The sequence below is a fragment of the Mus caroli genome, unplaced genomic scaffold (genome assembly GCF_978045245.1).
Source record: "Mus caroli unplaced genomic scaffold, Mus_caroli_1 scaffold_13, whole genome shotgun sequence".
In the NCBI taxonomy this organism is placed as follows: domain Eukaryota; kingdom Metazoa; phylum Chordata; class Mammalia; order Rodentia; family Muridae; genus Mus; species Mus caroli.
Window position 1 is genome coordinate 11,505,433 of NW_028227268.1, and position 257,772 is coordinate 11,763,204.

Genomic DNA, 257,772 nt, shown 5'->3' on the forward strand with positions numbered 1-257,772 from the left:
CTTTGACTTCTCAAACTCCCTGACAGGATCCCTAGCAACAACCTTCAAGCATCTCCAGACTGAATCTTTTTTTCTTTTTTTTTAATTTTTAATATTTTTTATTACATATTTTCCTCAATTACATTTCCAATGCTATCCCAAAAGTCCCCCATAGTGCCCCCCACTTCCCTACCCACCCATTCCCATTCTTTTGGCCCTGGCATTCCCCTATATTGGGGCATATAAAGTTTGCAAGTCCAATGGGCCTCTCTTTCCAGTGATGGCCGACTAGGCCATCTTTCGATACATATGCAGCTAGAGACAAGAGCTCCGGGGTACTCCGGGGTTAGTTCATCATGTTGTTCCAACTATAGGGTTGCAGATCCCTTTAGCTCCTTGGGTACTTTCTCTAGCTTCTCCATTGGGAGCCCTGTGATACATCCAATAGCTGACTGTGAACATCCACTCCTGTGTTTGCTAGGCCCCGGCATCGTCTCACAAGAGACAGCTATATTTGGGTCCTTTCAGCAAAATCTTGCTAGTGTATGCAATGGTGTCAGCGTTTAGAAGCTGATTATGGGATGGATCCCTGGATACGGCAGTCTCTAGATGGTCCATCCTTTCATCACAGCTCCAAACTTTGTCTCTGTAACTCCTTCCATGGGTGTTTTGTTCCCAATTCTAAGAAGGGGCACAGTGTCCACACTTTGGTCTTCATTCTTCTTGAGTTTCATGCATTTAGCAAATTGAATCTTATATCTTGGGTATCCTAAGTTTTGGGCTAATATCCACTTATCAGTGAATACATATTGTGTGAGTTCCTTTGTGATTGTGTTACCTCACTCAAGATGATGCCCTCCAGGTCCATCCATTTGGCTAGGAATTTCATAAATTCATTCTTTTTAATAGCTGAGTAGTACTCCATTGTGTAAATGTACCATAATTTCTGTATCCATTCCTCTGTTGAGAGACATCTGGGTTCTTTCCAGCTTCTGGCTATTATAAATAGGGCTGCTATGAACATAGTGGAGCATGTGTCCAGACTGAATCTTAAGACATGTTCTCTTGACAGAACATAAACAGTAAGGAATCTCTGTAGAACAGCAGAGGTGAAGACACTGTGGTTACCTCACACTGGAATGAGATCCTGTCAGAGCCTAGTACTGACCACATGTGCTAGCCGAATAGGCTGTTTCAAATCTGAGGAAAATAAAATCTATAACTGAATCAGCAGTGATACTCCCATTATGTCGTGATCTAGAGTCTTCCAGGTGAAAAATGCAAAGGGAAACAGAGGAGTGAACTGTTAACAGAAAGCGTTGGTTACTTTATTTAGAATATAGCATGAAATCCAGGAAATATATCAATTTCTGTTGTCTATTAAATAAGTCAGTTACTCATTTCGAAACTGCATTTCGGTTTCTGAATAAACTACGCTACATTTACATGTTTGGTAGCTATCATGAGTTTATTGACACGTGTGTTAAGCATATCATATAACCCAGGTGCTCATATGAGAAACAACTACATTATTCTTAAGCTTTCTTTTTATTTATTAATCATTCCATCTGTTTACATCTCAAATGATATCCCACTTCCTGGTTGCCCCTCCACAAACCATCCCCCATCCGACATCTGCCCTGTCCCCCTCCCCTTTGCCTCTATGAGGGTGCTCCCCATTATCTATGAAGAGAAAATCACAGATGTTAGCCTAGTAAATGAACCAGGAAGAAAGCACTACATTTGAATCTCAGTAGCCGCGTGAACAGCCCATTCAGTGTGCACTCGGGAAGTGTTTGACTCCTCCTGCAGACATAAAGGTTTTGAAAAAGTAAGCAAGGCTTTTGAATTCAAAAGGACTACCCAGTTCTTTGTCAGCGGTGGGAGATGAAGAAAGAGGGGCTTTGTGAAGAGTTAGTATTGTAGTTAGGGTGGGTTTTACTACTGTGAAGAGACACCATGACCAAGGCAAGTCTTAGGACAATAAACTCATGATAGCTACCAAACATGTAAATGTAGCGTAGTTTATTCAGAAACCGAAATGCAGTTTCGAAATGAGTAACTGACTTATTTAATAGACAACAGTCTTAGGACAACATTTAATTGGAGCTGGCTTACAGGTTCAGAGGTTCAATCCACTATCATCAAGGTGGGAACATGGCAGCATCCAGGCAGGCATTGTACAAAAGGAGCTGAGAATTCTTTTTTTGTTTGTTTGTTTTGTTTGTTTGTTTGTTTTGAGACAGGGTTTCTCCAGAGCAATGGATTCCTCTTCTGATCCTACTTGGATTCTTTGACTGGCATGTCCTCCAAAGCCCATCATTCTGGGTTCTCCTTTGGGTGTTTAACAAAGACTGAGTTTTGAGGTCAAGACTCTCCTGGGAACCAGGTTTTCTATCATATAAACACTCTAAACAATGTGTCCTTACTGAGAGCTCGCATAGTCTGACGTTCCAGCTCCTCATTCAAATTTAAACCTTTCCAGTTGAAAATGAGAAACTGCCCCCTTCTCTTTAGTCCTCAAAGTTGGGTACCCGGGGAGTCTCAGGGATTCATCTGAGAAGTTCTGGGTTTGCCTGCACCCAGATTGCTCGGGGACTGGAACTACAGGTATTACCCATTTTACAAAGTAACTTGATTCTTTCCAGACTTAAAATGAAAAATAGAATGATTTTCTTCTGTAAGACTTTCACCATAGTCTACCACCCATGAATATCTCATGCTTTAAGGGAATCTGGGGGGGGGGGGCGGGGAGGGGACAGTGGGGGATATGAGAGCAACAAAAAGCAAATGGAAAGAAAAGGGCCAGAGAGATGGCTCATCTTGCAAAGTGCTGCCATGGGAACACAAGTACCTGAACCCAGGTAAAGGCTGGGTGTGGCAGCACTTGCTTGTATACTAGTGCTGGGGAGGCAGGAGCAGGTTCAGACTGATTGATGATGAACAAGTCCTAGTGTGAGAACTTATCTCACAAAGAAACAAGGGGGGGGGACTATGAGTAATGACTCCTGGGGTTGAGCTCTGGCCTCTATGTGCATACATGCACGTGCACACACACGTACCTGCACACGCACACAAAGAAAGGGAGAGATGAAAGGAAGGAGGGAGGGAGGGAATAGAAGGGAAGGAAAGGAAAGGAAAGGAAAGGAAAGGAAAGGAAAGGAAAGGAAAAAGAGAAGAGAGAGGAAGAGAGGGGAGGGAAGGGAAGAGGAGAGGGAGAGGGAGAGGGAGAGGGAGAGGGAGAGGGAGAGGGAGAGGGAGAGGGAGAGGGAGAGGGAGAGGGAGAGGGAGAGGGAGAGGGAGAGGGAGAGGGAGAGGGAGAGGGAGAGGGAGAGGGAGAGGGAGAGGGAGAGGGAGAGGGAGAGGGAGAGGGAGAGGGAGAGGGAGAGGGAGAGGGAGAGGGAGAGGGAGAGGAGAAAAGGAGGAAGTGACAGGAGGCCTCAGGGAACCAAGAGGAAAGGAAAAACCCCAGGAAGTCACAGAAATGGGTGTAGAAAACACCAGACTTGCTTGTCAACATTCATTTTCCTCCTCTTCAAAGATCTGGTTTTGATTAAGTATATAATAATTGCCACCCCCATCCCACCCCATAGATGTGATTTTAGAACAGGCTTGGCTACTCCTGCTGCCCCCAGGGATTGGCCCTGATTGACATGGATCAGTCATTGACACTCACTGTACTCCCTGCCAATGATGAAGCCTCAGGAACAGACCTGGGATCCATTTCTCAATACCATGACACCAGCAGGAGACCCATGGGACTTCTGCAGAGTATGTCTCTGGTCTTAAGCAAACACAGAATGAGGTGGCCCCTTTTCTGCCTCTGGCTGTTGTCACATCTGGAGGTGACTTGAATCAGCCACAGCCTTTCTCCAACCGCAAGGAAAATGAGCTTTAGCAAGGAGCCTCACTGACAGGGACAAGAATGGAGACACGGAAGGACACTGGGTTCTAAAATTAGTCAGCCTTTCCTGTGGCAATAAACAACCCCAATGTGTTAGTGGCTTAAGGCAACGCGTATTTATTTCCCTGTGTCATCTGAGGGCTGTGGGACTTCTGGCTTCTGACCATCCCAAGTGTCTTCACATTCCAGACCCAGGCTGAGTCGCAGCTGTTACTGAGAGCTGTTGTTCTCCTGGTACATGGCCGCAACCTGCCAAGGGGAGCAGAGCCAAGCCATCCCTTCAAAGTGTCTGCATGGCTGTGTCATGCCTGAGCTCTTAGGGTGACACATAATCTGGGGAATATAATGAGGCAAGCCAGAATCGATAAGGGGAGGAGTCTTTGAGGAATCAAAGGGAAGTGAGTGGGAATATCTGAATGTCATCAAACAAAAACAGGGGTCTCATTGTTTCGGGGACCCAGTGGTGGCATGGTTGAGACAGTGGTGGATGCATTCTCAGGCCCTTCTGGATGTCCCCAGCTATGACATAACATATTCCTTGATGTGTAATTCTGAGTTTTCTGTGGCCTGTTCCTTTTACAAGGAGATAGCCTAACCGTCCACTAGAAGCTCCAAACATTCTCCCATTCAGAAGTGGAAGTGTAAACCTGAGACTAGATAGAAGAAAAATCCCACCTTTGCAGGCACAAATTGCCTTTCCAAAGAGATCAGCATTTTCCTCTACAGATGTGAACAGTGAGCTAAGTCTCCTCTAGTGGTGGGATAGGTCTAAGGCTGGGTGGTAAAAGGCAATACAGGCTACAGCTTTAGTATAATGCCAGAGATGCTTTGGGGTTTATTTTCATGTCACTAAATACAAGACATATAGGGGCTGGGGAGGTGGATCCATGGGTCAAGTGACTGGGGAGCAGCATTAAAACTTAGTTCAGATCCTCAATGGCTATGTAAAACTCAGGTATGGGAATACATGTCCATAATCTGATCACAGAGAGAATCAATAGGAGGAATCTGTCCAGCACCCAGGAGTAGAGATGGAGGGTATCTGAGGCTCATTGACCAGATGAAATGGTAAGTCCCAGGTCAAGTAAGAAATCCTGTCACAAAAAAATAAGGTGAAGACTGATAGCAAAGGATACTTAATATTGACCTCGACCTCCACACATGTGTACATATGTGAACATACAAACACACACATACACAAAAACCATATTCGCGCGCACACACACACATGCATGCATACCTATGTACATACATACCTAGAGAATCTGAGAAAGAAAGGAAGTCAAATTGACGTCATTTTCCATTATCAGTTCAATCAAATACCTCTTATAGGGAACCAAAACAAACAAACAAACCTGTGTTAGTCAGTTTTAAATTGTTAAGTGAGAACACCTGAGATAATCAACTTCTAAAGCGGAACATGTGCTTCGTTTCATGCATTCAGAGGAATAGCCCACAGTCACATGACCCTGCTGCTTTGGGCCTGTGGGAAGGCAGGACATCATGTCAGGAATCACCTGAAAGAGCAAAGCTGCCCTCTAATGACCGCCAGGAAGCAAAGAGAGAAGGAGAAAGGCTGAGGTCCTGCCATCCCCCTTTTACATAGTCCAACCTCCTAAAGCTTGAGTCACCTCCACAGTGCCATAAACCATCAACCAACCTTCAGTACATTTCCACAGGCCTCCGCACATATGGAGTGTCTCATGCTAAGCCCCTAATTTAGAGGCATCTTCCTATGTGTTCTACTTCCTCCTTCATTTACATAGGATACAATATGGTCTGACTCATAGGTCAAAATATGTGTATAGACTTTGAGTAAATTTAGTTACTACATCTACTGATCATATATAAGTACATATATACACATTTATGTATATAACATAAATACACTAATACTAATATGTGCTAGTACAAATGTACTTACATATGTATATGTGTATATATATATACTAGTTATACTGTATATATACTTTCATACATATATGTGCAAATTTTGTATGTGGGTTTACACGTATTATATAGATATGAAATGTAAATACATACTAGTTACCATGAGAGAGAGTAGGTTTGAGTCTATCAGATGGCAATGTTGAACTTTGCAATGTAAGAAGCTTGTGGAGAGAGATAGATACAAGAGGCACACTTACACCTCTGCTATATCCCAGGATGACCTTGCAAGAACTTTCACTGAACTTTAAAGAACAACACTAACAAGGGCATTCAGGAGAGGATGGAGAGAGTTACGACAACCATCGTTTGTCCACTATGGTTTTTATTATGTTTTTCTTTTTCCTTCCCATTCCTTTCTGTAAGCATGTTGGAGCTGTGACCACAGAGGTGATTGGAGAATCATAGCCCTCCTGAAGTGATCTCCAAACAGAGAATTTTCCGATACAGATCCTGAAATCACAGAGCATGCAATCCCGCCGGAGCTCCAGGAAGGCAGCATCTCTGCTTAGGAGATGGAAATTTGGAAGCTCGTCGCTATAATCTGTGGTTATGATTTCAAGCTCCCCCAGTGATGTCGGGAAGCAAACCACAGGCTCCCAGTGCTAGGAGCCTTTATTGTAATCCAATAAAACCTTAAAAACCACTCTCCTTTTTATGATAAATTAAGGGCCTCATCTGCTTTGAAGCAGCCCCTCTGCCCCGGAGTTTACCTCATGCAGAATCCGTCCTAAAGAAACACAGGATGCAGATGGGGATAATGATGGCAAAGAGGAAAGAGGCCAGATTCCCCACCTTGGTTTCACGGATTCGGAAATCTTAAAACAAATACAAAGTTCTCTTTCTCTAAAGAACTGACTGTTTAGGGCGAGACTCTGCTTGGGATCTCTGGCAATAACCTACGTATCCTGACTTTTCAACTTTGCAACGTCAATAAAGCCCAGCACCGTGAAATGTTGACAGAGGCAGCCAGAACTGAGGTCATGAGGACAATCTACCTACGCCTAATTTAATCTTATGTTTTCTCGTTTAAAATGTATTCAGAAGCTCAAATTCTGCCTGCGTTGCCAATATTTAGTTTACCACCCTCATCTCTGTGAATTCATCTGTTGCAGAGTGGCTTCTAAATCCAAAACAAACTTCAAACAAGGGCCACGTTTAGTCCACAACCTTAACTGCTTCCTGGGTTTCAAGGCAAAAGGACATCCAACTACTGCAATACCTACATGCGTGTTCTAAAAGGATTTCTGAGGTCATCCAAGAAAGATCCAGATGATTTAGAGCCTGTGCTAAAAAGAGGTGAAGCTATAGTAAAGTTGAAATAGGAAAAACTTCTAATTTTACTTTAATATTATTAAAATGTCTCAATGGAGAAAAAAATATGGGAAGTTAAATTGTCATTTTCCAAATTTTTCCAGAACCAACATCTTTAAAAACATTTTAACAGTATCATTTTTCTTCATTTAATTAAAAATCATGAATGATATGTGTTCATCTCTCATCATCATTACACCATACATACATATGTAACATTACAATCTGATATATGAAAACACTCACCAGTCTAGAGGTTTCAAAGTCCAGAGCCTAGATCCAGGCAGGCAATTTACCACGTCCTCAAGAAATCATATAATCTCTCTGAGCATCTTAAAGTGGAAGGTTTACTCTAGAACTATGTCTGATAAATACAGAAGTGGATTCAAACAGCCATCCATTGGATTGAGTACAGGGTCCCCAATGAAGGAGCTAGAGAAAGGACCCAAGGAGGTGAAGGGGTTTGCAGCCCCATAGGAGCAACAACAATATGAACTAACCAGTACCCCCAGAGCTCTCTGGGACTAAAACAACAACCAAAGAAAACACATGATGGAACTCATGACTCTAGCTGCATATGTAGCAAAGGTTGGCCTAGTCCGTCATCAGTGGGAGAAGAGGCCCTTGATCCTGTGAAGGTTCTATGCCCCAGTATAGGAAAATGCCAGGGCCAGGAAGTGGGAGTGGGTGGGTTGGGGAGCAAGGGGAGGGGGAAGGGATAAGGGTTTTCAGAGGGGAAACCAGGAAAGGGGATAACATTTGAAATGTAAATAAAGAAAATACCTAATAAAATAAATATTCTTTTCCTAAAACAAGGATATCAATACTAAATATTGAATTTAAATTTTTCAAACATAAAAAGATGAAGAAAACAGCTCATGTACACACTGTAGTGGTTATCAAATTGATGATTTGATAACCTGGGTAGGAGGAACCTCACAAGTGAAGACTTGCCTCTATCAGACTGGCCTATGGACAGGTCTTTGAAACAATGACTTAGCTGATAATTGATATGGAAGGGCCCAGCCCACCCTGAGCAGCACCAACACTAGACAAGATTATTAATGCTTTACTCTATACCAGGGACAATTTTATCCAAAACGCTAAATATAAGCCAGGTATGTTGGTATATACCTATAATCCCAGCACCTGATAAATAGAGGCAGAAGGATGGACTCAACAGGTGAGTCAGCATATAAATAAAGGAAGTTTAGCTCCCAAATCTAAGTGTCTTACTTAGAGCTTTGCAGCTGTAAGTCATGAAACATCATGACTAAACAGGTAAGTGGCAGAGCAAGGCATTTCTGTGGCTTACACTTCCATATCACTGTTCATCATCAATGGAAGTCAGGACAAAAACTCAAGTAGGGCAGGATCCTGGAGGCAGGATCCAATGCAGAGCCACAGAGGGGTGCTGCTTATTTGCTTGCTTGTGTGTGTGTGTGTGTGTGTGTGTGTGTATGTCTTTTCTCTAAGTTTTTATTAGTTATGCACTTCTTTTTTATTGGTTATTTTATTTATTTATATTTCAAATGTTATCCCCCTTCCCAGTTTCCCCTCCACAAGCCCCCTATTCCATCCTCCCTCCTCCCTGCCTCTATGAGGGTACTCCCCCACCAGCCCACCCACTCCTGCCTCAGTGGCCTAGCTTTCCCCCATTCTGGGTCATCAAGCCTCCACAGGACCAAGGGGCTCCCCTCCCAGTGACACCAGATAAGGCTATCCTCTGCTACATATCCACCTGGAGCCATAAGGCTTGCTGGGTTTTCTTTCTTGTAGAACCCAAAAGCACCAGCCAGTTAGTCCCATCCAAACTAGGTTGGGACCTCCCACATCAATCACTGATCTTATTGGGGTATTTTCTCAATGAGGTTTCCTCCTCTCAGATGATTTTGGTTTGCATCAAATTTACATAAAACTATCCAGCACACTATGTTTAATGTTTCCAGTAAGGAGTGTGAAACAAACTTAGAACATCAAATGTTTGGATATAAGTCAGAAGCAAGTCATGTTCTGAAATTGTACACCTACACACCCATTATATTTAAAAGGGAGGCCATGCTTACTGAGAAAGGACAGGAGAAATACAAAGCTCTCCAAAATTATCTCATAAACCCATGGCTCATGCCAAACATGACTTATTTTTTCTTTGTTACTGGTGATATACCCTTGGCAGAGAAAGGATGTATAGGTGTCTATCACAAAGATAACTCATGTGTAAAATATACAACCTTTGTTGGGCAATAATGGGCTATGAAAAGCTTACATACAGATACCCAGTGTCCTTATGTTCATGTGGTCACTTCCTGTCCTGATGATGAGCATCTCAATATGACTTGCCAAAGCCCATGAAGTAAAAGAAATGGCAAATGAGCTACAAGCAGACTTTTAAAGCAGTCGAGCACTGGGCCTGACATCCCACTGCTATTTAGAATGCTGCTGCCTGGTGACAAAACAATGGCCAAGTCTTCCCAATGACCCAACCAAACTCAAGGAATCTATCCTCCTCCACCTAAAGAAACTCAACATCACTACCACCCGCTGCATCACAAACACCAATAATAGTAACGAAAGGAGGCCAGCCCTTAAATTCTCAAGAAATAACAGCTAACGTTTTAGATGGCTATAACTTGATGTTACTCATTACACAGCAAAGTCTAACACATACACACACTCACTATACCAGATCTCTAATAAACATTATCACTTTTAATAAACATCTTCTGTCTCAGTCCTCACAAACATTCAAGGATAATGTAATGTGCTCATGATAATTACAGTGTCAAGCAATTATAGTTAACTAAGCAGTTTCAAACTAGTCTAACTGCATAAGATCAAAGACCTGATTGGAAATTGACACAGCAGAGCTGGGGCTGAGGCCCCAGAGTTTAAATCTTCCCCAAAATGTATATGTCTCTAGGTTTAGTGCTCAACAATACATCAAATTAAATTCATGACAACATGCGATATTTACATATGACATCACTTATGAACTACCTCAGGGTTAAGACTAAAAAGAAAATGCACTACATAAGCACAGCCCACAGTCTGCAACTGCATATTTCATGGGTTACTAAATAAACCCTACTTTGGACCATCTTAGAAATGTTCTGCAGATACCATCGGGAGCTAAAATTTTGCCCCTGCTCGTGAATTAAAATGTGGAAAATTAATTGCATTCACCACACACATTATTTTCTAAGTTCTGAAATGTTTTTTCTAATAAATGCCAAATAATGAAATATGATATTAAGTTTTACAAGACCTAAGGGCTTATGGTTGACATTAATTGCCCCAATCAAAACTAAATTTAAAGGTTTATTACTTAAAATACTTAAAAGGATTATATTATACTCTCTGTTTAAAAATAAAAGGGGTCTAAAAATAAACACCTATTCTGAAGACACTCATTTTTAACATCCTTAACTAATTAAAACAAAGAAGAAATGAAATGAAATGAAAAGTCTAAAGATAAAGAGAAGAAATTCTGGTAGAGTAGAATGGAAATTGTGGTAGAGTAGAATGAGAAGAAAATTAATTTCTCAAATCATAAAATTTTGGATAATAGAAAATGCTTCAAAAATCAGTGGTTTAAATGAGATTTGTATTTACGTCTTTTTTTTTCTTTTTCCTCTCACTTTTCACCTTCCCTCACAATATCCCAAAGATAATAATGGCGTTGTGCATTCCAAGGAGGCCATGTTTGAAGGTAATGGGGAGCTTCAGCCAATGCTGTTCAGAATGAAATCAGCGTTCTCAATCTCTCAAATACAGTATGAACACCCAGACCCTTGTTCAGCCAATGCCAAAAGCAAATGTCTGCTAATTGCCAGACTCTTCCCAAATGTCTTCCAGGTATTCACCCATCCTCATAGTAACTGGAGCTGTGGGTACCATTTTCTAACTCTATAAATGGGATCCCAAGTCACATGATGAGCATTGCCCTGGAGCCTATTTTCTTGTCCTCTATGCTGTATTGGCCCTGCATGCCAGAACAGCTTCGATTCTATCCTGAACATACGCTGGGCTGTAGAAATGGCTTAGTCAGTAATATGTTTGCCTTGGAAGCATAAGAACCAGAGCTTGATCCTCTAATCCTGAAAATGCCTTGCACGGTGATAAATGTTGTCATCTAAGTGCTAAGACAGGAGGATCTTGGGGAATCACTGAACAGATAGCGTAACCTAATGGGTAAGCTCCAGGCAAGGGAGAAAGACAATCTCTTAAAAGAGGTGAAGGCACTCTTGAAGATGACTGCCAAGGTTGTCCTCTAACCTCTACATATGCACATCCACATGCACATTCAACCATAACACACATACACCAACATACACATTAATATACAACAGGTGTGCACACATGCACATATGCACACATTAAGATGTGGATTTATTACCCTTGTGCTACAGTGTAAAGCACAAAAGGTTTACAATGATGATAAAGATATGTGTGATCTCTTTTGCTTGGAAAGAGTCTGGATGGGAAATTAAAATTAATAGTGAGACAAACAATGGAAGAGGTGAGAAAATAATGGCTTTGAAGATGAATATAAACTGTTTTAGAGACAAGATTTTACTTCCCTGGCAATGGGAATCCACAGAAACCACATTTCTTTCTTTCTTTCTTTCTTTCTTTCTTTCTTTCTTTCTTTCTTTCTTTCTTTCTTTCTCTCTCTCTCTCTCTCTCTCTCTCTCTCTCTCTCTCTCTCTCTCTCTCTCTCTTTCTTTCTACCTACCTACCTATTGATACGTACACACATCAATCTACCATCTACCACATACATACCAATTATCTATATATCTATTATCTAGTTGTCACTTATCATTTACATCATGTCTAACATATTCATCCATGCATCAATCAACTGTTACTCAGTTATAGAGTGCTCACTTATCTATCATCTATGTACTGATCTATCAATCATTTATTTATTAACATCTATTTATTTACCATCTATCTGTCATCTACCTATTTATCTATCTCCTGTCTATCATCTATCTATCAATTCTGATATATTATATAGGCCCAAATATATTGTTTAGTGGAAAGAAAGAAAGAAAGAAAGAAAGAAAGAAAGAAAGAAAGAAAGAAAGGAAGAGAGAGAGAGAGAGAGAGAGAGAGAAACAGAAAGAAAGAATGAGTGGGCTGAAGAGATGGCTCAGCAATTAAGAGCACTGACTACTCATCCAGAGGTCCTGAGTTCCATTCTAGGCAAACGACATGGTGGCTCACAACCATCTGCGATTAGATTTGATGCCCTCTTCTGGTATGTTTGAAGACAGCTATAGTGTACTCATATACATAAAATAAATAAATAATGTTTTACATAAGAAATAAATATGATGTACTTGTATGGAAATTCTGAATTAAAATGTGACCCCCTAAAGGGAGGAGTGAGGTTCATGGAACTCAGGAAATAAACTAAACTTACAAGTCTCAAAAAGCTCCTGAAGCTTACATGATCCACAATGCCCATTCTCAAAGGCCATATAAATAGGGTTGCTGAGCAGAGGAGACTTTTGCCACTGGCTGAGCTACCTACAGAAGACTCTGACATATAGAACACCCTGTGAATCACACAGGATGTTCCAGGGATGCAGCTCTCATGTGTTGTTACCCATGGTAGAATGAGCTTCTCACTGATGCAGTTGAATTTTATCCATCTAGTAGGTAGTTCTAATAAATTGATAAGTTCCCCAAACTTGTATGCATACATCTCTTTGGTTTATCTTTAGTGACCTGCCTGGATTGAATGGATGTTCACATACCCCCAGGAAGAGTCTCACAGCAAGACTCAGCACTAGAATTGGGGATGGGAGGAAGGAGGTAAATTCAGTTCATCACAGCCAGACTGTACAGCTCTGGTAACAAGTTAACTCTGAGATAGGAATCCTCAATATTGCCAAGATCAGGTTGACACACAGCAACCAAAATTCCAGCAGACGCTCTGCATTGTTATTTCAACTGTACTTCATTGGTTACCTCACTGAGGATGCAGGAAAAGCATGAACAACAGAGATCCTTTAAAACCAGTGTGTGTGTGTGTGTGTGTGTGTGTGTGTGTGTGTGTGTGTGTGTATGTGTGTGTGTGTGTGTATATGTGTGTGTGTGTGTATGTATTCCCCTCTGCCATAAAGCCAAAACACATGATCCAGACAATAAATTAAAGGAAAAATCAACCATAAGGAATTATTAAGTAGGTCATGTTAATCTACCCAATTAGTAATGTAAACAGAGAAAAAAGCTTGATTACATATAACTTATTAACAAAAACTGTAATTATGCAATAAGCTAAACCATATGGATATGTGTCTTCAGTGGGTCAATGTCCTGGATAAACATGCTGAATTTAGCCATCATATCTGAAGTTAAAACAAATAATTTTAATGATGCTTATTTTTTGCATTTATTATTGTTTGGTGTGTATGTGTGTGTGCACATGCCTATGTGCATGTGCACATATATCATAATGTGCATGTGGAGGACATAGACCAACCTGCAGGAGTTAGTCTTTTTCTCTCTCCACGTGGGTTCCAGGATTAAACTCAGGTCATCAGGCTTGGTGACAAGCATCCTTACCCGTTGAGTCATCTTGCCAGTCCTATGGCAGGTACTTTTTAAAAAAGATTTATTTCTTTATCATATGTAAGTACACTATAGCTGTCTTCAGACACTCCAGAAGAGGATGTCAGATCTTGTTACAGATGGTTATGAGCCACCATATGGTTGCTGGGACTTGAACTCAGGACCTTCAGAAGAGCAGTCAGTGTTCTTACCTGCTGAGCCATCTCTCCAGCCTCTATGTCAAGTATTCTATGATTGTACATTCCCTCTAAGTTTTAAAACTACAGTGATATAATTTTTCTTAGACATTAATATAGATGCCCATTTGATATAAACTCATATAATATCTGCAAAAATGTTATTAGGTTTTCTCTAGAACCAAACTTTATAAGTATATTCATAAGGTCCTTTGGAAAAAGAAGTAAACAGGTATAATAAATAACACAATAATAAAGATTGGGTAGTGAGGGCCGCAAGTTAGGCTCACCAATAATACAGTACATTGTGGGTCCTCTAGGATTAACGGAATTTAGTAGCAGAGCCTGAACTCACCAGGCTAGTAAACACAGAGCAATGAACAGGCTACTTATTCTGACCTGTTTGCCAAAAGCCAAAAATGAAAATAAATTCTATAGACAAGAGGAAATAAGCCTCGCTAATGTTTCTAGTAGAGGTAAAATATAAAGACGATATTATTAATGTATTATAAAATTACATGAGTATTTTTTATATATGCTATTTTATCCAACAATCCCACCCACCTCCAGTTTTCTGTTACTATAATAAAAACATGGACCCCAAATGGCTTAGAAAAAGAAAAGACTTCTTCAGTTGACATCTCATGTCATTGTCCATTACTGAGATACGTGGAGGTGAGAATGGAAACAGAAACCAGGAAAAGAAGTGTATGAAGGAAACTTCTTACTGACTTGCTCCTCCTGCCTCACTCAACTACATTGTTTACACAGCCTAGGTCCACCTGCCTAGGGATGACACTGCCCATAGTGGGCTGGACCCTTCCACAACATGGAGCAACCTGGAAAATGCCCCTACAGACATCCCCAGAAGCCAATATGCTTAAGTTAATTCTCCAATTAGGTCCCCTCTTCCTGTGAGTACAAGTTGGCAAACAAGATTAGCTACAAAGTATCATGCTACAGTTGAACAATAAAACGCAGACACATCAGACTGCACAAGACTTTCTGTAGTATTTATTCAACTCCTTTTAGGAGCTCCTCTATATAACACCTACATTTTGCACATAGCTACAATCTAAGCAGTTGGGGTTTTTTATGAACACAGTGTAGATTTTGTTCTATTATGTTACATTTTTGAGAAAGAGGTTCACTACATATCCAGGCTGTCCTCAATCTGAAGGATCCCTTGCCTTGGCTATCTTGTGCTTAGATTATATAGACCACCATATCCAGCTTAATATCATTATTTTAATGCAGTGCTTAGATATTGTAAGATAAAATAAATAGTCCTAAATACATAATTATGCATAACCATTGTGACGATGTGACCTGGATAATTTGAAACACAATCATTTGCTTGTACTTTCAGGAGGGGAACATTCTAATACTAAAATTGATGAAGTTAGACACCTATATAAGAAATAGTTCCTTGTAGATTTTTTGGCATTTTTTTATTGGAATCAACATTGGTAATATTTCTAGGGTTATGGAATACAGGTAATGAGCTAAAAAAGACATGGATTCTTATATAATAATCTAATTTCTGTTATTTACTTCTCTGGCATACATGTACGCATGCACGCACACACTGCTGAAAAAGCAACAGAGATCTATTTCATATATAGCTGTTTGTGTTGAGACAAGAGACTGATTCCAAGTGGGTTTTTTTTTCTGACATACTTTACCTTATTTTTTTGAAACAGGGTCTCTTTTATTATATATTTTTATTAGGTATTTTCCTCATTCACATTTCCAATGCTATCCCAAAAGTCCCCCATACCCTCCCTGCCACTCCCCTACCCACCCACTCCCACTTTTTGGCCCTGGTGTTCCCCTGTATTGGGGCATATAAAGTTTGCAAGTCCAATGGGCCTCTCTTTCCAGTGATGGCCGACTAGGCCATCTTTTGATACATATGCAGCTAGAGACACGAGAAGCTGTAGACAACTGATTCCGTTAGACCACCAGGCCAGCGAGCCCCAGGGATTCTCTTGTTCCTACACCAGAATGTGGATTACATAATTTCCTCCTCGTCACTTTCACATATACAAACAAAGTACTTATTTCCTAACACTGTCCACCAAGAAACCATCCCATTAGCAGACTAGATTGTGGTGCCCAGATACTCGTTACTGTTAAAAAGAACCAGAGATCCCTGGGGAAATGACTGTTTTCAGATGGCATTTGGATTTGGTTGGTGAGTTTCCTTAGGAGAAAGATCCTGTAAAAGAAGATACGTATCTTCTCAAAGCACTGAAGAGGCAGCCTAATAAATCTTCATGGATCCAAATAAGGACTGATTGTACCGCTTCAGTGGATTGAAGTGGATTGAGGTATCTGTGTATGTACCTTAATAGGCTCGCACAATATTGTACAATCTATGAAATCATAAAAGTCACCCCAAAATGAATAGCGTAACTGACTTGCCTACATAGTAGAATGACTCCTCATTCATTAGTTTGAAAACTCTTAACTGTGAGTATAAGAGACAAACCTTGATTATGATTTCCTTATACAAATTGTGCTACTGTATAGTACATGGGAAAAAGCTAGATTTCGACTATTATTGTACCTCCTAAGGGCAAGGCAAATCTACATTAATGCTTGTATCTGGAATCACTAGAAAAAAGAGAAGACGAGCCTCACTCTGGGAGAGGCTAAACTCACTACATTAATTTGCTTTTTTTTCCCTTTTCTTTATTAGAAATTTTCTTTGTTTACATTTCAAATGTTATGCCCTTTCCTGATTTTCCCTCTGAAAACCCCTGATCCCCAACATGCTCCCCCTGCTCACCAACCCATCCAATCCTGCTTCCTGGTAATGGCATTCTCCTACATTGGGGCATCCAGCCTTTACAAGACCAAGGGCCTCTCCTCCCATTGATGACCTACAAAGCCATCCTCTGCTACATATGCTGCTGGAATCATGGGTCCCTCCATGTGTACCCTTTTGTTGGTGGCTTATTCCCTGGGAGCTCTGGGGTTAGTGGTTGATTCATATTTTTGTTCCTCCTCTGGGGCTGCAAACTCCTTCAGCTCCTTGGGGCCTTTCTCTAGTTCCTCCATTAGGGACCTTGTTTCTCTCCATTGGTTGTCTGAACATACACCTCTGTATTTGTCAGGCACAGGAAGAGTCTCTCAAGAGAAAGCTATATCAGGTTCCAGTCAGCAAGCACTTGTTGGCAACCAAACACCATAACCAAAAGCAACTTGGGGAGGAAAGGTTTATTTCAGTTTACAATCCCCAGGTCACACTCCATCCCCGAGGGAAAGCACAGAAACTCAAAGCAGGAATGTGGAGGCAGCACCTGAGGCAGAGGCCATGGAGGATCAGTCCCTACTGGCTTGCTCCTCATGGCTTCTTCAGCTAGCTTTCTTATACAGCCCTCCAGGGTGACACCACACACAACAGACCGAGCCCACCCACATCAATCATTAGCAATAATAATAACAACAGTCTTTCCTGCAGGCCAATCTGATAGAGGCATTTTCTCAGTTGACATTCCTCCTTCCCAGATATACTGAGGCTTCTGTCAAGCTAGCCATAGCAAACCATCATACCCACTCGAACGCAAGTTGTTCTTGCTTACCATCAATTAGCCAACAACTTTATCTGACTGAGCCTCTAGGCTCCGCTATTAATTTATAGAAAACTCAGTGGGCAGAGCCATGTGGGCACAGTGGACAAAATCCAGATTCAGAAAAAATAAAAAATGGTTCAATTGGTTCCATGAGTAATTTTCAAGGAAAAAAAAATGTGAAAAAAGCTATCAATTAACAGTTATTTTAGAGATTCCTCAAGAAATGGTAGTATATGGTAATTATTTAGATTATAGTTCTAATAAACAGAAAAAGTCATACATTTATAACTTTTGCAAGACAATGAAAAAGTTAAACACTGATATTTTTAAACATTTAAAACTACTCAACAGGACTGAGAACTTAAGGAAAATTCACTTATTTATGATTATAACTATTAATGTTATATTATTCCTTTCTAGGTTAATTGCCCATGTGTTTTTCCTTTGAAAACAAAGTTTGTTGAAAATCATTCTAAGGCAGTAAAGCCAGCACTTTTTGACTATATTCTTGATTTAGTCTTTGATAATTTAAACCATTTTATAAGGTATTTTGATCATATACTCCTCCAACTCACTACCCACTCACTCTTGCCACCCCAACTCCTACTGAATCCCATCTTCACAGGCTCCACTCTTACATCTATGTCATCTTGTGTGTGACACAGTGAGTTTAATTAGGCTCTGTATCTCATCTGCCTGGACCAATTCTTTTGAATGTCTTGAACAACCTGGATATGTCTTTCATCATGAGTCCGTTATCCCATGGCAACATTGATAAGCCAGAAAGGTCAAGGCCTGCCTTAACCTCCCCACAGTACATAGGCATATGTTCACACACAGTGAATACTCAGAGACAAGCACTCAACTAATCCAAGATGATAAAATGGGTACGTGACCACAGAAACTCTTTGCTGGAACTAAACACAAACCTTGGAAACTATTCATCCCCAGGTAAAACCTGGGGTTTATTTCCTTCAAGTCTTTAGTTCCTCTGTTCAGGAGTATGTTCCACCTGCTGGACCAGAAATAAAAAACAAAAGGAGGAAGAAGAAAAAGAAGAAAAGGAGAGGAAAAGAAGAGAAGAAGGAGAGGGCAAGAAGGGGGAAGAGGAAGGAGAAATTGAATGGAAAAGGGAGAAAAAGCATTTTAATAACTCTAATGAGTTATTAAAATATAGTTATTATAGTTAAAATAATGAGTTATTAAAATTATTTAAAAAGTTATTAAAGTTATTTTAAAAAAGCAGCTGGCAAAAAGAACTCCAACCTGAAGTCCTGTTTCAGAATCCTTCTAATCTTCAGTCCTTTTACTCCAAACATTAAACTTCGTTACAGAAGAACAATTCCAAAATCCAAGACTCTTCCAATAACACGCACGCACTTAAAATTAGGAGATAATAGAAATTTTGAATATTGAATTTTTTTCTCATTAAATTTCCCCCTAAGCTTTTGTATTTGTTCATGATGGGCATTTTTCATTAATAATGTCTATGAGAAATCTAATGTTCTACCGAGATACAAAAATAAAACTCATCTAACTTTCGCTGTCAAGGACATCAAAGCAAGCAAGCAGTTACACTCTACAGAGTAGAAATAACTTTCTGTATTCACAAGAAAGAACACAAGGGAAGCCTGGCTGTTATGAAAGAAGTCGTAACAGAGAAAATGAAAGGGCAACTGGGGTTGCATATGAGTGATAGAACAAGGTCAAGTTAAATTTATTGCAGCAATAATTTTTGAGAAAATTCTAGAAAGCTGTTAGTTGTATTAGAGAGCCCTCCTGTTCAGCCAAGGATCCCTCTATGTACACAACCCTTCTCCTGTACCAATCTCCGTGCCACATCTTCACAATAGTTTGATTAAGCTTTCATCTGTCCAGGTTTCATAGTGGCATGCAAACCCTCCTACATGCTCTGTTAGGGAGGAAAAGTAAGAAACCCTACGTTTCTGTTCTCTTGACTTGGACCAAAGCCTGGCTTTCTTCTCTCTCCCAGAAAACTCAAATGTTAGGGGTAGTCTGAGGATGAGGCTCACACTCAGATCTCAACCACAGTATCAGGGGTAGCTCTGCAACTGGTCAAAATTTTCCCAGGACGTTTGGTGGTGGCATAACCCACCATTACTTTATCAAACTCTCTCTATGGGCAGTGTCTGCTGAGTCCCTGATGAGATTTCTACTGGCAGGGCCTTGCTCATTCAAAGCCCTGGGAAATGGTTTGAGATTACGTCAGCCTCCTAACTGCATTTCCCGCAGCCATTTGCGGTTGTTGGAGATAAAGCTCAGTTTTTGTTTTCATCTTTTGTGTTCTCAGGACTTTTTAAAAGCCCTCATCAATCCCACCTGTCAGCAAGGAACACTGTATTCTAGCTCCTTGATCTTCAAAAAGCAGTCAGAGAAGCAGCAGCTTTTGGTATCAACTGCGAAATGGTTGGAACTGTGGAATCTCACTCTAGACCTCAGATCTACTATACTTTGTAAAAAGCTCCAGGTAATTCTTTTTTTTTAATGTTTTAAAATGCATTGTTTGTTTGTTCACTTTTACTTATTTTTTACTTGTTTGTTGATTGACTGATTGATTAATGATTGATTATGATTGGTCATGCTTTACCACAATATGCATGTGGAGGTCAAAGGACAACTTATGGAACCTGATTCTTTCCTCCCACCATGTTGGCTTTGGAGATTGAACTCATAAACTTACCAGGCTATGCAACGGAGGCCTTTACCCACTGAGTAATCTCGTCAGCCCCCTGGGTGATTGTTGCGTAGTGTTTGTTTGAGAAGTTGGGTCTAATAAGATGGTTCAGTCAATAAAGCGCCTGTCATATAAACCTGATGAGCTGAGCTTTAATCCCCAGTACCCATGTCAAATCTATGACCACACCCAGTACTAGGGGTGGGAGAGTGGAGACATGGAATCCCCTGGAGCTCATTGGCCGGATATCTTAACCTAATAGATGAGTTCCAGGTTTAATGAAAGATTATCTTTCAAAACTAAGAAGGAGCATGATAAAAGAAGACATGTGTCATTGGCCTCTGGCGTTCACATACATGCACATATCTACTCAAATTTCTACATACATATTTCCCTAGTATACATGAAGAGTGGAGGAAACCAAACCCAGCGAATCCACTTTTATTTGTTTGTGTTACACATAGCACATATAAATATAAAACAAAGAGGCCTACACTCAAATTGTCTTTGGGGACCAGTCCTTACTTTGAAGTAATTTGTTTCCAAGGGAATTCCTAACAGGACATAGCAGGTCGGCACTACATCCTCATATAGAATGCGCCTAAACTGATGCATGGATTTCTATACTAATCCAGAAAGTAGTGGCAACTGGTGTGGGCTGGTTTCATTTGTAAACCGTGTGTCATGTTCTTTGCAAATAATGACAAGAAGACCCTTGAGTCTTCCCACCAAATTTACATGTCATGTCACACTTGATGTCTCCTCCAATTTCATAAAGATGTCCAGAATGACACTTTCTTGGACCCATTCCTTATGACAAGGAGAGACTAGCTGGAAACGATTTTTAATGATTTCTGAATTAACTGTAACATTGTAGCAGTTCTTCAGTAACTCCAGAAATTCGGGTAATTAAACTCTTTATGTCACAGTTTGGACTGTTTTGTAACCTATGAAGTCTAACCTGACATTTAAATACCTCCCTGTCATCTCAGCTAGGTGTCCTTAGAGAAAAGACTTGACAGGCTGGGTGTTAAACAAGTAGTAGCAGGATTTCTAGCAAGAAGAAATGGAAAAGTTTGGCATACTCTTCCACTAGAAAGATTACATACAAGACAGGCCAGATATCTGGGCCCCAGGCTGCAATCTTGAGTAAGTACTTCAATGGAGAAGAATATAGAACTAGATTTGGGGTCAGTGACTCAGATGATTCCAAAGAAAATTCTTCAAGAACCATCCCTTGAAGGACATTGTATGGAGATGTCACACCATAGTAGATTCACCCCATCGAGATTCTGGGCACAAATCTGCTCCCAGCCATAGTTTACAAGATCAAATTTCTCATGGTTATGGTTCAGACCTTTACAGCCCCATTTAACACAAAATGTGTTCTTGCCTCAATGACGTGGTCAGCTAGTTCCCTGTAATTTTCCTATCAACAACTGAACTCCCTACAAGTCCTTTCCTCCCTGGTAGTTAAGGCTCCTGTCCTCAAAGCACAAATTACCCCTGATACAGTCATGGAAAAATTCCTTAGGCCCCATCTCCTACCAGATTTTGGAGAAAGACTCTGGTGTCTACCTGATGCCTGTCCTCAAGACAGTCACCTTGGTCTTTGCTTTAATTAAGATTTGGGTGTCTATTTTTAGCTATGAAACTATGATCCGTTAAAACATCATATGGAGCTCAAATAAAATGTAAACCAAGAAATTTTTCTGTAATTGAGGGGCTGAGGAAAAAACATGCATAACTGAGCATTCTTGCAATCTGAAACATACACCCAAAAATATGCACTCATTCATTTGCATCCACACAAAAGTACTCACATCACCTCCCCTCTCTCTACACACATACACAATACACATACACAAACACACATTGAACACTGTGGTAATCCTACTGAACCTTGGTGATGGGTGACCCACCATCTCAAATATCAACTCCAGATTATGGATCCAGTTTTAGGAGGTATATGACCTATTGAGCTGCCTTCAAGACTTAAACTCCAGGCTTAGATCTATCTTCTAAAGTAGATGACAGACTGTCTCTTCTTGAAATCTAATTCACTCCTGTGTTCACATTCCCAGTTCTATATCTTAATCTCTGGGTTTAGCTTAAATTCCTGTTCAAATATGTCCCAATATGGTCTATTCAATCTCTTATCAAGCTTGAGTTGTTACATTCCTGCATAAATTCTCCTGAAAAAGAAAAAGAAGTGAACACAGAAATTTATTGTGGTAAAATTAGAAATGATACATATAATTTAAATAAGTAGTAAACGTCTTGATACTGTTACAGATTACAGTTTTAAATCTCAAAGTTGTGCTCTTCGGGGCAGTGGTTGATTTTGCATATGGACAAGGTAACCTGCAATTTGGCTGTGCTTATTAATCATGTGGAAAGGTGTTGAAAAGTATTCTACATAGGCTCTCATAATACCTGCAACTATTAATACCTTCATATTTCCCTGTTGTACTTATGTGATTTCATAGGTTTGGACTTCTACACTAGATGGTGATAAGAAATAGTAAAAATAAATACTCTTGTATTTTTCCAGTCTTTAAAGGCAAGTATTGTCTCTGTCACATTAGGGGCTATGTAAGCCCTCATTTAAGTACCCAATATCTGACACACAATGTTTCTATCTATCTGTAGCATGCATGAGAATTGTGATAAACAGGTGTCAAACATCATCAATACCATAGGCCTGTCATTCCTGAGTATAATGATATGATTCATTTTATGTACTGTTTGGGTTTTTACTATTAAACCACACTGGAATCGCTGAAGTAACTACCTACTCGGTAACGATATTTCCCTCTTTATGTGCTACTGGATTTGCTGACAATGAGCTTTAACCACCACACTAACTCTAAATTTATTGTACATGTTAATATTGCTATTTCTAGTGATACCATGTTTTACCGAAGTTATCAAGTACTGTAATGTACTATATATAATATGATTTAATCGGTTTAAGATGATCTATCCCCTTTGCACTGTCTATAAAATGTTACTGAATTACAATAATCAGTAATGTTTTCTCTCCATTTCCTTTTGTTTCATTTTTGTCTATTTTTGAGAAACTTGGATAGGTTTACAGTGAAATACAGTATGTAACCCCCATTCTCCAAATTCCCTCATGTATCTCCCAATAATCCTCCTCTCAAATTTATGTCCTTATTTTTAATAATCCACTAAATCCAGCATCTGTACACATACGTATGGTTGTGGGCTCATCCAGTTGAGCACAGAAAACCTATCAGTCTTCACACTGTCAAAAAAGAAAGACTTTCCCTCCCCAACCAAGTATCAAGGTAAAGCATGGAGCATAGAGATCATATCTCCAGAATTTGGGCTATCATGATCTTCTGTAGGACTTGTATGGTTAACAGCAGCACTGTGAGGCTGTGAGGTCTATGGCCATTTCATGCCCAGAAGACATTTTCCAGCCTTAGATGATCCCTTAACCTTGTGTGTAGAAAACAATACAGGTGTTCCATTTAGCACTGAGCATTCCCTCTTATTCTCTATTTGTTGGCCAAATATACATATTCTCCACTGACTACTACCCAAGAGGAAGAGGAGAGAGGAGGAGGAGGAGGAAGAGGGCGAAGAGGATGAGGAGGGGGAGGAGGAGGAGAAGGAGAGAGGGGAGAGGGGAGAGGGAAGAGGGGAGAGGGGAGAGGGGAGAGGGGAGAGGGGAGAGGGGAGAGGGGAGAGGGGAGAGGGGAGAGGGGAGAGGGGAGAGGGGAGAGGAGAGAGAGGGAGGAGGAGGAGGAGGAGGAGGAGGAGGAGGAGGAGGATCTGCCTCTTTTGCCAAGGTTGAAAGCAGCCCAGAGCTGCTGCTAAAAAGATGACTATTTCCTTCAGGAAAAGATGACATATACTTCACAAGTGCTTTTAAATATCTTGACCAAATTCATGGAAGGAGAAAAGAGGAAGGGGGTGGTGGGTTGGCATGGAGAGTGGCTATTCAATGTACCTAGATAAACTTTTATGAATCTATATCCCTGTATGGAAGTGTCCCTTGTAGTCCATGTACAGTGAATATATACATAAAGATTTTAATATTTTTTCATGTGTGCAATTTATTAACCTTTACTTTTACTGATTTTTTTTCTACCAACTTTTCTTCAATGTCTCATCTCTTGAGGGTGAAGGTCTGGTTCCTGACTTGATATCTTTTTCCCCCTAGCATAGATATTTATTGTTGTATCAGTGACTTTTCTTCTGAAGCAATGTTATATATAGCCCACTCTGAACATTGGATGTAACTTCATTTTTAACTCTACTCATGACATTCACTTATTTTCCTTGTAGATTCCTCTTTCCCCAATTACTTTCTCTGACATTGCTTTCTACATTAATTTTATCATGATCTGAGGACATGCTTAATTCATACCAAACATTTATGTATGCAAAGACTTGTTTCTTGTGTGTCTTGGTTATATTGTCAACTACCTAATATCCCGTTAGCAAGAATCATTTTTCTGTTCTTGTTAGGTTGAGTGCTCAATAAATCTTGGATACTTGAAATTGATTGGTAGCTTTGATGAGGAGTTTTATGATCTCTCTCAATTTTTGCATGCTTGCTTTGACATTTACTAGGAAAACAATATGACTTTATTTATATCTCTTTCCCTTTACTTCTAACCTAGGTCTTCCAAAAGTAGACTTTTGAAAGCGTCTCATAGAGATTATTTCTATATTAATCCAATATGACAGCATCTGTTGATTAACTTGTCTAGAACATTTACATCTAAAATAATTAGGCCCATGGTTGAATTTGTATCTATCTTTGGGTCGTTTATTTTCTTTTGTTCCAGAGTATTTTACCCATTTCCCTTTCCTATTTTATAAAACTTATTTGAATACTTTAATACTTCCTAAATTTTTCCACTGGATTGTCATTTGTTTACCTTTGTGTGATTTTTCCATGATTGTTGTAAACATTCCTGTGTGTATAAAACATGTTATAATTAATAATTTAATATTTCAAGTAAAATGTTGAAGTTTTAATATACGTCTCTACTCTCTTTTTAAAGTGACAGTTGTTAAATATATATCTACATAAATTGTAACCCCCATCAGATAATGTTATTATAATCTTCATCAGTAATTATTATCAAAGAGAAATCAATAGGAAATCAATGGTTTTCGTGTTTACCTAGATTCTGCCCTGCTCGTTGTTGTTTCCTTGTTGTTTCTATACTCTTGAATAATTTTATCTAAGATTTGGTTCAGAGCAGGTGTGTTAACTGATAACTTTCTTTTCTACTTCATTTACATTTATGAAGGGTGTACTATAGTCTAACACTCCCTCCAAGACTCACATAGTAAATTGTCATTGCAACGGAATAGGTGAGATGGTTGACATGTGATTTAGGTTGTGAAGGCGCCACCTTCATGAGTAGATCAGTGTCCTCATCATAGGAACAAAAATGAAACACCATCTCTTTCTGTCCTGCACATGGTTCCTTTGCATAGTAACTCATTCCCCCATGCTATGGTGTAAGAAGAACCTTATTAAATGCAATCCCTTTATCATAGATTTTCCAACCTAAAAGAGTGAAAAGGTCTTTCTTTTCTTTTTCTTTTTCTTCTTCTTCTTCTTCTTCTTCTTCTTCTTCTTCTTCTTCTTCTTCTTCTTCTTCTTCTTCTTCTTCTTCTCCTCCTCCTCCTCCTCCTCCCTCTTCCTCCTCCTCCTCCTCTTCTTTTTCTTCTTCTTTCTCCTCCTCCTCCTCCTCCCTCCTCCTCCTCCTCTTCTTTTTCTTCTTCTTTCTCCTCCTCCTCTTCTTCTTCATCTTTTTCATCTTCTTTTTCTTTATGAATTTCCCTGTATCTGTCATTGAATTATGTAAGAGTTAGTTTTAGCTGTCACTTTGATATAACCTAGAATTATCCTTGAAGAGAGTCTTAATGAGGAACTGTGTAGCTCTGGTTTACCTGTTGGGTGTGTCAATGGGGAATTTTGTCAATTGTGTTAACAGCTGTTTGAAGATCCACCCATTGTGGGAATCACTGTCCCTGGCATTGGGTCCTGGGCTATATAAGGGTAGAGAGAGCAAGTGGAATATACCCATTCACACATTCGTTTCTCTCGGCACTTGACTGGACATGTAACAGCCTGCTTCAAGTTCCTGTTGTCGAGACAACCCCACTATGACAGTTATAACTTAGAATTCAAGCAAAAGTAAACACTTTCTCCCATCAGTTGTTGTTGGAGTGTTGTATTACAGTAGCAGAAGTGAGACTAGGACTGATAAGATGATGAGAAAATGCTCTAAGAGAGAATCAACTTCCTGGATATAGAATTATAAACTATTAGGTTTGAGGATTCGAGGTTTTGTTTTCTTCTCAGTACTCTGAAAACGCATCAGATCTTGTCTTCTCATTGTGGTTAATTTTCAGTTCACTCAAATTACATGTTTTCCTATATAGAGTGTATCATTATTTGTCTTGCTTCTTTGAAGATTGTTTTTCTTGTCCTTGTTTTTCTGCATTTTCATCATGATGTGTCTGAGCTTGTTTTTTTGTTTGTAATCTTTACCCCAGTTGGATAAATCTGTGAACTTTCTCTTCCATATTTGCAAAGTTTTAAACCACAGCCCGCTTACAAGCATTCTCTACGGCCATCTCTTTCCCATCATTCTGAAATTTCAGTGACATATTAGAATGTTTTGTATTAGCCTGTATGGCTCACACAGTGTTTACCCCTTTTGCCAACTCATTTTTCCTGTGTTCTCATGTTCAATAATATAATATTAAAAATAACCTAAGTCCACTGTTCTGTCATTTGGTTCTGTCCATTCTACTTAAAGTTGTTCTGTAACTTTTTTGGTTTAGCCATTGACTTTTACCATTGTGAAATCTCTATGCTTTTCTTTGATCAATCCTAGGTGGTTTTTTATGAAAACTACTTTCTACCCATTTTAAATGTGTTTAACAATACCTTCCTCAATATGCCTATCTTTTATTTAAGTTTAAGGTATCTCTGTTAGCTTCTTCTTTTGAGAATTAGTCAAGTCTAATACTCTGGTGCACACCTCTAATCCAAGAACTCAAGAGGCTGAAGCAGGGGCATTGCCATGAGTTCAAAGTCAGCACAGGCTACATAGTGAAATCCTGTCTCACCAAAAGCAGAGAGACACCCATAGAGATTTCTATTTCTTTCTACATAGATTGATTTTTTTAATTGTGTCCTTGGCATTTTCAATATATTTTGTGAAAATTCTGTATTATTAAAAATCTATTCGGACTGGGTGGTGGTGGCACAAGCCTTTAATCTCAGCACTTGGGAGGCAGAGGCAGGATGATCACTGTGAGTTAGAGGCCAGCCTGGTCTACAGAGTGAGTTCCAGGACAGCCAGAGCTACACACAGAGAAATCATGTCTAGAAAAAAAAATACTTGGAAATGTCTTTTTTTTTCCCACAGACAAAGTAAGTAATTGATTTTCATACATGCCCAGTCCTGCTCCTCCTCTTTGTCATCAGTGATACTGAACTCATTTCAAAGGCTGTGGTGTGCTGCATTGGGTTTATCTCACAAAATTACCTTTCAGAAATTGGCTTAATGTTGACCTAAATCATACTTCATGGTTTTGGTCATCAATCAACCCTCAAAGACAGAGGTAAGCCTTGAACTTGTATGTGTTCAGACACAGAATTGGGGAGTTCTTTTCATCTGTGGTTTTCTTTCAAGGACCCTCCCTGCAAGGTGAGTACCACACTCACAGGCTTCCTTAGGTGGATGTTGCTGCTGATGCTTCTCTAACCAGAAAACCTAGGCCGCTTTAGTCATACTCCAGGACACCTGTTTCCATTCCCTTGAGGTAAAGAGGTTGTTTCCCTATTGGAGGGTCACCCACCTCTGACATATTGGAAAGTTCAAGGTTCAAGAGAAAAATACAAAAAATAAAATAAAATAAAATAAAACTTAGCTCTACAAGCCATATCTCTATTTCATAACTTTCAACTTTCTCTATTTGTAACTATCTTCAGATAGTTGGTTTTATTTTGTATTTTTCAAAAAAAAAAAAAAAAACCTTAGTTGTAAGCAGTGCAGAAGATGGGCTTGTATTATTCTATCTTGGAACAAAACAGAATCAGAATATATTTGTAGAATTTAATGTGTATGGTTCTATAAGAAGTTCCAGGTAATTTTTAGCCTTTGCCTATTTCGAGAGGTCAAGTATGATGACCTTGAACCTCATTTTAACATTACTGGTTTTTAAACAGGATTTTTAAAGGGACAAAGGAAGAATTTATTAGACAACAGTCCCAGCATAATTTGAGGTAATGCTTAAATATCTTGAATCATTTTCCAGAGTTTTATGTGGAAAAAAATGACGCAAAATGGCTATGCCCTGAGCCCTCTTTGCACCTTAATTTCACAATTTGTGTGTGGTTTGAAGGAAATCAAAACCATCAACCATCGTATATCTAATCCTCCAAACTTCTATCGACCAAATATTTTGTTTTAGAGTCATTTGATATTTCAGACCTTGGTAGTGTTTTTTTTTCCCTTTGTTCCTTGTAAAAACAGGAAGTGGTCCTCTTCCAAAAGTAAATAGATGCACTTGAAAATCCTTGGAGGTCATGCTGAGTTCATAAGCTCAGACAGAACTCCTTGGTATATTCTACTCTTATCTCGGGAGTTTTCTTTTTTTTTTTTTTCTCTTCAGATCTAAAAAGTCACCTGACACTAAGAACTTTGGCAAACACGAAACTTTCACCAATCTTGAAATAATTCATAGATTTCATTTTCTATGAAAGAGGAAAGTGACACATGCAGACATCAAAGGAAAACTATAAAATCCTGAAACCACACAGCGACATGACCATATTAAATCAAAACCCAGCATAGGATAAATAACTATGGGCCAGTATTGGCATAAATGAACCATCCAATACACACACACAAGGAAACTATGAATTTCTCTGTGCTTACTGCACATTGACACTACTGTGTTTTGAATCTAGAATTTTCATCATAGACTCATGTTTTGAATGTCGAAAGGCTGTTGACCCCTTTGGAGTTAAGACCTAGATGGCTGGAGTAGATCACTATGTGGCCTTTTGAAGAGCCTATGTCATCCCTGGTCTCTGCTGCCTTTGTTTCCTGCCACTATCCTGTGGAGAAACCTATAGCTCATGTTCCAGCCGCCACCACTCTCCCTTCCCCACCAGTGATATTCTGAAGCATCTACCCATAAGTTCTGTACTTTTACCTCAGTACCTTGCAGGCAAGACAAATTATAGGTCCATGGTTTCATCATTGGGTTGATGCCCCAGTCCCACTGCTAGGAACCTTGATGATTAGAGAAGATGACCAGTTCCAGATCCGGATCCCCCTTTGTAGATTCCAAGGAGTCTCCATTGCACTAGGTTTCTACTTTGCTTCCAAAATAAATGCCCCCCAATTTCAGCCATCACTCCTGATACTTTCTCCCTGCATCCTTCCCCTTCACCTGATCCTGATTCCTTCTCTTCCTATCCCCACCATACCCTGCCCTCTCAGTTTGGCAGCACATACACTAAAATTGAAACGATACAGAGATTAGCCTGGCCCCTGTGCAAGATTATCCTTCTAATAACAAGCAACAGCACACAAGAAAGATATTCTCTTGCACATGAAGCTGCCCACCCCCAGCGACCGCCGCCTGATATTCCTTGGGTCTGGCATTTCTTTATAAGGTCTTCTTTCCTGTGCAAAGCTGGGTAAGGGTATGCTTGTTTTTATAGGTCATGCCTTCCTTGAGAAAGGGCATAATTAAAAGCAAAAGAAATTCCCTTTCACATTGGGATCAAATCCACTCAAGTTTCTCTATAAACTCTACTCCGGCTATTCCAAAGCATCACTAGTTGGGGATCGTTGAGCATTCACAGTACTTGGCTGTTCCCATGTAGCAGAACGAACACTATTCTATTTGTAGAACAAAGTAGCAGAGCCCTCTTAGAATAGCAGATGACTGTTTGATTCTGAATAATTCAGAATGCTTCGTAACACGCCCCCCTCATTAGCCGTGAAACATTCTGTATTCAGAATACGCAAGAATTGTGTTCACTATTCTTGTGTTCTTACCTCTGTGTAAAATACCTGACAGAAGCCATTTAAGGATGTAAGGATTTGCTCTGCCTTGTCTTTCCAGAGCAGAGCAGCCCATCACAGGGAGAAAGCACAGTGATGGGTGTGGGTCAGTCTGGGAAGCAGGGGTGTGTGGTACTTTTCTTTCTATCCTGGCAGATCAGGAAACTGAGAGTGAGACTAGAAGTGGCTATCATTCTCAAAACCTCCCCCTTCCTGACTCCCCTTCCCTGCCCCCTCTACAACTCACATCTATCTAGCCTCTAGATCTCATGACCCAGACTCCACCATCTCCCAAAACAGCTCCACCAACTGGGGCCATTGTGAGTCTGTGAGAGACATTACATATGCAAGCCGAAAGAAAGAAAGAAAGAAAGAAAGAAAGAAAGAAAGAAAGAAAGAAAGAAAGAAAGAAAGAAAGAAAGAAAGAAAGAAAGAAAGAAGGAAGGAAGGAAGGAAGGAAGGAAGGAAGGAAGGAAGGAAGGAAGGAAGGAAGGAAGGAAGGAAGGAAGAAAGAAAGAAAGAAAGAAAGAATTCTACAGAACCTGGACACTCTTAGTGCCATAGTGACTTGTACAGACTTGTGCATTCCATCCACACCAATCCTACCTGCATTTTTATCTTCCTGTGAACCAGTTCCCTTTAAGAGAGACATGAACATCTCTGTTCATGACGATGCAGACTGCCACTGAAACACCACCCCTATGGATCACAAGGGTTGTTAATGCATCTCATCTAACATGAAAACTGCAAGAGGCTTAGAATTAGTTCTTTACATGCCTAACACTGTTAGATCCACTGCTGCAGTTCAGTGAAAAAAAAAATATTTTTCCACTTCTTCCTGATTGCATTTTACCCTCCTCTGCCAAGAAAATTTACTACATTTTTTTTCATGAGTTTCCTCGTGTCAAGTGGAACTTTTTCATCCAAATTTCACTGCTCCAGCCCATATGTCTCTTCTTTCTTTTTGTGATTTTATTTTTTGGTGGGGAGGAGGGTTAGGATACCACATAACAAAAATGTTTCTCTTATATTAATATTGTTACTCAGACAAAGTAAACCATTGCTCCTCGGTATGCCATCCAGGAGCCAAGAAGGACGTGACTCACTCATGCAGAGATTTTATTTAAGCCATTTGCTCAGTGATCCAAGTAGATTAAAGACAGATCTGCTGCCCTAGGAGTGGCACTGGGGTATCAAGGATCATTGCCACTTGGTAGATAAACCGCATGTGGCTCCTATGGCGGCCACTTCCCTTAGTCTCTGTCAACCTCATTAAACACTGTGGCACCTGCATTTAATGGGCTCTGGTTGACCGGGGGAGTACACTTACTGAGTTCTTAAAATAACCCGATGTTAATACAGTGTTCCCCCATTCCAAACTCCTGGGATGCCTAGGGAAAGGGGGTCTACATTTCCCTTAAGGATTCTTGAGCAATGAAGAAAGCAAAAGGAGAGAGTGGCAGAGAAGAAAGGGGAACGTGAAAAAGGGGAAATAAGAGAACAGAAATAAACCGAGAGAGAAAACATTGCAAGTTTCCATTATTCCTTCTCTCTGCCAGAGAGTCTGGAATGTTAAATGGCTGCAAATTGAGCGGCTCATGGGTAATGGATTTGGTCTCTACCACTAGGGGTCAGAAACCCAGGACGTGTAAATAATACTCACACGCTTGAAACAAGGAACAGATGATGATGTCCCTGCAAAAGATGAACCTCAGTTTTCTTATTTTTATAGAAAAATATGTAAATTCCAGCATTAGGACAAACATCAAGAACGTTGTATACGTAGGCACTTCCCAGTAGGTGCATATCTCAGACCATGAGGACTTTATGTCAGCTTTAACATTTCAGAAGAAAAACTGTAACTGGGTGGTTAAGGGCTTTCCTAGCACGCATGAGGCCCTAGGTTCCCTTGCCAACACCTGAAGAAACGGAGTACGGGGCTACCTACCTGTAATCTCAGCACTTGAGAGGTGGAAGCAGCTGGATTGTAAGTTCAGCTACATGGCAAATTCAAAGCCAGCCTGGGATGTGTGAAGCCTTATGACAAAAAAATAAATTATAGGTTAACCATTTTTTAATAAGGTAGTGCATTTATTTTAAAATGTGTTTTCCTAACTCTGTCCATATTTCTTCCCTACCTTCTTTATCTTTCTTAACAAAATGCTTTTCTTTTGGTTTTTGATTAGGGTTTTTTTTTTCTGTTGTTCATTTTAATTTTTTAAAAATGAACACACAGAGTTTTAGATAGTACTGTGGCATTTTTTTGACACAGTGAATTCTAGTAGATTCTTCCCTAGCTTTCAGCTACCCCTGATCACACACACACAGACACACACACACACACAGAGAGACACACAGACACACACACACAGACACACACACACACACACACAGAGAGAGAGAGAGAGAGAGAGAGAGAGAGAGAGAGAGAGGGAGAGAGAGACCCTTCTGGTCTCTTCCTCTTTGCCATGTCCTAAGAGTCCTTTTTTCCATTCCCAACCTTCCTGTTCATTGACTTTCAGCTTCCCTTGGTCCTTTTTCTATTGTATTAGGCTTTGTCCACATGTATAGTCATTCCTGTGTTCACATGTATGTGTGCACATGTATACACTACACTCCCATCAGCACATTACACCCCGACATCTTCACCACCAGCATTTCCTGTTTTATGTTATCCAGTCTCACAGGAATCAGGTGGTTTCTCAAAATAGTTTACCTTAAATTTCCTTGAATACTAAAGATTCTGGTTTCTTTTTTAAAATAGTTATTGACCACTGATCTATATCTCTTGTGAACTCTTGATTTCAGCCAGTCATGGTGGTACATGCCTTTAATCCTAACACTTGGGAGGCAGAGGCAGGTAGATCTCTGAGTTTGAAACAAGCCTGGCCTACAGAGACAGTCAGAGAAATCCTACCTAAAAAAAAAATCCATTTGTTGATTTGCAGGATTTGGTTTTCTTCTTTTTACTGGTGTTTAATTTTGCATTTCATTGTAAATCCTGGATACTAGCTCTCTGTCTTGGATATAACTGGTAAAGATGGTCTCCTAATCCTTTAAGCTGTCTGCTCTCCTAACAGTTTGAAAGAATGTTTGTGTACTTTTGTTGTTAAGGAACCCACAATTTCAAGTGGAATGTCCAGACAACAAGTTACTTAATACATATTTAAGGCCTCCCTGTATAATGCCATAAGTATGCTTGATTGGGCAGTGTTACATACAATAGAAGCATTGTAATAGAGACAGTTGAAATGACTGGACAGTAACTGAGGCATTCTTCTTGTAGATAACATCAGGGCTTAGAGGAAGCAGGAGTCTGTGCAAAAGGTCCAGCTGGAAAAATAGTTTGAAAATAAGAGCTGGCATAAGCCAGTAAAACCTGGAAATAAATAATCACTAGAGGACAGAGGCTACGTTAAAGGTGCAGAAAGCAAGGTGAGATGATTTAAGGAAAATATTCAATGTTGGTGTTTTATAGGCTGGGTAAAGGATGTGAGGTTCAATCCTTGGTGCAATGAGAAACTATTAAACAATGTTAAACTGTCCCTTTTAAGTGGTTATGAATGGATGATGGACTCTAAAGCAGTAGGGGTAGAAACAGAGACATCAATTATCAGGCTACTGTGGTAGACCAGATAGGGATTCTGATCGTTTAGACTTTGGTAGTAATCTTGAAGCTGGAAAGAAGTCAATGGCTTGAGGTGATTTATAAGCCTCAGTGTTGAAAGAGCCATTAGAATGGATGTGTAGTGTGGTATATGAAGGAAGGAGTGTGAGAAGAACCTCACACAACTCTAAGATAGTTGACTTGAACCCCAAAGTATTTGATGATACAACGTCTTCAATTTCAGATCTAGGAAAGAGGGGTGACCAAGTTTAGAGCCATATAGGTAACCTGAGAATTCACCTCGGTCCAGAGTATGCTGGAAAAGCCTGGGACATACAGTATGGGATCAACAAGGTCTAGGCAAGGGGCATATGTCTGAGGCATCTGTCGCTTACAGGGGCAATCAAATTATTAGAAAACTAGTTCTTTTTTTACCTGTGAAGGTGCATATGTGTTTGTGTAGATGCATATTCATACAGGTGTGTTGTGGGGGGGTGTGCATGCGTGTGCGTGTGTGTGTGTGTGTGTGTGTGTTTGTGCGTGTGTGTGTGTGTGTGTGTGTCTGTGTCTGTGTGTAAAGGCTAGAAGATAATATTAAGTGTAATACTGTTGAGACCGTTGGTTGGTTGGTTGGTTGGTTTTTGAAATGGAATCTCTTATTGGCCTGGGACTTGACGAAGAAGAAGCTAGCCAGCAAATCCCAGGGATCTCCTGTCTCTATGTCCCTAGCACTAGGACTTGTAGGAATGTACCACCACACCCAGCTATATGCTAATGTAGGTTCTCAGGAGTGATGAACTCAAATCTCACGTTTGCACAGCAAGCACTTTACTTACTGAGCTATCTCCCGGGCCCAGAAGGTTAATTTTGATATCAGATTAAAATTGTCTCCATTAAAACTATTAGCCAGCAGCCTTCTGTTGTTAGGAAGAGTCCAAGGGTGCCAGGTTTTTTCAAGTCTGTACATGTTTGAAAGAATGAATTGACACCCCCACACAGGTATGAAAAATGGGAATCGTGAGCACAGGAATGAACCTCCTTTTAAAGAAAAGTCCATTGAAGACCATGTTGTCAAAGTTCACAAAGCTGCAGCATGGATGAACAGAGAATCAGTTCAGATACAGCTGATTAGAGCTCACCATGACATCCTGTCTCCCAGGCTCCCAGAAACAAACTCTAGTGCCCTCAAGTGTTCCTCACACTGCAGGACTCTCAGAATTCTTCCACCATCCTGAATTCACTCCAGTGGCTTCCTACTCAGGGAAGTCTCTCATTAAAAGTTTATTCTTCCAATGAATCCATTCAGTCTAAGCAAGTAATGCAGCCATTTTCTGGACAGATGTGTTTTCATGTTGGTTCTGGACATTGCAATTGAGTGGCCACACCACACTGCTGGTTTTTATAAAGTCTGTGGTGAATGCCTGTCTAGCCGGGTTCCCACATCCTATACCAGTGCTATAATTTCTTTGCTTAGATTTACAGTGTTGGGGTATTTGAAACTTGAGTCTTTTTTAACTGGGATATTAATTATTCCTTCCAACTTCTGTGGCAAACATGGGTCTGATGAGTGACCCTTCTGCCTGTGTCCCATGTCGTTGACTACAGTGATACTTAAGTGACAGAGAATTTCCATGTCATCAATGTAAAAGTGAAAATGTGCGGCATGCTTATTATATTTCAGATCTTCCTCCATGTCTGAGTTTCCTTGTATATAAACATATAGATCTACATCTATATGAATATAGATTATATTCTGGATAGATAGGCAGATAGACTGGATAGATAGGCAGGCAGACAGACAGACAGACAGACAGACAGGCAGGCAGGCAGATAATAAAGCCATTTTCTTACCTAACTGATAGATGTGTGTAAACAAACACAAACAAATGTATGTCCATAACAATTTTGCCATCGAAAGCATGAATACATAATCTCACTGAGAGGAAAGCATGAATAAGTGATGTCATTGACAAGTGTAAGTACTACTTAGTTGTCCTCCTGTCATCTGAAAAAAGGGGGGTTACTGTTTGAATGCTTCCCAAAATGCCCCACCAAGAAAGGGATCCAAGAGTCGACGGGAGGACGATTCTGGGAGAAAAGAGTTACAGAAGGAAGTCTCTGATGTGTATTTTCTCTACCCAACACCATGCCATTATAAAGAGTTGTCCCCTGCAGATAATTCTGTGCTTCTGTCTTACCTTAGATTCCCCAGAAGCAGATCATAAAGCAAGGACCCAAGTACAAGTTGTTCTACAGTAGGGTGTGGAAAGATGCTTAAAGTCACCTGCTACATGACTGCTCAGTATCCATGATGCATAACTGTCTTAGTCACGGTTTACATTCCTGCACAAACACCATGACCAAGAAGCAAGTTGGGGAGGAAGGGTTTATTCAGCTTACACTTCTACATTGCTGTTCATCACCAAAGGAAGTCAGAACTGGAACCCAAGCAGGTCAGGAAGCAGGAGCTGATGCAGGGGCCATGGAGGGATGTTACTTACTGGCTTGCTTCCCCTGACTGGCTCAGCTTGCTTTCTTATAGAACCCAAGACTGCCAGCCCAGGGATGGTAATACCCACAAGGGGCCCTCCTCTCTTGACCACTAATTAAGAAAATGCCTTACAGCTGGATCTCATGGAGACATTTTCTCAACTGAAGCTCCTTTCTCTGTGATAACTCCAGCTTCTATCAAGTTGACACAAAACGAGCCAGTACAATAACCATCCTATGGAACTATAGGAGCCATGGTAGAACATGTGCCTTGGAGTTATTCTGCTCTTCTGAGTTAATTATATATTTGTTTTCATCATTCATTAATAGGAATTGGTTGAGTGGAGACTGAGCCCCAAGCACTCTCAAAATGCCCTGTATACCAGAGAAAGCCTCCAAGTGAATGGAAGCACAAACCATGGTGAGACTGTGGGACTGTGAACAGACATAACAAAGTATACAACCAGTGAAAAGTGTATTAAGGGATGAAAGGTGGAGAATATGCAAATATTTAAATCATTGGGTCTTTGTACCCACAGAATCCGAATCCATAGATTCAATCAATCCATCATGATTTAAAAGCATTACTTAAAAGTATCAGTGTTAACATGTGTAGATAATTGTATCTCCAATGAGATATCTACTTTGTCATTTTTCACAAAAATCCCTAGGATCCATGGAGCTTGGTACCCAAAGGGATCTGGAACAAATTCCCCTTGACTACCGAGGATGACTGGAGGCTGCACACATACACATATCCGAATGCTCCGATTCTCTGGAGAACCCTAATACATGTGGGAACTAAAAAGGGGCCTGGGAAAGAGGGTGGAAGGACCCACGTCCCGCCAGAGTTCCACCTATGCTCAGGACAGGCAGGTGTGGGAGGGCTTTCCACTCAGCCCTGGGTGGGTATCTAAACCTCTGACCCACTCGACGGAGGGCAGGGGGGAGACAAGGGGCAGCCCAACCTGGGAGCCCTGGGGCCACACCCTGCAGCCCCAGGGTTATGGGAGAGAGGAAAGAGGGAAGAGAGGTTCCCACACCGTCGAGAGTGAGGGCAGCGGATCTTGATGCGCAGAGACTGTCTATGATTTTAGAGCTTTATTATAGAAAGGCAGGGAGAAAGAGAGAAGGTAGAGAGATGGTGGAAGGCTAGAGAGAAAGAGAGTAAAAGAGGGAGAGAAGAGGAGAGGAGAGGAGAAGACAGAGGAGAGAGAGGAGTGAGAGAAGTGAGAGGTAAGAGAACAAAGAAATGAGAGGAGTGAGAGAGCCAAGGAGGGGCCAAACAACCCCTTTTAAAGTGAGCTGCTATCTTTTCTGTTGCTAGGTAACTGGGGAAGAGTTTAGCCTGAAGGTCAGAAGCTTGGGACATTGCCTACTCCATGCTTCTCTTGTGGGGGCTGGGGGGGGCGGTAACTTAGACAGGAGCCAGAGTTCCAGGAGCATGAGAGAACTCCATCCATCACATGTAGGTGAATTATCACCACTGGGTCCTGGGGTTCAGCATCTCAGCTCGACTGGAGACCAGCTGTCTGTGCATAGCCCAATGCCCCACAAATACACACTGTTTCAGAGCTAAACAACACTGTAGTGTTTAAAAATATTCTCTTTCTTATCAAAGACAGCTGCCCTGGGATAGCTTTCATTCTCTTTATCATAGGCTGAATAACTCTTGCCAATATTGACTGTGCCTCCTACGAGTCCTGACCTACTGATGCTAGACCTAGGTGAGAGATCCCAAAGCCACACTGAGAAACTCGATGCCTCCAGACACAGAACATTCACGGAAGACTCTGCATCTGCATCGGGAATTCTCCACAAGAACGAATGCTTGCCAAGGATTAAGACAGTAGAGGTTGGCTGGTGTTTCTCCGACCATGCTCTTTTCTTCCTAAGTTTGGAGAGGTAGCTGAAATGAGTGGGAGATGTTTGCTTCATTTTCTCTCTTCCTTATATTAACTTTGTTCCTCTGTTTTACTGTTTTGGAAAGAAGCACCCCATCAGAACGATGTCATGCCAATTATAATCAAATCTCCATAGATCACGTGAGCAAACCAGCACTTGATTTTATCACAATTAGCCAATGCTTCCAAATGCCTAAGGCTGATGAAAGAGATGACCCTGTCAGTAAAGGTTAGTCATTCTCATGGATGAAAATGCAGATCCATCAAATATCTTAAATATAAGACCTCCTTGGGTTCCCTTCCCTTCCCCTTCCCCCCCATCCAGCTGAAGAAATAGAGACAGTGGAAGCTGGGATCAGTTGACTGGCAAGTGTGAACCGGATAGCGTTTTCTTGGTACTTCTCCTCTTTGTATCCAGATAGTTCCACCTCTCTATGCTGGCTTTTTTTTTTCTTAACTACCACATACATGTCTGCATTTTCCTGTCTTAAAACCAAAAACTTTAATTTCTAGTGCTCATTGTCTCCCATATACTTCGAAGTTAGTTTATAGGTAGAATGAAAGGAGCCACCTGGGTGTTGGGATGGGGTGGGGGTAGGGGGTTCAGTGTGTAAAGTGCTTGCATTGCAGACATAAGGATTCGAGTTTGATACCCAGAACCAAGTGTTTAAAATACACAAGTGTGGTGGTGTACAGTTGCATTCCCATGTTAGAGAGGCAGAAGGATCTCTGACGCTTGCAGTCGATCCCACTTAGTGAGCTCCGGGTAAATGAGAGACTCTGTCTCAAAAAAAAAAAAAAAAAAACATGGTAGATGGATAATGAGAAATAACACCCCAAGTTGACCCCATGTCTTCTTTGCACACAAATGCATGCACCCATATGAACATGCACCCCCTATACCATGCATACAAAAATAAATAAACAAATAATAGATAGATAGATAGATAGATAGATAGATAGATAGATAGATAGAGCAAATAATAGAAAATGTAAAAGGAGACACCTATTCAAGGTTTCGATTGCTAAGCCCCAAAGAGGCATTGTTAGCTTGAAATTAGAAGAGCTTTCAATGGGGTACGGAAAGACGGTCATCCCTTCTCTTTGATTAACATACAATCAGCAGCAGTTATAAGTGACATGGCCATCCATGAATTGTCAGGATTTACTAAAAATAGACGAATTCTACTTGAATAAGGATGCACAGGAGAAATGATGGCTAAAAAAGAAGAGAGTTAAATACAGGTCTATCAGATGGCCAGCCTTGGACCTTCACCTTTACTTTAGTAGACAGTGCCATTGATGGCTGTGTTCAACTGGCTAGTATGTGTATGGTTTGGAGGTTTGCTTGCAATTATTGCTCCCTCTTTCTATGAAGATGCCCACACCACTCCCCACATGTCTTTATGGCGTCTCTCCTGAGAGAAGACACCATCATCACACCTGAAGATTTTGCTTGGGTTATATGACTTGACTAAGGACACACTGACTCTATTAGCACCAGCAATATGTGAGCATGTCTTCGGGGATTGTTCTGCTTGTAATTCTTTCCTTAGACATAACAGGACATGTATCTGGTAACACACAGTACAAAGCAATGCTACCTGGGGAAGACAAATGCAATGTATTTGGGAAGCCAAACATGGGCAATGCTCTCTGACCCATACAGAACCACTACCAACTCACAGACCTGTAAGGAAGAAGCCCTTACTTATTTCCACAGCTACTGAAGCTTGAGGGTGTTTGCTACGTGCTGTCAGTGTAGCAGATATTGTCAAATAAAAGCAAAAAGGATATTAGAGATATCAATCTCCCTCAAGAGATTAAATTACAAGTAACTGGGGAATAAAGGACAATTTTGAGTATCATCTAGAGGAGTGGTTCACAAATCTTCCTAATGCTGTGACCCCTTCATACAGGTCTTCATATCATAGTGACCTCCAACCATAACATTTTTGTTGCTATGTAATAACTGTAATTTGCTACTGTTATGAATTATAATGTAAATATCTGATATATAGGATAGTCTTAGGTGATCCCTGTGAAAGGGTCGTTTAAACAGCAAAGGAGATACAAGCCATAGGTATAGAATCACTGGTATAGATTCAATAGATTTTTTTTCCCCAGGGACGACATGAGCTAGGGCTCTGTGTGTGATCCCCTAAACCTACCATACTTCTAGGACATTGTTCTACATGTCTGACTTTTAGAGCAAAGAGACGTGGATCAAATTCTCTATAAAATCCATACTATTCATACAATACTAACAAACCCATTTAACTTTGTTCCTAAAGGCCAATGGGACTCATGGAGAGCTTGCTTCCTTGGTAGATCTCAAACCAAGACAGAGAGTTCTTGGGCTAACTCAGCAAGGTCATGAACCAGTGGGGTTTCCTTATTTTCATTTCTCCTTCTTCTGAAGGCTACACAGAAGGACAGACAGACCTTCTATGTTCTGGCCTTTTCCTTCTCAGCCATCTTTCTCCTTTCTCCATCTTGCCTCCTTACAATTCCAAGGCAGCAGATACAAACTAAGTCCAGGTCATGCCCCCATGTATTGAGATATGAAGGAATACAGTGGTCTGGCCTTTCACTGTACATATTAGGAAACCCATTCTGCCTTCACTGTACACATTAGGAGACACGCTCTGCCAAGCATGAGGAAAGAGGAAGAACTGTCAGATTAGCAGCCAACAGGTTCCCTGATGGAAGAATGAGACACCACCAACGTAGTGCATTCTTCTATTATTAAACCCTTATTCTAAGTCCATGTCTTTTTACAGCTTATAGACATTATTTCCACCCACATACCCCTTTTGAAGACAAGAGACTCTGTGAGCTAATTGAGGCTCACAGAGAAAAAGCAACGTGTTTAAGATCACCCAGATCGCAGATGACAGAGTCAGAGTTTGAACTCAGGCCTGACTGTATCAAAGCCATTGGATGCAAACGCCCTGCATGTGGAGATCTGCCTCTTTCTATTCTTCAAGACTTCAAGACAGCCATCAATGCTGCTTGCCTGATTCCTCTCTACTACAAAAGAGGCACAGGACACAGACACAACAACAAAGTCCCTCCCTGGGGATCAGAAATAGCCAAAAAGAGGCAGATGGTGAGATTCTGGATGCCAAAGCCCATTCCAGAGAAACGAGTGCCTGCTGTCCCATGAGTTTTAACACTGAGAGATGTGCAAATTCTGCTGGGCTCCTGAGGAAGCATGCCAAGTCTGTTTGCAATTTCTCAGCTCATAGCATACTCATCGGAGGCTTTCCATTCATTCTGCCTGATGCTTCCTGGCCTGTTGGGAGGCTTCGCAACTCTGAAAGCCAAAGAGTCCAGGCCTCGGACTCTCAGAAGCTGGCTGTCCTCATAATTACATCCTTCATGTTGCTGTCTGCCCCTTTGCTTTCTGCAAAAGGAAGGACATCACAGGACAACTCAAAAGGGCAACGAGCTGAAAACTCACTGGGACACGGGGCAGCAATTCTTTCACGTTGCTCATCCTCAGAGCATTATTTCTGCCTTAATCACCAGCATCCTGGCCTCAGAGTCTCTTGCTCTCTGGACAGCAGTCTGTCTTGATCTCTCTGGGAGACACAGTGAGCAGCTGTGGTAAAAGCCAATGCCACGTTCATGGTGTTGCTCTTTCTCTCTTTCTTGGGATTCCCACGTGGAAGCACTCTACCCTGGGTGGCCTTCCATGTAGACCAGAGCGATCCCTCTTCCCAGAAAGGCAGCTGTGCTGCCCATCTGTGATGTCTCAAGGAGGCATGCTGCATGATCATCTCAGATTTTTCCACTTTGAAAGAGTGTAGGCTCGTTTCAGAGAAAGTTGGTGATGTTACTGTCAAGTCAATGGACGCCTCCCCCAATGCACTCTTTCCTCTCTGAGAATGACATTGTTAAGCAGGTCATAGAGAGTGGGGTTGGGGGAATAAGGAAGCAGCAGAAACTCTCTGCCTGGGTAGTTCCAGAAAACTGACCCTCAATAATTTGTGCCTTTGTGAAATACAATCTTCTGCCCTGGACACATGTGAACATGTGAACATGATGAGAGGTTATGTGCTAAGAGAATCATTAGCTCATCAGATTTAAATGAGCCCTGTGAGACTTCCAAAAGCAGATCGCACCATCTCATGTGTGTTTGTACATATTGTATGTATGTGTGTGTACACTTTTGTATAGTTGCTCATGCCTGTGCATTCATGGATGGAAGCCAAAAGCAGAAGTTAAAAGACTCTGCCTCTATCACACTTCGCCATATATTTTGAAAGAGGATTACTTGTGGTAGTTAAGTTTATTAACTTGGCACCATCTAGAATCACCTTGGGAAGAGCATCTCAATGGATTGACTACATTGGGATGGACAATGAATATGTCTACTGAGGATTATCTTAATTAAGTTAATATATGTGAAAAGACCTAGCCCATAGTGGGTGGCACCATTCTCTAAGCAAGAGGTCCTGAATGGTTTAAAAATGAAAAATAAAAATATTCAGCTGATCACAAGCAAGTACGCATGCATGACTTAATTTCTGTTTTGAGTGTGTATAAAACTAGCTGTTTGAAATTCCTCCCTTGACTCCCCCCCCCCACACCCCTATGAACTATAACCCAAGATTTCTCCCATTGTCAAGGCATTTTATCACAGCAGCAGAACTGAAACTAGGACAGTCTCTTACTGAACATGGTGTTCACCATTTCACTTACACTGGCTGGCCAGTGAGTCCCCATCATAAACCAGTCTCTACCTTATGAGTTTATCAAACAAAAAAAAAAAGACTCACATTGAATTTACAATTTTTCCTCCCCATCCCAGATGATGTCTCCTGTAATGCTTTCAATTTCCATAAGTATTTTTTCTTGTTTTGTATCCTCTGGAAACAGGAGGTTTCCTTGAACACTTCTTCCTCGGTCATCCATGATCAGCCCAACATCAAGACTCATCAACTGAACCCCTTAAAACTGTTCTTCATCATCTTTCTAGGCAAGGCAGTTCACATTAATTTTATCCCTTAGAATTTAGGCATGTCCTCCAGAAAGAATGTGGGGCTCATGGGACTCAGGAAGTACACCAACATGAAGCCCTGGAAACATAAAACTCACAGGATTCATGAGGGTCCCTCCCCAAGGTCTGAAGGAAGAAACTGAACATTGAAGGAAGAAACTCTGACCAGGCAAACTACCTGAAGGAGACGTTTTCACTTGTTGAGGTATCTGCAAGCTATGCTTGGAGCACCAGCATTTCAGCTTAATGAGACATCAACCCTGTTAGGGTAGGATTTTCAGAACTGCAACTGCTTTTCAGTCATCCTCACTACTGAAAATAACCCCTCCCCCACACCGCTGTAAGTAACTCCAATAAACATGTCCAGTCACAGAGTTGTACTTTGGCCCATCCATCACTTTGGTCTGTTATGAATTCCCAAGATATGTGTCTCATGCCCTACTAGGAAAGGTATCCCATAATAACTATTAATTCTAACATAGAAGAGGAAGGCTGAGGCGGATGGATCATAAGTTCAAAGCCAGCATGAGCCATTTAGTGAGATCTTACAAAGACACACAAATGTTGCCCATCCATCTCTTCTCTCTTTCTCCTTATTGATATGAAGAATGTGCCAATACAAGTCACTATGTTTTGTTTGGGGTTTAACAATGACATCTAAACTGTAGGCCATATCCATTCCTATTTCTCTACGTCTACCCACCAGTCTATGCCAATATGATATGGTCAAATTTTCAATCATAGCCTAACTCAACGTTAAATTAAGTTCTTCACCAAAGAGCAATCGATGGTCAGTTAACTTCCACATTTAAAAGAAATGAAGCGTTTGTAGTATCAACACAGAACGTGTTTTCTTACTTGGAAGTCTTCATGGATTTTGCTAATGTCTTTATTTTTCTTCATGGTGACCCTAGAGTTCTTACCAGGAGAAAGGGAGGGGCGATGGGGCAGAGGCATGAAGATGAGGTGAGTTGAAATTTACACTTTGTTCTTATAAAAGAATTCCCTTTGGCTAACCCAGGTTTGTTTTCCTGAGAACAAGATAATCCTCAACAGAAACAACATTTTCACCTTTTGCCATTCTTTCTCCATATCATTTAAAACTCACATTCAAATTTCAATCTGTACAGTCATCACATTTGAAAAATACTGGTGGCTTTCCCACACCAAGTGTTCATTTTGCTGAGCTCTTTACAAACAATTTGTCTCTTGCCAAACAAAACAAAAATCCCCCAGGTCAATGATATATTTTTAACACTTTACTTGATAACCTCAAATTTGTGGATACATTATGGAAATAAAAATAATATAAGAATATCCATATACTATTTGCTCAGATTATTTCCAGTTTATCTTATGTGTTCTGTCATTCCTATTGTCTAACTACAGATCTAATTACATAGCCATATCAGTGTTTTTTCAGTGATACATGATCATAAATTAACTATATCATGGCCTTTGCCCTGGGACTATTTCAGGGAATGATTCCTAAGAATAGGAATTTTCTATTATATGGCCAAATAACTGCAAATTTTGACAAATTTAGTGTCAGCAATTATTTTCCTTTCACTTATACTTTATTTTCCAGTTTCCCCAGTTTATCAGTGTCCTGCCCTATACTCCCCCCCCCACCCACACACACACACTCCAATAGGGGATCCACTTGAAGGTCAGGTGTTATATTGGCTTTTGACCTTTTAAAATATTTTTATTGTTATTTACTATGGTCACTATACCATCCAAGAGCTCTTGAACTTACTCCTCCTGCAAAATAAAAAGTTTATATTCTTTGACCAATATCTCCCAAATCTTCCCCCGACTAACCCTTGATAGTAATGTTCTCCTCTCAATGTCTATGAATTCAATGTTTTAAAATTCCATATGGAAATAATAGTATATAATATTTTGATTTGTATGTTTACCCTATTTCATTTACTGTGACAACTTCACAGGTCTATCTATCCATGGGGTTACAAATAACAACTTTTTAATTTTTTCTTAAAGCTGCATAGTATTCCATCATACATATATATGCACATACATACATACATATATTAAATATATTATATAATGCGATATTTATATATTATTTACCTATATATCCATTCAATCTTGGATTTCTGCAGTTGTGAATAATGCCTCAATAAACATTAGTCTTCAGATATTTCTTCACACTCGTTTCTTTGTCTTTGTAACTATACCCAAGAGTGTTGAATCATGCAAACCCTCCTTCAGGTTTTTGAAGAATGTTCATTCTGTTTTCTACACCGGCTGTACTCACTTAAATTCCCACCACAAGTATGCAAGGTTTGTTTTTCTCCATTAGCTAACGCATCTTTGACTTCTTTTAATCCGAAATCTTAGTTCCTCCTTTGGATACGCTGGCTATTTCCTCCTAGTAAAAGCAAGGGTGTGGGCTTACAGATGGAGCTCTGTATGAATGGCCTGGTCCACTCTGGCCATCCCACACCTGGTGATCCACAATGTCCATATATCCCCTACTGTTTCACCCCGATGGCACAATGTCTATTCATCCCCAATGTTACACCTGGAGACTCACAATCTCCATCTCTTTTCCATGGGTGATGGTGACTCTGATCACCAGTCAAACATGTGACACACAGAGCCAATTATCTGTTGCACAGAACTTAACTCTCCTTCTCTTTTTTATTTTCTATTCTTTACTGTTTAAGAAGAATTTCACCCATGCATACTATGTGTTTTGATTAATCCCACACCTATTTCAATGTATCTACTACTCCCCCATAACTTTGTGTGTGTTCTATTTTTGTGTGTTTCACCACTGAGCCCGTTAGTGCTACAAATATGTACATTGGTTTAGCACCATTTATGAAGCATGGGTAGCTTCTTAAGGGTTTGCATCCTTGGAGAAAACTCACTCTCCTTGCAGCTATCAATTGGCATTAGCTCCTCGGGTAGAGGTAGGATTTTATGCCATCTCTATGATGAAATTTTGTCTGGCTTGGTCTTGTGTGGATTTCATGCATGCCATCCCAGACATGAGCTCATATATGAAACTGCCCCATTGTGTCCAGAAAAAAAACACTATGTTACTATTGTCAGCCACTGTTTCTGGCTCTTACAATCTATCCATTCCCTTTTTCACTATGACCCCTGAGTCTCGGTAGGAGGTGACATGATGCCAGTGTCCCATCTAAAATTGTTATTCTCTTCACATTGACCAGTTGTGTGTCTCTGTGTTAGTCACTCTCTATTGCAAAAAAAGGAGGTCCTCTGATGAGTACTGAGATAGACCAACCTATGGAGAAAATGATACATCATTAGAAGATGCTTTAATGTTCTATTTAATTACCAAAATAATAATCATAGGCTCTCCCATAGGGCCAATGTCCTGTCTAGACACAAGTTCTTGGCCCTAATCAGAGTTCCAGGTATGCCTTTCATCTAGCAGAGAAGGCCCTACATCCAGTCAAAAGGCCATTGTTCAATCCCGTGACATTTGTGCCACTGTTATACTGATGGACATAACTTGCTAGGTTGTTGCAAGATATGTTTTGTAGCTCACAAAATTGACAGCTGGGTAATATTGGTGATTATTTTTCTCTCCTGGTAGTATGCCTACCAGCTACCAGGTCTACGAAAGCTAACCAGTGGAGGTGAAGCTTCCAGGAGACTACCAACTTGACTTCTTCATAGTCTATGACTGAAGTATAAGTGTGGCCAGATCCTTTAAAAGATACAAAGATCCACTCCCTCATCAAAATATCATCCAGTGCTTAGAATCCATCTGATTCAAATTGTGCTATGATGTTATAAAAAGATAAATTCCCAACTCCAAACTTCTCCCTAAACTACCAGTCAGATTTTGGTGATTTTTTTTTTAAAATTAATTTATTACTTTAACTTATTTATTTTATGTATATTAGTGTTTTGCTGGTATGTGTGTCTTTGCAACATATGTGTGACTGTTGCTTACAGAAGCAAGAAGAAGTTGTCAGATCCACTGGAATTAGAGTTAAAGATGTTTGGAATCTGCCATGTGGGTCCTAGAAACCAAACCCAGATCCTTGGCAACAAGAATGCTTAACTTCTAAGCTTTCTCTCCACCCTTACTTTTGGTGTTCTTATTGTTATGACTATTCCTTTATCTTCTATTTATTTATGATATGAATTTGTGAGTTCCCTTTATCTGATATTTTATTGTTTATTACATTGCTTATTGGACTTAATTATTTCCATGCTCAGAGTGCTTGGCATTGGCTAATGATAGCGAGAACTTGAGCCCTCATGACAAGAAATTACATATATAGGTACATTTATATACGTGTATACTCTGTGTGTGCCAGGGAGAAGTTCTTACTTGTGTCCTAATAAAATGTCTCTATGCCCATCCTTGTGTGGGGCAGAGAAACTTATGAATGAGTGAATCTCACAAAGCCTTCCCCCTGGAGTGAGATTCAGATGTATGGTAAAACCTTCCTTGGGGGACATAGCGTTGACAAGGTGTGCACCATAGCTTTCAGGATCCCTGGCCTTGACTGCTACCTGCTGAGACTGTACCTACCAAACTTAGCTAAACATGCCTCCTTGATCCAGATAACTGCCATAAACCCTGACTCCTTGTTGGTCTGTATACAAGAGCCCTGCCTCTCTGTTCAGCTCTATGTAATACACATGCTATACTTCCAGGGTGTGACTGGTACTCCAGCCAAGAGCCCAGACCAGTGGACCCCAGCTTTCTGGATACCTGTCTATGTCTGCCTTTTCTTCGTTGTTTTACTATCTCCATCAGGTCTATCGCTGGAGCCCCGCTGGTAGCACAACCTGGATCCTGAAATCAACTGTTTCTCTCAATAACCTTTTTAAGCTGACAAACTATGCATGAGATTCCTTAAAACTGGTCACATTTATATGTACTTGACCCATTATCAAAATACTTTAGTATGATCCCTAAAGACAAAACAAAGATGCTTCAGTGGAAAAATTTTCTAATGGTCCATTTCCCCTCCATTCTTTGGACGGGAAGACAGAGTGCAATGTGGGTTGAATTCTATTTATTGGAAATCAATGTGTTATTACCCTAATCTTCTGAGAGTTGGAGCTTGGCAGGTTTCCCCAAACTTTAATATGAGTTACAGTGTTGGTGATCAGCTAATCCAACAAATGTTCGGGTCCTCCAGTTCTCTTAGACCAAATATGATCATTCTTAAAAAAAAATGCAAGCTTGCTACAATCCATTCCTTCATCTACAAGTATAACGATTTTGACTAATTTTACACAAAAATATTGCCATGTGTGGGCCCCATAAATCTGCCTAGTTTTGTTATTTGCTAATCTCCCCGGCTGCTCTGAACTTCGCAGAAATTTTCCAAGTCAAAAAAAAAAATGCTGTTTATGTGCTGTAATTTCCTCTTTGGGGCATCATTTTTTAAAATTTTGTCATTATATTTCTTACGTCTCAAAATATATTAAACGCATCTGATTCTGTCCCCCGGATACAATTGTTTCCTTAGCAACAGAATTGAAGCTCTAAGACTTTCGCGTTAGGTTTTTAATTGGCTTGGATTTTATGTAACAAGTGTTGGTATCTTATCTAATTATATTTGTCGCGATACTTCTCTTTGAGACTAAAGGGTTTGTGGAATCTCAAAACACACACACACAAAAAAGTAAGTAATTTTTTTTCCTGTCCCACACATAGTCTATGCTGAATTGAACTGAGCTTCTCTTTAACAGTTAGAGTTAAGCTGATGTGCTGCTAGGCTTAGCCAATAGGAGTCAGGCTCACTCAACCTCATACAAAATAGTAACCAATAGATGCCAATCCCTAACATTTCAGGCAGATCATGTTGGTACATGAACTTTACCACAGGCCAAGCTACTGTTCATGTGTCTATATTTTAAAACCCAGAGGAAATGAAACAGAAAAATGCAAGGTTTCTTACACATCTAATAACGGCACTGAGATGTTAGTTCCCATGCCATGAAATCAACTTTCCATGTGCATTGTTCAGTGGGTTGTAGTGCACTTACAGAATTCTCCATTGAACACCACTATCTAATTACAGGCATTTTTTTTACCTCAAAAAGTAAGTGACAGGGTGATAAATATGGATCAATTTACATTCTTCTACATGCAGACCACCAGTTAGACCAGCACCATTTGTTGAAGATGCTTCCTTTTTGCACTGTATGGTTTTGGCTTCTTTATCAAAGATCAAGTGTCCATAGGTGTGTGGATTTATTTCTGGGTCTTTGACTCTATTCCATTGATCAACCTGTCTGTCTCTGTGCCAAAACCATGCAATTTTTATCACTATTGCTCTGTAGTACAGCTTGAGATCAGGAATAGTGATTCTTCCAGAAGTTCTTTTACTGTGCAAAGGGGAAGAGGGATTCAGAAGTATTCTGTGAGGAGGGACCAGAAGGGGGTCAACATTTGAGGAGTAGATAAATAAAATAATTGATTAATTAATTTTAAAAGTAAGCCACAGATATGACACTCCCTTCTTTTTTATCCTCTTACCTCAAGTCCCTCCACCACGAGTGAATGGCCTATGTGCGTTTGCCTGTTCTGAAGAGATTATATGAATGGAATTAGAGAGTATGTGGCCCCTCACACCTAGCATAGTGTTTTCAACTCTTGGTGCTGTAGCATGCTTCATTCTTGTGGCACGTTTCATTAGTATATGGTCAAATAACATTTTTGTGTTTAAGTGCAGCATAAATCTATCTCTCCATTCATCAGCCAATAAATCACTGGATTAGTTCAAGCTTTTTATTATAATGTTGCTGTGAGTATTCATGTACATGGGTTTTTATAGACACATTGTCACATTTCAACTACTTGGGAGTAGAGTCACTCGATCATGTGGGAATTTAGTGTTTGGCTATTTTCAGCAAGCTTCTATCCACAGCAAGTCTCCCATTCTATATTCTCTCCATATAAATATGAGCATCTAACTTCTCCATGGTCACACTAGCTCCCTTTATTGGCTGTTGTTTTGGCTGTATCCATTCTAATACATGTAAACTATTCTAATAAACATAAACTAACTATTCTAATATATACAAACTTGCAGTCCCTTTTCTTTTGATGACCATTCCTCCAATGGCAAATGAGATTGAAAACCTTGTGATGGTTTGACATACAAATGATTGACCATTCATATCTTGTCTTTAATGAAGACAGATGTTTCTCTTATACAATACATCATGACCACAGTTTACCCTCCCTCCACTCTTCCAGTTCCCTGCTTCTTCCCTTGACCCACTCCCCCTCCTTCTCCCTTCAGAAAAGTACAGGCCTCCCAAACACAACAAAAGGAGAAGATACAATAGGACAAGGGGAAAGCCCTCACACTGAAGCTGGACAAGGCAACTCAATGGGCCCAAAGAGCAGGCAAAAGAGTCAGAGTCACACCTGCTCCCACTGTTAGGAGTCCCAGAAAAATAGCAAGCTATTAGCCACAGCATATACACAAAAGACCTTGTGTGAACCAAAGGGATGTCAGTTCAAGTTGTCACCTGATTTTCTTTTTTTCTTTTAGCTCTACTTTTAATTTCCTTTTTTTATTCAGTTTACATTCTGTTCATGTCCCCCACCTCTCTTTCCAGTTCCACCCTTACAGATACCTTCCCCCATTACCCCTTCACCTTCTCAGAGACTGGAAATCCTTCCCTTTGGGTACCACACCACCGGGGGACATCTGGTCCCAGTTTGACTAGGCACATCCTCTCCCACTGAGACCCAATCAGGCAGTCCAGGTAGGGGGAAGGGAATCCAATGGCAGAAAATGGAGACCTAGGTAGTCCTCACTCTACTTGTTGGGTGGTCCCACATGAAGACCAAGCTGCACATTTGCCACAAATGTTTAGGGAGTCTAGGTCCATCTCCTGCATGCTCCCTGGTTGGTGGTCCAGGCTCTGCGTGTGAGCCCCCATGGTCCCAGTTTAGTTGACTTTGTAGGTCTTCTTGTGGTGTCCTTGACCCTTCCAGCTTGTTTACTGCTATCCCCCACTCTTCTCCAAGACTCCCTGAGCTCTGCCTGATGTTCAGCTGTGGGTCTCTGCATCTGCCTCCATCCGCAGCTGGATGAAGCCTCTCGGGTGACAGTTACAATAGGTTCCTAAATGCAAGCATAGCAGAGTATCACTAATAGTATCAGGTTGGCTCTCTTCCATGGGATGGGTCTCAAGTTGGGGCAGTCATTTGTTGGCTGTTCCCTCAGTCCCTGCTCCATCTTCATCCCTGCACATCTTGTAGGTGGGTTGCTGTCCCCCTTCCTCCTTTGGAAGTTCTGCCTGGCTACAGGAGGTGGCCACTTCAGTCTCAGTTAAAGTCACCCTGATAGACTCCCTGTATCCTCTTCCTTCCCAGACCTCCATCTAGTCACCAGAAATGACCCTGACAATTTCCATTCTAGCTTCTAGCCCTCTTTTGCCTCATCTCTTCCGACAGCTGATTTCCATCCCCATTCCTCTCTTCACCCCTCTCCCACCTAGTTCTCTTTCTTTGCATCCTCCTTAATGACTGTCTAGTGTCCCCTTCTGAGTGAGAATCATGCATCTCCCTTGGGACCTCCTTATTTTCAATAGAGTTATTCTTTATATCGACTCGAGAGAGTTCATGGATATTTTGGATGCAGTTCCACTATAGGAGTTGTGAATGTTTTCTTCCCATCTGTGAGTTGCCTTTTGACTGATGTCCTGTGATGTGGTGATGTTCTTAATTTTAAGGAAGGCAAACTCTACTTAGTTTGAAGAGTTGAGCACTGGGGAGATGACTTGTTGAGTAAAGCATTTGTTTTGCAATTACCAGGACCTGAATTTTACCCTAAAAACCCATGTTGCTAAATGTCAGGCATGGTGACACACTCTAGGAATTCAAGCTCTGAGGAAGAGGACACAGGTAGATTTCTGGAGCTCATTGACCAACCATCTTAGCCTACTAAATGAGCTCCAAGCCATCTAGAAATGTGTCTCAAAAAAAGTGAGTATGGCCTGAAATCATCCCTTGAATCTATCTTCTATGGACCATACACACACCTGTGCATGTACCTGAACACACGCATGCACCTGTACCTGCACACACACCAATGATGTAAATACATAGACACGGAAAAGGCATCGAAAATTTATCTTTCAAATGTTTGTATTTAGTCATTTTGAGTTCATTTTTACATGTGTTGTAGGATAGGAATCCCAGTTTTCTTCTTTAGAATGTACCAGTCATATTGGTTAAGAGAAAAAAATTGAGACAGGATCTCACTATATAGCCCTGGCTGATATGGAACTCACCATCCATCAAGATAACCCAAGACTCACAGAGATCCAGTTGCTTCTGCTTCTGCTTCTGCTTCTGCTTCTGCTTCTGCTTCTGCTTCTGCTTCTGCTTCTGCTTCTGCTTCTGCTTCTGCTTCTGCTTCTGCTTCTGCTTCTGCTTCTGCTTCTGCTTCTGCTTCTGCTTCTGCCTCCAACATGCTAGTATTAATGATGTGCACCATCATACCCAGCAAGGACACCATCTTTTTACTTGATTCCTTATCTTTCATCTCATGAGCATGCTCTGGCTCTTTCTTGATTGATGATTTTAATAAAGTAAATCTCTCTGTTGTGAGTTTCCTTATAGAGGCAGAGGCTAGAACAAAAGCCCTTAGTCCAGATACCACCAAGAGATCTAGACTCTGGAAGTAGCCTGAGGGTGAGGTTAGAGACATATGCTGTCCCAGTTAGGCCTTGAGATGACCATAGCATATCAGATAATTTTACTATAGCCTGTGAAAATCCTGAGCCAGACAATGAATCCAGATAAATTCTCCTCAGACTCCTGATACACACACTTACAAAAAATATGTTCTTATATCATACCAGGAAAGATGAGGATGATTTGTGGTGTGTGTGTGTGTGTGTGTGTGTGTGTGTGTGAGAGAGAGAGAGAGAGAGAGAGAGAGAGAGAGAGAGAGAGAGAGAGAACACTAAGAATTTGTCTTACTCAGGGTTTCTATTCCTGCACAAACATCATAACCAAGAAGCAATTTGGGGAGGAAAGGGTTTATTCAGCTTACACTTTCACATTGCTATTCATCACCAAAGGAAGTCAGGACTGGAAAGCAAATCAGAACGCAGGAGCTGATGCAGAGGCCATCCATGGAGGGATGTTACTTGCTTCCAAGATCAGACAAGATTGGGCACATTCAAGGTGGTATGGCTGTTACATTCATGGATGTGCATATGGAGACAAGAGGTCAATATTGGGTATTGTCTTCAGTTGCTCTCTGCCTTTTTTTTTTTTTTTTTTGAGTCTGGAGTTCACCATTTCAGATAAACTGGCTGGCCAGCAAGCTCCTAGGATCTCCCTGTCTCTATGCCTCCACTGCTGGAATTACAGATGTGCACCAATGCACCTGGATTTCAGGCAGTTACTTGAAATCTGTACCCCAGCTCTAATGGTCATGTGGCAAGTACTTTATCCACTGAACTATCTCCCTCTCCCTGGGGAAGATGAAGTGAACATTGGCAGGTAATCCATGCTATAGCATGTCTTTTCTATTGTTTTTGTGCTACAGCTCAACAATACATGGAAATTAATGCCAAATGCAAACAAAACTATTGCCAAACTCTGGGCTTTCAAATCCTTTGTTGCAGCTGTGTCTTTTCATGTCCTTGCTGCTGTTCAATTATTGGACTGGTCCAATTCTACTCAACACTCCTTGGTCTCATTTCCAGTGCCTCATCTGGAAGTTCGGTGTCTTACCACTAAATTGTACCTTCTATTCAAAAACTCCTCCAATTTCCTGGTGTTTACCAAAGCCAGAGTGTTTCAAAAACCACATCAATGTCTTCTTGAATGGAAGAAACTCCTGCTCTGCATGGATGCCATTTTTCTAGTGACGGAATCTCAGGCCAATTAAATTCCTCAAAGCCTCAATATATTAATTTCTTAAATGGAAATAATACCTGCCTCAGGATGGCTGGAAATTTTTTTTGAAATTGTGCAGAGAAAAGCGCCTGGCTTTTCTTCATTCAACAGTTTTCCACACTACTAACCAGGGTTACTCTTAACATGACCCAGCCAGGGACATGCCAGTAAGGGCAGAAATAATTATATCTGGAACAACTAGCTGGAAGGAGCCAAGGATGTTCTCTGAGCATATAAATTTGAGGGTGTTTGATCAAAGTGAATGGAATATAAGACTGGATAAGTAATATTTCTTTGAATTAGGGGTGTTTTATTTAGCGGGATACACCACTCCACCAAGGGACTGAGGGAAGGAAAAAGGATGCAAGTGTGGCTGTATGCAATTTAGAAGCATAGAATATACAAGGGTGAAGTTCCAGCACGGTAGAATGGCCTGAGTTTCCCTGGGAGATGATAGGAGAAGAAATACAGAGGCAGACACGTATGAGCATTATTTGAAGAATAAACTATTTACATCCAGACGAACCACCAGAGACACACATTCCATGAAAAACTCAAATGATTAGACATCATGCCTCCAGACCATCAGGAGTGCCCTGAATTGGACAATGGATTTGAGAGAGAGAGCTGGGGAAGCAGTACGGGAGGAGTTGGGAGTAGAAGTTCAGAAGGTCTGTCCATCTTCTCCTTCACAAGGATATGTGTAGACTAGGGAAGATGGGACGTGAAGTATCTATCACACAGCACAACTTCGTGGCACCCACAGGAGAGTGGGACTGGGTAGATGAGTATGTAAGCATATTACGCAAGACTGAGCCTTTGATCTACAGTTGTATGAAGGTGAGTTCATGAATGTGAGTTCAACCAGTCAACAAGAAACATCATGACAAAAAAAAAAATCCTGTGTCTTACTAGTTCTTAAGTAATCCATCACTCTGGTTATTCAACTAAAGTTTTTAGAATTTATTCTACAACCCTTGTGAAAGTCATAAATGTTTGCAGAGAAAAATTCTGGCTCATATATACAAATTTAAATGGTCTCCTTCAGTTAGAAATATGTGGTGTAACTCTGCCTTTAATCAGTAGCAAGCAACAAAAACTCTTGGTGTAATTTTTCTTCTATAACTAGAGTGTAATCAATACTTACAAATGCTTTGGCAGTATGTGTATATAGCCCTGATATATTGGCTTGACATTCGTATGCCAGCAATGCAGAAGCCTGCTCCTAATGTTATTATCAACATAGATTCCCAGATTGCAAACTTTTCATCTAATCCATGAATATGATGACATCACAGAACCAGAACGGGTCTAAGCCATAGGTACCATGGCATCATGGAACTAGAATGGGGCTTGCAGTGTAATTCCTAACTACATTCTAAATGCTTAAGCTTTGTACCCACAGGTAAGTGTAGCACTTCCTTTCAGCAAAAATAACTTCTTTTGGCAGCAAATGAAGACCATTACAGGTATCCACAACTGGCCAACATGTAGTGAACGGACCTTATATCAATCCAAGTTGATACATCTAAAAGGGCAACCCTTACACTTAAGGCTCACAGAGCCTCATAGAAGAGGTGGCAGAAAGATTGTAAGAACCAAAGAAGGGGGAAACTAGCGGCAGGCTAGTTTCTTCTATATATGAAAGGGAAGCTGTACCCATGAAAATCTCAATACTAGTTCACCTAAACAAGATGAGCACAATGACAATACTGGTTAACATGCTAACCTGGATGAGGGAAATTTCATGAGGCCCCCACCCTAGATGAAGAGCTTCAGGTAACTAATGGTTGCTCGGAGAGGAGAACTCAGTCCTCTCTAGGGACCAATCCCTGATTGTACATAACAATACTTGGCGAAGTCATGAAGTGGGGAATTGAAGGAGAAGGGGGAGAGGAGGGGAGAAAGGAAATACATCCTAATGTATGAAATTCTCAAACAAATTTAAGATGTTGTGTTTAAAAAAAAAAACTTTTAAAAAGTTTTAGGGCTCCACAGCAGCTTTGAATGTCAACACTACAACTTTATAGTCCTGTTCCAAGCACATTTGTGTGCTTGGAAATTTTCTCATTCCAGTGTGCTCTCCTATAAACAGAACAGACATAAAAGTTTAATTTGGGTGATATGTAAAACAACATCAGCTGGAACCTGGTCAACAGAAGCCAGCTTCAGCAGGGCACTCCCTGTCCATCTCCATGATACCTGGAACATGGGATTTACAATCCTAAGCATCTGTGAAGAAGACTAGCAGAGACTGAAAGAGACAGCCCAGCTTTCAGTTGCCTTCTGTTCACTGTATCAGAAAAGCCAGGAGGGCAGAAAACAACTCCTTTACCCAATTTTTTGTTCGAAAAGTTCATACATGTTAACAGATTTGTGAGGTCACTAAATAAGAGATCTATCCACTTGATATCATCTCAATACTGAAATCATCAATATTGAATTCATATCAATATGGAAGTCCTGTCATTTGTTGGAACAATTTGGGGCAGTCCTTAGAACATACTCATCTTTCATAGCTGGATTTTATACCCAGCTCTCCATTCCCCATTCCCCAGGTTCTAGAAAACACAATTCTGTATTTTGCTTCTATGATTTGGGGCAAGCATAAATGACCTATGAAATACATTAATTTTCATTCCTGAGGGGTGTTTTTATCTACTTAGAGGGCTGCTGATGTGACTTTCCCCCTAATTTGCCAAACTGTACATCTACATATCTAGCCATCAGCTACTATCTTGGCCTTCCTCTCTTCAGTCTGAAAAATCACTTTCTAACCATCTATGCCACTACCAATTCAGAACATTAAATACCCATTAAAACTCTGGTTACAATAGTGAATTACATAGCTTCTAGCTGTGTATCCATACAATGATGAATAGTCTCACAAGCAAGACGCAGGTGGAAGAATATCACTTCAGGCTATGATTCTATATTCTCAGTTACAATATTAAGCCATAAGTGACTACACAGAGAGAACATAATGCTTAGGGTGAGCTCTTGCTCTCTCCCAGTCTCTCTGCCTCTCTTTATCTCTATCTCTGTCTGTGTATGTGTGTGTGTGTGTGTGTGTGTGTGTGTGTGTGTGTGTGTGTGTGTGTTCTGTGTGCTGTATGTAGGTTTGTGTACACATGAGTATGAAGGTGCCTGCAGCAGCTCTATCTATGCATTTAAAAGAGAGAGACGAGGACAGCGACATCCTATTCTATTACTCTTCACCTTGTCCCCTTGAGGGTGTGTCTCTGACTGAACCTGAACTTGCCATCTTTCATCTAGTTTGGCTAGCCACTTGTACACACCCCCTCCCCAGTGATGGTTCCACTCTCTGTGCCCCAGTGCTGTGATCACCTGTGCACACCCACATTTTACATAGGTACTGGGGATTCGAACTCGGGTTCTGATGCTTGGGCGGCAAGTGCTCCTGGTGAGCATCCCTCCAGCCTGATCTCCATTATCATTTAAGAAAGGCTTTAAAGAGCCGGGCAGTGGTGGCGCACGCCTTTAATCCCAGCACTTGGGAGGCAGAGGCAGGAGGATTTCTGAGTTCAAGGCCAGCCTGGTCTACAGAGTGAGTTCCAGGACAGCCAGGACTACACAGAGAAACCCTGTCTCGAAAAACCAAAAGGAAAAAAAAAAAAAAAAAAAAAAGAAAGGCTTTAAAGAAAGATCCTTCTTGGGGCTAGAGAGATGGCTCAGTGGTTAAGAGCATTAGCTGCTCTTCCAGAGGACCCAGGTTCGATTCCCAGCACCCACACACAATGATCTGTAACTTTGGTTCAAAAGATCTAACACCCACCTCTGACTTCCACTGGTACTGCACACACATGTGTATAGCCACACATACAAGCAAAACACCCATATACATAAAATAAAAACAAATAAATCTTTAAGAGACAAAAAAGAAAATTGCATCTTAAATAAGGGTGGCTGATAAATGGCATTTATTGAATTTCTGAAGAAAACTCATAAGATATAAATCAGTCAGCCTTAATAGGTAACAACCTCTCCCTCCAACATTTAACAATTAGAGACAATTTTTTAACGAGAGGGAAGCTGTGTCACTAGTAACTGCCACCAAGAGGCTAGGATACTAGGAAATAACCAACAATGTATAGGCTCATCCTTGCTATGGTTTCCACGTGGCTCATTTCTACCAAAGCTCACATTGAAATTTGAAGACAAATTTTGTGACCATATTGAGAGGTGGAGCCTTTGAAGGGGTTAATATCCTTCCACATTCTAGCTTAATTCTGTGGAGATGGATTAATTTTTATGAGAGCTGTTTAACATATATGTTATTATTTATATTATATATAATATATTATGCTATATATATATTATTTATAGTATATAATATGAAAGTGAGAAAATTATGCACATAACCCACATGACACTCTTACATCATTTTCTATCATATGTTGTTATCTGCCGTGTTGTGGCATCAAACATGAGATCAAATGAGACCCTACTAGCCCCCTGCAGATCCCTTTAAGAAATATGAGTATAAATATATTTTTCCTTCATAAACTGCCCATCATCAGATATTCTGTCATAGCAACAGAAAACATATTGACAGTCCCCATGACAAAAATAATATGGCCTAAATGCCAATAATGCCAATATGAAGAAGTGCCAGCTGGGCTCTGCCCTGCCTGGTTTGGGGAGGGTATGGTCTGTTCGCATTCAATAATGTAGCCATGGAACTCATCCCAGGAGGACAAGGATGCCTGGACTATGCCGACGCTATTATACAGAGTGATACTGAGGAATCACAGGGGTACAGTCTCCCTCACTGTCTCCTCCTCGCACTCAAGGACTGTTCCCTGGAAGAAAATCAAAATTCATTCCAGAGAGTGCTCTGGGGAAGACACAAGAACTATATTCTTTGAGAAGACAAGTTACCTTTAGAGAAAGATTAGATGAATGCAAGGTGGGTGTGAGGAGCAGACAGAAATAACTGGTGTTTAACAACCGCCATGACATCACTCCCTCTGAAGAAAAAAAAAAAAAAAAGGAGAAGATCAAGAATACCACAGAGTTCTCAGGGGAAAAAAATCACTTTCTATCTGCTACCTTAGCAGAGGTGATGTAAAGAAACGTCCACAGGATTAGAATCAGAGCTTTACTAAGTCAGGATTCTGAAAATTCCAAAAGCTAGCATACACAGAAGTACACTTCATCTAACTATTCTAACTATAAAATTTTGTGTAAGTAAAGAGACTATCTCTAAATATGAACTGTTTGAGGACACCTTTGCCAAAGGAGCATTATTATGTCAACAGCTGATTCTACCCCTTGCCAAGTTATGCAGCTTGGAGAAATATAAGTTTTTTTTTTATCAACTCATAAATACTTGTAAAACATCTGGGTGTGTTTTATGAAAATCTCTTCATGTGTAATGAAACTGGGAAGGCTTTTTTTTTTTTCAACCAAGTCTGACTCTCACTAAGTAGCCCTAGCTGGCCCAGGCTGGCCTCAGATTCTCAGAGATCCAACTGCCTCTGCCTCCTAAATACTGAGATTAAAAGTGTGCACCAGCACACTGGTCAGGAAGGTTTTTATTTCATGCTCTATATTAGGATATGTAAGAGATATAACTTATCAAGACATCAAGTCGTTCAAAGTCTTTAATTGTGGATCGAATCTCAGAGCACTTATTTTCCAGAAAATCAATAATAAAGTTATAAACGCATAAAATTCTTTGATCAGTTCTTGAAGCAAAACAGTGTTGACAAGCTGCATTTATCATCAAAAGCATGGGCCCACAAAGTAAACACACACATACACACAAGGAGAACAGTATGTCTCTACCAACATCCTGTGTCTATATGTCAGCTTCAAGCACACAGTTAAATTATTAGGGATTTTTTTCAGATTTATTTTATTAGTTTTAATTATGTATGTGTGCCTGGTCTTGTGCACAGGGCTAGTGCTGGAGACCCCTGGAAGTCAGACGCTTCGGATCCCCCTCTAACTGAAGTGACAGGCAATTGTGAGCCACAGGATGTGGGCACTCTAACGTTGGCTTAAGAGCTGATCAACATCCTTGTCACCATGCCACCCTGACAGAGATTCTCCCATCTTCAGAATGTTGAAGACTATACATGCAAAAGCTTAGCCTTGAACTTCTTGATATATGCTGCCCCAGGACCCAGAAACGGTGCTAAGGAAAGAGTGTTGTCCACCACTTGATCTATTCTTCAAGAACTTCATTCATGTGTGTGATGGATTTTGATTCTATTCATTCCTCATCCCTCTCTTTCAACATCTCCAGGACCTCCCACAGGTCCCCCTCCCAACTTCACAGTCCCTTCTTTAATCTTTATAGCATGTTGACTCCAATTAGAGCTACCTGTATATGCATGGCTACAGGGGGATCCACTGGGAGCACGAGTAGCTGATAAAAAGACAAAGCCCAGAGAAATTTGACTTGCCCCCCACTATCAACAGCCATCAACTGCCAATGGCTCTCAGATATGGGGAATGGCTAGAAGCCTCTCCCTCACTGTTGCTGGGATGTTCACTTTCTTACTCTAGCACAGGTGTTACGGAGGCAACCACAACTTATGTTGGGTTCATGTGAGTTGAACATCTATGTCATGTCCAGAAAATGATGTTTCACAGTGGTCCTCCGCAACCTCACCTTTTTTTTTTTTTTTTTGGTTTGGTTTGGTTTTGTGTTGTTTTGCTGTATTTTCAACTCTGTGAATTTACGATGGTTGTTTTGAATTAGATGAAGCTGAAACCCATTCCTTTTGTAAAAAGCAAAGCTGAACGTCTCAACCTCGGGCTGCTTCTGTGGAGTTGCTCCTTGACCACACACTATCAGGTTGAAGCAAGTATCTATGCGTGTCTACATGGGCTAGGTAAGGGAGAAAAATATCAATACTCATACTAAGTAAAGACGTTCCCTCTAGTAAGCTTCTTTGCTGTTGTGGAGCAGGGTGGGGCTAAATAGCACTGGGAAGAAGTAAAGTGGCTTGAGTTGGCCCATGTCACAACAAACATCCTAATGCTTCCAAGATTAATGCATGACTGTAAGTTTGTGACCCCCACCTGCCTGCCAACATGTAAGCTTGTTTCAACCTGTCATTAATTAGGATCAACATTTTATTGGCCTGTATATCTAGATAACACAACATCAACAGAGTGCTACCCTTTTGCTTAGATGATAACTTTTCATGGCTGTGAGTATATGCATGCCACTGTTGCTTGGCTATAATTGGGGTATCTATTCCTATTCAAGTCAGATATACAGGGTAAGAACGGAACAAAGAAGTTACTCTAGCCATGTCTAGATTGTTGGATGCGATGGCTAATCTTGGTTGTCAACCTGACAGGATCTGTCATTGAATAAAATGTAAATTAACGGGCACTCTTGTGAAGAACTTTCTTGATCAGATCATTTGAAGGAAGAAACCTACATGTGGGTGCTCTCTTCTGGTGGCAGCACTGATAAAAGGACATGGAAAAAGAAAACTTTGCTGCTTGCTTGCTTGCTTGCTTGCTTGCTTGCTTGCTTGCTTGTTTGCTTGCTTGCTTGCATCAGGACTACTAGCAAGTTCATCTTTCCTGTCCCTTCTTGGCCGCTGTTAGAACCAGTTTCTTTAGCCTTTCAACATAGACTGAAGACCAGGATCTCCAGCAATCATCCCGGCTTTCAGTTCCAGATTGGGAAGGCTGAGACATGCAGCTTTTTAGACTTAGCAATTACTGGATTCTTGGGATCCCCAGTGTGAGACTCCATCTGAGCTACCCATCCAAGATGGTACAAGAAAAATCAAATAAATCCCCTTTATATATTAACTTACCAGTTTTGATCCCTGATAGAACCCTGACTAATACTGTGAGCTGTTGAGTTTGGGGAGTTAATTATAGGAGCTAAGAGGTTACTTAGAGTAGCACGGATAACCAATGGGCAGTTTCACGTCTGTCCTTTCAACAAATGTTAACTGGAGAAGCGAGAAATCTGGGGAGATTTTTCAGCTTTATTAGCCTTCACACCTACTGATACGGGGGATATTAATGGGCTCAGTCTCGTAAGGGAGGCAGCCCATGTACTGAATAAATCAAGCTTCCTTTAATTAATTTGTCTGTGATGATCCAGGTCAGTGGTCTTTCTCCTCACATCTTTAGGATTAACATAACCAGGAAACTAGGCAGATCAAACAGATCTGCATGACAGTTGCTCTGCTCCAAGAAGCTAAAGGGGTAAGGAGAATAGCTCCATGACCTTTTATGGGCTGTTCTCACAGTGTCTGTCTTTGTTATGTTCACAGAAGGCACAGGCTCTTTCAAGGGAATGACCCCTTGGTTAAATGAAGCCCAGTGGACTAGAGGATTCTAGTCTTGCCTGACCCCTGTTGGTACCCTTCATAGATTAATCTCTGAATCCCCACCTCCAAGCTCTTCTCTGTTCCCCCTCAGCATTTTTTGCAGTCGTTAGTATTTATTAAATGTCTATATAATTATGACTTGATAAGCCTTTTCCATAAAACACATTTCCTACACATTCACAAAACAGAATGCCATTTCTTCTGGCGCCTTGACTTAAGTGTGTTCGTCTTCTGTTAACAGGATTAGACTCTGTCCCAAGCTGAGGCTGACTCCGTGAGTGATGACTTAAGCAGATGACATGGCTGGAAGCTGCTCCTTCTATTGAACCTGCCTGACGGATGTGGCCCGCGCCACTGTCCCTTATTCTGCAGGTTGTCAGTGGTTGGTTCGACGTTCTTGCGTTCTCAGCTATAATTTTGGTCTTTCCACCGAGGCAGTTTTTTATTTCCTGACAGGCAGTACGGTTTATGAAAGCCAAGGCTATTGGGAAAACATTCCAAATGCACAGGTTATGTGGTCGGTGGAAAACAGGCATTAATGGAAAAGGGACTAAAACCAAAGTCTCTTCCGAGTGCTATTTTGGAGCCTCTGGTTTTCCTGTGGAATTCCGAGTCAGTCGTGATTGCAAAACCAAAAGACCAAACAGAATATTAGAATTGCAAAGGACCAGGAGTCATCGACTTTACAAATAGGTAAAGCCTACATCGTGTCTCATAGGTTTTCGGTTTTAAGTCAGAAGACGCGAGTGATGCTGGACAGTCTGGGGGTGATGAATTTGAATTTCTGTATTTTTTTTCCTTTATTCAAATCTTCCTTCCTGTGTCTATAACCAGACTCCTTAGAAAGATTTCACGTTCATAGCCTTTGAACACATGTCCAGGCTTGCAGAGGCTGCTCATGTGCAGCCTGTGGTTGCCAGCGCCACCTAGCTTCCCTATTTCCTCAAGTCAAACGTTTTAGAAAAATCCTTAGCTAAGCCCTCATCAGAGTTCAGCACCCACCTCAGAGGTTCTGAATGGTGGAGGTTGAGAGAGAGTCAGAACAGAGAAACTGCTCCGAACCATTGTCTGAGGGAGAGGCACATCCTCTGACCCTGTGGAAGAAGGAAATGGGTAGGGTTGTCATTCTCTCAGGGCGCTCCCTGCCTGCCTTTGTTTGACAGATCTTCTCCCTCAGTGGCATTGAATAATATGCAGGAGAGTTGCTTCTGAAGCTTAGCTACTAGGTTCTAAATAGGAATGAGTTCTAGGGGAGTCTGCATAAGGCTCACACTACCTGACTACTTCCCCATGAGGAAGTTCAAATGTGCCACTTACCATAAGATTATTTTGAGCTGGAAGCAATTGAGAGACAACTCTCACCTCTCCCCATCTTCCTAATCATAGAGCATAAATTTCCCCTTATTAATATGTCTCCCTTGCACACAATGAGAAGACGAAAACGAGCCTATCATAGAGGCAAGAGATACTCTTGATAACTGTGCCTAGCTGTTCCATACTCTGTAGTTTTGCTCTCTGGAGTTTCAGTGACCCAGAGTCAACGCATTAAATAGAAGAGTTCAGAAATAATTGATTCATAACCTTCGGCCTTGTCTCTGTTAGCCTTCTGCCACTGATAAACTAGCTGCGATAAATAACTTCAAAGGGAAGCTTATATTGGCTTGCGACTTTAGAGGTTTGGGACTATAGTTAGTTGTTCCACTATCTCTGGGTCTGTGGTAAGACATAAGAGCAAGGCAGGGAGTGAAGTTAATCACTTTGTGGTATCTAGGAAGGAGGTGGAAGTGAACCAGAGACAATCCAAAAATACACTCCCAAGGCTCCATCTCTGAATATACAAACCAAAAAAATTATGATCTCCTTAATGGGCTGATTCATAGAGCCACTGTGATCTCATCACCCACCAAATCCCATCTCTGAGCGTGGTGGAAGAGGAAATTAAGTTTTCAACACTCGAGTCTTAGGGAGACATTTCATACGCACACCATAGCACATGCTATTTGGATTATGTAAACAGATCCCCTACCTATCATCTGTTCTGTACAGCCAAAGATGTGACTCTCCCCTTGTTCAAGGATTCCCATACTGTGCACACTTATGCGTATGCTCGGGACTCAGTAGCTGTCACTGCTATGCAGTCAGCTGGAATGACCGTGCATTGATGTCTGTTTTATTGACTGTTGGCCACAAAGCATGGAAACAAAGATACGGGCATTGTACTACCATCTAATGTTAACCATTTTCCATTTGACTATTGGTTATCAGTAACTTCCTGTACCTAACTTATACATTGAATTTATCTATTATAGGGATGTATAGGTAGAAAAAATAGCAGATATAGCATTCAGCACTACCCACAGATTCAGGCATGCATTGTGGATATTACAATTCGCACCCTGTAGATAAAGGAGACCTCTCTCATGCAAATATTGATTTGTCCCTAATTCTCTCCATATACATTACCTTCCCATGATTTTCCTCCCATCCTAAAAGCCCGAACTCCCTTCCATGTATCCAGTCACTTTTCCATAACATACAAACATTTGTTAAAATAGGTCATAAGCCCCTAAGTCTAACTTCTCTGATTTTTTTTCACTTCCTTTCTGTGTATCCTTGATGCATGTAAAAAAATATTAACATATTATATAAAACTTGTTTGATGTTCCTCTGTTAGTCTACCTTTTGCCAGTTTAATTAAGTTTGCCCACAAAAATATGAGCCCAGCTGTGAGGTTAAAGACCAAACCAGGGTCTAAGATTAAGAAACGGTGGGTTCTAGTCCAGAGAGACAAACAGGTAATGAGTGGGCCACAGAAGCAGCAGCAGACTCCAGGCGCTGTCAGGCATCCTCTCTACCGTTCAGTCCTTGGTATGTGGGTCATCCATCAAGTGACAGGCAACTATGGGGCCATGATTCCATAGTGTTTCGGGTCAGTCACTTATGGTGCTGAAGTGAGCGAGTTCCACCCTTTCCTTCGTCTGATAAGTTCTTGGGCTTTGTTTCACTGATATGATTTCAGTATATCCACATGCCCCTAAAGTCTCAATTTACTCCCAATCAATGTATAGGGCCACTCTCTTCTACTCCCAGGAATAAGACATTGATCAGTCTGTGTTGGATGGGTGGTACTCAACAGATAAAATAAATAGTTTTGCCGGGCGTGGTGGCGCACGCCTTTAATCCCAGCACTCGGGAGGCAGAGGCAGGCGGATTTCTGAGTTCGAGGCCAGCCTGGTCTACAAAGTGAGTTCCAGGACAGCCAGGGCTACACAGAGAAACCCTGTCTCGAAAAACCAAAAAAATAAAATAAAATAAAATAAAATAAAATAAATAGTTTCTAGCTCTACCCGGAAGCTACAAAATTCAGTCAGAAGCTGCTTGTGAAATAGAGACTCCCAGGGCCATGCACAGCCTGAGAAAACACAGTTTGTATACAATATGGAGTGACATGAAGTAGTGTATACCCTGATTTAACATCCTTTAATCTCTAATTCAAAATAAGCATTTCTTTAAGCGGTTTCTGTTATGTACACTGTCACAGCAAGTAGGAAAGTCACAAACCCACTGGGCCAGGCTAACTCTTCATTGGGAACAACTGACGGAGACCATAGTTAGATACATTTGAAAGTCAATGCGCATTTGAAATATATAAGTAAAATCAACGCAAAATAAAAGAGACAGAAAGCAGAAAATGTGTATTTTCTAGAATATCTTTTCATTTAAGTTGGGAAAATACAAATATATCTTATTTTCCTGTGATTCATTAATGCTGTGAATTAAAAAAAAAAAATGTAACCCACCAGTACTGTTCACAGCATCCAAGGCAGGCCCCAGTAGCACAGCCAATTTCTCAGCCTAGTTGGGTGACTCTGCCTAACTCTAACCAACTCAGGTCATTCACAGCCTCCAGTCTAGTGAGTCCACCTGATTGTTGCCTGTCCAAGCCATATATAAACACTAAGCTCACCCAGGTCATATATATTGTGTCCTGGTCCATTCTGGTAAGGCCTCCTGGAGTCTATCCCATCTGCACTGTATCTCGTCTCTGGTCCTAGTCTACATTGCACATCTATGCACTAACCAAGTCCAGTGAGTCCCTGAACCTCATCCACACTCACTGTCCCAATCCTCTGGCCTAACCTTCTCATCCAGCTTGTACACTGGCCCAGACAGATGAGTATCTAAGATCCTGACCCACCCAGGCCATCATCTTTCTACTAACCAGCATAGCTGGAGTGGCACAGCTTACACAGCAGCCCAAGCAGACCAAGACAGTTGTCTTATTTGTGTGTTCTTTAACTCACCACCAAACCAGAATCACCCCTGTTCTTCCAATGAAGAATCGACATGGAGTATCTGAAGGATTGATGTACCAGTTCCTCATACCTGATCTGAAATCAACCAAACTTGGGCAACGACAAAAACAAAACCAACTTTTAGCTCCACAGATGCAGCCTAGAACCTCATATCAGGTACACAAGCAATAAAGAAGTCTACGTGTGCAGGTCACATCACAAAAACACAAATAATAAGAAAAGCCAACACAGTGCTTCTACCCCTGAATCCTGAATTGTTCTCCAGAGGAAATCACATATTTGAACACCAGAAGATGAAATTTTTTTTAATAAAAATCATAAAGTTTGTCAAGGAATTCAAAGGTTTAAAGAATGCATTTAAAAAAAAAACCAACAACTTAGTCAACTTAAGGAGTGACAAATGTCTGAGTGATGGCCAAGACAACACAGACATGTATACAAATTAAATGATAAAAATAATTCAGGATTTGAAAACTGGATTCAATTTAAAAAAAAGAATATTGAAGAGAACTTAAACTGAAGTGAAGATAAAACCCAAACAAATATTGAAAACCTCAGTAACCCAAAGAGGAAACTCAGGGTTCGACCTTTGAAGTAGAAGAGATTAAAGAGAAGATGGGATATCAGAATGGAAAGGTAAAGTGGAGATATTAGAGCACTCAAGGAAACATATGAAAAAGACACAAAAGAAATATGCAGGGACTGTGGGTTGCCAGGAAAAGAGCAAGTCTTCATACTATAGGCAAAGAAGTCAATAGCATAGACCAGATCTTCAATGGGACTATAGAAGAACAACCCCCATAACACACACACACACACACACAAATCTAACAAAAAAAAAAAAAAACCCTCATAGATGCAAGAAGCACATGGAACACCAAATAGACAGGACCAGAAAAGAAACTCTTTTGTGGCCTCTTAGACCTAAAACACTAAACATAAAGAACAAAGAAAGAATATCGAAAACTGCAAGGGAAAAGGCACACGTTGCATCGGAAGGAAGACCCGTCATTGTGACGTCTGATTTCTCGAGGAAAACTCGAGAGTCAGGAGCAATGAACTTCAATCTCTAAGAGACCACAGATTCAACCTAATCAGCTGTGCGCAGTAGTGCTGTAGTGGACAGAGAAAGAAAACTTTCCATGACACTAACAGCCTAAAAGAATCCATGCCCTGGAGGGAATCAGCCAATCACACAGTACACACCCTTAATCCCTGAACTTGGAAGATAGAGGCAGGCAGATCTTTGTGAGTTCATGGTCAACCAGGGCTTCAGAGTGAAATCCTGTCCCTAAAGCCAAATAGCCCTTCACCCCGGTGTTCAATGCATGTTCTGTAGGCAGCTGACAGTACAGATGGGAGTCCACTGAAAACCCTCTATTTTCTCACACACACATTGGTATTATTCAATAAGGATTAATTTTTAAGAAGCTTATGTTTTTTTAATCCGAGTAATACTGTGCCATTATGCACATCAGGACACCATCCAAAACACATTTGATGCAACATTTTGAGTTCTTCTTAATCCCTAAATTCTTTTCTTTTAAAGATTTATTTTACTTTTATTTATGAGTACACAGTAGCTGTCTTCAGACACACCCCAGAAGAGTGCATCAGACCCTATGACAGATGGTTGTGAGCTATCATGTGGTTGCTGGGAATTGAACTCAGGACCTCTGGAAGAGCAGTCAGTGCTCTTAACCACTGAGCCATCTCTCCAGCCCTAAATTCTTAATAAGGATCTTTAAGACTCTTATTTTTCACCCCACATTTCATCTAACTGTACACTTAGGCGTGTCTGGTAAAGAAACACATGGGCAACGAATGAATGTCATTTGCCCATGAAGTGTTTAGTGCTCTCTGCTGCATAACTGTATCCAGTTATCCAACCCTGGAAGGGGCAGAGGAGTCAAACCCAAAATATCTAAGATGCGCTCTCTGACTCCATCTGATGAGATATTAAATGCAAATCCAAGGACGAGTAGTACAGAGCGGGAAAATAAACCAACACTCTCGACTGCAGTGCAAGCCCAGGGTAACCTGACACAGGGATACCAGGGTAGCCTGACACAGGGATACCAGGATATGATGCAGCAGCCACAACAACGAAAGCGGGAAGCTGTGATTCAGCTACGAACTCCTCACCCTGGGAATCCAACACTGGGGAGTAAGTCCTGCCCAAGATAATGACGGTGGTATAAAAATATATTGACACAATAGTCATTCATTGAAGTGGAGTGTTTTTTCATCTTGTTTTCTGGTCTGCTGGCTAAACAGGAAGTTTTTTGCAGGATGCTCCAATATCCTTTGTTCAGAGTAACAACTTTAGCACTTTGCCTTTCTTCTCTCCCACGATAATGCTTCATGCTTCCGCTGCCGGGTCCTGGATGCGGCCACAGATTTCCTGCAGGCATCTAAGATTCCTTAACTCTTTGTGAGGATACAGTAGAGTCCGCAGGAAAGCCACAGGAGGCCTTCTGTAGATAGAATCGACATACTGGTGTGTGCCTTGGGGGAAGTCAGACTTGGCAAGTTAACAAGCCATCAGTGTCAATGTCTGGGACACTCACTGGAAGTTGGTACTTAAGGTTGCTTCTGCTCAAATGGAAGGAGATGCATGTCCCATTGTCATAGCCATTAATTATGAAAGGAAACTCTTTCTCTAGGCCTTTCCTTGACATTGGGAAAGCAATCTCTGGGCTACATGCTACTGTGTGATTGAAAGCTGACGTTGATCTAAATGTGATTAATCAATCCAATGAGAGTTGGCCATACTGTATCAGCAACCAGTCTTGGGGTAAAGAGACCCTGGCTTGAATTCCCAGCACCTACACTGCTACTGTTCATGAAATCACACTGTTCTTTGAGCTGTTTCTATCTTCCGCATTAAAATGAGGAGAATAATTGCATTTTACTGCATCTTGCAGAGTTACCAATAACTATGGCAACAGACTATGATGTCTGGTTAGATCTATGGGATCACACAGGCCAATAGCTCCAACAGCATCCGTGATTCATTTCTGTAGCTTAAAACTTATATAATGTTTGTTCCCCCAGTACAATAAGGAGTCAATATTTGTGAAGCACTCTGCATGGCACCTGTTAAAATTTAACTGATCATATTTTTATTAGTATTTATCATTTTTAATATGCAACTATTGACGAGAAAGCATAGGGATTACTTGCTAACACTCCAGAGAGTATGATCCTGTAGGGAAGAGAGGTTTTTTCCAGTCTTTTCCCCCTCTGGATTTGTCCCTGGAATAAAGCCTATTCATAGTATATAGTAAATAAATTGCTATATAAATGGATAAGTTAATATCAGGAGCTCTCTCTCCCCAAAACCCCCTGTCTTGTGAAATGGGAAATGTGTTGGGGTAGAAACTCTTCAAGTTAGTCCCATAGGCAGGTGCATTTTTGACATAGCAGGGTAGACATATCTCTCTCTGAGTGACTGAATAGTGTAGTCAATAACAGCATGGGGCTTTGGGAAGGAAATTCTGCTTGCACTGTGATTCTCCAACTAAAGAGACATTGACAGTCTTTTTAAAAATTTTTTATTAGATATTTTCTTCATTTACATTTCAAATGCTATCCAAAAAGTCACCTATACCCTCCCCCCTCCCTGCTCCCCTACCCATTCACTCCCACTTCTTGGCCCTGGCTTTCCTCTGTACTGGGGCATATAAAGTTTGCAAGGGACCTCTCTTCCCAATGATGGCCGACTAGGCCATCTTCTGCTACATATGCAGCTAGAGACATGAGCTCCGGGGGGTACTGGTTAGTTCATATTGTTGTTCCACCTATAGGGTTGCAGACCCCTTTGGCTCCTTGGGTACTTTCTCTAGCTCCTCCATTGGGGGCCCGGTGTTTGATCCTGTAGATGACTGTGAGCATTCACTTCTGTATTTGCCAGGCACTGGCATAGCCTTACAAGAGACAGCTATAGCAGGGTTCTTTCAGCAAAATCTTGCTGGTATATGCAATAGTGTCTGGGTTTGGTGGCTGATTATGGGATGGATCCCAGAGTCGGGTAGCCTCTGGATGGTCCATCCTTTCGTCTTAGCTCCAAACTTTGTCTCTGTAACTCCTTCCATGGGTATTTGGTTCTCTATTCTACAGAGGAATGAAGTATCACAGTCTTAATACGTAAAATAAACACATGGATCATGATTTTTTCATTTTCTAATAACACAATCATTAAAGAAGAGATTGGGCTTAATACAATATCTATCTAAAAGCAAGAAATAGAGAACTGGAAAAAAATAGTTAAGTGGTTAAGAGCACTTGCTGCTCTTCCAGAGAAGACAAATTCAGTTCCTAGAACCCACAACAGATGGTTCACAATGGCCTATAACTCCAACTCCAGGAGACCCAACAACTGTCTCTAGATTCCTTGGGCACCCACCTAGATACATGCATACACATAAATAAAAAAATTAACCTTTTAAAGTAAGAACAGTACAAATGGGCTGAGTGTGTGAGCAGAGGTTGTAGCTCTCAGCATCCGTGGTTGGAGTCTGGTCCTGAGTCATTACATACTGACTGGAGAAACTGAGGAGAGCCCTCGCCTCGCTCCACATACATTTCTGCTTTACTGGGTAAGCAGAACACACTGGCCGAGCTGCCAATCACAGGGAACACGATGCCATACTTTCCTGTTACAAATAACATCCATTTCAGAAGAAACGGTGTGGGAAAGACGAGATCAGCAGCGTGCCCTTTCTTCTTTTTTCGCTTTGATCCATTTGCATCATTTCCTTGGAAATGTTGTCAGACTTGAGGTATTTAAATTTTTATTCATCTAAAAGCAAGTCCGGCGCTGTAACTACGATTATTGCTCATATTCGTGAACTTAAAAGATCATCAACAACAATAACAATTTTTTTTAAAAAAAAAATCCTTTTTGATGATTTCCACCGGAAATCTTGAAACTCTGCTTCATGTCCTGACCTTCCTTCCTGCCTCAGTAAAGGTTCTCGTGAGACTCTTGGGAGAACAAACTCAACCCCACTCGGAAGGGAGCTGAGCTCTGGCTTCTGGAAAAAGGATGTTGTTTATATTTTAGTTCCTGTTTTCATCCTGGATGAAGTGCTGCTGCTGCTACCAGGTGCTTCTCCTTGTGTTATCAGCTTCTCCTCCAGACCTCAGCCTGCGGGAGGCAGCTTCCTGCAGCCTCAAGCGAAACTGGACGCTAAAAACAAGAGAGCGCCTGTCAAACGTGATCTTCGCAGCGTCACAGTTGCCAAGGTCGATCCTGTTGGTAAAACCATTTGAGTGATGGGGCCACGGACACAGAACAGGAACAGAGCTACTGCGGAAGCAGGAATGGGAAAGAGAACGGAGCACAGGCATGGGCTAGGCACCAGCTATGGGAAGAGGGATTCCCAGTGATGGGTTGCAGAGAACAATTAAAATGTCTTTTCTGAATGCAGTAAACAGAATACATTCCACGTGGTGACTTCCAAATTGCTTTACGCATATCTGATGGTCATGCTGTTCCCCGAAATAACATACTTAGCTACTCAGAGTAAATTACTTTCGGTTCTTCTTCCAAAAGAAACTATCTTCACCTCTTCCAACAATTGCCAATGACTCAAAAAGACACAGGGGACCAATTTTGCTCCAAGATTCAATGGCAATTGGTTAGGTAATCAGAACATGGGGATGCTTAATTATGCACCTACGCCCCTGCTCAACGCTTCTATGACACCCAGCCTAGAAAAAGACCCATCAGACCCGCAGTGTGGGAGCTGGGTTCACTCCCATACTGCGGGGAGAAGAGCAAGTGGGCAAAGCTCACAGCGCTGGGAGTGGAGACAAACTGGAAGTCCCACTGAATTCCTGCTATATGTTATACACTTTGATGCCTACTAACCAATAATAATAAAATAATATTAATAATAATAATAAAAAATAAAGAAGCTACCTGCCTCATAGGCTGCATCCCTGAGGAAATGCATTTCCAAGGTTGTATCCTCTGAGTTATTAGTTATTGACGGTAAAGCAGACTTGACTTAGGAATTGGGAAAATATTGCCAGTTACAATTCCTCTAAGCCAGGCTTAGCTACTTCCCCCTCACTAGTCATGAGTTCCTTCCTGCCACAGGCGGTCAGCAGCAATGGCCTTGAAGTTCCTAAGGAGACTCAGACCATCCCACCCCAGAAAGCTCACTGGACCCGAGAGCAAATCTCAGTCATCATAGCAACGTGCAAAGTGTGAACATTATTTCCTCCCTTTTGGACAAACTAAAGGGGGAACACCAGGCAGACGGGTAATGAAGGGAAGCAATTTCCTAGAATTATTTTTGAGAGTAGTTTTTATAGATTTCAGAAAATAGATTGTCAGAAAATAGATTTTTTCAGAAAACACAAATAATTGATTTTAAACAGAATTGGATTTCCTGGATTCATGTTAAAATCTTTCCAAAATCCCTAAGGGTGACTACTTTCCAGTCCTAGGGGGAAAAAAAGAAGAAGTCTCTAAATCAAAAGGGAACTTGGACCCCTTCCTAATGAGCTGGAAGAGAAGTATTTCTAAAGAGGGAAATACTTTAAATAAAAACATTCCAGAATCCCAAACGTAATTGAGAAAAATAATTTATTAAAAGACAAGTCCTACTATTCCACATTTACAGATTTATTCTTTTCTTCTTTTTCTTCTTTTGTTTTTTCAAGACAGAGTTTCTCTGTGTCGCCCTGACTGTCCTGGAACTCACTCTGTAGACCAGGCTGGCCTCAAACTCAGAAATCTGCCTGCCTCTGCTTCCCAAGTGATGGGATTAAAGGGGTGTGCAACACTGCCCTGCACAGATTTATTCTTTTGACTCGGAACTGCATTCCAAAAATATTTGAGTGCCCAAAATCTATAGGCACAGTGTTAAACAGCAACTGTACATGCATGCACACACTCAGACCCTACACATACAAATATGTACACGTATGCACATACACACATACCCTACACACACACATACACACCTATGTATGCATGCACACGCACACACGCACACATAAGCACAAGCAAACAAAAGTTATCCTGAAGCTTTGAAACATCAAAACAACAATGTATAAGCCACAAAGCAAAATTAAAAATCCATGACTTGGAAGAATGAGGTCGGGGAGAGAGAGAGAGAGAGAGAGAGAGAGAGAGATCTAAAAACTGTAACTAATACTGGGAGATGGTCAAGGTCAAGACAATAAAGCCCTTCTCAGACAAGCATGGAGGTCTGAGTTTGATGCACTAGAACTCCCACAAAATGTCAGGCTCAGCAGTAATCCAGTAATCCCAGCTCTGGGGAAGTGGACTTAGGAGGGTCTTTGGGATTTTCTGGCCAGCCAGTCCAGCTAAGTCAGCAGCTCCAGGTTCAGTGAGAAACTCTGTAAATATTAAGTGGAGTATGACGATGAAGAGCAGCAGACTTTGACCTCTGGCCTCCAGGTATAGAAACACACACACATACCTCCCCATACATGAACATGTCCACATACTTACACAAACACACACACAAACGAACTGGAGCTGATACATGCAGGAAATAAGAGAGTCTTAAAATTCACTTTGGCACGCACCACAGTAATAATAGTTAGAAAGGTGGATCCCAACTGGTGCTTAAACTGCTGTGAAATTTTTGCTGAGAAATGAAAGAATAACCACGTGAACTCAAAGTGTTTTTTCTGCATACCCTTATTTAGAAAAGATGAAGTACAGCAATTTTACAACATCCAATGCCACCCTAACCAAACAGATGACAACAAATAAAACTGATAAACAAAGAGATGAGGTGTGTCTCTTGGTAGAGTACACACGCCTGCCTAAAATACATCCAACCAGAGCACAGCCTGAACTGAAATATGGCAGGTGAAGGAAATTACCTTCCAGCGTGTATCCGCTGTCAAGGAAATGGGCAATAAAGAGGACTGAAGAATTATTTTGTAGTGTAATAAAAGAGACATAAAAAGAGTACAATGTATGACACTGGGTAGGATGCCAACCTAGAATTTACTTTTCTCTTTTGCAATTGATGATATTATGAAAAAAGATTAATGAAAACTTCTAAGGTCTTTTTGATTCAATCAGGAACTGAAAAGTTTTTTTTTCCCTAGATCAGATAATAAATCTTTATATCTCTGCATGCCCAAAAGTCTTGGTCAAAGCCAGTGAATTCTGTTATTATAAGAAAAGACAGCCATGGGGAACCTGTAAACAAATGCACATGGCTGTGTACTAATAAAACTTTATTTACAAACAAGCAAGAAGCAGTCATAGGCAGTCATAAACATACCATTGCTGTGATCCAATATTCATTTACAAGCACAGATCTCAAGCCACATATATTTCCCAATATAAATGTTAATAGTAAATGAATGTTGACTTCCAAATTTGTTAACTGCAGTGCAATGTTTTAGAAAACGAAGCATTTTGGGATAAAGGATGTTATATTTGCAACTTCCAAAGATTTCAGGAAAACAGAAGATAAATGACAAACACATGTAAAATTCTAATATCCCCGAATGATTTTGCTGTTTTGTTTGTCTTTAAGTCTGAAAAATAAAATTACTCCCTTCCCCTCCCCCCTGCCCTCCAAAAAGGAGTTTACAAGTAAAAGGTAACAAATGTGAATGAGTTGTGGTACTTGCTCAGGACACGCCCACTATTAGCATGAATGACAGATTCAGAAGGTGAGCAAAACTGTTCACCTGGCAATTCGTTTATTAAGTGCTTCCGTGGAGGTGTAGCACCTGGGACTAGCCACACTTTGAAACACTAAGGAAATGGATTGTGGGGAAACCCATCTCCCTTGTCCATAAGGAGCACTGTGTGAGAAGTCAGGGTGACCTAAGTCACCAGACAAGAGTAACAGCTGAGTGAGAGAATGGGGCTATCTCCTCTGGGTTAGCCACCTTACACAAACCAACTCAAGCAAAACTGACTTCTACACTCTCACAGGCAACACTTTTAAAGAATGCCCTAGAAGTGTGGTTTTCGTATACGTTCCCTCACCACCAATCTTGTTCAAAGTGCATAGCTCTGCAGGAAGATTGCTTCCACGGCATCTCCTTCTCACTCGTGCCCTGTGAGCTGTCTGGGCCTTTCAAATTCCATAGGGATAAACACAAAGAGCCACTAAGTGTTAAAACCAAAGCTTTTCTAGGTGGGTAGATAGGCGATAGATAGATAGATAGATAGATAGATAGATAGATAGATAGATAGATAGATAGATAGAGATGATAGGTAGATAGATAGATGATAGGTAGATAGATGGATGATAGATAGATAGATAGATAGATAGATAGATGATAGGTAAATAGATGGATGATAGATAGAGAGATAGACAGACAGATAGATAGATAGATAGATAGATAATAGGTAAATAGATGGATGATAGGTAGATAGATAGATAGATAGATAGATGATAGGTAGATAGATAGATAGATAGATGACAGTTAGACAGATAAATAGATAATAGATAGATAGGTGATAGATAATAGACAAATAGGCAGAGAGACAGCTGGGAGAAGAGTGGTTGTGTGAGACTTTTTAAGATAGTTTCCAAGGCAGTGCATGGAACCATGACCAAAATTTGGATAATGATCCTGGTATTTAAATAACAGTTAACGAGTATTCACTTCACCGACACTTGGGTAAGGTAGCCCAAAGAAAGTCATGCATGGATGAATGCGGTAACCAAGGTCAACTCATGACAAATGTGGGCTTTTCTGGTGGAGAAATCTAGCCAGTGTCCCTTCATTTTTTGAAACCAGAATTTCACTGTCTCATGGCTGCCAAGACTTCTTTTTCTCCTGTACGCCAAGGTGGCCTCAGTCTTTCCACATCGCTGAAGATGACCTTGAACTTCTGACCCTCCTGTATTTGCCTCCTGAGCTCTGGGATTACAGTTGTGCTACAATTAGGGCTTACTGTATGCTAAGCAAGGATTCTACTAACAGAGCTACAGCCTCAGCCCTTGCCCCATCCTCTGCAGCTCAGGATTCCAGAAAGAGCCGAGTGGTCCTCCTGGCTCAATTTCCAGACAGACCTGAAGTCAACAAGGCTTACCAATTACATCCCAGTTCTCAGAACTAGCCAATGCGTCCACCTAAATGTAAACAAAGCTAGGAAACTAAGGTAAGGAAGTGTTGGTATTTCCTAAAGGGAAAATATCTGTTGTCATGAACTCTCTTCTAGCTTTTGTTCAGTAAACCCTGCAGTCTTTGATCAAAATTACTATAATAGGGGTAGAATTGGATATGAACCCAGGCTGCTGCATGACACCGCATGAGTCAACTAGTTATTTAAGGCACTTGCTTGCCTGTTCTAAACCTATGCAGGTCCTAATAATATCTCAATTAATTTTGTTATTAAATCTCTTAGTCCTGAAAGAGCATCCCAAAAAAATGTTTTGGGGCAGAAATGATGGCAAGAGTTGACTGTATTATTTTTGTTTATTTGGGAGATGGGGAGTAAACATTTGTTTATTCTTTTATTCACATTTTTAAGTTTTTGGAGAATTTTTACATATAAGTAGTATAATTTCATTATTTCAACCCTTCCCTCGCCTCTCTCTAACTGGTCCTGTATTCCATTTTTCCAGTCAAACTCATTACCTCATCTCCTTCAAGTAAATGTACTTTTTTTATATATTCCAAGTTAAGAATACTTATATACTTTTTCAAGCAAATATATACAATATATATGTATATGTATACACGCCTACCACTGGTCAAGTCCGTTCAGTGTTGCGTGGATGCACTTGCATTTAGGGCTGACCACCTGAGATTGAATAACCTATCAGAGAGCTGCTCTCATCAGTCACTGCCTGTCTCTCTTCTTCTAGGGGTGTGGCCTTGTGAGAGTTCCCCCATCCACATTGGCCTGTCAGCTGGTGGTGTCACTGTACTAGTCTGTTTAGGCACCCATATTGTTGAGATTCCATGGGTGTGGCTCCCCACTCCCACCCTCCAACCCTGCCCCCATATGTAGAAGACACTATCTCACAACAGGCATCATGGTCCTCTGGCTCTTAAAACATTTCCACTTCCCTGACTCTTAAGTACAAGAATGATGCCGTAGATGTGTCCGTTGGCAGCGTGCACCCCACAGTCTCTTGTTCTCTGCATTTGGCCAGTTGTGGATCTCTGTAATGGTCTCCATCTGCTGCAGCAACATGAAGATTGCTTGATGATGTGTGAGAGACACACGGTAAGTACTTAGAATACAGTTAAAAATGATATGTTCTAGGAGAGTGACAGCCATGGATTTTCCTACAGCATCCATGACCTTACCAACCTTGGGTAGTTAGCAATGCTTACTATCCCAGACATGAATTCTTAACTCCTGAGTGAACTGAACCTTTACTCCCATAAGATAACTATTAATTGTTGTAAAAATTGCTTAATCTCGACTGGGGATTTCTACCGTGCCTTTAGACCACTCAAGTTCCCACACACAACCTCTCTTTTTACAATAAGCTTTAAACAATACAAAAGCCGGGCAGCTGTCTACCCTCTATACTGTAAAAACTACTTTCCTATTGATAATCCCGAGTTATTACTTACTATATTTCATCTGGGCTGTTCTTAACTCCATTTATTTACTTAAAAATATATAGACTGTGTGTATGCATGTGTGTGTGTGTGTGTGTGTGTAACGTTACGCCACTTGATGTGATAACACCTCTAAAGAGCCAAAGACTATCTAACACAGACCCCATACCCGGCATGGGAAACTTCCCTTTAAGTTGTTGATCAAGGTAATCCAAGAGACTCCCCCCAACCAGGCTCTTGCCATTGCCCTTGGTTGCTTCCCAGAACGCAAAGGTAAGACGCTATTGCGGAAGACAGCACACACTTCAGACACAGAACTTGAGGGACTCAGACTGGAACTGACATAGTTCCCCCAGGAGGACTAGCTACCCCAGCAGCCAATGGAGAAACACAGTCAACAGCCCTGCCAGCTACAAAGAAAGCCTCAACAATGGGCAATCCTGCTTTGTATTCTTCCTTGTAAGTGACTTTGGAAAAGTACTCAACACTAAGTAAACAGAACGCCCCTATCACAGTCACTGTGCTTTGAGAGAAAAACACAGTCCTGGAGAAAGACTCTGATACATTTCTGACATTCCAAGGTGTGAAAGGAAGCAATCTGACGTCCAAACGCCGGAAAAAAACAGTTTCGTGGCCCTGGCTGCTCCTACAGGCCGAGGTCATCAAGAACGTTATCAGAACTCCAAAATAAATAAAATCAAAATGCTATTTTAAATTATATCCTGTATCCCAAAGTTGCTAAGTGGCTCGTGAGGATATGCACTTTTTCTCAAACTTGTTTGAAAGTCTTGGATGAGAGGTTTGTTGACCTCAGGTGAACACTAAAATTCCTCCAATAAGTGGGCGTCATATTTGTGAAATTTTTGTTTCACAACAATTGTGAAATCTTGTTTACATAATAAATAAGAGATTATCAAGGTATTGCAAACAGAGTTATTTTTATAGAACTTACTATTAGTACGTTATCTTGTCAGATTATGGCCCACAAAGAATACAATCCTAAATTAGAGACACTGTCTACACACCAAAATGACTTAGATGTGATTCAGTTACCATTTCTAGATAATTCAGGTCGATTTGGGGTTTTCTGATGAGGACAGCAAGGGCGCGGCCTCTTCCATAGATTACCTGCCTGGCTCCCGGACCGGTTCCCTCCTGTCACTGTACACACAGACACCACTGAAGAGTGAGTCGGGATTCACAGTGAGAAAATAAACTTCCTTGGAAATTCATCTTCTTTGTGAAGAGATGTTGGCTAGAATGTCATCACTGGAGGGCATGAACACATGGAGGAAGATGGCTGGATGGTTGGGGCACAGGGCACTCTTCATGGACTGTCTCAGCCTGTGCCCTTCCAGGTCCCCCATAAGCAACTGGAGATCTGAGCATGCTCATGAAATGTGGGGCAGTTGTTACTGCCGCTTTTTAATACTGACTAACCTTTTTTTTTTTTTTAGCTAACAGTAGAGACAGCAGGAGGTCTCCCAAAAAGATTTTCTTCTAAAGGAGTGTCCAAGAAAAATCTCACTTCTCCGGGAATCTGTCTTTTCAATTCTACCCCTTGAAGAAATATTCATCTTGCCATAAAGCTAATTATGTTTTCCAAAATGTATAATGTAATGAAGACATGGGGAGGGAGGTATCAAAGCAACGAACAGGTAGGCAGAGTGTCAGTGCCCATTTAGCCCCCTGAAAGCCCCTTCCCTGGGGAGAGTTTACAAATGGGAAGCTTCACAGGACCCGCCGCAGCCCTGTCACTCTCGGGATGCAAGGATCTGCATCAGCTCTGGATTGTGCCCATTTTGACGGAAAGACGGGAAAATAACAACCTTCCCCTCATCCTGGATGGACCCAGCGCTGCTCCCTGGCATTGCTCCCCGTGCTCCCAAACGCCCTCATCCCCACAAGCAGCACTGTGAGACAAGCATTGCCGTCCCACTTACAGAACTGGACAGGTGACCTAGACAGACCCTGTCGGTCCTGCTGGCTCCAGAGCCTGCCTAGAAGTAGACAAACTGGCAGGAAGAGATGTCCAGTGGGAAGCAGGAAAAGCAGAAACCACAACAGAAAAAAAAAAAAAAAAAACAAAGGGCTGGCTACTTAAATTACATATATATGTAGAGATAGAGATATAGAGAATGGCAAAAACAAAAACTGAAGTCATGAGACTGAACAATAGTCTAGAATGATATGTGTAGATACAAGAGCAATAACTAAATAAATAACAGTAATGGAAAACAATTAGTTGAAGATAACCATATAGAAAAAAAATTAAATGAAAAATAAAGAATTTATTAAAGGTCAGTGTAAGTAGCTGAGAAATATGTTCAATGATGCTCATAGTGTGCAATGATGATTATGGAGAGAGAAAGTATTTGCAAGATAAACTCTCTATTTGCAAGGATTTTACCTGTTTCTAGAAACATTACAAACTTGTTATCTTTCTGAAGATGGTTCACTATTACCCATCCACTATATATTGGAAAACTGATATAGATGTAAATATGTCACAATAAAAGTTGTAAGTGTGTAATGTGATCAATTCATTGGTCTGACTTGATAATTTCACGAATATCAAAAGCATCATGCTACACACTATAAATATATACATATAATATATACACATATACATATATATATATATATATATATTTCATTTGTCAACTGTTACAGCATGAGATTGGTTGCCAGAAAGCTTACAAGTGCCTGTACCTCCTGTACTCCAGGGAATCTGGCACCTTCTTCTGGCCTTCCAGGTACCTGCACACACATGCATATACACACAGACACATACACATAAAAATGAAATAAGTATTTGTTATATCTATTTTTAAAGAATATTGGTGACAGCAATATTGATAACACTCTAAAATATACCAATAAGCAGCTAGAGGAATTAAACTGAATTTTGTCATTGAAAAAGAGGGTCTGATAGCCAGGCATGGTGGCACATGCCTTTAATCCCAGCACTCGGGAAGCAGAGGCAGGTGGATTTCTGAGTTTGAGGTCAGCCTGGTCTACAAAGTGAGTTCCAGGACAGCCAGGGCTATACAGAAAAACCCTGTCTCGAAAAACAAAACAAAACAAAACAAAACAAAACAAAACAAAACAAAACAGAGGCTCTGGTGTATTATTTCTATAGTTTCCAATTCTGCTCAAACTTTATCTGTGAACACTCCAGAATGAGGGGGGGAAGAAGCTGTATTTTCAAGCCTTAATATACCTAGACTTTTCCAATTTTTCGAATGCTTTCCCATCATAGAAACCTACTGTCTTGCCCAATAAGCCACATTTTTATATGGCTTCATGTGAAAAAGTAAAAATGACTCTCTTTTCCTGGGAATATTGTTTCTTTGTTTGATTAATTTGTCAGTTAGTTGGTTGGTGGGTTGGTTGGTTGATTGGTTGGTTGGTTGATTGGTTGGTTGGTTGACTGATTGGTTGGTTGGTTGATTAGTTGGCTGATTGGCTGATTTAGGTGGTGTTAGAGAATAAACCCAGCAAACCTTCTACCTTTAAGCTAGGCCTAGTCCTACCTGGAAACTCTTTTTCTATTTGTCTTCTATTGAAAATAGCTTTTTTTTTCTCATATAATATATTCTGCTTGTGGCTCCCCTCCCCCAACCCTTCCCAGATCCTATCCCCAACCCCATCCATCCAGAAGGAGGAGAAGGAGGAGAGGAAGGAGAGGAAGGAGAGGAAGAAGAAGAAGAAGAAGAAGAAGAAGAAGAAGAAGAAGAAGAAGAAGAAGAAGAAGAAGAAGAAGGAGGAGGAGGAGGAGGAGGAGGAGGAGGAGGAGGAGGAGGAGGAGGAGGAGGAGGAGGAGGAGGAGGAGGAGGAGGAGGAGGAGGAGGAGGAGGAGGAAGAAGAAGAAGAAGAAGAAGAAGAAGAAGAAGAAGAAGAAGAAGAAGAAGAAGAAGAAAGATAGAATAGAGCAAAGATTAACAAACTAGAATAGAATAAAAATTTAAAAAAATAAACAAAAGAAAAAGAGCCAAAGGGAAAAAAAAGGACAAGAAATGCATATAAGGCAGAGACACATGTCAACACACACAGAATCCCATAAAAACAGAAACCCGGAAATCATAATATATACACAAGAGGTACCATAAGCAGGACTGGGGGGGGGAAGCTTTGAAAAAGCATTATGAGACAAATGACATCCCCCAAAATGCCATTGGATTCATTTTGTGTTGGCCATGTCTTGGCCTTCAGAGTAATTTGTATACCTAGTAAGAACTTGATTGGAGAAAACTAAATTTTCATTTGCAAATGGTTATCAGTTGGAGATAGCTTCTGGATCAGGGATGAGGGGTGTCCGTCCACTTCTTTCATCTCTGGGATCCATCTGGTGCAGGCCTGTGCAAGCTCTGTGCATGTTGCCACTGTCCCTATGGCTGAGGTCAGTCCTGTTGACTTTGGAAGACCTTGTTCCCTGGGTGTCTTCCATCCCGTCTGGCTCTTAGGCTCTTTCTGCCTCCTCTTCCACAGGGTTCCCTGAGGGGAGGGATTTGATGGAGACATCACATTTAAGCCTGAGTACTCCCTGAGGTCTCTCACTCTCTGCACACTGCTCAGCTGTGGGTCTTTGTGCTTGTTCCCATCTACTGCAGGAGGGAGCCTCTCTGCTGATGGCTGAGCCAGACTCTGATCTCTGAGCACAGCAGAAGGTTCTCAAGAGTCATCGACTGCCATGTCTCTTTAGCAGCACAGTAGAATTTCGTTTTCTCCTCGATCCCTGGCCTCTCTAGTCTCAGGTTCTTGGCCACCCAAACAATATTGGGAATGTGTCCCATCCAATAGAGTGGGCTTTAAATCCAGTCAGATATTCTCTGGTTTACTACTCCCTTTGAAAAATTATTTCCAAAAGAAAGAGAAATCAGAAGTCGAACTACTCAGGTATTTGGGTTTAGTAATCATGATCAAAAGGAGATAGAAAAAAATCTTAGTCATTCCCCAGAACATCCTGAAGACCCTTTGAAAAGCCAGCTGCCTGTTCCAGGCAATGGCTCTGGGCAATGTACACAGATGACTGAAGACTCACTCCTGAGCTGTGTGTGTTTTCAGAACTAAGGGACCGAGCATTTCAGCCACTTCCCAGCCTCTGCTGGCCGGTTCTTTCATGCAGGCAGGAAGGAAATGGCTGACAACTTTCTCGTCTTTATGGAAGACCAACTTTATTTCCAGCTACCAGGTCAAAAGGTGGCGGAAAGAAAACAGAATTGCCAGGAGATAAAGGCTAAAAATAACTAGCTGTGAAGCGAATCCGCCCAGTTAGGGATCCTGAAGACAGCAACAAGGCGAGGATGTGCGTAGGGCTATATCTGCGTCATCCTTAACAGGTGGTCATGAGCAGAGTCAAGAAGCCAGGGCAAAGAGGAAGGATCTCGGCAAACAGGTGTGCTGGAGAAGGGGGGAGGAGGGGGAAGGCGTGGGGTGGGAGAGGAAAAAGCCACTGGAACAACCCCGGGCAAGGAGCCCAGACATTTTCCCAGCAGGTCACTTCTAGGAGATCCCACGGCATGGGATTGGGCATGGGATTGGAAGGAACTAAATTTGATTTGGGGTTTTGAGGTTTGGAGTGATTGGCTTTGAGTTTAAAATGGAAACGGATATGCTGAGGCAGCCAGGTTTCTCTCTCTTTCTTTTCAGTTGTCCCACGCATGAGACAAATCCGTGATTCACAGACCAGCGCCCTAGAAATGCAGGAGTCTTCATTTGCTGATTTCCTATTTTATTGGAAGCAAAGCCAGGGCAGAAAATGGATTTAAAAATCACATGAGGCACATCCTTTATGGATTTTGATAGTGAGTATGGTATATGATGTTTTTATACAAACAGAAGTTAAATCGTGCTTTTAGCAACATTCTAAGTTGACCATGCAACCATCCAAAGACACAGATCAGACAGGTAAGTTAGTATCAGTCATATTTTACAAGTTAGGACCTGAGGTCAAGTAAATTAAAGAAGTGGATTTCATGTGTTCTTGTACACTGATTTACAAGCTCAATCTTCTCTGTCTATCTTTCTTTCTCTCTGCCACCCATCCACTCCCCTTCTTATTCCTCTCACTGTATTATGAGCAGACTTCCAAGTGGAAAAGCTTATATTTCTTGTTGCTGTAGATAAAATACTGGACAAACGCATCTTAAAGAGAGGTAGAGGTGGAGCTATAGAGGTGGCTCAGTGGTTAAGCTGCTGCTCTTGCAGAGGACCCAAGTTATGTTTCCAGCATCCCAGGCCAGCTCACACCCATCATAACTCCAGTTCCAGGGAGTTGAAAGACTTCTTTTCATCTCTGCAGGCACTAGGCAGGCACATGGTGCAGATACATACATGCTGGAAAAAAATCACACATATACACACAACATAAATCTAAAATGTTATGTATTTTTAAGGAAGGGAGGGCTTGTCCTAGCTCACAGTTTGCTATGCCAGGCTACTCAATGAAGACATCATTTAATACATGAGAAGAGAATATTGGTCACCAAAATGAGGACAAGGCAGAGGAAGAATGCAGAGGAGAAAGAAATCGAAGTCAACAGACATGGAGACTGGGATGCATACTTTGAATGTGAAGTCACTTTTGGAGGGAGAGTTACAAGGTCTAGAAAAGGCCAAAAGCAGATTTAGGCATGAACAAAGGAAGCAAGCTAACTTGTAAGGGGGACCCAGAACATAGGCAAGAGGAATGGGCACCGAGTCAAGTCTCAGCAAGCCCAAGGCCAGAGCTACAGATATAGCAGAGTTTTCTGGGAAGACAGGACACGATCATGACTGTTAACAGGCTCGGGGATTTTAGGTAGAGATAAAGGGAAAGTTTTCCTGAGAGAGAATGATGGGGTGGCATAGTTGAGAGACTTTCTTTTATTGTTGTTACTTTAATAATTTTTATTTAAGAAACTTTTGATTGTTCATTTTCATACCCCCCAGAAGGATGTGCACAATTTTAAAAGGCACCATACATATTCCATAAGTACTGGCCAACTAACTCCCTATGAGGTGACAAGGTTGAATGGACACCCTTTTGTAAACACAAAGTAAGTCGCACGTAGTATTGTGTCCCTTTGCTCAGACTCTCCATTGACTCAAAGCCTCCAGATTAAGGCTAAGTCCCTTGCACAGTTTGGACTTCAGTGCTGTGTAAGCATGAGCATTCTGTTTCCCAAGCGTGAGTAACTGGAAATCCCTTACCTCTCTGCCAGGGAACTCACTAACTCACAGGGATCTATGCAAGTTTCCCCAGGATGTTAGGAGGTCAAGCAGTGCTTGGGAAGCAAGAGTAAGATCTAAACCACACTTTCAGAAGGACTGGCTCCACAGCATCCTTCAAATAAATATCTCCTTCCCCAGATAAGCAGAGACACCACATACCATTACCAAATTTCTGAAGCAACCGAAGTTATCTCTACAATGAGTGTCAAAAAATAAAGACAATTACCAGAAGATCTGGTCAAAGGGCCTTGTCAGATGTCAAACATTCCCAAGACCAGAAAAACCAGATAAACTCTGCCCTTTGAGATAGCTGGAGTTAACCTTCAGTCCATACCCCTGTATCTTTCCTCTCACGTACCCTGAACTGAATCCTTTATTCTGTTTCAAAAGGAATCAGTAACCAATCTCAGGACAGCAAGGCAAGTATTTCTCATGTCTTATGAAACATCTAATATCTATGATGGGAAGCAGTTTAGTCCCCCAAATGAAATGTCTCCCGATGTGGATCATTGGGTCATTTTGGAATTATGGCACCTTTAATAATCTCAGTTGTCTGAGATAAATTCTCTTTTTCTGATTAAACAATAAAACAACCATATGAAAAATTTAAAGCCCATCAATAAAAAATACTTTTTAACCTGGTCATTTCTGCTAGTCAATTCTTTATTTGTGAAGAATATTGGAACAAGTCACCTCCACCCCTTGAGTTGGTTGGCTCTTTTAATGATTTTTGGACTGAAATCTACCTTTTGAAAAAATAGATTTATTTGTATTCTTTTTAAATTCTCTCTCTCTCTCTCTCTCTCTCTCTCTCTCTCTGTGTGTGTGTGTGTGTGTGTGTGTGTGTGTGTGTGTTTGTGTGTGCGTGTGTGTGTGTATGCAGCTGCCTACATAAGTCACTGGCAAAAGACTCCCCCCTGGTGCTGGAGTTGGAGGCAGTTGTGAACCACCCATCACGGGCACTGGAAATGGAATTCAGGTTCTTATAACTGCTAAGGATTTCTCCAGCATCCTAAAATTGGCCCTTATTGGCAAATGAGATTATGTACACATATTAGAGCAAATATCAGCCAGGTTTCATTCATAGAACAAGAAGTCAAGATAGTCATTACAAAGACTGAATCTTAAATGGGCTGTCTTCACCTAACTCCTCCCCTCCAGGCATGGAGCTGTGCAGAAGAGGAGGCAGAAAGATTGTCAGAAAGAGGGGTGATGGAGGACCAAAAAGAAGCTGTGTCATCAGGGTACCAACAGAATTGATGTTGACACCGAGCATGGTGGCGCACGCCTTTAATCCTAGCACTCGGGAGGCAGAGGCAGGCGGATTTCTGAGTTCGAGGCCAGCCTGGTCTAGAGAGTGAGTTCCAGGACAGCCAAGTCTACACAGAGAAACCCTGTCTCAAAAAAAAAAAAAAAGAATTGATGTTGACATGAAATCACAGAGACTGGCAACATGCACAGGCCCTGCACAGATTCAATCTAGATCAAATCCCAGGGCTGAGAGAGGCAAATGGGCACAAGTTCCCACCCCTAATCAAGAAGCTATCTGCAAGGGACACCTGCCTGCAGAGGAAAAATGAGTGTTCTGCAATAGAGTCTAGGTAGGTATATTAGCCACACTTAAGGGCAGGCCCCACACCCAACCACAGAAGGCCAATTCAACAAGAACTCAGTGGGGTAGTTTTGTAGACTTTATATTTTTGTAGATGTTTTGGTTTTTTTTTTTTTTTGACTTTGTTTGAGCTTTTTTTTTTTTTTTTTTTTTTTTGCCTTGTTGATCTTTTGCTTGTTTATTTTTATTTCTGTGTTTGAGTGGGGGAGGTGTTTCTTGTTTGATTTTTGTTTGTGTTTCATGTGGTGTTTTGGGGGTGATTGCTTTAGAGAGAGAGAGAAAGAACACAAAGTTGAGTGGGTAGGGAGATATGGAAGATCTGGGAGGAACTGGGGGAGGGGAAAGACATGATCAATTTTTTTTTATATATTAAAAATTGACTTTTAAAATAAAGAAGTACAAATAACAACAGTTGAGCTGTGAGAAATAGATTGTAAGGTTTTTTGGTTGGTTGGCTGGTTGGTTTTTCGAGACAGGGTTTCTCTGTGTAGCCCTGGCTGTCCTGGAACTTGCTCTGTAGACCAGACTGGCCTCAAACTCAGAAATCCACCTGCCTCTGCCTCCCAAGTGCTGGGATTAAATACATGCAGCACCACTGCCCAGCAGATTGTAAGGTTTTACTATTTTACAAGACCCTAAGAAATAATGAGAGTGTGTATGGTCCAGAATGTCCTCGTAATGCCTAAAATATTGGGTTGAAATTTATTTTTCACTTCAATTTTACCAAAAGGAAAGGAAAAACATTAAAATGCTGATACAATCTGTCTGTGAAATAAGTATAGATGCTCAGTAGCACTGAAGACCCTCAACACAGTGGAAGAGCCATTCGTGCCTGCAGAGCAAGAATAACATTGGTTCCTCACCTTTACTGGTATAAGCATAGGTTCTATGATGTATTTGATAGTTTTTACCTTGCTGATTATCCAACTGGCTTCAAACATTCTTCGGGTAACATCTCTGCTAATGTTAAAATCTGCAGCATTGTCAACAAACAAGCAGCACCAGAAAGGTATAAGCCTCCACTACAGAAAAGGAACCACATTACAAAGATTATATCCATCAGACAGGACATGGCGCAGCAATCTAAAATACGAAGCGGTTCCAGAGTAGTTCAACATGGAAAGAGAGCACCAGAGGTACCAGACCCTCTCTCTACCAACAATTTTAATACATGTATGAATTGTGAGACCATGAGCGGAGAACTCAAATGCCCACAGAGCATGGAACATCTACAAGATAAGCAGATGTGGCAAGAATGCTGGTGTCCTGTGCAGTCACCTGGAGTCTCAAGGCCATTTGTGAGTCCTTATGGTGACAACTATAGACAGCCTGCTTGGATAAATGAGTCCAGCTCCTCCGAATAGCTTCTGAAAAGCCACTGCAACGTTTAGTTCTGAGCAAGGCAGTATCTCAAAAAGAGACACCCACTAGACACCCACAGTGGGTGTGGGGCCTGGGTAGAGCATACCACCTGTGCCTCTCTTCTTGACAGAGCTCTCATTACCGTTTAACTGTGCCTTTTAAATGCTGCTTTTGTTTGTTTGGGGGGCAGTCTCATGCTGAAGCCCAGGCTTATCCTAGAAATCATGATCTTCACTCAGCTCTTTGTGCTCTAAGATTGTAGACATGCACTAGCATGCTCGGGATTGCCATACATTGTTTTATTTTGGTGAGAGTGTGATACACTGTTTTATTTTGGTGGGATAGTAACACATTGTTTTACTTTGGTGTCAGAGGATAAACAAGTAATCATATACTGAGCCAATCTCCTGATTTTAGCTATTACTTTTAACCTGTAGGACCAATTGGGGTAATTATCTTTTTATTCATTTTAACCAACTATCCCCCAGCTCCTGCAAAAATCATCCACTTCCATAGGTCAAGATGGTTTGCTGCTGGATTTACAAGCCATTTTTCTGTTCAAAGACTGTCTCAAGGTCTCTCTGTTCTCTCAAGTGTCCTCTGCACTGGCATCTCTTTCAGAGAACTGACAGATCTCTCTGTAAAACTTAAAGAGAACATTTCCATTTATAAAGTACAATCAAACACAAATACACAACAACAGAAAAACCTATGTCTTTGTATTCACTCCTGTTTGCTAGGTTTCTCTATGGTTGCATGACAGCATTAGTGAGCAACAGGGCTCTTTGTCTGGCAAGCCAATAATGCAAACCTCACTACCACAACATAGTACATCTACAATGCACTCATGGCAATCCATGGTTACAAAATTAATTATCTCACCAGGCAGTGGTGGTGCATGCTTTTAATCCCAGCACTTGGGAGGCAGAAGCAGGTGTATTTCTGAGTTTGAGGCCAGTCTGGTCTACAGAATGAGTTCCAAGACAGCCAGGGCTACACAGAGAAACCCTGTCTTGGAAAAAAAAACATAAAAACAAAAGCAACAAAAAATTAATCATCTCCTTGAACTTTTCATCCAAAAGCTTCCCAAAGCACCGTGTGGTTTTAAGATATCAAAAAAAAATAATAATAATAACCTTTTTCCCTGTGCTACTAGCTACTTACTCTGAAGGAACAGAAATGGTCAGGAGAGGAAATGTGTGCCCGAGGCTGGAAAATTACAACTATGTGCGCTGCTCTTCAAATTCCCCTTTGCACTGGATTGGAGCCAGGATGTCACATCTTACACTTCCAGTCATGCCTGAAAGATGGTTGGGGATTTTCTAAACCCAAGATGAACAGGGGATCGACAGTGATGGAAAGTGTATTTCACTACAAGTTTAGACATTTATATCTTATCTGAATTTAGATGTGTCATAATCACTAATTACATCTTTTACTTTATTGAATATCATAAGTAATAAAAGGTTTGACTTTGTCTCTTTAAAAGATAAGGATTTAAATTATAAACATAAAACAGGGGCTGGAGAGACAGGTCAGGAATTGAGAGCTCACACTGCTCTTCATGAGACAAGGGTTTTCTTCCTAACACCCATCACATCAGCCAGCTTTCTGCTACCTGTGACTCCAGCTCTGGGGGATGTGACATCACCTGGCTTCTGATGGCATTTAGATTCATGTTCATAAACCCACACAGAGATTGACACTTAAACACATAATTAAAAGCAGGAATGAAATCTTAAAATAACTAAACCTAAACCAGTAATCATAGCGCTCAAGAAGCTTGAGATGGGAAGCTCACTGAGCCGTCTAAGGCATCCAGGGCTACCCAGAGAGGCCTTGTCTTAAACACCGACAAAAATCAATGAAGCAGAAGGAAGATGAGTCCTACTCAGACATAGGTAGAAATCTTAAGGGACCCTCCGGTCTGATCACCCATCATTCATGATCTCATCTGGATGAAAATGTTTGATCCACTGTAAAGAGCTTCGAGAATGTAAGATATTATTTAGAAGGCTTTGTCGAAGGTCTAAAGAGGACTTTGACCTAAGCATATTGTAGAGCATTCAGCCCAATACTGGCAGGCACAGAAGAGTTGGTGAAGATGTGTGACTCATCATGAACAATTAACACAGCAGCTGCTCATGAGGCAAACACTGATCTTTGATATAGACTTACCAGGAAGAACTTCCAAGTTTCTCAGACTCTTTCCTCTCCCCCTGCCCTGGAACTCCGAAGTCACCACAGATGACTAACCCAGATCATGGGTCCAGTGTATTGTGTGTGCAAACTAACACGTGTAGACATCATGCTCTTTAAGGAACTTGTGTCAAATGATTCCAAGGAAAGAGCAGAGTCCAGTGTCATAGTTAACTTCCAATCAGGATATCCCACCTGGAAGTAAGCCAGCTTCTGTGCCTTTGAATAAAGCAAGAAAATCATGACCTTCCTTTTAACTGAACAATACCATTGGCATAACTGCTTCTGCCTTGCATCTGGCTTTAAGTCATTTGGGAATGAGTGAATTCAGCAATAAAGTCTTATTCTCTTTTGCTTTCTGTTGTAGGAGTTCAGGCAACAACAAAGGGGATCAGGGCAGTGCTTACTGGCTTGCTCAGTTTGCTTTCTTATACAATCCAGGCCCACCTGCCTAGAGGTGGTGCCACCCAAGGTGGACTGGATTCTCCTGTACCAATACATCAAGAGAATTCCTCACAGGCAAATCTGATCCAGGCAGTTCTTCACCTAAGACTTCCCTTTCCAAGTGACTCTCGATTGTGGCACCATGACACCTGACACTAAGAAGAACCCAGAAATTCAGCATGGCTAGAGTAGACTAATTCATCATTTTGGGTTTTAAATCCCATGTTTGAGATGTTTCAGGAAGAGTAAGGACCTGAGAAGTTTATACATTACTGATCAGAAAATATGCAGTGAAGACCTTTTGGTATCTGGACGTATCAACCAAGACAAGTTGCCCCAGAGCCACTGTGCGGTTCTGTTGGGTCCTTCTTTCTTCCCTCCTGTCTTTGTCTTTTAGATGCTGGCCAGAGCCTGAGTGTGCTTTCACTGGTACTGAGGGCTGTCTTGCCTTCTCTCCAATGCTCCCTTCCCTGCTATGTGGGTGTCTATCCCCCATATGACTCTCATCTCCATGCCTGACTCAAACAGCAGGGCTCCCTCTCCTTCTCTTCTCCTTCCTCTCTTCTGGAAAGCTGCTGAGACTTACAGCTTGTCAGCCCTGGAATTTCTCTTCAAAACTCTAATAGAACCGTCCTAGAGCTCCCAAACCATGAGTGTAACACCGTTTTTAATGTGATTTATGTATTTTAATTGAAATATAATTACAACGTCTTCCCTGTCTCTTTCCTCCTCATCTCCATGTCACTTCCCTTTTATCAAACTGGTGGTCTCTCTTTCCTTGATTAGTATTGTTACATAGTCCGTATATGAAGCAAAAATTTATAAAGTGCATCATATCCAATTATAATCAATTAACACATGCATAGTATCAAAGACTTCCTGTTCTGTTTTTATGTGTTTGTCACGCTGTTTCACTGGGCAGTTTAAAGTGACCTTGATTTGTTATTAAGTCCAAGCTGACATGAAGTTATGAATCTCCGGGCTCAACCTCAATGCTGGTATCACAAACATATGTTGCTATGCCTGTCTACTTTCTAGTTATTAAAAATGATAGATTTGCTGGGTAATAGTGGCACACACCTTAATCCCAGCACTCGGGAGGCAGAGGCAGGTGGATCGCTGAACTCGATGCCTGATCTACAGAGTGAGTTTCAGGTCAGCAGGTACCTACACAGAGAAACCCTGTCTCATGGGGGAGAAAAGGGTGGTGGGCTGGGTGGTGGGCTGCCAAGATGGCTAGAAAAAGCACTCATTATGCAAACCAAAAGATGTAGGTCTATGTCGGAACCCACATTGAAAGGAGAGAATTAAAGTCTAAAAGTTTCCTCTGACTTGACCCACATGTGCGCGCGCGCGCGCGCGCGCACACACACACACATAATAATAGTATTAGTAATAATAAATAATTTTAAAAGAATAATAAGAGTATGACAATTCAGAAGAACAAAAGCAAAGCTTTCTATTTTGTAATTTATATTGAATTACATTGAATGTGTGCAGATGATAATAGCACAGACAGACAGACATATATTGAACATCTATACCCCAAAATATTCATAGCTAACCCTGAATGCTAGGCTTGGATGTGAATTTCATTTTCTTCTCTTTGCTACTGTCTATATTTTATATAAGTAGACTTTTAAAAGCCGTGTAAAGACTTGACTCCTGAGACACAGTGGTTGGTTTGGGATCTGGGATGATTTGACCGCCACCACTGTTGATGGTTTTTCATTGTTTTCTCTTGCTATTTACTTTTGTTTGATGTTCACAGGTCAGGCTATAATGATATGTTCAACTTTTGGACCAAAGCCATTTCTCCCAAGAAGAGTTCTAGGTTATCCTGTTTTGTATTTCTTCTCTGGTGTCCTGATGAAGTGCTTCTCGCCTGCAGTGAATACAGAAAACCACCAAAGGATGGAGAGTCTAAACAACAGAGCGAAAGTCTGAAGCCTGAGGATCTCATGCTGCTGGCCACACCCATGTTCCAGGCTGCTGGGCAGTCAGCACACATCCCTCTGGTTCCGTAATTACACTTCCTTATGCTTGTCCTTAAATCCATAGGTCATGGGCATAATCTAGTTACACACACACACTCACACACATACCACACACACTCACACACATACCACACACATGCACGCACACACACACACACACACTCACACACATACCACACACACTCACACACATACCACAAACATACACACACTCACACACACACTCAGACTCACACATGCACACACACACTCACACTCACATACCACACACATGCACACACACATTCACATACATACCACACACACTCAGACACACATACCACACATGCACGCACACACACACACACTCACACACACTCACACTCAAACACATACCACACACATGCACACACACACTCACACACATACCACAAACATGCACACACACTCACACACACACACATACCACACACATGCACACACACACACACTTTAATCACCTTGCTGTTCTCCAAGCATGCACATACCATGCCCCCACAACAAGCACATAAGCTCCAGTAACCTTAATTCAGCAGAGTCACTACTCAAAACCTCAGTTCTCGAAGTCATGAGTGACCTGTTCTAATCTGTCGCTTTCTTATTTCACCCCATTTTTTGTCCTTTTATGTCATCCCCAAAGGAGGGGGTGAATGCATGTTTTGAATCACCTATGGCCCTCTCTTAAATGAAATCATTTCTTAAAGAAGGAGGGAGATGTAACAGGTAGAAGAAAGGTGGAAAAGAACAAGAGAAGAGGAAATGGGAAGACAACAAAAGAGGAGGCAGAAGGAAAGAACCTTGGTGCCTACTTTCTGGTTCTCTGTTGACTGTTGTTTTACTTCACAGGGGGACTTTACCACGTGGGATAGGTTAGTGTGTCATTCCAATAATTTTTTTTAAGATTTATTTATTTTATGTATATGAGTACACTGTAGCTGTCTTCAGACACACCAGAAGAGGGCATCAGATCTCTTTACTGATGGTTCTGAGCCACCATGTGGTGGCTGGTAACTTGACTCAGGACCTCTGGAAGAGCAGTTGGTGCTCTTAATCGCTGAGTCATCTCTCCAGCCCATCATTCTGATGATTTAAATGGAGGAGATTATACAGGTAAATTTATTAACAAATAAATATCTTTCTGGGTTTATTCATTCTCCGTGAACATGTTCCTATGTTGAAACTTCACCTAGGGATCTTGCTTATAAACACAGAGCAAGCAAAAAGCAGGAGAGATGGCTTAATGGTTAAAAGTGCTTGCTGCTGTCCCAGAGGACCCAAGCTTGGTTCCCAGTACCCCTGTCAGGCAACTCACAACCTCCCGTAACTCCAACTCCACGGAATCTGGCACCCTCTTCTGGTCTCCTCTGCACACACAGCCCACACTTAAACACATAAATCAATAATAAAAATAAGTCTCAAAAGCCGAAATAGCAAGCAGGCTGGGGAGATGGTTTGATGAGTAAAAGCTTGTGCCATGTACGTGTGAGGACCTGAATTTGGATCCCCCGAATTCACATCAAAAAGCCAAGCACCGCCACAAGGGTGGGGGCAGGGATAGGTGGATCCCAGGAGCTCAGCGAGCTGCCAGCATCCAGTCAGCTTTTGCCTCCTTTAACAAAGAGAAAAACGTTCACATCACACTACATTGGGAAACACTGGGTGAAGCAAGCTCTTTGCGTCTATTGTGCAGACACAAAGACCTCGGGAACACACATTGATTCTAGACTCCCATTTAATGTCTTCACTGAGGACGAGTCTAGTCTCTCTGACAATCTCTTCTTCCTGTGGACAAGGACTCCTGGGGTCAGGTAGAGGGGATTGGAGGAGGTGTCGACATGCAGAGGCTTATCCATGCATAAAGTACCGCCTGTGCCTGGTTTTCCGGTAGAGGCTAGTTTAGGATTGGAACACTCGAATAGTTCCTGCTTCCTCCCAGTTGGCAGAAAGCACACCTCTTCCCTCCCCACATCCTCTATTGAGTTTGGTAGGAGTGTAGGAAAAGCCATTTGATTGTGTCCACTGCTGTCCTTATCAAACTGCAGAGTTGTCTTTTAAGACTCACCAGCAGATTCAAATGATATTAGAAGTTTTCAGAAGTGTGTATGCTGAGGAAAGGGAGGCAAATAGTAGGCTATATACCCAATGTGGTTGAAAGCACAGCAGCTGGCGGGAATCCACAGGTTCAAGTCACAGATGTTTCAATTAATTTATATTAACCAAGTTACCAGCCTTTTTGAACTTCGATGTTCCTATCTATAAAAGGGGATAGAAATTTAAAATAAAATAGAAAGAAAGAAAATGAAGCCCAAGAAGATGGAAGACCAAAATGTGGATAAACAAAATACTCACAGGAGGAAATATGGAGACAAAGTGTGGAGCAGAGACTGAAGGAAAGGCCATCCAGAGACTGCCTCACCTGGGGAGCCATCCCATATACAGTCACCAAACCAGACACTCTTGTGGATGCCAAGAAGTGCTTACTGACAGGAGCCTGATATAGCTGTCTCCTGAGAGGCTCTGCCAGAGCCTGACAAATACAGAGGCAAATGCTCAAAGCCACACATTGGACTGAGTGTGGAGTCCCCAGTGGAGGAGTTGGAGAAGAAACTGAAGGAGCTGAGGGGGTTTGCAGCCCCATGGAGGGAGCAACAGTGTCAGCCGGCCAAACCCCCCACAGCTCCCGGGGGGGGGGGGGCGGGGGCTGGACCATCAACCAAAGAGTACACATGGAGGGACCCATGGTTCCAGCAGCATATGTGGCAGAGGATGGCCTTGTTGGACATCAGTGGGAGGAGTGGCCCTTGGGCCTGAGGGTGTTCAATGCCCCAATGTAGGAGAATGCCAGGGAGGGAAGACAGAAGTGGATGGGTGGGTGGGTGGGTGGGAGAGCACCCTCATAGAGACAGGGGGAGGGAGATGGGATAGGGGGGTTCCAAAGAGGAGACCTGGAAAGGAGAAAACATTTGAAATGTAAATAAAGAAACTATCCAATAGAAAGAAAAGAAAAGAAAAAGAGGAGAGGAGAGGAGAGGAGAGGAGAGGAGAGGAGGGGAGGGGAGGGGAGGGGAGGGGAGGGGAGGGGAGGGGAGGGGAGGGGAGGGGAGGGGAGGGGAGGGGAGGGGAGGGGAGGGGAGGGGAGGGGAGGGGAGGGGAGGGGAGGGAAAGAGAAGAGAAGAGAAGAGAAGAGAAGAGAAGAGAAGAGAAGAGAAGAAAAGAAAAGAAAAGAAAAGAAAAGAAAAGAAAAGAAAAGAAAAGAAAAGAAAAGAAAAAGCTCTCATGCTGGATATGAAGATTAAATGAAATCACCCAACTAGTCACTAAGAAATAATGGCTGAGACTATCCCATGCCAATCAGTTATTATAATAGTTTTATGGCTGCCACGTTTGTTGAAGTCTTATCTTAAGGAAGACATTGAGCTAAGTAGGTGGTGAACTAATTACTTCAGTTGACGTAAAAACAGCCTATTGCATCCTTCCCGGCTTCCCTGTGAACAGCTAAGTCACCTAAGAGATAAGGAGAGACACTCAAGACTGTGCATCCCACAGCCAGAACGTCCGACAGAAGTGTCTAAGTCGTCCAGTACCCTGGACTCTATCAGCACTTTTGTAATACTTCCTCTTTAAAAGTGTCCCGTAGCCATGATTCGTGAGCAACTGCAGCGTCTTACTCAAGTCTGTTTCCTGTTTTTCAAACGTTAAATCTGATTGACTTGACCCTGTTATTATTTTCCAGTAAATATACTGAAATTCTAACGGGAGGAGGAAGAAGAGGGGCTTAAAATTTGATCCACTAGAAAATAGAATGATAAATATCAGGTTTGCGCCCTCCTTGGGTATAGATCCCTAGTGGTCTTTCTTTTAAAGATTTATTTTTATTTTGCGAGCGTGACTGGTTTTCTGCATGCATTGTAGATGCACCAAGCACACACTCCTGGTTCCAGAGCAAGCCAGAAGAGGATATCAGAGCCTCCCAAACTGGAGTTCTAGATGTTTATGAACCTCCACGTGAATTCTAGGAATAGAATCTGAAAGGCTAGTTACTGCAATCAACCACTGGCCATACCTCTAGCCCCCACTATTTCTTCTAAAGACACTTGAAAAGCTCGTGTCTCTTAGACTCAGTTACCTTAGGATACAAAGTGCGTGCGCGCACACACCCCAACCAGACCCAGTGTTTGGCTAGAAATGCCTGCTTTTAAGGATGGCTCACCGGTCTTTCCCCTTCTTAGCCTGACTTTACCTAAGAAAGTTTTTGCCCTTGACGCGACACATAGAGAATCCAGTGTGTTTTGCTGCCCCCTTGTGGTCACTTTAAATCGGACTGAAATTTTCCCATTGAAACACCTCCTAAACAACGCACTCTGTTCAGCGTTATCACTAATGGAAAATGTGTATATGCACGACCACAAGATCACACTGAGCACTGTGATGCTCAAATGATTTCATAAGACTAAACTCTTAACTGCATTTGAAAGAGGCTTTCTGATGGAAACTTCCAAACTAAAATGACGCTACATTTCTCCAAAATGTAGTATCATATATGCCAGTAACCTCAAAGATTAATGAGTTTGTCACGTTGTCAACATAAATATGGCCTTATTTGGAAAACGGAGAATTTTAAATATTTCGTTGTGTTACCTGCTATTTAAAAGGATTCAGATGGCATAGACGTGCTGAATAGACAGTTAAGACAGTCTGCCTATAGAAAGGAAGAGGCCGACTGTGAGAATCTAGGAGTCAGTTTAAAAGAGCTCATTTCTCAGCACTGAGGAAATGTTAGCGTTTGCAACTGTAACTGAGAAATTAACTGGGGGGTGGGGGGGAAGAAGAGCCAAAAAAGAATAAAACTACCACTGATTATGTGAACTGATCAAAATACACATGGAAATTTCCACGAAATTTCCATTTTTTTAACTAGGAAGTTTAAAATAAAGTCAATGAAATTAAATGGTTTCTCAGCCTCCATTGTGCAAGCAATTAGGGCTTATTCACATCCAAACCATTCCTAAACCATACACAACATTAATACAAAATTTTTCCAAAACTATGAAAAACATAAACATTTTAAGAGATAAATATGAAATAATAATAACTATTTGAAAATACGTCCTGCTTTTGCAGGGTTTTTATTTTTTTTTTTTCCTCTTTTATCACATTTTACTTTTTGCAGCCCTGGAGAATTGGGTAGCTAAGTGGTTATGAGCTCCGGCTGCTTTTGCAGAGGACTCAGAGCCTAGCTGGTGGTTTACAACTTATTTCCAGCCCAGGGGATCTGAAGCCCTCTTCTGGCCTCTTTGGGAACTTCATGCACATGGTGCACAAATACACATGCAACCAAAACATCCACACACATAGAATAAAAATAAATCTTTTTAAACTTCTAACTCTTCGCTACCCCCACTTATGTCAGCATGTTATATTGCCTTTGGTATAACATACCCATTAATAAAGTACATATATTACTTATAACAAATTATATATTATTACATATAGCAAATAGTGATACATTAGCATATATAATATAAGCCGTATGTGAACCATATTAATATACTTATTATAAGATACAACCTTATATAATATGTAATGCAAGTATTTTATAAAATGATTCCTGTTATATATTAACATATTAAGTATGTATGAAACATTAAATTTATTATGTGTTAATATACTATGTGAACGTACAATACAAAATAGTATAGGAACATAAGTACAATGATTATTTAGACGGTGAGTAGAAATCTATTACTTTGTGGAGAAGTTGCTGCGGATGTTTACATGTTATTAGGCCATAAATATTCAGTTATGTAATCGGTATACATGACAGAACATATTAATAAAATGTATACGTAGTAAAAAGTCACAGATTTGAGCCTTTTAAATGAATTCCAATATCTTACCCCAAAAGGTTCTCTAAGAAAACAGCCGTTCATACAAACTACACAATTTTCACTTAACTTTGTGAGGTCATAGCCCCTTTGAAGCCAGAGATGAGTCAAAAGACAGTGGTAGCCCCCCTGGTCTGAATGATCCGTGTAGCTATGTACTCAACACCAGCCAGAACCTTGAGGAAATGGGCATAGGGGCACCAACGCTGTTGACGCGTTAGCTCAGTGATTGCCACATAACAGAGCATGCGCAAAGCTGCTGTAAAAGGGCATGCACAAAGCTGAGGACCTGCAAGAGGGCCTGCGCAAAGCTGAGGACTGGCAAAGTGATTCTTTGGATAATGAATTTGAATATTCATTGTTGTTTGCCGTGAAGACAGTCCTCCTTATTCATAGGTCCGGGAGAATGGTGCATACAACTATTCCATTGTATTTATATTGCTGGCAACGCTGCCTACGGATGTGCTACGCTCACAGTAAGCTATTTCAATATAAGGACAGCTTGCGAATGACAATTTTACAATCTGACGTGGAAGGAGCTGTGTGAGAAACAAGATCTAGAGGCAGCTATCCATCTCCTATGAATTCAGTCATTTCTTTCATCAAAACATGATCCGCTGAGTGGCCGGGGGTGGGGGTGGGGGGACGCTTTGCCAAAGGGGCTGAATTGCTAGCAAAGGGAGAGATTATCAACCATCTATGTGCAACAGACCTGAACCTTGGAAATATAATGAGAGGAGCCGAAGCACAGGAAATCAGGCAGTTGTTTCTGGAGTTTCTAGAAAATGTCACATAAACTGCCATTTCGCCGTGGAATTTTTGCTGACATAGGAAAGTTAATTCAGAGCCCAGCATGTTTGCCCCAGTGAAGAAAGTGGAAATTCATGTTACAGTACTATATATCATAAAATATTTCCATCTGCTTCTGAACTTTCCATAGGAGGATGCCCAACCTCCTTTTATGGATTGCTATAGAGTAAATGGAGAGTGTGTGTGGAGCTTTGCCCATCCACAGTTTCCCACCGCTCCCTGCCTTCCAACTCCTCCCTCCGCCCCATACACACACACACACACACACACACACACACACACACACACACACCCCTATGAACATTTGGCATCGTTTAACTCTGAATGAGCTGGCTACACACATGCAAAAGATATTAACTTTACATTTCCACTAACTTCCTCTGACCATGAGAGATGTTTGTTAACTAACTGCCAGACCATCTGAGACTTCGAAACTGTCTCCCCTAATTCCCCAGGACAAGACTGTGTCCTTAGCAGACTGAGCCCCACCTTCAACCACCACTGCCTCACCCTCCAGACTTCCAGTCAGATGCTGGACAATTTAGATACATTATGACAGTCACTGAAACATGTTAAAAGAACTGAAAAGGTGCAGATGTTCCCACGCACATTTATATGTTGGGGAAACTCCAGTGAATGCCTGTAACTGTGGTGGGATAGATCAAACCCTATATGTAATGTTTCTTCCTGCACCCATATACCGATAGTAGGCTTACATTATAAATTAAATTTACAAAGAATTAACTAGTTATCATTAACTAACATTGAAGGCATTACATTACAGCAATATACTGTAATAAAAATTAAATGAATGTGGTCACATTCTCTTAAAATATAATACAATTCTACACTAACTCTTTTCTTGTGCTGAGGCCTATCTGAGGAGGTAGAGTCAGGTGGACGACTTATAATGCCCACGTGACATCAGGCTACTTCAAAAGGTGCAGGCACTGAGCTGAGCTGATAACTCAGGCAGCTATTAAATGACTCCAAGTGAATCCATGCCACAGGTGCACACTGAATAAACTTCCAACTTGTGGATCCAATGGGATGGAAAACTGGAGATTTAGGATGCTACTTTGAAGAATAGCTTGGGGGGGGGGCTTAAGTTTATTCCTTTCCTCTTCTGCAAGCTTCTGTGTAATGTTTTTAGGCCATCATGGATGGTGTGCAACTGGAACCGCCAAAGAGACTGCACAGGTAAGGGGGAACTACCATATTTTATTCTGCTATAAGATATGCTTGCATTGCTGAATGATGGTGGGTCGGTATTTGACATAGTCCTTAAAGAATAAAGCCCTCTTCTGTAGTCACTGGGCCTGATTCTTTCATCTGCTACAGGAATGGTGGGGAGTTCCCTTGTACCAACCTTAAGTCCCAAAGGACAAAGCTACCATTGCCCCCATCGTATTTCTTCACAGGTTCCTGAAGGTGACAAACATATGACCAGGGATTTTTTTTCTTCCCAAGCTTCTTTGTCTTCACTTTCCATGTGGTCACTGTCTGATTCTGTCTGCCCAGCTCAGCAACAAAACCAATCCCTTTCTCTCTGTGTCTCTACACGTGTAGCGCTCTCTCTCTCTCTCTCTCTCTCTCTCTCTCTCTCTCTCTCTCTCTCTCTCTCTCTCTCCCTCCCTCCCTCCCTCCCTCCCTCCCTCCTGCATGTGGATCAGTGCCATGCCTGCATACCTCATGCCTACAAGCCTGCCGTCATGCTTCCTAACACAATGATCTCCGACACACCCTCTGTAAGTAAGCCCCCAGTTAAAAGCTTTCTTTCCTAAATTGCCATGGTTATGGTGTTTCTCCACAATAATAAAACAGTAACTAAGACACCCACATTTTTTTTTACCACAAATAATACCAAGTATGCACAGGTACAGACAGGTCACTGGAACTGCCTGCTCCTCCCCCCATGCTCTCTCATTGGTCCACCGTCCACATCCTATTCAGACTCCCTTCGCTCAGCTCTGGTCAAGACCCTAATTGAGTGAAACAAGATGCCACTCCAAAGCCTGCCCAGACCTGAACTCCAGGTGATCTTCCCCGTGCTCCCTAGAATGCACCTGTTCATCACGTGACACTCAGAACCCCATGCCAGTACAGTTTTGGTGGTGAGTACAGACCAGACCATCCAAGAATCTGCAGGATGATATACACTGCAATCACCCAAAGTACCAGTACTCAGTGATCCACTTAAAACATCAGTTTCTGGGGCTGGAGAGATGGCTCAGCGGTTAAGAGCACTGACTGCTCTTCCAGAGGTCCTGAGTTCAAATCCCAGCAACCACATGGTGGCTCACAACCATCTGTAATGGGATTCAGTGCTCTCTTCTGGTGTATCTGAAGACAGCTACAGTGTAGTCATATATACATAAAATAAATACATAAATATTTTTTTAAAAAGATACTTTCCAGGTCAAGAAGTCAGAGAAGATTACAGGCAGAGTTGCAATGTAAATGCAAACGAGAATAAGCCCCTTCTGTCTGACTTCCCCCCCCCCCTTTTTTTTTTAGCTGTGTAAACCTGGGTCATGGAGCTGTGAGGTCTCTCTGCCCAACCCAAGGGTGTCAGCAGAGGTGCATGCCTCCTTACATGTAAGAGGATTATATGAGTCATTCTTAAGTTGTTCTAATGTCTAATGGCATTAATAGTAATATCATTCCTGATGTTTCCTTTTGAAGAGAAATGATATTTTCTTAATACATCAAAATGTTATGGAGCAGGAATGACATGAACACTGTATGCATGGCTTTATATCGGCGGCAATGAGTAACATGAGAACCACCTCTATATGCTAGACAGTATTCAATTCTATGTGCACGTGCACACAAGTGTGTGTGGGGGAGGGAGAGAGGACGAGAGGGGGAGGGGAAGGAAAGGGAGAGAGACAGAGAGACAGAGAGAGAGAGAGAGAGAGAGAGATTGTGTAAGTTCTTGTATATGTGTAGGCAGGTGCAAGTGAAGTTTAGAAGTTAACCTTAGGGTCATTTCTAGAGAGCCAGCTATCTTTGCTGTACTTGGTGATGGGGCAACTCTCATTTGTCCATGGCCCGCCAAGTAGGTTAAGACTAACAAGCCAAGAAGCCTCAAGAACCTGCTGCCTTTGACTTCAGTTCTGAGATTACATACATAATAGCACTTCCCACCACATCCAACTCTTGTCCTAGCTCCTAGCTTCCCTCTTATCTTTACTATCCACATTTCCCCTCCCCAGCACAGTTCGATGTTCTACTTGTTCAAGTTCAAATAAGCCGAGACTCAGAAGGAATAGAAAATGTATCCACGACCCCAGAGACAAATAGGGAGTAGAGCTGACGGCACCAAAGAACCTCTGTTTCATTTGGACATTGTCACGGTTTGTATATTCTTGGACCAGGGAGTGGCACCATTTGGAGGTGTGGCCTTGTTGGAATAGGTGTGACTCGATTGGAGTAGGTGTGTCACTGTGGGTGTGGGCTTAAGACCCTCACCCTAGTTGCCTGGAAGTCAGTCTTCCACTAGGCAACCTTTGGATGAACCTCTCAGCTCTGCCTGCACCGTGCCTGCCTGGATACTGCCATGCTCCCAACTTGATGATAATGGACTGGACCTCTGAACCTGTAAGCCAGCCCCAATTAACTGTTGTTTTTTATAAGACTTGCCTTGGTCATGGTGTCTGTTCACAGCAGTAAAACCCTAAGACAGACATATACTCAGAATAACAACGGGAATATGGCTTTTTAAATCTCAAATCCTCGTGGCTTAGTTTCTCTAGTATTTGACAAATTAGAAGGATTTTTCGTTTAAAATTATCTTGAGTGCTAGAGAGATGGCTCAGCTGTTAAGGATGCTATTGCTCTTGCAGGTGAGCCACAGCTGGATTCCATTACCTACACTGAGTGGCTCACAACCACCGATAACTCTAGTTCCCGGTTCCTGAGGATCTATACCTTCTTCTGTCCTCCTGGGGCACTACAATACACTTAAAGCGTTCTGAAAGATTGTCTTGGTTTCTGCAGCCTAGCCTGGTTAAAAGCTATGTCCTCTGCTCTTTATTCTCCTCGTGTAGCATCCTCCAATCCCAACACACTGGATGAAAATGTTTGCCCATGCGCAGTAAGTTTGATGTTTTGCAGTGGCCACATCTTCAACTCTTAAAATGGGGTACACAGAAGGGAAATGTTGGCTTTGCCATTCACATAAATGAGAGAGAGAGAAAATGTGTGATCTAATACCCAACTGAAAACTAGAAACATCGTGGCTCTAAGACAAGGTTCAATTGTACACTCCTACACAGTCAGCCAACCCAAAGGCAAGCGTTGCTGTGATACAATGGGCTGGGTGGTCTGAAATGAAATGCCTTCATCTCTGAAGCTGTTAACTGATGTGCCTTTTTATCTAATTATATCTGCTGAAAAAAGCATTCAGGTGACCAAAAGACAATATTTAGATAAACACGTCGTGTTTCGGCATGGACTATTTATACTTATGGACGTGTAATCTAATGCTCACAAGCCCTCTAAATAGCTAGTATTATTATCCTGATGCCCGGTGGTATCGTAACCCAATCTAACAAATCCCTTTCGGTACAGACACATGCTGAGTTCTGTTGCCCGAGAGAACCCTGACTAATACTGCATGGGTCTGACATCACGCTGCTAGTAGCTCCAGGAGACAGAGTCTTGCCCATCCTCCATGGCTCCAAAGCAGAACCTGCTGCTTTCTGGTGTCCATGCCGATACCCTCTCAGCTTATTTCGTCTGCTTTCACTGTTTTGAAATAATGATCCATCTTGTGTTAGCATTACCAAGCTATATTTCAGCTGACATTATCCCATAATGGTGTGCAAAGAATCATGGGTATTTTGTATTCAAGCACAGATAAGCCAAAAGTAACACTCACAGGCTCGATTTGTCTGTTTTTGCAAATATTTTTATTAATTCTTTAAGAAATTCATACCATTTCTTTCGAGTATACCCCACCCTCATTTCTTCTTCTCTGGATCCTCCCATTTCTTGCCATGCCAACTTTGAGATTACTATTTTTTTTCTTCTTTCCCCCCAAGTACAGGTTTCGTTACCCAGCTAGTTTGGGGCCTGCTGTAGTGTGTAGTGAGCCAGCCAGGCTCACAACATGAAAGGAAGCGTCTTCCAGTAGCTATCAAATGCTGACAGCTCCTTGGTAGTAGGAGGGGGGGAGTGTCTGACCACCTTCTCTGATCTCTGTTGGAACATCGGCTGGAGGTTGCCAAGACCTTATGCGTGCTGCCGCAAGTGTCTGGAGCTCATGGTGCCAGAAAACACTGTTTCCTTAACATTACCAGCCACCACCTTTATTCTCACAAAAGTTACCTACATTATAGGGGATCCGTGTTCCTTTTCAGTTGCAAACTAATGTCACTATTTGCCCTTGAGTTTGGCTGGACCCAGACCTAATCTATGCTGCTTTCTGGGCTGCTTTACGGAGCTCTAGGGTCTGGCAAGTCCCTATTTTATGTTCATCTCTGGCAGATGTCTCACTGGATTCATCAAAGGAGTCCTAAAAGCCACTCAGTCAGCTCAACATCCAAAGGCCACTATCTGCCCAATGAGACTGATTTGGTCGCTTTATGGTGGAAGTAGTGAGCTGGCAAGCGTTTTGTTTTGTTTTGTTTTGTTTTGTTTTGTTTTGTTTTGTTTTGTTTTGTTTTGTTTTCTAAAGCACAGGGTGTTACCAGCTTGACATCCCTAGCTGCCCATGGGAGGCGGGGAGGGGTACAAGACAGGGGGAGTGCAAAAAAGATGCCTCACTCCTGATAAACATCTGTGCAGCTGTTGAAAAAGTCAAGTGGTCAAGCAAGTCCTTGTCTAAGTTTTTGCCTCCCTCTTGGCTGTTGTTTTTGATCATAGGAAAATTGAGTGTTCTGAGCTAGTTTGACTACTCTGGGGCAGATAGTGCTAGGCTCTGAGTCAACTCCGTTGTCCCTCCTTGAATGACAGGGAGATTGCACTTGCCAAGGAGGTGTCTGGCCAAGGCAACATCCTTTGAGGTCTCGCTCTGAGCCACGTAGTCATCCGAGCTTTATCTGTAGCTATATTAAGAGCTTTGTGGACTTGGAGCTGGGTAGATGGTTGAGTGGGTAAGATGCTTACTGCACAAACAGGAGGACCTGAGTTCAGCTCCCCAGCCTGACAACACACATTTGTAATCCTGTTCTCCTGTGGTGAGATGGGAAGTGGGAGACAGGAGAAAGGTTTAAGACATCTTAAAGTGACTATCTATATATCTATATAGAGATATAGATATAGATGATATAGATATATTAACATTTTCCTCTTTTTTTTCTTTTCTTTTATTGGATATTTTCTTTATTTACATTTCAAATGTCATCCCCTTTTCTGGTTTCCCCTACAGAAACCCCCTATCCCATCCCCCATCCCCCTGCTTCTGAGTGTGCTCCCCTACCCACCTACCTACTCCCACCTCCCTGCTCTGGCATTCCCCTACACTGGGGCATCGAGCCTTCACAGGACCAGGGGCCTCTCCTCCCATTGATGCCTGACAAGACCATCCTCTGCTACTTAGATGGCTAATTCCATATTTCTATGCCCTGTGCTTATTAAAAGGTTTTTTCTTAACAGTGTTATCCTCTGTGGTGAGCATATTACTGAAACGCATCCCACTTGTTCCATTTTGTTCTGGAGATATATCCTTAGGACCACCAAGACACCATCAGGCAAGTGAGTTCCAGGGGCACAAATCCCTACTTGTGGCAACTCTTAGCCTGGAGCTGGACCTGGAGCTGAAGTGGGTGGGAATGTGACAAGAATAGAATGAGAGGGCTGTGCTGGGACAAATACGTAAAACTATGCTGATGTTCAGCCCTGAAGAAAGCTGGGAAGATCCTTTGGGTCTTTCAAACATCTCTAAAGGAGTATAGCCCTATAAAATATAAGAATGTAAATATTACAAAAATTGAATAATCAAAATTTTCATCAATACAGGAATGGCTAAACATGCATATGTGTGTATACATATATATGTAATATATATTACATATATTATATATTCTATATAGGAATATTATTAGCCACTAAAAATGACTTGACAAAAGCATATAATATAATTTGGAAATCAAGGCAGGTATGGTAGCTGATCATTATTGTCAGCTTGGTAGGATTTGAAATCATTATGGAAGCAAACCTCTGAGTGTGCCTATGAGGGTGTTTCCCAAAGGATTTAGCAGAGAAGGGAGGGAGCCACCCCACGTTCAGGGTGGAGTCCTGGACTGAATGGAAAGCAGAAAGAGAGCTGAGTACTGGAGTCCTCCCCTCCCTTGCATTCCTGAGGATACGATGTAGCCAGCTGATTCCTGTGTCTTCCCCTTTCTTAGATTCCTAACAGAAGATACAATGTAGCCAGCTGCCTCTTGTGCCTGCCACCACCTGCCCTCCCTACCATGATGGACTAAACCCTCAAGCTGTGAGCCAAAACGAACCTTCCTCCCTTAAGCTGTTCCCGTCAGTTACCTTGTCACAGCAGTGAGCAAAAGTAGCTAATACAGCAAGCAACAACATCCTAAGTCATCAAATGTCTGTAGTGCACATGGCTCTTCTGAGTATGTACTGTGGAGGCAAGTTACGGAACAATATATTTTTAAAATTCATGAACAATTAACTCAGAATAGGAGGTGGTATTTATTTTCCCCACATGTGTTCTCTAAGTCTTCTCAAAATATATTATTTTTTAAAATACAAAATAAAAAAGCTATTTCCATTTGAGGAGAAAACACCTACTCAGCAAGTATTTATGAGCGCTGGCCATCTGGGGTGGTGGGGAAATACAGACAGTTATGTGAGTCACTCCTGTCAATGGTTCATTCTCTCCCATGTCAGTTTAACTCCACTTATGGCTTGACTTCGCACAGAGGTGGCTAACTCGCCCTCAGTCAGATCGTATTGTCTTGATCAAATAATTTCCCTTGATGAGATCATGGACTATAATTAAATAGTAACTAATTTATCATCACGCATTTTAATAAACTTTTCTCAGTGCCTTTTGGCCAGTGATTTAGAAGAAAAGAGAGAGTAAGCTACAGAGAGCACTCATTGGGGGAGAGGGGGTTGTCTGCCTTATCAGCATGAGGTCCTGAGTGTCCCCACCCTCACCCCAGACCTCATGTAAGAAAGGGCAGTTACCAGTCCCAAGATGGCTCAGCAGAAGGGTGCTTGGCTGGTAAATGTCTGCCACTAAGCCTGAGGACAGTTCAATTCCCAGGCACCACATGGTGGCGGGGAGAACTAATTCATTCAAGTTGCCTGCTGTCTGCACGTATAGCATGGCGCACCTGCCCACTGCACTGAAATAAACAAAACACAATAAAAATATTGTTTTAAGTCAGAAATAGTAGTACATGCTCTGGTGAGCCAAAAATCAATGATCGGGATTCAGTGACCAGTCTGCCTAAGTATCAGTGAGTCCCAAGTCAAAAAAAAAAAAAAAAGGAAATGAAAAAAGAAAAGATTGGACTCTCCTGAGGAATGACATTCAAGGTTATTATTTGGCCTTCACATATGTCACATACATGTATGCACATGTACCCACATGCCCACAAACATACACGAAAGAGAATAAGATAAGATTTTTGGTTTGTTTTTGTTTTTTTTAAGTTTACTGGTTTATTTTCACTATGTTGCATTCATCAAGCATGGTAGTCAGTTTTCAAAGATTTACTCCTCTAAAATACACTTCTAATATTCACACTGGAAAACATCGTAACTTACTTGATGCTTCTACCTGGTCCTACTAGATAGCTAATATCCATGGAAGTCTTCCAGTCCTGGGAGAATTCTGACTATCCCAAGGTAGAAGAAGGTCTGGGAAAACTCCAAGCTACCCACCATATGGTGAGAGAGAAATAAATAAATTAGCTCCCAGATACCACAGCCATCGAAACCTAAACACTCAGCAATGAATGAAGCCATCCACGGACGACTTACTCCAACCATCCGATAGCAAGTGCATAAGAGACACCAAGCCCGATCATACAGCTGAGCCCAGCATCTGCACAGTAAGTAGTGCCAGACAGCCAGACATCGTGATAAACTTCTCTGGGATTTTCAATGTGCCTGTAGATAAACAGGACCAATAAAAAAAATAAAATTAAAATAAAAAAGATAGGCGCTTCAGGAAGCTAGCCGCCTTTCTCCATGCTGAGTGAGGAGGAAATGATGCTGATGGAGCAAACTAACACCAGACAGTATGAGACATGGACATGGAAGAAAGGTGTTTACGCCCTTCAGATGTGCTCTGAGATCTGAAGAGTTCTTCCTACGAAGGTGTTAATAGCTATGGAGGAAGGGATTAAATAAGAGCCTTGGAAAAGGACGCCTGAAAACCTTAAGCTTGACTATGCCCTCCCTCAGTGATGCTCAGTGACTGTCAACCCTGCCTAGATCTAAAAGGGATTGTCTAGCGTAGATTAGCTGAGGTGGGGAAACATACCTGCTACGTGGGTAGTACCTTTCCATGGCCTGGGTCAGAGTGAAGAAAAAGGAGACAGAAAGCTGAGCACATGCGTCCATCTCTTTCTGCTCCTCGACGGTAGAAAGGCAGCCGGGTGAATACCAGAAGCACCTGAGGGTCTTCACTGGTGTTGGTCTAGAGGCAGACACGATGTGACCAGGTGCCTCATGCTCTTGCCTTCATGTCTTCCCCTCCATGATGAACTGTGCCTTGAGACTGTGACCCCGAACAAACCCTTCCTCCCTTAAATTTCCCGCTTGATGGGTGTTTAGTCATCACAATGAGAAAAGAAACCAATACCAATACCCCCACCCCATCCACATATCTCCCTCTACTTCTTGCATCAAGGAAGGCCTATCAGGTGAGGATAAAGACTGTAAAGTTTATGTGGGTCATCAGAAAGTCACCTGGGCAATATGTGTAAGCACAGAGAGCCCTCCACCTTGGAATCTAACTTCTGAAATGATGTAAATCCATAGATTCAATTTGAAGTGCATTTAAGTTTGATGACTCTTGATTTCACATTGACACATTTAGGTAAGAGACAAGATGGAAGTGGATGCACACTTGCTGACACAATGGACGATTCATTCCATTTGTTTACCCCCTGGGCTCTAGCAATTCTCCTCCAAACCACATTAAGGTGACTAGAAATCAAATAGGGCTTAGACTATGAGACCAATCAGAATAATTTGCAGACCCAACCATGTTTGCTTGCACTAACATTTTCTTCTTCGTCTCTCTGATCATCTGTCTCTTGGTACTGCCACATCTCACAACAGAAATGTCCCAGTATGATACCAAAGTTATCAGGGAAAACTTGAACAGCTAGTTAGCTGCATAGTTCAGTATAAGGACTGAACTATGCAGAAAAGAAAAGCAAGTAGGTCTTGGTCTTTTCATTGAACCCATCTGATTTTAATCATGACACCTTAGCAGTTTCTTCTAACCAAGGCTGTCTACAAGAATATTGAATATGAAGTACATTATGAATGGAAAGTTTTCTTTCCTCTATTGTGTAGCCATGTTCTGTTCTGTTCTGCTTAGGGAGGGGGGGGGTTCCTGGTTAATTTTTATTGTCAACTTGACAGAACCTAGTGTCATCTAAAAAGAGATAACATTAATTGATGAATTTCAGACATCAGATTGATCTGTGGCCATATATATGAGAGATTGATTGATGATTGATGTGCAAGAGCCTAGCTCACTGTGGGTGGCACCATTCCTTAGGCAGGTGGTCTTAGGCTGTATAAGAAAGCCATCCAAGCATGTACCAGTGAGCAAGCCAGTAAGCAGTTTCTCCATGTTTCTGCCTTGGATCCCATCCCTGATTTCCTTCAATGACAGACTATGACCTGGAAGTATAAAGCCAAATAAGGCTTTTCCTTCTTTACAATGCTTTTGGCCATAATAATAATCAGAGAAACAAAAATCAAACTACAGGTCAGAAGAAGGATGGGGGTGTGGTGGGTGTTAAAGCATGCAGGCAATACTTTTTACCTCAGGGTTTTGCTTTTTTCTTTCGGTGGCTCATAGCCAGTGCCTTGGTCAGTCTAGACAGGGGCCCTAACCCTGAGCTATGTCTGCAGTCCACCAGATCATTTCCTAAGGACAGCATTCCGAGAGAGCACATCTCAGGAGCAACTCAAGGATTATACTGACCCACTGTACTTTTTAAAATGTCTTTTATTAGTCATACATTTTCTTAGGAGATAACACACCATTTCATTCAAGGGCATCCCTCTTGAATGCTGACATTATTTGTCCCAGCTATGGAAGCACAGTTAGCACTTTGATAGAACGAAGTGGTTAGGCAGTCGCTTTCCTCCCTTTTAACTGTCTCCTCCACTGTTCGAGTCAGTTCACAAATTGACAAGACAATGAACACGACACACAGGGTTGGAAGTTTTACACACACACACAGAGACACACTCATCCAAGGAAAAATTACAATGTCAGCAGCTCAAGCTATCCTCCATGGCACCAGTGCGGAACTGAAGAATATCCTGAGATGGGAAATTAGAGTGGACGCTCCTTAGCACAGAAATTCAAGTTTAACTTCGCCTCTCTGTTTATTCTGTTTTTTGAGGTGGTGAGGAAGGAGCTGGGAGAGCCAGCCACATAACAACCATTGGCCTAACACCTCTGCCATTCTCTTGGCCATATGCACGGATTCCAAGAAATTCGTCATAGCATTTCAAAAACATACATACACTTCATACACTCTTAGATCATAAAGGGGACGATGATATTCCACATTTTACAAGACCTGGTGATAGGAATTCCACCACACCGTGACCTTTACATAAAACAAAACACCTCAACTTTGGCAAATTATTCCCGGGCTTGACAACTGACAGAAGCCAGTCACCCAGGCTATTACACACCCCTTATTGATAGCATTTGCAGTGAAATGTGGATTTCTCCAGAAAAGGACCCAGGCTATTGGGCTACTCCAAATGTTACAAACATGCATGCTGTCTTTAAGGCCACATCACCCTTCATCTAGGTACACTCCTGGAAGTTTTGTTAACATCTATCATCTATCAACATCAATGTATGTACACATGAACTACTGATTGCCTTGATTTTGAGATAATATTGCCAGTTTCAACAAGCTGTTAAACTAAAACAAAACTAAAACAAACAAACAAACAAAAAAAAACCTAACCACCCTGTTCAACTTGGATGACAAGAAAGCACAGCTAACATAAGAATATGAGTCCACCTCAGACGAGAGGCAAAGCATAGTAGCTGAACAACAAAATGGGCATTTGGAACACACAATTCCAAGGCTCTACAGAAGCCATTACTTGATATCCCACCTTCCTTTCCTTTCACTATGGAGTGATGAGGGATGTTTCTGGTGTGGAAAAAAAAATCAGCCCTGCCTGTCTCCCATCGAGGAAAACACAAGGTGAAGCCTACCTCCACAGCTCCTTCACTCTTGTAGATCATAGGTGAGAATGGAGGGTCAGGATTTAAATCTAACACTCACCTCAAAGGCATAGGAAGGTTCTAGGAGGCCCTTCCTGCACAAAAGTCTGAGTGAATTCCATATTCTGCGACTCAGCCTGCCTCCTTTGTAAAGAAAAAGATCCTGGAACCCACAAAGAGAAAAACGATTCTAGCCCAGGACGGTCAGCAGCAGAGGGCACAGGTAGCACAGATGGCATCTACAGGGGGATGCCCAGCATGGCCTTATTTTCTAAACTTTCTACACATGAAATTTAAGGGGGCTGGAATTGGGAGTTCTGAGGCAGAGGCGGACATCTCTCTAGTATCTTCTTTCATAATTTTTTTTTGGGGGGGGGGGGGGGTACCAAGAACAGTCATCCACGTGATATCAATCTTGCATCGTCATATTTGCTTTGGCCCCAAGAGCTTCCTTTAGAATCCACATAGTAGTTTGCAAATAAAGTTGACTTGTGACATAGGGAAAGAAACAATCATGGTTACAAATGAAATGTGTCTCCCGTAAAGTGCACAGGATGTAAGGACGGGTGTTGATAATCATTTCCTAAGGGAATTGAATGACTTATCTGGCTGCTCCTTTTTAAAGCATAAGGGTTGGCAAAGGACTCTGCATCCTTCTACAGAGGTACCTGCCCATCCATGCTTAACACGGCTGTGATCACAGTAGTAAAGACATGGAGTCAGCCATCAACTGGTGAAGAGATAAGGAACTGGGGTACTCATATGAATGGAATTTGGGTCAGCTATAGTGAAAAATGAAATGTATAGGAAAATGGAAGGAACTGAGAAAATATTAAGTGGGACAACCTGGGAAAATAAGATAAGAGAGATATCTCACATCCCCTCTCAGATGTGCATCCTGGCCTCTCATTTTCATATGTGTGCATTAATCAGGGAGGGAGTGTGTCTAGATGCCAGGAAATTAGAGACGGGCACACAAGAGGACCAAAAAAAAAAAAAAAAAGAGGCTTTAAGGTAGAGAGATGCAGACAGTGATAGGAGACAGATAATATAAAAGTAGAAGGGAAAAGACTGGGGGTAGAAGGACTTAAGCAAGGGTGGGGAACAGGGATATGGGGGGGCGGTCAACCAAAATATAGCACATTTTAATATGCCAGAAGCTCACCTGCTCCTTTGTGAGCTAGCTAAAGGTTCTCTGGGATATTTTTAGGAACTTAGAGCGACAGGGCTCCTTGTCGCAGAACTGTTCCTGACTTACGATACATGAAAGCACTCACATAGGAATGCAGCCAAGCCATCTATGACATACGGAGGGAGAGTGGCAAGAGATGCAAGAGGAAAGAAAGATACAAACCATGGTTGGTGCCTGGTCTCAGCCTTAATCTATATATGACACAGTGAGCCGCTTCAGGGACAAGTTAGTAAATGCCCCTGTCCTTGCTCTCCATCCCACAAAAGAGTTATCTGTGGAATGAGACCCTGAAGCTCAGAAAGACACAAGTATCAACTACAGGAAGGCAAGGGGCATGGTGAGGCTATTGCTCACAAAAGCAGAATTCTGCCCATACTGCCAACTATAAGAAAATCAGTGCAAACCTCAAAAATTATAACTATAACATAACCTCCAAAAAGTGGGCGGGGGGAGCACCTACCAAGTTCACATGAAGATGCCCATGATCACAAATTTCTGAGAGGCCCAATACTAGGCTATGTGCATGTAAATTCTTTTAAAGATTTCTAAAAAAAAAAAAAAAAACCAAAAACCTGTGTGTGTATTTATTTGCATAAGTTATATGCACCACATGCATGCCAGGTCTGGAAGAGTCCAGAAAAGAGCATGCAATTTCCCGGAAGGGGAGTTAGAGGCAGTCGGGAGCCTTCCCATGTGGCTGTTGGGAACATCATACACTCTTCCCGTTGAGCCATCTCTCCAATGCCTGAAATATACAAATTCCATCAGCACATTTGCATTCAGACACAAACAAAACAAACCAAAACAAAACAAAACTTCCCCACCACAAAGTCCTTGACCTTGATTTCTGTATCTTTTTAAACCAGACTCCTCCTCATTTTGAATAGGAAGATGTTTCCATGGGAGTTTTGCCTGAAAAGTGAAGTCAGGAACTGCAAAAACAACCATCAACTAATGCCCTGTCTCCACAGATCCTGCTGTGGGAGGGTGATATTTGCGTAGCTGTCAAGAGCAAAGCCTCGGGAAAAGGTCGTCTCTGGATTTGGTGGTGAGATGCTTCCCATGAAAAGAGAGCTGTGTTCTGAAGGTTCTTGAAGTCGAGTTTTGTTTTCCCAGGTGAAACAAAACAAAACAAAACAAAACAAAACAAAACCAAAAAACGTTCTTTTCGATGGACTACCTGATCAAACTTTTGGATAGGCCCTCTTAAGGAGTCATTGTGTATCATTCTAAGTGTGATCTGAGAGGTAGATGATACAGATAACGTGGATATCATGTAGATAATAAAGACACTATAACTTCCAAATGTGTCAAGTTCTGAAGGTGATAAAGGAGATAGCAGAGAGCTCTGGATGACCGCCATCTTAGAGCGAAGGGTACAAAGACTGGCACAGCAGACAATGACATGGCTTTCTGGATGCACAGAGACCCAACAGGCTCTGAGATTCGGAGGGGGGTGGGGGGTGGGGCAACCCAAGAGAAATCACATCAGAAAGGTGATATTTTGCATAGGCCCCTTGAATCAGCAATGTACTAATGGGTCCATAAAAGGAGTGCCCCACCCAAGTTCAGAGGCAGAATTCAAGGGGTCAGCATGAGTCTGTTCACAATGAGAACAGGAAGCCTCTACACTCACTGCTCACCAGAGGACTTTGGACCCTAAACTACCTCAGTACTACTCTGAGGGAAACAAACAAACAAGTATATGGGTAAGCTGGACACACCTCTGGGTAGCCCAGTGGGTAAGAGTGGAACTGGCAGTGTAGCCCAGCAGGTAGAGTGATTGATTGTCTAATATGCATAAAGCCCTGGGTTCAATTCTCAACACCACATAAAAACCAGGTGTGATGATGTACCCATAGCATCCCAGCACTTGGGAGACGGAGGCCATAGGGTTGCAAGTTCAAGGTCATCCTAAACTACATAACAAGTTTGAGGTCAGCCTGGCATACATAAGATCCTGTCTCAAAAACACCATAAAAATAAAATAAAATAGGATCAAGAGATGGCTTAGTAGTTAAGAGCACTTACAGATTCCCCCCACCCCCCCCCCCAGAGGACCTGTGTTTAGTTCCCAGCACCCACATCAACCAACACACTGCCTGGTAACGCCAGCTCCAGGGGGATCCAATCCGCCCGTACATGTACCCATAGAGATGCACACACACACATAGACAGACATAGATTTTCTTTTACATATGCCTTCTATTTGTAATGCCAGCTTTGGTCTCACGAGTCCACTGTAGTTCTGAAGACAGAGCAACAAACAAGTTAATGTCTGGGCTCATGACTCATCTTGTATGCACATTCCACTGCAGAGAAAAAGAAAATGCAAAGAAGCTAAGTGCCAAGGCTACAAGTAATACGTAAGAATGCGCCTTTCCCAAACTAACCTAAGTCATGACGTCAACGGCAGAGAACGGAAAGTGTCACTTAACCCAGAGGAAACTGCTCCATCTAGAATATTCTCTAGAATAATAAACACCTGGAGATGTGAACAGATAGCACTCAGAGTACTAAAATCTCCCCCACTTTTTCTGACTTTATTCTCCTGTATTCATCTGCCTAATAGACCTCAGGAGCTAAGTCAAATATGCAGCTGAAAACTCCATTCATATAGTTAATTAATTAGAATGTTGTGTTTGACGGTCTACGGCAGGCGTTGGCAAACCATGGCCTGTGAGCTAAAGACAACCCCTGCCTTGGTTTTAGAATGTTTGATTCGTAACACAGTCACCAGGGTTGTTCATTTGGGCATTGTTTTCTGATGTAAATTTCAACAGAAGAGCTGAGAAGATACTGCAACAAATACTCACAAAAAGCCCTTGAAACAGAAAGCCAAACATATTTACTATCTGACCCTTTATCAACATTTTGCCACTGTATTCAGGGATGACACTACATTCTATAGTGTTGATTGATCTACATTCTACAATAGTCTATTGATCTACAAGGTCCATAAACTTCCATTCCTCCCCCAACAAAGAAGTGTTCTCAAAATTGATGGTTCACATATGACATACATTGTCCTAGAGAAAAGGTTCTAGTTTTCAATATATTTCCAAGATAGTTATAATTTAACCAGTTAAGGCCATAGAAAACTTCCAAGCAGTGGTGCCACACTCCTCGGATCCCAGCACTCAGTAGACAGAGGCAGGTGGGTCTCTGAGTTCATAAACAGCCTGGTCTACAGGGCAAGTTCCAAGCCAGCCAGAGCTACACAGAGAAAACCTGTCTCAAGAAAAGAAGAAAAAAAAAGGAGAGGAGAGGAGAGGAGAGAGGAGAGAGGAGAGAGGAGAGAGGAGAGAGAGGAGAGAGAGGAGAGAGAGAGAGGAGAGAGGGGAGAGAGGGGAGAGAGGGGAGAGAAGAGAGAGGAGAGAGGAGAGAGGAGAGGAGAGGAGAGGAGAGGAGAGGAGAGGAGAGGAGAGGAGAGGAGAGGAGAGGAGAGGAGAGGAGAGGAGAGAAGAGGAGAGGAGAGAGAGGAGAGAGAGGAGAGAGAGGAGAGAGAGGAGAGAGAGGAGAGAGAGGAGAGAGAGGAGAGAGAGGAGAGAGAGGAGAGAGAGGAGAGAGAGGAGAGAGAGGAGAGAGAGGAGAGAGAGGAGAGAGAGGAGAGAGAGGAGAGAGAGGAGAGAGGAGAGGAAAGGAGGGAAACCAAAGTCTGCCTATCTTTACCTGTCAGTACATTCAGCAGTGTTTTAAATGAATAGAAATCCCAGGAAGGAGGGCCATGGCACCTCCAGAATGAAACCAAGGAAACGCTTGCCCATTCCCCTGGTGTGGTAACTGCTGCTTCAGGGATACACTGTGATATTTTTCAACCACAGTGTCTATCTTCAATGGCCTGATTAAAAAGTGTCTCTTCCTTTTGAAAAGCTAAAAAAAGCTGGGGGGGGGGGTGAAGGGGGGACCATGAAGGTGACATTAATCCAAGTATCATTTCACTTGCTGCCTCCATAAAAGCAGGAGACTCCTTGAGCCAGCAAATCCCCTTAAACTCAGAGGCTTTCTGACAAATCCCCAAGTGTGTGGTGTAATAGAAATTCTCTTCTGTTCACAAGCAGAACGTCAACTCTGATGAGTTGTGTGAATACACAAATCTCATTGTCAAAGTCAGAGAGAGTAACAACCACCCCAAGCCCCAACGCCACCCCCCAAAAGGAATTAAGAACTAGATATTCGTTGCATTTTTAAGACAAAAGAAACTTGTTTTTCCTAAACACTTCTAGAAGTGATTGCTCTGAACAGAGATAATGAAACCCTGTGGTTAATGAAGACCTTTGGGGGCTTAAACCATGGCATCCTAGGCCCTCTACTTCCTTTGTGATTATAGAAGACACGAGATCAAGTTTATTAGGAGACTAGAGAAAAAGTGATTGTCTTGGTACCTGTCTCCTCTACTGCACAGACTATTGGCTGTTTCCGACTATTGCATTTTTTTTTAATCTTAAAAAATTGTATATGTGTGATGTGTGTATATGTTGTGTGTGATGTATGTATCGTACGTACTTTTTGGTGTGGGTGTGATCACGTGTGTGTGTGTGTGTGTGTGTGTGTGTGTGTGTGTGTGTGTCTACACATGTAAGTGGCTATGTGGAAACTAAAGGCCAACATGAGGGGTCTCTCTTCAGTGTCTCTCCAAGTTTGTTTTTTGAGACAAGGTCCTTCTCTGAACCTGAGGCTAATAGATTTGCTCTAATGGTTGGCCAGTGAGCTTCAGGGATCTTCCAGGTTGCCCCAACCTTCTAAGCCATCTCCCTGCTCTCTCTCTTTCATTTCTAGACTATGAAATCTATCAGCACACAACTGATAAACATCCAAGAATGGTTTCAATGTTTAACTTCATAATTAAGGAGGCAGGCAAACCCAGAATATCAACACGACCGAGAATGAAATAATATTGGGGGGAGGAGGGGTGGCTCAGTGACTAAGAACTCAGTCTTTAAAGCCCCTAGTCAAATCTCAACATTGCATATGGCCAGCATCCACAAGCCTTGTGCTAAAATAACTCACAGGCTTGCTAATAGATTATGAGTCGTCAGGAGAAATACTGACACCTGAGTGATAGTCTTCAAAGGACTGCTGCAAAGCAGCTTGGGCCTAATTGTTTGATATGCTGAAGGATTTCGGCATCATACACACGGGGGCAGGGGGAGGTACTGAGACAACCCATCAAGGGCATCATAAATAAGGAAACTTTGGCATATGCAAATTCCTGTTAGGTTTAGAAGATAGACAAAACCTTAAAACAATGACCCATTTTGACTACATCGATTTGTGTTCTTTTCCATTTCAGGGGAACATTTCATTTGGACTTTTGATAAAATGTCCCCAACCCTGGTGTGCATCAGGAGTACATGAAGGCCTTCCCTCTCTTCCTTTTTTTCTCTTTCTTTCTTTCTTTCTTTCTTTCTTTCTTTCTTTCTTTCTTTCTTTCCTTCCTTCCTTCCTTCCTTCCTTCCTTCTTTCTTAATTCCCCCAGCTCAACCTGAACCAATTAATTCCAAGTCTCTGGGGACAGGACTCTGACACCCACACCGGCATCTAAATGGCTCCAAAGTGCACCAGCCTTGAACTAGCAGCTCTTCCCACTTTGATGTCTTACAGGTTCCTGCCCTGGGCTCACAGACGAAACAGCACAGGCACACGAGTGCAAAACCTGTTCTTTGTTAGAAGTGATTCAAAGAAGGCAAACAATTAAGCATAATCAGATACAGACCAGAAAGACAATTTACTTCAGGAATTTCACCGGAAGTTGTAAGAGGATTGGTTCCCCAGGCTTCTCCCCCATTGCTTTCTGTTCTCTTAAGATGATCAAATGGAGCCGGAAGACAGATATGACTTCTCTCTTATGTCAAAGAAAGGAACTTTCCAACTTAGAAAGGTGGGTGGGAAACTGAATGGACACAATCAAGAGAAGAATACCACTTTTCTGGCAAGAAAGAAATAAAACAAATGAGTCTTTAGAGCAGATGAATCTGTGCTTAATCAAACAGGTAGTGGGCAGAGGGGTGTCTGGAGGGATGGAAAGAGTGTGGTCACACACAACACACGTGGAAAGGTCATCTGTCCTCAGGTACATTCTACCTTTTCCTGGAGACAGGGTCTCCCACTGAATTTCAGTATGTAGGCCAGGCTAACCCATCCATAGGCTTCCAGAGATCTGTCTGTCTCCCCTTCCTATCTTGCCATTGCTGGGATTGCAGGCCTGTGCCACAAGGCCAGGTTTTTGTGGGTTCCAGGAAGCTGAATGCAAGTCCTCATGCCTGAGACGCAAGTGTTTCACTGACAGCCATCTCCTCGGCCCTGCCAATAGGTATCCCTTACAAGAGACTCTAAAAGAGATGCTGAAGTGTCAGACACACTCTGAACAGGTGACCTGTGGAAGAGAGTCCTGAAGATGCAAATAATACAATGGAAACTGTACTGTTAACGCTTCCAAATCCAGAGGGGATGGAAGGGAGAATTCCAAGAGGTCAGGAAAGGGAAATAAAAAATAAGTATGAATATTTTTTTCTTCCCTTTTTATCAACACGCTGTCTAGGAATTCCAATAGTAATTGCCTTATAGTAACACTGTAACAAAGCCAACATTCCTCATTATCTAGCAAATATTTACCTTTTCCCTGTCATTCAGAATACTTCTCAATCCTAGAGGATGCTTAAACTAGAGAACTCATGACGTCTTTAATCACAAGAATTCAGTCCACCTGCAAGAGCTTGAGAGTGGAGCGAGCTACTCCATGGTATTATACTAAGACATGGCCTGAGCCTGTGACAACTTGGCAGTCTGTCCCAAGGCACTGTTCTTCATTAAGTTTTCATTTCATTAAAGACTACTGGCGTTTATCTTCTCTTATCATAGCCCTTCTAATAATAAGACTTCTTCATTGGATGTGAGAACCAACCAGCAAGGCAGGATTGTTCATGCGTTATAGAAGCAGGCCTTGGGGAGTATCCATTGAGGAGGCACAAGAGCAGAAAGCCTCATTTCTCTCTGTGAGCTTCCATATCTTCTCTCATGACTTATCAGGTGTCCTTTTAACTAATATAGGTGTTCCTAGAAGCCACGTGGTAGGTAGGACTTGGTTTATAAATGTACTCACACACACAAAAACAGACACAAACACACACACACACACACAAATACATACAGAGAGAAAGAGATAGGCAAACTATAAAAAGCACATCACTTTCTGTTATTTTCATTTTTCCACTGATACTATGCCACAAATTTGAAGAGAACCATTGTATTCTTTACTCTTTGAGCCGTGATACAAGTGACTTTCATGGTTTCCAAAGTTGGGGGAGGGAGGCGGGGGAACATTAACTTTGACAGTTCATTCAAAAGATGCGATGATCAGCCACGGTTGAGTTGATGGTCGGAAGCAGCAGCCATGAGAGCTGCAAGCCACACTGTACAGGAAGAGCCCCTTTGCTGGAGATTTTTATAATATCCTTAAAAATGCATATTAAATAACTTCCTCTGGACCACAGACATGATTGAACTCAAAAAAATAAAAGCCCTATAAATACTGCCAAGTCAGCCCTGTCTCTGTATCTCCCTTCTTGCATAAAATGGAATATTTCCAACCAAGCACTGAAACATAAATATTAAAATAATAAGTGGGATACGCTACAAATCTACTTTACAATCTCTTCACTACTGTAGCACCTTGTTACCAGGGCCAATTGCATTCATTTCGTAAAGAACACGAGAGATCTGAGAAGCTCGAGGACCCGTATGACTTGCCATTAAATATTTAATCACCATTTCAAGTCCTAAGCCTTTGTCGTATTTCATCCATCTAGAGAGTTCAGCCTACGCTAGAGATTCCAAGGCCCCCTTTGGAGAGGAAAAAGAAAAACGGGGAGAGGAAACCCCTCAGAAAGGCAGGGTTCAATGACCTCAAGATGACTTTCTGTTGGCTCTGTAGTGAACTTGCTTCACCCTGTAAACCCACCAATCCACAGTAGGGTCGACCAGTTAAGTCCATGGCTTTTTAGTCCCCAAGTATCAGTTTTACAAAAGATGCCACGTCTGCTGCTTTGGATTCATGTACGGTGAAAAATGGATGTTGCTGGGAAAGAGAAGAAAAATACATGGTATTAATACTTGGCATTGATAACGTATAAAATTAGCAAATCAATATATCTGTTTAGTAAACGGGCTAATATCTCTCTTGAGGCAAATTGCATTTCTCATATTCCTTGTGAAACCAAGCACACATTTCTTCATGTGTTTACCTCAAGGCTATCTCTTTGCCATTTCCCATTTTGATATGTCTAGGTTTCCAATACAAAAAAAAAAAAAAAAATCTACACTTTAAGTAACATATGCAAGTATGCTACATAATTCCATCCATACAGAAATACAAAGATTGGCTAGGACCATCTCTCTACAAAATCATTTTAGACAGCTGCAATAATAGATTGATTAAAACTTTACAGACTTAGGTTCCTCCACTTCAGGGGACAAGGAACAGGGCAGCAGAAGAAGATACCAATGTCGCTGAACAGTAAATGGTCAAGGAAGGTGCTGTGCCTTTGACATTGGAAAACCTGGGTTGAATTAAAACAGCTAAGGCCATTTTCCAAGGCCACACCCATAGCTAAGACTTACACTACATCAATCCTGAAGAGTTTGAGCCATTCACAGAGATAATGCAGACTACCAGACGACTCGTCAATTCAGAAAAAAAAAAAAAAAAACTCAGCTCAGAGATTAAAGATTGAAAAAAGAAAAAGGAAAAGAAATTTTTCTTTGTGTCCAGGTTGGCCTAAGTCAACTTAAAGAAAAATACAATGCCACATCTTACACTGTGTAGAGAAAAGGTATGGCGTGACTCGAGAGACCCCCTATTCCAAGCAAGTCAAATGGCCAAGTCATTTCTTCTGGGTGACAGAGCAATCCTCCTATATGGCTCAGCTGGGTCATAAGTGTTGGGCTATAGAGCCTTCAATCTCCAGCTAGGGAGAAATCCATTACCCTCATGTTCCTCAGCTCTTTCTTCTCGTGAGACCAAAAGCCAAGCAAAGAAACTCTGAAGGACAACTCCTTGAGGCACCCACATCACACACCTCTCCACCTCACTACACCGCTCAGGCCTCTGAAGAGCCAGCAGTGGCCACTGTGAATGGCTCAACATGACTCCTTTCTCATGTAGTCATGACTCACTCAGCTTCCCTGATGAGCGGTTCTGTTCCGCAACCTTCACTCTGCCTACCAGTAGGTTTTCTAATTATATTTGTTTGAAACCTGACAGCAGAGGGCCGGATGAGTCAGCTCTGTGGAGAACTGAGAGCCCACCCATGCAAGTCTTAGGAAACAATGCAACAGAGGGAGGGAACAAAGGAATGAAACCCCAAAGAAAGTGGGTGGTCACTGTTGAGCACTGTGACTCAGAACAGGAAAGTTCTTCTGTTTCTGCCCCTTAGTGGGGCTGGGCTGAGTGCTGTCTCAGAGCCTTATGCCCAATGTGATGTTCTAGATTCAGGGCCCTTCACTCTAAAGTCCCTCATCTGCCAAACACGTGACACCCTTTTCAATTAAATGACCACTTATGTGGCATCCTTACCAAGGCCTTGTTTTTTACTTTTTTTTTTTTTAACCACCGTACTTATTAGCTTTCCCACATCCCCTTGACATTTGGGGATCTTTTAACATGCTTTAAAAGCTCTTGACTATCAAAACAGGACATGCCAAGCCTCGGATTGCCTGGATGGCTGAGTCCAGTGCCTATCAGCTCCATCTCGAGATTTATCCTGCTCTCGCTAGCTCAGTACACGGAGCTCCAGTCCATGAATGGATTAAATAATACGATCTGAAACTCTTAATTTACAACAAGTTCTTTAGATGCCTTTTAGTTTATCCTAGATTAAGGAAGGTTCTGAGAGGGCCGGAGGACAAGAGATGAGAGAGCAAGCAGGCAAGCCAATCAACAGGGAAGGCGTGACGAGCCTTGTGTGGGACTTTGAAGTTGAAGAGCACTGAGAACTTGATTCTATAAATGACTAAGAATAGGAAGGACAGCAACTTGGAGGTGGGCAAATGGAGTCCCACAAACAATCTCTAGGCTCCTGCTCCAGCTTAACACTCCTCCTAACAAGGGCCAAATCCTAAGAGGGAGGACCCTGTACCATTTAGGAGTTCTATAGTATTGGGAAGAAGCATGGAGATTCATGGACAAGCTGCCAGGAAGCAGAGGGGCAAGCCACAGTCACTAACAGGCCTCCAAAATATCCCAGGTATACACCTCAACTTCTAGGGCTATGGGTTCAGCTCTCCTTGTTTCATACCGCCATTCCAATCTAGAACTTTCTCAGATATTTGGAGAAGACAATCACACCACTGAGAAATCATCCAAACAGCCTGGCTACTATTTCTGGTGGTAAATATCTAAGGTAGGGGTCTTCAAACTATAATCCACAGACCAAACCTAACTCCTCGTCTGTGGTGGTTTGAATGAGAAATGTCCCCCATAGGATCAGATGTTGAATACTTGGTCCTCAGTTGGTGGCGCTATTTGGGGAGGTTTGGGAGGTGTGGCCTTGCTAGAGGAAGTACGTCACTAGGGGCGGGCTTTGAAGTTTCAAAGACTCATGCCAGTCTCTGTTGGCTCTCGCTGCTTCCTGTGTATACTTCAAGATGTGTCTTCAACTTCCCACTCCTGCCACCTGGCCTTGGCTCCACCATCAAAGGTTCTAACCTTCTACAACTATAATCCCAAACAAACCCTTCTTTCTCTAGGTTGACTTAGTAGTCAACTAAGTAATAGTGTGTTATCACTAAAATAGAAAAGTTACTAATACAGTGTCTTATTTTAAAATAAAGTTTTATTGGAACACAGCCATGTGCTCTTTTTTTCTTTCCTTTGTTGAACATGACTACTTTCAGCTTAGTTCATTTCTTTTTAACAGCAACTACATGGCTCATTAACCTAAAATTCTATCTAGTTCTTTACCACCCTCCCCCCCCAAAAAAGTGTTAGTTAATATCTGCTGTGGAAAAAAAAATGCTATAAAACAGACATTTAAGATGAGCCAATAAGATAGGGCTTAAGGCAGGTATAGCCCTCCATCTGAATTAGGGTGAAAATTATTGGGGATTCTGTAAGACCTATATATCTGGGTTGGAGCCTTGATAATAATATTCCTTTCTTTGGAAAAATAATCTTTTTTTCCCTCTTCCTACCTCTTTACAAATTCCTAAAACTGAAACAATAGCCCTTCCAGCACGTGTTGCCCAGTGCTGAAGTCAGGGAGTTCAGACTCAGAATTTCCATTTCAAAACCTCAATTCCACAGGAAAGCAGGGAATAGTTACGGTCTTAAAAGGCACGTCCATTTCCACTACCACAAAGACTAATGCCATAGAGGGGGAGGGCTGCCCACACAATCTTACATTAATAGACGTGCCAGTCACCCCAACTCAGTGTTTGTTAGATTGTGTCAGGAAGGCAGACGTCAACAACGATGCCAATGTATAGGAAACATTTTTTTTCCTCAAATGTTTTCTGGTGAATGTTTTGATAAGAGGCCACTTAGATTGAAGAAGAAGAAAAAAGAAAAGAGGATATTCGGCACTGTAAATAGCTGGACTACAGAGAAAATGTTCTTGTATTAGAAATTAGTTATAAAACAGAGACTTCAGGATTCCAAGTTCAATAGGATCCTACAGGAATCACTCCCTGTCTATCACACCTCATGTGAACTTATCTGTTAAGTGTCCATGCATACCACAAAAGGGGAGTCAGGCCTGGAAAAGCCTCCAGTTGTCACTTCTAAAAAATAATAATTCAAGGAGAGATCTTCAACTCAAGCAAGTAGATATATCCTCAAAGACCACACATCTATTTGGGTTTTCTCTTTTTTATGATTTATTTATTTATTTTATATCTATGAGTACACTGTTGCTGTCTTCAGACACACCAGAAGAGGGCATGGGATTCCATTACAGATGGTTGTAAGCCACCATGTGGTTGCTGGGAATTGAACTCAGGACCTCTAGAAGAGCAGTCAGTGCTCTTAACCACTGAACCATCCCTCCAGCCCCCGCCACACATCTGTTTTCATATAGCTGCTGAGTGGTGAATACTAGACACTGCTCTTTTAAAGGGAGACAATGGAAGCTCAAGGAGATGGCCTGACTTCAGTTTTTCTAATCATAGAATGCCTCGGAGTTAAAGAAATCAAAGCCTATCTACAGAACTCAAACAACACATGGCAGAGATGTCCACAAATGTCATCTATTGATAACTCTTTTATTGTTGTTGTTGTTGTTATTGTTTTTTGTTTGTTTGTTTGTTTCTTTGAGACAGAGTTTCTCTAGGTAGCCCTGGCTGTCCTGGAACTCACTCTGTAGACCAGGATAGCCTCAAACTCAGAAATCCCCCTGCCTCTGCCTCCCAAGTGCTGGGATTAAAGGCATATGCCACCACTGCCCAGCTCTAATAACTCTTTTTTAATATTTTATTTTTAATTATGTGTATGGGGAGGTGGAATGTTTATGTACCCACAGAAGTCTGAAACAGACATCAAAATCTCTGGAGCTAGAGCTACAGGGCCCAACATGGGTGTTAGGAACTGAATTTAGGTCCAGGTCCTCAACAGTAAATGCTGTTAACCACTAAGCTCTCTTTCCAGCCTCTTCTCTATAACTTTTATGAATATTTCCAAACAGTTTTCGTTCTGTATCTCAGCTACCCCAGAACACCGCTCAATAAGAGATACCAGGAGCCTGCACTTCTGTGATGCACTCCGTTGGTCCAGACAGTGAGGCTGTTGGTAGGACAGAAGACAGCACTCTGTGACTGCTGCTAGCAGGCCCACTAACAAGGATCTCAAACTGTGCTCTTCTCTCTCTTGGGATTGAACATCATAATTCTCCTGTGGAGGTTGACCTTAACTGTCAACTTGGCACAATCCAAAACCATCTGGGAAGAGTCTTACTGAGGGATTATCTACACTGGGTTGGCCTGTGGGCACGTCCATGGGTCCATGGGAGACTGTCTGAACTGAGTTTATTGGTGTGAGAAGATCCAGCCCACTGTGGGTAGCACCATTCCCTAGGCAGAGGGTCCTAACCTGTTTTAGGAGTGGTGAAGTAGAGCTAAATGCAAGCAAGCAAGCAAGCTAATATGTATTTATTTCTTTCTGCTCTGACTTCCTGGCGGTGATAGAATAACCTAAAACCATGAACTAAAATAACCCCTTTCTCACCTAAATTTCCCTGTCAGGATAGTTTTTCACAGCAACAGAAACGAAACTAGAACATCTCCTTCCCACTGTTAAAATTATAACCTTGATCATTAAGATAAATCTGAGGGGTAGGCAGTAAACACATTCACATATAGTCTAAATTAATTTCTCTCCAAAATGTCTTTGTACCACTTTCTACATCTGTTTAGGTAGAGGCACTATTATAGAGCAACGGTGTTGAGGTTTTGGTCTCATCATGTTACTGATAGGAAAAACAATAAATTCAGGACCAGGTGCTTTACTCCCATCAAAGGACTTACTATGCTTCTTTCCACCAAAATGAAGACCAAGAAATAGAGAGGAAGGCAATCACTTAATCCATCCAAGATTTGTTACGAAAAATGGATGGACCACATGACTTATAAGCTTATCCCATTGAGGTCTCTGAGCTCATATTTCTAGCACACTTATAATGGGAATCTTCCAGATTTGAAAACGTCAACTTCCTGGATATAAATGTTTTCCAGGTTTAGCAGCATGGCAACCATCACTGGGAACAATGACCTATTCTGAGCTTGCATCAAAAACAAACAAACAAAAAGCATGAACAGGACCAGCAAGATAGAGCAGCGAATAAAAGTTCTTCCCGCCAAACCTGAGGACCTAAGTTCAATCCCCAGGACCCACTTGGCAGAAGGGGAGAACTGACTCCAACCAGGCATCCTCTGATCTCCATGCACATAAAATAAGTAACAAAATATTTTCTAAGGGATAAATACCAGTGAAAAGGGGCCCTTAACTCTGTCTTGTGTCCAGTTCCTGGGAATCAACCATATCTCAACAAAACAACTCCTCCCTAAATATTTATTTACGCATCATCTTGGCCATGGCTACATCACTAGCTGTTATCTGCTAACACACAACCAAAGTGTTCACACTCACCATAAGCTCTGGATATGTGGGCCGTTCTTTGGAATTTTTCTTCAAGCTTAAAAAAAAAGAAAAAAAAAAAGCACATTAAAAATCCAGAAGACATTTGTATTTCACTGTTAGGATTTTAGAACCAGTGTAAAACTCTAACTAATTTTTTTTTTTTAATGCACAAAAACCAGGTCTCCTATACTAACTTCTATTGTAAATGTGAACTCTTAGAAACTATGTTTTAAACCATGTTGGGCTTGCTTTAACATGAATAAGTATGTATGTGTGTAGTGTGTGTGTTTATGTGTATGTGTGTTTATTTTCCTTTAATACATCATGGTTGCCATTCAGTCTAATTTTCCTACCTATAATGACCGCATCTCAAAACCTATCTGAACTTTCTTTCAAGGTAGCTTTTTATCCCACCTCCCTGGAAAAGAAGTCGGCCCACGTTTCTTACAGGACACTAAGTGAGTCTCACTGCCTCCAACTGCAAGCTCCTCCCTGTTTGTGGTTCCCTCTCATATAAAACTTGCTTCCCTATGTTCCTCCCCGAACCTGCCTGAGACAGAAGCCACAAACCTATATTTTACTAAGGAGGTGCTTCTTGTTCACTGTCTTGGTGGATAAGAAAGGAAAGCAAATTAGCAATGATTCTTAGAAATATTTTTGTGGTCACACACTGCTGTCTAGTGGTCATTCTGTTCTCTGAATATTCCAACATTTTATAGCATTTGATACCAGAGGCAGTCCTCATAAAACTACAACGTGAAAGAGACCAACCCATCACCCCTGTCCTCAACCCACCCCTATCCTCTTTCCACCCCTGGGTCTAAAATGGAAACAAGAAAAGAAACGGTTTATTTGATGTTAGAGTTCCAGCCATGAATGGGGAGAGAGTTGTCTATGAACTCCGAGAACCACAGTGTGACAGCATATTGAGTCCCTGAGATTTGTGCTGATGGGTCCTTTTGAGCAAGTGAGATCCTGAGCATCTGACATGAGCTCTGCTACACCCACAGAAGTGAACCCCCATGAGGGGTGCAAAGTACAAAACCATGGGAGAGTGACGTCACTGGGAGATGTTGAACTATAGGCTTATAGGCAAAATGAAATTCTCTTTAAAAATTAAAAGGAGGGGAAGCTTTTGAACCAAAACAAACTGAAAAGCAGCCTACCAGTTTATTCCAGGGTATGCTGTGGGTAGAAGCCAGGGAACCTGTGACAGGCTACAGGCAGAGGTGAGGACAGAAGTGTCAACCTGGAACTGAGGGCAGACCTAGGACCTAATGGCCTCAGGGACCAGACAACCTATGAGAGAAAGTTCATCTCAACTGGGGATAAAAATGAGAGTGCGTTAGAAAGGCGAATCATCAACTGTCAGCGTGGGGCTGATATGAGAATGTGTACCTGGGTGAAATGAATGAGCTCTTAACCCACTGGTGGCCTTGCATATGCCTGCACCCTGAGAGTCCATATTGGTGGTTCCCAATGGTAGCTACTCTGTACCTCCATCCCACAGGACATTTCTCAACGTCTGGAGGCATCTTTGGTTGTCACAATTAGTTGGCAGTATCTGACAGCGGCAGAGGATGTTGCTAAGCATCCTTCAGTGTGCAAGCCTGTCTTCCACAACAAAGGCAGTCCAGTTGGAAATGCCACTGGTGCAGAAACCAAGAGGGCAAGAATACTTGGACTGTGGGTAATTGGCTGGCCCTCTTTAAAACCCACTTGCTCTACCCTTCTCCCAATTGGAATGCAGTCGTAAGAACCATCTCCTCGTGGCTTACATGACATTTGTTTATATTCCCATCACGACTACCTCATGCCTCCTATCTCTGTCTTACATCTTCCTAGAAACAAAAGGTTGTCTAAATTCAAGTATTAGTTCATCTGAGAAATAAGTGCAGAAAAAATATCCTCTGGGGACACTGTTACCTCACTTATAAATCCTAGATTTTTTTTTTACATATACAGAAGCCTCAAATATCCAGCTATTATTCAAAACAAATCTAAACCCAGAATTCTCCTCCCTTGGTTAAACAATTTAACTTCTTAAGTCAATAAAATAACACAAATACAACACTAAAACTACACATAATATTCAAGGGATTAAATAGGATATCTGAGGGGTCAACAAGATGGTTCAGCCGGTAACAGGCACTTGCTGCCAAGCCTGGAAATCTGAGTTTGATTCCTGGAGCCCATAGAGTAGGAGAGAACAGACCCCCGTAAGTTACCCTCTGACCTCCATGAGTGCACCACGGTATCAACCAATGACCTCCATGGCAGCACTGATGTTTGGCCCCTGTTGACTGTATAATAGAAGGATTCTTTCTTCCTGGCTGGCTAAAGGCTCTAAAGATTCATAGTGGCATTGCAGAGAGAATCCCAGACCTTGCACAGATTAGGCAAGCACTCTGTGACCAAGCTACATCTTCGGTCCCTGCCTAAGCTTTCAAGTTTTAAGTAAAAGCAACCACGAGACAGGACATTTTCCTCCCCAGAACATTTGCAAAATTTGCAAAATTTCCTCTCTGCTTTGATCCATCTTAAAAAAAAAATGCAGGAAAAATCACTTTAGTTGATCAAGCACAAAGTATTTAAGATCTGTCAGACCTCAGAGGCTGTTGCTCAACTGCCCAATAAGCTACCTCTTGACTTATAGCCCCTAATCAGAAGGAAAGTTTGCCCCCAACTATAGAATTCTAACAAAAAGGTCTTTCACAGCGGCCAGCCATGGTAACGATGCCTGTAATTCCAGCACTCAGGAGGCTGAAGCAGGAGGGTTATAGAATCAAAGCCAGCCTGGGCTACAGAGAGACTTTTAGAACAGCGTAGTATATATAGTTAAACCTTATTGAAAAAGAAAGGAATAACAGAGAGGGGGCAAGAGGTTAGAGAAGAGGGAGGTAGATAAGAAGGGAGGGAGGTGGAAAGGGAGAAGGTGAGGAGGGAGGAAGGGAGAAAGGAAAGAAAGCAAGCAAAGGAAAACTATTTGTTAAATTAGTATAATGGATATAGCCTATTCCCTCCATATTTTAAATCAAAAACACTTCAAAAGAAGCACTAAGAATAGTAAAATACCCAAGATAAAGTTGGGGTGGAAGCAAATTTTCCATGTTTAGTAGAAAATGTTTGAAACTCAATATAAAATAACAACCTTGGAGTTCAAAGGTACACCACTTTCCTCTTGGATGGGAGTCTGGCTTTTGGATGTTCAAGTGGCTTGTCATTTTCAAGTGTGCAATTAGCTAACTTCTCTAATTCCTCTTCCAAATGCCACAACACAGGCTCCTGACCATGGCTGGCATGACAAACCCAATCCACGCTGCCTTGAGAATTGCCAGCTTGCAGTTCATGCTGACCAGGAGCTCTCTGCCTATTTGAGCTCCCCCACCCCCAGGCCCACCCCCACCCCCGATCATTTCCAAGAAGGGCTATTTGGTGCAGTCCACAGAATAAAAACACAGTGTGCCTCCGAAGCCATACATTTGTCAAAAGATAAATAAATACCTACTGCCTCTTTTACTTTCCTGTTCTGAACAAACAGACAGTGCTTAATCGATTATTTGATTTTTAGCTACTCTGAGTCAGACAGTATTGACATCTGGACGGGCCACCAACACACTTGGGTACGGCACCAGGCTAGCCGGCTGGGCCCTGAGACTCCAAAAGTAGTCCTGGAGGAAATGCAAACATAAGTCTAACTATTCTAGCAGCAGGCGACGTATTCTAGTGGCTTTCCTGTGTCAACACATGTGAAAAGGTTAGAGAGAAAACTACTGGGCCAGAGAGCAGGCTCGGGACATAAAGTGCTCACCCCATAAGCATGAAGACCCAAGGCTGACCCCCAAAACCCACATAAAAAGCCAAGAGCGGCAACACACACTTCTAATCTTAGCTCTGGGGAGGTAGGGATAGGAAGATCCTTGGGCTTCATGACCGGGCAGCCTAATTGAATAAAAGACCCTGCCTCAAATCATGAGGTGGTCATACCCAAGAAACGACGCCTGAGGTCAGCCTTGGCTCCCCTCACAGGCACACACACCATCTATATACCACAACACCATACACAGCATATGTGTATGAACTCCTATATATACTCAAACACATGTACAATACATACACATTATACAATATGTATACATTTTATATATATATATATATATATATATATATATATATATATATACTGTGTATTCCATATAGATATGTGTGTGTTTATGAGCTATCTGCTAAGATCTTATTTTTAAAAAGGAAATCATATTAAGCCTTCTACAAGACTAGACTGTAAGAATTTTCTATTACAAACATGCAAAAACAAGGCCTTTTGGTCATGTGGTGGTTTGAGAGATGTACACACACACACACACACACCATAGTCTCACACGTTTCAATAGTTGGGCTGCACTCGGTGGCACTGTTTGGGATGGTTTAGAAGGTGTGGCCTTGCTGGAGGAAGTATGTCACAGGGGATGGCTTCAAGAACTTAGGATCTCACCCTACTCCCTGCTCACTCTCTCGGCTTCCTGCTTGAGATTCGAGACATGAGCCCTTGGCTTTTTTTGCTCCAGCTACCAAGTCTGCTGCCTGCTGCTTGCTCTGCCTCCCCGATGACAGACTTACTCCTCGGAACCCATGAACTCTTTCTTCCATGTTTCCTTGAGTTTGGTCTTTTATGTAACATGTAACATGTAACTAATGCAGGTCAGTACGGCCCACCTTGGATGTTCCTTAAAATCCCAATGATAAAAACATATACTGGGGAAATGGAGCAGCCATTCAGCTGTGCTGTTTTTAAATAAATACATAAAGGAGGTATTTTTAAATTACTGTTTCTTTGTTTTTGCTCTGAAATACTTCAAGATATGGACATAGGCAAAAGACTCCAAAACCACAGAAAATAATCCCAAGAATTGATGAGTGGGATTACATGAAATTTAAAAGTTTCCATGCAACAAAATAAATCATTATCAGAGTGAAAAGGACAGCCAACAGGAGAAAAATCTTTGCTATCTATACACTGGACAAGGATTCACTTTCTCTACTACATAATGGTACATTTTAAATGCCCAGATAAATAAATCTTCCAACCGATAAACAGGCTAAGGGACCAAATAGGTAACTCTCAAAAGAAGAAACATGAATGGCCAATAAACACTCAGAAAGGTCTCAGCCTGCTTAGCTATCCCAGAATGCCAAAGTAGCAGTACTTTGAGATTCCATCTCATCTCAGCTTGGCGCCTCTCACCTCTAAAAGGGACAGAAAGAACACACAAGCCAGAGGTCAGGGAGAGTGTTGTGAGGTACTGGGTTCTGCAAGTGGCACGGCTTTTGCACACACCCACTTATAGCAGCAAGAAGACCTGAGGAACAAGACATTCCAGTGTGGATGTGGAAGGGGTCCCTGGGAGACCCCACCGCTCGTGGGGGGGGGGGGGGAATCTGTGTAGTTAGTGGCTGCAAAGGGAGGGTGTTCACTCTTGTTTGAAGACCAATGGCACTAACTGGACTTAGGGGATTGTTAATAATCATTTTTAAAGAACATGAAGTTGAGAGGAAGAAAACGTGGGAACACGGAGAAGCAGGAGTGGGGTAGTGGTGGACAGATGAAAATACACAGTATATACATGTGTGGAAACTCCAAACAATAAGATGTTTAATAGAAAGAAAACAAACTCTGGTGAGGCTGTGAGAGAAAAGGGGTTTTAGCCACTGCTGCTGGAGATGGAAACTGGAGCAGCTACTTTGGAAACCTATATGGAAGTTCTGAAGAAAAAAATAAATAAATAAAAACCTAAAACTAGACCTAAAACTAGGACCCAGCTCTCTGGCCGCCATTGCCACCATCTCTCTCCCCAGGCATACACTGAAGGAACCCTGAGCCCATCATGAAGAGTTGACAGATGAACATATTCTGGTACTAGTTATAACTAAAAGGTACAATAGATACCTGAGAGGTCCATTGCCCACGTGGATGGAAAAAGGAAGTGTGTGTATGTGTGTGTGTGTGTGAGAGAGAGAGGGGGGGGGAGAGGGGGGAGAGAGAGAGGAGAGAGAGAGAGAGAGGAGAGAGAGAGAGGAGAGAGAGAGAGAGAGAGAGAGAGAGAGAGAGAGAGAGAGAGAGAGAGATTCTGAATCCTGAAGAAGTAGGATCTAATGCCAGAGAAGGATGGCCTTGCCAGTTAGAGCGGGAACAAGCAGGCAAGGGGAGCCAGCTTCTTTCTTCCATGTCCTTTACATGGGCTGCCACCTGAAGGTGTCCCCTGATTACAGGTGGATCATCCCACCTCAAAAGATCTGGATTAAAGATATATCTTCTCACCTCAATCTGGAATATAAGTGGAATTTCCCACTTTAAATGATTTAACTAAGAAAAAAAAAATTAGACCTTAGAATGGTAACCAACCCCCTGGGTTTTAGTTAATTCCAGATAGTCAAGTTGCCAACCTTGAAAAGTAACTGAAAGATGTTGGCACTCGCATCTGAGAAGCATTCAGAAAGGCTCGGCAATTGAAAGCAGGTTCACAGAACTGAGAGCTAATCCCGGGTTCTTGCCCCATGCAGAGGGATTGCATGGGGAGTTTGCTAAGGTTGCAAACAGTAGGAAAAACTCTTATGCTGACAGTAGGGCTCAGGGGTCAGCACTTGGGAAAACTTGGCCAGAAACTGACCAGTGACTGAGGAAGGAAAGCAGAGAACACACTAGGTGGGTTCACACTGGAGACTGCATTCTGGAATCCTTCACTCCTGCCGCCTTCTCCCAGAGCTTCATGAAATACCCAGAATCCTTGGCGAATGGGTCCGGAAGGAGACAAGCAATAGAAAGGGAAGTTTGAAGACACTTCCTTACACAGGATCCTCTCCTGAGAACTCTTGGAGACAACCATGCACCGAGACTCATGGGTTTTCCTACCTGACCTTTAAACACTTGAGGATAAAAGGGGGACAAAAGTGAAACAAAATCAAAACACCAACGGTCAAGTTTTTTTAATCTAAAAAGCCAAATCGTGACCCAATTTCCACCTGGCAGATGCAGCCCCTTCACCCACACAAATCACTCAAGGAAAACAGGAGGAGCTTGAGGAGACCAGAGAGGAGAGGGCGCATTTTTATGAAAGATGCCCAACAACACTGTCCTAGAGCCCAGTACTCCAGCTCTCTCTGGTCTTTCAGCCAAAATTAAAACTCAGAATAAGCCACCAGAGTAGCCTTGTAAAACACTAAGGGAAAGCACCAGGATGGGGATGCGGATGCAGATGGGTGAGCACCAAGTACCGGTCCAAGAGCCTTAAGCAACCGAGCATTAACCTGTGTCATCACGGTCCCCAGTAAAAGCTGTATTTGGAACACCACGTCCAAAGGAGCAAGGAGACCAAAGGTGTGTTGCTTCAGTATCCTCTGTACCTCGGGCCCCTTCCCAGGTCTAAGTCAATCCACATAGCGAGTCTAAGCAGGAATGACTCCCTCCACGAGACACAGCTGAGATCAGAGCTAGCTCTGACCCACCCACTCGCTCGAAGTTTCCATCTGTTTTCACAGGATAGCTGTCTAAACTAACCGGGTTCCACTCGGGCTGCCCTCTTGATATCCTCCTCCCAGCTGCATCCGCGGCTGCCACTACTGTCACGTGATGACGCTAAGCATCGTGGCCGCGGTGCAGGCAGAAATCATGTGAGTACCTGGAAGATATTGTGTCCTCTTTTATCCTCCCTGACTATATTAGTCATTCCTTCTCTCTCCGTGCTCCAGCCCTCTTTGGATTAGCCTCCAAACCCCCGGCAGTACCTATTATGCCTACTGGGATAAGTCCATCCACAGATAACATGGGTTCCGCAGAAGGCAAAGTTCTGCAGGACTTGGAAGCATCCGGGAAACATTCTCGAATGTCCAAAAATCTTCTTAGTCCCAGTGACTCTTGACATCTTTCCCCCACCCCTAGCTTTCCAGTAGGCCTTGCTAAACTTTGTCTCTACGCTGTCGTCAAAATCCAACTCCTTATAGCTGTTACCAGAATAAAATACCCTGATAGAACAAGACTTAAAAGAGAAATGGTTAATCTCGGCTCACAATTCTAGGCTACAGTCCAGCACGGCAGGAAGTCGTGGCAGCGGGAACTTAAACCTTGTTCATTCAGGTCTAGAGCAGAGAGAAACGAACGCATGCGTGCTTCGAGTACATAACTCCATTTCTCCTTCCTACAGTCCGGGAGCCAAACCCAGGCAATGGCACCATTTCCTCTTAGGCTAGATCCTTGCACGTCAATTAACATAATCAAAGCAATCCCCCACAGACTGTCTGTCCACAGGCCAACCTGTTCTAAACAACAGAGACTCCAGATTGTATGAGGGTGGAAGTTAAACTAACTGACCATCACAAGGTCCTTGAGAGAGAGGTCTTTCTTGCTTTAGTGACGCAATCCTTCCAATGGGAAGACCTCTCCTTCCTGACTCACCTTAGCTAGGGAAATGCCTCGCATGGCCTCTGCTCAGGATTGATTTCCTCCAAAACAAAAATAATCCCATCTAACTTTGTATCCTCCAAATACTTATGTATATCACTCTACCCGGCCTTGCCAATCATAATACTTTCAAGTAAATATTGGCTTGAGTGAGTTTCCGTATTAGACTTGTAACTGAGAGGAGAGGCCAGGACTATGTTCTGCAGCACAGAGGACAAGCTCCGTGGATGCTTCTGGAATGAGCGCATGTGATGGATCAGACCCCACCGGGGAGAGTCATGAGAGCGGCTTGTCGTCTTTGGCATAGATCTGTGAGTGCAGGGTTCTCTTACCACTGTGAGGTAAAGTCAACAAAATCGGCGGAGAACTTGTCTGCTGGGAGCTGAGGAGAGGGCTCTTCGACCACCTGTTTTAGCTGCTGGAAGGGCGTTCCCCAAGAATCATAGGGAAACCGAAGGATGGCCAGCTCGATCTAAACGGAGGGAAGGGAGGGGTGGCAACATTTTAAGAAATGCTCATTTAGGAAGCAGCTGTGTTTCTTTTTAGGAAGACCAGAGGTGAAGCTCAAATATAATTAGGGAAGAAAACCAAGCTAATAACCCATTCTCACAAAATTTTAGTGCCGCCTGCTTTTTACAATATTGTCTTACCAGTGGCAGATATTTAAACATACCTAAATAAATGAGTTCCTTGATAACACCAGGGCCTATTTCATTAAAAACTTATCAGCCCAGAGCGTTAAAGTTCAACACAGGAAACAACCAGTTTTTCAAATATCTGGCCAGAATAGGAAAGCTTAAAGACTTTGGCAGCACTGTGCCTCTGCTGCCACCTACAGGTCTCTTGGTGAAATGGAAAATTAAAAAAAAAAAGTTACCCAGGACCGAATGAGTGATCTTTTTTTGGACTTGAATAAAGGGCACTCTGCTGTTATAGAATCACATGCTTTCTGGGCAGGGACATGGAATAACTCACTGGAAATAATCAGCTGCTGGTCCTGGGCAGTAGCCAGGACCACTGTGGGTAATTCCAGACCTCAGCGATAGACTAAAAATGTACAGTCACAGAGGTTACAGATAAGGGACTGGCTGTGTGGCCATAGGCCCGTGCTTGAGAAAGTACACTATGCATTATCGTGTTCCAAGGGTAGATCTAACTTAAACATCTAAAACGTCCACCATGAAAATGTTCAGTGCAGAGTACTTGCATAGTAGCCATGAATCCAGGGGTCGACCATATCAAGCTAAGCATGATGGGTCACGCCTGCAATCCCAGGACTTTGGGAGCGGAGAGAGGAGGATCAAAAGTTCAAGGTCATCCTGGGCTACATAGATTTTGACACCAGCCTGGGCTACATGAGGTCTGATCTCAAAATATTAAAATACACAACCTAGTACATTTGGCCAATCGGGGTCCATACACATTAGCAGGGAGAGGGTTTGGGTTGGTATTTTTGTTTTGTTTTGTTTTGTTTTATTTCTTTTATTGTCCTGGTTTTGTAACTTAAGCTTCTTGTCTTGGTCCTAATCACTTAATTTAAACTATAAAAATTCTATTAATCCCTTTTCTATCAGAAAGATCACCAGTGAGAATACATGAGTTTTTGAAGGTCATATGGCTAGTAACAGTCAGAAAGGGAGGAAAATTTGGACTGCTAGATCTCACTGTACAGTTTCCACTGTACAGTTTCCACTGTACAGTACTTCAAACAATCAGCCCTGAAAAATAACCTGCCATCTCAGAGAGAAAGGGGTGCCCAAGTGTGATATCAAAGGCTTCTGGGTCCCCAAAGCCCACCCCATCCAGGTTTGCGCTCAGAACCTCTCGTAGCCCACAATGATGATCATAGGTTACCATGGTGATGCCCAGACTCCAAATGTCAGACTTCACACTGTACCCCTTCTGGTTGAGCTCTGGATTTATTCGTTCAGGCTGGAAAGGAGACAGACAGCTAAGAAACGGAAAGACGATTGCAATGCCACGTAGCTCAATAAAGACTCAGGAGGAGACACCACCACTTGCCGTATGAGTTATTTGACTCTGTTAACCTGCCCCCCGGGCCAAAAGACTGGCTAATCACAAGCTATGAAATGTCTCCACAGGGCTTCCCTTCTTTATATTGGTTTTTTCTTACAGGCAGCAATGAATTCAGATCCCCCAGAACAAATTTTAATTGCCTTAAGAACAACAACAGGACACATTCAAAAGCTTCTCTATTAAAATTATCCCTGGCAAAAACATCAACAGCTCAAAACCCACAAAAGACTGCAGAAGTTCATAGCTACCGTCTGATGTTAAGAAACCTCAGGGATTTTACTCAAACATGGGTAAGAAGTTTTCAATCCCAAACACAAGTCCCTTCTAAGATAAATGTATTCCTCCAGTTGGGCGTTCTGTGATGACCAGAGCTCCCTTGTGTGGGTCTTCCATCCATAGTCTTCCATCCTTAGCAATCAAGCTAACATTCGGGTGTGAGTCAGTGTGTAAAACTGAGTGCAAGTGCCTACTACTTACATGCATTTTTCAAATAACATGCCCCTTTGAGATAATTCCGAAAGGCAATATATATGCTATGGTTTGTGTCTCTGTGTCATCCCAAAATGTACATGTTAAAACCATATCCCACAGGGGCTGGCAAGATGGCTCAGTGGTTAAGAGCACTGACTGTTGCTCCAGAGGTCCTGAGTCCAATTCCCAGCAACCACATGGTGACTCACAACCATCTGTAATGGGATCCGATGCCCTCTTCTGGTGTGTCTGAAGACAGCTACAGTGTACTCATAAAAATAAAATTAAAAAAAAAAAAAAAAAAGTATGCCACCTGTGACCATAACAGGAAGTCTTGTTTCTATAAGATGGCTGTAGATTTGGGGTAGGTTCCTCATGAATGAGGTTAGTATCCTCATAAAAGAAACCTTAGAGAGATCCCCTGCTCCTTCCACCAATTGAGAATGCAACAGGAACCTCAAATAAGGCAGAGAAGCAGGCCCTCACCACAGACTCCAGCATCCACAACCTGAGTCTTCCAATATCTTGATCTTGGACTGAGCAGAGCAAAAAGACTCAAAACAAAAACAAAAACAAAAACAAAAACCTGTGTTCTGAAAGGTGTCCAGTTTATAGTATTTTGTTATAGCAACCTCAAAGGATGGTGACAACATTGGGAGCAAGTGATAATGATTTCTGATATAAAACCTCTAAGAAAATGACACAAGGAAGAATTTTTCTCAAATCCGAGGTTCATTCCAATTCTCCATTATAGGCATGCATTTCTTACTTTCTTGCCTGGTTTTGCAAGCAGGTGCATTTCTCAGACATGCATGGGTAGATGCACACAAGCACTCTACGTGCTGGTACTTACAGCCATATATGGTTTGCAACCGGCATCGATCGTTTTAGCAACAGAGTCGACCAGGTAGCCACTGATTCCAAAGTCACACATCTTCACTTGGCCCAGTGTGTTAATGAGCACATTAGAAGGCTTGACGTCTGAAGGAGAGAAGGGAGGGTTACTTCTTCGCCACCAGAGGGCTCTAGACTCTCCACTCGCCTTGGCAGGGCTGTCTTTGCCAAGATACCCCACACAAATGTCACCAAAGGCCCTGACTCACGCAGGGTGTTCCTCTCCAGTTGGGCTCTTTAATTCTTCACACTTTGTCTGCGTCTTTCAGGACTGTGAATCTCAAAATGGGAAAAACCTGTCTCCCCTGCTTATCTTATGTCATTGTTCCCATATGTGGAATAGGAATTAAAAAAAAAAAAATTACCAAACCAAAGTGATCTGTGAGGGCTGGAGAGATGGCTCAATGGGTGAAAAAGTCTTTGTCATCCAAGCATAGTGACCTGAATTCAAATACTCAGCACCCGTGAACAAAAGCCCAGTGTAGTGTGTGTGTGTGTGTGTGTGTGTGTGTGTGTATGCAACGCCAGCATTTTTGTATGGAGAAGGGAGAGACAGGAGCTCAAGAGTCAGATAACACGCTGTAAACAGCAATGACCAACACAGTGCTGTCTCAAAGGAGGTAGAAGACAAAGACCAACACCTGAGGTTGCCCTTTGACCTCTACAAGGAAGTGGTGACACACAAGTGCCCACAGTCACATAGGGTACAACACACACATTACACACACACACACACACACACTTTATCACTTTAGTGAGAATCCCTATATAGAATTTGTAAAGAATAGATTTTCCTAGACGGCTCTTAGGTCTTCTTAATGTTACACAAAACATCTATACTAAAGGTGACTTTTGAGGCTACAGAGATGCCTCAGCCCCTAGAGAACCTGCTGTTCTTCTGGAGGTCCCAAGCTCAGACTCCAGCATCCACATCAGGCAGTTCACAACAGCCTGTAACTCTAGCTCCAGGAGACCAACGCCCTCTTCTGGCCTCTGTGGGCTCTGCACTAATAGATTAGATTGATGAAGAACTGGATGAATGTATGACAGACAGAGCTGAGGATGACTGGGCACCTACACACACACACACACACACACACACACACTGCAAGCATGAGGGACACAAGTCCAACCCCTAGAGCCCACATTAAAAGCTAGCCATGAGCCGGGCGTGGTGGCGCACGTCTTTAATCCCAGCACTCGGGAGGCAGAGGCAGGCGGATTTCTGAGTTCGAGGCCAGCCTGGTCTACAAAGTGAGTTCCAGGACAGCCAGGGCTACACAGAGAAACCCTGTCTCCAAAAACCAAAAAAAAAAAAAAAAAGCTAGCCATGGCCATACACCCCACCAACCCAGTTCTGTGGGGAAACAGGATCGCTGGGGTTTGCCTGCTGCTTCTGTGTGAGAGCCTGTCTCAAAGAAATGAGACAGGGAGTGACAGAGCAAGAACCTGACATCCTTCTCTACATGGTACATGGTAAACACACCCACACTCTTGTGTGCATGAGAAAGACACACACGCATGCACACATGCATACACTCACACAAATAAAAATAAATGAAAGAGCTAACAGGAGAAGAGGAAGGGTAGTAAAGAAGCAAGAGAGACAGAGAGAGAGAGAGAGAGAGAGAGAGAGAGAGAGAGAGAGAGAGAGAGAGAGAGAGAGAGAGTCATTTTTCCCACTTCCTGTAGCCTGGCAAAGCTCTGCTTTATTCTGGAGATTTCCAAGTTCTCAATGCTATCCGTAGCTCACCATGGTGAATTTCTATTCAGTTCAGGTATACTATAAAATTCATTTGTTCAGATATTCTCAGCCAAGGTAAAGGACGGCCAGGGCTTACAGCCTGAATCCTAAACATCTTCCAAAAACCCAGATGTAGGCTACTCAGGCTTTGTCCTCAGTTTAGCCCTACTGGGTAAGGCTGAAACCTTTAACGGGTGGGACTTGGATGGATGTTTTAGGTCACTGGAGACTGCCCTGGAAGGGGATTATGGGATGCCTGTCACATCATCTCTGTTTCTTTCCAGGTCATAAGCTGATTGAGCGTCCTCTACAACATAGTCCCACCATCTTGCTCCACCTCATCACTGGCCACAAAGTAACAAGGCTAGTAAACCCTAGACTGATCCAAAATAAACTTTCCTCTTCATCAGTTGATTTGTTACAGTAATAGAAATTTAACGCAACTGTTGACATTTTTTTTCTACAATGCCAAAGAGAAACCCTTTAGCTCTTCTGCCTGTCTTCTTCACCCCCCATACACGCAGGGAAGAGTGGGAGTGGGAGAGGAAAGGAGACACGGGGGGGGTGAACTTGGCAAAAGCAACTGCCAAGATAGCGCTACACATGCTTACCTCGATGGATAACAGACAGCTTACTGTGTAAATGTTCTAACGCTTTTACAATCTGCAAGAGAAACAGAGTCCATTTATTGAGCCCATCCCTGGAAAGAAGCTGAACGCTAAGTGTATTCCATTTTATTAATGTTCCCTGCTTAAAGATGCTGAATGCATGATTGTTCTCAACTAGTAGTGGCCCTAATGGGGAAAACAACAGGAAGTTACCAAAATTGGATGCCTCTACCACGGAGGACTGTATCTTAGAACGGATACAATTATAAGATTGTATCTTAAAGCGGTTCCTTCTGCTCTCTTAGCCATCATTTTCCTCCACCTTCCTGAACCTTGGTAGCCATTAAAGGTCGCCTTGTCTTCTAATACCATAAGAAAATATTAGGGCTGGAGAGATGGCTCAGTGGTTAAGAGCACTGGCTGACTACTTTTCCAGGGGTCCTGAGTTCAACTCCCGGCAACCACATGGTGGCTCACAACCATCTGTAATGGGACCTGATGCCCTCTTCTGGTGTATCTAAAGACAGCCACACTGTACTCATATATATATATATATATATATATATATATATATATATATATATATATATATATGAGTATATATATATATATAATCTTTTTAGAAAAAGAAATAAAGAAAACATTTTGAACCACAATATGCACTCAGATGTAGAAGTGATAAGTCAAAGATGATGAATACAGGTGTGGGGGGCCATGGTGGTCAGTTTTAATTATCAACGTGGTACAATTCAGAATCACTCTGAAGGAGAGTCTAAAGAGAGACTGTCTAGATCAGGTTGGCCTGTGGGCTTGTCTGTAGAAGACTGTCTTGATCTGTTCATTCAAGTTGAATGACCCTGCCCACTGTGGGCGGTACCATTCTCTAGGTAGTAGATTCTGGATTGGGTAAGACTAGAGAAAACAAAATGCATGCATTAAGTCAGGATGTAATATGACTAGCTACTTCCAGTTCTTCATGCCTTGACTTCTCTAAAATGCTGGTCTGTAACCTGGAATTGTGAGCTAAAGAAACCCCTACTACCTGTTAGGTTGCTTTTGTCGGGGGTTTTATTGTTATTTTGTGTTTGTTCTGTTTTGAGTTTTTGAGTTTTGATTTTGTGTGTGTGTGTGTGTGTTTTGTTTTATCACAGCCAAAGAAACAAAACTAAAATAGAAGCATTTGGCATGGTTTATCAGACTAGGTCAACGGCTGCATGTACTGCACAGAGACTGGTGAGAAAAGCATTTGCTTAGCCTCCCGCTGACACCGTACCCAACACGAATGTGTTAGATGGTAGTAACTAGGCAAAGACACGAAGCCTGGACTTCTCCCGTTCTCCTTAAGTAGGTGGGGTTCATGATATACTCACAGAAACTGCTATCTTTCCTAAGATATCCTCTGGAATTGTTTGACCTTTATCAATAACTTGTTTGTAGAATTTATCTAGTGACGTATCCATGAGCTCCATGCAGATCCACACATCGCCCTGGAGACCAATAAGTCCAAGGATTGTCAATGAGGAGGGAAACGGGAAAAAGAAAAATAAATAACCAACAATTTTCCCAAAAGGCTATTGTTTCTTGTTTGAGCTTTTGGAAGAAAGGGATGGTTTCTCCTCAAGCTTTGAAATCATTTAAAAGTAAGTACAATTTCCAAAAAGCAGCCTATCTGGCAGCGAGTAGTGAGGCTATGTGACCAGAGGCTCTTACGCTGTTGTCCTTGGACACTGGCCTGAAGGATCACTTACCTCCCGGAAGAGTGCACCGTAGAAGGTCACGGTGAATGGACAGTCCACCGTCCTCATGGAAACATCCAAATCCATCAGCAGCCGTTTCTGTTCCTGGCTATTCACTGTGGCCCGTATCCGCTGAATGGAAACACATATCAAACAGCATATGGTTACCGCTCTGAGGAAGAGTCACCTGAAAAAGCAGGAACCCACCAAAGCCCCATCCTAACGACAGAACCAAACTTCACACTGTTAGCAGAAACCTACCCACAGCATCTCTAAACATAAGCTGTTTGAACAAATGAAAAGATAATGACGATGGCTGACCATTTGACTCCCTGACCTGTCCCCCGATTAGAAGCAAAACATGGTGTATGTCAGAGAATGAGCAAGAATGCCAGAAAGCCCTTCAAAGCTGCAAAAGCAACCTCGTTTAATGTTTATGTCTATTCGATGCAAAATGTGAGGCCCTTGACTACTCTCTACTTACCTGGGTCCCAACAGTTTAGGAAAAGAGAACAGCCAGAGCTAGAGGGACAGCTCAGCAGTTAAGAGCACTGGCTGCTCTTCCAGAGGACCAGAGGACCCAGGTTCAATTCCCAGCACCCACATGGCAACTCACAGCTGTCTGGAACTCTAGTTCCAGGGGATTTGACACCCTCTTCTGGACTCTGTAGGCACTGCACACACGTGGTGCACATAGATGCAGTCAGGCACACACACATACATACACATACAATAAAGATAAATAAATCTTTAAAAAAAAATTAAATAGCAGAAAAAGAAAAAAATCCCCAATTTGGGGGGAGCCTTGAAGTACTATATTACAGTCACCCTTAGGTATGACTTAGGAATTCATTCTGGGATGAATTTGGGTAACAAAAGGTACAGATGATTGTGTCTCTAACATAAAGTGCTGTCATTTGGACACGTAGCTTCCCACATTCTAAGGACACCCCTCGACTATGCAGAATCCACTTAAGCCATGTAGGCTGACTCCAAACTTCTGCCCATAGCTCAAGATCTATATAATCAATGCTAGATACATTTCATCCTCCTTTCCCTACAAATAGAGACAATTTTCTTTCTCTGTTTTTTGCTTCTTGATTTTCAAGGGGTGGTTTTTTAAGCCAACACAATATGCTATTAAAGAGCCTTTTGTTTAGAATCTGATTTTATAAAAACAACAACAGAAATAACAACACTTCAACATAATCAAGGAAATTTTCTTTGGATTGGTATTAGATGAGGTTTTTAAAGTACTATAAATCATTTTAAGTGCAATTAGTTACCAGTAGCAGGGACCAGAGGGATGCCTCAGGGGTTAAGAGCACATACTGGGTGTGTAGAAAACCAGAATTCAGTTTCCGGACCCGAAATCAAGTAGTGCACAATTGCTTATACTTCCAGCTCCAGGGGATCTAAAGCCCTCTTCTGCCCTGCGAAAGTACCTGTACCCTGGGGCATAGTCTCTCTCTCTCTCTCTCTCTCTCTCTCTCTCTCTCAAAAATGTTCTTTAAAAACTAAAAGTGTGAGAAAAGGAAGACTTAGAAAATAAAGTTGATACGACTCAAAGTTTAAGATCCACCAAAAAAAAAAAAAAAAAAAACTTTATTGTGGGTTCTTTTGCTTCTGTAAAAAGGGCTAGTTCACAGTTGAGATGGGCAAGCACATACACTGAAGAAATAAAACATTTTTCGGAATGTCAACTCTACCTTCACTGCCATGATCTGCCCGCTGGGCACGTGACGCATCTTCTCCACCACCCCGTACGCACCTCGCCCCAGCTCCACTATTGGCTCCAGGTCATCTGCCTTCACCTCAAAGTTCTGCAAGGAGGAAAGGTGGTCACGAAAGAGGAAAAGTGAATACTAAACAGGACACCGAGTAGGCTACCCTTTATCAGTTTTCTTCTGGTGTCCTTGGTGTGATACAGCTCGGCCCTCAAGTCCTTTTAACATGGCAAGGTGCCAAAGCCAGGAGCACAAAGGAAATGTTCAGGATTCCTATGGTAGACAACCTGCTTGTCCTTAGTAATAGACCCAACCCCACCCAACTCGGTATTCAAACTGTGCCTCTGAATCTATCTACATTGCAGCTCCTTAGACTCTATGACTGGCTAATGGCAACTAGACCTGTGTGGCTTTGAGAAACACTGTCCCAAGAGAAGCATCTATTGGACTCAGATGCCTTCCTTGAGGACCACAATCACTTGACTGCAATTCACAATTCAAAATAGTAAAATCGTCAGGAGTCAGTTCTCTTTTAATTCAACACCCTTTTTTAGCCCGTGCCCTGACATTCCACCACAGGGAATAGCTTTTCCAGTGTCCAGTGGGGAAGAGTGCATACGAGGTGATCAAAGGACCAATCGGTCCGACATGACTTTTCTCACCTGGTTTCCAATAGATATGCAAGCCTTGGAGTCTAAATCCCGAGGCGGCCTAAGAAAGATAAGGGATAAAAGAAGCAGCGTGAGGTATTTGGTCAACTGTGTCCCTTCCCAAATAGGTCAGCTTATGGATTTGCTCTAAGGAAACTGGTGCAAACTGATGGTCAAACAGAGGGACAATGGAGAAGAGGGCGGGGCTTGAAATAAAATGCATTTGGGTTTCACTTGCACCATCTCTCAGAGCATCTCACCCTTCTTTAACATGGGAGAATAGTACACATACTTGGTGGCGTAGGGATGAGTATTAAATGAGATGCTCCAAGTAAAATCCTACAGTAAATGTCCAATAAAGAGGCATGAATGTCACATAGAACAAAGCTTTCGAAATCACGGCCTCTGACCCCATGCGCTGTATAATTCCGGTGATTATGAAAAAAAAAAAAAAAAAAAAACTGACGCCAGGAAAAGCTTTCTGAACAACCAAACATCAATCTAGAAATCAAAGCCATAGTGAAACGGATTGGTTTCTGGTGGCACTCACCTGTGCTGCATGGGGTGGCCTCTCTGCAGCCTCGATTCTGAGCGCACAGCATGCATCCTGCTCATAGCATGCACTGTCACATGCCATGACACGTCAATGAACACTGCCTGAAGTACCTTGGATATAATTACAGACTACTGCATATGATTGTTGATGTGATTTCACTAGGCATACAAACCTCTCTGCTCCCTAATCGTTCCATGATGGGAAACAAGGCCTTAATATTGTCATGCTAACATCTCTTAGTGTTTAAGTAAGCCCTACAACCATCCCTTAGTGTTTAAGTATCCAAGTGGTACGCATTATATTGGAATCTTTAATTATGAAAACTGCTGTTTGACATGCTGACTTAAGTTTCATAAAACAATTGTTAAGTGTATTTTGACTTGGGATTAGGACAGAGTTTCAAACAATGTCTGAAATGGCCCTAACTAGAGTCTTGCTGTTTTGAAATACTTAGTTATACCAAGTGGCATTCTCAGTATGGACAGTTATGAGATAAAAACACTGATCAACTTGGCGAAACACTGAAGACACTCTCCATACTGCAGTATCAAATACTCAGCCACTATAGCAGTTTTCATAATTAAAGATTCCAATATAATGCGTACCACTTGGATACTTAAACACTAAGGGATGGTTGTAGGGCTTACTTAAACACTAAGAGATGTTAGCATGACAATATTAAGGCCTTGTTTATGTAAAAACAAGCAAGTACATCTGTTTCATTAATATGCAAATTTGCTTTAATATTCATCAATGGCTAAGTTATACATATGCCAAGGAAATATCTTAAAATAAAGTTATTTAGGATTTACTCTTAGTAGATGTCTAATATGTATTCCTCAAAATTCCTATATACGTGACGTTATATTTTAAAATTCATTGACCAAAAACAGGTCATGAGTGGAAAAAGCTTAAGTAGCCCTGATACAGACAATAATGCTATGGTGATACACTTGTTAACGCTTTCCTTCATTCAAGACTACCAACATGTTCAATTATTTTTACCATTTGTTCCCATAATTGTTTTTTTTAAAAACTGGAATGTTGTCTTAACTTACAAAAGTCATAGAAAACAAGAACTCCAAAATACTATGTCACCCCCTCCCTGCTTCATTGGATGTCCAAAAGGACTTGTTCCTGACCAAGAAGAACTCAGGTCTCCTGACTACCATCTCATCATACTTTCGTATCTACAGGCCCAAGCCCAGTGACATTTCTTTTGTACATAGGGAACATTCTATTCCAGGACTGTCTCAGGAGCCAGAGGTTTGTTGACTTCGTGTTTCCACGGTCTCCTCCTGGGCATTGGTTTTTATTATCTGTGCTCTGGGTTGGTAGAAAACAGCCGAAGAGAACAGTGTTTGGCTCTGGCTGGGTACCTCACCGGGAACTGAGAAGGGTACCTTCTCAAAATAAAGGCACCAAAAATAAGAGATGCCAAGACACAGGTGCCTAACATGATCAAGCAAAGGGAACAAATAGCAGATGAAGACAGGCAATATTGGTGCTACCCTTACAAAGAACAAGCAGCCTAGCAATGCACGTCTCCTTGGATGCACATTCATGCCAGAACTGTCTGCAGAACAAAATAAAGGAAAATGGAGGGAAGGGAGAGAAGATGAAAGGGAGAGAGTAAGGATCACTTGCCACCCTGGTTAGATGGAACTGTGGACTTGACAAGCCTACTGTCATCTGAGCCGAGAGCATAGATTTGGGAATCGCTTAGATCCGATTGACCTGTGTGCATGCCTGTGGAGAACTGTCTACTAATTAAGTTAGGAGGGCCCCGCCCACCATGGGCGGTGTCATTCCTATTCATGTAGACCTGGGTTATATAAGAAAGCTAGCTAAGCATGAGCTGTGGCTGAGCCAGGGGCTGAGCCAGAGAGCAGAGTTCCTCTACAATTTCTGCTTTCAGGTTCCTGGCTCAGTTCTTATCCTGACTTCCCTCAGCGACGGGCCATGACCTGGAGGTATAATCCAAATAAATCCTTTCCTCCCCAAGAGTATTTATCACACGGAAACCAAAAGACTATCGGGACACTTGCTGAATGTTCATTTTCTCCTTGTGTATTATGGTTTTTATCTATTCTGCTGAAACCACAAACACAAATAAAATCATGAAGGTAAAGGAGGAGTAGAAACATAAACGTGCCTGTCAATCTAAGACTTCCGGGGCAAGCCCTCCCTTACTTCAAACACCATTTCAGCTTGGCAGAACACTGGAACCTCTCCAAGACTAACTGAAAGCATAAGACAGGCTAGGGGAAGAAAGAAGACAACCTCAGTGTCGCACACATATCATAAAGCCCACATGTGTCCTGTTTCCCAGCAGGCAATTTGTCTTCAGAAAAGCCTTCCAGAAGAGCCGAGTTTCTACAACCTAATTTCTCCTTCTTTTTGAAGATTTATTTGTATTTCTTTTAAGTTCCATGTATGTATGTGTCTTTCTGTGTGTGGGTATGCACACATGGCTGTAGGTGCCTGTAGAGGCCAGTAGAGGGCGTCAGAGCCCCTGGGACTGGAATTACAGGTGGTTGTGAGCACACACACCGTGTGTGCTGGGAATAAAATTCAGACACTCTACAGAAGTAAGCACTCCTGCCTCTGGACCATCTCTCCACTCCTAACTTCTCATTCTTCAAACAGTCAAAGCTGTTTTTCCTTAGTTGTTACAATTTGTTTCCACTAATTGTAATAGCCTTTAAAAAGGAAGACAAATGTAACTAGAACAAAATCTTTGACATTTTCCCTTGGTAAAGGAGAAAGAAAAGTCACTAAATATTTGGGCTACCTCCAATTTCTTGCCAACCAATGAGATGACTGGATAGATAGATCCTCTTCCAGATCAAATTTTCTATTTGAAACCATGGCTTGCAAACCACCGCCTTCGGCCCAGCCAGCTATGAAAGTCTTTCATAAATTTAATGATTCCACAATATTCTATAAGAATAACCGGCAAAGAATGCAATTGATGCCACCATGGCTCCGTTACAACACAGGAGACATACTCTCTAGCTTTCCCAAATGCTTGCTGCCCCTGACTCTGATCTCTGCTTATACTTCATGGCAACATCATAGGACATGGTACCATTTTCTAAATGAAGAAGAATGCACACCAGAAAAGTTTGGTGATTTTATGAAGAAACATAATTAATGACTACACTGAGTATAAAATTCACGTCACCCGATCCTCAGCCTTGACCAAAGGAGTCAGAAGAGAAGAAAGAAGTTAAAATAACTGGATAAAGTGCCTTACCCACTCCACAATTCCCATGCAAATCAGACTGAATCAAGGGATGGGTTCCCAATACTCAGGCTTCCAATGAAAATGACGAATCCACCCAAGCCTGGGGCCTCTGGGTTCATCAGCTCTGCCAAAAGTATCAAAGGCTGGGGCCAAGCCTGACAGCTCAGGTTGGATTTTCTGACACTGGGTTCCTCACATCCAGAGTTGAACATATTCGTTTGCCTGAGGTAGCCACCGTTAGCCACAGAAAGCTTAAACCTGGATATTCTTGTCAATTATTCAATATTTTATTCCTCTGGGGAAAGAACCAAACTTAGTAGAAAATTCTTTCCCTGGAAGACCAAATGTATTCTAAAGGTTGCCTAAGACAACCAGTAAATACCAGTGATGGCCTAGTTTGATAATTATTTACTTACCTATGACTGTATATAAGCAACCAGCTCATTGGTCACTGTTACATGTACTGTTCATTTAATTTATCAAAGACCCACCTGCTATGCAGATAAACAGCTCACTAGCTACTATTACATGCATTGTTTATTTTATTACGTACTCAGAAGCATGATAGATCATGTATATAAAACAGCCTTTTGACCTTCTGTGATACTCAAGGAACTATGTCTCCACTTCAGTGGGAAGAATTAACATCAAAAGACATAAAATGATTTCAGATTCTTCAATAAGATAATAGCATGAGAACCCGGGGCTCTACCATGATGAATTCTCACTACAGAGGTCAAGGGCTCTCATTTACTAACCAAGAACTATTAGGTCTGATCTCGCATATAGCTAAGAAGGTCCCTGAACCTCCGGTTTCCCTAGCTCTATATGCCAGCTTGCATGCATAAAAGCTATGCCATAAAACTAAACAATTTGCAGCGACCTTTCACTGGGCAGCTGTCTTAGTCAGGGTTTCTATTCCTGCACAAACATCATGACCAAGAAGCAAGTTGGGGAGGAAAGGGTTTAGTCGGCTTACACTTCCATGCTGCTGTTCATCACCAAAGGAAGTCAGGACTGGAACTCAAGCAGGTCAGGGAGCAGGAGCTGATGCAGAGGCCATGGAGGGATGTTCTTTACTGGCTTGCCTCCCCTGGCTTGCTCAGCCTGCTCTCTTATAGAACCCAAGACTACCAGCCCAGAGAAGGTCCCACCCACAGGGGCCTTTCCCCCTTGATCACTAATTGAGATAATGCCTTACAGTTGGATCTCATGGAGGCATTTCCTCAACTGAAGCTCCTTTCTCTGTGATAACGCCAGCTGTGTCAAGTTGACACAAAATTAGCCAGTACAGCAGCTATTATGATAGACCAAGATCTGGGCCACAGATGAGGGTTTCTAATCTCAATAGTGATCTTCTCACTTGATCCCAATCTTCTGAAGAAGAAACTTAAGCTTGCTGCAACAAGAAATCATGCCTAAACGAAGGTATGCAACTGGAGAAGCTTAAAGTCCAAACATGAAACTAAGCTGAAGGACTTTGCACACAGCACCTGACCCTTGAATAGTCCTCCGTTTCACTTCCCAAGTGAATGAGAAAAACTCCCTGACACACATACCAAGTGACTTGTCAAGGTTAAATGAACTGCTAATTATTAGCATAGAATTGAATTTGAACTAGTTACTACCAGTCAAGGGAGGTGACAACTCAGAAAACAGAGGCAAAGACAGTGCCTCAGAACAAGCATGCCATAAATCCACACAGGGTAAGCTAAGGACCGGCCTCCAGGCTCTCTGCTCTACCCCAGCACAGCAGGAAGGGGAGAAGTAAAAATGGTACTTGTCTCTATCTGACAACACATCTGACTAGAAAATTACAAAATCCAGAAGCTCTACGTCAGCTAGTGTCTCTGTGAACAAGGACAAGGTTATTCTAAAGCTAATAAGAAAAGACTCTTTCAGGGGCCAATGTAACTTTGGAATACATGTTTGTATATGTACATGTGTGTATATGTAGACATATGTGTGTGTGTATGTGTGTATGTGTGTGTGTTACAAAAGCCTAAGAAAAAAAATTAACTTTCCAAAAGAGCAAAATAGGAGAAACCACATTCCCTATGACATAATAAGATAGTGTGAGCCCAGAGAAAGAGCAGAAAAGTCAAGAGAACAGAATAGAAAAAAAAAAAATGCAGAGATGGCCCAATTACTATCAGACAAATGAAAATGGCAATTCAACAGGGAAAGGACAGTTCACAGCCATCTGAACTACATCAACTGGAAATGTGTCAACAAAAACAAACCAAAACCCCTCAGTGCAATAGACGGTGTACAAAACCTTAGCTCCAAATGGACCTTGGGCTTCAAGGTAAAGGTAAAATTTCTAAGCAGGATCACTGAGAATCCTCAAGACCGAAGGTAATAAGAGTTCTTATGTATCAGAGGCATAATCTGTAGGAAGAATAACAACTAATAAATAATACTCCAGGGCTAGAGAGATGGCTCAGCGGTTAAGAGCATTGACTGCTTTTCCAGAAGTCCTGAGTTCAATTCCCAGCAACCACATGGTGGCTCATGACCACCTGTAATGGGATCAGATGCCCTCTTTTGGTGTGTCCTAAGATAGCTACAGTACATATATACATATGTGTGTGTATATATATATACATATATATATATATAATCAAAAAATAAATAATATTTCATCAAATCAAAATTTTCTGCCCTGTAAAAAAAAAAAAAAAAAACAATGAAAGAATGAAAAAGACGAATTACACACTGGAAGATGTAGTTTCAAATAAGATAACTGGGAAAGTCCTTGTGCGTAGAATACATAAATAACTCAACAGCCAGTCACAGGAAGGCAGGGTAGCTCAGTGGAGAACAATCTCGGCTTTACCAAACCTGGGGTCCTGAGCTCAATATCTGGGATCCACTTGGTAGAAAGAGAAAATGGATTCCCTCTGACCTCCACAGGCAAGTACACACACACACACACACACACACACACACACAGACACACACACACACACACACACACACACACACACGGGGTGGGGGTGGGGCGGTAATAAAAAGAGAAAGGTCAATCACAGAGGATAGTGGAGGTGGTGAGAAAAAACAACATATAATTGTATACATATACTTATATATACATATGTGTACATGAAAGTTTCACAGAGAAACCAATTTCTTTGAAATGCTAACAAAAAGGTAAATTAAAAACAAAAACAATCCTCTAATAAGATGTAGGCAAAAGCCGGGGAGTGGTGGCGCATGCCTGCAAAGGCAGGTGGATTTCTGAGTTCGAGGCCAGCCTGGTCTACAGAGTGAGTTTCAGGACAGCCAGGGCTACATAGAAAAACCCTGTCTCAAAAAAAAAAAAAAAAAAAAAAAAAGATGTAGGCAAAAGATATGAACAAGAGATAGAGAGAGGCTTCAATAGTTAAGAAAGTATACTGCTCTTAGGGGTGCGGGGATCCTAAAAACTGACTCACGACCACCTGTAAGTCCAGCTCCAGGTGATTCTATGGTCCGTACTAGAGTCTACAGGCTTGGCACTCATGCAGACGGCCTCACCGACACATAAGTAAAATACATTTTGTTGTAGAAAAAAGATAAGCCCAGACGCCTCACCAGAGAAGAGTATGTGGATGGGAGAGGAGCGTCTAAAATATTTCAACATAACTCACCGTTAGAGAAATTCAAGATAAAGCTATAGTCATCTATTACTATACAGAAAGACTTTAAAAACACTAGCAATGGCAACTCTAAATGCTGGCAGAGATGCAGAGAAAGTCTCTATCCTTCAGATATAATTGGTCAGAATATAAACTAGTGCTATCACTCAAGAAGACAGACAGACAGACACACACATACACACACACACACACACACACACACGACCGCTTGTATGACTAGTGAACTCAAGTAAGTTCCTGCATGTGCGCCAGCATGGCTTCCTTGGTTATGAGAACACTGTAGAGTTGTATAAGTCGTTAACAAGCAGGCAGGCGGGTGTCTATAGACTCAAGCCAAGAGCACACTGCACTCTCGTGCTCACTCCTCTGCAACCCCCTCTAACTATAACCATGTAAAAGTGCGATCCCATAAAGTCCTTTACAGAGAGCGCGAGGAAGAGTCATATTTTACTGCATGCGCTACAAGCCAGAGAGGAATGCTAAGGAATTAGGACCACATTTTTTTTCCTCACATTTACAGTTGGAGAGAAGGGCAAACTATGCAGACGAAAAATTCCCTTCAGACAAACCCGATATTCACGTAGGTAGAGGAAGAATTCCCTCCTACACATCATCATGAAAGGAATATTCCAACTGAAGTCAGTCTCTCGGCAACCCAAGAAAGTCTCTCTCTGTTGCTGCATGGCAAGCGAGGGCCTTTCTATCCTGGGCAATCTCGGTCATTTTCATGAGCACATCCTAACACTAGGGGGTGCTCTTTCTGATAAGATGCATCACAGCTAAGGTCAAACTGCCTTTACCAGGAGGCTTAGTGAATTGCGGTCAAACAGACTCAGGATTAGGCTCTTCCGGTACTTGCTCTGCCGCTCCAGCGCTTCATGGTTTATGATCTTGGATTCCCTACTCCTTGGACACAGATGCATTGATTCTTAAGACCTCCAGCTGCATGGGAGATACCCAGCAACCTCACAGACATACAAGAGGACCTGAGCTCACTTAGGGCTTCGGGCGAAAGCTTCCGCTAATCAAGAGGCATTCCCTTCATTTATTCTGTGCCTACAGACAGGACTAAGTGTCAAAATGCCATGAATACCATCAAATACCACCTTACCATTTCAACTCAATTTTAAGAGTATTATTGCCGCCACACACACATAAACACATGGATTTATTTGTTTGTTCGTTGGTATCTAGAGGGAAGTGTTGAGCCAGTCCACACCTGGGGAACGTGCTGGGTATATATAGGATCTCAGCTCCTATATGGTATATAACTCTCACACAGCCAGTAATCTGAGACACTGACTTCAAAGCTGTGGGTCAGTGTAGACTAGAAGTCTGTTTTAGAGCTCAGAAACGTGAGCAAAGAACTTGCCTCTCAAAGGGCTGAATGTATTTTCCAACAGCCATGTGCAAACTGAAGACCTTGCTCACGAGTCCAAAAAACTGAGCCCCACAGCAAGCACGTAAAATACAAGTGTTTGGAATGGAACCATCATGCAGCCAACTTACGTGGAACTGGTCTGAGGCTGTTCAAATGCTTCTTTTGGAATCTTAAGGCCAGGGTTTCGCTTCTTGCCTACGGGGAAGGACATAAGGAAAAAGTTAAAGTTCACCTTACCGCAAAAGAGCGAGGGAAGAGACTTCCCAAGCACAGGGAGAAAGTCAGCAAAGGCTCAGAATACAATTTGCTAAGGGAGCAGCCAGTCAGGGTCAGGGGCCAGGGCATCACACAGCTTCTCAAAGGCAATTTGGGGCCAGAAATGGCAATGCCTTAGACCCAGGTGAGCGTATCATAGTGGAAATGTCCATTCTTGCTGGGAGTATTCCAGCAAACACATGCCTCCATGATCCCCAGCACTGAAGAAGAAATGTCAGCTCTTTTGCTAAAGAGGTGGAGCCTTCCTACCCACTGAGACAACTGTCACAATACCTTCTTTGGTTGTTCTTTTATACAGTAACTGTGATGGCAGAGGACACTGAGTCTAAGGTGGGACATTTTGGTTGTTCATTTGTTTTTGTTCCAACTGCAAGAAAATGTAGTCGCCTTGATCTCGACATCCTAGTTTTCTAAATCGGAGAGAAGTTGATAGATGTGATGGTGGAAGTGAATACAAAACACTTCTTGAAGCTGAGTCATGGTGGTGCATGCCTTTAATCCCAGCACTGAGACAGAGGCAGGTGGATCTCTGAGTTCGAGGCCAGCCTGGTCTACAGAGTTCCAGGACAGCCAGGACTATACAGAGAAACCCTGTCTCAAAAACAAAACCAAAAAAAGATTCCTCTGCTCTTCTATCTATACGCATCCCTTAGCTGTCACTGGGAGGCTTACACACTGAAGAGAGTCTGATTAACTACCGGGAGCACGCAATGATACATTGACTCTGCTCTAAAAGGACTAGGAGCACACAAAATGATACATTGACTCTGCTCTAAAAGGACTAGGTGCATGCAAAATGATACATTGACTCTGCTCTAAAAAGGATTAGCAGAGCAGCCGGGATCCTGCCTGGAGGTTATCACCTCTGTGGGGTCCAGATGGGAACTCTGCTGTTGTTCATCCCTGGGCTGAAACTACAGGAGTGTTTGGCTCAGGCACCTTTGCTGATGAGTCAAAAAGACCAGACTAGGAAATGTCAGCTCAGGAACCATATGGGGAAAATCAGGCATGTTAAGGACCTGGGAGTTTCTTCCTAGATGTAGATAGCAGGTATTTGAGCTTGGCAGAAGTCGAAACAAAGACGGATAAGATGCCTGCTGTCCTGCCTCTTTCCTCCTCTCCCCTTTGTACTCCAAGTGGATGCATCAGTTCTGATACAAGCCCTGGATGAGATCCTAGTAAACCCTAAGGCATAACATAACTTAAGAAATGCATGGTTTCTGCATGCAAATGAACTCCGTGGCATCTTCAGCATCACAGAATGGGCATTGACATCACAGCATCTGTGCTGAGGTCTCCGGACACCCAGCATGGAGCTCTTCCCACTATTCTATCAGGGCAAACGTATAGAAGCGGTCAGAGGAATGAGTTGGAGGAACACGGAATTGTGAGTTTAAAAAATCACCAGGTTATTTCTCTGACCAAATGACCTACAGACCGTCCTTTTTCAAAAGATTGCTTTTTTAATTTTACGGGTGTGAGTGTTTTGCCTGCATGTATGTCTGTGTGCCACATGCATGCCATGTCTGAGGAGGCCAGAAGGCATTCATTGTACTCCCCCTGGAATTGGAGCTACAGACTTTTGGAAGCCACCTCCTGGATGTTCAGAATAGAACACAAGTCCTCTAGAAGAGCAGCAGAGAATGCTTTTAACCAAGAACTGGCTTTTAACCCTTAGGCTCCATGGTTGTAAAATCCAGAATAACATCAATATTTACTTCTCTAAAGTAAATGTAAGAATCAAACTAGACAGGACATGTGAAAAGCATTGAGCGAAAGAACCCTTCCAGAATGATCATATAGAGAAGTGATCTATGTATCTTATTAAAAAAAAAATAGTAATAAATCCATGACTAAGACGGGTTATGTTATTAGAACCCTAAGACAGAGTATAATTGAGCTTTTTCTAAGTATTCTTTCAAAAATTCAGTACCTAGATCAATTCAGCAGGCAGTATAGAGGCAATGGTAGTCAGTAATCAGCACAAAGAAAGCCTTTGGGGAACATCTTTTAGTAAACGGTTTTTCTCAACTATCTCTTCATTTCTTTCAAGAGATCTAGAAGAATCAGTCAGTGTGCACCATTACTCCCTCCCCCTGAATCTCAGAGGCCACTCAGCACATGTTTATCAAGTTAATCAGCCCTATACAATGTGGACTGACAAAGTATAGAACTTGTCACTGTACTGCTGGGTGGCTATGTCTGACGCTGAGATCCCAGGTACATGGATGGCTTAACTCTGAGGAGCCCCATCCAAGAGTCTCGGCCACAAGACAAGGAGATGCAAAAAGAGAGGAGTCACTCCAGGGAGGAACCAGATGCCCTCCTTCAAATCGGGACAAATGGCTAGCGACACGAGCAAAGAGGTAATCAGAAAAGCACAGCAAATACCACCACCTTAGGGTCCTCCCAAATGAAACAAAACTAAATATAGCCTGCCTGGAGTAAGGGCTCCCAGTGGTCATTGGAGGAAACCTTAGACAGAAGTTATTCGTCCTCACTGCTAACTTGGGTCCTACATGTCAGGTGTGAGGAACGATCAGTTTAAATTTAGAGGAAAATCGCCGTTTAAAAAGCTTAATACACCAGGAGTGATTCTTAAGCAGCAACCTGTTATGACACCATAAGGCAATAAATTATCAACACATCCATCCAAAGACCGAAAGACCGGGAGGAAGCAAGTGAGCGATGAAGGAAGAGAAGGGGGTGGGGAGAGATCTTTGGGGACAGAAACCAATGGAGTAGATGACCAAAACAATAACACAGCCTGCCCGTGGTTCTCCCCCAACTTCCCAAGTACACTCAGCACTGCACACCACTCTGCCCCGGAATTTGCAGCCTCTAGTCTCCTCTGACACCCCACTCTCTACAAGTTAGACATTTTCACAGTGTTCAAAGTTTTCACGAGTATTAATTTTCAAACCATTCAACCCCTGACAGCAACCAGAACAAACCTCAGGAGACAGAGCAGCCGAATATCACTTAGAAAAGTGTTCTCTTTTCTTAAAGATGTAAACCAAGTCACCTGAAAACCACACACATCTCTACCACCTTCCAGAACTTACTTGACCATCTCCAGAAGCTTCCTTGGCTTCCAGGAGGCCTGCAAAGCTACAAACTGCAAAGCTGGCAGAACGAATCCCAGCAGAAGCCATCCTTTGCTAAGCTCCAAAGCCCGCACGCTTCAGCTGGAGGCAAAAAAAAAAAAAAAAAAAAAGCAGGCTCCGCCTCCTGCTCTTATGCGGTAGCAAAACTCCACAGAGTTCATTGTTCCGGGGCAGTGGAAGCCACTCAGGGAGGCAGAAGGTTAGCATGCCCATTCAGACACCCAGGGGTAGCATTGATCATTAACCAGCCCGGCAGTTATAAATGGGAGCCCAGTGCTTTTGATAAATAGCTCTTTCATTTCCTAACAGAAAGAAAAACAATAGGTGGTCGCTTTCCAGCTGTGTTTATTTCAGGGCAATCTGTTCCCTCAAGGAGGCTGCCAACACCTCGTGCTCACATTTAACACTGGAGCGGGAAGGGGAGGGGGTGGGGGGGACACGTTGATGAACAGGGAAGGAGAGAGATGAATAGCAAAGTTAAGTGTCCAAGAACATTAATCGACCTTTCCTTTGATAATCCAAGCCAGAACTTGTTTAAAGTCAGAAAATGGGCTTTAATTTAGGTGAGAAGAGAATACAGGGATTCTCATAGGGGATCTTGTCTGTTTCTTGCGTGCCCTTTCCTTGGTACAGACTGGAAAACGGGAGCCAGCCTGACTGCACACACACACACACACACACACACACCACACACACCACACACACACCACACATACACCACACACACACACCCCACACACACACACCACACACACCACACACACCACACACACCACACACCACACACACACACACACCACACACACCACACATACACACACAGTGTTTCATCAGCATGCACACACAAATGTGTGTTTATGCGTATTACGTGTGCATGCATGTTTGGGGGAGGGGGTCTCTGAAAACAGTACCCTCCCAGCACACACCTTGGCTGCATTCATCTTGAAACCAAAGCCAGGTCATGCGGATTCAGACCAGAGGCAAAACAGTACTGGGATGAGAAAGAAATTTTTAGAAAGAAAAAAAAAATTACTAGGCCACATAGAAGCATCCTAGCATCGAGTGTACATAAAATGATGGGGTACAAATGAGGTCCCCGCCCAGTGCCCACTCGGTGGGGGTAAGCACAAAGGCCTTTTCTGATGTGTCTTATTACATAAAATACAGGGCTGTGCTCTGGTGCCAACCCAAACAGCATGCAGCCCCACACGGCTGGCAGAAGGTGCCACCAAGAGATAATCGGGTGTCTCAGAATTTGTCAGTGCCACTGAAGGCTGGCAAGCATGACTCTGGGGGTCTTCGACTACGGTCATGGCTTCCCAAGAGGAAGAACTGCAGGTCACCGGTGCCAAGTTTACTTTTTTCTAGCGTGTTTCCTGGTGTGAATGGGACTTCTAGCCAAGTTCCTGGGGACCTGGAGCCCTTGGCTGCCCTCTCCCTACAACTTGCATCTGGCCTCCTGTTCCAAGTGTATCTGGCAACAAAGCTCACAGAAAAGTGTCATTAGGTGCCATTAAACTACAAGGATCATATGCAAAGCGGCTAACGGAGCCCAGAGGAGGCAGGAGGTGCAGCGGTAAAGCTGCTTATACACAACCCACTAGGAAGAGGACAAGGAGCCTCAACCAACGCAACTCCACAAACCACATGCTGTTGCACGTCACTAAGACTCGGCACGGAGGGCAAAATCTCAGGTGGGTGGGAGATTGCACAAAGTTTAGAGAAGAAAAATTGGAAAGCTCATTTGAAAACTTAGAATCCTGTTAATTAAGAAGGCAGAATGAATCTCTTAGCAGCTTGCCTGTCCCTACATGGTCCCCTCTACAGGGAGAGCTCCAGGTGCTAGCAGATTCAACCTTCTGAATCCAGCACATCCATGGAAACCCCACAGAACCTCCCAAGCCCTTCCCCAGTTCTGTAAAATAGGTCTCGAGACTACCATTCATTCACTGTCCTCAACGTATTATCTCCGTGCTTTTAAGTTCACATTTGCCTATTACTGACTTAATGTCTGTCTGTCTTCCCCTCAAGAGTGTAAGTTCCACAGCAGCAGCAAAAATTTTGTCCAGTGCCCTTCATCATAAATATCTGTTTACTGAATGGTCATTATCCTTTTCGTGGCTGTTTGAACAGAGCAAACCACAGAGAGGCATGGGAGGGGGGAGGAAAAAAGGAAGGAAGGGAGGGAGGGAGGGAGGGAGGGAGGGAGGGAGGGAGGGAGGGAGGGAGGGAGGGAGGGAGGGGAGAGAGAGAAGATAGAAAAGGAGGAGGGAGGGAAGGAAGGGAGGGGGAGGAAGGAAAGAAGGAAAGGAGGTAAGAAAAGGAGGGAGAGAAGGAGGGAGGAAGAGAGGGAGCTAGGAAAGAGTGAAGGAAGATGAAAATGATAAGGGAGAGGCAGAGGAGGGGGAAGGGAAGGGTCCTTTGAGCACCCAGTCTCCACAGGCACTGACTGAGTTCAAGTACATTGTGTCAGTTGAGTCTGTGAGTGGCCTGGTGTGGCTGTCTATCAGCTCCAGTTTGTTTACTGGAACTTTCTTTAAGATCACACTGCAACTGAGTAGCAGAACTGGTGTCTTGGTTTATTTTCCTGTTGCTGTGATAGCATAGCCAAACACCAGCAAATTAAGAGAAAGGCCTTATAGCAGCTCACAGTTCAAAGTACAATCCACAGTAATGGGGAAGTCCTGGCAGCAGGAGCTTGAAGCAGCTGGCCACATTGTAGCAGTTAGAAGAGAGCCACAAAGACATGTAAGCTATTGCTTGCTCACTGTCTCTGTTTTATGCAATACAGGTTCTCTTGCCCAGTTGATAGCCTGATCCACAATTGGAATGGTTCTTCCTACAGCCATATAATGGAATCAAGATAGTCCCTTAATAGAATACCCAGAGTCCATTTCCCAGGAGACTCTGAATCATGCTATGTTGACAGTTACCACAATCCATCACAACTAGGATTTGAAATATGATCTCTTTTTTCCCCTCCATTAATTTATTTATTTGTTCACTTTACATCCAGATAGATAACAGCCCTCCCCTCCTCCTAGTCCCCGCCTCACATAGCCCCTCCCTCACCCTCCCCTCCCTTTCTACGATCTTAAAGATGAGTCCACTTTATTTGGCTTTTTTTTTCTTTTCATATTTCCCTCCCTCCTTTCCATATCTGTACTTTTAAAAAAGCTTTTTTATTTTAATATAATGTTAGCAGAATGTGTTCTCATAGGCACCTTGTGACTTCGAATGACATCCTTGGAGCTCCTTCCCTTGTGTGACTTGTGCTAAAATTACATTTCTCAACAACTCATACAATGTGAACCCCACCAACAATGGGAGCAAGTCCAACTCTACAGACTCAGGATTTCTAAGAGTGTGACCTCAAAACTAACTCTCTCTCTCTCTCTCTCTCACACACACACACACACACACACACACACACACACACAGTTTCTATTTCACACACATTCACATATTCTCTATCTATCTCTGTCACACACACAAAAACACACATTTTAAGCTCCGCAGTAACTTAGATTCCAGCCAGGGTCGAGAACCACTTGCCCAGCATAGCGTAAGTCTAGATAAAATATTTCAATCTCACCATTTCTCACCTAATAAATGCTAAAAACCCATTCTCCTAGGCGCCTGATACTTCCCCTACAACCAAGTAAGTTGTAAGAGTTGAAAAATTAAATTCCTGGAGGCTGGAGAGATGATTCAGGTGGTTAAGAGCACACATGGCTCTTCTAGAAGACCAAGGTTCGTAGCCAGGCAGTGGTGGTGTGCACCTTTAGGGCCAGCACCAAGGAGGCAGAAGCAGGAGGGTCTCTGAGTTTGAGGCCAGGCTGGTCTACAGTGTGAGTCAGAAAAGCCAGGCCTACACAGAGAAATCCTATCTGGGAAGAGGGAGGGAGGGAGGGAGGGAGGGAGGGAGGGAGGGAGGGAGGGAGGGAGGGAAAGATTAAAAGAAACCTAAAGAGTCCAGTTCCTAGCACCCACATCAGCCAGCTCACAGCTGCCTATAACTCCTTCTCCAAAACAGATAGCACCCTCTTCTGGACTCCTTGGGCACTGCCTTCATATGCACGTGCCTACCCAAAGGCATGCTAATTACAATCAAAAATAATAAAATAAATCTTTTTTAAACAACTAAATTCAAAGTTAAGTTCCTCACTGTGCTAACTGAGTCACTGAACTGAAACTGGCAATAATTCACTAAAGTAAGCATAACAAGGTGTAAAATTCATTACTATACAAATTCTGCTTTGCAGGAGTCAGCAGATAGGAAACTCCAATATATAGCTGCAAACTTATGTGGTGGATGATATCAACATTGCACTCTGAAGGCGGGAGCAGGGAAGTCAGACACAGAGAAGAAAATGTCTCACAAAGGAAGTGGTGCTATGGGCAGCCTTTAATAACTGACTTAGGGGTACATGAGAGCTCGCTGTTGTGATGGTGAATCTCAGCTGTCCTCTTGGCTGGATTTCTAATCAACTAAAAGAAGCATCCCCAGTTGGTCTGTGAGGTCATTTCCTTGAGGAAAGGATGAACAAACCCAGAAGAGCCCTCCCCCTTCCCCTTCCCCACCCTCCCACATCCCCACAGTGAGCAAGTATGAAGAGATTTGAAGGGGAAAGGGGAGCTCCTTTTGGTCCCTCACCTTCCCTCCCTGCTGGTGAGCAGATTGACTCACCATTGCCATTGATATTTCTGCTATCCTTAGCTGACACCAGAACCCAGCTTCTTGGGTGGAAGTTCTCCAGGAGTCCTCCAGATCACCACTGCAATCCAGGTACTACGGAGGCGCTTGACAGAGCGGCTACCCAATTCTCAGCCTCTCAAGCATCATCCAGCTAGACTACTGTAAACCAATCTAATCTAGAACCCCTGTAAGGTATATTTATTCTGGGAGTTCTTCTCCTCTAGAGAACCCTGACTGATAAGCATCTTCACCACCCCACCCCCCCCATCGCTGGGATAATCTTGTGCACCGTGTAAAGGCTGTCTTTGCTTTATTCACATGATTTCTGTACCAGCAGAGTGTGTTAAGTACTGTCCCGACTTTGGTATTGCTACTCTAATTACTCAACACCTGCTCCATACTTTGTAAACATTCTTCCCCATCACCTTCTGATTGGTTTAATAAAGATCTGATGGCCTATAGCAGGACAGAAGGGGAAAGGTGGGACATCCAGGCAGAGATAGGAACTCTGGGAAAGATCGGACATTGGGAGATTCACCAGCCAGAACTGGAGGAAGCCGGATGTACCGGGAAGAAAGAGAGGTAACTGGCCATGTGCGGAATGTGGATTAGTATAAGCGAGTTATTAATCTACACAAGCTAGTTGAGAGCAAGCCTAAACTATAAAGCTTAAGCAGTCATAAATAAATATAAGTCTCTGTGGCGTTATTCAGAAGCTGGGTGTCAAGACAGACCATCATCATCATCATCATCACCATCACCATACTGTGCCCCATAAACAAGCATGTAATTAATACCATGAGTTTCAACTCAGAAGTACTAAATGAAAAAATACTGGAGGAACATCAGACACATGGTGGGCAAAAGCAGCTCAACAGTGTGCTACAGGGAAATGGGAAGAACTGACAGTAGAGAGCGATGAACAAAGCAGACAAGGAAACAAGAAACAGGAGGGGAAAGAAGGTAGCCAGGTAGACAGGGAATCATGGTCCTGTCAGAGAGTACGTCGGAATGTGAGCGCCCAGAGTGCTGCTCTTACAGTTCCCTGCGCTGGGGCACTTTTTTTTTTAAAGACTTGGTGCTTTTAAAGTATTTTCTGTCTTGTTAGCATTTTCGTGCTGACCACATGCTCTCTCAAAACAGCCCAAATATTAAATCCCTGCAAGGCTCTCTCTACTTGCGGTCTAGAGTCAGTGCGAAGGGAGGAGGCTGGCAGGGGCCCTGTGGGGAATCCCCTTTGCATGGCTACATCTTCCTTAGTTAGGGGCTACTCCATTCAGGAGCCATTATCAAAACAAAGTGTTGAAAAACAGCGCTCTGAAAGAAAAATATGGAAACAGACTGGGAAGAAACTTAGGGATGTGGTTATCTTTTCAAAATGCACCCTGAGTTTTGAAAGAGTTTTAGACAGGTTCGTTTTTATGTTGTTGTTGTTGTTGGGTTGTTTTGTTTTGTTTTGTTTTGTTTTAGATATAAACCCTGAAATGCTTACAATGGTGTGCTTCAAAGAATTGCTTCAAAATAATGTGGACAGCCGGAGAGACCTGCAAACTGGAGATTAAAGTGAAAAAGGAGTAGCCATGAGCTGGTAACTGTTGAAGCTTGGTGATGACTGACGGCTCATTAGAGTATGTTACTTCTAAGTGTGTCTGAAGTGTATCAAAATGTTTATAACAATGAAATTGCGTGGCTCATTAGAGTACGTTACTTTTGAGTGTCTCTGAAATGTATCAAAATGTAAATAACAATGAAATTGCCCTCCCCTGTGTGGTCTCCATTCCCTAAGGCAGGAGCAGGCTTTCTTCTTATGCCATGAGTAGGTCAGTACCTCAATGCCCAGAGCACTTATCCTGTGCTGGGGCAAAGTGGGGGAAGCTGGCCTCCTTCCGGGTCTTTCTAATTCAATAAATGGCATTGAATTTAATAAATAAATTGGATAAATGGGCAGAAAAACCATAAGATGACATCTAGCCCTTTCTGTGGGTCTTTGGTACAGTCTGTAATAGCTCATGCTCCCTGACAAGACAGTAAAGAAATAGTAGTGAGAAAATATTCATCCTTTGCCCTGTCATGATCTGCATAGGGAGACCAGGCATTGAGAAGAGTCTGGTTTTCAAAATACATCCTGGTAACAGACCACGGCAGCTTATCTTTTATTCAGCTATGGATTCCCTGGCTTCCTGCTTCACTTAATGGTGACATGTTTTCTTAGGGGTCCACGATGTCCAACTTCACAGGAATGACTCCTGGAAAGTCACAGAACTGAAATATGAGATTCTCTGGAAAGAGAAAGCCAATCTATAAAAGCGAATTAGTTATTTTCGACGTGGTTCGCTTTGTACTAGTAAACTAATATTTCAATAGCATTTCAGATTCTCATGTAGCCCTTAATGGGAACATTACTCAGTCCTATAGAAAAACAGAAGCCTTCAGTCTGTACTCCTGAATGAGTCATGATCACTGTAATGAACAAATATCACTTCAGGCAATGTCATAGCTCAATGTGTCAGAAGAAGTCACATTCTCTAGTCTTGGGCAACAGGTCTAGAAACTGTTTTGGGTAGTCACCTTCAGACATGTAAACCAGTTCATCTCCAAGACTGAACACAAGCAAAAAAGCACACTGTAAGAATAGTCCTCTACTCTCTATATGATCACAGGGACAAGTGAAAGGTATAGATAGGTTCATATATGCTCCCTAGTGTCTCATACATAGTGGTACCTAAAGATTATTCCCAATAGGGTTACAGTGTCTAGTCAAAAATCTAAGGGCTGGAGAGATGGCTTATTCCTAAAGAGCTCTCCATGTTTGGTTCCCAGCAGCCACACGGTGGCTCAGAACCATCTGTAACTCCAATTCCAAGGGTTATATATGCCCACTTCTAGCCTTCAAGGGCACTGCATTCACAATGCACAGGCATACACTGACACAAAATAATGATGTATACAAATTTTATTTTTCAATTTTAAATATATATGCACACACAAAAGCATATGTATATTTTTAAACATATATATGCACATACAAATATATGTTTGTATTGATTATGTACTATATATATATGCAGATGGCTTATTTAATTATTCCTGGATATAATAATCTTATAAAATTTCCTTTACATTGTGAGTTTTTTGTTTTTTTGTTTTTTATCTTAGGTGTATGAGAGTTTTGCCTGAATGCCTGGTTTCCTGCAGAGGTCAGAAGAGGGCATCAGCACCCCTAGAACTAGATTTACAGATATTTGTGAGCCACTATGTGTGGTCTGAGAACTGAACCCAGGTCCTCCAAATGAGCAGTTAGTGCTCTTAGGCAGTGAGTCATCTCTTAACACTACACTGCCCATTTTTAATGTATTGACTATCACTGACGTTACTAATGGGAAACTAGACATTCTTATTATTAGAGAGCAGGATGAAGGTTTGAGGGAGGTACTCCAGATTTACGTTGGGGGGGGGGGGGGAATGATTTTTAAATCTTCAAAAAAGTTGTTATATGCAGTAAATTGGAATACAGCTTAATAAGACCCTGTTTTTAAAAGGGGTGGGCTTAGGAGGGGCCAATAGAAAAGGACTCATTAGCTCTGGGAACTTGAGAGCTTCATCCTTACAGTGGGACTAGCAGCACCCCTACAGCAGATTGAAGGCAGCTAAGCAACATTTGTACTGACACTGAATACACAGAAGCTGGAAAACTCAAAGCTCAATTACCAAGCAAGCTACAGTGCTTGTTCTGTGTTTGGTACTGTGTTATGAACAAATGGCTGTTCATGAGAAAACGTGGTTAAACACTTGAATTTCTTAGGAATGTATTATATGTAACATGATGTCTTCAGTAGTCGCCATGACTTATTTAAGGATCACAGCAACTCCATGAGGGGTTATTTCTACTATTTCAAGGACTAGGTCCAGGTACATAGAGCTTCTGCACATACAGAGAATTGGCTTTCCCATATAACACAATTGCATTTAGTGTTTCAACTGAAATTGCTCTTCGTCACGTGGCTACTCGTGGGAGGCTTGTGGCTGAGCTGGGTCTGTGCTAAATATAAATCCCAGGATCCACAGAAAACTGTTGTGGAGAAGGACACGGTTCAGGTTTTCTGCTTCTCTCACGTGGCTTCTCCAGATACTACGTGCAGGTCATAAAGATGTTTGCCAGGAGCTGGAGGAGCATGACCAAGGTCTGCCAAAAGGCTCTAGACTCAATACAAAAACTAAGCCATCTACTCCCATGGGCTATGCTCAAGATATTTTAACCTTTCTGGACTTTAGTATGTCCCATCCCATCCTCCCTCACCCCCAAGGCAAGGATGGAAAACATTTGGTCAATCAACCAGGTAATTGGCTCAATAATTGATGCTCTGGTATTTCAGAGGAGTACTTTATCAACTTCACAGAGAAGGTCACAAGGATGACTGCTCTTGAGCAGCCCTGTGGCATCTCTATTGGACTCCACACCCTCTCCCTGAGGGTGTTCTGATGATGTTGGTAAGCCTGCCGGTCTGTCCAACATAAATTACTTTAGCAGGAAAGTAGGTGAATATTTGAAAGCCGGGACTGTGATTGGTGATTGCAAGTTGCTGAGTCTTGGGGATGTTTCTGTGTCCTGTGTATCCTGTGAGCTCAGAGTCCCAAGGGGCTCTGGTCTCTTAATGGATATGATGGTTGCCTTATCCTGCAGCAATTGCCATCTACCTGGACCTTCTGGGTTCCTGTTCATGGAGTCAATTGTCCCAGAACAGACTAAACACCCAGGGTCACTATCACTATCACATCTGGCTTTACGGTGGACATTCAGAATAAAATAAACAGACTAAACAAAAGGGATTTCAGTGACCCTGCCACCCTCTTGGTGCATTTGTAAGCAGGAAGATTGCCTAATTCTCCCTAAGAAGTTTCCCCATTCCTAAAAACAAACAAACAAAAACAAAAACACCCTTTCATCAATTAATGTTCTCACTGTTCCCAGCACCCACCATGGTTTGGGGGCTCCAGGTTAGTGCCCCAGAAAACAACTGAAAAATGACTTTTTCAGGGTGGTCCCTTTGTCCCTCATCTATACGTCAACTGCGTACAGATGAGACACATTCTCGATTTAAGTTCAACACGAGGCTCTTTGTGAGTACCTTCACTGAGGCTTCATTGAAGGGGAAAATCTGCAGACCTGACGAAACCACAAATTACATACAAGAAATCAGAGAACATAGTGGTGAAGAAAAAACATAAAGATATAAGGAGAGTCTAGATGCTTGATCTTTTTTGTACGTGTGTTACTTTATAGTTTTTTATATATATATATATTACTGTATATATAATTGTATAAAATATATAAATATACATATATAAATATAATATAGAATATATAGAAACATTTATATTTAATGGAAGCATCATATATATGATATATCATGAATATATATGTGTGTGTGTATACATATATGCATATATATATTAAATTTGAGTATGAGTCAAAGAAAGAATCCAGTGGGGAAGAAGGGTCAAAAGAGGCCTGAAACAGTTTACAGTAGGCAAGTTAGAGAACCAACCTAAATGCCCATCTACAGATGATGGATAGTGAAAATGTGGCAAATATACACAGAGGAGTATTACTCAAGCCTAAAGAATGAAGTGACGTCATTTTCAGGAAAATGGACAGACCTGGAGATAATGTTACATGGAACAGACCAGACTCAGACAAACACCACGTTTCCTGTCCTATGCATAATCTAGATGTTTAAAATGACGTGAAGTAGAAGGAGACTATCAGTTGGGGGGGGGAGGATAAAGGCAGGGAATAGGAAGATGGGTATAGTCAAAGCATATTATATATATGAGTGAAATGTTATAATAAAACTTACTATTAAGTGCAATTAAAAACAGGGTATATAAATGAAGTTTTAAAAATCAGAAATTAAAAAAAAAAAAAAAACAAAAAACTGGCTGAGTCAGGAGTATCGCCCAGTCAGTAAAGAGCTTGGGAAACAAACAAATTCAGTTCCTGCACCTGCATAAAAGCCAGGTACAGATACAGTGCAACAAGCATCTGTAAGATGCAGATACAGTGTGACAAGCATCTGTAAGATGCAGATACAGTGCAGCAAGCATCTGTAAGGTGCAGATACAGTGCAGCAAGCATCTCTAAGATGCAGATACAGTGTGACAAGCATCTGTAAGATGCAGATACAGTGCAGCAAGCATCTGTAAGGTGCAGATACAGTGCAGCAAGCATCTCTAAGATGCAGATACAGTGTGACAAGCATCTGTAAGATGCAGATACAGTGCAACAAGCATCTGTAACATGCAGATACAGTGTAGCAAGCATCTGTAACATGCAGATACAGTGCAGCAAGCACCTGTAAGATGCAGATACAGTGCAGCAAGCATCTGTAAGATGCAGATACAGTGTAGCAAGCATCTATAAAATGCAGATACAGTGTAGCAAGCATCTGTAAGATGCAGATACAGTGTAGCAAGCATCTGTAAGCATCAGGAAGCAGAGGCAGGAGGATGCCTGGGGCTACCTGGCCAGCTGGGATAGAAAATTGGGTGAGTTCCCCATTCAGTGAGAGACTGTATTTCAAAAAGATAGAGGAATACACCTGATTTTGATTTCTGGCCTTCATGTGCATCAGCACCTGCACATGACATGCATGCATGCATACACACACACACACACACACACACACACACACACACACACAATGTGGTCATGTGCTAATGAACAGGGCATGAGCAAATGTTCAACAGAAGGGTAGGCTCTGGGAAATTAATTGCTAAGGAAAACGGGCAAAAATGATGACGATATAAACCCCTGGGGAAGGGAAGCCAGGAGAGGTGCTGAAGGTTGATCCACACCAGCATCTTCTGCCAAGATTTCTCCTGGGGTCCTCGAAAGCATGATATTACAAAATGTCTGAAATGGGCAGATGGGCCAGCTAAAGAGTTTCATGTGACACGGTGCCCAGTCCTCCTACGAGGAAGCAGGAGGTGCTACATGAGAGGCAGAGGAGAAAAATCGAATGGGCAGCCATGCTGCAAGCACAGAGAGCAGCTGGGCCCTAAGATGTCCTCAGTTCTCCTACAAGCCTCCTCTGTGCCACACCCGAGCACCAGGATACCTGGAAATAAGTGACTCAGAAACAATTCCTGGCCCAAAGACTGTCCCAGAATCTCAAAGGTCACAGGACACATTTGAAGAACTCCTGTCTAAACTGTAAGCCCCTACACATGGAGGGACCCATGGCTCTGGTCTGCATATGTGGCAGAAGATGGCCTTGTTGGATATCAGTGGGAGGAGCGGCCCTGGGGCCTGAGGGTGTTCAATGCCCCAGTGTAGGGGAATGCCAGGGAGGAAATATGGGAGTAGGTGGGTGGGTACGGGAGCACCCTCATAGAGGCAGGGAGAGAGGGGGATGGAATAGGGGGTTCCTGAAGAGGAGACCTGGAAAGGGGGAAACAATTGAAATGTAAATAAAGAAAATATAAAAAAAAAAAAAAACAAGAAAACAAAGGGATATAATGTTTGGTCAGTAGGGGAGATGAATGGAACTGAAAGGAATTAGGATGGCTCATAAAGATGAACATGATCAATAGCCATTGTATTACTGTCTCAAAGAAGTAATAAAAATAAAAAATAGTGGCCAAAACAAAAGATCAATTGTGTGTGTGTGTCTGTCTATCTGTCTGTATGTGTGCCCGTGTGTGTGTGTGTGTGTGTGTGTGTGTGTGTGTGTGTGTGTGTAGATCATTTGCATGTTCACTAGTGAGCAGGTACATGTGTGTGCATGTGTGGAGAAGCCAGACACCAATCCCAGACAGGCATTATTCCTCAGGCTCTATCCACCTGGCATGGTGCTCACCAATCAGACTAGATTAGCTGGCCCAGAAGCTCCAGAGATCACCTCTCTGCCTCCCTATCACTTGGATCAGAAGCACACTAGCATGTCATCTTTTTTATTAAACATGACTCTTGGGATTCAAACTTAGACCATCACGCTTACAAGGCAAATACTTAATGACAGAGCCATCTTTCCGGCCCAAAAATGCACATTGTTTTTTAATTAACTTTTTTCTATAATCTCCCAGTTCCAATTGTTTTGATCCTGGTTTTTTTTTTTTTTTTTTCAACAAGCATTTCACTCACTGAGAGCTCAGGAAGTATAAGCTTTTGCACCTGCCCATTTCTATATCCCCAACTCTTCCTATGGCTTCTCATTGCAAGATCCAAAAGAAAGAAGAGCAAATTGGAATTTTACAAGCCAGGCATGGTAGCCATACTTTTAATCCTTTAAAGCTATGGATCTCTGTGATTTGGAGGCCAACTTGGTCTATGTAGCAAGACACAGGATAGCTAGAGCTATGAAAAAAAAACCAAAAAACCAAAAACCTATGTTTTCTCTATGTAAAGAAAAGCTATGTAGGGGTTAGAGAGAAAGAGAGAGAGAGACAGAAACAGAAAAACAGAGAGAGACAGACAGTCAGAAGAGAGAGGAGGGGGGAGGAGGGAAAGAAGGAGGGAAGGAGGGAAGAGAAGGGAGGAAAAGGGAAGGGGAAGGGAGGGGAGGGAAGAGAAAAGAGAAGACCCAGCATCTCTGCTGAGCATTGCCAAGACAGCTTCCTTCTTCCCTGGCAAAAGTCACAGTCTCCGAACATGCATACATTGTTTCATCTTTGTTACCAGAGGCTTTGCTAAACAATAACAACAAACAAGCATAAAACAAGAGGGGGGAGGAGGGGAGGGGAGGGGAGGGGACGAGACAGAGACAGAGACAGGAAGGAAGGAAGGAAGGAAGGAAGGAAGGAAGGAAGGAAGGAAGGAAGGAACTGAAGCCAATACCACCCCAGGGAAGAGTCCCTATTCTTCACATGTGCCAAGGGGCAAACAGGTAAGGTAAGAGAAGAGCCTTAGAGGCAGCCATGGACAGTAGGTGTCAGTCCCACAGGGCTTCACAAACTGGAAATAAAAGCAAATGGACATGAAAGAGCTGAGGAGAGAGATGTATAATCCCAGAAGGACATTCACTCACTAAGTCCTTTAACAAAAAGCCCCCAGATAGCTAAACTTTTATATATATATATATGACATATTATATATAATATGATATATATTTTTAAAATATTTTTAGCAGTGAGCGGGGTTGTGAAATATAAAATGACATATAGTGTTCTGCTGCCTTACCCACAAGATATCTCTCCTAAAACGTTTGGGTTAATTTATAGAATGTTCAGGTGATGTTCCCAGAGGCTTCTGGGAGGACACATGGAGTAGCCAACTTCCCTCGTGGCCTAAATGGACTACAAGGGTGAATAAGCCCTTGAGATTGAAAGACTGAATTCCAGGTCTCTTCTCTGCAAAAATGTGCCCACACTTCCCTGCAAACTGCCCCCACCCCGCGCCTATAATTTACACCCTTCTCATGCAGTCACGGGGTGGGGGAAGGGGAAGTTAGAGAGATGAATCCGTGGTTAAGAACACTTGCTCCTGTAGAGGCCTAGATTCAGTTCCCAGCACCCACCTAGTGGCCCACAACCATCAATAATTCCACTTTCAGGGGTTTCCAGCTACTGGCGCTATTTTGGAATGTTGTAGAATCTTGGGAAATGGGGACTATTTGGGTGAGGTAACAACACAGGGGTGTCATCTGGGATTTTAGACTAGCCCCACTGCTGACTCAAACTCTCTGCTGATTTGTCTATGCAGATCCAGCGTCCTAGTGCCAAGACCTTCCCTACCAGGAACCTGTGAGCTAGAGCAGATCTTTCCCTTCCTTGAACAGTGAGAAATATAATAGACACCACCCCCACCACACACACACACACACACAAGGAATAACCAAGAGGCAGTTAGATGGAAGCCCTCTTCCCCAAACACACTTGTCTTGCTTTCATTTCGATTGCTATGATAAAATACCCTGACAACAAAGAACTCTGAGGAGACCGGGTGAGGCTGCTTTTCCCATTTCCGTGTCAAAGTCTATCACCATGGGGAAGCCACAGCAGGAGGAGTGTGAGGCAGCCCTGTTCACAGTTAGGGGCAGAGAGACATGAATGCATGCATGCTTAGAGCTCAGCCAGCTTTCTCGACTCTCACACGGACCAGAATGACACTACCAAGGACTGCTGCTGCCTCCGTTCAGAGTCTTCCTGGACCTATTAAGGCACTCAAGACAATCCCCCAAACACACTCATAGGCTCATCTCATCTAAAGTCTTCCCAAGAAATTCTACCTCAAGCTGGCCAGTAGCACCAACCAACCACAACACCTAACTTTAGTCTGGGCTGCATTCCTTTGGTCCAGGCTGCACCTACAACCTTTAATGTCCTGGAATATCTTAGTTTTTTTTTTCCTCTGCAACACACACACATACACACACACACACAAAGTTCAGCCTGGTTCTTCCTCCCAGCCCCATGCTCTCAGAAATAAGACCCAGATTCAAAATATATATCAACACCTTGATTCCTTGGCCACCCAGCTAGACTCTTCTCTTACTAGATCATAACTTAAATTAATCCACTGACTCCAATCTACAGTCTGCCTCATGGCTGGTTACCCGTGTTCAGGTACCATGTATCTATCTCATCATATCTTCCTGGGTAATCTCCCATGCCTTGCTCTATCCCAGAGTTCTTTCTTCTCCCGGATGTCCCACCTTCTATTCTACCCTTTCCTATTGGCCATGGGTTGTTTTAATTGACAAGTTGTGCATCCATACAATAAACAAGATGATCTCTCTCTCTCTCCCTCTCTCTCTCCCTCTCTCTCTCCTTCTCTCTCTCCCTCCCTCCCTCCCTCATGCCCGCGCGCACGCTCACACACACACACACAGAGACAGACAGGGAGGCAGAGACAGAGAGGCAGAGATAGACTGACAGAGACAGACAGAGACAGACACACAGACTGACAGACTGACTGACTAACTTCTAGCATTTTAGCATTATCATATTCTCACAAACTGCCCACCATCCCTTATCTCCTCTGCTCTCCCTCCCTCTTACAAGACTACAGAGTGATCTGTGTATTCATTTGCTGCTGTTCACAAGCTGGGGATTACTCAGGACCCTTAATACAAGGTCCAAAGCAAGGCCCGTGCAGGTACGCCCTGTGCTAACCTCTCAGTTGCATAATGAGTTGTTACTCCCACTGTGCAGATGAGACACTGAACTTTAGAATGAGCAAGTAAATAAGCTACAATATTCCAATGAGATCAGAAGGGAGCCAGGCGTGCCTGGGTCCTGACCCGTACTTCCCTCACTGGGCTATGTGAAGTGTAGCATGGGCCTGGATATAGTCTGGGCAGCTTTCCTGATGTCTATCTGTTTGCCTTCTCATTCAGAACCCCAGGGAACTGTCCAGTCAAGTAGAGGTATTGATCAGCTTCCATAAGAGTGCAAATCAAGTCCTCACCTCTGGCTACAGCGAGTACCACCTCTGTCTCTAGATCCCTGTTCTACAAGGTCCCCGACCCCTGAAAACAACAGCAGGATCTGCTATATGCATGTCTTGACTGCTGACGTGTGCAGTGGCCCCTGCAATCAATGAAAAATAACAGACAGGGCCAATGAACTAGTCCTGCTAGTCTCTAGGGGGGTATTTTGGAGGGTTGAGGTTTTTTATTTAGATTTTATTTATTTATTCTTTGTATATGAGTCCACTGTAACTGTCTTCAGACACACCAAAAGAGGGCATTGGATCCTATTACAAATGGTTGTGAGCCACCATGTGGTTGCTGGGAATTGAACTCAGGACCTCTGGAAGAGCAGTCAGTGCTCTTAACCCACTGAGCCATCTCTCTAGCTCCCTGTTAGTCTTCTGGACACACAGATCTATAAGATACATCAACAGGCTCCTGGGTCTGATAGAAACAAAGTCTTGTCCCTAGCTGTGACCGCTGCACTAACTTTCCCTTCTTCTTTCAACCCATTATCCCTCCGACTTCTTGGAACACAATTGACATTTGGAGCTCTGGAGGGAGCGGATAACAGAAACGTGAACTGAGTAGCAATCTGGGTGCTGGTGCAATATGCCTTGTTACTCAGGCCGTATGGATCAGGAGATTCCACGGTAATTGGTGGAAATACAAACAAACAAAAAGCTAACCCACCATGGATATCAGCCAACTTCCTTGCCTCAATTTCCCAGGGTTCTCACAACAAACCTACAATGGTGGGTTAGGGATAGAGGCTGGGCATACATATGGCGCTACGAAGCCCTCTTATCAATGATCAAGCAATAGCAGATAACCCAGACGCGTAGAACAAGAAGATTAGCTGGCTCTTGGGTGGAAAGTCGCTCACAGTGCTATCTCCATTCAGGAGAGGAGAGAGCAATTCACAGGACTACAATTGACACCTATGTCAGATACAAGTGTACCTGGACTGCGTCTGCCCATGGTACCCCTTTAATCACCACTCTGAGCACACCGGAGTACCTAATCCACTTCATGGTGCTTTATCTCCTTCAGACCAGGAGATTGACATACCAAGGAGGGTCATCAACGAGTGTGTGGCTGCCCCCACTGTAGATACTACTACTAGGAAGAAGACGATGAATGGAAACTACCACAAATCACAAAGCGCCTTGAATACACCTAACCTACCGTACCTTACAGCTTACTAGCGCACTATTCAGCTAGAGTATTGGCTGCTGATGCTCCCTATCATGAGGAAGTCATATAGTGAGGCTGGGGGCTTGGCTCCATTGGTAAAGTGCTTGTCACACAAGCATGAGGACCTTAAGGTCAGTCACCAGCACCCATATAAAAGAAAATCAGTCCTATTAATGTGTGCCTATAACCCAGCCCTTCGGGGGAGAGAGGAGCACCCTTGGTGCTGGATGGCCATCTAGTCTAGCTGAAGCAATAAGCTCCAAGTTCAGTGAAAGAGCCTGTGCTCAAGTCATGGGGTGGAGAGCAATTGAGAAAGTCAATTGATGTTGACCTCTTACCCGCTTCACACACACACATACACACACACATACACACACACATATACACACACATACACACACACATACACACACATACACACATATACACACACATACACACACACATACACACACATGCACACACATACACACACATATACACACACATACACACACACATACACACACATACACACACACATACACACACACACACACACTTGTAGGTGCTCGGACACGGGAACAAGTACACATACATGTACATATATGCATACATACATACATACATATACACAGAGTATCAAGTATCAATGATTGCTGAGGGAAAGATGGAAATTGAAAACTCAAAATACTATCTCTAGGGAATGTCTATGGTTTTTCACACCATCATTAATTAAGTCAAATCACTAGTCAAGCCATCATGTGTCAAGGGCTATCTGTAATCTTATAGATGATGCCCTGTCATTCCAAAGCATCCAGCTGAATCAAAGAGTGAAGTACTCCAGTCGAGGCTCCGATCAAGAACTGGCTCAGGAGAATGGCAGCCTACCATTCCCACATCCGTGACCCTACTCTCACATTTTCCCACGAAGGCTAACTCCCTGCGACAGAAGAGAGGTGTCAAGATCTGGATGGCAGCTGTCCTCATTGTTTCTGGGGTGTCCTTTCTTCTTAGCCCTTTCACGAATCCGGGCTCAGGAACACATGACTACATAGGCATAGCATGATATTTCATCTCATTGTCAACTGGGTTAAATTTGGAATCATCTGGGCGATACACCTTTGGGGGTCTCTTCCAAGGTACCTCCAGAGAGATTTAAGAGAGACTCAGCTTGAATGTGGGCTAGGCTGGGTTCCCAGACTGAATGAAAAAGGGAAAACAGAGAAAGTTAAGCATATCTTCCCTCTTTTTCTTTCTCTCTGCTTGCTGATCTACTTAGACATAAGGAAGTTCTACTACCCTGGCTAAGAGGCTGTTATCTATGCCTGCTGCCTGTCATCAAGTTACAAAGGGCCCTGTCACCAGAAATGCAGGCCAAAATTAAAGCCACCTTCCTTTGGGAGCTTCTTGTCAGGTCACAGCAGTGAGTAGAGTAACCATACACAAACATACACACCTATGAATAAACTTCTAGCTACCAGGCACACAAACATACAGACAACCATGCGACACTTTAGAACCCAGGAGTTCACACTTAGAAGCAAAGGGGTACTAAATGAGATTGGGAGAAAAACTTGCGTTTTCTGAAGTAAAGTCTGGGTTCCTGGAAAACCTCTTGTGCTTTATAAACTGAAGATAGAGGACTATGTTAAACTGGATGAGGGTGGCTCTAAACTCTCCCTGGGTCACGGTGTGCTCTGAGACAATGGCGATCCTTCACACCACCCCGATTCACCTCACAGGGTGTTTGTGGGTTTGTGTTTTGATTTCTGTTTAGCCTTCTCTCATGACCATGTCCACAATGCCACATGCACTTCTTTTTGAAATGAGGAACCCTTACTTCAACAGCCCTGAGAGGGCCACCTGCATACTCACATCTTAACCAGTCTATGAAGAACAGGGCATGGTCCATCCTTTGATGGCTAATTGATGCTCTTATCCCTACCCATCAGCAACACTGCAAGGGCTTCTAATGGAAAGGAGGGGAGTCCAGGAGCATCACCAACAGCGGAAGCTCGCACTAGCTACTGAATTAACCCACAGTCCAGAGCGGACAGCACAACATAAAACTTTCGAACTTAGATGTTAAAACTTTCCCTCCGGCCTCCAGCATTGTCACTGTCTCGGAGCACACTGTGACCCAGGGAGAGTTTAGAGCCACCCTCCTTCCAATTTAACATAGTCTTCTATCTTCAGTTTATAGAGCACAAGAGATTTTCCAGGAACTCAAACCCTAATTCAGAAAATTCAAGTGTTCTCCCAATCTCATTTATTGTACTTTTGCTTCTAAGACCTTGGCCCAAACACAAATATTTATCTCTGTTTGAGTCCTTGCGCTGGCTCCCAGACACTGACTTTCAAGCTTCTGAGGCCATTCAGGGGCACTAAATTCCGAATTAGACATGCTGCCTTCTCAGCTCTCATCCTTCCGAAGAGAAGGGGGTACTGAGTCAGAGACCCTGCAGGAGTAAAGGAAACAGCCACACCAGCTGCCAGGAAGAAGAAACAAATCTGTGGCTTAGAAGCCAAAGAGTAAATATCAAGGCGACCTGCCACTTCTGTGTGCTCCTGAGGTCTTTCTGCCATCCAGCGGAACACAGCATTCAGAGTCCAAGGAGTTTTACCACCGTCTCAAACGGCTGTGGCACCAGAAAGAGACTGGCCTGCCCAGCACTTTAATTCTTTAACAGTTCTATCTATCTATCTGAAAAGGCTTACCACAGGCATTCTCAACCCCAGTGGGCTGAAACCCAGTTGGGGTTGAATAGCCTTTTCACGGGGTTGGAGTATCAGATGCCCTGCCTGCACATCAGGTATTTACAGTATAATTCATAACAGTAGCAAAATTACAGTCATGAAGTAGCCATGAAGATAATTTCATGGTTAGGGGGTCACCACAACAAGGGGAGCGATATTAAAGGGTCTCAGCATTAGGAAGGTTGAGAACCACTGCCTTGACGCAAAGGCGTTGATTGCAGTCATGGTTCAAGAGCAACCATGGGGGCTGGGGCAGCCTAAAGCATGTGCCCTTGGGTGTGGCTCTCACAGCTTTGTCAGGCAGAGGGGACGTGAAATCATAACTCCGGATCTTATTTCAAACCCCAATCAAAAGGTAACTCTGTGATCAACCAAAAAAAAAAAAAAGAAAAAAAAAAAAAAGCTCGCTTTTGACAGTAGATACAGTCACTGTTGAGGCTAGGGCAGTAGATACAGTCACTGTTGAGGCTAGGGAAGAACATGGAGGTATAATATTTGCCTAGCATTTGGAAGCATGGGGTTCAATCGTCAACACCATAAAAAAAAAAAGGTTGGGGGAGCAGAAAAGAAACCACAGCAAGAACTGATAGAAGACAAAGCGAGACTAGTCAACCAGCCGATCAGCACCGTACTCAGTCCAGAGTCTATATAGTAGTATGTTCTGCTCTGATCTCTCTCATTTGTGCTGTGATTTGTATGGGCTCGACATTATCCAAGATCATACACAACAGGAAAAATAATTTACAGTGAAATAGCATACTGCATCCTATGATAAACTTCCATAACACACCACACCATGTGTGTTCCTTGACCCTCTTCCTTCTAATGACACTCTGGCTTCTCATTCAGCGGTAGCCACTCTGGATACATTCAATCAACATTCACAGGCGTGCTCTGAGTCAAGGCTTCAGGAGCACTCATTTGCATGCCTTAGGTTTTTAAATCCGACTCAGAATCATCTATTTCAGTCTGGAGAATTAAGCTGCATTCAGAAAGCCTTTCTGCTATTCCACCATGGAGAAATTAGGGACACCCCCCTCATACACCATTGGAACATCTGCCAGAGATGGAGAATTAGACAGATAAATGACTCAGGGGGAGGGGAATACATCTTCTGAATGCCCTGACTTGGGGGTGACAGTGGATAGCGGCTGCTTACTGCCAAGCCTGATGACCTGGGTTCCATCCCGGGAAGCCAAGGGTTGGAATGGAGAGAAAACTCCCACAAGTTAACTTCTGAACTTTACACACGTGTGGGGGCAAACAACACACACACGCATACACACACAAACACAAAGGGGGTGTTACTTAATTAATATCTAGAGCCATGATCACATTCTGTATTTTAAAGCATCTTCAACTCTTTCCTGACCAATATTTATTTGTAAATATGCTCTATTCTTCTCTAGTCCTCTTGGCTAAAAACCATTTCACGTCTAGGACTCCAGGTTTCTTACTGAAGAAAAGAAAGAATAATTATACCACTGATGCTTTAAAAAAAATAAAATAGAATGTTGCTTTTAAAAATAAATATAGACTTCAGAAATGAGTTCAGAAAGGAAAAGCATACGATGTGGGTTTGGTAACTCCTGCCTACAGTCCTGGTAGCTGGGATGCTGAAGCCAGAAGACCTTGAGTTGGTGACGTCAGTCAGCCTGAGCTGCACAGAGTTCAAGATCAGCCTGGGTTCCTCAGCAAGGCACTGTCTCAAAACAAAACCGAAAACAAATAACTCGAAAAAAGAAATCACAACTCTTCCAGGAAAAATATTTACTTAAAATTTAGAAAATTGGGCTAGAGGATAGCTTCATGGTAGGAGCATTTGCCCATCATGAGTAAGGCCCTAAGTTCAAATCCCAGAATCATCTCTAGGATGTTGATGATGGTGATGGTGGCGGTGGTGATGATGGTGGTGGTAATAATAATAATTTAGAAAAATTAAGAAAAATCAAGAAAAACATAAGGAGAAAACTTAAAATTATCCAAATTTCACAACTCCCATAAAACTGATGTGACAATTTTGGCACAGTAAAAAATTGTTTCACGCACGAACTTGAAACCATGTTTGTTGACACAGATATAGAATGTTCTAGGACCACAACCATACACAATTGTCCAGACAGTGCTCTTAACCCTTAGCATTTTATCGTCACTCACTTCTCTAGACATCCATTGTCTTTCTATAACATTTCCCTAGTTGCAATATAGTCCCAAGATGCTACGAAAACCAGTTATGCAGAGACATATTTATGCGTGCTTGTTAAGTAATCTATTACATAGTTACATGGGCATGAGTGATGTGTGAACTGCATGCATTAGCAATGTGTGAAATGTGTCTGGCACCTTAAAGAAACAAGTTGAGGAGTGAGCTAATGTTCAGCCATTGGCTTCACACAAGCTGAAGTCAACTGATTTCAATAACATTCTGACTGAAACAGATAAAGACATTAAAACCCAGGCCGCAGCAGGCTGCTCCCCTCTAAAGCAAGTCAGCAAACAGAGAACACCTCTAGACGGGGAGACCTGCTAGTCTCCAGAGAAACAGGCCGTGATTGTTTTCAAGACGTACAAAATCCTATAGCTAAACTGTTTCGCTGTGCTCTGAGGGTTCTGCCTCATGTGAAGCCCCGGTGACCCAAAAAGTGACGAGACTATACTCTTTCAAGGACTTGCAGGGCTCTCCAAGTGATTCAGAAATCAGATTCAACAACTGACATTCTGAATGCTGGCGTCCATCAAACACGGCGTGGTGACCATGACATGACAAAGGCATAAAAGTCAGCAAAGGTTGGAACGACCGTGCTCATGAGCTAAATAGATTTCCTCCTTCTCCTATCCTACCTATAAGCTTATTAATACATGCCAAGTCAATTAATTTGCCTGCTATGACGTTGTTATATTTCTAAAATTTTATTAAGCTCTTACTACGTGTATGAGTGGTGCTAGGTAGAATAGAGACCAAAATGAAAGAGAGATGACCTCTGCTGTCGGGGCACACACATCTTACTGTAAGTCGTAGCTATGTGCCAAGCAATCACACTAGGAACAAGATGTAAGTAAAGAGCTCTGAGAGAAGCCAAGAAATAGCCAGGTGAGGGCATCTCACGCCTGATTCCTAGAAGAGTCTGTGAGGGAGTAAGGGTGTGTGGTAGTTACTCTTCATTGTCAACGTGGTAGGATTTAGAATCGCTCTGAAAACAGACCTCTGGGCGTGTCTATAAGGGAGCTCCGGAACTGGGTAACTGAGGTGAGGTGACTTATGCTCGGGTGGTCAGGATTATCCCATGGGTCCTGGATTGAACAAAAAAATGATAAATGCAGGCTGGAGAGATAGTTCAGTTGTTGTTAAGAGCTGACACTACTCTTGTGATAGATCCAAGTGGCTCACAACCACCCATCTATAACCCCAGTGCCAGGAGAGCCGATGCCTTCTCTGCCCTCCATGAGCCCCTTCCTATACCTACACACACATACAAGTAATTTTGTTATTAATAAATCCTTTTTTTTAAAGGGGACAAAGGGAGCTGGAGAGATGGCTCAGTGGGTTTAGAGTGCTGACTGCTCTTCCAGAGGTCCTGAGTTCAATTCCCAGCAACCATGGTGGCTCACAACCATCTGTCATGGGATCCGATGCCCTCTTCTGTGTGTCTGAAGACAGCTACAGTGTGCTCACATACAATAAATAAATAAATAAATAAATAAATAAATAAATAAATAAATGGGGCAAGGCAAGCAGATCACTGGAGTTCATCTTTCTCGGCTTTGCTAAGTCCAAGTGTGACGTGACCACGTGACCAGCTGCCCAGACGTCATGCACGGTAGACTGAACCCCTCCTCCTCGGTACTCTGTCACAGCAGGGAGAAAATGAACTAAACAGCTGGACGAGTAGGGAAGGGGGTGGGGGTGGGGTTAGAGGGAAGCATTCTACTTCAGAACTGGCAGGAACACAAACGCAAAAGAGAGCAAGGTGCCTCCTCTGCAATGTGCAGCTCTATGTGCAATATCCAGGCACAGTGCACCAAGAAACGAGAACAGATGCAAGCGGATGAAGGCACGGAGCACAGGTGAGTGTGACCCCATGGACGGGCATGACAGTTCTCCTTCAGATGAAGACCTTTCTCCAGTCTTACACGAGAGGCATGCAGTAAGACCTCACACATCACTCGTCCTGGATCAGGACGTCTTCATCCTTGACACAAACGTGAATGCATTCTTCTAGTGCAAAGTCAGGCCCTCCACTGGGCTCCACATTAGTCCATCCTTGTCCCAGGAAGGATGTCTGGACAACTTCCCCTCCCTCAGGGCTGTACCCTCCCTGGAGGAAAGATTTGAGAGCCTTGAACTCTCTCTAGTACCACCAAGTTCCTCCTGCCTGGTGTACCTCTACCAGAAAACAACTATGCTCTTGTATTTTCCATTAAAACAACAATTTTCATCAGCCAGGCCTGATGGCACACAACTGAAATCCCAGCCCTAGGGAGGCTGAAGCTGGAGGATCCCAAGTTTGAAGCCAGCTTGTGCTCATAGCAAGTTCCTGTTTCAAAAACAAACAAGCAAACAAGTTAAAAAAAAAAAAAGCTTTTTTTATCCTCTCCACACACGCGTACATATGTAACCCCTACAAATATGGGGCCTATTTCCCCAGAGAACCTGCAATAGGTCACAGTGGTTCAAAACCTTTGTCTTAGCCTGGGGAGATTCATACAAAAGTCTACAGAGCCCCAAAACCATAAGTGGGTATGATTTGGACCTGAATAGTTGTGTCAATTTAATAACAGGGAGCCAGCCAAGGAAGCAACACAAAACAAGGAACGCCCTGCAGGCCGTGCCACGTGCAGCTCATAACAACAGTGTGTTCTGCAAGCACCTGGGTCTGCTCCTAGCTCATTGGCCACTCCTTCTCAGACTCCTTCGCTTCACCCCTAAGTGGCTTGCTCTTCCTTCTCTTCCTGTTCCATTACAGGCTGCCATTGCTTTAGAGGGTGGCTCCAAATAAAGCCCACAACCTCGAATCATAGCAATTCCTCTCAGAGATCTCAGGCAAGTCTATACATCCAAATGCAACTACTGCTTTCGCGTGTGTGTGTGTGTGTGTGTGTGTGTGCGTGTGTGTGTGTGCGTGTGTGTGTGCACATGTGTATGCAGGTTGGCTTGCCCATGTGTGTGCATTTGGAGGCCAAAAGTTGACATCAGGTACTGTCTCTCTCGATCACTTTCTATCTTGTGAGTCTAACCATCCTGGAGTGACTGGACAGCAAGTCCCCTGGATCCTCACGTCCCTCCCTCACAGGAGTTTAGAAATGTGCGCCACCACACCTGGGTCCTAGAGACTGAACTCTTAAGTCTCTGCTTTCACACCAAGCACGGCACCTGACTGAGCCATCTTACCAGCCCCTTGACACTTTTCTTCCTATGAAACCCTCTGCATACTCACTCAGACCAATCACCATCAAGCTCCTCTCTCCTTTGTGTCTTGTCTAATCCAATAGGAGATCCCGCTGATTTGTCTCTAAAAGATAGCCTAAACCTGCCCACTTTTCTCCATCTATCTTGCTAATGCTGCATTCAACATCACCACCACCATCATCATCACCATCATCTTTTTCCTGGATTTCTACACCATCCTTTTAATTGGTCTCTGCACCTTCTCTTTCATCTCCTTCTACCCTGTGCCACACAGTGCAAGAGTAATAAACAAGCAGGGACTGGATAAAGCCATTCCTGCACTGACTTCCCCCTGAGGTTGAAGTGAAATGCCCTCCTTGCACCAGGCTATGAAAGACCTTTGTGACATTCTCGGTGGTTTCTCTGACTCCATTTCAAGTCTCTCCTAATTGCTCTGTTTGTTAGTCATTCTCTCAGTTTCAGCTCCCTTAATCCAGTGAACTGAATGACGTGTGTCTCTAGAACTCTGAGCAAACTGTTTACCTGAAACACTCGTTCCTTCCCAGCTTTCCTTCCTAATCCCTCCTCATCCTTCTGGCTTCAGCTAAATGTCATCATCAGCGAGAATCTTACTCATCAGTGCTATGCACAGTGTGTCTGTGCACAGTGTGTCTGTGCACAGTGTGTCTGTGCACAGTGTGTCTGTGCACAGTGTGTCTGTGCATAGTGTGTCTGTACACAGTGTCTATGCAGAGTGTGTCTGTGCACAGTGTGTCTGTGCATAGTATCTATGCAGAGTGTGTCTGTGCACAGTGTCTGTGTAGTGTGTCTGTGCATAATGTGTCTGTGCATAGTGTGTCTGTGCATAGTGTGTCTGTGCATAGTGTGTCTGTGCTTAGTGTGTCTGTGCAGTGTGTCTGTGCAGTGTGTCTGTGCTTAGTGTGTCTGTGCAGTGTGTCTGTGCAGTGTGTGTGCAGTGTGTCTGTGCATAGTGTGTCTGTGCATAGTGTGTCTGTGCATAGTGTGTCTGTGCTTAGTGTGTCTGTGCAGTGTGTCTGTGCTTAGTGTGTCTGTGCAGTGTGTCTGTGCTTAGTGTGTCTGTGCAGTGTGTCTGTGCAGTGTGTCTGTGCAGTGTGTGTGTGCAGTGTGTCTGTGCTTAGTTTGTCTGTGCATAGTGTGGCTGTGCATAGTGTGGCTGTGCAGAGAGAATCTGTACAGCGTACGTCTGTGCAGAGTATCTGTACACAGTGTCTGTGCAGAGCTTGTCTGTGCAGAGCTTATCTGTGCAGAGTATGTCTATACAGAGTGTGTCTGTGCACAGTGTCTATGCACAGTGTGTCTGTGCTCAGAGGGTCTGTGCACAGTGTGTCTGTGCACATTGTGTCTGTGCTCAGTGTGTCTGTGCACAGTGTGTCTGTGCACAGTGTCTATGCAGAGTGTGTCTGTGCACAGTGTGTCTGTGCTCAGTGTGTCTGTGCAGTGTGTCTGTGCATAGTATCTATGCAGAGTGTGTCTGTGCACAGTGTCTGTGTAGTGTGTCTGTGCATAGTGTGTCTGTGCATAGTGTGTCTGTGCATAGTGTGTCTGTGCTTAGTGTGTCTGTGCAGTGTGTCTGTGCTTAGTGTGTCTGTGCAGTGTGTCTGTGCTTAGTGTGTCTGTGCAGTGTGTCTGTGCAGTGTGTCTGTGCACAGTGTGTCTGTGCAGTGTGTCTGTGCTTAGTGTGTCTGTGCAGTGTGTCTGTGCTTAGTTTGTCTGTGCATAGTGTGGCTGTGCATAGTGTGGCTGTGCAGAGAGTGTCTGTACAACGTATGTCTGTGCAGAGTATCTGTACACAGTGTCTGTGCAGAGTGTGTCTATACAGAGTGTGTCTGTGCACAGTGTCTATGCACAGTGTGTCTGTGCTCAGAGGGTCTGTGCACAGTGTGCCTGTGCACATTGTGTCTGTGCTCAGTGTGCCTGTGCACAGTGTGTCTGTGCACAGTGTGCCTGTGCACAGTGTCTGTGAACAGTATGTTTGTGCACAGTGTGTCTGTGCCCAGTGTGTCTGTGTATAATGTGTCTGTGCCCAGTGTGTCTGTGCAGATGCTCTGATGGATAAGTCTTGTGGAAGAACAAGCAGTGATTCGTTGACTATTTTATTCTCAGTCCTGAAAGAGAATGCTTGGCCCGTGGGTGGATGCCATGTTCTTTCAGTTGGCAAGACTGGGGGTCAAAATGGAGGACAAGACTGGCCAATGGAAAAGAGATTGAGAGATTCTGGCAAAGATCAAATCGAGACAAGAAAGGAACCTAAACTTCATTAGTAACAGCAGAGATTGGGAGAGACAACATCAAGTCTTCAGAAAAGGCCTTTCTAAGGAAACTCAGAAAACAACATCACAAGATAGGCCAATCTGTCGAAGTGGAGAATGACGATTCAGACAGAAGCAGGGTGAACCAGAGGGACCAAGCAGCTGGAGAGACACAGCAAACCAGTCTCCACTCAGGCTCTAAGCTTCAATGAAAAGGTTTAACACACAGAGAAAAGTTTGGAGTCTGTTATCACTGTTTATTTTGATACAAACACACATGTTAACGTTTTTAGAGTATAGAGCTTCCAGGATATTCAGATTGCCTGGTCAAAACACCTAAATCGAAATCTATTGTTCAGTAGTCAACACAGCAGGCACAACCCTCCTCTTCGAGTGCAGATCAATACACAATGGAAGGAAGCCCACCACAATGGCACAGCGAGCTCCACGGAGCTCACAAATCTCCCACTCTCCCCTCCAGGTTATGCCAATCCTTCCTGGAACCAGATAGCTCACTTCCTAACAAACACAAGTCCATGCGCTCCTCATGGCTGGGATCCTCACAGCTGACCGATCGGTTTTAAGCGTTAGCTGCAATACCCACTCGGGATTTCTCCCTGGAAAGTATCAAAACAACACAGACTAGCATTGCCAAGCCTCTTCCTGAAAATATATACCACAAATGGAAAAAAAAAAACTCATATTTCTCCCCTTCTTGTCTAGTGTGTAGCTAGGAAGAGATAATGGTCTGAGCAGCGTTTAAATGAGCCAGAAAGGCAGGGAGAAACAGCACTTTGAGTTTTCTCCTTTTATTATAATCCATGAAAATACCACCATGTGTGTCCCTGCTGTGTTTAGAATCGCACAGCAGAGCCCACCCTACTAAGCGGGTGGTGCATCAGAGTTCAACAGCTAATCGGAAGGTTTAAAACTAAATGTTTTCACACAGACACACAGTCCAATAGAGTTTCATCCCAGTTAGCTTTCTGTCGCTGTGTTAAACATCATGACCAATGGCAACCTGGGGTGTATAGGCCGACAACAAGCGGGGTCAAGACAGGAGCTCAAGGCAGGAACCTTGCAATGGGGACTGAAGCAGACACTGTGAAAGAGACAGTTTATTGGCTTGTGCCTCAGGCTTACTTCAGGTACCTTTGATGGCCCTCTCAGGACCAACTGCCCATGGCTGGGTGGCACCTCTCACAGGGGGCCGCAAGCTGCCACATTAGTCATTCAACAGGAAAATGGCCTCCTCAGACTTGCCAATCCGATGGAGGCATTTTCTCAACTGAAGTTCCTTCTTTCCAAACAATCCTAGTTCGTGTCAAGTTGACCAAAAAATAATAAAACACTAGCCCGTATGTTACATGTCCCGTCCCAGCCCAGGTGCGTGGAAGGAACAGGGGTCTGGGAGACAGTGAATTATGACAACTGTGATAAACGCCTAGTTTGTGGGCTAGGAAGAGAGCTCAGTGGGTGGAGTGTTTGCTATGTAAATATGACCGGAGTTCAGACACTCACCATCCATGGAAAGAGCCAGGAACCACATCTCTAACCTCCATACCCAGGAGATGGAGACAGGAAGGCACCTAGTCAGTCAGGCTAGCCAGATCAGTGAGATCCGTGCTAGGGAGAGACTCTGATTCAAAAACTAAGGTAGAAGTCATGACATCAACCTCTGACCTTCACATATGCACACACGGACGCACACACATGTTTGCAAGTGTGCGCATGCAGCTTTATGATTGAGGTGATCATTTCATTAGCTCAGCAGCGATGCTGATGCAGACAGGAAAAAGCAGCCTTCCTACAGGAAGATGACCCTGTCAGTCTCACATATGCAGGCCTTAACCTAATTCATTCCACATGGCTAACCTCTAGAACGTCCGCCTATCGTCCATGCATTTGGGGACTCAACCACTCAACAAACATAATCAAGAGCTGCTGTGCTCCAGGCTCTGTAGAAGCCTGAAAACACTAGGCAAAACATTTCCTTTCTCTGGAAGTAATAACGACATAATCTCACAAAAATATACATAAAATAAATATAAAGTGAAAAATAAGCCAAGATTAAAGGCTTATAATGGAAGGAACTATTCCTAACACCCAGGCAATAACTCATTCGAGCTTTGTGAAAATTATACGATCAACTACCACTAGATGTAGTTTATGGAGGAGGAAATGGAGACAAAAAGAATCTCTCTGAGAGGGAGATGTTCTAGAATCGGGGAATGGGTAAAAAACTCAACTCTACATTTTACTACTAAGGGAAGTAGTCACGTGCTTCATCATCAAAACAAACACACTTTTGTAAAGGAAAGATGATATTAAAAAAATTGCATTGGTTACATGGCATTTAAATATTTAGCAGTCAACAGGATGGGGGAACCTATAGTGTTCAAATGTTTTCAGAGTTACTCTAAAAATAAATTTTTAATAGATGCACTAAGATATAACTTGCATGGAACACACATCTCTGAGTGCTTAAAAGTAAAGATGTAGGGGGGAAAAAACTTCCTGTCAGTTATCAGCAGAACATTATAAAATAACACAAGCTGAATAATTTTTCTTGGCACCGGTTCACATCCTTTAAGTCACTCTAAAGCCTCTAAACACCGAGCCTCACAGAGCTCCTCTTGGAACTCAGCCCAAACAGCTGGTGCAACTGGCTGTCTTGGGGGCCCGCAGTGTGTCTCCAGGAGCTGTGATGACAAATATTGCTACCTAAGACATGGATGGCTCAGTCAACCTTGACCACACAGATTTAATCAGCCAGCAGGCACCCCAGCAGGCACTTGCTGGTGGAAAGCAAGAAAAGTCTGGCGGGTCCTTGCCTACTTCTTTGTGGATGTTTCCATACACTGAAGAGAGATTCTGTTCACTGAACTTTGGGTCGTACCCACACGGGATGCTTGGCGTCCACGGCGGAATTCCCCATGACCCTGCTGCTATTAGTGTAACTGGCTCCGTGGGAAGGGCCCTAGCAATGCAAACCGGAGGAGCTCAGCTCAGATCTCTAGCATCCATAAAACAGTCAGGTGTGATCATGATCAGGCATATATTACCCCAGCACCATGTGGGGTGGAGGCAGGAGGATTGCTGTGGGTTAGTGGCTATCAGCCTTGTTCTGTGTTCAACAGAGACACTATCTCAAGAGACTAGGGTAGAAAATGGTAGAGCAGGACACCAGACCTCTCTCTCTTCTTTCTCTCTCTGTCTCTGTATCTATCTCTCTCTTTTTGTATCTCTCTCTGTCTGTCTGTCTCTCTCTCTCACACACACACACACAGTCCGAGCCAAAGAAAAGACAGAAAGGGGGGGGGGTTGTTAAATATCTACGGTAAATGCAGGACATGAACACAGGACTGTTCCAACACCGACCCAGGCAGGTCAGGATGCATGGCCATCTAACGACTAAGGTCTACTTGCCTGTCAGCAACTGTAACCGGAAGCAAAAAGCAAACAAACAAACAAACAAAACAAACAAAAACTCTATGACAAGGAAGCTTCAAACACCTATGGGAGAGATCACCTCTAGCTTGGTTAATAAAGAAAACGTTTTTTGTTGATCAGCCAGTCCTTATGAGAAATCTCAAACCCACAGGAGAACAATGTAACGAACCCTTCTACACCTAAGATTCCCATTAAAAACCCATCAGTCCTTGGTTGTTCTTGCTTCATGCACACCCCCCACGCACACACTTGTACTAGAGTCCTTTGAAGCAAATCCCAGACATAGCGTGATTTCATCTGCACATGTTCCAACACGCATTCCTAACTGCTAAGAAATCTTTGAAGACGCTACATATGTGATCTCAAACCCATGACTTCTTAGGGGCAGGAATGCAGCGGCGCAGGAGGTTGGAAAGGTGGGAGGGGCTTGAGGAAAGCCGGATTGGGTGATGGGGGTGGGGTGAAGCCTGGAATACGTGAAGAAAGACTGACCCAGAAATGAGGCAAAAGCTTAGCGCGCAGCGTCACAAATGCGGACAAAAACAAAAACAAAAAGCCAACAACAAACAAAAGCCATCCAGACAGGAACTGAGGCTGGATTCTCAAGTTCTTAGGAGTTCACCGGAAGAATCCACCTTTGCAAGGATCCTACAGAGAAGAGGGTTGGCTAAATACAATTGCTTCAGCCCCGACGAGCACACTGCGTTCCCCCTGTCACTCCACAGGAGAACTGTGTGTACTGGAACCCACAGAGACTAGCCAAGCCTCTCTTCACCGCCAGAACATCCTGGCCACACAGATCAGCTGACCAGAGTCCTATCCCAGGGTAAGAGGAGATGCTAACTCAGTCAACTCCCTGCTGACTAAGGTAGAAGTTCTCCCAGCCTCCCTTGCCAATGCCCGTGGTGGCTGCATACAAAGTCGCCCAGCTGAAGGTTTCAGCGGGGTGCCCAGGGTCATGCATAGCGTGGCCAGGCTTGAGCTGGAGACTCGGCTTCGGGTTTACAGGTTACAATCCCCAGTGTGGGTGTGTGTGATTCATCCCAAATGTGAACTGAAACCCTCCCTCCGTTCACCTTTTTTCCAAATTGCCTCCTTTCAAATGTCTACGCATAAATTCTTGCTAAAATTGACATTGTACGCTCTGAGAAAGAGGGCAGTGTGACTGATAACAAGGAAGGAGAAGTCAGGGAAGTAAAATTTACTCTCTCTTCCTCTCCACCTTCAGTCCTCCCCCACGTACTCCTCCCAGGGGAGGGCGGGGCTTAATGTGTGATTGGTGGTTGAAATGGAACCCTGTCTCCCGTCAGGCTCCTGAAGTCCTGAAGTTTTCTCTATCAAAATGAAGGATGCAGAGGCCTCAGTTGACCCCAGTGGATAAGGAATGGCTTTGGGATGCTAACTCACAACTCTGTGGGGGAGCCTTGGAGATCACCCCAGAGGGAAGTGAAGCCCCACTGGCTTTCTCAGCAGCTGGCTTTCTCAAGCCAGCTCTCCCTAGAACAAAAACAACCCTGTCAGAAACCATAAACAGTCAGGAAAACACACAGCCAGACAAAGGGAGGCCATTCAGTGGTCCCAGCATGGTCTCCTCCACCCGTCAGGATCCTTGACCCAACAAGTCAGAATCTGTGGTAAAACTTGGCAGGAAGAAATCTGGGCAGAGGGATGAGGGAACAAAGATGAGACCAAGTCTCAAGCATTATCTTTTCAATCGTTTTAAGATCGATCCTGCAGAAAGGGTGCCGTTCCAGGAGGCAAAGAAATAAGGAATTGCAAGTTAAGTCCCCTTTTAGGACTTTCCAGCCAAGTGACACGACTTAAAACCCAGCACCAGTGGGATCTCTGAGTTTGAGGCCAGCCTAGTCTACAGAGTGAGTTCCAGGAGAGCCAGTACTATACAGAGAACCCCTGGGGTGGGGCAGCGGGGGGGGGGGGGGTAAGATTCCCCAGACCCACACAGCTGTGATTCCCAGCTCTAGAGAGACAGAGGCAGGTGGACTGAATATCAGGGTCATCCTGAACTACTTTAAAGTAAGCCTAGAGTTCTTGATTCAGTCAATCAACCAGCCAACCAACCAGGTAATAGGACTTCCTTCACAACTACAGATACAAAGGCAAAAAAGGGTATGGAGTGTTTTAAATCCATCAAAGACGCGTCTTCCTCCCACCTGTCTAAGTGGCTCTTTCATCACTATTCTACAGAGGTTGCCCTGAGGCCTATCCAAAGTTTCTAAGTGCTCTCTCTGCCTCTGTCTCTGTCTCTGTCTCTGTCTCTGTCTCTCTCTCTCTCTCTCTCTCTCTGTGTGTGTGTGTGTGTGTGTGTGTGTGTGTGTGCCCCTCATTCCATCCTAGTAAGTGTCTGACTACAAGTGCCTCCTCTCTGCTGAATCCAAGTCTCTGGAGTTTTAGCTAAGCTTTTGCCTGAGTTTTTTTTATTGATGGCTCACCTTTTGAGTTATGTTTCTCCAACCCACTTACACCTTCAACGTCGTACAGATGTAGTTACCTACATCCACCCATACCGGGTATCCCTTTTGCCCACCCTCATCTCTCAACACCCCCTCACCTGTATCTGTTTATCCCGCTTCTCTGAACCTGTCCCTTCCTTGCAGTAGCTCTGCCGGCAAGCCTGCACCATGAGGATGCCTTTCAACATTTGCTTCAATAGTGTGCCTTCTCTGACACGACCCCACTCATTCTCCACTGTATAAACTGACTTGACCACTCCATGGTATAAGAGTGTTTTGTTCTGGATATGAGAAAGAAAGAGCAGCCAGAAGCATCTGGAAGAGTCCAGAGCAGAGAGAGAAAGAAGAGAGAATAGAGAACAGAAAGAAGTAGACCTCGTGAACATGGCCGGCAGGCTGGGGGTGGCTGCACGATCTGCGAATAAGCCAAGGGATGGGGAATAAAGAGGGTGTTCTGAAACCAGGAAGAGCCTAGAGAATAGCTTGATTATTAGAAGGATGAGGAGCTCAGAGGAGGGAAGCCTGGGAGCTGTATGGAGTTAGGGTAAGGGAGGGGAGAGGAGGGCTAGGATGCTATCACAGACTGAAATGTGTAACAGGAGCTTATGGTACCCAGAGAGCCTACACATGAGTTTTGATGCTCTGATAGGCACCACAGGTGACTTCTGACAGAGGTAAGAGAATTGGCTTCACTAGCTCCTGAGGAATGCTGGCTTTTCACTGGCTGCTACAAAGCCTCCTATGGTCCAGGTGGAGCTCATTTCTAGACACTTGGATTGCCTTTTGGATCTTGGAGATCAGAATTTCCTTTGGACTCATCACCTCTCACCTCATGTTGGTCACCCCCTTCCCTCCACCATTGGGACCTGAATTTTCTTCTATGTCATTAGTGATCTGTCATATTGTTGTGAAGCTATGGCTGCTCTGAGCTAAGCTGGAAGCACCTTGGAGTTAAGGGACACAGTTTGTTTTATTGGACAATCACCAGAGCCCTGGGGTACAAATGAAATGTGTTTGCTGAGTATGTAAAAAGACTGAAGGGGGGGAAGCAGGAAAGGAAAAGCAGGGGGAAGGAAGGAAGGAAGGAAGGAAGGAAGAAAGGAAGGAAGGGAGGGAGGGAGGGAGGGAAGGAAGGAAGGAAGGAAGGAAGGAAGGAAGGAAGGAAGGAAGGAAGGGGATGAGGGAAGGAAAAGAGGGGAGGGAGAGGGGAGAAGGAGAAAGAAGAGAGGAGGAAAGAGAGGAGGAGAGAGAGGAGGAAAAGAGGGGAAGGAGAGAGGGAAGGAAGATATGGGAGGGAGAGGGTTAGGAGAGATAGAGAGGGGAAGGAGAGAGAGGGGAAGAGAGAAAAGGAGAGAGGGGAGGGAGAAGAGAGGGGAAAAAGAGAGAGAGGTGACTGAAGAGGTTTCTCAAAAGATATCCTAAATTCTTTTTCTATTTCCTTCAATCTAAATATTTTCCCTTTCTCAAAGTTTAAGGATTTACCTCACAGATTCTTTTCTCAATTGCATTTTATTGTTTATGTTTGGGTGTTTGGCCTGTATGTGAATCTTTGTACCACATGCAGGCCATGCCTGCAGAGGCCAGAAGAGGGGAACTCCCTGAGACTGGAGCTGGAGACAGTTGGGAGCCGCCGCCACGTGGGTGCTAGGAATCAAATCCAGGTCCCCGAGAGAAGCAGCCGGTGCTCTTAGCTGCTCTGCTACCTCCCCAGCTTTCCCTTTACAGGTTTGCAAAGGAATAATTACTTATTTAGTGACCCTGGATAAAGGTACTGTGGTGGTTGGTACTGTCAACTTGGCAAAACCTAGAACTAGGAGACACATCTGGAAGGGATTATTGCTATTGGAAGACTCATCTTAATTGTGGGTATGGCCATGGCTGCAACTGGGGCTGTATGAAGTGAAGATGTATGAGCTGGGGCACACACGCGAGTACGTGTGCGCATGCGCGAGTGCGCTCATGCGCATGCGTATATTGCTCTCTGCTCTACATTGTGGATGAGATTTAACCACTGGCTTCAAGTTCTTACTGTGTTGACTTCCCCACAGGACCGACAGTTGCCTTGGACTGTGAGCCGAACAAACCCTTTCCTCCTTAAGCTGCTCTTGCCGGGGCATTTTATCACCACAACAGGAAAGGACACTAAGCTAGGTGCACCTTACAAACCAAAGGGAGATGCCAGTCTGAATCAACCACAGAACATACATGTCATAAGGAAAATCACGAATTCATCTGAGGGGATTCTGCAAGTAAAGGAATTGGGAATTAAAGTAGCTTTGCTTAATGATTAAAAAGAAAAATAAATTAACGATAAACAGAAAAATAAAATGGTAGTAAATTCAATTTTGTGCAACATGTCTTTAATGTAACAATGTTCAGGGACTGGCTACTTTGCTGCCTGGAGATTGGCAAACAAAGACAGAGTAAAGTCCAACTCCTCCCTGGCACGGACAGAGCCGTTCATACTGCAGACCGGCAAAGGAGCTCAGAACCAAATACAGAGCTTTTCACGGAAGTCGGCCAGCCTCTACGGGGTTTCCCTCAACGTGCTCCAAAGGGTCAGTGATTTTAAAAATAAGAGAGGCCCCGGGGACTTCAGAAAAAAAGATCGGGTTTTTGTTTTATTTTGTTTTTTTTTCTAGGCTTACTTTTCCTATGTGAATAGTGTGTGTGTGTGTGTGTGTGTGCATATGTCTTTGTAGAACAGAAGAGGGTGTCAAATCCCCTGGAGTTAGAGTTACAGGCAGCTGGGAACCCCATGCCCTTGGTGATGGGAACTGGACACAGATCCTTTCAGAGCAGCTCTTAACCACTTAGTCGCCTGTCCAGCCCTGCAAAAGGCATTTTGGAGAAGTGCAGAGAAGCCAGACTCAAGACACGAAGAAATAAGTGCCCAAAAAGAAAATCCAAACAGCCAAGACACATGATGAACTTGATCCAAAAGGGCCACACAGAAAAACTGATGTTTCTAACAATGGATACAGATGAATGAAAATGTTTCCTTTTATCAGACATGCTACATTTTTCTAGAGCAACTGACAACCGGAGGGGAGGGAGCTTGCAATAAGTGGGAAGGAAAGCCAGATGAAAACTAGGGCCAGCAGGAGAACTGGGGTGTTAGAACAGCAATAGGGAGCCAACGGAGGACAGTGAATATTGTCGGCTTCATCAGAGTCAACACAAATTTTGAACTTGGGTTTCTTTATTCTAAAGCTTCAAAGAAAATCACAGGTAACTCAAGAGCTAAGATCTGCCCTGGAACCTCAAGGTAAGGCCAGACATGGTGGGGTATGCCTTTAGTCCCAGCACTTGGGAGGCAAAGGCAAGCAGGTGCTGAGTATTAAGGCTAGCCTGGTCTATGTAGTGAGCTCCAGACCAGCCAGTGCTACACAGTGAGACCCTGTGTCAGAAAGATAGATAGATAGATAGATAGATAGATAGATGATAGATAGATAGATAGATAGATAGATAGATAGATAGATAGATAGACAGACAGACGGATGGACAGATAGATAAAACCTAAGGGTGCTATTGGTCTGCAGGATTGTTTGTTTTAAATGCAGAAGCTTGCTTCTCTCTCTCTCTCTCTCTCTCTCTCTCTCTCTCTCTCTCTCTCTCTTTCTCTCTCCTCTCTTCTTCATCTAGGGTATTTATTGTGGATGCAAATTTTGTTTCTATGTTTTTATTACATTTATTCATTTACATGTATTTGGGGAAGGAGGGAAGGGGGAAAAGGAAAAAAAGAAGGAAAGAAGGAAGGAAGGAGGGAGGGAGAGAGGAAAGAAGACAAGGTGCCCAGGGTAAAACTGGGCATGATAGTATATGACTGCAATTCTAGCACTCTGGAGGGGGAGGCAAGAAAATCAGAAATTCAAGGCCATAAGAGAAAAGAAAAAATGAGGGAGGAAGGGGAGGGGAGGGAGAGGGGAGGAGAGCAGAGAGGGATGGTGCCTAGAGGGTAAGCTCAGTGTGTCTCTGAATATGTCTGCAGAGAACTTTCTAGAAAGGATAAACTAAGGAAAAAGAGCCACTCTCAGTTTGAACAGTGTCATCCCGTAATCTATGGGTCTGAAGCTGAATAAGAAGTAGAAAAGGAAAAAGCCAGCTAAGGGACCACGTCCATCTCTCTGGCCCTGGCTGGAGACTCGGCGTGACCAGCTGCCTCGGGATCTGCTGGTAAGCCTTCTCTACCACGATGCGGCCCCTCAAACATGAGCCAAAACACACGCTTCCTCCTTAACTTCTTCTGATCAGGAAGATCAGATTTGGTCACAGTGACAGCTAAAGTAGCTAACACACTCTGGAATGGGAAACTGGGCTTTGGCCAGACTTGTGCATTCAACAAATCCTAGGTGACAGAGCCACTAGGTGATTCTCCAGTTGTCTGACCATTGATTAGACTGAGACTCCACAAGGTTGTATATTAACTTAAATTAATATTTATATAGATGTGGATCATGTCTTTCTGATGGCAAAAACAGCCCCAGTCGTCACAGCCTCAGTAGCCCTGATGAGTTTTAACCAGCTTTGTGCCTGAACTATCACTGTTAAGCGAATATATAGTCTTTCCTTCGCAGCTAATTTCACTTCTGTTATTCAATTTATGAACAGTCAGAGTTCTTTTCCTCCTTGCTGTAACAAAATGCCTGACAGAAAAGCTTAAAGCAAGAAGGGTTTATTTTGTCTCATGGTTTGAAGGTACAGCCCATCCTGGTAGGAAAGTCTCGATGGCAGTAGACCAAGGCTGGCCAGGCTCCGTCTATGACGGAGACAACAGAGATAATGCCAGTGCTTAGCTCACTTCCTCCTGTTTATAGTTTGGAGGACCCAGCCCACACTCAGGGCAGATCTTCCCTCCTCATTTAAGCCTTTCTGAAAATGCCTCAGAGATACAACCAGACGTCTGAACATGGACTCTGGGGCAGGGACAGAGGAAGAGACCCAGCAGCCTGTCTGCTCTGGCTTCCCCTTGATATAGCTTGGTAGGTTAAGCAGATCAGTAGCTCTCTCACTCAATCTGTTAACAAATTCGGGTCAGAGCTAAAGAGATGGCTCAGGGGTTAAACGCACATAATGCTCTTACAGAGGACCCTCATTTGGTTCCCAGCACCCACAATGGGCAGCTCACAACAGCCTGGAACCTAGCTCCAAGGGATCTGACACCTCTCTCTTCTGTTTGGGCACCTGTACTCACATGTACAAACTCAGACATATGCATGTAATTAAAAAAATTTTTTAAAGTGTTTTTAATCACAGTTTGTAGCCAGACATGATCGCAGATACTTTTAACCCCAGAATTTAGGAAGTAGAGGCAGGTGGACATCTGTGAGTTCAGGGCCAGCCAGAATTATATAGTAAGACCCTGTCTCAAAACGAAACAACATTGAATAAAACCCACAATTTTGAACATGGGGAAGAGATGTTGGTTAGCATTCCACCTCCCCAGTTTATGAGATAAAATGTGGCTACTTTCTTCTGGAGGCATATAGCAGTATACACGTCTTGTGCTGATAGGGGGAAACTTAGGGGTGAAAGACATCATTTGGCATGTAGGTGGCAGTTCATCATAGAGGACAGGAGCTCAAGTCAAGAACCTAGGGACAGAGGTTCCTAGGGACAGAGCCACCTTTGTTTTCTTTCTTTCTTTCTTTCTTTCTTTCTTTCTTTCTTTCTTTCTTTCTTTCTTTCTTTCTTTCTTTCTTCCTTCCTTCCTTCCTTCCTTCCTTCCTTCCTTTCTTTCTTTCTTTCGTTTTGGTTTTTTTTCGAGACAGGGTTTCTCTGTGTAGCCCTGGCTGTCCTGGAACTCATTCTGTAGACCAGACTGACCTCTAAGTCAGAAATCTGCTTGCCTCTGTCTCCCAAGTGCTAAACCCAGAACCATTCACCAATGAGTGACACCACACACATGGTACAAGGCCATGCCGCATTGATCAAGAAAATGCTCCACAGGCTTGCCTGGCAGCCAATCAAGAGGCAGTTCCTCAGTTCGGGTTTCCTCTACCCAAGTAACTCAATTTTGTATCAAATTGACAAAACACGAACCAGCACGCCATACAACAGAAACCAAACATGACCCACAAAGTCTAAAGCATTTATAATGTGATCCTTCACAGGTAAAGCGTGTATAAGGGAAGCTGAGAAGGCAAGATGGTTTCAACCCAACTGACAACGTTTGTTCCTGCCTGGGCCCACTATGTATACACCAAACAACACTCATGACTAAACCCTGGTTAAGGTTATTTATTTATTTATTTATTTATTTATTTATTTATTTATTTTTAACAAGCATGAGGTGTTTGAAATGAGGCCTACTAAACGCTTGGATGATCCAGTGCCATCAAGTTGAGACCTCTATTTTATTCTTTGTTCCTGATAGAGTTTCCTGTTGCTCAGCTGGCCTTAAACTCACTGGTCGACTAAGATGAATGTTTGGGTCTCCCACCTCCATTTCCCAACTGCTAGGGCTACAGGCATGTGATAGCATACCAGTTTAGGGGCTTTTCATTCTGGGGGATTTCATAGAGATGTGTAAGCACTATACCAACTGAGCTATATTTCAGCCCTTACGTGTAACATGAAAAGGGCACTCTTCTCGACAACATCGCAGTGAGAATCCCTGCAAAACCATCCCACTTGCAAAATGCAATACTTCCCACCATATTTTCAAATTCATTTCAATTTATTTCACAAATCAATTTAGTTTTGTAAATGCTCCCTGGTTTTTGCATTTTGCCCTGAACAGAAATCCCCCTTGAGCTTATCAGCTAGGAGCTTCTTAAGAAAACTCATCAGACAGGCAGGAGCCCATAACACTGGAAGGCCCCTCTCTCTGCGAGGGGCCCATCTGGCCAGATCATTTCCTCTGACAAAGTTGGCTTCTGTGAGTAACACGTTAATCACTGGAACCCGGATGCTTTGGCCAGCCTCAAAGGCTGTCGTGCACAGGCTTGGGTGATGGGAAAGTGCTTCTGGCTAGAAACATAGAAATATCAGTCATGTCACAAAAGCTTCCCTGTGCTTCTTTTATTGACTCTGCTGGGCCACAATAAATAAATAAATAAATAAATAAATAAATAAATAAATAAATAAGGTTTAATTTTGTCTCTAAGAAATATAAGAATGCCTGAACACAGCCCCTAAAACTGACAATATCCTGTTTGCATTTCTATAACTATTACCTAACCATTACCTACACAGAATTTCCTTCTTGATTTCAACAGCTAAAGAAAGTGGTTTTTTTGTGTGTGTGTGTGTTTTTTTAATGTCTTTTTTGTCTTCTTTAAATACCAGGAAGTGACTATCAACCTTGGCTACACAGAGAAACCCCACCCCCACCCCACACCCTGATACCCCAGGGAGCTTTAAAATGTAATGATGCCTGGGCCAGTCCCTAGAGCTCTGATTAATAGCCTCACATGGGTCTGGGCATTCGAGATCTAAAATTTCCCCCAGGCAATTATAATGCATAGTTAAGGCTGAGAATTCACCCAAGGTCAAAGTCAAATAGTAGAAAATGTGACTAAGAGCTATACCCAGGAGAAAAATAACTAACTGTATTTATAGATATACGAGAGAAGATTAGGAAAGATTCTTTCTATTGCCTAACTCTCCCCCAAACAATAGGCAATCAATTATCAATAAGCAATTCAAATGTATAACTATATACAGAGAAATGCACATACAGAGGCTGGAGTAATGGCTCAATGGTTAAGTGCACTGGCTGCTCTTGCAAAGGACCCAGGTTCAATTCCTAGCACCTACAGGGCACAATCATCCTTAACTCGAATTCCAGGAGATTCAGCATTCTCTTCTGGCCTCTGTGGGCACCAGGAATGTACATGGTACAACATACATACACGCAGGCAAAACGCTTATAGGCAAACATAAATAAATAATTATAATGTACATATTGTTTTAGTGTTACTATTGCAGTGGTGAAACTTAACAGGTTTATTTGGACATCACAGTCCGTCATCAAGGGAAGTCAGGACAGGAATTCAAAGAGCTGATAGGTTGTGCAGGAGTGCTGCTTTCTGGTTTGCTCCTCATGGCTTACGCAACCTGCTTTCCTATAGAAAGAACACAGGGCCACCACCCCAGGGGAAGCCCAACCCACATCAATCACTAATTAAGAAAATGCCCTCCATGGGCATTTCCTGAGAGATGGCTCAGCGGTTAAGAAAAGCACTGACTGCTCTTCCGAAGGTCCTGAGTTCAAATCCCAGCAACCACATGGTGGCTCACAACCCTCCGTAATGAGATCTGACTCCCTCTTCTGGTGTGTCTGCAGACAGCTACAGTGTACTTAGATCTAATAATAAATAAATCTTTAGGCTGGAGCGAGCAGAACCAACTGGAGCAGAGGTCCTGAATTCAAATTCCCAGCAACCACATGATGGCTCTTGTACAACCATCTGTACAGCTACAGTGTACTCTTATACAGTAAATAAATAAATAAATCTTTAAAAGAAAAAAGAAAATGCCCTACAGGCTTGCCAGCCAGGTCTTAGGGAGGCATTTTCTCAATAGAGGCTCCCTTCTTTACAATGTCTCTAGCTGGTGTCAAGGTGACATAAAAAGTGCTAGCATACATATGCAGGCATTTCTAATTAGTTAAGAAGGGTAAGACATGGGCAGAAGGCACAGAAAAGGAGGTGATGAGTCTGACCTCCCTAACTAGAAACCTTACCCCTGGAGTCCCACCCCTGTCTGCATGCCTCCCATGGGTCCCAGTTTTGAAAACGTCCTCTTTTCCTCATGACTTTGGCCCAGGCTTAGCCAAGGACCACGGAGAGAGACAAATCCAGCCTACTTCTTTTGCAAAGAAAATAGGTATCGGAATAAAGCTGTCAAATTCACTTGCAAGTCATCAGCCTGCCTTCACATTACAGCATAGGAGGTGCAGCCCCGATCCTCTGACCTCCACAACCCGCAGCATTTCCCATGCAGTCCTGTAGAGCAAAGGTGGTTCGCTCACCTCTAGCCTGAAACGTGCAGTTTCTGGTCAAGCAATTACTGCACTGGTCTCCATTCCAGACTCTGTGCCTCGGCCCCTGCCAAACAGCTCCACACTCTCAAAGTCCCAACAGTGCCATTCTCAGGGTCTCAAGGAGTCCCCGGGACATCTCAGTGCCGCTGCCTTAAGCCTATCACTCTGAAATAACCAGCTTTCCTCAGAATGAAAGGCAGCATAAACCGCATTCGATCGATCGCCCGTGTTAAGAAGCAGACAGCACGTGCTTTGTGCACGGTCCATCCCCGGGACCTAAATCCCTGCTTCCCACTCACCTTTTAGGATTACCAAACCTCACTTCCCCATCTTCCTTTGCTTCCCTACCCTACTAAAGCTTTTTCAACAATTTCTTTGTCTACTCCTTTGGGGCTGCAGAGTGCACCCAGGATCTGGGGGCTTTCCCTAGACCTCAGCCCCAGTGGTGGCTTTTAAATTTATCCTTTTAACTTCCATTTCTTGAAAAGCCCTGCCCTATAGGAGTGAAGAGAGAGTTCAGAGCTCCCATCCCTTCCTGGTCTGCTTTTATCTACTTCCAAAACATCATTTCCTAATTTTACACAGGCACGCGTGCGCAGGCACGTATGTGCGCGCACACACACACACACACACACACACAAAGTTACTTTATTGCACTCAATGGGGACATTTAAACTTTTTAAAAGCTGCTTGACCGTACACGAGTTTAATGCCCTTAAGTAGGCTTCATCCCTATCACCACCTCTCTCCCTCTCACTCCCTCTAACACCCCCCCTCCTTCTCCTCCTCCTCTTCTCCTTTTCCTCCCCCATCTCCTTCCTTCTCCTTCCCCTTCCTCTTCCTCCTCCTCCTCCTCCTCTTCTTCCTCCTTCTCCACAAGGCCCCTTTCCTACTCTCTGATCCTTTTCTTCCTTGGTTTTGATTGTAACCCACTGAGTTTAATTAGGGTTGTTGGCATAAGCATGGATGGAGCTTTATTTACGGGAGTGTGGGCAACTTCCCAATGGCTGGACCACTGAACAGAAATGACTGCCCCTCCCCCCAGTAACTGTTAACTAATAGGAATGAAACTCCCCGTCAAGTCTCCAGACGTTGCCTAATATACCCTGGGGGCAACCTTGTACTCTCAGTTGAGAGCCACTGCAATATGGAAACTAGTCCAAATGCTGACTCTACCTTCTACCAGTTACACCACCCCAAACTTATGAATCCCCACCACGGTCTCGGGGCTCTGGCCTGTACCTTCATCACAGTTTATTGCACCCAAGGGTTTCACATCTCCTCACTCACTGCAGATGTGGGGATGACTCTCCCCACTCTACCCCGACCCCCAAGGATAGCCTTTAACCTGACCATCCTCTCTTCTGGATACTGAGGCTCCTCCAATAACCATGGTGGGAGAGAGAGATTTCACCTTCATTTCACTACCCCTCCCCCACAAGGGTAGCCTGTGTGCAATACTGGGCTCTGTATCTTTGGATGGGACTTTGATGGGCTGTGGAGCTTTCTGGAGGGATTTGTCACAGCTGCATCATTGTTCAACCCCTTGTTCACCCCCAACCCCCAACCCCTCCCCTCCCCAAAACTGCTTCCTCAACAGCCCTCAGACTCTAGTCCCCCTTCCCCCTCCAAAAAAAAAACCAACAAAACAAACAAACAAACAACACCGCTCTCAGCTAAACTCCCCACCAGCAGATCCCCCTCGCTGGGTGTTTTCTGTAGAGCAGAGCCCAGAACACAGAGGTGGTGGCTTCCTTATTTGCAAACCTGTCCATGTTGCTTACCAGCCATTCTGTGCTCACTGCCCATCACCTATGGGGAGGGGCCCTAGGGAGAGCATTTCATACTGCGCTGGCCATGCACGGTATGCCTCTCCTCTGGGGAGGAGGCGAGACAGCATTGCCATGATGTAAATATTGCCTTCATTGTACGTTCAAGCTGCCAATGGTTTAACTACCGGCTTACAAAATTACTGGCTATCTAATAACTGACTCTCAAGAACCAGCCACGAGCCAGCACCAGCATGCCACTGCCGGGCCTCTGCCATTGTTCTCTCTTCAGCCAGGACACACTCTAGCAGGTCTCTCTCCAATGCCAGCCTGTTTGAAGAGTCTCTTGTCCTTATTGTTACATTGTTACATTGTTTCCCATGGGCTTCCTTTAGTCTGCTGGTACAGATCTTCTTACTCAATGCTCTAGAGTCTGTTCCAATCAATGAAGCTCTGAAATCTCAGGACTCACCTCCACCCCAGCCCATTTCCCTGAAAGGTTAAATGGAGCCCTCTTCCCTCTGCGCCTGTGTGTGTTCAAAGCATTGTGTTCCCACTGCCCTGTATCCATCATCTTGACCCTAAGTTCTCTTGTTTCTATATTTAGAATCTGCCACGGATGTTGTTGTTGTTGCTGCTGTTGCTGCTGCTGCTGCTGCTGCTGTTGTTGTTGTTTTAAATATATCTGTGGAGTGCTGGAGAGATGGCTCAGTAGCTAAGAGCCCTGGCTGCTCTTCCAGGGGACTCGGTTTCGATTCCCAGCACACACATAATGGCTCACAGTCATCTGTAACTCCAGTCTCAGGAAAGGTGACTCAGCTATTAAAATGCTTACCACACAAGCATAAGGACCAGAGTTCAAGTCCCCAGAACCTAGTAAATGCTGAGTGGACTTTTTGTGCATTTCACTTGTAATTCTAGGCTTGGAACGTGGAAATGGGATCTCCAGGGCAAGCTGGCTCAGTAGACTGGCCCTGCTTGTGATCTCCGGGTTTGGTTTAGAGACCTTGGCTCAAAGGAGACGCTGGAAGATCAAATCAAAACGATTCCTGACATGAGCCTCAGGCCTCTTCACACACATGCAAATATGTGCACCAACGCATACACAGGTTCACATACACACTTGAACATGTCTGCACACCATACACATACATAGACCAACAATAATAATAACAACAACAACAAAAACATGACCAAAAAAAAATGTGTCAAACCTAGAGAGCTGGCTCAAGAGCTAGCCTGCTTACCTCACAAGAAAGAAGAATGCAGTCTGGAGCCCCGTTACCGACATAAAAGGAGGAAGGCATAGCAACCCACCAATAACCCCAGCACTTGCAGATAAGGGAATTCGGGGACAAAGTGGCTAGCTCGATTGATGAGCTGCAGGTTCAAGGGGAAAGTGGAGAGTGATGGAGGGAACCAGTATCAACTTTCTGCCTCTATCCACGTGTGCACACATATGACACATACATGTGCACATGCTCACACACACAGAGACACACACGGTGCCCAGTGTCCTGGTCATACTGTTTTTTAATTGGCCTCACCTCCTCATTTTTGTCATGGGATGATGCAGAATTTTCACACATATCCAAGGGCATCCTTTACACATACAGGCTTGAGATACCATGCTCTACTTCCGGAATATCCCTTGAGAGGCAAGACTCGAGGGATGGCTGAGGCATCCAAGGGCCCCTCATGGACAGAGAGGCACAAGAAGAGTGGTTTCTGCAGCCCTGGGAGAGGGCACAGGTGTACACACACACACACACACACACACTTCTTAACTCCCAGCCAGGCATTCTGGAAAGCAACCTTCTTAAATGCTAATGACTCCATGTCAGGCCAGGAACTTAACAGGCTTCAACTTAAGCCAAGTGAGCAGCACACTGGGTACCTCCTACTTGTAAATTCCTGCATCTTTAAAATAAGTCCAGATACAGCATGTGCCACCACCAGGGGCATCTGGGAAATGCCAGACAGGCTTGCTCCTCCTTCAAAAACAAAGATGTGCAGGATAAGGAGGGAGAAGAGAGAGAAGTGAGGGGTGAATATGATCAACATGCATGATACGCATGAAGGAAGTAGGAGGACAAGGATCCAGGCCCCGGGCTGTGTAACCAGTCCCTCCATACCGTACCGCAGTCTGAAGAATCTAGATGAGGGCAGGCACCAGGAGGACACCCAGCCCTGCAGACGATCAGCTCACCCCGGAAGAAAGGAGTCTCTCATTTCTTGAGGTTGGCTACAAATGTCAAATACAGAGGTCCAGAGCAAGCTCTAGCTGAGACAGAAGTGTAGCAAGTTAACACTAGGGAGGACAAAGAGTAATAGAGAGGAGGTCCAAGGTGGGCCTGGTAGCCATTCTGACTGGGACTAGGAGATCTGTGCCGATACGACAGATACCCAAGCCCAGGCTGGGAACATTAAGGCCTATCTGTCATCAACCTCTAGCAGGGTCTCTGGGCACTGTGGACCAGCAAAATTATAATGTGTCTTGGACCAGGAAGATGGCTCAGTGGTTAAAGCACTTCTGTGGGGTCTCTAGCTCAGATCCCCAGAATCCAATAAAAGCTGACGGTCCTGGTGGCCTGCCTGTGATTCTAACTTTGGAAGAGACCGCAAAGCCGATCAACAGGACTATCTGTGTGAGATTCTAGGTTTGATTGAGAGACCCTGCCTCAGTGAATAAAGTGGGGGAGCCACCAAGGATAATCCCTACCATACACTTCAAGCCCGCGTAGGCACACACAAGTGCACACACATGCAAGCATTCATATATATATATATATATATATATATATATATATGCACACCATACACCCATGGGGGGGGCAAGAGGGGAAGAATTGTTATTTCTGAAGTTATCAACTGAATTACCTGACAAGAAGAATAAATATCTTTTAGAAAGAGTATCGTGAAAAGTGAATTGCTCAAACAATGCCTTAGAGTTTAGAGAGCTAAATTTGAGTTCAAAAACAATTCTATTTGGGCCATTTGCCCAACAGGCTGAGGTAACAGAGCCATTGCTTGATTGAAAAGGAAAATAGGGAGACCTGGGGCGAGAAGTTGGAAACGGCAAGATGTATTAAAGGTACAGTGCCAGGACGCTAAGGGCAGCTTGTGAAGACTCCATTCTGTCTTCCTTCTCTGAGAGTCACCTGTCCTCTGTCCACCATGTTACTCCAGAGGCAGCCTCAATATGGGGTCGAAACAGGCTGGCCAGCCAAGTGACCTTAACCATCTGGTAATTCTTTATTTCCTGGCTAGGACACAGGCTCCATTTCAGCAGAACTCCTTCTTCACCTGGGAGCCCTGTGTAAGGTGTCCCCCAGCTCCTGCCTGTTCCTGCTGTGCTAGCATTAACAGCCTTCCCCCTTTAGACTACAGATGCTCACCCTCCAGAAGGGTTCCCAGGAGTGCCCCAGCAAACGCACAGCTTTAATGCAGTCACCTCCCATCTCTTTTAGCACTTGCCCCTTGACTACAACGGCCTTCCATGATAAAATTCCCAAACCTGTCTTCACATGTAACACCGTTCTAGGTAGGAAACAAAGAGTACAGTAAAAGACGTTACAGGTATCACCTGACACCATCACACCTGTCGCAAGGATCGCACTGACGAGGGCCTCAGAGAATGACACGGTTCAGTAGCATCTCCTTATCTCGGAAGAATATGTCCTTGGGAAGTCCACCAATTGTGTTTATGAAGCACCCATTCCCCAACTAAATAACAAATTCTGTAACCATGGCAGGATGGATGTGGGGTGGGGGAAGGATGGGGGTGGGGGTTCATAAGTGTGTTGGTGTCTGCGAGGAAATGGGTAAAACTAAGCTGATGAGTAAGAATAGTAGATAGTCAAAGACAACATGTCTCCCCGACCCAAGCTTGTGCCCATTCTATGATTAGCTAGCTCTGGATCTGCAAGAGAATTCCTCAAAGCCCCCCACCCCATCCCACCCCACCCCACCCCCACCTCCCCGGCTGCAGTTTGCGCTGCTGTAAAAAGGGGAAATGACAAGTTCCAAGTGGGTTAGTCATGAAGGAATCAGGAGCTAATGCAGCTGAAGACTCAGCGTGAAGCCTCCCTGGAGAAACTGAGGTCCAAAAAACAACGGCCCAGCCCCATCAGCCAGCCCTGCTGCTGTGGACTTAGCCCACATTCTGGGAGTGTGAATCCAGCAACCCAATCTCTCCAAATTTAGCCTAAGTTCAGGTTTCTCATGTGTCATTCAAAAAAAAAAAAAAAACCATTGACTAAAGTAGATCAAGGCTGTCTTTTCTGACCGGCACTCTTGTTCCTTCAGAGAATGCTTTGGCCTGTAGCTTAATAGCCAATTGCCAATTATTGGCCAGATTATATAAACCTGATATTCTTAAAGCGATAGCTCTACCTCCTGCACCCCAGTTACTGTTAATCACCAACAGAGATGAAGGCAATGAAGGTAAATATAACAGCCAAGGAGGAGCAGCTGGCGGAGCAACATGCTCTGTACCCAAAATACCTTTGTTGCAGGGTAGAAAAAAGAATGTTGGTTTTTTTTTTCCCCTGGCTTAAACTCTAAATTCCTTAGGTATATAGATACCCATGGCATTTCCTATGCAATGTGACGTGGTTCTCTTAATAATATGAAATAAATCTGAACTAAACCTAATGTCACTATATTAATAAGTGAAACCAATTTTATCAAGTCTTCAAAATATGGAAGGAAAGCCTTGACCAGATTTACTTTTTATAAAAAATGTAAAATGTCACTGATCCAAACAGCCATTCCCAAGTAGTAAGACCCGAGTGTCCATCCCATCAGCACCAATGCCACGCAGAACAGCAAAGGCTCTTTTAGCATCCCTTATGGCTCAGACTTCAGGCACTATTTATTTATTTATTTATTTATTACATAAAGGAAAAGGGACGTTTATGGGGTAGTACACACGGTCCAATGAGAACAAAATGTTGAATGAGAGAACTGAAAGACAACAGGGTCCTGACCTTGGGTCACCACCTCGGAGTACTGCAACTCCCAGTCTGCTTTCATTCCAGCATGGAACAGTCCTCATCTCGGTTCAGCAAAAAAGATAGATATAGATACATAGATACATGCATAGATACATGCATCCATAATACATAGATGTATAGATAAATAGATACATACACACATACATACATGCATACATACATGCATACATGCATAAGTACATTGATAGATACATACACACATACATACATGCATACATACATACATACATGCATGCATACATACATAAGTACATTGATTGATAGATAGATAGGTAGATAGATAGATAGATAGATGCATAGATACATACTTGGATGGATGGATAGACAGACAGACAGATAGACACATACATACATACATACATACATACATACACAGATAGATAAATAGAGGGAGGGCAAGCATGGCTCTGTTTCAACTGGTTTGTAATACAGAGCAAAGATGCCCATAGGATTTTTTTCCCCACAGTCTTTGCACACTGCTCACAAATCAAGGCAATGGGATCCACACTCCATTTTCACTTTTGCTTAGTGAGCCAGAATTAGCTCACTGACAGACCCAGCTAAGGCTGAGCCAGCCCTTTTGCTTTTGAGGTCAGTAAGTAATCTAAGCTCAAAGAGATTTTCTCCCCACTGCCTGACTTTCCTGAGTCAAGTTTCCCTCCTTCTGTCTCAGGGAGCTGGGGAAATCTTTCCCCATGCACAGGTACTTTGGCTCTCCCAAGAGACTCCAGAGAAAGAGCTGGTGGCAGACACAGGACAGATGGCTTTGTGACCGCTGAACTGGACATGGGAGTCCCCTTCTGTGTTTGGGAAATCCCCTCACTTTTTGAGAAAGATATCCTGCCACCTATTATAGAGGCTAATGTTCTGGATTTTCACTTTCCCACCGTCCTTTGAGGCAGACAATGAACCCAGAGCAACCAGTGTAAAGTCAAAATCAGCCTCCAATGGTAGAATACTGGAAGTGACTACAGTATTTTAGCATCTGGCAAAGATGACAGTATCTACATCTGGTCTGAGGAAGCTCTCTTGAAAGCATTTCTAGTGTGGTGACATCACATGTCTCCTGGCAAGGGGGCACAAACAGATAGCTACATACATTCACCATGACAGCAGTGGAGTCTGCACCAGAACCCTTAAGGCTGCATGCTTCTGGCCTTCCTTTGACCTCTGCTGCTAGAATGCCCCGCTCCCACCCCCCGCCCCCCAATCAGAAAAGTTCATTTTCTGTAGCCTCTCACAGGGGCCTTTCATTGGCCCAGGAATCATTCTGACCACCACAATGTCAATCAGGACCAGCCGAGCGCTCTGTTGGGCACAGAGATGTTCAAATGAGCAGACACACACAAAAAAATCTCATGGCACTGTGCATCTTCTCCATTCACAGATTATATCTGAAACCCACAGAGCTAGAAGCGGGGTAAAACCTGAAAGTAACTAAACTGTAGTTCAATAGCTCAGAAAGACAAATCTAGAAGACGGGATTGAAAAGTAATCTAAGGCCAGCTCTACTAAGACTTGGTATGCAGAAGTAAATGGGATTGGATGTTATAAGACGTTTTGGGCTCTTTAGCTCGAAAAGGCGCTATGAGCCTTTGTCATGACAGAGTACTTCTCCTTTGATGTACTCAGGGCAGTACATCACAGATCCATCTCCTCACGTCCCGAGGAATGCGTACAGCGTATAGGATGTGTCTCTGCCTCCTCTGCTATTCCCAAGCTCTTCGCTCTGATCAAAAGGCATTCATTCCCCTTGTTGATGAACTCTCATGCCTCATTGTCCAAGCTCCAAGACCCACCTCAAATGACACTTCCCTTGTGAAGCATCCCCACCCCCACCCCAATGTGTGTGTGTGTGTATGTGTGTGTGTGTGTGTGTGTATGAGAGAGAGAGAGAGAAATAGAGGTATGGAGGGAAATCAGAGGACAACTCATAGAAGTCAGTCCTCTCCTCCCACCTTGTGGAGGGGTCCCGGGAATCGAATCCATGCTGACAGACTCGGGAGCAAGAGCCTTTCTTTACCTACTGGATCCAATCCCCACGAAGTTTTCATATGCCTCGCCCCCCAGTCGCCCCAACTACTACTTTCTTGATATTGCTACTGCAGCTACTACCTGATGTCTGATGTCTCTGTACTCTCTGTCCCCTCCCCCACCCATTCACAATAGTTTGTGACCTCCAGGAACAACTGAAGTCTTACTCCAAATTAAGGTAAGCCAAGTGAGGGTCTGGGGGGACCATCAGTCTGGTCCCAAGAGCAAGTTCACAGACACGGTCCGGTCCTTCCATTATTATCTCAAGAGCCTCCCGGGGTTCAGCACTCAGACTTGGGTCAATTGAGAGGTGAAGAATGCAGAGTCTACAAATTTCAGAGATCGATCTGCTATAGAGCAGGCAGGGTCTGATACTGACACAGGGAGCTGGGTAAGCATACAGAACCCCCTTAAGCGGGCCAGGAGGGGAGAAGGAGATGGTACCTTATGTTGCTTCAGTCTATGGCTCAGTGAATCCAGCTCTTACCAAATGCAAAAATGGAAAGAGTGGGATGGGAGGGAGACACTACAGAACACTCTGGCACTTAAGCTACAACCAGATAGATGTATAAAAGCTGAGGAAAAAGAGAACCATCATTCAAAGGAACAAGCAAACGTATAAGGAGGATGATTAGATAGATAGATAGATAGATAGATAGATAGATAGATAGATAGATAGATAGATAGATAATACAATTAAGTGATGTAAAATGAGTAATTATTTTTAAAGAAGAGGTCTGGAGAGATGGTTCAGCCATTAAGAACACTAGCTGCTATGGCAGAGGATGGGAGTTCAGCTCCCACCACCCACATCACGCTGCTTACAACAGTTGTTAACTCCAATCCCAGGGAATCCAATGTCCTCTTCTGGCCTCCAAGGGCACTGCCCTGCATGTTTGCGGTAAGCATGCATGCGAGCCAGTAATCAGTTACGCACATAAAATAAAAGTAAACCTTTTCAAAGAAAGGCACAAAACACATCAACAGGGCAAGTTAGAGAGCAATAAGTGAGCTGCATATAAACTGGATGCTTTAGAAAGGAGAAGACAAGGGGGAACCTCAGCAAGCCAAGCAGGGAAACACCAAGGTTGGGATCAAGCAGTAGGATAGAAAAAGTGTCACACATTAGTAGACACCGCCCCCGACCCCCCAGAGCTGCCATAGTTGAGGTCTCAAGGACGTGTGGATAGTGCACACAGAGAACTCATCCTATCCTTGAATCGAGGCTCTGTAGTTGCTATTATCTTCATTGCCAATTCACAGAAAGGGAAGCTGGATTTAATAAAGCTTTCAAGGTTGCACGGCTTGTACAAGTAGCGGAAGCGTAGTTAATGTGTGATTTTTTTTTTGTCCTCAATACAATCCTGGGTAGGGAAAGATGAATGAGGCCGAGTAAGGCACCGGATGGTTTAATGTGCACAGGCTTAGAAGGATGACATCATTATGGAGAGAGGTTAAGAAACGGATGATGAAGCAGAACCAGAAGAGACCAGAAGGAAAGAGGAAACACACGTTGTGTGCTGGAGCAGTGAAGAGTGGTGTCAGAGGTAGAGGCACAAATGTTACTCAAGGGTAAGACTGTGGGCCTAGAGTTTCAAGGAGAGGGAGGATTTCAGGGGACAGCTTGAACAGTCACATGATGTGCGACAGTGCTCAGAGGACCGGATTCAGTGCAGTGTCCCTGGACAAAATCCTGCCTCAGGGGAAAGCCCTTTCTTGGAAAAAAAAAAAAATCCACATTTGGGAAGTAGATGGGGAAGCCATGAGGAAGCAATCAAAGAGATAGAAAAATAAGAGTGATCTATCAATAAAATAACTAAGTGGATTTCCAGTAAGTTAAGGTAGTCAGCACAATCCAAAGAAGTTATTACATTTTTTTTAAAAGGGTCACTTCCTCTTCCACTAACGATTGTGTTAGACAAGGTCATATTTAGCCAGGTTTCTTCACAAAGTGGCAGCAGGGCCATTTCCTCAATAGCCCCATAAAGACTACGTTGGACGTAGCAACCGGGTGCCCCTCTAAACCAGTAAGGTAAAAGCTATTAGGGAGTCTGGACAAATGTCACCCAGCAGTAACAGACACCCATCACTCCAGGCATCAGTGACACCAAGGGGGAATCTGTACTTTGACCCCCACCTGGGAGTAGCAAGGAGATACTCCCGCCTACCTACCATCTTTTGTTTGTCTTTTCCTGTGATAAAACATTAACCCAAAGCAACTTATGGAAGGAAAGCATTTACTTCATACTATACTTCCAGGTAGCACTCCATCACTGAGGGAAATCAACGCCGGGATGTAGGCAGGACCCTGGAGGCGGAAACTGAAACGGAGACTATAGAGGAATGCTGCTTGCTGGCTCATTCTTCATGGCTTGCTCAGCTTGCTTTCTTATGCAACCCAGAGCCACCTGCCCAGGGATGGCGCCACTCACAGTGAGCTGGACCCTCCTTATCAATCACTCCTCAAGAAAATGCCCCCATAGACAGACCCACAGGCTAGTCTGAAAGAGACGATTCCTCGGATGAGGTTGCCTCTGCCCAGTTGATTTTAGTTTGTGTCAGGCTGAGAAAAAGCATGGGCGTGTGCACACACAACAGAGATAGCAGAGGTCGTCAAAAATAATACAACATTCAAAGACGCACCACTCTTGGAGCTGGGGAGATGGTTCAGTAGTTAAGAATAATTGCTCCCCCCCCCCAGCCCCCAGAAGACTTGAGTTCAGTTCCAAGCACCCATGTAGAATGGCTTACAAACTCCCACAATTCCTACTCTAGAGGATCTGACATCTTCTTTTATCTCTTCAGACACCCCTTACAAACAGACACATATACATGATAAATTTATAAATCTCTTTTTTTTAAAGAAAAGAACCAGTCTTATAACATAATATACAATCAGATTTTCATGGGAAACCTTGTCCACCTGAAAAATGTCTCTCCATCCCTTAAACACTGTTGGTGTTTGAGACAAGGTCTCTCTATATAGGCCTGGCTGGCCTAGAACTTGCTAGACCAGGCTGGCCTCAAACTCATAGAGATCCACCTGCTTCTGCCTCTCCAGCACAGGAACTAAAAATATATACTAACACACCTGGCTCATCCTGAAATTTAAAATCTATTACTTTATTTGGGGCTATTTTTCACTTAAATGGTGAAAATTCTTATAGATAGGCTCTTCATTTCAAGTGTATTAGCTATACTCATAAGTATTTATGAAGTGCCTTTGCCAAAATTTTCTAGATAATAGGTGACTATCGGAAAATATAACGAGAAGAAATGTGGTTTATCAATATAGGAGAATGTTATGGAGCCTTCAAATGAAATGAAACAGTGATCCATGCCTCAGCATGCGTGAACATTCTGCTAAGAGAAGCCAGATGCAAAGGGTAACATGTCATACGATTTTCATTCATAAAAATGTTGAGAAGAAGCAATCCCATAGAGAGAGGGAAAGCAGATTCATGGTTTCCAGACCAAGGAAAGAAGACGGAAATGCCTGCTCATCCGGCACAAGGTCTCCTTTGTCTCTGGCCAAACCATTTTGAAGCTCAATAGCAACGATGCTTACACGACCTTCTGCACTACTAAAAATGACCGGATTCTATACTTGAGACTCACACAAAGGATCTTATGATATATAAATTCATGACGATAAAATATACATATGTGGAGAGGAGATGCAAGGGATTCTATACGTGTGGCAAGAGGTCCACATATGAAAATGAACAGACTAGAAACAGGGGGTAGGTTTCCCCAAAGCACATTAGTCAGCACAAAGGCTCACATAGGCTAGCCCTAGATACTGATAGGAATGTAGAGTCAAGGTATTTGCTGACCACTACTTTATGCCAGTTATTGAGATGGGAAATTGTTAGGGTATATGGCTGAAGGGTGGAGGAGTTAAGACACTGTACCATGGTAGATCAGGTCAACTGGAGTTCACTCCATACATAGTCCAGGCTCACCTCCGACTCTTGGTGATTCTCTTTACTCATTCTTATGAGTACTGGGATTATAGGTATTAGCTACTATGCCCACTAGATACCTGCAGATAAACTGCCCATTGGGAATGAAAGTATAAACCAGATAAAAATAAAATAGTTCTTTAAATTCTTTAGTAAGTAGATGGTGGCATTTTTTTCTCACTAATTCTTGGACAACTTTCCTGAACTATAACCCTCATTCTAACACTAACCCAGACACTGACAGCAACTCTAACACCTAAGCATAACTCCTGACCCTTAGCCCTAACCCTAACTATAACCCCTAATTTCTAACCCTAACCCTAATCCCAATCCTAACCCACTCAGCCTAACCTTAACAATAGCCATAACCTCTAACCCAAATCCTAACCCTCTAACTTTAACCCTATCCCCTAAAGCTAGCCCTAACCCCCAGCCTAACCCTCTAACCCCTAATCCCAATCCTAACCTCTAAAGTAACCCTAACCCTAACATCAACTCTGACAGCCTAGTTCCTAACTATAACCCCTAATGCCAACCTTAACCTACTGAGCCTAACCTTAACCATAACCATAATCTCTAACCGTAATTCTAACCTTCTAACCCTAACCCTATTCCTTAATCCTTATCCTAAGCCTAAGCCTAAGCCCAACCCCAACCCCAACCCCAACCCTGTACATGAAAGGAAAGCAGAGTCCCCTGGAGGAAGAGAATTTAGAAGCTCTACTCTTGAAGGAGCTGGCTGGACAGAAGCTCCAGCAAAGAGGGCCAGACTCCGGATGAGACCTGCTCATTTGTGACTGCCTCCTCGAAGCTCAGTCCCTGAAAGGACAGGGAAGGCTGACAGCTGCTCGCTTCTTTTAAAGAGTCGCTTGCTGTCTCAGGACCTAAGGCTGTTGGCACTGCATCTATCTGTTTTACTCCCTTGAAATCAATTCCAAAGACTGAAGCACATTTTAGATCATTATTCTTTAACTTTTAGGAAGATCAGAGAGAAACCAACTCCTGAAGGGATGCTGCCCTGTTTTGAAGACTACACACACACACACACACACACACACACACACACACACACTTTTTTGGTTATATTATAGACACCATTCTTCTATTAAATCCAAGGTTTATCCTTTGTCTCAGCAGAGCGGAAGAGGCTAACATATTATCTGTTTTTAAAAGCCTACCAAATTCAGTTGTGTGTAAATCCAGGTTAACAGTAGACTGTGAGCCGGGCATGGTGGCAGACGCCTTTAATCCCAGCATTCGGGAGGCAGAGGCAGGCAGATTTCTGAGTTCGAGGCCAGCCTGGTCTACAAAGTGAGTTCCAGGACAGCCAGGGCTATACAGAGAAACCCTGTCTCGAAAAACAAAACAAAACAAAACAAACAGTAGACTGTGATATAAGTAGCTCATGTCTTTCCAAACGTCAACCAAAAATGAGAGAAACAGGAGTGGCTTCCTTGAGTCAAGCCGGAAGGAAAGAGAGATGAGATGGGCACCGTATTTCACCCTCTGCATGGGCATGGAATCCCTGAGTGTTCTTTATGCATTTTAGCTTCTGTGTATCCTCCCCAAGTAAGCATTTCTTTAGAAACAGAGACTAAAGAGACCTCCCAGTGACAGAGGAGGACACCAAGGCCTGAGGAAGTCATTGGATGACATTAGAGATCCAGTTAAGAGCACTTTCTCTCTCAGAGGCCATAGGTTCAAATCTCAGCACCTACATGGTGGTTCACAGCCATTCACAAAGTTTCTATACCCTCTTCTGAGGCCCATGAGCACCAGATAGAAATATGGTACAAATACATATATGTAGGTCAAATGCACGAACCCACACATGTACACATACATGCAACCCACACTCAGACACATGAAATAAATAAATCTAAAACTGAACTTTAAAAATACAGGCAACCAGTCAATTTCTTTTGGGTCTGCGTTGCTAAGTTTGTTGCTAAGAACTAAGCCAAGCAACGAATACCAATTTTGGAAATTTCAAGTTGCAAAACAGTAACGCAAAACTAATCTTCGATGCATTATGAAATCTGAAAGAGATCATCTTACATCTGGTTTTGCATAGGATTGTCACCCTAAGGGTCCATCCTGAACAGAGAATCAGAGACTCTCTAGAAACTTCCTTTTCCCCCACAGTAAGAGGGATTTCAAAGGTCCCCAAAGGTCCCCCCAGCTCTAGAACACATAGTCTGAGTTTCTGCTTCACAAAACCTCCAGAATGGCAGACATTCAAATGGGGCAACATCAATGTGACCTCATGGAGGAAGCATACAGCAGAGAGCCAACAAACTCCCGGGCTCTTGGCAAGCAGAAATGTCAAGTCAGTTCACCGAAAAACAAAACGCGAGGTGGGAGACATGCCCGTATAAATGAAAGCCGTATAACCGGACCTCAAGGCATGCCCTGTTGAACAAGGGCAAGAGCGAGTCGGTGAAATGCCAGCAACGTGTTGCTATGAGTTGAAGCATCAAATGCTGGTTAAAGAAAGCCACTTCCAATACCCAGCAGCCCCAACAAACTCCTCCTCCTTCTTGATCACTTGATTAAGTTAGCCGTAGACTTGTCCACAGACACCTCCTCAAAGCCAGTCTGACTCTCTGCTCCTTACTGAACTCAGAATATTCAACAAAACCCCTGTTGCTAAGGGATGTAGATGAACAGTTGGGTCCAAAATACTAAATTACACTGAGTTGCTGGAAGAAACCGTGTCGGGCACACTTGATGGCACAGGTCAGCCCTCCAATGAGTATCTCCCTGGGTGCCCATCCACTGCTCCAGTCTCAACTCTGACTGAGTTACCTGGTGCCCCCTCCACTCCCACCACGCAGAACTTCAGGATTTTCCAGACTCTAGTGCTGTTTCATCCTGTCTGGGTAACCCAAAGTGTGTCTGCCCTCTCCACCTCTTTCCTTCTGATCCTCTTTCTGGCGTTCGTGTTGAAAGATCCATACAGTTGGGATCTTTGGGGGCTATTGTGAAACCACAAGAGCCAGCAGATTCATCTGTTGCCCTCTGTACATGGTATGTGAGCTTCAGGAAGATACTCTGTCTCAAAAAATAAAATGTGAAAAAAAAAATAAGGTGTGAAATGATAAAGGGACTCATCTGGTTTGACCTCTGACCTCTGCAGCACATACAGAGAGAGAGAGAGAGAGAGAGAGAGAGAGAGAGAGAGAGAAAGAGTATTCTTCTCTCTGCATACTCCTCAGTATCTCTCCAAAAACCACCCAGAGAACCAGATAACTAATGTCCATGGATGAATGGCCATGTGCATTACAGAACAACAGAGTGAGCCCATTCAATTACCTGATGCTCAGTCGAAGGAGACCCTGAGCTCCACTGTGCTTGAAGCTCTCTTCCTTCTTTCCTTTTTAGCCCACTGAGTTAGCATCTGCTTTTACAGAAGGGATGCAAGGGTTCCCCCATGAGTCAAGGTCAGCTCTTCATCAAAACACTCCTGAGAGGCTACCAGCAATCCAGGTATGAGCTTCGGAAGACGGATTTCCCTGCCTCTGGGGCCTCACCAATAACCTGGCATCTCTCCTTAATTGCGCTTGATTGGGACAGCTTCATCTCTAAAACGTGGTATCTGGTCTACATAGTTTCTAAGATATAAGTATATGTATGATTCCTGACTGCATTGCCTTGTCTTTACATTTTGTCTGGTACCCACAGGGCAGACTATTCAAACAACTGTCACATAGTCGGACAACCTTGAATTTGCCACTTGAGCATCAGAAAACACCAGTAAGATTTTCTGTTTATTTTCTTTAATCAAGGGCATGACTTTAGTTGATTATTGCATTATTGGTGTATGTGTGTGTGTGTGTGTATACATATGGGTATGTGCACATGTATATGTATACATGCAGAAGCCACTGAGAAACCTTGGGTGTCATTCTTCAGGTGCCACCACCAATGGTGTTTGAAACAGCATCTCACTGACCTGGACCTTGCCAAGAAGGCTAAGGCATCTGGCCAGCAAGCCCTAGAGAGACTCCTGTCTCCACCTCCCCATCAGTGGGATTACGAGCATGTGTCACCAGGCCGGGTTCTGTCATCCAGGTGCCAGGGCTCAAACCCAGGACCTCATGCTTTCAAGGCAAGGCATCTCCCTAGCCTTTTTAATATTCATTTTGTGACCTGAGTAGACTCCATACAAAGGTGACTGGTGACACAATAAATGATGGTCTGTACCCACAGTCTCTTCTACCCTCAGTAAATATGCGCCAATCTAAGGAAATACACCTTCTCAGTAGCCGAGACATATTATTACACATTCAACCTCAGAAGTAAGTTCTTACTCTTAACAGCTTCTTATAAAAAGAATGATATAAAACATCACTGCTCACAATGCTATCACCATGTCATTCAATGTAAGTCTAAGCGTTGGGGCTGGGGAGATGGCTCAGAGACTAAGTCACTTCTTACTCTTTGCAGGGGTCCACGGCTCAGCACCCAAAGAGTGACGCGAAGTCATCTCTAGCTCTAATTCCAGGGCATCTGATGCCTTATTCAGATTCCCCTCAAGCTCAAGGTACACACATAGAGTGCATACCGATGTGCACAGAAAACACTCACACACGTGAAATAAAGAAATTTAAAAACGGTTTTAATAAAATGGATAACTAAGTATAAGTCTAGAGCCGGGCAGGGTGGCGCACGCCTTTAATCCCAGCACTCGGGAGGCAGAGGCAGGCGGATTTCTGAGTTCGAGGCCAGCCTGGTCTACAAAGTGAATCCCAGGACAGCCAGAGCTATACAGAGAAACTCTGTCTCAAAAAACCAAAAAAAAAAAAAAAAAGGTTAAGTCTAAGCAGGCATGCTGGTGGCTTTCATTGTATCCCATGCAGTTCCTTGCACCCTGTTTATTGAGTCACCTCATTGGCTTGTCCCATCTCCCCTGACTGCCCAGATGATCTGGTTCTACAACACCCCTAAGTGGACAGTGATTTGTGTTGATAATTTGTGAGCACTGTGAAGAATACTTGCTCTAGACCTGAACAATCAAACAGCCACTCATTAGAGGATTAATTCTGAAACATACTGAATTCTATTTTAGACCACAGACTATACTAGCAGTAGCTCAGGAATAGTAAATACAGAATCTAGAAAGGCGAGTCAGTGAGATGGCTTAGCAGGTAAAGGTGCCTGCTGCCAAGCCTGAAGACCCAAGTTCAATCCCCAGGATTTCCACCCACTTACCATGGCACAAAGTAAGTGAGTATAATAAAGTTTTTAAAGAAACTACAGGGCAGTGGTGGCACAGCCTTTAATCCCAGCACTCGGGAGGCAGAGGCAGGCGGATTTCTGAGGCCAGCCTGGTCTACAGAGTGAGTCCCAGGACAGCCAGGGCTACACAGAAAGTACCTGTCTCAAAAAAAAAAAAAAAAAAAAAAAAAAAATCCAAAAAAGAAAAAAAAGAAAGAAACTACAAAATCCTATGTGTCAAATTCTGGTCCAATGCAGGAAGTAGAGGGTAGAGATGATCCCAGAGAAAGGCATAATGAGAACTCTGTGGAGGGAAGGCAAGGAGGAAGGCGAGTAAGGAGGGAGGCAAGGAGGAGGGAGGGCAAGGAGGAGGGAAGCAAGGAGGAGGGAGAACAAGAAGGAGGGAGTCAAGGAGGAGGGAGGCAAGGAGGAAGGAAAACAAGAAGGAGGGAGAGCAAGGAGGAGGGAAGGCAAGGAGGAGGGAAGCAAGGAGGAGGGAAGCAAGGAGGAGGGAGGGCAAGGTGGAGGGAGTGTGTCAGAGAACAAATCACTCCCAGGCTCAGCTGAGCTGAGCCTCTTACTATTGGACTCAGTGAAATTCTCACTAAATGAAGACCTTTTTACTTAACACTAAGACAAGATACACACAGGTACACACATGGGCACAGTCATTTCTTGTCATGCTCCAGAAAGGCTCATATCTACTCCATCCCAGCATTTGTCATCCATCCCCCAATGGCATTTTCCTCCTCCATAACCTGTGAGAGCAGGCACATATCTGATAGCAGGCACATATCTGATCATATAACGGTACTCTCTTTCCCCACTGTTTTAACATACCCATGGCATACAAAGAAGCAAGGACTTTGGAATTTAAGAGGATTTGGGCTGGGAATGTAGGCTGGTGGTAAAATGCTTGCCTAGCATACTAAAGATCCTAGTTTTAATCAAAAAGAGAAAAGAGGCAGCAGGCAGGGAGGGGTTTAAATGAACTGGATTCAGATGCCAGCTTCGCGTACACTGACGTGTGGTGAAGGACAAGCTATTCAGTTGATTTCCAATTTCCTTCTTTATGAAATGGGAACATCATCCACTTCCTGGGCTTTTATAAGCATTGGAGCTTATCCCAAAGCTCTGTGTGCTTAAGGAAAATAAACTGTCTGTCGTAGAGCACAGAGTGGACACTCAGTCTGGAAAGGACTAAAACCTCTCCGGGGATCTGAACCTCTCTGCAAGACCCTGATATGTATTGGATAGACTTTCTAGAATGCATTGTGTGCACTCTCTAACCTGAGAGGAAAACTCACTAGGTGTTGCTTCTTAAACCACAGGAGCTGACAGTACAGCTGGTTCAAAACCTCCTGCTGGCCCTTGATTCCACCGGTCGCACTTGGAGAGCCAGCCGGGCACAGGTGCTCAGCATAGAAGATAAGTCTGGGCTCGCCTGGAACAAGCCCTGTTGCTCTTTCTTCTGCATATCCTTCTATAGGTACCTCCTCAGGGTTCTCCTAAACACATCTTCACACAATTGCCAGAAGAACAAGCTGCTCTGAAAATGGAAGAGATGAGTAAGGTAGAGGCTCACTCTTTACGCACAGGGTTCGAATGTCATAAGCACTTGTGCTTGGCTGGATTCTTCAGCCTGCTTTTTTCTCCTTTTATCATTATTGTTGTTGTTGTTATTTTACGCATATGGGTGTTTCTGCCTACCCTGTGCCTGCCTGGAGATAGCAGCCAGAAGAGGGCATCAGATCCCCTGGAAGTGGAGTTACAGACACTTGAGAACTACAGTGTGGGTAGACAGAAACCACGCCCAGGTCCTCTGGAGAAAGAAAGAGTGCTCTTAACCACTGAGCTCTCCAGCCCATGCACCTGACACCTTGCCTGGTTTCTTGGACTCTTTTACTCTCTGCTCAGTGCTCTGTATTGGCTTCTCCATTCTCTCTTCCTTCCTTTCCATGATGACTTATTTCATCCCTAACTTTCTGCCTGGCTTCTTTGGATGTTTGGTTCACCTATCCCAAGATGACCTCCACATTACAGCTAATTGATATATAAGTCTAGCCAGGCATACTGGTTGCTTGCTTGCTTGCTTCCTCCTTTCCTTTCCTTTCCTTTCCTTTCCTTTCCTTTCCTTTCCTTTCCTTCCCTTCCCTTCCCTTCCCTTCCCTTCCCTTCCCTTCCCTTCCCTTCCCTTCCCTTTCCTTTTCCATGCATTTCCTTCCAGCCTTCTTATTATATCAGTTCATTCATCTGTCTCATCTCTGCCCTCTTTCCCAATGACCTCATTTTAGAGCACCCTTAAGTGCAACGATACAGGTGATGATTTTATGAGCTTTTGGACTTAAACTTCACTCCCCACCCCCACCCCCATCCCTGGACATTCTCCAGGTTGCCCACCTGACTTCCAGACTGGCCATTAGCTGCCAGTGGGACAGTAGATGCATGATAAAACACTTATTCCAAAACAACAACAACAACAAAGCTATTTCCCAGTGATTAACCATCAGCACCACGACCAACCATTTCTTCCTTCACTGACTCTTCTCATGAAGTAGCCCATATGTAAAGTAGCCATTCCAACATATGACTCTTACGCTGATGGTCCAGATTCTGTTACCATGATGAAGCTGCTCCTTAGTTTACATACATGTTCACCAACACACAACTTAAAGGGCCTTTTGTTAATAGCCAAGGGCTGGGTCTGTACGTCAATGGAGATATCCTAGCCTCCGAATGCAAGGTTCTATCCCCAGTACCCACCCCCAAAAAGTCAATATTACAAATGTTTGGTAATACTTGAGTACTCCTTTTTATTAAGGCTTGCAGGCATTTTCTAAAAATAAGTTTCCCTTGGCTACAGATGCTTAGACCTGACTCTCATTTCCCAACCTGCGCTCCACAGAGACTATGGCCACTTGTTACCATGGGAAGGAAGCCCTCTCCCTCGACCCCTAAGACCCCGCCCCTGGGTCTATACTACAGAGTTGCCCATAGCAACCCCAGAAAGTGATTCATTAGTCTCCCTACTGATAAGTTGTCAACGTTGGGAATTGGTGGCAACACGGCGTGTGTTCACGCGTGCTTGTGCACATTTGTTTTCTAACTTAACACATCTCACTGCAGAAGTTCTCAACCTCCAGCAAATGAGACTCTGTTGTATCTCCTTATTCTCCTGGGAAGCACACTTTAACCTCTACGATGACAGAAAATCACCTTCCCTTGCGGACAGGCTTCCCCGTCTCCCACAAGCCTTATTTCATCAGTACCTTGAAGCATTCTGTTCTGTTCTTTACCTGCTTTTTATCACACAGCATAATATAGGTCTGCTGGCATCTTTGTTTCCCCCGAGTCATACATAGGCTGAGCCATGTCCTCCAAGATGTAATGCTCTGAAACCCTAACTACCAACACCTCAGAATGTGACCTAACTGGAAAACAGGGTGGTTGCATGTCATTACTTGAGATGATGTCACCCTGGAATCGGGTGGGCCCCTGTTCCAGTATGACTAGTTTCCTTATTTAAAAAAAGAAAGGGGGGGGACATTTTGAATCCAGACACACAGACAAGTTAGAATACCCTGTGACTCGGAGGGCAAAGACCTGGGTGGCGAGTCTACATAGGAAGGGTGGAGGCTTGCCAATAAACCACCAGAAGCTAGGAGAGAGGCACAGATCACCGCCCTATCCCTCAGAAGCAAAACCTACTGCCAGCTTGACTTCAGACCTCCAACCTCCAGATCTAGGATCCACTTTCTGTCTAGTGTTCAGGCCACCCAACGTGTGACCCTTTGTCCCAGCAGCCTTAACATACAAATGCATCCCACAAGACAACAAACAGGCTTCTAGAAGGCAGACACAGGACTCTGTCTCTGTATCCACAGGGTACATAGGATCGGGTTAAGCTGGGCAGTAATGCTCTAACCAAGAAGGACAGAGCCCTCCAAGTCTCACCATCCTCAGTACTGACCAGAGACTTTCTCTTAGACACATAACATTCGAAAGGCTGAGCTCCAAGAACTGAAAAGGTGGTTACTATGCAAGCATGAGGACTGAGGCTCAATCCCCAGGACCCACAGGAAGAAGCCAATCCTAGAGATCTATGCTTGTAAGACTGGCACTGGAGAGGTGGAGGCAAGCTGATCCCTGGAGCTCCTTGGCTAGCCAGCCTAGCCAGATAATCAGTGAGCCCAGAACAATAAAAGCCATTGTCTCACAAAACAAGGGAGGTGACTTTTCTCTTATCAATTTTTCTTTTTAAGAATTATGCGATCTTTAATTATGCACACATGAACACACGCTCAAATGCATGAGCGCAGGTGTTCCAGGGGGCCAGAGGCATCGGGTTCCCTGAAGCTGCAGGTTGTGAGTCACCCAGTGTCGGTGCTGAGACTTGAACTGGGGTCCTTCTCAAGAGCAGGGAGTGCTCTTAACGACTAACCCTTCTCTCCAGCCCCAAGGTAGATGACTCCTGAACAACGCCTGAAGTCACTCTTTAGCCTCCATATACATACACATGAACACGAACGGACACACACACACACACATCCCACATGTGCACACGTACACATATGCACATACCCCACACATGCACAGGCACACACATATGCACACAACATACATACAGATACACATACACACAGAAAGAGACATAAAAGCACTCACATAAAAAAAGAAAAGATTGAAATTCAGGATGGAGAAAAATATTCTAACTCAAACCCATCAAAACATCTCAGTTCTTTCTTGAAACCACTTCCAAGATGGAATCTGCAGCCTCTCTTACTTTCCCTTCATGAACAGAAGCTCACCCAAGAACAAAATCCCACAGATCGCTGGGCAAGCAACCTGGAAGAAACAATATGGCTGACATGTGCTATGCACCTGGCTGGCTTTGACATTTTCTGTAACTCCTCAACAAAATGAGGGGAGCCAGCTCTGTGGCTGGCTCACCTCCACCTGGGAGTGGTTCACCTTACCCCCTACCCACTCTTCCGACTCTGAACGGAGTTGGGGGAAGAGAAATGATGGTGACTAAGTATAGGGTTGTTCTTGGAGAAAAAGCCCACTTTGAGACTGAGAGCATAAGGTCACTATGGTTTTGAAGTGGAGCTAGCAAAAGGAATCAATTTGATCTATCAGTTCCAGAAGATATAATTTATTTTCCAAACTGTATGTTTTTAGAAATTATGTCGCTATAGGTACAATTAAAAAATGTACAGACAATTTCCAGAAAATATTGTTTAAGAGATAAGTTATATCCATGTGTATATGAATGTCTTGAGAGAATTGGCTTAGTAAAAAAAAAAAAGAGGCCTCTAGAATGCCACTCTAACGTAAGAATTTAGAAGTATACTGTATGACTTTGCCCCTCTTGCAAACAGCTCTGGAAAAGAGAAAATTGAAGCTCCCATGTGAGTAGGTTATAAAAAAAAAATGAAAATTGTACCGCAACCGTGCTCTGGAAAATATTCCCTGACCCAGCGAGACGCTGGTTAGTGAACCAACAGTTTGCGTATATAATTACAGTGTGCCTATAAACCTGGCTGATACAATATACTTGCTTACCTATTAACCTCCAGACTTCCTGGAGTCCCCACAAGGCAAACGCGCACTACCTAAAATCGTGACACAGGACACATGCCGCTTACAAGCAGTGCCCTGTTTACCTTGCTATGAAAAACGAAGGGCTTTGAAAAGAGGCAGGGGGTCTTTGCCCAGGTATTTTCCTGGTCATTTTCTCCTCTGCCCTTTCCTCTGCCTTTCTACTCTTCTGAGAAGCTGCCTTGCCTATACCAGCATTCGGGTGCTACCCCTGGATATTAGAGTCAAGATTCCTCCCCTCCTCTACTTTGGATCAGGGACTCAAATCCTCATCAACTCTGAAGATTGCACGACCATTCCCCTACCAACTGTGAGGACACACACTCAGTGAACACTTGTAAAATGAATGAGGGCCAAGCACAGAGCAAAGCATATCATGTGCACAACCTACCTTAATCCTCCTGACAGCTCCCTCAATGAGTGTCAGTCTCTCCACTGAGAAGGGGAGGACTTGGCAGCTTGGGGTTGAAGTAGATTGTTGCAAGGCTTCCTAGTGAATGACGAGAAGAGTAGAATCAAGTGTACTTTCCCCACGTCCACCCTGCACACTATTGTTTTCAAAGATGTATTATTATGTGCAGAGTGTTCTGCCTGCATGTATGCATGGGCACTGTGTGCATGACTGGTGTCCATGGAAGCCAGAAGAATGCAGGAGATAGTGAGTCATGATGTAAGTGCTGGGAACTGAACCCAGGTCCTCTTCAAGAGCCGCAAGTGCTCCTAACTGCTGAGTCGCCATATCCCCAGTATCATGATTACCCAGCCGCATCTCTCTCACCAGCCGGATGCCTTAAACATCATAACAACTTTTCAAAAGTCTACATGTTGAATTGCTCCAAACAAATTCACTGCCCGAGCCTCCCCTTTAAATATGTCCAATCTGGGACTGCTCTGAGGTTTGCTTTGTTTGTCAGATGACAAAGTAGGTATGGAGTACGGAGAGGGGTAAATTAAAAAGGAAGTGTGCAACGCATCGTTCTCAAATGCCTCCCAAAGAGCTGCTTTTGTGTATTCATTGGTTCTTAGGAGACTGCTCTGTAAGGGTCCACAGAGTCTTGCTCTTATGCCTAAGTCATCCCATCTCGTGTGTGTGATTAGAGGACAGAGGATAACGGAAGAGACTAAATTCCCAGCTACACAATACCTACATCCTCCGTTTCCACAGGTTGAAGCATGGGTATGACCGCTCAGCTTTGGCTGCAAGAAAAGACAAGAAGGCAGTCTTTGGGAGATACATAGCTGGCATGGCGGAACACAACTATCAACCCAGCACTTAAGGGGTGGATGCAGGAGGATCACCACGAGTTCAGTGCTAGCCTGTTTGAGTCCAAAAGTAGCTTGCTCATAGCTTCATCGCTAGCTCCAAAGTAGCTTAAGCTATATAATGAGAGTTTGTCTCTAATAATTAAGTAAATTAAAAAAATATATAACTATTCATTCCCAACTCCTTCTAGCTTCTCAACTACACAGATGTAATCTCAGGTTCCCTCACACTGTCCAATACAAGAGGAAGACGGTGGAGATAGGGGTTTATTCATAATTTCAAGGAAATTGCAGTTGATAAACTTCTATAGAAATCACCAGGAAGAAAGGAAATAGCCAAGCCAAAAGGGAACCAGGGTTGGCTATGTTCTGGTTTAAAGCAGTATCGCGCACACACACACACACACACCATTTGCTTCGTCTCTGTTTCTCAGCAATCCAACCTCCCAGCAGCGAACAAAACCATCCGCTACCAATGTTTTAACATAAACTTCCAGGAGACATGCATCAATACCTGTCAGCTGATCAACTGTAGTCAGCTTCTTTCAACCAAATAGAAGTGTTCGCTTGGAGCTCAACAGGCAGAATCAGAATGTGTCAGACTCGGCGTCCCACACTCAACAGACACTTAAAGAGACATGGCTAAAGGAACTTAGAAAAAGTTAGACTCAGGTCACCCCTCTTAATTACCAAACTGACCCAGGCATGCCCAAATCCACGTGCGCCCCTATGGGCTCAGGTCAAATTTTCAATCCGCAGCCATTCCTTTTGTGCATAGGGTTTTGCAAATGGACGTTGGAGGTACAGTTCCAAAGTGGAACAGAGCTCAGGTTCCGGACTCCCGTGGACCTTGACTACAACCTCCTGTAGCTCTGCTACTGTCAGTCTAACCGACATCTGAGTTTTTAACCTCTCTGGCCTCGGTTTGCCCATCTACAAAATGAAATATCACCTCACTGAGCAAGAGGGAGAGTCGATATAATAATTCACAGGCATCGTGGAGCAGCACAGTGTCTGAAACAGAGTGAACTCACAGCAGCGCCCCCTTCTGGACGCCTGGGAACTAGTTCCTTCACTGTATGTCACTTAATCAAGGTAAATTAAAAAAACAAAAAAACAAACAAACAAAAAAAAAACCCTGATTGCGCCCTGCCCAAATGTCTCTGTCCTCCGACATCTTCCACTTTCCTTCGCTCTCAGAACCTTTATGACAACCATGCCTCTTAAGTATACACAGTGCACATGACTTAAGTAACTATATAAACAAAGGGGCACTCAGCATGACCAAGAAGCTGCCATTAAACAAGCTACCGGGGCTAGGGATAACCGGAAGCAAACATTCCAGTGTTTTCAGGAGACCAGAACCTGAAAACTCTCCCTGTAGCATGGAAAATCTTCTAGCGTGGAAGAAGACTTTCATCTTCACACAAAAGAATCTCTGGAACCTCTGGGCCAGGCCATGCTTTGTCAGCAAAGCCAGACAAAGGCGAGAGCATGAGGCTTTGAACGCACTTTCTAACAAACCACGGGATCAAGGAGAGGATGGAGACCACGGGGAGAAAAATGAATGGAGACTTCTCAATGAGAGGAAAGCAAAAGGGGCAAAGCCAACAGGAAGTGCACCGCACAGGGAAGGGCAAAGGACCCTAGACGGAATAAAGGGGATGAGTGACATTTCGGGCGGAAATGAGCAATGACCTAAATTCTCATGGCTAAGAGAAAGGACACTCAGACATTTCCTGTGAGCTGGGCCCAAGAGGTGGCCAGAGGAATGGCAGGCCAGAGTGATCCAAGTTAACAATGTCCCATCAAAGTCGAGGAGGAGTGCAGCCGGAGTCCTGCCGTAACAAGACCCCACTGACGCCACTCACCTGGGTAAAGTTGGAGCAAACATTCTCAGACAAGGAAGGACAAACGGTAAATATTTTCTACTTTGTGGGACACAAATTCTGTTAGAACTACCTACCCCATCCTAGTCCTGGGGAGCCAACACCAGCCACGGAAACTAAGCGATCATAGCTATGAAACTTTCCTTGTGGACACGGAATTTGGATGTTATATCTCTTTCACTCAACATAAAATATCATTTTGTGGTTATTTTGCAGTTGTTGAAAACTGGCAATAAGAACCAAAACATAGGGAGGCAGAGGCAGGCGGATTTCTGAGTTCGAGGCCAGCCTGGTCTACAAAGTAAGTTCCAGGACAGCCAGGGCTACTCAGAGAAACCCTGTCTCGAAAAAAACAAAAAAACAAAAAACAAAACAAAAGAACCAAAATTCTAGTAAAATACAAACATTTATCCCTTCTCCTTCATGTTTGTTTCTTATCTATGTGTCTGTCTGTCTGTCTGTCTGTTATCTATCTTTGAAATTCAGTTTCTATCTATCCGTCTGTCTGTCTGTCTTTGAAATTCAGTTTCACACAGCCAAGGCTAGTCTCTAACTTGCTACTTAGCCAAGGATGACCTTGACCTTCTGACCCACCTGCCTCTGCCTCCTAAGTGATGGAATTACAGGTGGGCACCGCCACGCCCACTTCAGGCAGTGTTGGGGATCAAACTCGGGGCTTCACACATGCTAACCAGGCACTCTTACCAATTGAGCTTCGCGCCCAGCCCAGTCCTCACCCAAGGTAATGTACGTAGAGTTGAAAGAAATTATATATTTCAAGATAACTGGACAAGAAGAGCTTAAAGGTCGTCAGTACACAGAAATGGAGAGAGAGAGAGAGAGAGAGAGAGAGAGAGAGAGAGAGGACAATTATTACTAGAGCTTTTCTCAGCACTCCTTGCATGTATTTATTGAATTATAATACTACACTCTACATGTGAGGTGTCTATTTTAAAAATGTAAATTAGAGCTGGGCTAAAGCCCAGCAGAGCAGGCATCGAGGGCACGAAGCCCTGGATTCGATTTTTGGCACTACCAAAACTGAGCAGGAAATCGGTTTCACTCATAGTGACACGAATGGGGGGAGGGGGGCTGGGGGCGGGTTACAGCATTTCAGAATGCTGTGCATGGTAGGGATCTACTTCTAAGACTGAGCCCAGGAAGCCAGGTGGTGGTGTTGCATGCCTTTAATCCTAGCACTTGGGAGGCAGAGACTTCTGAGTTCGAGGCCAGCCTGGTCTACAGAGTGAGTTCCAGGACAGACAAGGCTACACAGAGAAACCAAAAAAAAAAAAAAAAAAAAAGACTGAGCCCAGGGAGCTTAAGGAGGTAAGAAAGCAAGACACACGACAGGGGAATCTTACAAATGCCCCTTTAAGACTTGACTCCTGAGTAACAAGAGATTGTGATCGACTTCCCAGATTCTCCTCTTCAAAATAGAAAGAGTAGGCATGTTGTCTAGATATCAAACTGCACGGACAAGTTTGGGGACAGAAGACCACAATCCAGGAAGGCGCGCGGGGGGTGGGGGTGGAGTCTGGGTTGGGAGGGGGCAGTGGCCTAGGTGGCGGTCAAGGCGGAAGTAAGGAATCCCAGGATTGACTGGGTGTACTCGCAGATCTGTTTTATTGGAGGGAAGCCTACTGCTAACATTTTTCTCAATTGCCTCTAACTACCCTTCAAAAAAGTCCATAGAGGAGCGGGAAGTGGTGGCGGACGCCTTTAATCCCAGCACTGGGGAGGCAGAGGCAGGCGGATTTCTGAGTTTGAGGCCAGCCTGGTCTACAAAGTGAGTTCCAGGACAGCCAGGGCTATACAGAGAAACCCTGCCTCGGAAACTCCATAGACATAGAAACTAAAAGCAGAGAAAGCCGCGAGGGACTCATTTCTGTCCTACCAACGATGCTCCTTTGGGCCGTTCATCTTGGGTCCCAATGACTAAGCACCTCTACCACTGATCGGCATGTCACTTTTCCCTTTTGTTTTTTGTTTTTTTGGGTTTTTTTTTTGTTGTTGTTGTTGTTTTTTATATATGCTTGTGTATGCGTGTGTTGAATGTGTGTGCGCTACACAAGCGTGACACGTCCGTAAGCCGGCAAGTCCTTACCCAGGCACGTACTCCACGTAGGAGGGGAGGACTATTCGTTGCTCTTCACCTTACTGCCTTGAGACAAGATCTTTCATTCACTGAGCCAGCAGCCATTTCAACTAGGCTCCCCGGCCATGGAGCTCTGAAATTCACCTGCCTCCCTCTACCCAGCGATGCTACGGACCCGGGTACTTAAATCCTGCACAGTTTTGTATGCGGGTGCTGGAGGTTTGAAATGAAACCCTCCTGGTTGTAGAATGAGCACTCTCAACCACTGAGCCATCGCCCCCCCCCCCCACCTCTCCTCAAGTTTTTAAAACAAAAAAGTTAGTAAAGGACCATGCAACTTTTAAACCTGTTTACAGGGTTATCTAGGAAGGACCGGTCTGCAGCCACTATCTTTTTGCTATTTTTGCAACTTCCAAATGACCAAGCAAAGGGATAATGAGACTCCGAATGCAAACAAGGAAGAGTAAAGGCAACTGTGTTTAACAGCTTATTTACTGCAAACCTTTGGAGGGGGCGCGGGGGATCGAGAATGACAACCATCCTTACTGCTGAAGAAATAAATTCAGAAAATATTGGCCGAACACCAATTACTGGTTAACGATAAAACACTGATTACCCGGTTATCGATAAACAAAACCGAACCTTGAAAGAGTTACTGGAAGCACAGACATATGTGAAGTTCACCTACCCAGCAAGATCTCTCCAAGGAGAGAGTCCACAAAAGGCAAACTGTAATTATAGAGCTTAAAGCTCAGAGCCGAACTCGGTAAGCAACTGGCAGTCAGGACGGGAGCATTTGCAAACGCTCTCTTGGCAGAGAACTGGTAAGAAATCCTACCACCATGATTCATGGGTCACCATTTCTTGGGTGAAGAATAATAAGCTCGGATGATTATATCATCAGCCTCCTTCCTCACCCCCCCTCCCCGCCCCCCAGGCTGCTCCCCACAAAGTAAACAAAATGGGAAATGTAAAATACACTAACTTCTGAGGGAGCAGGGAGGAGTTTATTATAAACGTGGATGAACGGTGTTGCTGTGTAGCACAGTGAAAAGAACTTTGAACAAGGAATCCCAAGTCCCCTTTACCTGTGGCTGTAGTATATCAGCAGGGAACGAACTGATTCTAAGGCCTTGGCCCGCTCATTTGCAGAGTGCCAAACCTGTGCTGGGGACTCTTTTCCTATCCTTATGTCTTCTCAGGAAGTCCCAGAATGCATGGTGCGTAGGCTTCCTGAGAGTTAGGTAAGGAATGCATCACACCTGCCTGACAGGTAACTTGGGAGGTCAACAACATTAACTGTAGGCTTAGTTGTTTTAATGCTGTAAATTTCAATCAGCGGTTCCTTGGAATTAGCCTTGTAATTAAAACTGAAACAATTCATTATTTTCTATCAAGGTCCACAAAACAACCAGGTGCTACCTAAAAATTACTTACAAAACTAAAGAAAAGCTATTTTTTTTCCTCAGTGGAGGTAATTAGAACTCCAGACACACCCAAAAATAGATTATTTTTTCAGGCTGGAATTCAAAGTAGACGATTATAATTTCTTTCTGATTTTCATGTGAGTCTGGACAGCAATCGACAGTGTAAACATACTGAGTTTACATTATAAAATATGTGATATGTACACAAGACATTTTGGTCAAAAATAAAATTAGAACTTATCAAGGAGTGAAATTATTTACTTGTATAGAACCGAAGTTCTAACGTATGATTATCCAACCTCTACAGTCTTGGGGTTTTATGGCCTAACTATAAAAATAATTTTATCTTTATGTGAAAATGTTCAAGATATATTTTATGAGGGGGGAAAACAAATGAAACAGAAATGTCAAGAAAAATGAACATTTCCAACTTATTACTTCAAAATATATAAGTAGGAATCAAATATAAATACTATTTATCAACTGGCCAAAAGTAGTTGGCCAGCGCAAAATACACACCATGGGGTGCACAGGTAAGGTGTGTGTGTGTGTGTGTGTGTTCCGCTTTTTGTTTTGTTAATTTCTTTGTTTGTTTGTTTTATTGATATTTTTGTAGTTTGCCCATCCTAAGTTTGGTTTGTTTCTGTTTTTGCTTTCAGAGAGAGAAAGAACATGAAGTTGGATGGTCGGGAGGTAGAGAGTGGCTGGGAGGAGTTGGAGTAGGGGAAGACTATAATTAAAAGATATCATATGAGAAGGTTTTTAATGCAAACTTTAAAAAAAGAAAGAAAGAATGAACGAATTGAGCTGCTGTGCAATAAGCTAATTCCAAGGAATTCCTTGCAATGCTGTTTCTGCCTACAAATAAAATGGCAGTTGTGTGAAAGCCCGTGGAAGACTGAGTGTGTGGCTGTGTTCTTACAAGTCAAAACACTCACAACTGTAACAAAGAGTGAGGTCACTGCGTGTGTGTACCAGTGTGGGAAGACAGCCAAGTGTCACGGGAGAGTTTAAGGAAAATATCCCAAACAGTAAAATAACACATGTAAGACTGTGTGTACAAAGATAGTTATCAAAGGTGAACAGCAATTTATCCCTGAGAAGTTTGAGGTTGTGTGTGTGTGTGTGTGTGTGTGTGTGTGCAATTTTTGAGATAACTCACTATGCAGCTCTGGCAGGCCTAGAACTCACTATGTTGACCAGGGTGTTTTTGAACTCACAGAGATCCACTTGCCTCTGTCTACCTAGTTTCAAGATTTAAAAGGCATGTACCATCAAAGTTAGCTCAAGTTGCGTGCTCTCATCATGAATTTCCTCTTTGGTTTAAACTTTTCAAGTAATATGGACCACTTATATACTAAGGATAGTAAAAGCCTGGTTTTTGAAATAGAGAAAAAGTACTGGGGGATAAAGGAGAAGTCGACATTCACAATCTGCAGTTGACTTCCTGGAATTCAGTCTCTTGCCATCGTTTGCCCGGGAATATGTGGCAATAAGTGTGAAAGAGTCTTGAAGAAAACAGGTATTGAAATTCTACTTGAGCAAATGCAATGGAGCTGGATACTGCAAACATAGAGGTGCATGGATTCAGACACACTTCATAGTACATTGGTGAAATGAAAAGTAGTCTAGTAGGCACTAGTGGGCCACATATCTTGCATTTTTCAAACTCACAGGCACAGACCAAAAGCCTAAAGCATATATGTCACAATGCAATATGCAGGCATTAGTCATTTTTGTTTTCCTTTTCTATTGAATATTCCTATAATAAAGAAGTATTATGCTGGGCAGTGGTGGTGCATGCCTTTAATCCCAGCACTTGGGAGGCAGAGGTAGGCGGATTTCTGAGTTCAAGGCCAGCCTAGTCTACAGAGTGAGTTCCAGGACAGTTAGGGATACAACAGAGAAACCCTGTCTCGAAAAGCCAAAAAGAAAAAGAAGTATTATTTATAAACATTTTAAAGGTTTAAAACTACTCCTTGTAAAATTTTTAGGTTTTAATAGATGAGGGGATGTTGTTAGAAAACAATAATTAATAGTATTAATCTGTGAAAAACTGAGAATCTCAACCCTTGTGTCCAGAAAGTGCATCACCAACACACACACACACACACACACACACACACCATGCTAGAAAGAAGAGAAAGCAACACCAACACAAAGCAAACAGGAGGCCCAAGGTGCCAATTCTGCCTTGGTGTCCTGAGACCAACAGAGTTATAAAACACGCCAGCTCAGATTACAGGCTAAGCATGACAAGTCTGCCTGATACGACCCAACAAAGGCATGTACACTGAATGAGAAATGCACACATCTGGTGCTCCGGGGGAGAGTGAATTACAGACGCAGAGATTAACTCAGGAGGGCTGAGATGGTCCCTGCCATTTTCCATGTCCCTCTGAAGTACGACTTGGAAGCATTTCTTACATGACTTACTTATGACTGCATTCAACTAAAATAAGCTCATATTGTTTCGTGGTTTTTATTTCAAAGTGAATAGAAAAAGAAGCAAGAAAGACTGGCTGCTAAAGGGGTCAAATTTATATATTTTCAGGTAAACCAGGAGATGCTAGAACACCCTCTATTCCTCAGAAGACCATTTTGGCCGATCACAATAGCTTTCTCTCCGGGTAGGGTAGATGACACACTTTTCCTGTGGCTTGCCTTCCTGTAATATGCAGGAATTCCGGCACTCTCTTGGACCCTTCCTGTTAACTTACATTTCAGATTTCCTCAAAAGGCACACTACTGCTTTAATATTTGAAAAAAAAAAAATGTCAGCTCAACCCCAGACAGCTAACACAAACAAACTGAGAAACATACCACCTAAACTTACAACTGTGGAAAGCAGGATCTCTTTTTAAGAAAATTCTTTCTCGGAATCTCACTGTTGGTAAAAGGCTAGGGAGAAGCAGCCCAGTCCTTCCAGCTCCTGGGCAGTCTGTAATTCTTTGCCTCTGCTATGCCTTAAATTAGAGGTCTGTAAAACTGAATTACAGTGATCTGAAAAGTTCGTAAAGGTTCGTGAATTGAACATGCTGTTAAATTATTCATACTGTGAGACTGTACCCACCTCTCTCCGTGCCTCCCATTTCATCTGGCTAAAGTATTAGAAAGAAGTTTGGAACTAAGTAGAAAAAAAAGGGAGGGGGGTGCTTTTGGCTATTTGAAGTCAGCCTTGCTGAGCCAGGCAAAGTCCACATAAAAAAATCCAGGACAAGACCCCTGGCCATTTCTAGAATAACTGCCCACGTCTTTCCACCAATAACTTTCCATTTGGACAAACAAACCCTCATGTTCATACCAGATATAGTTTGCAAGCAAGGTCTGGTAGAAGAAGTTCATCTACATAAATGGAAACTGACATGAAGGACCACCCATCCTTGATTCATGATCAAGAGTGGATATATACCTCCCTGTTAGCTTCCAAAGGAAAAAGAAAAAAACAAACAAAGGCAAAAACAAAAAACAAACATGACCTGCTGAGAAAGTGATTTATCTTACAAGTAAGACCAGAAACTATGGAGAGAGGAAGTTACTTTAGAGCCCAAGGTCCAAATTGGGTGATGGTAAGGTTGGTTGGATCGCAGTACCTATAACCTTCCTCCTGCAGCTTCCTTACAACTCACCAAATAAAAGAATCATTATTGCCTCGAAACTGTGGTAGACCCATTTCTCTTCAATAGCTGGGCTTAAAAAAAGTTTTTATTATAATTCTGTTTACTTATTCTGTATGGAGGGGGTGTGCGTGGTGAACATGTGGAGGTCAAAGGACAACTTGTAGGAGTTTCTTTCCACCATTTGGCTTTGGAGGATGGAATTAAGATAGTCAGCTTGGCAGCAGGCACCTTTACCCATGGGGCCATCTCACTGGCCCAATCTGTGTCACAGAAATGTCCTCACATTCTTACTTTCTCAAACCAGACGCTAATTCTTGGAGAAAAAGACTTCATTTTAAATATTCTCTCGTGTACCCCCAAACTCTATGCACATAACACATACATGCAAATATGCATGTGCATGCACAAATCATTATGCATACGTGTATCCAGACATAAGCATGTTTAGCATACACACATATATTAAGCTGAATTGAATGCATGAGTGCATGTTTACCAAACACAAAGTAACTAGAAGCTATCTCTTTAGTGGACTGACTGTAGCATGGACTATAGCATGGACTGACTCTTGTACTCTCTGATTTCTCTGCTCAAGAGTCTGAGTTTTTCCCAGCTAAGGAATATCCACACCTTAAATAAAAATAAAAAAATTTTAAAAAGACAACTTCTAGGTTCATCTGCACATTTCTGAAACAGGTAAAATATTTCCTCCCCCCCTAACATTAAACACAAAACAAATAAAGAACAACCATAAACAATACTACTTGAAATTCTGAAGAACAATTCCTTTTCTTCCTGGGATCAGATACATCATGTTCATCTGGTAGAATTAAATGGTATCACAACTCCAAACACAGTGTGGCAAAAGCTTAATGGATACTTTCATGTCCCCAGATCTTGCTCTAGAGGTGGCCCCAGTTAACCTAGCATACCTCTTCATTTTGGGGCTTTTCTCAGATGCCATCAGATTTCTCTATGTTAAGGAAGATTGCTCTCAAAACAAGCCATTAAAGGTCTTCCAGGCACCTAAGCATCTCTTCAGGTTCTCCATGCAGGACTTTTTTTTTTTAGTTCCCTCTACAGAACATCAGTAAGTTTGCAAAATACAACCTTACAAAACATTTTTTTAAATTAAGTTTGAAAAAGAAAAAGAAGGCAACCATAGTCCTGAACTTCTGACCTATTACAGAACTTCTGACCAAGTCTACGCAGTTATACACTTACAAGATTTCACTGTAGTTGCCAATGAGACAGTGAAGTCTCAGGTTTGGTCTAATGCTCACAAACACGCTCACCCCCTGAAATCCTCCCCCAGGCGCAAAAGCATCTTCCAAATGGCCAACACATTGAAGTCCTCCCCTCTGCAAGCAACTGATACAAAGTATAAAATCTCGGAAGAGCAAGACTTTTTTTTAATAATAATAATAATACACTGCTCTCCAGACTTCCCCTTTACTTCCCTTAAAAGTCAAAAGTTGCCTAATGTCCACAGCGAAATCAATAAAAATGTAAGCTGAATGCTGCCACCGCAGTGGTGCCTTCCCCCCAAAGAATAGAAGATCACAGAAATTTCCTGCTAGTTTAAGACGAGGTTTGCCTTTCATCTTCACCTCTGAGACTTTTTGAAAGTTTGGATTCCTGTTGCACACAAAATTACTGTGAATATGCGTGCATACTAAAGAAATGTACTATTATATAAAGCATTGCACATTTAGACGCTACCAACCTGCTCTATCTCTCCTGACCGTGCAAAAGGCAAAAAGGCTCGGTAATCCTAGCAAGAGAATGCAAATAATGTCAATGCACAGCTGAACTGCAAGCCCTGCCTTACAGGAACTCTCTGAGTCTGCAAAAAAAAGAAAAAAAGAAAAAGAAAAAGAAAGAAAAGAAAAAAAAAAGAAAAAGAAAGAAAGAAAAAAAAAAGACACACACTAAACAGGAAATGCAACTGAGCTGTGGCAAACCTCAAACTTAAAAATGCAATCGCCGGGCGAAAATTGCATCCATGCATTCATGAATGCATGCATAAGCCTTTGCATTTTTTGCAACTACTGCAAACAGTCTCTTACCTTTCGACTGAGACATTTTCCCCTTTCCTTTGATGGGGGAGGGGAGCACAAAAGACTTTGCCTTGCTTCTCTTCTGTAGCTAGTTTTGCAACAAAGATGCAAGCTGCAGGCGTGCAATCTTCATGCAAGTGGAGTTTCTCTTGACCGATGCAGCTGATGGACTTTCAGGGAGTCAAAGTGGAATTGCACACCTTGCAAAACAGTCTAGAAAGTGATTTTTTCCCCCAGTTGCAACGTTAGGGAAGGCTGTGCTGCAGCTACATGATGGGCCAGGGCTGGCAGCTAAAAGCTCCAAACTTGGAACTGAGTATCTTAGTGCGCAGACGTCCTTCCTGCGAAAGGCGCGAGGCCTGCTGGGTAGTGTAGTTCTCCTGTAGAGTCCACGCGTCTCTGATTTAAGGAAACGTGCTCCTGTAGGTGGCTGAGCTAGATGACTGACTAAGCGCGACAGAGAACTCAGATAAACATCGCACGTACACTCTTTAGTAAGGGAAGGGTGACAAACAGCGCGGTCCATGAAAGGAGGCTTTTTTCTGTTCTAGAAAACCCCCTGAATCAACAGCTTAGAGAGCACAGGGGTAGCGAAGACGCTTTGGCACCCCTAGACTAAGGTCTAATTGGGGGTTCAATGTGTTAATTTTTTTTTTTACCGGCTCAGTATCTGAACTGCTCTGCCTGTAGACCGTTCAACCTGACACCTCATTTCACAACAAACATTTTTCTTGAATGGAGATTTTTGGGGTGATCTGCCTCTTCAGACAAGATACAAAGTTTAATTTAATAAGAAGCGATCCAGGTCAGTTCTTTTCAAGAAAGCAGAAATTCAACGCTGGATAGGGATTAAGGGAGAGAGATTTAGGAAGTTTCTCATTTCTTACACGGTTAGACAGGAAAATTTGTTTCATATATATCAAAGGCCAATTTTAATCAAAATTAAGGTATTTGATTTTTTTTTTTTTTTTTTTTTTTTTTTTGCCTGAGGGCAGGCGGGGATAAAGGAAAAAGTCCCTGGCCTTGAGAAGAAAGGGCTGGTGGTGGGGAACAGTAAACCAACATGAATAAAGTCGACTATCTTGAATGTTTTTCGATACCATCAAGAGATGTTTGTTGGAAGCCCAGAGTTTGCTAGGCATATTCCCGGGCTTTGGATTTTTCCTTTTTCCTGCAGTGCTTGAGGCTAGAGCTGGACTGTGTCTTGGTGGGGGAAAGCCTCTCCCCTTCACTGGGCAGTTGGATATGCAAACCTTCCCTGAAAGAGGTAGAAATCGCAATACCCCCACCCTCACCCCCTACCCCCTCCATTTCGAGGCAGAGAGCTCCAGCTTGGCTTCCATTGCACCTAGTAGAACACTTTCAGGAATGTTCTTTCAGAGCATTCCTGAAAGGAAGGGAGGGAATGGTAGTTTCAGGCATCTGATCTACAGGCAAACCAGTGGGGGAATAAGGGCCACCTGTCCATTCCTGGGACACTGAGAGTACCAGGTTGCCTTGTATACAAGCGTGGTGGTGGTCAGAATATACTGGGTGTGCGGGATTATTACAAGGCTTTAACTGCTTGGCCTTAACTCAGAAACTCGTGGGTGGAGATAAATGGTTTTGAAACCGGGAACTTAATCAAAGCATTGCTTTAAGAATGTAAATTTTCCCTTAGTGATCTAGGTGGGTTGGAACTGGGAGATGCTAGAGATAGGTCAGGTCAATTGTGGAAAGCCACAAGAGCCACTTCGAGAGAAGATTCATGTGTGAGGGCTGCTAATGAAAATGTCTGGAATTGTATTAAGAATTCTAGGAAGCCAGGACCATCTGAGTAATGCCGGAATCAGAGAGAAAGCCACCATGTGTCCTCTCCTCCCCCACTCCGCCTCACCCTTGCCCCCTCCCCACCCCTGTCCCTGCAGTGCTGGAGATTGAATCTAGGGCCTTAGGCATTCCAGGCTTGCAAGCTACCAATAAACCACAGCCCTGGTTTGTTTTTTTTTGTTGTTTTTTTTTTAGGCAGGATCTAGCTGAGTTACTCAGGTTGGCCTTTGAAGCCAGTCTGTTATACAGACAGAGTCTGAATCTGTAATCCTCCTGCCTCTGCCCAATCCCAACACAAGTTAGCAAATCAGCTCTTAAAATAAAAATGCATTCCATTGGGGGAGGAAGGCATAAGTTACATCCACTGACCTTTACTGACATTCTGTTGTTGTTGTTGTTGTTGTTGTTGTTGTTGTTTTTAGTTCTTGAGATCATGCCTTGGCTGGCTGGCTTAGAACTCAGTGTGTAGAATTTACAGTGATTCTCCTGCCTCTGTGCCCCTGACATGCTGGGGATTATCGGCATTTCCCACAATTCCTGGCTCCCTTTACTAATGTTTCGGAAATTTAATCAAGGCGACTTCACATACAGAGGGGGCAGCATCTGCCTGTGAGAGAAGAGCTTTCTGTCCCATGTGTCCAGTTGTAAGGACTTTCTTTTGCCTTCTCTTTTGCCTTCTCAGTCAGGTCTACTCCCTGCTATACCTTTCCACCTTCCTTTTGCATATAGGCAGGCTTAGAGCCTCCTCCTTCATGGGCCTTGAAAGTCTCATTGAACCACCACATACATGTATAGTGACCCATTTCAACACACCCCCATCTTCCTTCTGAAACAATGACAGGAACACCAGTTTTCCTACAGGTCCTGAAACAGCTTCATGCAGACTGGCTTAGCCTGAGCAACCACCTAGAGCTGCCTGTCCATTTGTATTGTCAGCAACTGCCGTAGCTAGCTCCTTAATGAGCCTGCTCCTATTTATAAAGAGAGTTCCGTTCTTTTGTTACAGTTATTTAGTGTGCATACAATTATTCAGTGCGCAGACGTGTGCCTGCACACACTCACACACATTTGTATACATGCCTAACATGGAGCGTATGTGAAGGTCAAGGGAGAGACAACTTAGCAGGAAATCGTTCTCTCCTTCCACCGTGTGGGTCCTGGGAATCAAACTCCGGTCAGCAGGCTGGATGCTAATTGCCTTTACCAGCTGGACCATCTCAGCCACCCTAGAAGAGTTCCAATCTCAGCTGGTGTGGCGCATCCTGCTGCTGCTGCGATTTGGCATGTTCTTTGTCTGAATAAGCGCACAGTCGCTACAGCCTGTAAATGGAGCGCATTCTGCAAATCAATCTGCCACTCACTCTCCACGGAGACAACGTGAGGGGCAACAGGCGCTGAGCATCTGCAGACGCACGCACGTACACAAAGCACCCTTTCACCCTAAGCCAGCCGAACCATAGACTGCAAAATGACAGAGTGGGCCGTTTGTCTTAGAGATCCTGAATTCTGAGCGGGCTGCTGGAAGGACAGGGAATTCAAGCTCCCTGAAAAGGTTTAGAAAGGAGGTTCTTCCCTGGGTGGGAAAGAAGTCTTCCTCCTCCCTTCCCTCCATGCACCGTCAAGAAACTGTTTCCTTGTTCTGCCGGATTGAGGTAGTGTGTGAAAGCAAGAGAAAAACTCCGGTGATTTCTTCACAGGTTCACCGAAGGTTTATCTTGTTATTTTCCCGACTTCAGATCCTTCTAAAACGCAAATCTGACAAGTTCTATTTATATTCAGAGCCAGTACCCCAACTTCTTGGTATAGCGCCATTGGCTGTTCCATGCTGAGCCCTACAGAACTTCCTGGTCATTTCTCACCCCAGGCTGATAGCGTACCCGGGAGAAGGCAGGATTTCTGGTTCTTTTGAATGTACTTGACCCTCTACCCGAAAGACCCTTTCATTAGCTGATGATTCTGATTAGCTGATGGTTCTGATTTGTCCTTGACTACTCTCAAAATGCTCTGTGTATCGAGGGTGTCCCTCCCAGCACCCTCCCTGTGAATTGGGTGCACTGTGGGTGCACTCACCTGTGGATCTTACCCAAGACTCATCTCAGGGCTGACAAGTGTTCCTTTATCTGTGTGTCTCCGCAGGTGGCTCTGATCCTAGAGATCAGAGATTTGACCAACGTCCCTAATTCTCAGTGCCCAGCACAGCACTTAGCACATTTTGCGCTCCAAGACCTTCTGCAGTCCGACATGGAGTAGAGGGGGTAAGGACCTGTAACCTTGGCCAGCCTGGAATAACTAGATTCCAACAATAGAGCTAACACCTCAGGGGAACCCAGAACACCTGGGAAAACACCCTCTCTGTCAGACTGAAAGTGTGAAATTCTTGGAAGGAGGCCCTTGGGTTAGGTCATACTGGTTTCTGAAGCTGTTATTATGAAGTTACAGGTTGGTGAGGGAGGAGGTAGCATGAATGTCAGGAATAATCCCTAGGTCAAGGAAGGTACCTGCTATCACTAGTGTCAATAGCTGTTTGTCAGTTTTGCCTCCTGGGGAGGTTTGGCAATGCCTGCCTTATTGTAATATGGAAGATTGGGAGATGCTGGCTGGCATCTACTAGACAGGACTAAAGAATGCAATCAGCATGCCACAAGACACAGGAAGTCCCACCCTCAGCAGAGAGCTATCTGGTTCAAATGCCTGTGTGTCGAGTATGGGGAATGCTGTTGCGTAGCATGTGATTTCAGTTCTCCCTGTAAGTTAACTAAAACCAGTGAGTTTTGGTAAGATGCAATTATTTGGATGTGAGAGATTTAGATTCTAATCCTGGCCGTAGACATGAGTTGTGTCTGTTGAAGCAGATCCTTTCACCTTTCTGTGATTCTTTGGTTCCCACTGTAAAACATGGAGGGACGGTCAGCCTCTGTCACTTTCAGCATTTCATGGCTCCCAACCCAGTTCACCTGTCTACTGAAGCCACTAAAGATTTCAGAACAACATTTTTTTTTTAAATTAGCTAAACGTCTTTCTATTTGGCAACTAGAAGAGTTCCTGATCTCTTGTTTGGCAAGACAGGGAATAGCCATCCTAATGACACATCTTAAGAGATGAGACAAGAAACGCTCCTATGACATTTTGCAAACTGACCTCCCAGGGAGCAGTCTGTTTCTGAGCAGTTTCGCTTTAGCAGAAGTGTCTGCTAGATATCAGGAGCAAGGGAGAGGACAGTGGTGACATTAAAAGCTGTGAGTAGAGAGGGATCAAAGGTGAAGCGTGATAGGGAGAAGCCCGAGGGGAACTCATTTAGATGGTCGCTTGCCTGTGGACAGAATTTTTTAAGGCTTTTTACAAATTTTTGTGCATCTGTGTTTGTCTATGTGTGGGTAAGTATCCACCAATATGGGTACCTGTGTAGGCCCAAAGATAGTGTCTGGTCCCCAGAAACTGGCGTTACAAGTGATTGTGAGCCAACGAACGTGGATGCCAAAAACAGAACTTGGATCTTTTGGAAGAGCAGCCTTCTTAACCATTGAGCTGTCTCTCCTTCCCCTTGTAATATATGTTTTACTTAAAACATCCTAGTGAATGATAAAACTTGCCTCACCTTTGCTAGCAGTGTCCTCCCCATTTTGGCACAGGTATACCTGCTTAGCCTTATCTCATGCTCGGCAGTCTGATTAATATAATATTCTTTTATGTTGTTTTGGTTTTTTTTGTTTTTCAAGACAGGGTTTCTCTGTATAGCCCTGGCTGTCCTGGAACTCACTTTGTAGACCAGGCTCCCTCGAACTCAGAAATCCACCTGCCTCTGCCTCCCAAGTGCTGGGATTAAAGGCGTGCACCACCACCGCCCAGCAAAAATTAATCAATTTATTTATTATATGTAAGAACACTGTAGCTGTCTTCAGACACACAAGAAGAGGGCGCCAAATCTCATTACAGATGGTTGTAAGCCACTATGTGGTTGTGGGATTTGAACTCAGGACCTTCAGAAGAGCAGGTGGTGCTCTTAACCGCCGAGCCATCTCTCCGGCTATAATATTCTTATTAGGACATGAATTTACATATCACCAGCTCCTCAGAGTTCAGTCTATGGCTCTGACTTATCCTGGTCTCCATTTTGGTGTTCGTTTTCCATGTTCTGCCCTCCATCTGAAGTCATCTCTCCTATAAGGATGTCCTTGATGATGCAATCACTTGATGACGTAATCACTTTATCCTATTTTAAAAGAATCCCCACCATTCAGTTTTAACTCCATTTTAGCTCTTACAAGGCGTCTATCTGGTGAAAGGTAGGTACCCTTACTAATATCTCACAGTAATCGTACTTGCATACAAATCTTACCTTTTTTAAGATTTACTCTTTGTTTACATATGTCAATGTATGTGTGTGCGTGTGTGAGCTTATGTGCACCATATGTGCTCAGAGAATCAGGGAAGCCAGGAGAGGGCATTGGATCCTCTGGAGCTGAAGGTACAAACTATTGTGAGCCACCCATTGTAGGGGCTGGGGAGTAAAGCCATGTCCTCTGCAAGACTATTTAAGTGCTCTTAAACACTGAACCATCTCTGCCAACTCACATTGCTAACCCAGTCCTTTGGGAAGACATCCTGGCTTGACTCTCTTTAACCTTTGACTCTACGCTCAGCTGCAAATGGTCACACGTCCATTGAGTCTCTCCAGGTTGCCCTGGAGACAATATATACTCAGCTTGTACTTGTTCATCCAACGTGCACATGAGTTTACTACCTAGATAATAGACCACTATCTATTAGCTTAAATTGGCCATCCTGTTAAAAGCTAAAGTAATGCTTGCATAGGGATTTGTTAGAAGAAAATTAATTATGATATTTAATTTAAATATTTTAAGACTCCAATAATGACTCTAGTTTCAAATTTCTGTGAGTGAGCTTTCCTTCATAACTGGCTGTGCTTGAAAAATGCTGACTTAGTCCTCATCTGACTGCATTCTCAAGTGAAGTGTGTGTGTGTCTGTGTGTGTGTGTGTGTGTGTGTGTGTGTGAGTGTGATATGAATATTGGATGTTCTCTAGCACCTCAGAAGTCATGTAGAGCTCCAATCAGAGTCCTGGATAGGAATGTTATCCCGAGCTAGTGAACGAGTAGTTATCGTTTCTAGGAAGGTAAAAGTGGAAACTATTCTACTCTGCCATGAAACCCACAAACATTTCAGGGCGCCATCTGTGTGGAATGTTAAAGTGTCAGCAAATAGAAAATACTCCAAATTAATTAAAAACTAACACAGGCCCACAGGGATTTCTTTTTTTTTTTTTTTTCCTGGTTTTTCGAGACAGGGTTTCTCTGTGTAGCCCTGGCTGTCCTGGCACTCACTTTGTAGACCAGGCTGGCCTCGAACTCAGAAATCCACCTGCCTCTGCCTCCTGAGTGCTGGGATTAAAGGCGTGCGCCACCACGCCCGGCTGCCCACAGGGATTTCTAATTCTGTTCAAGAGAAGAAATTGGAATAAAAACTTCTGCAATATGTTTGTTCCATTTCCTCTACTTAATGCCTGATATATCTCTCTTTTCATATGGAAATACATGCACACACGTTTTGCCTATGCCCTGGACAGCTCTCCATCTGACCCTACCTGCTCTTGGGGGTTGGGGGCGAGTTGGCACAGAGTCAGTGACACAGACTCAGGGAGCAGGTGAGAAACACAGCAGCAAGCTCCCCTGAGCATGGCTGCAAGCTCCTTTAATACCCTCCACGCGTGCCCCCATTGGTCCCAAGAAAGCATCTCTTCTACACAGCAGTTCCTGATTGGCTGGCATTGTTTGCACCAGCAGTCCTTGCTCTCTCAGGCCATCCTCAATTAGGTCCTTCTGCAGGAGATGCTTTTGTAGCTGCATGACCCTCTGGCATTTACATAGAGACAGCCCTATGTGTTCCTACTACACACATGTACATATATATTAGACACATGTATGTCTTAGGGTTTCCCTTGCTGTGAACAGACACCATGACTTAAGCAACTCTTATATAGGACCCATTGACTTGGGGCTGGCTTATAGTTTCAAAAGTTCAATCCATTATTATCATGGTGGGAAGCATGACATCATGCAGGCAGACGTGGCCCTGGAGGAGCAGAGAGAGAGCTGTACATCTTGATCTGAAGGGAGTCAGAAGACTCTCTTCCACCCTGGGCAGAGCTTAAGCATAGAACCTAAAAGCCCACCCCCACAGTGACACACTTCCTCCAACAAGGTCATACACTGTATATATTAATGTATATATCTGCATAACTTTCTCTCTGATACAGTACTGGTAGATAGCAGTCTCCTTCAAGATAAAACATTCCATCTTGGAGGGAAGCTTGTTAAGATGTAAGATATTCTACAAGTCGGGTGGGAGTGAAGGGGAGGATGTGAACCATTCAGTCTTTTAGAGAAGCTTATTAAGACTTTAGAATACTAAAGAGAAGTGAAACATTCCAACCTTCAGGGAGGCTCCTTAAGTTTAGGAAGCAAACAACTCAAAAGTTCCAGGAAGTCCCTGAAACTGATCAAACTCACCAGTACCCTCCTTCCCCAAGCAAATATTAGTGTTAAAGAAAACTGGGAGACTCTCAGAGTGGCCAAGCTGTCTGGGAGACATACTGTCCAACCTGTCAAGCTTCCAAAAGTGTGAAATAAGCTCCAGGTTTCTATTTTCCATGTTGAGGTGGACTTTCAGTGGTTCTGCTGGCTTTGAGTAATTTCTACTCTTATAAACAACACCTCAGCCATACTCCTGTGAATAACTCAAATAAAACTCACTTGGTTTACCAACTTGGACTTTGGTGATATTCTTATTGTAGTTCTGTCCTTGGCTCCCCTATGTAAGTGAGTCCAATGTTTGTTTACTTTTCCATAGGAAATAGTATCAAGACAACCCCTGAGATTTGATAACTAGCCAATGTATCAGAATGAGTATGAACACACACACAGACACACACAGACACACACAGACACATACACGCACACACACACACACACACACACACACACACAAAGCTGACATCTTTTTATCTAAGGGACCAAAAAATATATATATTGATGTATTATAACCAATGTATTATATCCTGCCCTTTAAACTATTAATACTAAGACTTTGACTAAGGTCTATACTTTGGAGAGACAGAGTAAGGAAGCAGATGAAGCAGGGCCCTTGGCGAGGATGTCTTAAGTCTTCCAGGTACTGTGGATAGCATCTCTGTACGAAGGGCACTAAAGTGCATTGCCCCCAAACCCTAGTTTACCATCCCCTCATGAGGTTGCTTTTACTCTTTCCAAAAATAGATGCTTATGAACCACCATGTGGATCCGGGAAACCGAACCTGAGTCCTTTACAAGTTCACCCAGGACTCTTAACCGTTGAGCCGTTACTCCAGCCCCATTGGGTAACTTTTGATATGAGCTCAAAAATGTACCTTCTTTAAAAGAGGGGGGAAATGGTAGCCTGTTGAGCCATTTTATTATAGTTTAATGGTACAACTTCATGTCGTGACCACGTAAGACCATACAAGGTCTGTGTCTTTCCTTTACACTCTGTGCCTTGGACAAGACACTGTGACAACTCAGTAAATACTGTAGTTTTTTCAGGATGAGTCAGGAATTCTGATATAGGACATAGTGTCATGCCCTTCAAGCCTCCTTGGTCTGTTTACGTTGATATTAATAGATGGTTCTGGGCTCCATTCATAGACACGAACTATTCCGGTCATGCTGACCTGATGGACTTTGTTAAAAAAAAAAAAAAACCAAAAAACAAAACTATTAAGTATTCTGGGAAATTTCTTCGGTAGATGACATATTAAAGATATAGAAAAAGGTATAAATGTCCACAGAAAGTTAAGCTATTTGTAGTACAGTTGTACAGAAATAGCATGACAAATTTTTCATAAAATCACTTCCTTTGGGTTAATATCCAAAGGGTATATTTTATAATTGACAGTGTATAATTATGCCAGGAAAGCTAAAAATGTTACTGATTCTTTTTTAATTTTACTATCCTTTTTTAAAGATTTATTTTATATTTCTGAGTGTTTTCACTAAGGGTATGTATGTGCACCACGTGTGTGCATGATGCCTACAGAAGTAGGTATGTGCACCTTAGTGAAGATTCCCTCAGAGGTCAGAAGCATCATTCACGCCCTAGGGCTGAGGTTGCAGGCAGTTATGAGTTGCCTGATCTGGGTGCTGGAAACCAAACCATGGTCCTCTGGAAAAGCAGCCAATTCTCTTAACCTCTGAGCCATCTCTCCAGCCCCTCTGCATTTCTTTAAGATACATCAATTAATGGTTTTATTTCTAGACCAAAATTAAAAAAAAATAATGAATGCAGTTTATCTTAAGTAATATATTTCAGGAGCTGAAGAGATGGCTCAGTGGTTAAGAGCACTGACTTTTCTTTTAGAGGTCCTGAGTTCAATTCCAAGCAACCACATCTTGGCTCACAACCATCTGTAATGGGATCTGATGCCCTCTCCTGGTGTGTCTGAAGACAGCTACAATGTACTCATAAATAAAATAAGTAAAAAAAAAAAGAAAGAAAAGAAAGGAAAAATATATTTCATAACTGAGTAGTTTATAGATATCATATAAATATAAAGTATTTCTAAGGTACTATTTGAAAATGTAAAAACCTCCTATTAAAGTGGTCTTCATATCATCTATAAAAGTCAGGCTGGAGAGATGGCTCAGCAGTTAAGAGAATTGACTGCTCTTCCAGAGGGCCTCAGTTCAATTCCCAGCAACCGCATGGTGGCTCACAACCATCTGTAATGGGATCCCATGCCCTCTTCTGGTGTGTCTGAAGACAGCTACAGTGTACTCATATACATTAAATAAACAAACAAACGAATGAATGAATAAAAACAGGTCAACTAAGGTCAATAGCGTGACCTAAATATAAGCAGTATATGGAGCAAGACTGCAGGCTGTATTCCATTCAGTGTTCTTCAGGAGTCCATCTTGAAGCCTCTTTCCAGTCCTCTTACTAGAACTTTTGGAGCAATACAAACCACAAAGGTCAAGTAGACTGTTCTGCTCATCTCTGTATCTCTAGCTGCCTGCTGTCTTGGTCAGTACTGTGGGAGTCAAACCGAGTCTGATTTTAGCTTGGTAGAGTGAAGGAGCTGTTCAAATTTGCTTTGCTTTAATTTTAGTTTTTTGAGACACGATTTGTCTCTGTGTATGTATCCCTGGCTATCCTGGAATTCACAGAGATCCACGGCCCCACGGCCCCATGGCCCCACGGCCCCACACCAGCGCTGAGATTAAAGGTGTGCACCACCAGTTACCAACTTCATGTCACAATTTTTTTTTTAAAATGTATGTGATTGAGTCCACTATAGCTGTCTTCAGACACACCAGAAGAGGGCATCAGATCCCATTTAAAGATGGCTGTGAGCCACCATGTGGTTGCTAGGAATTGAACTCAGGACCTCTCCCCAACCCCTCATGCCACGACTTTAAGTGACTTTTATATGAGGATGACCTTGAGCCAATAATAAGGTAAAATGGCAAATCATGACTGACTAGTCTCTTTTCTATGGAAGTGTTTTCAGAAAAACAAAGGCTTTGAAAACAGGACGAAAATAATATCAAACCGGATGATACCAAAATATTAATATACTTTCCAGTTCAGACGCAAACCTCGCTCAGGTTCAAGCATTTACATAATCAATAGACATAGACTTTGTATTTGTAGATTTATTTTGTTTTTAATGTTGTTTATGCCTCTCTCTCTCTCTCTCTCCCTCCCTCCTCTCTCTCCCTCTCTCTCTCCTCTCTCTCTCTCTCTCTCTCTCTCTCTCTCTCTCTCTGTGCGTATGTGTATGTGTATGTGTCAAGTGTGCACAAATGAATTCTGTTGTCCAAGAAGGCCAGAGAGGGAGAATTAGATTCCTCTGGACCTAGAGCTCTAGGCTATTGTGAACCATGCAATCTGAGTGCTGGAAATTTAACTCTGGTCTTTTGCACGAGCAGTGCGCAACTTTAATTCCTGAGTTATCTCTCTGGCCCCAATGTGGATTTGTTTTCAAATGGCACCAGTGACTTTAAAAGATGAAATTTGTTGGCTGATCATAATGCTTAAGTGGCGGTGTGTATATATAATATGTTTGGGGGAGGGGTATATTCAAGCCCATTTTTAGTTAGTTTTAACGGTGTGTGCATGTCATGGTAGTTAAACAGTAGACAAGCGCACATGAGTGCAAGTGTCCTTGGAGGCCGAAGGCGTCGGATCCTCCCATATCTGAGACTGCAGACAGTTGTGAGCTGCCTGACATGGTTGCTGAGAACCAAACCCTGGACCTCTTCAAGAGCAGTGCTGTGTGCTCTGAACCACAGAGCCTTCTCTCCACCCACAAGCCCATTTTAAAAATAAAGAGTTGCTGGGCATGGTGGCACACGCCTTTGATCCCAGCACTTGGGAGGCAGAGGCAGGTGAATTTCTGAGTTCGAGGCCAGCCTGGTCTACAGAGTGAGTTCCAGGACAGCCAGGACTACACAGAGAAACTCTGTCTCGAAAAACCAAAATAATAATAATAATAATAATAAATAAAAATTTAAAAAAGAGTTAACATTTGTTGCATAAAAAATTATTCTGATGTCTTCTGGGTATTTTTTTTCTTCCCTCAGATATCCAATTTTAAATGAGAAGGTGTCTCAGTTAGGGTATAACTGCTGTGAACAGACACCATGACCAAGGCAAGTCTTATAAAAACAACATTTAGTTGGGGCTGGCTTACAGGTTCAGAGACTCAGTCCAGTATCATCAAGGCAGGAACATGGAAGCATCCAAGCAGGCATGGTGCAGGAAGAGCTGAGAGTTCTACATCTTCATCTGAAGGCTGCTGGTGGAAGACTGGCTTCCAGGCTGCTAGGATGAGGGTCTTAAAGCCCACACCCACAGTGACACACCTACTCCAACAGGGCCACACCTTCTAATAGTGCCACTCCCTGGGCCAAGCATATACAAACCATCACAGAAGGGAACATAACAAATAAGGCATAGGCCTTTGCTGGGTTTTCATGTCTTAACTTATGGTTGCCATGGCTTCAGGCTCAGCAAATCGCCTTTCTACACTTTGATTTACATCAATCACCTTTGAAAAGACATCAGTGATAGGACCTACCTCACAGGGTAAGAACAGTACTTCGGGCTGTACATTCAAAGCCCTGAGAAAGGGCCCTGGTACTTTTGTGCTCCAAAAATCCTATTGAAAGGGGTTTTTCACCCTTTTGTTTTGTTTGTTTTATTTGTATATGTTCTTTGCCTGTATGTATGTCTGTGCACCTCCTGCGTCCCTTCCAAGGCCGGAGGAGGGCTCGTTGGAACTGGAATTACAGGCAGTCATCAACTACCATGTAGGTGCTGGGAATCAAAACGTAGGCCTTCTGCAACAGAGCCAGGCTCTCCAGTGCTGCTAGTGAGGGTTTTAGCTCTGGCTGTTGTGGTGTGGTTTTGAAGCACAGGCTCCTTTCTGGAGAATGAAGACATTGCATTTGATATAGAATGTACATGTCTGTATCCTATCAAGTAAGAAGGAAGAGGAAAAACCTCTATTTTAAAGCCACAGTAAAGACAACTCTGAAATTGGAATGTAATTACCAACATGGGGAAATAGGAATAGATGCTGTCAGACAAATGGGAAGACATATATATATATATATATGCTGCATATATATATATATATGCAGCAAATCAAAACACTGTTGGATGCTTGTTGGATGCTTAGAGGAAATGGAGGCCATCTGGAGAAAATTTCATTCCACGGGGTGGAATGGATCTTAAAAATCAGGGACTAGCTAGGTTTAATGAATCACATAGGCCTTGGGCCATCGTGTGTCAGAGCTGAACAAGGCAAACAGCAGGGCCTTGGTGGTGGTTAATGAAGGGCGGAAAAAGTTGCCCAGATCCCCTAAATCCTAAATCAGCGGGATTTAGTATATGGTTTTTCACTGAAGGAATAACAGAATATTTATTTTGGTTCCTTGCGACCACCTGAGAATCTTAGGACCTTAACACTATGAGCTTCCGGCTGATTAATCCTGTTCTCTCTTTCTTTTTTTCTTTTCTTTTTTTTTTTTTTTAAAGATTTATTTATTATATGTAAGTACACTGTAGCTGTCTTCAGACACTCCAGAAGAGGGCGCCAGATCTCGTTGCGGATGGTTGTGAGCCACCATGTGGTTGCTGGGATTTGAACTCTGGACCTTCGGAAGAGCAGTCGGGTGCTCTTACCCACTGAGCCATCTCACCAGCCCCCTCTTTTCTTTTCTTTTCTTTTCTTTTCTTTTCTTTTCTTTTCTTTTCTTTTCTTTTCTTTCTCTCTCTCTCTCTCTCTCTCTCTCTCTCTCTCTCTCTCTCTCTCTCTCTCTCTCTCTCTCTCTCTCTCTCTCTCTCTCTCCCCCTCCCTCCCTTCCTTTCTTCTTCTCAAATTAATTCCCTGACATTTTCATTCACGTATAAACATGCATTCTAGCCTGTGTTCCCTCCCATTCCGTCAATCCCCTGCCCCAAACCCCTTGCCCATATTCATGTTTCGTTTTGTGACCTATTGAGCTGACCCATGGTCATCTGTTCTGAGCAGGACTTCAGAACTCTACCCTGGGGCTTGGTGGATGCACAGCTGAAAACGGTGGTTCTTCCTTCCCCAAATCTCTCAGGAGCCAACATTTCAGCAGGGCTGGGCCTGTCTACATACATCTATGGCCATCGAGTTTGCTTCTGTCCTTCCTTGTAGCCATTACTAGCGACTGGTTCCTTTTTGATATTTAACTTGTCAATCAACTAGAGCAGCACAAAACCTTACATGAAGCGGGTTTTGGGGGTTTTGTTTTGTTTTTAATTCACAACAGAGGAATCTCAAATAGCTGGAAAGCACCTAAAGAAATGTTTAAAGTTCTTAGTGATCAGAGAAATGCAAATCAAAACGACCCTGAGATTCCACCTCACGCCAATCAGAATGGCTCAGCGCAAAACCTCAGGTGACCTCAGCAGATGCTGGCCAGGTTGTGGAGAAAGAGGAACACTCCTCCATTGCTGGTGGAATTGCAAACTGGTTCAACCACTCTGCAAATCAATCTGAAGGTTCCTCAGACAATTGGAAATAGATCCACCTGAAGGCCCAACTATACCACTCTTGGGCATATACCCAAAAGATGTCCCACCAGGCCACGGGGGCACTTGTTCCATCCACTCTGTTCATAGCAGCCTTCTTTGTGATAGCCAGAAGCTGGAAACAACCTAGATGCCCCACAACAGAAGAATGGATACAGAAAATGTGGTTCATTTACACAATGGAATATTACTCCACTATTAAGAATGAGGACATCCTGAGTTTTGCAGGCAAATGGCTAGAACTAGAAAATATCATCCTGAGTGAGGTAACTCAGACCCAAAAGGACATGCATGCTATGTACTCACTAATTAGTGGATATTAGCCAAAAGAGTACAGAATACCCAAGATGCAATCCACAAAATTCAAAAAGGTCAACAAGCTGAAGTGCCCAAGTGAGGACACCTCAGTCCCACTTAGGAGGGAGAAGAAAGCAATCAAGGGTGGAGGGAGGGACCTGGGAGGGAAAGGGGAAGGGGGGGGGGCATGATCTGGTATTGGGTGGGAGAAAAGGACTGAACCCCTGAGGGCCAGAATGGAAACAGGCAACCTGAGGAGGTAGGAGGTTTGGGGGGGGGGGGAACGACACTCCAGAATGTACTAGAAATCTAGGAGGTGAGAGACTCTCAGGACTCAAAGGGAGGAACTTTAGATGAAATGCCCTACAGTGGGGAGAGGGAATTTGTAGAGCCCACCTCCAGCAGAAAGACAGGGCATCAAGTGAGGGATGGGGTTGTCATCCCACAGTCAAAACTCTGACTCATAATTGTTCCTGTCTGAAAGAACTGCAGGGGTGGAAATGGAGAGGAGCCTGAGGAAAAGAAGGTCCAGCCATAGGCCCAAAGTGGGATCCAGCTCAAGGGGAGGTCCTGAGGCCTGACACTATCACTGAGGCTATGGAGTGCTCACAAAAAGAGACCTATCATGACTGCCTTCCGAAAGGCCCAACAAGCAGCTGAAAGAGTCAGATGCAGATATTTACACCCAAGCAATGGACAGAAGCTGCTGACCCCTGTGGTTGAATTAGGGAAAGGCTGGAAGAAGCAGATGAGGAGGGCAACCCTGTAGGAGGACCAGCAGTCTCAATTAAGCTGGACCCCCAAGATCTCTCAGACACTGGGCCACCAACCAGGCAGCATACACCAGCTGATATGAGGCCCCCAACACATATAAAGCAGAGGACTTCTGGGTCTGGGTTCAGTCAGAGAAGATGCACATAACCCTCAAGAGACTGGAGGCCCCAGGGAGTTTAGAGGTCTGGTGGGGTGGGGGTCGGGGGAGACATCCTCTGGAGACAGGGGCAGGGGGGTAGGGTGTGGAAAAGTTGGAGGGTGAACTGTGAGGGGGATAAAATCTGGAGTGTAAAAAAAAAAGAGATTAAATAAAAGAAAGAAGGAATATTTAAAAATATATAAACAAAAAAATTAAGCGTATTTTAAGATCTTCAAGATGGGTTTTCCCCAGTTTCTTACTTAGCTAAAGGATAAATAGTAGAGGAATGTTTCATTACTAATCTAAAGGTGAAACCTTTCATTAGCAATCAATGGAGTCTGTCTTTAAGGAGATTCTTTAATGCCTGTCCAAAGCGACCCACATAGCATGTTTCAAATTAAACAGGGGCAGGAGAAGAATAAGAAAGCCGAGGGGGAAACTCAGATAATTTTCCTTTTAGCTAAATACTTCGCTTTCCATCGCAATGAGTTTTAGGATCGTTTGTGGAAATTGGGTGTGATAGCACTTGATTGTAATCTCATCACCAGGCTGAGACAACAGTTTTACATACAGGCTAGCCTGGGCTACGTATCAATAGCCTGCCTATCTCTATATGGAAATTGAACAGCCTTCTCTCAAGTCATAAACAAGTCCCTTGGGCCCTTCTGTAAAAATCTGCAAAGCCCAAAAGCTTAGAAAGTATTAGACTGAAATTTTTTACATATTCAAAAAACAAAAATAAAAACAAAAAACTTCAAAAGTCTAACCTGTGCTAAGTAGAACATATTTGCTGCCACCTTTTTTTCTGAAATGTCATTACCATTTCCTTTGGTTACTATGACTTCTAAAGCCAAGTTTCTTACCTCAGGGGGAAATATACATATATTTAACCACTTATTTATTCCAATCAACTTAACTTTAGGAATTAATGATTTTGAAAAGATAACGAGTGAAAAAAATTAAGATTTCATTTTTCAGGATGCCTGAAATTTCATCAAAGACAAAAGTTTCTGCAGGGTTAAAAATCAACCAACAACCCATTAAAAAGTGAACTGAGCCTTGTCTCTGGAAAACAGTACCTAAAAGGAAAAAAAAAAAAAAAAGACACAGGAGTGTTGGTGAGATGGTTCAGTGGTTAGAGCCGCTCTTGCAGAGGACCTGAGTTTGTTTCCCACAACCAGTAAGTATCTGGGACCTCACTACGGCCTGGCCTGTGACGTCAGCTCTGGGGGATCAGACACCTTCTTTTGACTTCCACAGGTACCTGCTCATACACCTATTTAAATAAAGTTAAAGTCAAAAGAAATAATCATTCATAGAGGAAATGAAGACCTGGAGAGCCATACCCCTCAGTGGTGGGCGGTATTCCTTTTCTATCCATTTTATATACTGCCTTGGATGCAGGATGACACCTTATATGAAATCATCTTTCTAGTCGCTGTGTGCACACACTCTGGGTTCTATTTCTGTATTCATTGGAACAGACAATTTAGGTGATGCACTTGAAATACTCCCAGAACAAAGACCAATTTCCGTGAAGGTTATGAGCACTCCTGAGGTTTACAAATACAGGGGGGCGGGGGGGGAGGGAATCGTGTCCCTGTTGTTGTAACCTTTAGATAACGAAATGTGCCAGGTTTACAGAGTCCCTCGGATGAGCTTCAGGAAGCGAGCCCACTCTGCATATTGATTTTATTTGGGGATTCACAGACTGGCTGTAAACAGTTCCCAAGCAGCACCGACATCAGTAACTAACAGTGAGCGTTGCAGAGCGTGGAGGGCTGAGAGGATGTGGGCCCTAGCCCAGAACGTGCGTACCTCTTCTTCTTCTTCTTCAAGCGAGTGTGCCATTGGTCTGTTTGTCTTCCTTAGTCTAGGTTTTGGGATCAGAGCACGAATCTGTGTGCGACTGCAACCAACCACCTGTTTTCTTCAAATGGAAGTGAGAAGGTCGCCTAAGGACAATACATTAATCCCTTTGGCACCGCGTAGCCATTTGCTTGTTTTGTTTTACTTAGAAGAGATGCTTGGAGCTTTGAGTAGAACGGCCTCCCAGTTGGACCCGTCACGTGACTCCACCCAGACTCTCCGCGTGCTGTCCAAACACACAGTAGTAATGTAGGAGATTCCAAAGTTCAGAGTAACCCTGAGCCTTGGCTCCCTCTGCCTTTCTCCGGGGATGTTTACACAGTGACGCCGGCTTTAATTGCACCAATGGTGTCTTGCAGGAGAACTGAGTCCCTTGACACAGGCAGGAGCAGTGCTCATGTTTAAAACGTTCCTAAGCGCCTGGATAATCAGGCGTGCAAATCCACGTACCGCAAGAAGCGCAGCTCCTGTACTGCCTTGCTTGCTTCCTTTTCGTGAGCCCAGAGATTGCTGGCTTTGTCTGCCGCACAAACTTCCCCTGAAGTTCCTCCACGGTTGGGGGCGCAGTCCTGCCTAAACTTGCTTCTGTCACATTCCACACCCAGGGCAGAGTTCTGCATGTGGGAACACCATGCCCTTGCCCGGGACCTTGTTATGTAACAGCCATAAATGCTCTGGTGTGCCTGTGTACAAGCTAGGAGGAAGAAGCGAAGGCAGAACTCAGTTTTGAAGCCAGGTGTGGTGACACATAGCCGCAGTGCTATGTGAGCCAGATGGCTGAGGCAGAAGGAGTTTGAGGGTAGCCTAGGCTACACAGAAAGACTCTTGACTCCAAGTAAACTAGCAGCAGCTAAAAAAAAAAAGTCAAACTAAGCCTTGATTTTATTTCTATGCAAAAGAAAGCACTGGGCACTCTCTCGGAGTGTAAGCTCTGGCCTAAAGGCAGCTTCCCCTGTTGTACTGAATGCACTAGAAGATCACAGAGGGTGACTGAAACAGAAAAAAGGGTAGAAGTTTGTAAGCCTTGTTTTAGCCCTGAGTGCAGAAAATTACAGCTGGTTTAAAGTTTTCAATAATCTGCTTTATTAACTGATAGTTGGATTCTAGCTGCTGAGAGACCAACATGTTCATTTAGGTATATCCAGACACAGGAGTCATAACATGTCATTTGTTCACTCATTCACTGATTCACTATTCACTCATTCATTCACTCACTCATTCGCTCACTGATTCGCTATTCACTCACTCATTCATTCATTCACTCACTCGCTGATTCATTCACTCATTCACTCACTGATTCACTATTCACTCACTTATTCATTCATTCATTCACACACTGATTCATTCACTCATTCATCCCTTTGGTCTGTTTTGCAAGGAAGATCAGAATAGTGAGTGATGAAAGTGGGCCTTCCTATCTCCTTTGGTGACCGCTTTCTTCTGAACGGGTGTGCTTTTTTGTGTTGTAGATAGAAAGACCTTTGATTGTAAAATCAACTTTAGATAGCTATCAATAGTTGGCAGTCACAGCAATTGTTTTTTTTTTTTTTTCTTGAAGATGGATTTCAGGGCTTTGGAGTATAGCTCAGTAAATCCTCATCACTGAAGGGGGAAGAGAAGAAAAAAAAGAGAGAGAGAGGCAAAGAAGGGAGGAAAGAAAGGAGGGAGGCAGACATCCTGCTTTGGCGATCTAAGAACCTATTACCACCAACGCTACACAGCCTTCGGTCAAAGAAAAAAAATAGATTAAAAAATATATATGGGCTGGAGAGATGGCTCAGAGGTTAAGAGCACTGGCTGCTCTTCCAGAGGTCCTGAGTTCAATTCCCAGCAACCACGTGGTAGCTCATAACCATAAGTAATGGGATCCGATGCCCTCTTCTGGCCTGCAGGCATACATACATAATGCACATACATACATACATACATACATACATACATACATACATACAAAAGATTTTAAAAACTAATAAAATAATAAAGGCACAATGAAACATACCCTCATACTCTTTCAGGTAGCCATTAGCAAACATAAGCAAAGCCAAAATAAAGAGAACAGAGCTGAGCAGGGCACTCTGGAGGAAGAGGCAGGAGGGTCATAAGTTCAAGGCCAGACTGGCTGACAAAATAATACCCTGTTTCAAAACAAACAAAAGCCCCCCCCCCAAACTGGAAAAAAAACCAAAAATATAGTTCTAAGTTGATAGAGTTAAGTTACAGATCCAGTTCTACATTGATATTTAACTGAAAGCAAGACCTTGAAGAATATTTGCATTATCTGTATTGTATCATATTCATAATGACTAAATATTAATCTGTAAGAGAAAAGAGGGTGTCTGTGTACAATAAAATATTATTTAGTCTTTTAAAAGAATAAAATTCTGATGTCAGCTACCACGTGTATGAATCTTGGGAGCGTTTTGCCTTGTGGAATAAGCTGGTTACAAAAATACTTCGGTATTTACTTTCTGTGCTGTTGCTACCATGGTGAAATAGAAATAGAAAATAAAATGGTTTCCATGAACTAGTGCTAATAAAAGGGGTGGTGGGGAACTTACTGTCCAACTGGTATAGTGTTTCAGTCTTACAAGAAGAAAACTTAATAGATATCAGTGACAATTTACAACAATATGCATGTTGTGGAGGTTTGAATGAGAGTGACCTTCCTATATTTCTTTTAAAATTTCTTTTAAAAATATATTATTTGTGTGTGTGTGTGTCTGTGTGCTTCTGTATGTGTCTAAGGAGGTCAGAGGGGTATTGACATCTTCCTGAACCTGAAGATACAGGCAGTTGCAAGCTGCCTGATGCTGGTTTGGGAATCAAACTCAGGACCCGTGCAAGAACAATGTGTGCTCTAACCACTGAACCATTCCCTCAGCCCCAGGCTCATCTATATCTATCCTTGGTCCCACTTATTGTAACTGCTTGGGAGGCTTTAGGAGGTGTGGCCTTGTTGGAG

General features: G+C 43.0%; 1 protein-coding gene and 1 non-coding gene across 3 annotated transcripts; one reads left to right on the plus strand and one right to left on the minus strand.

The window, feature by feature from the left end:
- Nucleotides 1-29,692: 29,692 nt before the first annotated feature.
- LOC147001376 (U6 spliceosomal RNA) lies at nt 29,693-29,799 on the plus strand. Its single transcript, XR_015045082.1, has one exon. It is a non-coding gene; the product is annotated as a U6 spliceosomal RNA (small nuclear RNA).
- A 90,916-nt stretch (nt 29,800-120,715) lies between these two features.
- On the minus strand, nt 120,716-237,094 carry Map2k6 (mitogen-activated protein kinase kinase 6). Of its 2 annotated transcripts, none has more exons than XM_021176183.3 (12): nt 236,809-237,094; nt 154,945-155,011; nt 146,001-146,049; nt 145,321-145,434; nt 143,624-143,743; nt 143,246-143,362; nt 141,879-141,930; nt 139,483-139,610; nt 137,976-138,053; nt 136,454-136,593; nt 127,679-127,724; nt 120,716-121,618 (listed from the first exon to the last, which is right to left on the minus strand). In XM_021176183.3, the coding sequence occupies exons 1-12, from the start codon at nt 236,822-236,824 to the stop codon at nt 121,541-121,543; spliced, it is 1,005 nt and encodes a 334-aa protein (XP_021031842.2). In that variant the 5' UTR covers nt 236,825-237,094; the 3' UTR covers nt 120,716-121,540. The 2 variants fall into 2 exon arrangements, with proteins under 2 accessions (XP_021031842.2, XP_029339452.1); XM_029483592.2 differs by lacking the exon at nt 236,809-237,094 and adding an exon at nt 158,158-158,261.
- Between the last annotated feature and the right edge of the window lie 20,678 nt (nt 237,095-257,772).

Bases quoted from the DNA above. Each gene is read 5' to 3' on its own strand.
- Map2k6 (XM_021176183.3), bottom strand. The intron at 145,435-146,000 runs GTGAGAAAAGTC...TCCTCCTTGCAG, and splicing joins GCATATCTATTGGAAACCAG to AACTTTGAGGTGAAGGCAGA. The intron at 121,619-127,678 runs GTGAGTGTGAAC...TCTCTTTCCCAG, and splicing joins CCACATATCCAGAGCTTATG to CAACATCCATTTTTCACCGT.